Below are 263,888 nucleotides of genomic sequence, written 5' to 3' on the forward strand. Positions count from 1 at the left end.
CAAAAAGTTAGTAAACGTATGTAAGACGGACGATGTCGAGCGTACTTTAGTAAATTACGTAGCTCTGAAATTGAGAGTTAAATATGTCATTCTAAATAATATCACGAATCAGTTAAGAATATTCTTAAACCTCAAAACTATGTAAATGGAGCTAATAATAAACAATCGGTAATAACTCGAATAAATATTATTCAAACTAAAAAATAAATGTAGCGAATATTTCAGCTTCACACAATAAAACTTTATTGCAAAGATAAGGTCTTTTTAAATAGAAGATAAAAAAGATTTTTAAAAAATCTATTTTTGCAAATGGAATTCTTGCCGACGCATAGGATGCATCTCTTCTTCTGTCAATGCAACTCTTCTAATTTAGCATAAGATTTAAAATTTAAACCCGGACATTATGAAAAAATATCAATTTATTCTTTTGGTTAAACCGAAGTTTGGGGAAAATAATATACCGCTATTTCTTTAAGACTCGTAAATAAAAATCTTTAGTGGATTGAAAATCGAATGTTAAGTAATAGATTTTATTTCAAATTTAACCTTGAATCGTCCTGGCGCCATAATTATGAATGAGTTAGAAACGAAAGGATGTCATCCTGCTGACTCATTTGAAACCTCTGTCTGCGACTTATTGATAGGGAGTGGTATTTTCTGGAACACTGTTTAGAATGAAATTAAATGAAGGATGTATGTTTAATTATTTCAATTTTTATCTGGTTACTCTATGGGTACAATAAATGTGAGAATGTTTATTTTATTACGAACTCTCCTAGCATTTCATACGATCTTAAGATATTTTTAGAAATAGAAGGGAAAAATGCGTCTTTTTGTAAAAGAAAATTCGAATATTTGGGACGACCACTTGAAATGGACGGATTATGAAGATGCGAAAACGGTGTTTTGATTCGTTTTTAAATATATTTGAAACAATCCCAAAGTTTTAGACCAGTACAAATTGCTTCGGAACAAAACTTTTGACATTGAGGGAAGTGGCGTAAATTAAAAAAATATTTTATGTCTCAATAACTGATAAGTATATGTGGCAAATAAACAAGTCAAGTTCGCAATTTTTTATAATTGTTGTAGTAAGGTAAATAAAAATAACAAATCCTAGAATGATTTGCTTGAAATGGGAATTAATTTTTATAATTAATTTAATAAACTTATTAAGTTTTGAGAAAATCCAATCGCGTGTTGCGGAGATATGGGAAAAGCTCATCATGTGACAGAAATTGGAAATAAGATCAAAATTATTAAAAAATTTATGTTTTTAGGACGAAATAGATTGCAACTAATACTTCATTTGCATTTGGACTTGCCTACTTTCTTGGTGATCTAATAGATTATCTACGTCATTATTTATTATGGCTGGAAATTCAAAATTCTGTATCAGAAAAATTCTAAAAAAATTCTATTTTGAAATTCTATGTTAGGAAAATGAAGGAAGATTCACGGAAACATCATGAAATGTTGAATTCTCTATATGTTTATGTTATACGTTGTACTATGGGGCTGAAACTGTTCAGGACGCCAATGAGTTATCTTCCTCCTGAACAAAAGGTTTAATTGTAACGTGTAAAACTGTAACTTTCTTTATAATATGCACAGATTATAGTTAATTGATTTACATTGCTATCTTAATTATTGAATATTTATTTCTAATTACTGTCATTGCAAATTTCTGGTAAAGGTAAATTTTAATTTCATATTTCTACTAATATTGGTTTTGTAGAATGTCTTATGTTTTTTCCGCGTATATATTAAATTTTGTTACATTAGAAGTTATGGTAAATGAATTCAAGAGTTCAGGTAAGGAGTGTTACGAATTTCTTCCTTACCAACAGAGGGCTCTATAATCAATTGAAAAATTATGGATATGCATCACTTGTGTGACAAGCAATGAATCGGTACGGAAAGCTTATCGGGAAGCCTTACAATTAGTACTCGGAGGAAAAAAGAATGGACTAAACTACCAGAATCTGACAAAATTTATCATATTTCTAGCTCTAAGGTAACATCATAAAGTTCGATACTTTTTACCAAGTGATAAGGTAATAAAGGTACTGATTTTGGTGAAATTAGCAATGATATATGACTTAACAATGTGTGATAAAACTTAGTAAATGTGGTGAAATATGTTAATTTTATCATGATACTTTAGAACATGACATAAAAACCATTTGTTTGGTTAAATGTATTTTTCAGTTTTTTGTATTAGCAATTTTATTCATTTCATTATTCTACACCAGTATTTCCCAAACTTCTGACTTTTGTGTAGGTACCCTTTCTTTCTAAATTTTTCGTAACGCTGTGTACCACTAATAAAAATTTCACGAAAGTTAAAAACCATAACTGACTGTTGACACCACTAATTATTAACTGTTAACTCTGAAAAAAAATAGCCAATAGAAAAATACGTAATAGTAAATTTTTATGACTAGCTTTGTTTTTATATAAAATGTTTCGAAATTTTCGTTTGTTGCAAGATATTTCGCGTATCCCCGCCCCCAAGAACGCGTATCCCTGCCAAACTGTTCCGTACCTCTGGGGGTACGCGTACCACGCTTTGGAAAACACTGTTCTACACTGAATCACTTGGCAACATAAATTATAAACCAATAATGTAAACACTTTTGTACATGCTCATTTGAATGTTTTATTATTTAAAAGAAGTTCTGCTACGCATTTTTAATTTGAAGACACTGACTTAATATCTTTGTAATAATTACAAAACTAAGCTTTTCTAAAAATGCAATATTTCGTAATTCCATGACAAGATATCTAAGTTTGTTGTTTAAGGTCATAAACGTTAAAAATAACACGAAAAGAAAAAAAAAACCTTGTTGTTGATAATAAAATATTAAAATACTAATTATCTAGCTTTATGATAAAATAACATTTCAACAACTCATAGAAAAGTCTCTAAAGCGAAAAAGAAAGAAAACACTTTTTTTTAAAACTTATAATCCTTAATACATATGTTTTAATCTTTCTTTGTTAAATTTTTAAAGAAAACAATTAATGAAAACTCGTTGAACAATTCTTTTTTAATATTTTCGTGATGACGCTATTTTAAAAACTATTAAAAATCGGATTAAAATTAAGATGCCGTTATTAAAAGGACTATGTTGTACAAAAATAATACAAAAGCTACACTTTTTTTTTGTTTATTATTTTTAGAATTCATTACCGTTCAACAGCTTGAAACAGCTAAAATACATATCTTTATATTATTGTGTTAATGAATTAAAGATATAATTAAAATTAATGTCTCAAAAATTGCGAGAGTTCTAGCAATCAATATTAAAGACTTAAAAATTTTGTGGTGTAACTACCACTACGATTATTAAAATTCAATTAACTAGTATATAAGACATGCTAAGCTAACACAATTCAATTTTGAAGTGCCCTTCGAGAGATTAAGGTTGTCATATTTGATAACACCTTTCCCTTATTGGTACTCATTGAAATTGACTTGATAATTTTAACTCCGTCATCGTCCTCCTCACGCAGTTGCTTTTCAGTCTTATTTACACACAACGGCGTGCTGCACACGCTCGACTGTTAATAGCAACACAGGTGAGACCCCACACAACCGTGAACTTTATACAGCTCTCACGGCAATCGCTCAAAAGTCGATGAACTTAGCACTGCTCTCCCGGTCTTTTGCAAATATGCCAACAACATAGTGGTATCCGTTCATCAAATTCTAACCCTGATAAAATTCTGGTGGGGAGTATTGTGGCGTAACTACCACTGCGTATATTAAACATCAATTCATTAATATATAAGAAATGGTAACTCGATTCATTCTTGGGGTACCTTTAGAAAGAAGAAGGTTACCATAATTGATAACACCTTCACAGTTTCCTTACAACTAATTGTCTTTTTTAAAAAAATATGTAAATGATGCAATGTAAAACATTACAACTGTCTTAACAAATACGAAAATGTACAGCAAAATATTTAAAGAAAAAGCATTGTAGAGGATAAATATTTTTTAAAAAAAATGCAGGTAAGTTGTATTATTTATCTAGAGCGCTTGTTAAAATGGTCAAATTAGATATAAATTTGCTCAGAAAATACTGAATTAATTTTCACATATATTTTTCCTGTATTCTTTTGCTGAAGTATATATTTTATAGCGATACGCTTGTCGAGTTGAAATTTTGATTTTTTTCACATTGAAATAAGGAATTTAATGTTTTTAGCACACTGATTCCCATTACTGTCCTTGAATAAGAATAAAAACAAGAAATATTTCCTTTTAAACATGAAATAGCTGTTTTATAACGTTTAATATAAGTTACAAACAATCCAAATATATCTGTTTAAAAATAATATACATTCTTCCCTCACATCAACATTTGCTTATTAAGTGCTATTACAAAAGTTTGGAATTCGACTCCCAAATCTATACTTTATCTATCTTTATTTTAGCTTTATTGTCTAAATTTGAGCGTAAATCGCTCTTATAATTCATTCGGACAATTATACCCCATTCAGCCTCATTTCCAGAAATAAAACTCTCATTTTAGCTCAGGGTTTCTTAACTTGTGGTTCATGAACCCCTAAGGGGTCCATAATCTATATTTTGGGGGTCCGCTGACTGCTCTTAATTTTTAAGACGTTTGGAAGCCTACCCATTGCTTGTAAAGCGAACTATGGCAGCTATAATTCCGTTTGCTACAGTGTATCTTTGCGAAGCGGGATTTTCCACACTTGTGACAATAAAAACATAACATCGAAATCGATTGAATGTTGAACATGATATGCACGTTGCTTTGTCGAAAACCATCCCCCAATTCAATTTATTAATTAGGGAAAAGCAGCAGCAACCTTCACATTAAAAATCTTAATTTTAAAAATTTTGTATACTATTAAAATAATAAAATTAAATGCTTTCTAATAATTGATGTTTTTTGCAATTATTTTTTTCACAGGGGGGTGATCCGTGACTTCTTAAAAAATTTTCAAAAAGGTCCATTATATCAAAAAGGTTAAGAAACACTGTTTTAGATGATTCAACGATCTTTGTGCCGTATTTTGATGTTTTTGATTAAGGTTTTGTTACAAAATCATGTGATTTGTGACGAAATGAGGACGCTTCTGCATTTGAGGAAATCACTTTCTCGTGTGCTATGTCAGTACATTTTGAGAATTTAAATAATAATTCGCCTCTTTTTTTCCCTGTTGTCAATACCGTCAAATACGGCCGTAAATAATTTTCTTTCAAGATTTCTAAAAAAGTTTAATATATATTTAAATTTTTACACTGTAAGAAATTCTAGAAACTCTAGTTTAGTTGATTTTAAAACTGTTTGTATTGTAGGTCGGGATCGTTAGGGGAACTCACGTACCAAACATGCTTAACGGGTTCAAATCCTAATGATGTCTGTGGACTCATTCTCCTTCCATTTTGTGTTGTATAGCCAGCCTAATAAATAGAATAAATTGATTCATTGCACTTACAATGGTCCCGCTCCGTTTAACAGTGCAATTAAATTATTGGTGAATTACCAGAATATACTAAGATAACAAACTCGGGAGAGAACAGTTTCGTAAAACATTTAAGTGTTTGAGATTTCGTCAAAGATCGTATGATTCAGCGAGAATTATTAAATTAAACGAAATCAAACTCAAGGATTTCTGAATCACCAAAAATAAGAGTTTACTTCTTACAGTTAATAATAGTGTTCTGTATTTCAACTCTGATGTCTAACAATTTAGTTATTACTAAAGTTCATTCAAATCTTGTAATTTAGATAAAGAAATGTATCCAAACAGCTTAAAAAGATTGTATCCAACAGGTTGGCTTTTAAAAAATGTCCACGTCTGAAATGATAATATATTGTGGAGTCATTTTCTCTATTCAGGCACAGTGCCAAGAACAGGCGGTGAGGCTAGAATTCATTTTATCACTGCTTCGGATAATTTAACCTTTCCGTTGAATCACTTCTCCATTTATTTGAACATTATCATCAGGTGTCAGATCAATTGATTAAATACATGTTTTAGTTAAAAGTCGCTGAAGCATTTTCTTCTAAATCAAATGCAGTAAGGGTTAAAAAAAACATTACCGATGTTTACAAGGTGGTATTTTTCATATTAAGAGTTATATTTTTGTGCTGTAGATGTTGTACTAATAATGTTTATGCAGGGTGTTCCATAACGATAACCTTTAATATGGCTAGTTATGTTTACTAAAATTCTGGTTAAAATGGAGCAAAAAGAAGTATATACATTTTGGAGTTAGAAATGCATACACTTTTAATGTATATATATATATATATATATATATATATATATATATATATATATATATATATATATATATATATATATATATATATATATATATATATATATATATATATATATATATATATATATATATATATATATATATATATATATATATATATATATATATATATATATATATATATATATATATATATATATATATATATATATATATATTGTAAGAGTTGAATAAAAATTATTATTTTGGTGCGTAATAAGTAAAGTTATTTATGTAATAAAAATTGATAGATGGGCTGAAATTATTGGTAAAGTACTTGTATTTGGATATAATCATGATAAAAATAGTTAAATGATTGAAATGTCGTGATAAAACAAAATTAAGGCCGAAATATATAAAAGGGTAATTAAAATTAAACTAATGGGGAATGTGATCGTTAAGGAATGTGGTAGTACAATGCTAATGTGGGATAACAATAACCCAATAGGTTCAAAGGGTCACAAAGTGTGAGGTCTGAAGAAATTGGATTAATTGGTATCACCAAATTTAGAATAAGGGTGAAAACTAAGAAAACTAAAGATTAATGATAAAAAAACGATAAAGTCATGCTATATCCAAACAAAGTATTTAAGAAAAATGGGGTGAATTGATGTTTCCAATATTATCAAGAATACAATGCCCAAAACAATAATAAAAGGGTACTCACCATACATGAGGACATATTAAACAAAGGAAGACGGGGAAATAAGCACTTCAGCAACACATTCAATTATTAACAAATTATTTATATTTAGTAACAAATATCGATCGTTACATTTACTACACATGAATGGCGATTATTAGAAATGGGTGATAAGAGAATTAAAACAATGAAGGCGTCATACATAAAGGTAAAATATAAAAGAACGAGTAATTTAATCGTTAAAATAAATATGAAAAGAAAACTTAAATTTGAGAGGACTTTTAATGTTAAAGAAAAATTAAAGGTATAAACTGTTGATTTTAAATTTTTCAGAAATTGATTACAGCTATGGATTTAATTTAAGATAAAGGTTAAAAAAAATTTAAAGAAGAAATCCCTCGATACGGACCGAAGTCCGCATCTCGGGAAAAAAAAGGAACATGCAAGAAAGAAGCACCCAGAGAGAGAAAAAAACATCTATCCCAAAAAGTGACTTAAAAATTCCTTAACTGGTATAGGACCAGAAAAATTACGACCAATTAAAATTAAAGAGGCGGAGAGTTTGAAATTTAAAGGAAAGAGATTGGTTAGTTAGCCCCCCTAAAATTAAAAGAAGAAAAAGAAAGGCGTGAATAGAGGGGTTGGTTGACTTTCCCCACAGGAAGTGCGATGACCGCAACGACCATGAGAAAGGTCAACAAGAAAGTTAAAAATAAAATTGCCAAATTGAAAAAAAGGAATAACGTTTAAAGAAAAATTAAAGGCTTAGATAAATTAGATAATTAAATTGTCACATTACATTAAGTGTAAATGTGACATATATATATATATATATATATATATATATATATATATATATATATATATATATATATATATATATATATATATATATATATATATATATATATATATATATATATATATATATATATATATATATATATATAGATAGATAGATAGATAATAGATAGATAGATAGATGTGAAAAAGCAAAAAAGAAAAGGCTATTTTTGAATTACAAGAAATGAGACAATTAACAAAAATATCAAAACTTGTTTGATAGACCAACCGATAAAGCTTGTAGGTTTCACTAACAAACACTTTTTAGCTACTCTCTGTTTCCTCCTGCAATCGAACAGGTTTTAATGCTTTTCGCCAAGCCCTCGTCAGCGAGGATTCTTCAAATTCAGATAGAATTTATAAAACTTAAACAGCTATTTTCAACCTCTCATGTATTTAGACTTTTTTGATCGTAGCTTTGACAGGGATAATAAAAATACACACTAAATGTGGTCCTTTCATTACAAGCTGTATATTAATAGTATATATCTAATATTATCGTAATATAAGTGTGTTTGCTTTTTTTTTTAAATAAAAAACAAAGCAGGAATTTTTTTTTATAATTACAATTGTGGTAAATAAAAAGCTTCTAAAACTTCATTGTCTTTAAAACTAAAAGATAAATATGCGCAATGCTTAAAATAAAAAATCGAACATCGTGAATAGCTTTTGACCAAATAATCAGATTTCCATGACTTAATCTTAATTGTTAAAGATTCTAAATTTAAATATGTCAATTAATTAGAGCAGACGATATTTTAAGTTACTAAATCAGACACAAAAAATTTTTCCTGAGTAACAATACTTTTTTTAGATAATTTCAATTCCTAACTCTCAAGATATAGAGGATAGTAGCTATCAGAAAAACATGGTCTAAATAAATCATGAGAGCTGTCAAAAGTTCGGAAAAGTTAAAGTACAATAAACATTACCATAATATACCATTGTAATTGTCCATTACCATTGTAATTGTCTCCCATATTTAAGGTCAAGAAACCAAACTTTCGGGAAAAAGATGCGTATTTTAAGAGAAAGTACATTTTTGTGTGTGATTTTGGAACTTCAAATATCATCCGAACTAACTAATTAGTACTTTCAAATTTAGGATCTGGAATCATTAAGATGAAATTGATTTGTGAAAATTCGATCAATAGACAAAAAGTTATTCAGCATGTTCCATTATTTTCCTGTTCACTGTCTATCTGTTATGAAAATTAATAGAAAATCCATTCAAATTCTACTTTTTAAATTGTAACCATTACTTTATTAAATATTTTATGTTGAAAAGGGCAAGAAAATCGATCGAATAATTATCATAATACCTCCAGTTGCAGTGGAACCCAATATCAGTAATTTTCAACCAGTTTATTCTTATTATTTTCCTACAGTTAGTTACAATTAACATTTCTAACTACAGTGAATAGTTTGTAAAATTTATTTTTAATAAGACATTAAGTAAATCAAAAGGACTTTTTTAAAAAAAATACCTCAATACCTCAGAGTATAGTACCGCAGAGAATTTTAAACCTTGCCGTCAACAAACCTATTAGTATTTTAATACTTGAAGCAAAAATAAAAAAAAATAATCAGGAAAAAGCATTCCTTGACCCAAAAATTCTAGATCCGAAAAGAATTAAAATAGTTTTTTAGGCTGATTGTAAAGTATAGCATTCCTTTTTCAATTAACCTGATTTATTTCAGACAGTTTGGAATAAGTCCATTATAATAAGTTCCTATTCTTATTAAATTAAAGGTTGTAATTGCTACATGAAGGCTATATTTATTTACTTCATAGAGCTTTATAGAGGTTTATTACAGGGAGCTTTGGAAAATTCATTCTTATTGAATAATTCTTCCCATATTTTTTAATTGGCTTAAAAGTATGTAAGTGGTTTTTAATTATTCTAAACAAGGACCATTTAAATTTTTAAAAAAAATATTGAAGACTTTCTAATTACCTCGACACATTTAAAAATGACGGTGGTAATTGCTAAAGTCTGGTTTTTTTTAATTACATCACATATATATCAAATTAAATATATCAAATATTAATTTCCCTTTCTCATAATATTTCTCCTTCGTGGAAGGAAAACTAATATTCAATTTAAATTATAAGCATATTTTATTGAAAAAATAGTCTTAGTCTAAAAAGTCTGTGTCTTAAAATTAAATGTATCAGAATGAAAAAACAATTAATCATTTTAATCTTTAAAGTTTGATATATTATTAACTTCATTGAAACTTTATTAATCAAAACTTAGATCTTGTTTGCCTGGCATTTAATTTATTCATATTTCTTGCGTAGTGCTAACTGGTTCAAAAAGCAGTAATCTTTTAGCAGTTTCCATTTTGTGATAAATTCAATTAAATTTTTAAATGCAATGTGTTTTTAAACGTAATGTGTTTGAAATCTGAAACACACCTTTGGTATTCCTCACTGTGTGACCTAAATTAAGATTTTCAATAATAAAACTTTAGATAACATTGTTATCTAATTGTAAGATTAGATAATAATTGTTATCTAATAACATTAGATAACAATTTAATAATAAAACATATGTGTAGCATTATATTTGTTTTTTTTTTGTTTGATTAATTTTCAAGTTGCTTTACTGTTTAACCCTTTGTTTCAAATAAGACGCCGGTTTCTGATTAATATATTTTTCGAAGCTTTAATTACAAGTAAAACTATATTTTGGTATTTTTTATCGCAAAGTCAAGCTCAAAAATTGTCAATAATTGATTTTGTAAATTAAAGAAGTTTCATAATTCTTATTTACTGTTTCTATTATATCTAAATAACTGTAAATCCGTGCAAATTTGAAAAAAATTATTGTATGGAAGTTAGCCGTCTGTCCATACTAAGGGACAAATGTGTCTCTCTATCTATCCCTATTTCATAACGAACGATAAATTTTCAAAATTCGAAATAAAAATATTTTTCCCTTATTTTGATCTAAATTGATACAAAATAATGAAAAAGTTTGGAAAATGTGTTTGCGGAAAATTCAGCATCAAAGTGTTAAAAATATAAGGAATTTAAACTAATTAAAAAAAATTTAAAAAAAAACAACATGGAACCACTTAATATTTTTTTTAATGTAGCTTAAGAAAACGTCGTATAATTTTATTTCTTACAACTTAATTTAGAGCAGATATGGCTGATTTTTATCTCTTTAGGCTCAAACATCGTGTTTCAAATATCCAGAACAAAACGAAACAAAAAAAATGCAAATTAAAGTAAAATCTTTATTCTGAGAATCCTTAGTATCTTCAAGCATACTTTTTTGCAGATTGAAAAACACGAACGAGGGATTACTCGAGCCATTTAAAGTGCTACAAGTGGTCTTCATCCCAGTCAAGTTCAACTTGAAATAGAAGTTTTTACCGATCGTTCGATCTTTAATTCACATACACACAATTCGGCCCCCTATCCCGCTATTCTTTGGAGACACCACAACCTTCCAGAGAATGAAGAGGTGAACGTAACTTGGGATGCGGGGGTGTCGGAAGAGAAAAAGGCTTACCCATCCCCAAAAGCTAAATCTTATCTGCGCAGGTAAACCCGCGCACGTTCGGATGACGCCTTGTCGATCGATTCGACCTTTCCCATTGCTCTGATGCTGCTGCTTTTCCCAAACCTCAACTGCAGCTTTTGGATGACTGTCACCAGGACCCTAAAGAATATTTTTCTTTTATCAAGGGTTAAAATAAGTAAATAAATAAAACTCTCTATTATGTCTTTGATTCTTCGGACAATCACCAGTACATGGATGGACATGGGAATACTGCCAATGCAAGGACGAATCAGATACTACCAGAAAGTACCAGAGATGAGATGAAAATTCTTCGGGACTCCGTCGGTGCACCAGCACGTAGATCAGTCAAGTTGTTATTGTAGGAAGTGGTACGGAAAAAATTAAAATCAAGCGCCCCATTGCCATAAAATTATTGATGCTAACGAATAGTTTTCTAACTATCGCAAATCTGTGAGGGTCTTTGGACCCTCATTAAAATCCCTTTTTTTTCGGAGGGATGTAAAACGGAGAAAAATCCCCAAACGATCGTCAAGGAATTCGAATCTCGGTCTTAGAACAATTTGTGATATGTTTTGGTCTGGCTAAAACAAGATGGCGGACCCCAGGCAATAAGACATAATTTGGAATTTCAGCCCAATTCTGACGTTCCCCTTTCCCTATTTTGGATTTAGAAATATAGTTCTTCTAAGTGTAGTTTATTCACCATATACCTCCGTTGGGTAGTTTCTCATCCAACCAATTCTAAAGAACGATCATGAGATGGATAACGTTGACTTGTATATAAAATCGTAGGAATACTAGTTTTGTTTTATTTTTGTTTTTGTTTTCTCACTTTTTCCACAAGTTTCTCCATCCTGCCTCTTCTATCCGATCCATGTTATAAATTGGTGTAATCGAAAAAAATATCAGCCCCCAATTTAAAATTTATTTATTTGTATTTCTATTCGAGAAGGAATGTACAGATATGGTGACTGCTCTTTTCCGAAGGAGATAAGATCTCCAAATCTTCGAAGACATCAACATGATTGAGATTTGACAGTCTGTCACAGCTGGTAAGATATATTCCTTATTTAAATATGTAATAAATTTATAGAAAAGTATTTTGGGATAGATTACAAAACTTTAATTCATGATGCATCACGATCTTACTTTCCATGAATATTCATTTATTTTATTTTACATTTGAATTACGTTTGAAATTGAAAAAAAAAAGTTTTTTTTGTTGTGGTGTATATTCTTCAATCAACACAATATTTATTGTTACCGTTTTGTGAATGGACAAAAAATCCCATTAACATGTTTTTAAATTGCCTAAATTTCCATTTCTTTGTATTTATGCAATTCCTTTTGACTATAAATACTTTAATCCCATTTGTACAATTTTTTTCATTTTTAACATATATAAGCAAACTTTACGAAAGCTTATTCCGTGTTTATGGCATAAATTAACCTCTAATTGAGACAATGTTTTTTTTTAAAAAAAAGTTCGTTTACTTTGAAATGTGTGCAAGATCATTAGTTAAAAAGGATGTTGATAGAAAAGTAGCATTGCTTACTTAGTCTCAAAAGTAAATAAATCAAGAAATTTATCAAAATTGTTATGTTTAAAACAATACAAATTTATAAAAACTTAAATTCAAACATTTTACTTATAAATCTTGTTTCAAAGCAGAGTTATGTATAGAAAGTTTTTATGTCAGAATAATGAAATATATCATAGAGAACTTTTGCGAAATTCTTTAATTTCACGGAAATTATTAACATCACTTTTTCGTCATAATATTTCCATGTTTGATGATGAATGTTATTACAGAAACTCAAACCTTTATAAAACAATAAAAATTTATATGTTTTATAATATTTCTATTTCATAATATTTCTATGTTTAATGATGAATGCTATTACAGAAACTCAAACCTTCATAAAACAATAAAAAGCTTACATGCTCATTACTTTATAAAGATCAGCTGCACTTTATCTAAAAAAAAATTTCCAAAGTTAAAACAATAAATCAAATCTTTTTATTTTCATTAGTGCAATAATCAAATGAAGGAGTTTATATAAAATATTACAATATTTTTTATAACAAATTTTATGAATAGGAAATATTTCAAAATATTTTATTTTTTAATTTTCTCGGTCTATACACATAATTGAATTAAATACATATAATTTTGTTTTACGTATTTTTAAGCGTATCATTATATTCCAGAATGAAAATAAAAGTGTTATGTAGTCAATCATAGGCAGAAAAAATATTGTTTGTATTTCTTTTACTTACAAAGTTAAAAGCTATGTACCTCTTACTTCATGTGCTAATTTTATGTACCTTTTCTTTCTAAATATATTAAATTTTATGAATACTTAAACTTAATTTTTTATATAAAAATGCAATTAATGTTTCCCTTAAAAATATATATATTTTAATTGTAATTTTGTAACTTAAGAATATTTTATTAGTTTTAATATAATTTTTTTTACTATAAATGGGCTTTAAATTATATTCTTTTAATTTCGGGAATGTAAACAAATATTAAATATATGAATGAACCAAATTCAAGGTCCACTTTACTATCACTTGGCTATCATCCTACTAGTCTATAATAGTGCCAAGAATTGTACGTTAGTTTCAGAGAAAAACAATTTGTTAAAGAGCACCCTTCTTTTGAACAGTTGCCAAACTATACTTCCGTAATTCTTCAGGTGGTTTTGAGAAGAAGGAAAGAAATAAGTTTTTATTCTAAAAGTGACTCTAAATCTTTAAGAGTGAATATTTGCGTGCTTAAGTTTGGGAACTTGGTTTGTAAATTACTTTTGATTATTTGCATTGAGGAAACTGTTAACTCACACGAAAAAAAAGTTTTTCAATGAAATTAATAAATATTTTTAATTTTTTTGATACTTTATTTTAAGATCTTATGTCATTTAAATGTTTTTTCATACAGTTTTTAATTTCAAATTTCTTTCAGTTGACGATATTTAGTTGATGATTTTTAGTCTAATATGAACATTTTTAAGTTTGTTTTTATACTCCCTATCATTTTAACATATATTATTGAAAAAATATTACCCATATTATTTTACTGTTCTAAATAGTGCGTAAATTTGAAATTCTTAAAGAAAAACCTAATACAGGTTTTGTTAATAAGTTTGTTACGTTCGTTGTTAGATTGGTGTTACTAACAAGACATTGTAAAAGAGAAAAATTCATAAAGCTAAGTAATTGCCAAAAAGAAGTTTTAAATTTTTTTAGATTTAGACTAAAAACCTTAAATTTAGAATTATCTAGTTGAGTAAATAAAAATATTTAAAACATCTTTCAAAAATTCAATTTCTTTATAAAAGCTATAATACCGGTTTTACCTTTTTTCATCAATTATTGATTTTAATATCATTTCTATAGGAAATTTCTGAAATTCTTATTTAAAGAAAATACTTTTAAAAATTCTAAAAACTTGTTATCAACTTTTATCGAATTTCAAACAGTAGTAGAATTTCATTATACAAATCAAATGAGAAACTCATACAAATCAGAATATCGTTAATGAGTAATAGAGTGTTAACAGATTCAAATTCCTTGCAAATTTAGCCTGTTTTTACGTTTATTTCTGAGTAAAATTTAACATATTTAAAGGGATTTTATTATATACAGAATCCTAAAAAATAAGGGATTGCCTCCTTATTTTTAAACTTTTGAAAAATTGCTTAGCTCTCACCTCCTCAACTTGTTTCAATCAACAGAGAAAAAAATTTTTTTTGCAAAATTTTAATTCCAAGTTAATTTGACAACTGCAAAGTGACCCTCAATTGACCATGAGATGTGATTTCAGCCCAAAAAGCCATTTTCAGTCCACCTTTTTTCTTTTCTTCCTCTGAGTTGAAAAGCAAGATATCATGTTCTATTACACCTATAGTAACAAATATATTTAGGTTGCCTTAACTTTTCATTTTTTAAAAAATTTAGCCCGTGATCTCTCGTCTTGTTTCAATCAACGAAAATAGGAATTGTGCAAAATGTTATGTTAATCGGACCAAATGCAAGGCCAACTTCATTGACTATGAAATGTTTGCCCAAGAAGCCACTTTTTCATATATATATGTTTTTCTTTTGTGACCTTATTTTCCGGAAACTTTCATCATCAGTATTTCTTTTACTTCTGACTTCCATTATATTTTCTGAAATATTTCTCTCCTGAGATCATGTGCATTTTCCCATGTCGCATGGTTGAGTGATGCATCTTTACCTAATTTGGTACATCAAAAAGCTGTATCACAGTTTTCTACTTTCCTTCTCTTGGAAGTCTTTAATACAAAATCAAAATTAGATATGGGGTCTATATACTGATTGCTGTGACAAAAGATTTTAGGTAGGACACTATATAGGCAGTATTAAACCGAATCGCCTTTGTAAAAAATAGAAAAGTATTAAAAATATTTTTTTATTAGATTTACCAAAAACAACGAAAAACGCCTCTTTGCACCTAAAAGTATTGAAGACTGTTAATTCTTGAAATACTAACATCTTCAAAAAAGTACAAGCCATTGCTGTTGACTAAACAGGGAAGAGGAATAAGGGGTATAACAGATGAAATTTAGGCACTTAGTCGTGATACAAAAGCAAACAACGCAGGTCAAATCATTGGTGCCTTTGAAAATTAAGAAACTTTTGTTGTACCTTTTTTGGCGACATCATATTTTTAAAATTAGTTTTATAGGGTAGTTTCGACATTTTGGTAAGTGCAACTTCAGGCACTTTTCAAAAAATTTAGAGAAATCAGGACGAAATTTAAAAAAAAAATTCCTAACTTAAAGCACAAAAATACCTGACGATTCCCATAATACCACTGATTTATGAGATGATTACCGATAATTTTCGGATTTAAATATGATCTTTTTTTTGGCAGCATTCAAAAAAATGGAATGTCTCTTCCTATACCAGATACTATATTGAAAAAGCAATTCATGATCTTGAGTAAACCTTTTTCAAGAAAGATTTCAATTATCTAATAGACAAATTCTTAAAAAGATACCGTATATTTTTCTTGCTGGAGTCTACGTTTGAGACTGGTGTCTACCAAAAAAATTAATTTAAGCATCTTTTCAAAATTTTGTAATCATGCTTCAACTAATACATTATCAAGATATTGATACAGAAATCGTAATGTTATAGACAATTTTTTAAACCGGGTCTTGCGTTGGTTCTCTAAATTGTAGTTTTAGCCTTAACTAATAGCAATGATTCAATTTAATTTACGTTGGCAGCAGGCGAAAATGAAAAAATTACTTCACCAAAAGTGATATTTTTTTTAAACCAAAATCATTTTTCTCTCCTTAAAAACCAACAATTTTTTCGAAATCACACTACAAAAATTTTCGGGAGATTTTATATCACTTACTATCTTTTTTTGATAAGATTAGAAAATAATAATGTCTACATTAGTGAAAAGAAAATATATGAGCAGCAATTATGATATGAATGTTACTGCAAAAAATTGAAGTTAGAATACGATAATATTCTCTGCAAAGATAAAAATGAAAAGCAATGTATTTAACATATCGTTGCTGAACACAGACAATTGCTGCTCGATACTCAAATCATTTTTTGTAAAAAATAATTATGTGAATTTTTTCACAAGTTGCAATATTATATTAATTATTCATTCTGCTTTCCACGCAAAAAAATTATTATTGAAAAAATATAATAATTTTAATTTTTTCAATAAGTGCTTCTTTCACTTATATGAAATAAATTATTATTGTATTGCTAAATTATTATTGTATCAGGGAGATTGAAGGTCACTTTGTAATTATCTGATTCAAATGAAATTTTGTACTACCTGTTTTTCTTAAGCGTTCTTTTTTGGAAAAGCAAAATTTTAATTAAATAATTTAATTGAAAATTTTATTGAATGAATTGAATAATTTAATTGAATAATTTAATTGAAATATAAAGTCGTTCTCGCATCGCCTTGATTTCTGCAGTACTGCAGTGTCTTGTTCAGATGCGACTCATAGTTTCAGAAAGTATATAGAATATTATTTATTCTACATATTTTCTCTCTGAGGTAATACAAATATTTTCAGAATAATTGTATTTTTTGATATAATATTATATATTATATTTGAAATAATATTTTTTGATAAAAGACAATTCAGTTAATTTTACTTATTAGTTTATTTTAAAGAAAATTTACGAATAAATGTTTGAACATTATGAAATAAATAAGGTAATAAACTAAACTACTGGTTTTTCATAAAGGTAATGTGAGCTGATCAATGGGTAATAAATTTAGCAAAAATGTATCAAGCATAAAAGAATCTCAAAAGTGATGAGAAATTTAAAACAACAAATTTAAAAAGAAACTAAATTTACATTGATCAAATAAATTAATTTCATAATTTAATAAAATATGCACAAAATACGGATTTCCTTCAAAGTATATGTTAATTAACATTTTATTAAAAAATATCTATGTCACGATGATGGTTTTTAAAAATTTTAGATAACTAAGTTTCATATAATTAAAAAGCATAGTTGTAGACAAATATTTAAATTTCTGTACATAAACTGCTTATTCTTTTTATTTTCTGCATTGATGTAATTTACGGGTATTTAAAAATAACAAAATTATTATTAAAAAATTTCCTTTTTTAGCAATGTAAAAAGTTAAACTTCCTTTATGACATAAAAATGTAAGCTTTTCAAAACATTCAGTAAGGAAATCTCTATTTGTTAAAATATTAAAAATCCTAATTAAGTTCTAAAAGAAATTGTATTGCAAATACAATTAAGAAATCAAATGAACTGAAAAAAAATCAAAATGCAGATTTTTGAGTTACTAATAAATTTAATAAATCTGAACGTTGTTTTATTGCATTGGTATTTGATATAGAGAAAAAAAATAGAGATATTCAGAGTAATCATCGAAAACATTTATAAATTTGCAATTAATAACGACTAAATAATGATTTGAGAAACTTCATTAAAAAACACATAAATTGCATCTCATAATTTTGATTATTGTACTTTATTTTTCGCATAAAAATATGACAATTTAATTTTGAAATTCATAAATTGGAAACTGTTTCAAAAATCGATTACAGGAAACTAAAATCTACAACATAACATGCGAAATAAACAAAAATAAATAAATAAATCTGAAGCACTTTCAGATATGATGAAAAATATTATTTTTCATTTTTTTACTTTTATTTTTTTTCTCCAAATATTTGAAAAATTTGAAAAGAATTGGCTCAAAAATATCTCCTTCTGTCATCTAGTTATTAGAAAGCTAATAAATATATTTAAAGGTAAATCCATTTTTAAGACACTGTTAAGAAAATCATATATTTTTTTAACTTAAAACTATTCGACATTCTAATTTCATATTTTTGATCACAATTAATTAAAAAATATATAAATATTCAAATTGTTTACAATTGAAAAATGTTTAATCTTTTATTGATATGCTGAATTTCTAACAGATTACCTAGTAGAAACATTTATTTTTAGATTTAAAAATTAGTTTAAAGCAAAACTTATACTTGGTTGTGTGAAAAAAGTTATAGATTAGTTTCACACCACGCAATTTCTTATGCATGATTTAGAAAAAACATATATTATTTATATAATTTTCGTTAGAATATTGCTATTAAAAACTAACTAACTCAGTGGCGCGACAGCCCATTAAGAGGGCCAAGGCCGACTGTGCCCATCTCAGTTTTCTTGACCTTGGGCTCTGGGGTGCAGGAGCATATGTTCCGGTCGGGTGGTCAGCCGAACGCGGAACCCCCAGTGTTAGTTCCCAAGCATGCTAGGTACTCATTTTATCGACCCACTGAAGGGATGAAAGGCTGAGTCGGCCTTGCCCGGCCCAAGGATCGAACCAAGGACCTGTGGCACGGCAGCGCGAAGCGCTACCACTCAGCCACCGGGCGTCAGAATTATTATTAATTATTATATTGCTATTTATTAATTATTATATTGCTATTTATTAATTATTATATTGCTATATTGCTATTATTAAATACAATTATAATAAAAATAATGTTTTACATAAAAGTGTTCTTATATAATGCATGCACAGAAACATATAAAACATTTTTTTCAGATAGAAATATAGTTTTAAAAAAAAAACTACAATTTTGAACGTGGAATACGGCTTAATTTTCAACAAATAATTTCTCATGCATGGTTTAGAAAAATTTTATCATAAATATTATAAAATTATATCATAATTTTTATATTTTTTTGATGACAATAATGGTTCTGTAAAAAAAAAAAAATTAGGAAACAACCAAGTAAAAAATACAATATTTCTTATTTTTGAAATTTTTTAAACCATAATATATTTTAAAATTAAATTTTATTTAAATAGTTTTCTATACAATCCCAGTATTTAATACTTAAGCTCCATTAAATAAAAGTCATGCAACAGATTTCTTTTCTTAAACGGTGATAATTTTATTAATCAAAATCAACAATAAATTGCATTCGTGTTCGTTTTAATGAGTAACCATGGGAACTAACTGTCTGATCTATACACGCTTCAAGCTATTTTCTTTCCTTTATTTTTACTCTTTATACGTGTTTAATACGTTTTTTTCCAATAAAAATTGTTCTTTCTTTTATTGCATTACAGCCAGTATACCTTTGTTTGATGACGGAAAAGATCTTAGTCGTTGTTCCGTATTTTTTATTTACCTTTTACTGATCAAATTGATGGATTGAAGAGGAAATGTCACTAAAAATATTAACAAATAGTGATTGTGCTTGAAAAACACATTATGTTCCTGATTTATAGTAAACTTCATAAAAAGTTTTTTTTAACGTAGAGTATGTTTCGAATAACTACTTAAAAAAGACATAATAAAATCTTAAAGTTTAGGTTATTTGCTAAAAGGTTTCAATTATTTTTTCTCTAAAAATGATAAATATTATTTTATATTTTGCACTATTTTAAATAATGTTTCAAAAATATTGTGCCCGTATTTGAAAACGCATTAAGCTCCTTATTTATGAAAAGCTTTATAAACAGAGAAAAAAATGGTTAAGTGGTCAAATTTACCGTGTTTCTGGCTCTCTGGGAACACCAAAAATTCGATAATTTTTACCGAAGTGATTTGAATATGATTTTTGCAAAATTAAAAACAATACGATATAGTTTTATAACGTGTTAAAATTCGTAAAATGTGGTAATTTTATCATGATACCTAAGAGGATTGGCATAAAAGCCTACATTTATTATTCATTTTTGAATTTTTAACTGAGTGTGTAGTAATAAAGACTACAATTTTGAAAGGGCCGGGATATCCTGGTCTGTAGGACGCTAGGCCAATGTCCGAGAGTTCGTGGGTTCGAATCCCGCAGGCCGATCACTCCCCGTGTTGTAAAGTGACTCATGCACGTTAAATCTGTCGAGTCGCAAAAGTCCTCCATGTTCCCATGACAAATCAATACCTCTGGGGGTACTGGATTGGAGATCGATCGTTCTCTGATTCAGGTCAAAATTACGATCTGTGGATGAATGAATGGATGTATGAATGAGTCCGCCCTATAAACGAGTGCAATGTATGGTGTGGCAGAAGTCGGATTCTTGGCTATAGATGGCGCCACTGAAAAACAAGAAACGCACACTTTGCCTTAAAATTTGCTCGGTTTCACAAAGCAGGCAAGTAGCATTAGAAACAAAAACAACAATTTTGAAAACTACAATTTCCGGTAAACTTTTACTTTATGAATGAAAAAATTTTCAAATGAATTGCTTAAATACTGTATATTTTGATTTATTAAAGTTTTTGATTCATTAAAGAAAAAAGTTTTTTTTTTTTTTACCAGAAATGTTCATACCATTCAGTACGGTTATTTAACCAGAATGCCTTTCTCCATGTAATAAGTTCTCTTTAAAATGGGATTATTGGATTATCCACCTGTTAATAATTATCATCATAAGTGACTTATATTGATATATATTGACACTAATATTTGAAATGTTTTGTCATACATGCAGTGTAGGATGAGATTTTTTCACTTAAATTCTTACATATATCATGAAATGCATCATAAAGTCTTAAATTTCATATGTACAACTTAAAACTTTCTATTTAAGAAATAATTTTATTTTAGTTTTTATATAAATTAGCAAAGAAGTTAAAAGTATTATTATTATTGTTGTTTTAAACGATAACAATTATTGATATAGCTTAGAACCAAGAATAATTTTGTTAGATGTGAGCAAATAAGATTTAGAAATCAGTTTTTTCCAATGACATTAGCTTTGTCATTTCTGAAATTTTTTTTAATGTGGATTGTTTTTGATATTTGCCTATAATTATCCGAAGATTTTTATTTTATGTTTTATTTCCATATAGTTTACGAATAATTTAATAGAATACAGTTAATATAGTTCAAGCTTTAAATGTTTAATTCCTATATTTATAAAAATTTATAGCAAAAATGTTACAAAGTCTCTAATTGTAACTATTATTCTAAAAAAGGTCAATTATATTTCTATAAAATAAAATATCGATGTTAAATCAATGAAAAATAATAATTACTATGGTTTTGTTATTTCTATTGTTGTAAATGAAATATAATAAGTATTTTTATCAACAACAAAGAAACATTTTGTTGCAGAGAGCATTTAAAATCTAAAAAAAAACGCAGTGATCTCTACTGAAGTTGGCTCAAATTTATTCACAAAACTTAGGAAAATATTAAAATATAGTGTTTTGTTTTGAAACCTACAGTAGATTAATACAATTCAAGTTATTTTACATTTACTCGACACATTTTAATGCAGAAAAATGTAAATAAAACAATTATTGGCAATAAAATATTGAATAGATACACTAATATTTTATATTGTTTATAACTAAATTAATAGTTTTAATATAACTGATGATAGAATGAAATTCGTGTCAAAAATATTATATTATCAACTTTTATGTATTTTATGAAATATTTATTGCTAATATTTCAAGTGGAAACAAATGAAGATCAAGGGGGAAGAATGGTCTATGTTCATGTATGCTGTTTCTAAGGGGGAAGGGGGGAATTGAATTTTGTGCCGGTCAGGAATCCTTTCTTATCAGCAAGGTCCATCTTTATTGAACTCTTGGGGAGAACAGATTTTACCACGTTATGGATTAGTCAAAAATTAGCAATCTTCCATATTCAAAAAGTGATCTAATCACCATTTTTCTGAGAAATGGACATTAACTGTTCTTTCTACTTGATCTTCAAATATTATTCTTAATTCTTTGGCGCAATAATTGTCTTTTGATATTTTTACCAAACTGTCATAAAAATATTGAAAACATATACAAAACGTTTAAGAGTCAGGATTTTTTAATGGTTAATAAACTGAGTTGTCATTGTGAAGCACTGGGTTTCGATTCTCGGTGTCGGCTCGAAGCCCACCCAACTTCAGATCACTGGGTACCAACTTGTCTGCGAAGTAAAGGTAGTTGTTGATTACGGTTTGCTGATCACGTTATCACCAGCATGCCATTAGCCAGGAAACCCCGTTCCCTTTTGTCCAACAACGAACTGTTATGGGATTGCACAACATTAACGCCTTATAAGCATGCTGTGAAGTTTTTAAGAGTTCTCGAAAAAGAGAGCAAATGTATTAAAATTTCTCTGCTCTGCTGGATGCATTTTCTTTTGCCTTTTCGTATAAATCTATATATATCTTTAAATTTTGCAATATTTTTCCCATGCCAATTTTTACCAATTAAAGTGAAGAGAAATGGGAGACAAAAAATTACAAAGAAATCGCATGTGTGTTCAGGAACAAAATTGCTTTCAAATGTCTTCTATTTGAAACACTCGTATTTTCATCATCTACACACTCTGAATCATAATAGACTGCATTCAAGAAGCCCAGAAGAATAAACATTTTTAGCATCATTTAATGAACAAAATTATTATTATTATTAATATATGGTAATTTTCTATTGTCATTGCTCGGCCATTGCTTCTCCATCTCATCTTTTGGATTGAATTGGTGCCTCTGTGAGGCAACTGATGAATGAGGGAGAGACTGTTTATGACTTGCTGATGCGATATGATCTTCTGGACTTGGTCTGGGGCCCTAGACCAAGGGGATAAGCAATAACAACAACAACAGGGTAATTTTAGGTTAGATAGCCATAGAAGAGAGATGACCAGTTTAAATATATCCTACATTTTTAATATATTGCAGCAAATGCAGTTTCGCAAAAAACAGTTTAACCTGTTTATCAATTTAAAAAAAGCATTGCTTTTAGCTACAACAAAAAGTATGTAATATTTTAATGTTTATTTTATTCAAGATTTGATTATTTTACATGAATTAAGCATTCTGTTGTTCTTCAATGCGTTGGTTATGTTTTGTTTCAACTTGCTGGGCTTTTAAAGCAAATACATGGTCCAATATTTCCTCCTGAGCAACAATTAAAGGAATACTATAGTGAAGTGACGCTATAAATTTGGTGGCCATTTCATCATCAACTTTAAGAGAAATGGACGCATAAAATCTTGGAGAGATGACCGCTTTTTATTAATACGTGTTTACATATTAAGAGCCATTTGTCCTTGAAAATATAAAAGTAGGTAAAAAAAAGAAAGAAAATAAGTTGTATTTTGTTTACTACATGCGTCTTCACCATCACACTTAAAATCTCCAAATAAATTCTAGGTACGAAATTTTTGGATTTGATGATGGTTTGGTTTTATCTCGAAATTTTAAGATGAAAGCTAATTAAAAGATATCCACTGATAAAAGTCTTTAATTTCTCTTTCTATTACGGTATTGAAACCACTTCTTAAATTTGTGGGAACAGTACAAACCCTGATTATTACATTTCGATTCTGAAGATGGACATTATCCGACAGAATTCCATAACAAACTCGATAGAACTCATAATTTGATGAATATCAATTTGTATACTGTGGAAAAAATACAATACCACAACTAAAATCGATGACTGGATGAGATGTGCAAGTTGCATGCAATGACTTTATGAAACAAGTACAAACTTTGAAATCCGTAGTCAAAATTATGATTGATTGGAAAGATGGATTAAATTTGTTCATTAGATTCTTTTCCTTTATTTTCCATGATAAAATTCATTCCTTACAGCTAATTGTAAGTTTTTCATGGTTGTTCATTGTTTTCTATATTCTAACTTCACTTTTCTTTTACTGAATTAAATGGTCTTCTTACCTAAACAATAAGGAGAGAGAGCCACTTGTTAATCTGATTTAATTTTTTTTTCTTATTTTGTTTTCAATATTCCATTATTTTATGCTCAAAATACGTTAAGTTGATGTATGAGAGTTCAGAGCTCTCGCCTCCCAATGAGGTGACCCAGGTTCAATCCTAGCAATAGCTGGTCGACTCGAATTCCACACCCGGCTCACACCGACCATAATGTTGACATAAAAATATTCTCAGTGGTAGATGGATCATGGGTTAGAGTCCCCTTGCCATCAGGCAAATCGTGGGGGGTCTTCGTGATTTTCTTCTCAATGTAAAGTAGATGCGGGTTAGTTCCTTCAAAAAAGTCCTCCACGAAGGCAAATTTCTCCCAAAACTTGATCCAGGAGTTCTCTTGTCTCCCAGATCTCGTTCAAAATTACAAGACTGCGGAGTTGAACATTAGTAGCCGTAAACCCAAAAAATTGGGTCGACTGTTCAACGATGTTTATAATAATAATATAATGTATGAGAGTTTAAAATATGCATGAACAATTCTTGTGTCCCTATTCTTAGTACTTTAATTTCAATATAAAAAAAACTATGGTCATTTATCTTAAAATTACCCTATATGCAGTTATTAATATTATTAAAATTATTCAATAACATTATTAATGTGATAAATATTAAAGTAATGATTGCATGTTAGCATGCAATCATTACTTTAATATTTATGATAATGGATTGCATGTTAACATGATAGCATTCAAATTTGGCACTGTTAAATTTGCAGAATAAAATAATATAAAATACTTATTTAAATATTAATTAAATACATTCAATCAGTGATTCCACATTATCAGATTCAGTGATTCTAGATTTAATTTGGTGCTAAAAATGTAGATAAGGAATTGCGTGTTAACAAGATAACCTTCAAATCTGGCTCTGTTGTTAAATTGATAAAATAAATAACATAAAATTTTTATTTTAATATTATCTAGGTACAATTGAGCAGTGATTTTGTATAACCAGATTGAGGGATTATATGGTTACTTTGTTTTTAAAAATATAGATAAAGGATTGCATGTTAACAAGATAAGTTCAAATCCGACTGTGTTTTCAAATTAATAAACTTAAATAATATAAAATATTTATTTTAATATTACCTAATTTTTGGTCAAACATTAAAAAATTTTAGAATTGCACTACTTCATCTCAAAATCTACATAAAAATTTTATTTAAAAAAAACACATTATTTTTTCAAATTATAATAGTTAAACAAAAAATATAAATTTATCAAAAATATTAAACCAAAAAGAAAATTGAAAAGGAAAACGTTTTCTTGGAATGCATAGAAAAATGTTTGTCGTGAAAAGTTACGGTTGTTCTGATAATTTTTGATCAATATTTTAGAAATTGTTTGCACTTTTCTATATTTCTGGAGATGAATTTTTAAAAATGTCTAATAAATATAGAAATATAATGCACATAGTTTACAGTAACTTCATGTTAAGTTATTGAAGTTGTAATATGAATATAAAAAATACTGCAATACTTTCTATAATTTTAAAACAATAGTACATTTTTTAACAACTTACTTTATTTTACTTACTACTAATTTCTATATATATTTTCCTGCTGTATTTAGAAAGCAAACAATGTTATTTTATGCTGACAATTTTTTTGTCTGAAAAATTCCAGACATTTTATGTAAATATAATATTGAAAAATGTCAAGAAAAAAATATTTTTTGAAAAGATATATCATGTGAAATGCTTAAAAGAGTTATTATATTTTAAAATATTTAAACTTATCCACAAATTATGAAATAAAGTTTGAAACTGCTATAAATTTTAGTTTTTTCAATGATTTGATTTGACCAACAGCACACTAATGACATCATTGAAGAAATTCTAAAATCACTCACCTTTTTTTAATATGTAAAATTGGAATCGTTTTGTCCATTAAATATTGCGTATCATGCTTAAAATAGTATTGTATTTAATTGTACCTATTACAGGTACACATCGCAAATAACGTCATCTGAAAGAGAAAAAAAATATATTAAATTAAGAGTTCTGACTTCTTTTTTCATTCATAAATTAACCATTTATTTCTCGAAAAGTACTTGTCTTTTCAAAGTAGAGATGGTTGTGGAATCAGTTTGTAAATTAAATATGATGTATCAAACTTAATTTAACCTTTTATTTAGTTGTACCCATCATCTTTTACTCATTACTGACTGTATCTACTCATAATTTTTGCGAAATAACATTATAAGTACCATGCTTACGCAAGGCTGTATATTATACACAAAGAATACATAAACAAATCATATGAAGCAAAGAAATCTTCAATAACATATAGTGCGGGAGGTGAGTCAGAAATTAACTCAAAAATTTCTGTGAAGTCAATATCAAGTTTACTAAAATGCAAACAGCAGCAAGTTCTTTGTATTGATTTGAACCATTCTTTTAAAAATTTAGATGCAAAGTGAATGCCATGACATTGAGAAAAAAAAGAGACTAATAAATTTGTTTTGAAAGTAAGTAAACAAGTTTTTTATGCAAAACTGAGCTAATGGTTTTACCAAAATAATGTGTTGGTGATAATATAACATTATTTTAGAAATATTTTAGTAATATTTACCGCTGATCAAATATGTTAAAATTATTTATGCACTTAAAAGGATTTCACAAAGAATAGCTTTTTAATCAATAGGCATTGTGATATGCTTTAATAAAAATACAATGCAACTCTCAAATTTGTTAATTAGTACTACTTGTATCTACCGAAATTTATAAACATTTAACTAAATTCATATTAACAAATATTTTCCTCAAACGTTTTTCTGTATACATTTTAATTAAAGTTAGCATAATAGGGGCTGTAGCCTAATATTTAAGTAATTTTTACATTAAAATAAGGTAATTTCAAAATTAAAATATTTCATATATCTCCATTGAATGTTTTGAGTAAATTTTCTCGATTTTAAAATGAAAACTTTAAAATAAAAACTTAAAATTTTAAAACTCTGAACTGTAAGAAATTTCGGATCAAATTGTAGTGAAAAAAGTACCAGCTCTCAGGTTGCTGGTGCTTTTACTTTTCACCGTAAAATTCCCCAGAACATGTTTCAGACATGTAAAAATTATAATAAAATCATTAAATCTTCCTAAATAAATAAATACTACTGTAAAATATGCGGCATAATATTCTACTGTAAAAATGGATTTTTACGGTAAGATAGATTTTATAGAAGATGTACCCAAAGTTCTCCGAATTAGTGATGGAATTTGGTCTGGAAATTTTACAGTGTAATCATTCTAAATTTCTAGATGAAATTAGTTAAATTTAAACAAAAGTTAATCCTCAGAAAAAAAATTCATATATCTTTGAAAAACATAAATTAAGTTATGAATGTTGCTAGAGTAATTGAAGAGCACAATAAATGGGCAAGAGAAACATTTTAATATACTAAATGAAATTTTTGATTTTGAATACATTATTTTGAATTCTTAGTACAGGAAATAAACTAAATATGTCGCTTCTTTAAATCGAAAGTGGTTTAGGAAAAGTTTTATAAATAAGCAAATACATTCTTGATGGACTTGTGTGTACATTCTAAATCATGATTTCAGATTTATTAAAATGTCGCTTAATATTCCGTATCACAAATAGTAGTTTCATGAAATTGTAAATAAATTTATAACATTGTCAAAAGATAGTTTTGTGGGGAGAGAAGTTATCGACAATGTCAACATTCATCGATGAAAAGGTACCCCAACATCGAATCAAGTTAGAATGCCTTATATATTAGTGAATTGGGATAGTATATTTGTAGTGGTACACACACTACAAGTATTATATCGTGCACTTACGGAATTTTAATGACTCATGATTCAGTAGTACTTTTCATACAACGCTATTCTGAAATAAATGTTTATATGCTAGATGTCAGAACAGAACAGACACACAAGTGAATCGTAGTGACGTTATCAAATGTCATAGATATTATACTGCATATGTCATGCTTTTAAAAATCAAAATTATTTAAAATTTATCATTTCTTTGTCATTTTATCTATTTAGAAGCCTAATGGGTCGAAATAAAGAGTAAGAACCTTCAAACTTCTTTTTATAAGAGTCAATTACACTGTGAAAAATTTCTTATCAAACTACAATAAAAAATACTCGCATCTTGAGTGCAGCATGTGTTAAATCTATTTCATTGTAAAATCCATTTTCATCTTAAATTTTATATCACAACTTTTACAATAATATTTATTTAGTGAAACTTATTCAGTGATTTTACAGTAATTATTACTGTAAAAATTACGGAGCATCTGATTTTTTGCTCAAAAAAACTTTGCGGTAAAAAGCACTGGTGCTCTAAGCTCTTTTACCATAATTTGATCTAAACTTTTTCACAGTATGACACAATTCTTTTCTGAGAGTACTTAGTACTTTTACACAATTCAGTTTAAAAGTATCACATCATTACTTCAGAAAATATTTAGCATTTTATGCATCATTCTATGTATCAGTAGTATTCAGATAACTACATTTAATTTGTTTGGTTAGTATTTATTATTATTATTATTATTAGTTTTATGTAAAATGTAGTCTGGTAATTGAGAAAACTGAAATAGCTTTAAAATAAAATGTCTATGTTGTTTCCAGCGAGTTCTTCACATTTAAAGTAAGATAATAATATTCAATATGGTAATTGTGTTACAGACAAAAGAGAAAATAACATTTTTGGTGTCAGAATTAGAGATTTTGGATAAGTCTATGTATTACAAAATAGTGGAGTTTTAATAAGAAGTGGAGTTATTGCTGTGAATTTTGTGTTTCAATGTATTCATAGTGCCACAAGATATAGGGGACAGTCAGGTAGCCCTGCCCACTTAAAGAGTATTGCGTATATTTCTGTATAATATTGAATAATGATCAATATTTTTGTATGTTTCTATCGTTTTATCATCAAATTAAATAATGCAAAAAAAATAACCAAAAAAGAATGGTTTAACTAAAAAAAAAATAGAAAATTAAAAAAATATGTTTTTCAGCTCTTTTCAAAATGTGTCGGGTAGCCCCGCCCAGTTACAAAAATTATATTTTTTTACTGTTTTTTCAGGTATAAATGAAAATGACCAATGTATTGATAATAGATAAACCTCATTTATCATTTTTATCACAAAATTATTTTATTTATTACATATTTATATACTTTTAGTGAATTCTATCATTTAATAGCAATAATTTAATAACAACAATATTTGTTGTTCAAAAGGCATATAACATTCAAATTTGAAGCAATAAAAGAATAATCTTTGCTACCGTTCATTTATCGACGAAATCAAATTGAGCGGAGCTACCCGAAATCCAATTTTTTTGTAAATTTGTAATTACTCGAACAATTTTTCACGTATAAACTTCTTTCTTTGTGCAAATTAAACTTAAGACTACATACTTTAATGCTGTATGTGTAGAAAAAATTATTGTTTTAGTATGAAAATGAAGTTTAATCGAAACATTCAACCAATTTTTCTTAATTTCATGACTACTGTATTCAACATATTTTCAAAACTATTGTTTACCATGTTACCAGCTGCATAAATAATTGAAACTTTGAAACTAATATTTTTTTTTAATATAACAATTAATGTCCGATGGCCCATTGACTTGAAAAATATTCTATACATCTGAAATTGACAGCGGGCGGGGGTACCCGACACTCCACTACTGCTATTTTTATTTGTTTCTTTTACATTGATCAGTAAAATAAACATTTATTAGCCTTTGTTTAACACAATTATTTTAAAACTAGTAGCCTCTCTCGATTGTCAGATTATTTTACATAAAACTAGTTATAACACACTCCCAGCTAGGGGCCTCTATGGGCATCCAAACATAGCAACCATATTTAAATGATATGGCATTTTGTAAAATTATCCCAACTATAAAATTTTAAAAAACGACTATCGTTAATGTTCAAAAATGTTGTGTTTATTTGAAACCCTTTGTTTTTATTTGCAAACTTAACAGTGAATCTTCGGAAGACTATGATACTCAAATCAATAAATGTTTGAATCCTTATTTAAAATGCATAACATTACTATGTTTTATGGAATGAAACTTTTTACGATCAACTCAATTCAAATTTAACAAAAAATGTATAATATATGGTAAAATCTGAAACGAAACATTAATGACATCTTAACAATATTTTAAAATTTTACGTCCTTGAAAATTAACTTTAAAACGAAATTTTAATTTTAATTTAATTCATATTTATTTTAATTGGAATTAAATTTATTTGAATAAAAAATTTTATTAAAATTGTATTTACATCAATTTTAGGAAAAATTACGTAGAGAGTATTCAGACACTCAAATTAATTCTCTCTCCAGTTATAATCACACTTATAACTACTATAAATCAATAGATTCAATTAACTTCTTTAGAAAAATTTTTATAAGAAGTTTACTTTTGATGATCTAGTTTATATGTCTTTTTCACGGTAAAAAATGAAAGAAATTCTTAAATTTACTGTATTGTGTGGTAATGACACTTCTGGTGAAACAAAGTCATAATTCTGGTTAAATTAATTAAACCAAAACATACGGTACTTAAACTATTCATTTTTCCGTTCATCTGGTAACAGTTTACCGGAAATTCTGTTTTTTTTATTTGGCTAATTTATATAATAAGCTAAGATAAAATTACTTGTTAGGTAAAACTTTTTAAGTTAAATAAATGCTATTTAAAATGTCACGATGTATTTCATGATGATTTATGTCAGAATTTAAGTGGGGGAAAAATTTCCTCTGCATGTATGACAAAAAATTTGAAATATTTGTGTGAATGTATTTCAATATAAGTCATTTATATGGATAACTATTATATGGTAGATATTAGAAAAAATCCCATAGTAAAAAGTACTTGTTCTACGGAGAAAGAAAGCCTGGCTATATAACCGTACCGTGTGGTAAGGACTTTTCTAGTGAAAACAAACATTATTCAGGTTATTAAAATCAAAGTATACGGTATTTAAACCATTCATTTGGAAAATCGTCCGTTCATATGGTAAAGATTTGCTGGAAATTCCGGTTTTCAAAATTATAGTTTTTAATACCATACATTAAGTAAAAAATAAACTAGAAGGAGAATTTGATCGAAGAAATTATTTTTATGCCATGCTCTTAGGTATAATAATAAAACTACCAAATATAACACTTTTTCAAAATTTTATTACATATTATAAAACCATATTTTAAAAAAGGAAAAAAAAAATTTTTTTTACATAAATCAATACCTAAGTGCTTTGTTATTCACATAGAACGTTATTTATTAATGATCCTCCTGAAAAACAGAGTATTTTTATGAGCAGAATATTTTCATAATTAAAGTAAAGCACAACTAATTCTCATAAGAAATAGTTGTCCCCAAGTTCATCTTTAGTCGCGTAAAAACTACTGCCTCTTTAATATTGCTTATTTGGTAGTTTAACTTGTGTTGAGGTGTTAAAAACCCGATAGGATAATTTTCTTGGTTTAAAGTACCTTATTATTGGCGTACATTGTATCTATTAGCATCGTTTTTGTCAGAAGTTTGACTTCGAAGAAAGTTTCAAGACAACACATTATTAGCATTCACTATATCAGTAAATATAGTTTAGTAGGTAGTCTAATTTTTTTAGGAGTTAAAAACGGTATTGCGTTCCTAATATCTGTTAATATAGTAAAAAGAAGTAATTTGACGTCAATTCTATTTTTAGTTACTATAAATATGATTGGTCTTTCTTTGTATCACTTCATATTGTTTAGTCGAAAATTTGATTTCAATGAAAAATTTTTCGCTTATTGTATGAGTTATTGCAATTATTACATTTTCTTCCATTTTTTGAGCATCATTTATTATTTTCAGATTTGCTTTTTTAATTATAATAGGGGATACACATTAAAAATAGTATACATCGTTAAATGTTTTATAAACAACATAATAAGACAATTTAAATAATAATTTGAGATTATGGCACTTTTATTAGGAAATTAATTATTTTTATTAATTTCACTTTTTTAACTATCATTTTAAATCAAATATTCATAATAGACATTTTATTGCGTGACAAATAATTGGAAGTATTTTATATGGAAAGGCAATAAAAATTCTTTGATAGACCTAAGAATACAGGAAATTAATTTATCAGGAAAAAATATTTGTGATTGAAAAAATTAAGAATTTAATAAATCTTCCCTTTCTAATGTGATACCTTATGTAAATTAACTAAACTAACGATGTTTTTCATGCATTTTGTCATTTATTTGTTCCAAAAGTTACATTAAGACGTGTGGTAATTACCTTCATCTAAAAATCCAGAAACAGGAAAAATTGTCCTTATTAAATAAAAAAAATCATTTAGACACAACTCAAATTGAAATTAAATTATAAAATCATAGTTTCATATTTATAATACTAAAATATGATATGATCATATTTAAATAATTTATTATAAATACAAGCAGTGTTTTTCTGATCGTAAAAATAAATATTATAATGTTCTGTAATCATTAAATCATTATTAAAATTTATAACAAATTTTTATTAAAATAATTATTAAATTAATTAAACTTTTACACAGTGACTAAAAATGATGAAGGATATTTCATGTTAAAATCGCATAAAATATTAAAAAAATTATAGGGTTGTAGTGATAAGATTTAACTCTTATAAAACTAAAGTTATTGAAATAAAATTAAAGTCATGGTCATAAACTTAAAACCTTGTTCATAATATTGAATAATTAATCAGATTTAAATTATAACTACAAGATTAAGTTTAAAAGTCAAATCATAAGATTTAATTTAATTATCATAGAATTGAAGTCAAAATCATGATATCCATATTCGTAAAAGAAAATATTTTTTTTATATTAAAAAAAATTCCATGCTCACTTAAAGCCTTATTAGAGATAATTGAGAAAAGCGAAATAAATAATTTTTGTTTTGTCAAATAGTAATGAAAAGCTTTTGTACTTTCAAACGAAATCTTAATTTGATAAACAACAAAAGACTAATATCGTTAGATATTTTATTATTTCAGTATTAATAAACTTTTAAGTAGGTTAAACCACAATCTATTTACCACAAAATTTTTCAAATATTGCGTGCATCTCTCTTGTTAAGTTTTCTGGGTGGAGCGACCAATCACTATAGAAACAGTTGTCCTCCAGGGATAAAGCTATCTTATTATTCATTAGTAACCTTTAGCTCTGTGACCGCAGCACAAGGGAATACATTTCGTAATTAGGGATTTTTTTCCCCTACTTTAGCGAAAGTTTATGTTTTTGAATATATACTATATTCGCTTCTCCATTACGCTTCGCAAATGGTAATATTCGAATTCGAATGATATTTTTTTTTATCAGTCTGACCTTCACTGCTGTTTTTACTTAGCCTATCTTGGGAATTTTTACTTTAAAAAGGTCATGTGACCCACTCAGAATAAACTCCTGTGACTTTTAATGTTTGGTTAATCGTTTTATTTTTAGGTAGTAGATTTCTACTTTTAGTTCCAGTTGAAGTTATGTTAAAAGTATTATTGTGAATTACCCTCTTGATTCTGTTTTTTTTTCTTTTCATCTTCAATGTTTACTTTTTAACAGATTCTTAATCTTATTTAGTTCGATGATAAATGTTATTTAGTTCGATGATGAAATAGAAAACAATTTAAAGTTTTAATAAACAATTTTTTTTTGTCGTTATATCAATTTTACATAATAAAATGTGCTGAATAAATTGTATTAAAATGAAAATGAATATAAATTTAATGAAATAGCATATTTATGAAATATTTTTATGAATTATAATCTTATGAAATAGCATATTTGTGAATTATAATCCTATTTAGTTCGATGATAAATGTTATTAATTTCGATGATTAAATATAAAACAATTTAAAGTTTTTAAAAAACAATTTTTGTCGTTATATCAATTTTACAAAATAAAATGTGCTGAATAAATTGTATTAAAATTAAAATGAATGTAAATTTAATGAAATAGCATATTTATAAGATATTTTTTAATCAGTATTCAATATTAAAACATCTTTTCAAATATTCTGGTTACCTGTATATTCTGGTCTATGCTGTCTATATTCTGGTTTCAAATATTCTGTCAAATATTCTGGTTACCCTTATACTGTTAGAGAACTTTTTTTGAACATAAAAAAACTTTTTATTAAAATAACACATTTAGTAATGTGTTTCTAAAAACCAAAATTTATAATTAGGGAAAATAAAATTATTTTCAGATAACATCTCTTAAAATTCATTTAAGAGATTTTGAAAATATAATTTTTGAGAAAAATTTAACTGTTAATTTTATTTTCAATTTTAAATAATAAAATTTAGGAGCATAGCTATTTGCAGAAGAACAACGTTGCCAAAAATTTTCGATTTAAGAAATTACTTTTTTAGAAGAAGAATAATAGATAACTTTCGAAAACGCATATTTTATTTCAAATCCTAATTTTTTTGAAAGCAGTATTTCGTCATGTAAAAATGCTTATTTTTAAACAGAAGGGAATAAAATATTTTACTATATTCATTAACCCTTTGGTTACGGTATACTATGTTGTACTATCACATGTGGTCCATATGTAGTACCAGCCATAAGCATGTAGTTTTAAAATCTGAGGGAAAAAACTTTATATGTATTTAATTAATACGTGCATCATCTTTCAAACTTTCCAATAGTTTACAACAATTAAATTCATTTCATATAAGTTTAATAACAAAATAAAAATATTACGAACAATTGAAAAAAAATAAATAATAATCCAAATCAAATTGAATAGAAATTTATGATGCAATTTACTAAGGTGTTTGTTTTAAAGTAAGAAAAATATGCTTAATGCATTGCAGTTACTGCTAACTATCTTTATTTAAAAAGGCAAGTAGCATTGTGTTTTCAAAATTATACTTTAACTTGCATTATTTATCAAAATTTCCTTTGTTCTGAATTAATTAAAATGCCCTTAAAATATAAAAGTTCTTGAATTAAAAGAGGATGATTTTTTTTTATTCTGTGCTTTTAATTTATCCTTTTACAAAATTAAAAGTGACAGAAAATCATCTGGTTAAAAAAGTTGTTTCTACAACAGATAATGAACTTCGATAAAGGAATTATATAAAGACGCGTTTATTGATTCGCGTGTTTTCTATATTATGCTTCAAAAATTAAGATATTTATAAAAATTAAATGATGTCAGTATTATTTAAGATAGTCAAACACATTTTCAGTTATTTTTCTTAGAATACTTATGCCCTTGTACACTGTTAAAAATTTCTCGGAAAAAATGGTTAAATGACCATTTATTGAATGGTTATTTTACCATATTTATTCAAAACAGTCAAATAACCATAAATAAAATGGTATTCATACTGTTAAGTTTGAGAAAACTGTTTATTAACTCCTTTTTCCTTATACAGTTAAACAACCAGAATTTTATAGCACCAACTAGAACCACCTAATGAAGCTACTTACTTCTTTGCAACTGCGTACGTATCATAGCCGAGCGGGCTTACTTGTCAATCTCATGACCGACAGAACTGGAGTTCGAGCCTTAGTGTTGACACCACAATATTTCCTCCATTCCCTTCAACACATGAATAATTTCCAGTGTCTGGCACTCTCCAGTGCCCATTACATTGCGAAAAGCCAAGCTCCTATGTCTAGTTAAATAAAATAAAATAAAAATTTTACGTTTTTGAAAAATGCTAGTTGTAAATGGTTAAAAAACCATAAGGGAAAAAATAATTTCTTTACCGTAAAATTTACGGTTAATCGGATGGACAGACAGCTGCCAGTTATTTTACCATAATTTTAGAATAAAAATTTTAACAGTGTAAATGCTTTTGTGTTGTAGCATGATTTGCCACCACACACCACATTCCTTTTCACTCCGAATCCCATCATTCTTCTCCATCTCATTCCATTTGTGACCAGATCTTTTGCCTCTCTCCATGTATTTCCTATTGTTTCCAATTCCTTTACAATCATCCTGTGTTAAGTATTTTTTAGATCTTCCTCTTTTTCTATAGCCCTGAGGGTTCCAATCAGAAACTTGTTTTACTTTAAACTTTTCAGGTTTGCATAGAACATGACCAATCCATTTCCTTTTACGTTTTTCAATTTCCTGATCGATTGATTTCTGTTTTACTTTTCTAAGAGTTTTCTGCATTACAAATTTTATTTAACCACTTGATACGCAAGATTCTTCTTAAATAGTTGTTAATAAATACTTGAAGTTATTCATGTTATTTTCATTCCACTACCATGTCTCACATCCATATAGTATGACAGATTTATCATTAGTATTGAAAATTTTAATTCCTGTTAAATTTGTTATGTTTTTGTTTTTCCAGAATTTATTGAGAATAGCGTAACTGCACAGAGCTTTGTTTAATCTATTTAGTACATCTTCATCTGTTCCTCTATTGTTGTTAATTATACTTCTAAGATGTATAAAACTGCTCATTTTCTCTAGTTTATTATTTTCTACTAAACTGGAGGAGGAAAGCAGTTTTAATTATCTTTGTCTGCGAAATCAAGGTCAGAAAGGTATTCAGCAAGGCTTCATCTTATACCCTTTTTTATACTCTAATACTCTCTTTATGATCCAATCAATAGCAATGAGAAATATTCTTGGAGAAAGTTGTATGATTTAACTTTAAAAAAATGTATATGAAACAATGAAAAAAATATTTAAAGGTAAGACATATTCGAAAAAATGCTTCAAATTTTCGATATATTGGAAAATAGTAGTCTTTACTATAAAGAAATTTAATTTATGTTGATTAAAAATATCCATAAAATTTAATTTGTCCGAAAATATCCATTCTTCATATTTCCTATAATTATAATCAACATCATATCAGTCTCATTATCTGTTAATCAGTCAGCGTCACATGCATACATAGGTACAAATACTTAATTGTACTATCTACGCATAAAATTTTTTAGTTTTTAAACTATTAGTCCCACCTTTCCGCTATTTGATTTATATTATTCAAACTATGATAAGAAATTACTTCAGACGCAGTTTCTTATTTGTCCATATTGCAATAAGATGGTAATGTGAAATGCTTAAATAAGTACACGACAAATACAGTAAATTTTGTTTATAAAAATCTTCACAACTTATGAGCTATTAATACTATTAAATGGGACTGTACAAAGAGGACAAAGTACCGGTACTAAGGTTGCCGGAAAATGGATTTTCCGGATGATGCACCCGAAATACCGGTACCATATACTTTAGTTTGACTCAGAATTTTTTACAGTTCGTATTTTGTCTCATCCGATTGAGGGTGAGAAATACATAAGGGGAAATACTTTATTTCTCTAAATAATACAGTTAGGAGCGTAAAACTTTTTGTACATAAAACCCTTATAATTTCTAAATAATTTGTCCTATCGTCAGTCTATTGATTTTATTCGATTTACCATGGGAAACTACATCGAAATCTATGCATCTATTGTATAAATATCAGTACTTGATTTGTTTAATTTTAATCACCCTTCCCGTATTCCGCTTCTGTGAGAGTTTCATTTGAGTCTTTCTGAGTCCTCAATCCAACAGGTCCCAATTTCCAATAGGTCCCAACTTAATATTAAGAATGTCTACTTCAAACCTTAATTTGATTGCTCTCTAACAAATTCAAATAAAATTAGAAATTAAAATTGTACTTTTTATTTATCCATTATTTCTTTAATAAAATTATGCATCGAAATTAAAATAATATTTTTTTTTCAATTTCCTGAATGTAAGAAAAAATATCTAAAGATGTATATATTTCACATATCTTTATAGTCTTTATGATATATCGCGGTAAAGTCATTAATAGTTTGAAAAAAATGAGTTATCTACGAAAAAAATAGCATATAATGTTTCAGCTTCACTTCACTAGTGATGCAATGCTTGGAAAAACAAAATTTAGGTTTTATCTCTCGTTTTCGATGAGAAATTAACATCATTTTTTCCGATTGAAAGTTAGCTAATAATATTATCTTTAATAACGAATTAAATAAAAAAATGTTTAAACTTTTGCTTTGACTTAAACTTCTTTGAAAGCGTAATATTTTATGTTTGATTGGGGGAAAAAAACAATGTGCATGAAAAAGGAATCGAAATTTAATCTAATTAATTGTATTTTCAAATAAATTCGATGAATTTTACAGTTATATATCTTTTAAAAAATAACAACATGCATGAACTGTATATATATATTTCTGTTTATGTAATGAAGCCTACTTTATTGCTGAAAATATTACTTTGGATAAATAAAGAAGATTAATTCTCTTCTTGAGTAATCTACAAACAGATCTATAGTGATTCTAAAAAGTATAAGTAATTGTGCAAAGATTTTACTGCAATTCTATACTACTATATTCAACAAAGTATTTTTTAAATGATATTTTAATTTACAAGCTGCATTTAAGAGTATTTTCTGGTGCAGAATAATTACAATGTTTCTTTTAATGATTTGGATACATATTTAGGTTCTTGTGATAAGTTTTTCCTTTTCGTGATTTTACAATTTGCAATTGAATTTGCAATTATCCTTACATTTTAAGTAATTTTATTTATCTAAAAAAGGAATTTTATAAAATACAATAAAAACACAAGAATTAAAAGTTAATATATGAGATGTGCATTGAAGCTTATTGCATACTTCTGATTTTTAAAAATTAATGATATTTAATAATATATGCATCAAAACTTTATTAACTCTAATTTCGGAAATTTTTCACAGAAAAAAGCACTTAGCTTTCAATAAAATTTATCATTAGAATTAACATTCAGTACCATTTTAATCAATTTTAAAATTATTTAGAGAATATTTTTATATTTTATGTGTAGCAGAATTACTTAAATTGTTCAACGCATTTTTATAACTGATTATAAATCAAAGATATCTCTCGAAGAAATAGATTTGTTGAGATAGTTTTAACCAAGATAGCAGTGTGAGGTCGATTATAATATTAGAAACAACCTTTATCCCAAAATGCAAAAGGGTTTATAGATGATTAGAAAATAAACAATACATGCTTTAAATAATGTTAAATTTAACTATGCAAGTTTACACGCTATGAGGCTCACATTGAGCTAGCATAAACAACCTTTTTATTTTGAGATTGAATCTGCCTTTACAAAACAAGACTAAAAATTCCTTCTGAAATTGAGGATAATTTATACTTCGCAAATCAAGAGTAGAAACGCGTTCTCAGATCTAAGATAAATTTCAATATTTCTCAAGGTTTTTTTAGGCTATATGTCCCTCACTGAAATAAGGCTTGTTCAGGCTTCTGTATACTTTATTTCATATATTGAAAGTGAAAGCTGACCTTATTGTTGGATTTAAAATACAAACTAAATGCTAAATTTGAGAGCCTGAACAAAGCTAGAATTGATAAAAGACAAAAACGAGGTTTACAGTAAAAGCTTAAAAAAAATTTAAAAAAACAAGCATGGCATACTAAAATGTCTTCTAAATTAAAAATAGGATGAGTTAGTCAATTTTTGTTCACCAACCAGATGAAAGTGAAAAAAGAGGGAAAAAAATTTTTATCACTTTATTACGATCACTAGTTACCAATTGGCCAAATGTTTTTGTTTTTCTTTTTTGCATTGACTTCGATAAACGCCCCAACATTTCAAATCATCGGGTGCAAAAACTGTTTCAATTGATGTCTGTCCTCTTGTCGTCGGATTGATTTTCAAATCCTGCCTATATACGTGTTTCAGGAAATCATAAAATTCATTTCCTTTGTCAGTATTCATATTTATATTAAAATCACAGTCGAGACAATAATTATAAGTTAATAATAAAAAGTACATAAAAATACTTTAAATTATTATTATTTAAATACATAAAAAATGCCTGCTGGTGAAAATAAAAATTAAAAAAAAGAATTCTAAAAGAAATTAGTAGCTGTCGTCATAGCAACGCATGCAATGACGACGCATACGCACTGTTTACTATTACTCTTGAACACAGTTGAAAAGCGTGATGACCCCAAATAAGGTGCACACGCCATCAAACCCAAAACAACACCTATTTTGCCAATGGGTAATACAACGTTTGTCATAAGGTTGCCAGCTATCTATTCAGAAATTATTTTAATTATATTAGAGACAAATTATATACTTTTTTCTATTTGATTACAACATTTCTAATTTTAAAAAAAGCTTGAAACAATGTAAATTTTTCAAATTTTCGAATTTAAAATATTATGAAAGGAAAAGTTTGTAATCCTGATTACAGTAAAAGTCAATGTTTTGAAGCAACAGCTGTTTCAATCTCATATCGTGAAATTCAATACACACCTAAAGTGCGTGTATCTATAATTAGATGTTCATAAAATACGAATCAACAAGCAGACGAAAACAAAACTGTTCATTTTGAAGAAGTCGGAAGTTCTGACGTAGATTATTTTCCTGACTTTCACGATGTGTGACGTCACGCAAACTACAACATAATACTTCTAATGAGAGTTGAGGACCTAAGCACTGAAATTTTCCAAAACACTTCCGCTAACGCCTCTGGGATTGAATTCAGAATATTGAGTAGAGTGCGCATGGAATTAAAATTGATGAATTTAGTTTTCACCTTTTCTTTTCTTTGAGTTCTTTTGAAGTTAGAAATTAATCTTTATAGTTTTTAACACTAAAACATAAGTTAAAAACTAATCGAATAAACCCCTACATCAAATAATTATTTTATATTTTATGTTGATAATATATCCTCTATAAATTCCAACAAGTACGTTCTCCCAACTCACTGTAGCCAAAATTAGAAACTTTTTTTTTGTTGCGCTTCAGATAAAACAGGTTTTCATAAACTGCAATTTCCAGAAGCTTCAGCAAAAGTAAATAGTTTTCCTGGGAAGCTACTTGCAACCAAAATAGAACATGATTTTATTAATCATTTTATTGAAGCAATTAAATCAAAAACCAAATTGTTACTACTAAAATTTAGACGGTTCTTCGAAGGTTCCGCCGTAATATGAAGTTATTCTTTTCTGCGAGTAATATACTATTTATATAACAGCTGTAAGTTTGCAACTGTTACTCATGACTGTTATGTCAAGTTTAACCAATCTTTAGATAGTTGCAGGCACTGTTTGCGCTTCTTTTGAAAATGGCGCAAAACGTCAATATGGAGAAAGGCCACAGTGTCGTAAAAGCGTTTGTTGCCTAAATTTTTACTATTTAAAATTTTACACCAGTGCTGCACTAGGCTTATAAAAATTTGCCAAATCTGAGAATAAGGCAGTGATTTTGATAATTTCATCTAGGAAGAAAAATGTCGCTAAATTGGCAATTTTTTAAAAAGTATAATAACTTTTAAAATATTTAAGTTCTGTTCTAGAATGTTAAGTTCTGTTCTGTTCTTAAGTCTGTTCTAGAGCACAGATAGATGTTCTAGAGCACTTCGTGGCAAGATTAGATATATAGTCTAAAATCATCTCATTGTATCAAGTATAAAACACTTAAACTATGACTTTTTTATTTTCTTCGGCGACAGATCTTCGAAAAGCTGTGTTAATTCCAATACTGTTACAATTTTGTGAAATCAAACTGGCAAAACACTCAGATTGATAATTGAACCTTAAATCCTTTCAATCCAAACTAGTTATAAGATTTTTTCCTGGTCACAAAAGATTTAGTTGAATTAATTAAACAAACAAAAAATTTGAAAATTTTAAACTTTATTGATTTGTCTTTGGTTAATCATCAATTAGACAATTAAGCACAAAATATAGTAAAGAGAAGATAAGTTTAAATTGCTTTTATTTTCCTTGTCTTAAACTATAAATACTTTTAATACTTTACTATTTGATGCTGAAATACAAAATCTTTTTGTCACTACTTTCTTTTGTACATTTTATATCACATTTTTATTATTGAGTTTATATTTTTGTACCCCTTATCATTTTATTACACATATTATTTACGATTCTTAAACCTGATCATTTAATCCAAAATTAATCATTTATTCCTAATTCTTAAAGTTTTTGATAAGTTTATACAACTGCATTGTTGAAAATTCTTAATCAAATTACCGTAAAAAGAACCGGCACTTAAGGTTCTGTTATTTTTACAGTAAAACCCCCCTTTCTGGAATTAAATATGAAATAGGATTAAAATATGAATGAATTATAAATTCTGGAATGAAGTATGAAGGAAATATAAATTCTAAAATGAAATATGAATGAAATATAAATTCTGAAATGAGAAATGAACTTACAATTGCTTTTTTTCTTTATCCTTAAACACAAAAGCATTTAATTATTAATTCAACTATAATTTGATTGATACTATAATTTTACTTTCTTAAAATAATGGTCTAGCTTCGCATTCATTTGTAGATGCACTTTACAGAAGAAAAATAAATTAAATTCGACATGAAAGTCTTCAACCATTCACAATTTTAAAAATACTCTCACTGAATTATTTATATCAGAGGTATCGACATTGAACTTCTCCTGAAACTATTAAATTGCAAGTTTGAAATATTTTCCATTTCAAGTAACAATTTCTTTTAATAATTTATAATTTAGATTTTCCAAAGGAACTATTTCGTTTCAGTTGATGGGACTTTAGCGTGCTACCATGACTGATACATATTCAGTTAAATGAGTCATTAACATTGAATTACCTAATTTACCTTTCCCTCATTATCGATGCATTATACTTATGGCAATTATGAGAAGATAATTCATATTAGAATTGTTTACAGTATATTATCAATGTTTTTAAGAACGTGCTTTTAATATACAACTTTGAAATTTTACTGAGAGTTTTACATATAAGGTAAACAAATATTTTTGTTTGTTAGTTTTTACCATATCCCAGATACCGAGCAATCTTACGAAAAACGTTGTATTTACAGTTTCTTTTGTTTGACCCAACAAGAATGATGACTTGTTTACTTATATATACATAAACTTAGTTTTTTTTTAAATTTCTTCCTTTGTATATTAAGGTTTTAAAACGGCAAATTTTTTTAATGATGATGTGTAGTGTTTTTATATTCAATCTCGATAGAAAATTGTTAATTATGCTAGCTTAATGCAAACCTTATTGCGCATAAACTATCCTAACATAATTTCAAGCTTGCATAGTTTATTTGCAAATCACTTATAAGCCATGACGTGTTGTGGTAAAGGTTGCTGCTACATTAAAATCAACCCTACAATGCCATCTGGTACATATTGTGAGTCCATCAGGATTAAGGATTTTGAACTTATTGCACGTTTTAATCCAAATCATGACTCATTAAGTTATGCTCTTATTAATTGCATTTTCTGATGGGTTAAGAACTTTGGTAAATATTTTCTAACTCTCAACAATCCTTAAAACAATCAGATAGCTGCTGTTGAAGACTTTATTATTATGTTTTTTGCTAGTTTTTTATTGAGATTATTGTATAAAGAATTTCTTGCATTTTCATGCTCATTTAATAAATTTTGTTATCGATTTTTTCTTCTGCTTATGAATTTTTCTCCTTACTATATCTTGCAGCTGGTATATTTTAACATTTAATATAAAATATGAATCTGTATTAAATTTTTAGCTTTTAGGACTATTTATTTAAATTAATTAGAATTCAATTATTGTGATGTAATGAAAAATGCTTTATCAAAATCCGTTCCAAAATGCTTTCCTTTTCATTTAAATAACACAGACTTCTAAGAATTTATTTAAAAGAATTTATTTAGAATTTATTGCAGCAAAAAAACATTTTAAACTACGCTGCATGTTTGAAGCAGTTGTACAATTTTTGTGAAAATAGTAGAGGAAATATTTTGTTGATGTTATTGAAACATTTTTAAACATCCAATACTTTTTCTGAATAAAATACTCTTTTATAAGAGCTCTGTAGATGTAATTCCTAATTTTACCCTGATTAACGTAAATTTAATGCTTAAAAATAGTAAGCATTTTTTTCGAAAGCAAAAGAAGAGAATAATGTTTCTAAATAATGGTTTAATAAATCATGTAACTGCAAAGTAGCTTAAAGTTATTTTATATTGAAATAAGATTTAGGCTTAGCATATCAAGAAATCTGCAGTTGTTTATACAATTTTTACCCTTCTTTAAATATAACACCAATATCAGTATTAAAATAATTTTTTCTGAAATAATTATGTAATCCTGCTTAAAATAGAAAAACCTAGAAATGACCTGAAAAGTAGCAAAAAATAATGCTATTTTTTAATAGCTGATTATTTTTTCTAGAATTATTTTCACTTAAGAACTTAAACATTCAACACCAGATATTTTGCATCTAGACATATTTGCATGGAAGTAAAATTAATGCTTTGTTTTCGATCATGCCAAAATTTTAATTCTTTTTGATTCTTTAACCTTTTATTTTCATTTTTTTTTGAAAACCATACATACTGTATTATTTATTAAACATTTTTAAATGCATGTTACGACTTGTTTTTAAATAAATTGTTTTTTTAGCTAATTAGCAAAACTTATATAATTAGTTAATTAAGTAGTTGTAAAGCTTGCATATTGGTCTTAAATATCTCTACCCTGTAAAACGTTCTGGATCAAATTACGGTAAAATGTATCAACACCTAGGTGCCAGATATTTTTAACATAAAGTTTCACAGAACAAAAAATCTAATATACCACAATTTTTGAAGTAATATTTATTGCAAAATCACTGAATCACTGTAGTTAAATAATTACTGTAAAATATACGGTATAAAAATTTACGATAAAAATGGATTTAACGGTAAAATTAATTTTACGGATGATGCACTCAGGGTGCCGGTACTTTTTACCTTAAATTGATCGAAAATTTTTTACAGTGTAACTGGCAAAAATATTATTATGCCCATTGTATAAAAATAACAAAAATAAGACAATATGTAATATTCAATAGAGCTGAAAATTAATATCCATAAGTTTAGTTGTTAAAAATATTACATTAAATTATTTACTTAGTTGTAAAACTGATATAAAAAATTTCAAATATGGAGCAAGTATGGTAACAATTTTCAAAATTTGTAACAATAAAAAATAGTAGATTCTCAGAGATCCGTTATATAAAAACAGCTGTAAAATAAAATTATTTACTAAACTAAACAAACTGAATAAATCTAAAAAGTTTGTCATACATATATTAGCATATCAATGAGTTTAATATTTGAAAGACATTAGATCACTTTCTTTGTATATTGCCTTTGTATATTTGTAACAGTTAGATACCATAACAACAGTGCATCAAAGTAACTGATTAAATGACATGACATATTAAACTGGATATACCTTAAAAACCATCTCTGAGGGTTATTGTTCAAAAAATTTTACAATGCATTAAATTATAAAGTTTGCATTGTAGTAAAAAACTGCAAGTTTGTTGCAACCGAGAGATAATATTAATTTACTGATATCAAAGAAACTGATTACTAAATTGATTTATAAAATTTTATTTATTTAAAAAAAATATTTATGACTTTAGTTGTCACTATTTTGTTCATCAATTTGATTATTCTATTAGCTTAATTTAAATGGAACCATGCGTCAGCAAATAAATTTTATTCTATTGTTAAGATTTATTCTATTGCTAAGATTTATTCTATTGTTAAGATTTATTCTATTGTTAAGATTTATTCTATTGTTATTATTATTTTGCTTTTTAAAGCTCTCAGAAGATATTTAAGTCAATTTTTTCGAAGTAAGAAAAAGTTTTACTTTCGTGCTTCGCAATGTACTAAATACTTATGATATATAACTATGACCTAGTAATAGATATCGAGCTAAATGAAAAGATATCTATGACTTTTAGCGTTGTTATTTTGTTAATCAATTTAATCACTGCATTCATTTAATTTAAATAGGTATCAATGCTCCTCTAAAATAAAGTTTATTCCAAGATATATTCTATTGCTATTATCATTTTACCGCTTAAATTTATGAGGACTCAGAAAACATTTAGATCAATCTGATCAAAGCAAGAAAAAATTAAACTTTCAAGCTTTGCAACGAGCTGAATACCTGTTATATACACCGAAGAGCCATTACATTATAACCACCCACCATCTATAACAATGGGCTCGCCCAGGTTTTCATGGTTTCTGGCCCAGGAACAATGTTTTCATGGGGCACATTAGGACCCATAATCCTCATAGAACAATCCCTGACGCCTGTAAGCTACTTAAGCATAGTTGCAGACCAGGTTCACCCATTCATGGCAACAGTTTTTCCTGCGGGGGATGGTGTTTACCAACAGGATAATCCCCATGTCATAAGGGTCGAATCGTCAAGGAACATTCCAGTGACTTTCAAGTCATTTCTTGGCCTCCAAATTCATCTGACCTTAATCCAATAGAGCATTTGTGATCCTACTTGGAAAACCAAATTCGATCTGCCACGCTTCCCCCTCGCAATGTGAGGGAATGGCAGGACCAGTTGACGAGAGCGTGGTACCATATACCTCAGACTACCTATCAGCACCTTGTGGAATCAATGCCACGGCGGGTGCTAGCAGTTTTGAGGGCTAAAGGTGGTCCTACATGTTATTAGCAGGGTGGTCATAATGTAATGGCTTTTAGGTGTATATTTACGATATATATCTATGATATATATCTATGACATAATCATAGCTATCTAGCATAGATATCTAGCTATGAATAAAAAAAAGTCTATTACTTTAATCGCTGTTATTTTGTTAATAAAATTAATTATTATGTTTGTTTAATTTAAATCGATACCAATGCGTCTCTAAATAAATTTCATTTCAAGATCTACTCTATTGTTATTATTATTTTTAAGTTAATAAACATTCAGAAAACATCTAGGTCAATGTGATGAAAGCAAGATAAAATTAAACTTTCATGCTTCGATACGTGCTTCACATAGCTTCTTCTGGAATTTTATGTCTGACAAAAAAGAAGTAAAGGAACTCGGAAATTGTTTTTAATCAAATTCAAAGAAAAGTTTTTCTCAAAAACACTCCCACACATCCAACGCCGAATCGATATTGCCAAGGATGGCTGAACCGAGGAATTTCCCTCAACTCAACTTCAAGCGATGGAGTGCAAATTATTCGAATTTTTCGGATTTGTAGTAGCTTCATTCGTTGAATCGTAAAAAAGAATAACTAAACAATCAAACAATTATATGACTGAGTAATAGAAATTCGAACTTTTGGAATGGGAATCCCTATCCAATTTTGATGATAAAAGGATTAAATTGGAAGAAAACTGCAGATTCAGGGTGGAAAGCGCCATTTAATTCTTAGTTGGCACCACGACAATTTATCTTTGTCTATTAAACTTCTGTTTTAAAAGTTTTCTTTTTTGTACAAATTTGTATGTTTAAATTTAAAAAATAGTTAAATGATAAGTTGGGATGACTTAGGAGCTTAGAGCGTTGATTTCTATTTCGGGAAAACTTAGAACGTTGATTACTCATTGCAATTAATGTTGCTTCATACCCCTATCAATGATTCGTATACAGTTATTGGATTATACAGGACTGTTCAAAATATCCGTAGTGGTAGAAGTACAATGGATGAAAGCTCAGTTACATTGTTTTAGTTCGGAGGCAAAATATCCCCAGTGATAGAAATACCGTGGATGAAAGCCCAGTTCTATTGTTCTGATTTAGTTCTGATACAAAATATCCACAGTGGTAGAAGCACTATGGATGAAAGCCCAGTTCCATTGTTTTAGTTTTGATGCAAAATATCCCCAGTGATAGAAATACCGTGGATGAAAGCCCAGTTCTATTGTTCTGATTTAGTTCTGATACAAAATATCCACAGTGGTAGAAGCACTATGGATGAAAGCCCAGTTCCATTGTTTTAGTTTTGATGCAAAATACCCCCAGTGATAGAAATACCGTGGATGAAAGCCCAGTTCTATTGTTCTGATTTAGTTCTGATACAAAATATCCACAGTGGTAGAAGCACTATGGATGAAAGCCCAGTTTCATTGTTTTAGTTCTGATCCAAAATATCCTCAATGGTAAAAGCACCATCGATGAAAACCCAGTTTCATCGAGTTATAGTTTTAGTTCTGTTACAAAATATCCCCAATGGTAGTAGTAGTAATAGTAGTAGTAGTATTTCATTTACGTCGCCCTAGAGCTGAACAATACGCTATAGGTGAGGGTCTTTGCAACATTCTTAAGAATTACTCAAAGAATTTTAATCCTCTGCAAAAGGAATGGAGTTAAATTTCTGATGCAAGTTTGAGTCCTGATGAATTAGAGTTCTGATGCAGGACATCTTAAATGATAGAAAAGTCATAGGTGAGAATCTTAATTCTCATAGTTCATCATTGGATTAAAAGCAAATGATTTTTATTTTTATATAACATAGTTTTAGTCAAAAGGTCTCCAAGAGGCTAGTTTGTATTCACCCAGATGAAGTGTTTGAATTTGGAGTTCCTTGTCTTCTGAATTGAGTTACAAATTTTCAAAATTCTGTAGTTGAATTTTGTAAACCATACACGTACTTAGTTTATTGTTTGTCCAGTACCAGTAATAAAAGGAAAGAAAATAGTTAAGTTGAACAAACATTGTATTCAAGCTATTTAAATGTAGTACTTCTGAAACATCATATGATATACAAATTATAATTAATTAGTTAATGAATAATGCAAATGAATAAATAAATGAATAATGCAAAGTATTTAGCATAAATACGTTAAATATGAATGCAGAGTTAATGTTCAAACTATTTATTAATTATATTTTGATTAGGAAAGAGATCATTTCGTGAAATTAATTTATATCATATGATCTATCATATATAATAATTTTGGATGGAAATAAAGCACTTCGAGACACAGCAATTTTGAAGGCGAATGCCTTTTGTATCATTTAAAGTTTACGTTTTTATATTTTATTTCATGCCTGCTGAAGTGTCTTGTTTAGTTGTGTAAATAAGTAAATATGATAGTATTCAATCTACTTGTTATATTCCAGGTAATATAAATATTTTTAAAATCGTTTTTCATAAAAGTTATTTCACACATTTTGTTTAGTAATTTATATTAAGGAAAATATTTAAATAAATGTGATAACATTATGGTTTAAAGGAAAAGAAATAAGTGAAACAACCGGTGTTTTGGTAGTGTGAGCTAATTTACCTTTATATGAGGAATTTAACAAAAATAAATAAACATAAATGGATTTTAGATGTCATGAGAAATTTAAAGTAATCAATCAAATATGTACATATGTAGGGGAGAGTGGGGTCAATTGTAACAGGGTACGATTGTAACAGAGCAAAAATTTCGAGTGTCGGGCTCTAGATTCGGTTCCTAGGTGGCACACAAGGTGTATTTAATAAATCTACATGTACACCCCTGCTGGCAACCATTTTTATGTACTTTTGAAAGAGTTACATCACAAAAGATGTTTTCACACTACGTAAGTACTTTTTTTGGTATTAGAATATTATATTGTAACAAAGTAATTTTTTTAGACAAATAAAAATTATTAACCAAATATGTAAGTGGACACCTTAATTAACATTTCAGAAAAAAAAGATTAGTTTTGTTAATTAACTAGCATTGTTTTTAACAAATGAAGTTGAAATGGCGTCTTGGGGACGATTGTAACAATAAGTAAAGGGACAATTGTAACAGCTGAAAATAAATAATCTTTTGCTTACAAACCATTACTTAACTCTTTAAGAACCACCAATAGTTTCCTATATCATTTATATTATGTTGCATGTGCATTATTTTATTTGTCACCTTTCACAGCATGAATTAAAATTTTTAACCCTTTAAAGTTAAAAGTTTAACCCTTTAGGTCTCTGCTCATTATTATTTTTACTCCTAAAATATCGCTACTATTTTGATCAATAAAAAAATATATCACAACTATGATAATATGTATAATTAACTATGTTTTAGTTGAATTTATGAACTGTTACAATTGACCCCGTAAGTGGGGACAATTGTAACAAGTGCACGACTGTCAAAAATTGTTAATAACTAATATAACAACATTTAAAATAAGGTATTTGCTTTTTTTTCTAGTAGAGGATAGTCTACTTTACTCGTCTGTCAATTAATACTAATAATATATTTTTGTTAGTTAAAAATAATTAAGTAAAAAATGTTACAATTGACCCCACTCTCCCCTATATATTTACAATTTCAGGCCGAAGTTTTTGGTCAACCTGTGAAATATAAATAGAAAATAAAATATGCGTATACAATATTCTGACTTATTGATAACATGTTTAGAATCAATATTTTAATATGTTAGTACGAAGAATAACAAATTCAACTCATATACAGGTTTCTTCTTTAAATTTCACTTTCGTCAATATGACCTCTTTTGGCACAGACGACTGACATGACTGTCTTACTCAAATTTCATATTCAAAAAACCAATTTTTCTAAAGTTTTGCAGTTTAAATTTCTTTAGACGTTCCCAGAGCTGTGCTACGTTAGTTGGGTCCATTTTGTGTACTCTTCTGTACCGCTCAACCGATAGTTTTTCTGTAGGATTCAGATCGTGTTATTCTGGAGGCCACGTCATCATTTTGAGGACTTGTTTCTCTTCTTTTGAGTTTAAACAATTGGCACAAAGTTTCGAAGTTTGTTTTGGGTCATTATCTTTACAAATAACAACTCTTTACAAATATTACCGATAGCAGAAGACATTTCATAATGTACAAACACGCTGTGACATTTTGTTTTACTTATTGTAGTCTGGAACTAATTTACCAACTTTTTCGCCAACTGAATCACCCCAAATTATCACGTTAACTCCACAATGTCTCACTGAATAACTCAAACATTATGATTTACACCTTTACCAGCCATCTGTATGAAAAAACTCTGTAAAATACGCTTATTATAAAAGCATATTTATTGGAAAAATTCTTTTTATGTGTAAAAAAATGAATAATCATGTCAGACGACTGAACGTGATTTTGATAATTTTTTTCATTCTTTTGTGGTAATTGGGAAGGAAATGGACAGCTCTTAACTTCTATTTATTAATGTGGACTATTCGAATGTACAATGGGAGTGAGACTTGTCATTGCGTGATACAAAATATCTATTTTGTCTCGCGTGATTCTTAATACCTCTAAGAACAGAGAAAAGTTCTTAGCTGTACTATTCATTAGTGCTTTTTGTGGTCTATGTTGATTTGCAGATTGCTCTTTTTCTGCTCTCAGTTGTTATTACAATTTATATTTATTACCTTATGGTTATGGTTATAATATATTTAGTACCTTAGGATTATAACTGAAATTAGTCTATTAATCTTCGAAATTAATTTAAAGAGGAAAAACCCAAATATTACGGGTCATGAAAGTCATTATATAAGCACTCCCTCAACTTTTACTAATTTTATTCATTTTAGTATTTTATTTTAAATCTATTAATAAACTAAAGTTGTAATGTAAAACGCACGCAACGTAAGTGAGATTATTTCTGTAAATTGTTCGTTAGGATGATAAAGCCAAATTATGGTATTTAAACCATTTATTTGATAATTTTTCCGTTCATATAAGGGTTTACCGGTAATCCTGGTTTTCAGAATCATAGTTTTTATTACTACACATTTAGTAAAAAATTCAAAACTGAAAAGTAAATTTTATCGAATTAATGGTTTTCATTTCATACTTTTAGGTGTCATGTCAAATTATGCCATATCATATTTAAAAAATTTAATCACGTATTATAAAACCATATTTTATCCTTAATTTTACCAAAATCATTACCAAAGTGCTTCGATAAAATTATCAAGCTTTCTGGTGCTTCCATAGGGACAAAATCACAGTAAATTTTGCCATATTCTGATAGTTTTGACCATATTCTTTTCTCAATGTACTTTTAATTGTGTAATTTTATTTCGACTGCCTTTTGTACCTTAATTTGAGTATGAAATATTTATAAATTATTTTCATTTTTCACAGATTAAGTGAATACAGAATGATGATATGAAAAATGACATTGTGAAATTTAAAATATGTTACGTACTAAATATTTGTCAATAAAACAAAATGATTAAAGGATTTTTTTAATTGCCTTATGAAGCTGAAATTCTCATTTATACATACATGATACGTAAATGTGAATTTTAACTAAGTAAACCAAGTAAAATAAAACCAAGTAACCAAGAAAGTAGCTAAAAGATTCATTAAAATTAACAACTGAAACCAGTACAAATAAAAATTTTCAATATCAAGTAATGTTAGATCAAATTATCAACTTAGAAATCAAAAATTATGAGTGTAAAAAATTATTTCTTTCTATTCAACAGTTTTTCCACAACTTTGCATGAATTCATAACAAGTACAACTTGGAGAAAGAATTGTTAAAATTCAGAAAAAAACATCGTTTCAAATTAAAGCTCCTTTTATTTCATGTGAGGAAAATTAAAACAACTTAGATTGTATTTTATGTTTTAAGTTATGTGTCGAAAAACATTCACATGTTTTCTTTCCTGTCATTTTTAAACGACACGTACAATCCCTTTCTGCTGTAAAATGTATTTTCAAATTTTAAAAACTCAATCTTTAAAAAAATAAATAACAAACATTGATATATAGTTCTTTTGTTCAATACGAAGAAACTTTTTTTCTTTCAATTTTACCCTTTAAAAACTGTTAGTGTATCTTATCACCAAAATCTTAGCAACTACTTAACAATGTCGTGTAGAACCAAGGACAGTTCTTATAGTGTACTGAAAGATCAAGAACAGTGCTCGAAGTACAGTAGCAGCCACCTTTTTTAGTATTCTGAAACACGAGAAATAATTACAATAAGATAAGATATACATAAGAGTCGCTAAATATATTATTACGATACAATATAAATCAAGAATCATTAATTTAGGATCACATATATACTAATTTTTGAAATAAAATTAGTTTGTTAATCAAACGACGCTAAATACAGAAAGGATATTAAGACGAATTTGAACGAGACTTAAAAAAAACCCAAGCTGATTGAAATAATACATTCCAAGACAATGTCGTACAATTTACAGAGACTGAAAACTGCTGAAATTGATACTGCTTCTAAAAACTGCTGTAAATGTTGAAAATGGGTTCTAGAGAAATATATTTCCTTATTATCTAATTTAATTATTCTATTTTGATATGAAAAGCGGCATGGAAAGTATTAATTTAATTTTTTCATAAATACACATCCTTTTTATAATTTATTTAAGATATTGTTATAAGAAAAATTATTTTTTTAGAAACATTTCGCCCTTTTTTTATTGACATTTTACATTAAATAATTCCATAAAGGCAACCGAAAGATTACTTAAATAATTCATTATTTATTGGTTTAAATCTAAATACACGTTGATAAAATCATTACTGGTTAAAAAAAAAATCCTAACTCTCAAGACACCTTTAATCCTTCCACTTTACCCTAGAATTTCGTGGAATACCACTTAGGAACATCTGATCAGAATTATAATTCCATCATTTCAATAAATATGGTACATTATCAATGTTTTGAAAAATCAGGTCTAAAATGAGGAATTTTTTTTCCTAATAGTCCTCAAAAAATCAATTGTAAATTATTAGATTTTCAAACTTTTTAGTTGAAAATTCAGTGAAACTTTATTTAAAATTTTTCCTTCCATTTACTAGAAGTTCAACTTAAACAACATTTTTAATTTTGCTCGAAACATTTATTTTTTCAGTCTTTTCTAGCATGTTTAACTTTTTAAGAATAACTGCTGCTATAACTAAAATAAATCAAAACATTCATTAAATTTGATTGTGCAATTTTTTTCTGATATATATTTAACCATTTATTCCATTTGTAATTATGCTTAAGTATGATTTTTAACTCTTCAAACTTTCAAATAAAGTACCAAACAATAATCATGAAAATATAAGTCATTATTCGTGTTATCATTTTATAGCTAAATACAATTGTTACTGTAAAATATTTAATCTTGTATTAGTTATGTTGGCAATAGGTTTCACATCTTAAACGTTTCAGTCTACAAAGGTATCAAAAATATTTTAAATGACAGATATAATGTGCTTAACTACATTAGTATGCTTTAAATACTTTCAATGCATATTTAAATATACAACAAACGAATAAAAAAAAAGTCAAAATTGATTATAAAGTTAATTTTCAACATTTGTTTAAACCAACTAATTATTAAGAATATTTTACATAACTTATTTGTCGCTACATTATAACAGTATAAAGGATCTTTTTAATTTGTATTAGTGATTAATTATCCAGGCATTTTGATACACCTGCAGAAACAGTTTTCGAATAAACTATGCCGCAAGTCCTATTACATCAGAGCTTTGAAACAATTTTACTGAACGCTTAAACGTCACAAATATAAACAAATAAGTTTTAAAGTCATTTTTCGATGTTTTCTAAAATTAAATTATCTAAATCTTTTATATTCGTTACTTACAAACTATTTTGTTTTAACACTATAATAGTAGACGTGTTTTATTTTTTATATTTTTCTTACTTGTATTAGTCACAGGTAACTTTACTGTCAATCTTTGCTGTAACATAAATGTTTTAGATAGGACGTTGAATTTAATCATTACGCTTAAACTCTTTTTACTATTTATTTATTTACAATATCGCAGATAAAATTAAAAACTATGTCAATTTGCAAAAACATATTTAAATAATTTCTCAAATTGGTTAAATTTTAAAACTGTTACTCACAGTCAAGTAATTTGCCATACTTTTAATTATCTAAAAATTTCAGAATAATAATTCCAGCCATAGAATCCTTCACAGAAAAATATTGCTTCCGATGTATATTGATTACGTAATAAGGGAAAGATTAACCAGGAGTAAATTATTTGAAATACATTCCAATAAATATCTACCCTCCAACGAATTCGTTAAATTTGTGATCTCTAATGTCTATAGACAACAAACGAAGCTACTTAAGTAAATCATTTCAGTGTTTCAATTCACTTCGACGAATTTTATTGCTTTAAACATTTCATGACTTATTTTAAGAGGGGAGTTGATTAAATAGTTAGGAATGGGTCTGCTTTAGTTACAAAACAACTTGTATTTCATGCTTATTTAACTAGAACACCTTTATCGCTGTAAGCTTAAACTATAAATACTTGTTATTTTAGACAATTTCAGCTGAGTATTTTATTTTTGTGAATTGTTTTCAAAGTGCAGAGATAAAATTGATTAAAAAAATTCTTATGGGTCGTGCAAAGATGGTAAAAATTGCACTATTTACAAATGCCCATATTAATCACCGAATTATTCAATTTTTAAAATCATTTTATCATATCATTCCTAACTATCCCCTCTTTCTCTAGATTAAGTTTTGTCAATAACATTAAATTTCAAGAAAGCTACTCTGATTTTTTAGTCAAGACTAGGACTGGGCTATAAATCGATGTATCGAAACATATCGATTTAACGCATATATCGGTAAAACGACGCAGCGACTTTCATTCAAGGCGATGCATCAGAAATCTGATTTAAGCCGTCGAGTAAAGACAACGAGCGCAAAACGATATAGCGATATAAGACACGCAAGGATATAAGAACGATATAGCGATATAAGACTCTTCTCTTACGTTCCGATGTCGACTCGCGCTGTGGAAAACGATGTTCGTTTCGTTATGTTGAAATGGCCTTGATTGGTGAGCTGTAGAATCAGAATCAGAGTTTTGAGAACACATATCGTTATATCGCATGTTCCTTTTTCGCACCTCTTAGCTTTTTTTTTTTCTTTGTCGCGACTTTTCTTGTAGATGATTTTCAGTGGGACTAACTTCGTGATCGCCGATGTTACCTTGTTCTGAAGGCAATCTATTATTGAAAAGAATATATATAGAGAAGAGTTTCTTCATTAATTAGATAAGTTTTTTTTAAAAAAAAACTTCTTTTTATTTTTAAATGTGAAAATTATCGGCAATCTAATTTAGGCTCCCATAAAGAATTGAATTTGTTAGGTTATTTTTTTACTTTCTTTTAATTTATTAAAAACTTTTTGGATGAAACTTCGAATAATTTAATGAGTTTTTATTACTGATTTTAAATTTATAAATCTTGTTGTTTTTATTTTTAGAAATAAAGTTAAAACAAAATTTATTTTTGTCATTTGGATTTGGATATAAGTCAATTAACTTTGTTGATACAAAAAAATTTGAAAGGTTTACGTATTTTATTCATTTTTTTTAAATCATTTAGCACTTCGTTTTATTAGAGAGTATAATAATTTTTTTTAAAAACTATTCTTTTCATATTATTTGTTAATTAGCTAAATATATTATCGAATATCACAATTTTTTTATTTTTAAGAAATTAAATCTTACTTTGTTTTCCGTTCATAATTCGGTCATTATTTAATTTAATTTAATTATTTATCTGAAATGATAAGGTCCCGCAGTGAACTGATTGTTAAGACACGGTTCCCTGCAGATCACCGAAGTCAAGCATCACTGGCTGCGGTCAGTGTGCGGGTGAGTGACCACTTGGATCAGTCTGCGTAGGGACCGAGGGTGTGCGGTATTGGTCCTCGTTAAACTGTCCTACCGTAAAGTGCTCGACTTCGCGTGCAGGTCGTCGAGCTACCGAAACGGGGGTACCATCCCATCTGCAGAGGATCAAAATTGTGATGGCATGTCTTCGGATCATCCTCAGGAATGTTTCCCAGACCGTCGCCAATAGCCCATTGTGCAGCTCTAGTGTGACGTAAATGAACTATAATAGAACTATAATAACTGAAATGATAATAATAAAAAATAATGCTTTAAAAGCGTTTTTTTTTTTCTAAAATTTATTTAGCACTTTGTTTTAAACATACAAATAATTTTTAACGTTTCATTTAGAAATTGAACATTACGATCGAACTTAATAATTATGTAATTATTTATGCATAATAGTACAAGAAAATATTAATTTGTAAAAAACGCTTTAAAAAAAGTTTTTAACACTTTGTTTTACGCGTATTATGAATTTCTAAACAAACATTTCAATAAATATTTACTAAGTAAGATTTGTACATTGTAGTCAATTTATTTAATTTATCAATTTATACATTGTATTATTCAATTTGTACATTGTAGTCAATTTATTTTTTAAGCAAAACATATATATCTTCAAATTTATAAATTGATTTAAATCAATCTGAGTATGAAGTTTTGATAGAAATCTGACTTTCTGTGCCTTATAAGTAAATGAAATTCAAAAATACTATATTGTGATACATCGCTATATCGCGATGCAAAACTGACGATGCATCACGATATATAATTTCTAATATCGCCCAGTCCTAGTCAAGACATATGATCAACTTAAACATTGATGACAGTATATTCAAAAATATTCTCTACTAATTCAGATTCTCATTATTAAATATAAAATACACTTCTAATTATTAAATATTCTCCAATTATTGAACATTCTCCTAATTATTAAATATTCACCGAATTCTCTGTATTTTTCCAAATTTAGACAACTGTGAATGATTGTATTCTGTTTTGGCCAAATTCCTTTGAAACAAATACCAACTTAGAAGGAATGTTCAGAATCTCACGGTGACAAAAAAGTATGGTCAAAACTACCAGAATATGGTAAAATTTACCGTTTTTCTAGCTCTATGGGAACACCAAAAGGTTCTATGAATTTTACCGGTATAATTAGCAATGAAATATGATTTTATGATGTACGATGAAATTTGATAAATGCAGTGAAATTTGGTAGTTTTATCATAATACCTTAGATCATTTCTATTCTTAATGCAAGCTTTGAAATTTTTAAAATACGCCTCTTGAAAAAAATGTATAAAAGTAGCAAAAGTGAAAAAAAAGGATTTTATTCTCAATATGCTTTAAAGTCACTAATAAAAATTTAAAATTTGAAACGAATTTTCGTTTTAGACATAATAAAGTTGATATTCTATACCACTTATATTGTTTCTATTTACAAAAAACTTCGTTACAAATTTGCTTGTAAATTGTTCATTGATTTGTTGCCATTTTTTCAGTACAGAGGAGTATATTGTTATATTTTTTTTAAAAATACATCTGATTTAATTGTAACATTCGCAGAAAAAAATATATAATTAATTGTGTTGGTCACGAATTGTTTTGTTTCTCTTGAAATGATTATAGAAATGATATGCTTTCACTAATAGTGCTTTATATTTTCAAAATTAATAGCTCTGGCGTGACTTGACATTATAGTAAAGAAATATCCGAATCCTAGGTTTTTCTTAAGTCCTTAACACTCATCTTAAAATATTAAACTATACACATTTAAAGATTGAATAATTTATTTCGAGAGCGTGAAGTTTTTAATCAAAAGTAAGTAAGAATAAATCATTGATGTCTTTTTTTAATTAAAGGGAGTTATAATAATTTAATGGTTTATGTACAGTTAAAGTAAATTGAATGTAATCAAAATAAAAAATTTTTTAAATGTTTCTCTTTTGTAAAAAAATTGCCATCATAATTTTTTTTTCCATTTCGTAAGTACGAATAATCTCTTAAAACATGTAAGTTATGCCTTTTTGCTGTAAAAATGTGTTAAAATTTAGTTCTATTAAATTTGGAAGCGAATTTGAAACCAAAATCTCCCTCTGTAAAAACAGTAGCACAAGCTTTATATTTCTTTGTCGATCAAATGTTTATCAAATATAATTAATGCATTTTTTTTCTTCAAATAAAGTGTCATGAACTAAAGTAGAAAATATTGAAAACCTTTAAGAAGTTTTAATGCTTTTGTATTTTTGTTTATATTTAAATTTTTTTTTTTTTTTTTTTTTTTTTTTTTTTTTTTTTTTAGAATTATCCAGTCACAATTTTTATAAGCGACAAAAAAGCTTAGTAATGGAAATTACTAACTTTCATTATTATACGCATGCTCAATTATTTTCATATAAGAGCATTTAAAGTGAATGCCAAGTTAGACTATGAAGGATGCGTCTGGAAAAGGACAGCAAGAAACAGCACGAATTCAGTGACAGGAAGTGATTGCACCGGTCTTCCACTCAATTAATCAGACAAAGTAATGCGCATATGGGACGTGATATAACTCTTCTATTATCACTAATAATTTGATAAACTGTAGCTATGGATTTATAGAGATCATGATATTTGCTTTCTGAGCCTTTCTCTGATCCAATATTGATGTACGCCATTCACGGAAACTTTAAGAAATTTGCTCATAAACGCTTTTCATTAACAGAATTTGCCACAAACAGCAACCATTGGACAATAATTATCCGCTTCAATCTCACCTTCCACCGCTGATAGCCATGCTTTTTCGCGTTTTTCTGTTCCAGACGCATCCGTGTAGGCATGATCTTACATTCACTTTAAATGTTCTCAGATGAACTGGTTTATCAATTATACTCAAACTTCTTCTTTTTCTTCTTACGCACAGCAGCCGATTACCGACCAAGACCATATCAGTTAATTTACCCCCTCTATATTCGGTGCTATACTTAAACTACAGTGCTTAATTCATAACGCTAAGAGTTGACACTGTAATGGTCACTGCATTTTCGGCATCCAGTCAAGGCATCCCTTCAATACATACAATAATTAATAATGAAAATGTATTTAATTATTACAACAGTTAATCATAATAATATTCATCTATTTACTTATTTCAATAATGAATTTTATGACACATAATTTTTACTCTGCCAATTTAATCTTAAAATGGGACTTTCTCATTTCATCACCGTCGTTTAGAGAATAAAAGTCACTGCTATCGATTTATTTAGGTTTCTTAACCACAAAAAAACTATTACAATCCTTAAAAGTGTTTAAAATCTCTTTAGTAAGTAGCTTTTTATTCAAACTGTCATTATCTTTTACGTATCACACCCTTATAGTCAAAACTGGGTCTCTAATGAATGATGTTGGCGATAATTCCAACCCTCAAATTCAGCCAGTCTTCGCTATGCAGCTTAAGAAGAAAAGTTAAAGACATCATCGATTTCTAGTAATCGATATTTCTCTTCAAATCGACTCGATACAATCTGCTTTTCTAGCTATGCTCCTGTGATAAGGCAGAAAGTTACATTTTGAGAAACATTCCTCTATGCAAAAAAAAGTAATTGAAATCATTATTTTTTTACTACTCATAATTTTTTTTTTCCAATTGTAACAAAAATGAGCTAAGCACATTTAAATAAATATTGAGAAATAGTTTTTTTGCATTAGCTTAGCTAAATTGCTTTATGATAAGACATAAAATGCGTCATCTTTAAAAAAAATACCCTATAAACAGCTTAAAAAAATATTTTAAATTGAATAAAGATTATAATAAGATTTTTAGAATAAGATTTTCTTGGGTTAATATAAATTGTTTCTATTAATTCATACAAATACTTTATAATAAAAATATTAATAGTGTGCTGAAAAAATTTTATAATTTAAAGTCAAGGAATTTTCGTTTTCGAATATTTATAAAATTTATTCCAGTGTCAATAACAATTTTATAAAGAGAGTGACCAGACAAAAGCGTCAAAATATGAAACTATGTTATCTTGAGGACCACTTACCTTTGTTCATATTGTATTTACGGCTAATAGAGAAAAAAAATCAGGTGAAATTACCGTATTCTATGATAGGGACACTTCTGGTGGAAAAAAACCATAATTCCAATAATTAAACCAAAAAATAATGATATTTAAACCCTTATTTGATAATTTTTCCGATCATATGGTTAAGGTTTTTAGTAATACTGATGGTTTTCCTAATTATAGTTCTTATTACGACATAGTTAATAAAAAAAACTGAAAAATAAATTTAACTGAATAAATCGTTTTTATGCCATGCTCTAAGGTATGATGATAAAATTATCCTATTTTACCACATTTATCAAATTTTATCCCATACTATAAAACCCCATTTTAGTGTTAATTTTACTAAAATCAATACCAAAGTGCTTCGAAAAAAGGTAGCAGGTTTTTTAGTGCTCCCATAGAGACAGAAATACAGTAAATGTTACCATATTCTGGTTTTCACTGTACTTTTTATTTCAGTAAAATTAGAATGAAATATATTTATACAGCTTTTATTGTCGTTTCATTATATTTTTTAGCGCCCTTTATTGGTCATCCTGTATCATTTTATTTTATTTTATAACCGTCGTTGAGCAATGCGGAAGAAAAGGGACCTCCTGAATCACGATTTGGTAGATATTTACCCTTAACCCATGTTTGTGTTGCAGGAAGAGGAAAACCACGAAAACCTCTCACGGTTAGTTTAATGGCAAGGGGACTCTCACACACAATCCATCTACCACTGCGGATATTTTACGTCAGCATTGTGGGCTATGAGAGACAGTTGTGGAATTCGTATTGACCAGCCATCGATGGGATTCGAACCCGGGTCACTTTATTGGGAGTTGAGTGCTGTATTTATTGAGTCACCTCGATTCCATCCTGTATCATTAAGAATATTACATACTAGTAATATTTTGAATATAACGTTAATACGTTAAAAATGGCTGAATTACTACTCTAACAGTTTGTTTCTCGCTTTCTTTTTGTGACAGCTATCTAAAAGCAAGAGAGTATTTAATTATACAGCCTGATTATACAAATTTCATTTTTATGACCTCAAGCAGAAACTTTAAATATTTATGAATGAGTTATAAATTAATTATAGATTATAAATTAACTTCTTTAACAATTATTTTCTTAAAACTCATCATTCAAAAAGGATGAAATGCTAAATTGTCTGAGAAACTTTGATAACTAGAATTAAAACTAGTTGCGAATTCAAAAATCATTTCCTCTTTATTGTTTGAGGATATTTTATAAATGTTAATGCTCTACTGTAAATTCAACTTGAATAGTTTTTTAATTTTTCAGAATTATAATTTTTAAAAAATAGAATTTTTATACAAGGGTGCTTTTGAGGTTGACAAGCGTAAAAAATGCACCTGAAGTAGCTAGAAAATGAAGTTAAGTTTTGTACGAAAGCAGCCTTATCAATAATACTCAGTTTCAACCTCATTTGCTCCTCATAAAATCAACCTCATGTCTATCTTAGCAATACTTTTAGTCAAAATTTGGGGAAATTATTCACACCTCAAATATACTTATCTGCTCAACGTGCAGAAAAAATAACATATACATCCTAAAAACGAGCTCTCTAAGCTAGTTGCTCTAAGATAAATTTCTGTCAACCACAAAAAGACCTTGAGTATTAATAGAACAACGTCATTCACCTCGATTATGAACCATGATTATGAAGGTTGATTTTTTAAGGTTTTTTGTCAACTTCATTAGAACCTCAAATCAAACTTAAACCCCAAAATTACCTCAAATAAACCTCAAAAAGTCCTTAATTTTGGTGAAGGGTACATTTTTAAAATAAAAACATTATTTGAGTGAAATAGAATATATTTCGATTATAATATACAAAATATTGCATAAATTGTATTATTTTCAATTATTTTTTTAATTTTATTTTAGCGAAAATTTAAAATTTTCTGAAAATTGACGAAAACAGCTCAAGGATTGCTGAATTGTCAAAACTGAGTTTTACTTCGGAGAGTGGATGTGTTTGTATTGTATCGAATCTATAATAGTTTCTTGAAATCAAAATGAAAATTCTCATTAAATATTTTGTATAAAGTAAATAATTGAGCGTTCTGACTCCTCGATACGAATGGACATAAAATATTATAGAAAAAATAAGCACCGTGTAAACTTTTGCTTTTTACAGTTGTTTTGATTTTTTTTAGCATTTTAAGTACGAAATATAAATGGACACTGAATATTTTGCTTAAAATATATAATTTGATTATTTTTGTGTTCGAACATTTTTTTTCAATTTTAAACACAAAATGTAAATGTATACTTAATGTTCTTTTTCAAAAAAAAAAGTAATACGTTTATTTTTGCATCCTCGCATTTTTTGGAAATGCTGCAACTCAAGTTACTAAACAGAATCTGTTACAACACGAATAAATAATACATATTTTCCACTTAATTTATTGTTCTAAAACATTTATTACAAGAGCATGAATTGTCCTCTTCAACCTTTCATTTCGTGAAAAAAAACTAGTAATTGCATTCTACTTTCTATGAATTATGAATTTATTTTTCATGTTTGAGTGAAATTCGTGTGGATATTTTAGTCAGTTGTGTCAACACGCACCTGAAACTTTAATGACTTTGATCCAATTGAAAAAAATTTTTGGCATAAATTTCCCGTTAACTTGAAAAAATAGGTTACAGTTATTATACCTGATGTTCACAAAATGCAGTACTATTTACTGGATGACTCATTTTTATTTATTATTTCTGCCAGTTTTTAGCTGTTGTTTTTTGATTAATACTATTAGTCATCAATTGCAAAAATATGAACATTTCTTAAACTTTCAGTTGTTTTATCTGCATTTTTTTTATTACTATTTGCAGGTAAGCAATGATTATTATAAATTATAATTCTGAAAAATAAATCTTATTATAAATCTGAGGTAATTATAAATCTGAATTATAAATCGTTTTAACAATTATTTCTTGCTGGATTTTTTTAACTATTATTATTAGTCCTTATTTAAGAAAATATAAGATTATTTCTTGAACTTTCAGTTGTTTTAGTAGCATTCTTATAACTTTTTCATTTAAGCAAAGATTATAAGTAATAATTCTTAGATTATAATTCTTTATTTCATAATATTTAGGTTGTAATTCGTTTTAAGAATTATTTCTTGTTGGATTTTTTGTAATTATTATTATTAGTCATTATTTACGAAAGTATAAGAATATTTATTGAGCTATCAGTTGTTTTATCAGCACTCTTTTATAACTATTTACAGGTAAGCAATGATTATTATAAGTTATAATACTTAGTTGCAGTATTTAAGTTATAATTCGTTTTAGGAATTATTTTTAATAACTTTTTTGAACTATTACTATTAGTTTTTATTTACGAAAATATAGGAACATTTTTTGAACTTTAATAGTACATTATAATCATTTTAGGTAAGCAGGAATTTTATTTGCATTTCTGTAACTCTAAAAGAATATTTGCTATTCCAATGTAAGTCGTAAGCTTTAAAACTTTTTCTCAGATAAACATTTTAAATCTTTCCCAACATGGACTTAGACTTAGCTTAAAAATAATCCTTTTCGTCACAAACAGCATGCATATTTAATTTGTTATATTTCGAAGAAATAGAAGAAATAAGAAGTTTTTGATAGAATTTAAATAAGATTATGTAAAGAAAATAGCAAATTTCAAATTAAAGTAGAAAATTATCTATTTACTTTTAATTTAATTTTCTTTAAGATTCAATTTTTTTCAACTTGTAGAATAGTGCTTAAATCATTAATTAACTTGTTATTATTAATTAAATAATTAATTTGAGCAATAGATTGTAAAAATATAACATGAAATTATGCCTATTTCATAAAATGAAAAAAAAGGGAAATCGTATTTAAATTAAGTTTACATAACAATCATGCTTTTAATTAATTCTTTTGTTAAAAATTTTGTTTTAGTTAAGCTATTAACTTAATAAATTGTATGCTTTTAACTTTAAAAAAGCATTCAACTTTTTTGAGCAACTTAATTTACCATTTATTAAAATGCTCCTAAAATATTGTGTTTAAATTGAAAAGCTGTATATATTTTTTTATTAAATATGCACTGCATGATCAAAATTACCAGAATTATAGTTAAATTAACTGAGTTTCTGACTATAGGGGAACACCAAAGATATAATTCTTACCGAAGCAGTTTGCTAATGATTTTGGCAAAAATTAACAATAAAATATGATTTTATAACATGTAATGAAATTTGGTAAATATCGTAAGATTTAATAATTCCATCATGATACCTTAGAACATGGTATAAAAATCCAAATTTAATTTCCAGTTCTGCATATTTTTACGAACTGTGCAGCAATAAGAACTAAAATTTATGAAACTAGAATTTATGATAAACCGTTACCGCATAAACGGAAAAATTGCCAACTGAATGATTTAAATACCATATATTTTGGTTTCATTAACCAGAATTCAGAATTATGATTTCTTTTATCCGAAGTGACGTTATTTTACAGACCAATAACTTTACCAGAATTTGTTTCTAAGTGTGATAAAACTGCATCTTATCTTAATCTATCATCTATCATCATCTTATATTAACAGCATATTTGCTAAATTCTCTCTGTAGCAAATTTAAAAGCACTTAATCATAATTTATTGAAAGAAATTCCATAATCGAAGGAAATCTTTATAAAAAAATAACTTTTATGTCAAATCATTTCGTATAATAATTATTCAGCGTACTTATAATATACGAGGCCGGTGCTAAGGAATTCAAATTATTATCCAGTAAATTAGCTAAATATCTAAAGTACTCGCCAATTTTCGAAAGTCTTCGCCAAATGCAAATCTTAACAATTTTTTATAATTAATTTTTTTCCTAAAGAAAACTCTTTTATGGTAGTTTCTTTCAGGCTTTTATCATTTGGACCCAATTATTATTGGTTATGCATCGTATCTACCGAAAATTACTGTAATCGAATAAAAAATACAGATTTGTTTAGAAAAATTCATTTTGACGTAATTTTGAGGATCGAGTTAAATATATATTTTCCTTTCCAGAGGAAAAATTCATTCGGCAATACTTTCTACGAAACACAATTTCATTCGCCAAATTTACAGTTTTATCGCATTTGGCGTGGTGGCGAAGGCTCAGCGCTGTCCTTGAATACGTATGATAATTACATATAATAATTCAAACGCAATTAAGTTATACCCCAATTCAGGAAAATTTCAGTTTATTACCTAAAAATCAGATTATTTTTCCAAAAGCGATTTTTAAATTTATAATTATTATTTTGACATAAAATAATTATTCAAATTTAGTAATTTAAGCTGTACCTCAGAGGTTGAAAATTTTAAATTTATGTGAAAAAATCAGATTATTAAACTAAAAGTTATTCTTCACTTTATTATTATTATTATTATTTTAGTGGATGTGTAAAAATATTCCAGTTGTTTCTTTTGAGGCATTGAGAAAACCCTCTATCTAACTTTCAAATGTAACTAAATTGGGTTTTGACGAAGATTATTCGTAATCGAGTAAAATTAGAATTTATCTTTGGAAAAATTAATAATCAAGATTTCTTTTTCCGTCGAAAGCCTTGTTATGTTGTTATAAATGATACTTATAAGCTTCCCAACTCTCTTGAAAGCTTCACTTTTTTTAGGATAAGTAATTGGGTAATTTGAGGTGGATAATTGAATTTCTTCTAGACAGGCAATTGAGATATTGTTTCCTATGTAATTTTTTGCGCTGAATCAATTAATACTACACTCAAATCAATAGTACAAGTAATTCAAAAGTTGTAAACATTTTATGTTTAAAAAGTTGATATGACTTAGCACACGTTTTTTGCTACATAGAAAATATCTGAACCAGTAATGTACCCTATTATAATACGACAAGTAATGTACAATTATGTACAATGTATATTTAATCGAATGAGATAAAATTCAAGTTGATAACATTAATAGTTTTGAAGTTATAAAGGTTTTCTTCATAAAAAGTGCAATTCAAAAATAGTACTTATGCAAACTATATAATATTTCAATTTCTAAAATAATACTTTTTTTTATTCGAATTTGGTCTTTTTTGATTAAGCTATACAAAATACGTTGGAAATAATACCCCTCATGTCTGTATAGTAATATAACATGCGTAAATAAGTGCAAGTACGAAATTGATTTTTAGTCCATAAAACGCATATAACTCAGAAACTAATAGTGAAATTGCAAAATATATCTCATTCCATTTAGCGTAAAGGTTTACATGAAAAAATATACCTTACGTGTTCAGATAGTGTATGGATAGAAATGTGAAGTGAGTACATAAATACATGTCAAAAAAGCACTTTTGATACATAAAACTTTTGCAAAGTTTGAACTATTTGTTTGATTGACTTGTGCATAGTCTAATTTGATTCGGTGTGAAAAATACATAAGAAAAAATGTCTCATTTGTTTAAATAGTAATATCAGAAGCGTAAATAGGTACAAGTACAAATTTATACATTTTGTATACAAATCGCTTATAAATTTTAAACTGTTAATCCTATCGTCGTATTTAATTTAGCTTGAAAAAATATATCGGAAACAACACTTCACTTATAGTTTGTCTAAAGTAAGAACTCCCCTAGACATTCGTTTGGACCCATGGCGGTGACTAAAGCAGCGAGTTATAACTATTTCCAGTAGGGTTGTGGGGTCACTGTTTAGGGAATACTTGGGTCTTCTCGGGTCGGCGTGAGAAGGGAATACTTTTCTTCAGTCTATTGTGCTAGCTTTAGAGTGAAGAGAAACTACCCTTCCTGAAATGAGCTATTCTTGTTTCCATAGCAGCAGACGGCCTGAGACTTGTGGAGGAGGGGGGGGAGTTCTAACCGTAGACAAACTATACTTGCCCACTAAAATCAGCCTATCTCCCTCTACAAAGATGGAAGCGCAAAGAGTAGGTATAATTCATAATATTAGTTCGAAACAAACTTTTTGTCAAAAATTATACTGGATATTAATAGTTCGGAAGAATTACTTTTCGTACTATAATATATTCGCTTTTGTACCTATCCTGAATTTAAAACTAAATTCTTTATAAAATTCTACTTTCTTTAAATTTATAAATTTTAAAATATTAATATTTAGATTTACACTTTATTGCGTTTGTACCTGTTAGTTGTTCCGTAGAATATGAATTTTGTTAAGAAAATAGAACTTAATGATTTGATGTATGAATTACACTGCTTTAATTTTTTTCACTCTAAAATTACGATAAAATAATGGCAGAAGTCTGTTCATCGAATTAATCGTTAAGTTTACGGCAAAAAAAATATTTTACGTTTACGAATTTGAAACAGTCTTAAAATTAGTATGAACAAAAAAATCCTGAATACAAAACTATACGTTTTTAAACCATTTACAACTAGCCTGATAGCAAAAGAAATTTAACTGGACATTGGAGCTAGAATTTTCGTTTGGTGATGGACATTGGAGTTAGGTTATGGTTGAGTTGTGTTTTATCAAATGAACCATGGAATGTGGTTTAATTAGTTTATATGGTTGCTTCATCTATCCTAAGAGATGAGAAATGCTAAACTTTTTTATGTCAAGCAGCTTTATGGTGCTGCTATCTATGCATAAATGAGAATATTGTATTTTAATAGTCCAGAATCACTAATAGAAGAGTGCAGGACACTGAAAACTCTTTATGTGTTGAAGCGAATGGAAGAAATATTGTGGTGCCAACGCTGGGACTCGAATTCCGGTTCTGTCGGTTATGAGATTGACAGTATAGCCCTCTCGACTATAATGTGTACCCAGCTGCAAGGAACTAAGTGGTTCAATTAATTGGGCCTAGTTGGTGCGATGAAATTCAGATTGCTTAAAAGTATTAAGTAAAAGAGGTTAATAAACGGTTTTTCTCACAATTCACAGTTTCAATACCATCCATTTTATGGTCATGTGACTGTTTTTCTTGAATATGGTAAAATAACAATGAAATATGATAAATTGTTATTTAGCCATTTTTTACTAGAAATTTCTAACAGTTCACGCATGGAAAATATGGTGAGATTTTACAGAAATACAGAAAAAAATAATAAAATAAAACTGGAGTCTAAAACTAGAGTGGAAGTTTAAATAATATCAGACAAGGTGTTTTTGTGAGTTATGACTGCATATTAATATCTTTTTACTGGGACTATTATGTAAAGAAATCTGTTGTTATTAGTACTCATATAAGTGACCCATGTTCTCAGAGGTAACAATTACACACAGGAAACATATGCATTATGATGAAATGACGAAATTTTATCACATATTAATAAGTAATATTTCAATGTCAATTTCACCAAAATCATTACCAAAGAGCTTCCTCTCGTCGTTGCCGATATTGGTGTTGTGTGATTTCCTCCTACTGTTTTCGGTGTTAATGTTGATTTCCTCCTACTGTTTTCGATGTTGATGTTGATTTACTCTCATCGTTGTCTGTGTTGGTATTGATTCATTCTCATCTTGATTAGTGTTGGTGTTGATTTCCTCCCATCACTGCCGGTGTTGATGTTGATTTTTCCTCCTCGTTGTCTGTGTTGATTTATTATCATCGTTTGCTAGTGTTGGTGTTGATTTCCTCTAATCATAGCCGGTGTTGATGTTGATTTTCTCTCCTCGTTGTTATCCTCGCGTTGTCTCCTCGTGCTGATTCATTCTTATCGTTGTCAGTGCTCGTGTTGATTTCCTCTCATCATTGCCGGTGTTGATGTTGAATTACTTTCATCGTCGCCGGTGTTAGAGTTGATTTCCTCTTATCGTAACCGGCGTTGATTCCCTCTCAATGTTGCAGGTGTCAGTGTTGTCTTTACTTGTACTCCGAGCATTATGTATTAGTGATAAAAATAACTATTTCAGATGAATTATAATAATCATTTTATGCTTTGTTTAGAGCTTCTCGCATTTATGCAGTGATTCATTTTATTCACATTTTTAATAATCAGTAAATATTTGGTAGGGACTGCACGAGGAGGGGACTAACCCTAAAAAGTAACTATTACATACTGACTTAGTATAGTACACGTGGTGGTCAATTGCCTAATAAACCTAATGGTATACATAACAATTGTGTATGGTGCGGCTTTGAGGAGAACTCCTCCAGACTGAAAGCCTGGGGCTGTCTGCTGCTATGGTAACAAGCGAGAGCACATTTGTAATGGGGGTGAAATGGAGGAAAGAACATGTCGATTGATTTTTCTCACGACGATCTACGCTATGATTGAGACAAAATTATTCACCCCACACCCCTATTCGAAGTGACCTTTCCTCATAACCATAGTACTCGCAACGACGCAAGACGGGTGTCTTCAAGAGTTCTCCTGAAAGCCGCACTATAATCTCTTTTTGTAACCAATCTAAATTTAAATTAATTTAGGCGGAAAAGAAATAAGACCTAAAAATGGCAAAGGAAACAAATGCAACAAATTGAACATATAAGAATAATATTTTTTATCAATGCAGTAATGCTTATTTTCTGCACACGAGCTTACGAACCAATTCCTGCAAAATTATCCTTGAAAAATTTTCTTTAATAGTAGAATATTATAAATCAAAATTTCATTATTCCACCACTTCACGTGCGTATGCAAAATAAATAAATTAATTCGTATAGATAAGTACAAATGCGTAGATCGAAGTTCACTGGAATAAAAAATAATCTATTTTTTAAAAAAACTACATGGTTAAAATAAAAATCAACTCAGTACAATAAAAGAGGAGACTGAAATTAACACAAATGTAATCAAAATATTTATTAATCTGCATTAAAATGAAAAATTCACTGATCACCTGCACCGCATGAGACATTTCCCATAATATTTCTTGCAAAATATTTATATCTGCCTTTCAATAAGGCTTTGAATAAGAGTGAAACGCTGTTTCTAATCAATTTATAATAAAATTATAATGAATATAATTATTATTCCCTTTTCACTATCCCTTTTTCACAAAAAGTTCGCATAAAAAAGCACACCATTCCAATAACTTTCTTGAAAAACTATGAGTCTGGGGACCACAGTTCCTTCGCTTCGAGGAACCTACATTCAATTCTAAGCTGCCAGGCTTATTTTCTTTACTCAAAACTTATACTCCTCCTCCGCCATACTTGAAACATAAAAGTAAAGTTCTTCGAATGCAGTCTACTCACTACTGATCCTTAATCCCCCGCTGATGTGGGTAGTCGGAACAACAAAATATGTTCAGTTTCCTTCGTCAAAATGGGTGGTAGATTCATTCAGTAGTCTTATTCTGTACGCTTGACCGAAAGATCAGTGTTTATGTGTTATATATATATATATATATATATATATATATATATATATATATATATATATATATATATATATATATATATATATATATATATATATATATATATATATATATATATATATATATATATATATATATATATATATATATATATATATATATATATATATATATATATATATATATATATATATATATATATATATATATATATATATATATATATATATATATATATATATATATATATATATATATATATATATATATATATATATATATTGTGATTTTGGTGTGAAAGTTAAAGCTCTTCATGCTGGATGTCGCCAATAATCTTTTATTCTTATCTTCAGTTCACGAATATCTGAATAGCCTGAATATGAATATGTGAAAGCCTTTTCTTTTCTCCGTCACAAATATTGAATTAGACCAACACGAAAATCTGATCTGGTTAACTACCACTTGGATTCATAAAGCCTAAGCTCATGAATCTAGGGAAAATCTACAAGTAGAAGAGAAAATTAATTTTTCGAAAACCTAGTAGCTATTGCTACTTTTTGCCAATTATTGCTGATTTCAAATCTATTGCCCCACATTTTTGATAAAAATTATCGAATAATTTCCTTTTATCTGTAACTTCAATTTTAAGAGAACAAAGACATTTTAATCCTAACAAATACATTCTTGAACCATAAATATTTTAGAAGAGCCCCAATTAAGTTATTCGTTTTTTATTTACCTGGAAAAGGATTAGAAACGAGTATATTCTTAATTAACTTTGCGTTTCTTTAACTATATTTTATTTAACTAAATCTACTCGTTTATTTGAAATATAGAAATAAATAAATAAAAACGAAAATATCTGAAGCTATTATTTCACGATAAGACTCTCATATTGAACAACCATTTAAACGTTCTTTTGATTTGAAGTTTTATATATATATAAAAAAAAACTCTAGTAACGCAAGGGTTAAAAGATCAAATAACTAATTCCATTTTTAATCCATATTTGCCATTTATTCAAAGTGCTCTTCTTATTTTATTTTGAGCTCGATTATTGCTGTACAAAAATAACGATTAGTCACGCAACAGAGCAATCTAACTTTTATGTTGTTTACTAACAAATTCTTCTGAATTTCAAGGACTTCATTAAATAAGTCCACCTTCATTTTTATTGATTTCATTTACTAGTACTTGAAAAACACACGTTAATAAAATGGAAATCTAAACATTATTTGCCTCAAAAAAGGAGTAGTTATGTATTTCAAAAGTCAGTTTAAAGCATATTAAATTGCAATCACAAATCATGAAAAAACATTTGGTGATGTATGTCCATTCAATTTTATATTATTTACGCGCTGCAATGCTTAGCTCTGACGTCAACATAAGGTCAATTAAACTTATCCCCTATTCCATTTTTTTTCCTAACTATGCCTGTGATTACCGATCATTCAAGATTCTCTCCGTTTCCTTGGTAACCGATGACGTCATGGGAGTTCGTCTTCGAAGTCTGCCACTTCCCAAAAATGGGAATAGACTGTTAAAGACTGGATCAGGACACGGAATTCTCAATCAATGAAAACAAATATCAATTATGTTATTGATATTGTGAAATTGAGAAGATAAGTCGAAGTATTAGTGCAAGTGTTTACAGTGTAAAGACATAGAGATAATAGCAACGTATACCTCGTATGACAACTGTCTTCATAAAAAATAAAAAATGATAAATAATTTGGGACTGAAACAATTGCGAAGTTTATCTTTTTAATTTTCGCATTTTCAAATTGGGTACGTTTTGGATATATATAAAAGGATTACGAATGGCAAGATGTAATGATGTAATTTTTCTACAGCATTATTTGAATTTATAAATAAATACAAAAGGACAAAGAGAAAAACGAAGAAAATTATGAAAAATCAATAAGTTTTAATAGTTTATAAGCACTCAATTTTGCTGATATAATCGTTTGAGCTGATGAAGAGATTATATTTTTTTCCCGGTTTTTTATTGATTTTCTTTTAAATAATTTATGTCTTCTCTTTTTTTTATTATTTCGTTATATAAACTCAAAAGTTTCAACACATCATTGACCATCGTTTATTAAAAATGAAAATAAAAATAATGTTTTTAAGAACCACGTTTTGTAGTGGAGAATAATAATTAAAAAACAAAAATTTGAAAAACGAATTTATATATATATATATTGTTTTTTTTTTTTTTTTTTTTTTTTTTTGTACTCACTTCCAAAATCTCAATTTTTTCACTCACTGTACACAACACTTTTCAACTGACATGTGACACGAATTTAAAATAATCGCGAAAATATTAATTTTTTTTAGTTTTAATTTTATTTTACTTTGTATGTCTTTTTTCTCTTCATGCATTGTCATCCAATTCTGAACTATGTGCCAAATTTGAAGGCTGTAGCTAGTCGGGAAGTTAGTTTAAAATCGATTACAAAATTCCACCCGAACAGACATACACGAAGGCAAGTTGAAAATAAAGGACCTCTTGAAATTTAAAAAAAGAATCTAAAATGAAATCCGTAAAATTTGGCTAGCAGCTTTTTAAAAAAGCCTTGTTGCCTCTTTATAGGTCAAGCTAAGTAATGCTGTTTCGGTATTATTGAAACAAAGTTTCGCTAAATGAAAATAACACATAATTTAAATTTTATGGCCTATTCCATAATGTGTTACACCTGTAAAGATCATCAGAACATTAGATTTTAGATTCTAATTTAAATAAAGTACTGAAGAAGAACCTCAATCGACACGAAACGATGATACGCATTATATGCTGGATTGGAAGAAATAATTGTGTCAGTTTGCCGAACTGTTACAGAGTAATTGATTTCAAGAGAGAGAGAGAGAGTAATTGCAAAGAGTTGTGTTGATCCCATTACGGGAAATTTTAAACGGAGCTATAAAAAGGCAATGGATCGTTAAGTCATCGACTAAAGGATTACCAGCATTTAAATTTATGAGTGTTGCTTTTCTCTGAAATGAAGAAAATTTCTGAAATTATGAAACTTTCGTGATAGGATAACTATTTTTATTTACTTTACCTGTATTTTCTATTCTCCGCTGGTTACATGACAAAAAGTCTTAAACTGAGGTACACACGAGAATATTCAAGAAATCTAGCAAAATTTAAAATCGGATTCTTTGCATAATATAGGAAAAAATTGTTTTATGAAAACAATAACAACCACACTATTAGGTGTTTCAAATAACAGGAAAAAACTCTGGTAAAATTTCTGTACTGTATGGTAATGACATTTCTGGTAAATAAAAAAGCAAGAATTCTATAATCATAAGACGGTATTAAAACCATTCATTTGATAATTTTGCCATTCATTTGTTAATGGCTCACTGGAAATTCTGGTTGTCAAAATTATAGTTCTTATAACCACATATCTCGTAAAGTATACAAACCTGAAAAATAAATTTAACCGGCTGCATGTAATGGTAATGGGTTTTTATGCCATGATCAAAAGTACAAAATTTTCCAATTTCACCACATTTACCAAATCATCATAATTTGTAAAAGAATGTTTTATTGCTAATTTTACCAAAACCAATACCAAAGCGCTTCGGTAAAAATTGCCAAGCTTTAGAAAAAAAATATAATAATTACTGGCAAAATTTTTCCACATTTTCTGAGTTGTTACATGGTGGTTAAGAAACAGTGAAAGTGGAAATAACCTGGTAAAGAAAAGGTTAAAAGTCTAAAAAACTGAATTTAGTTTTTTAATACAGTATAGAATTTCAAAATCTGGAACAGTAAAGTGAATGCTCTTGAAATAAAAAATCATTTATCGTATGTCTTTTCCGTTTAATTGTTCTTAACGTTTTTTTTGGGAAATATACAATTATATTTAAAATAATCTAATTGACTTGGGCACTCTATCATACATAAAATTAAACTCCTGCTCATTGCACGCACCGAACTGCTTACGTAGTTCATCTCGACTTGCTCCGAAATTCGCTCAGACGATACTCATGTAGTCTAGTTTTGTATGCATGCTGGTACACTTTTTAAAATGAAGTTCTAAAAGTATGCAAAGCATACAACATGCGAAACCTTTGAGCTATAAGCATTTCATTCAATTACATTCATTACGCTTCTGTTTATATTTACATCCTGTGAAACCTTTGATTTGAAAACATTCTATTAAATTTATATACATTACGATTGAATTGTATCCATTTCATACAATTTATGGACATTACGATTTGATCGGTATACAATTCAATGATACTTGAAATTTATATCAATTACTTTTAGAAATTTCCCTTTACACAATTAAAAATGTTTGTGTTTGGATTCCAACAAGTCCTTTATTCTAATATAGATTCATAAAACTCATGAAGACCAAAGAAAATGTTAGAGAATTAGAAAATAAGAAAAGTAGCATAATAACAAACTCTGGAAAATGGAGGTAGTGTACTGAAGTTAAAAAGAATTAGGTTGAAGCAATTAGCAACGTGTTTCTCCGTTGATAAAATGATAAAACACATCCCTGTCCTATGTTAGTTATTAAGCATCATTAAAACTACAATACAGAACAGTTTGTTTTCTCCCAGATAACAGTGTAAGATTTATTTTAATGTCAGCAGCAACCTTCATCACACAGCCTAACAAGGTTTATGAATGATTTGCAAATACACTAAGCAAGTTTGAAACAATGTTAAATTTAACTATGCTATTTTACATGTTATTAGGCTAGCATTAAGCTTACACAAAGAACCCTTTTATACAGAGATTAAATCTGCCTTCACAAATAAAGGCTAAAAATACCTTCAATCGAGGATGAATCATCATTCGCAAATCAGGAGTCTCAAACTACAGGGTATTAAAAAAGTATAGGGATCACTTTTGTGCTTATCTACCACTAAAGTTTAAAAACCTTTTTGCATACTTAACATACTGATCTAAAGCTCTGCTATTAGACTTTCAATTGCAATACTATTTCATAAAATCACAAAAATGCCTTTGAAGAAATTTGACAAAAAGCTAATTGGTCAAGTACAAGCATTTTTATAACTTCGATGGAGCCACAGGATTATACAAACCCATTTTGAAAGGAAAGGCATTGTGATTTCACTCAGCCATATCTGTCGCATCAAGAATTCAAAACTCGGATTGATGCAAAATAATGCAAAACCAAAAAGAAGTGGACGGCCAAGCAAATTGAAAAAATCAGATTTGCAGAAGCTTGATAAGATGACATCAAAACCGGATCCACCAACACAGGCAAGCATTGCTAAAGCTCTTAACGTGAGTCAGGAAGTTGTAAGCTATCAACAAAAACAAAAGTTGAAGAAAAAAGGCTATAAAAAACCTAAATGTCATTATTTAAGTGAGAGATCGGTGCAGATTAGGAGGCAACGTTCATGGCCCCTCTACAAGCTTCTCCGTAAGGACAGATGGCGAAAGTTCATTACAACTGATGAAGCTTGGATCTATCTATCTGTGATACCAATGCTAAATCTAAAGTTCAATATCTTAGCCGTGGGCAGAACAGGCGAGACTTGGCACCATCAACCACGGTGCCTCATCCCAAAGGCGTAAAGGTTTTGATGGGCATATCCGCCCATGGTGTGACCAAACCTCGGTTTGTGAAACCTGGGGCCGAAATAAATTCTGAGTATTACGTATAGAAGATATTTAAGCCCTTTCTTAAGGATGATTACTGCAGATTGTACCCTAATGGTGATGCTGTGTTCAATCAGGACTCTACCCCATCGCATGCATCTAAGGTCACCCAGAAATTCCTAACAGATCAGCAAGTGCAATTCCTGAGATCAGAACAATGGATTCCAAACAGTCCTGATGCTGCACCATGAGACTATTTCCTATAGGGACATCTGAAAAACAAACTGAATAAGCGAAGAATTTCCACATTGAGAGGCCTTCAATGAGCTATTAGAGAAAAGGTGAAGAAAATCCCCCAGGAAATCATTTTGCGGGCTTTGAAATCATGGCCGAAGCGTTGTAGACAAATCTAATATGCCGGAGGTCGACATATTGAGATGCATAGCTAAATTTATGTAATAAATTTTGGAAATAAAAACATTCAAAAATGATCCCTATGTTTTTTTGTTACCCTGCAAGGATAAATTCACCCTCTTAAGGTTTATTTTAGATTTCATTATAGTGACTAGAACAATGTTTGCTTGCACAGATTTTTATATGCGTTCTTTAACACTTTAAGAGTGAAAGTTGCCAGGTCATTAAGTTATCAACGCAAACAATATGTTGCATCTGAAAGCCTGAACTAAACTAGAAGGGGAAATGGGCAAAAGCAAGGTTTATAGTCACTGTAAATTTTTTTGTAAAGTTTTTTGCACGCCTTTATTCATTCTTTATGGAAGCAAGCTTGGCATACTAATATTTCTACTAAGTTTAAAAGAGTATAAATTAGAAAACCTTGTTCCAATGCCAACCAAATAAAAAATGAAATAGAACGGTTGCCGTGAGGTTGCCAGCTATCTGTGTCGCCTGTATCCTTTTAAATTTTTAATTATGCCCAACTTGCAGCTCAGCTCGTTTCAGCCTTTTGTTTTTACGATGATAAGAGAAATTTAATCAGATTTTTGACAATATATGCATTATTGTTTCATAATTCATAGCTAGTTAGGTTATATTACTTGTGTGTGGTGCATGCACATGCATGAAGTTACTAACCAATGAATTTGTGTACAAATAATACTCTATGTGGGGATGAGGCAAAAGTCGGAACTTAACTCATATTAATTGAACCAAACACTAAATAATTTAACTATCTTTTTTTTACAAAATTCATTACGTATCTAAATTAATTAGATAACGGTACAATTTTGCGTTTTCTTACTGTTTGAAGTATCAAAACACTCCATGAAAGAAAATTCTAGCTATAATTAATAAATTAAGTCATTTTTATTTCAGTGACTCTGTTTTTATTTGTTTATTTCTGAGATAAAAAGTTTTAATTTATATACTCAATTAGGGCACGTGTAAAAATTTTCCAAAATTAACGCATTTGGAAAAACAGCACTGAATTGCTTGAAGCTATAACATAAAGTTTTTAATTTTTGCCTTGCCTGCTTCCATCACCCTTTTCCCTGTAAAAAGAATTCTGAGATAGCAGAAGAGAACATAAAGGATGCGTTGGAATATTGTATTAAATGAAAATAATATTGCAACAGAAGCTTTTATTGAAAAATTTCGTAGATTTCGATACGTATACGTAGCCTATAGCTACATGGCATCTATTTTTTTTTATTTCAGCAATACGCCCATAGAAAACATTTTCTTTACAATAGCAAAATTCGTGCTTTAACTCTTTACACTCGAAAGGTTAGCTTACGTTACCATTGTTCACATTTAAAGTAATTCTAAATTTTATATTTAGAAATCCTATTATTGGTCGCTAGATTCCATATTGAAAATGAATAATGTACTATTTATGTCTTATAACTTTTAAGGGGTAACAACCATGATACTATAATTAGTTAAATCCCCCTCTGAAAGTTCTTTAAATATATTTAATAAATTTGATTTACCGAGATTTTAAAAAAATACAAATAAATAATTTTAAGTATGTATGAGTGACGTATTTTTTTTAAAAGCTATCTAATTTTATTAAAAAAAATTATTATTATTCCACAACGTCTTTAAATACTTTTTTTTTTAAAAAAATTATCCATCTGACTTGGTGTAAGTTTGCAATTAGGTTATTATTTTCTCTTTTATTTATATCTTTTAAAGATTAAAAACACCAGAAATATAACAATTAATAAACCAGAGCCGGCTCAGGGGATAGAGCGTTCGCCTTCCAATGAGGTGAACCAGGTTCGAATCCCAGAGATGACTGCTCGATACGAATTCCGCACCCGACTAGCACCGATCACAGTGCTGATGTAAAATATCCTCAGAGGTAGATGGATCTATGGTTTGAGTCCCCTTACGTCAGGCTAACAGTGGGATGTTTTCATGAATTTCCTTCCCATTGTAACGTCAAAATGTTTTCCACGAAGGCAAACTTCTCCCAATACTTGAACAAGTATTCCCCTTGTCTTCTGAATTGGGTTCAAAATTATGAGGCTACGGAATTGAACATTGGTTGTCATGAACTCAAAAAATTGAGTCAGCTGTGTTCAGTGAGGGTTATAAAATAAAATTAATACACCAATTTAAGAATGTTAAATACGTTTGGGGAAAAAGCAATTCTTGGGTAATATTATTTCGAAGTTTTGTTAAGTAGTTTGAAAAATATCTTTTACAACGGTTTAAACTACAAATAATGAATTCATATGTATGTATACATAAATGACTTAATAGATATGCTCATTCAATGGTATCTTTTAAGAGCAGGTAATTTTTTTCTAAAAAAATGCTTATTTTAATTACTTTTCCCCATTGACAGTAAAAAAAAATTTGAAAAATTTTCCCTCCAAATCATCACAAGTTTGCATTTATGTCATATTTCTTATTTTATTTAACACTTATTAAGAGAAAACAACACGCATTTTTATTTCGAAATTAAAACAATTTAAAAATAATAACGATGCTTGGATGCAAAACAATTCCGATATAATTTATATCAAAATAAAAATTAAGTGCCATAACAGTGATATTAAAACCAATTGCTTTTAAACCCAGCTGCCAAAAAAGTATCATAAAACAAATTTATTTCCATAAATATACGAAAAATTGTCAATTATTTACGACCCACAATCCTTTTGGCTAAAGTCACTCCAATGAGAAGCTATTTACGTTAGTCCTCTTTCTGGTTAACCGAAAAGTGTTGGATGCAACTCATGATTTAATGACGATCTGACGAACAATAGGAGAAGTTAATGAATATTTATGATTTGATTTTCCTTCTAAGCTCTTGCTCCCCGAAAACTATTCGTCGCACGTAATCAGGCTTCTAGTTCTTTCCTTAATGTAGTTTTACATCCCTCACCAGGAAATAATTGCTTGCAGGGGTATTCTGTCCAAATTGGTTGTGTCTGCTGCCACCTTTGAATTAGACTGGACTAGGATTGAAGAATGTATTTACAATACTACGTAACTTTGTATGATGTCTCGTTTTTAGCCGGGGGTTAATTTAATTAAACTTCTTAGGATAAAAAGGAAATTGAAACTAAACTTTTTTCGATTACTGTATTAGTTTTAGAGTTAACAGCTAAAAAGACCCTCGAAAGCAAATTCGGATCATCAGCGCCTGTAAAATAATGTGATTTTAAAAATAATTTTATAAAATGTAAATTATATTAGCATAAAATACGTATTGAAAATCATTTATATTTAAAAGGTACTTGAATAACTATAATAATTTAGACTTTTTTAATTTTTGAAACTTTTTTAATTCAATTAATACTTCTGGAATTATTGGAATTTTTATGTGTGCACTTATTACGATGAGTTGAATTTTTAATTCAAGTTGTCCAATTTTTTACACTATAAAAAATGGTTACTCAAATTTTACGAAATAGTCGCTTTGACTAAAATGCTTCCTGGTCTATGCTCCAAGCAAAAATTTCGTCAAAGGGATGAACTTATTATCGGTACTTCTTCCGGGAAACAAATTTCATCAAATTTAAAGAAGTATTTCATCCTTTTATTTTTTTCTAAAATAAATAAATAAGTGAAATTAAAAAATATTTTATCGTTTAATGCAGCTAACTTTTCTAATAATCACTTTATTGTGGGCATCATATAGATAGGTCAATGTCATCCAAACGACACAAGAAGGACAGATAGAACAGAGAGAGAAATTGCACCCTGCGCAAAGCGGCATTCGAACTCGTGATCTTCCTGGCACTAGGTCAACTCCTTGACCTCCATGCTGACCAGTAGGCTTGTTCCGTCATTTCATTTATTTTTGATTATTTGGTCTTCATTCTAGTTTCGTCTTTCTAGTTAACTATCTCCCACAATGCACTGCGACGAGGTTAAGTAAACACATTCGTCGTAGTGTGTATTTTGCGTCACAAATCATGGGATTTCTTGACGAAATGATTCTCAAAATTAACGAATTACAGCTCAAGGATTGCTGAGTCGTCAAGAGGCAGCATTTCATTTCTGAGGGTGAAATTTTAATTAAACGATTAAATTCTATTTTCTACCAAAACGAACAGAATTGAAAACAAACTAAGTTGCATAAACATTTGAGTACTTATTGATATTTTAGCAATAGTCACTTTTTGACTGAAATGGAAAAGTCAATTACTGAAACATTATAAAAAGCTTTTATTTTTCATAGAACATTTCCATAGCAAGTTGCAAGAATACAAGCAGAGTAAACAGTTCACTAAACATTAAATTTTATGTCAGAAAATCGATATTGGATTCGAAATCGCGACAAGTGAGACGTTTTGTCTCCGAAAAATAAAACATTTCATCAGCAACTCCAACAAATTAACATATTTATGAAAAAATATCGTATTAAATAAATATATGTTCCAGTATAGATTATTATTGTTTTCGCACTTATATGAAAATTTATATTTATCTCTAAAATTACTAAAAAAAGCAGTTTATCCGACCAGACTATGATTTCGAACAAACTAAGTAGCATTTAATAAATTATTTATTTTTATAATTCTATCAAATTATTCAATTCAGATTCTGTTTTCACTTCAATTTTAACTTATTCCGATTTTATTCAATTAAAAACGATTGAATAACTAATTCAATTTGCAAAATCAAAGAAGACTATCAATTAGAACAAATGAAGTTGCATGCAATAATTGATTTAATTTTTAAATTCTAATCCTAATAAATAATTCAATTCAAATTCTGATTCAATTTTTTTCTAATTAATAACTTATTCAAATTCTATTCAATAAAATATTTAATTTGTAAAATCCAAGGAAGCTATGCACTAGAACAACCAAAACAATATTTAATAACTGATTTAATTTTCCAATTCTGATTCTTTCAAGTAACGCAATTGACAATTTTTTACTTATTCTAATAATGACTGATTTAAAGTCTATTGAATAACAGGTATAATCGAAAATTCAGTATTTAATACTAATTAATTTACGTTCGAAATCTTATTTTTAAACCAAGATTGTTTTTTATGAGCGAAAACCTAAGAACATTTATAATTTTCTTTTAATAACTGGTCAATTTAAATTTACTATACTATACTATACTATACTATACTATACTATACTATACTATACTATACTATACAATACTATACTATACTATACTATACTATACTATACTATACTATACTATACTATACTATACTATACTATACTATACTATACTATACTATACTATACTATATACTATGCTATTCTGCACTATACTATGCTATGCTATGCTGGCATCCTCTGTGAAAACTGTGAAAACCTCTTACACGAGATTCAACTGTAAACCATTTATCAGAAGTTTGTCAAATTATTCTGAATTAAAAATTATTCTGAATTTCTGTAATCTGCTGAAAATATTTACTGGAAATGTTCTAATAAATTGCTCTATAAATTACTTTCATTGTATTACAGTAGATATTACTTTGCGTTCGAGTAAATTCCGAATCAGATAAAGTGCAAATTGATCACTCACCCCATACTGGAACTTAGTATTTGTTATCAAACCTCGACCAAAGTCGTGGTAAGCGAACTCCTTACCCATTACACTGATTGGGAGATCACTTTCTTATGAAATAAATAACAATACATTGAAATATCTGAAAATATATTTTTAAAAAAACATAAGGTGAAACTGCCATTTTTAATAACTTTGTTAACAAGAAATTCAGATGCATGCGTTTGAACAAGAACTAACTTAATTTAACACAGATTCTTGCTTTTCACTCTATATTTTTACAGAAATCTTTTACAATGTACTGACTAATTAAATTTTAGCTTATAATGTGTAACTAAAGCATTAATATTTGTTATTGTCATCAGCCATTAAGGCAGAGGGGGAGCGATTGTTCTTATTTTCCAGTGGTGCCATCTATGGTCAAGAATTTGACTTTCGTCACACCCATACGTCACACCCGTTTATAATGTGGACTCATTCATACATCCATTCCTTCATCCACAGATCGTAATTTTGACCTGAACCAGAGAGCTATCAATCTCCAATTCAGTACAATCAGAGGTATTGATGTATTATGGGGAACATAGAGGACTTAGTGACCCAACATATTTAACTTGCACCATTCACCATTTACTTACCCTTTCACACAAGCGTGAGTCCAGCATCCTGCCAACCAGTCTATCCCGGCCATTAATATTTGTTAATAAGCAGTTATGTTATCAACGATATTAGTTGATGACAAGCTAAAAAAAAATACTTTTATTATCATCTCAAAATTTGAGAAAATAACTGCCCAAACCATTAAATAAGCGTTTGATATGAAAGATGATTGCGATTTATCTTAGAATTGACGCTCTTACAAATAATTATAGAAATCCTTCTTCTATAAATCGCAACCATGTCAAAGCCCCGCCCTTGTCTACTTAACTCTGAACATCGTATATATCTTTCCACTAATTTCTCTCTTTACTTTTATCGAACTGCTCGGCTTGCCCAGAAAAATAAGTCTTCTTTTTTCCTTTACATCGTTATTACCTGTGGTTCTCTGTAACCGTGGATACAGTTTTTTAGTCGCCATTTATTCTTTCGAACTAAAAAAAACATTCTTCCGTGTATCTTTTACTGGGTTAGCAGGAACTAACCTTAATTACCAAGGCATTGGTTAAGTGCTCGGCTTAAATTTACAAGAATAATGTGGCTTTCGTAGACACATATTGATTTGTATGCCTGTTAATTTTTTTTCCTGTACCTTTTATTTTGTTTTCAGGCAATGTTTATAAATCATCTTTGTTTTAAAAAAAGGTCTCTTCTTTAAAAGATTATTCAGTTTCCTGTTAAAGGTCAAAACTTTAAAAACAAAATGGCTGCGCTTTTTTTCAAAATCCCATTAGTAACAAAGCTTTCTTTCTACAAACGTTATAACATTATAATAGTTAGCCTTTATGTTTTGAATTTTTTTAACATTTTTAAATATTATATGAAATATTTATTTCGTATCAAAAAATTTTTGACAATTCGATTAACTTTCTTTCATGTTTCGCGCAATTGTGAATAGATATATTTTCTGAGTTTGTTTTATAATAAATGAATAATAACATTATTTATTTACATATAAATTTTCTAGAAAATATTGGATTACAAATAATATTAAGTACCTAAATCTTACTTATAATTGAATTTTTTTAAACTTTTTCTCAGAAACTTTTAGAAATGTTTTCATTTTCGAATTTTATTTATTTTATTTTATCTTTGTTTAAACTGTTAGGACAATAGTTTGATAGACAATCTTCATATTCTAGAAAAAAGAAGAAAGAATAATAATAATTATGAATTTATATATCATGAATAATAATAATTAGTAGTTATCTAGAATTGTGTATAATAATAATTATGAATGATGATAATTATGAATAGTAATAATGTCCTTATATTGGATTAATATTTAAAAAATATATTGCTAATGAGGTCCATTTTTAGCATAAGCATAAGTTATTTGAGTATTATCATATTTTAATTTATTTAAATTATTAAGAATCATGTTCAAGTTACTTTAGTCAAGCTATTAAGTTATTTGACTGTCTTAAACACTATCAGTACACTATTGACTTCGCAGTCAATCATCTTTACATACAAAAATAATAATAGTAGTTATAAAATGCTTGAACAAAAAATATCAACCTTGTCTTGATAAATTATAAATTCTTTTCAAATGCTTTATATAAACCAAATACAATACGTTTCTCAATATTTGAAATTTTTAAGTCATTCTTATTTGTTTCCGGATACCAATACATATAATTTACATTATTATAAACATTAATTAAAATTTATGTTTTTTAAAATAATACAAAGAAAACATTGTTAGATAGTTAGACGAAAAATATCAACCTTGTCTTGATAAATTATAAATTCTTTTCTAATGCTTTATATAAACCAAATACAATATATTTTCAATTTTTAAGTCATTCTTATTTGTTTCCGGATACCAATACATATAATTTACATTATTATAAACATTAATTAAAATTTTTGTTCTTTAAAATAATACAAAAAAAAGCATTGTTAGATAGTTAGACAAAAAATATCAACCTTGTCTTGATAAATTATAAATTCTTTTCTAATACTTTATATAAACTAAATACAATACGTTTCTCAATATTTGCAATTTTTAAGTCATTCTTATTTGTTTCCGGATACCAATACATACAATTTACATTATTATAAACGTTAATTAAAATTTATGTTTCTTAAAATAATACAAAAAACATCGTTAGATAGTGTTATAAAATCACAAAAAAAAAGTTTTTAATGCAGGAAATCTAAAGAGGAAATAAATATTAATTTACATTTAATGAAAACTCTCTTTTAGTTCAGGTAACAATTAAAAAAATTAACAAAAAGAAAATTGCCCTTAGGTCTTCAGGATTTAATTAGAAAACTTTTTTATTAGCTAAACTTGAACTATTCATCGTCAATGAATGAGCTAAAAAAATTTTTTTATCTGATTTGTTAAGTATTTTGTATTAGAATTAATAATCCTTGAAATTTAGAAGCACACTTTTAACTGGCATTTATCCTTTTTTTCTGGCAAGAGAAATCTATAAGACTTTGTTTGTCTAAATAATTCCTTGGAAGCAGCAACACAAATTTTCTTTAAAAAAAATTTCACACTTTCTGTTTTATTTTATGTATTAAATGGTTCTTTGTTTTAAAAAATATTCTTAATTAAACTGCATTTTTTCTCAATTTAAAAAATGCAATAGTTATAACATAAATAAACCAAATTAGTATTAAAATTTGTCATTTTTTCGGTTGTTGAAGGGCTAAACACGGTACTTTCCATCGAGAGTGAGTCACGATGTTTTAGTCGTTAAAGCACTGAGCTGTCAGGATGAAGAATGGGGTTTGATTCTGGGTGGCGGCATTAAGCTCTACCTGTTTAAGATCAATGCGTACCAGCTTGTCTAGAAAGTAAAGGCGAGAACCTTGCCAGTTGTTAGCGAAAAATTTACCATTGAACATTTCATAAAAGATAAATAAATAAGAAAAATGAAGTCGGAAGTGAAAGGTAAAGGATGTCGTTAAGCTATGCTTACCACATCATTACCATCAAGGCGTTGGTCACGAAATTGTGGATCATTAAATTCATGACTTCCTCTGATTTGCAATGAGCTGTAGCGGGTACTTTGAAAGTTGTTTAGGCAAACTTTGCCGCCGAACATTTCATAGAAGAAAATAAGGTAAAATAAAATTTATCTGGAAAGTTAAGGCGGTAAATGCCCAATGCTTACCACATTACTACAATCATGCCTATGGTCACACAATTGTGGAACCTTAATCTCTATGACGTTCCCTAGCTCTTTTGGGTACTTCGCCAATTGTTAATGGAAAATTTGCTACCGAGCATTTCGTACAAAATAAATATAAACTAGTTTTTATATTAATAGTTTAAAAAAGGTGTATAGTGAGTATTAGAAAAAGAATATTTTATGATTAAATAATTAATAGTTAATTTTTTTTTCATTAGAATATTGTAAGTGTACCCCTCAAACCATAAAATTTGCACGTAATATATGCAAACTTTATTATTACATAGAGAGTACTATTACTTTTTGTCTACTGCAAGTTTTTGTGATTTAATTTGAAGAAGTAATTAATAGTTAAACACAATTAATGTTGAGTAGATATTTAAATTTATTGTAAAACGGTTGAAGTTTTTCATGACAGAATTCGAATGATATTTTTAAGGTAATTTGCGTAGATAATATGGTGCACCTAAAAGAGTTAATAAATATTCATATACATATATACTTATTTTATACTTCGGAAAAATGTTAATTAAGCTGGTAGTTGGTAATGACCAACTATATCGGTGGCTTCAAATACAATAAATAACACTGGGGAACATTTTCTTTTCTGCTGCATGGGATTTTTTAACAAATCTCATATAATTTCATACCTCTGATTTCAAATCTGCATTCGGGTTTTCTTTAGTTTTGTACTTCTTTTTGTCGAAATGCAGTTTAAAAACGTTATACTTAACAGGGGGTAACGTTATACGTAAACGTTATACGACAAATCTCTAGTTGAGTCAAATTTCTAGGAAAGTTCGGGGACATTATCTGGATTAAAACTGTATTGGAAACCATGCCCGGAAATATCGTCATATGTCGCTAGGTGCCCTTCCCTATAATGAAATGCTACTTCGAGTGCTTTTGATCAAGTCATAATAGGAAATTAAATAATTAAGTAATTAGAAATCTGCAGATCTCTGACCCATATGTTCCTGATAAACATGAAGGAATAATGTGTAGATTAAACAGTCGGAAAACCATAAGTCCTTTTGAAGTTGTTTTACAGATAATTATCCCCAGACAAAATTCAAACAATTCATTTCTTATTCTATTTTTTTCGAGTTTTTTCATCCATGGGCTAATTTTTAATCATTACCTTTATGAAAGATGCTTCTATATGCATCCTACACGTACATCCTACACGTGGTTTTCCTCTACATCCTACATATTTTTTCTAAATTAAATCTAAACTGTATGGATATGAAATGTTCTTGATAAATAATAGGAATAAATTCTGCTGAAAATTTTGAAAATTACATTATCAATTCATCTACAAGAAATGTGAAACACGGCTACTTAAAACTGTCCGTATAGACATATTCTTCAACTAAGATTTACTGATAGGAAATTGATTGTAAGATTTCGCATCATTGTTTGAAATGTACTTATAATTATCAATATTTATTAGTTACAGTTGTCAGTGTATATGAAATACATTATGGCTTGTTTTATGTCCATCAAATATACTCCTAAACCTTTAAGTATTAATCAATTTGTGTCGTGAGAAATCATGTACATTTTGATAAAATTTGAAGAAAAATTGCTCATGAAAATGATTATATGAATAATTTAAAATACATAATTTTAGCATGTTACTGTGTGCGTCGAAACAAATTAAGGTATAATAAACAAAAAACTAAAAAAAAAAATTAGAAATCTTTTTTTTAGATTTTATTTATAAATAGCTGCTCTCGAATATTATTGTAATTCTATCTTCATAAAATTTAATGGCAAAATAACAAGATTTATTTAAGAAATTTTATGATTTAAAATTTTATGATTTAAAATTTTATGATTTAAAATTTTACGATCTTAGAATAAGCTGAAATTACTTTTAAAAATTATTAAATGCAATGTGTCACTTGTCACCAAGTTATATTTTGTAATCTCATTAGTATTTTAATTATATAAGTCATATTATACTATCCTACTATTACTTATTACTATCATACTATTACTTATTACTATCATACTATTACTTATTACTATCATACTATTACTTATTACTATCATACTATTACTTATACAATTACTTAAGTCATATTATACTATCATTAAGTCGAACTATTTTATAATCATATTAGTTATATAAATTCGTACCAGCTAATGTTTTTATACTACGTTTCAAGGATTCTATAAACTAAAGAGCCACAAGTAACTGTTGCTCCTTTACCTAATAAAATTCTAGTAAGTAATTACTTGGCTACATGACAACGTTTCGATTCATAAAAGTAATAAAATTCGTGTTAAAACGATTATGACAGGAACATTTGTGGCAACAGGTCATCTGGTATAATTTATCAGAGAAACATCGGTGCTTGCCAACTGCAGTTGGCAACTAGCCCAAGCGTGTCGTTACCTGTTAGCTGTTGAATCCAAGTGGAACGCCATATATACTTTATGTATCAAAACGAGCAGTTTCTTGTATCAGTTTTGAAATGTAATAAACTCTTTAATATTGAAAAGCAATGGCATTTCCATTTTATACAATAATATAATAACTTCGTAATTTAATAATAAATGTGCTCTGATAATCTATCTTCTGAGTTTAATCTCTCTATTTCTTAGGATTGTTTATCTGATTCGAAATTCGATTATTTAAATTAGAAAGATGGATTTTTTTTATGAATGATTGATTGTAGCACAAAATGCCATCATTAGTTATTTTAAGATATATGTGATCACATTCTTGATTGTTTTAAGCTGAGAAGAATTTTAAAAAACTCTCATCTAATGCTAGACCACAAAATACGAAGTATAGTTTTAAAAAAGCACAACAAAATAAGAACACTTCCAAACCTAATTCATACAGCGCCTCGTGGTGGAGAGATGCTTAACTACTAACTGCACGGTGAATTTACTCTTTATTTTAATTATTTTTAAGCGAATTCGGGCAATTATCTTTAATCGTTTGAATATCTATATATATATTTCTCTTACACGGCACCAAAAAAAAGCCTCATTACAACTCCCCGAATGGCAACGTTAGAAAATCAACCAATGATTGCTGCTAAAAATGTCACATGGCAAATCTAGATGAGATGGCTCAACATATAGCGCTTTTAAAAACGGAAACGGAAATAACCAGAGTGTAAAATATTATGTGCTTATACGCATCGTATTTTTTGTTAAATAATTTATTTATTATACATCAGTTTATAGATGGTAACGAGAAGAGTTTTGCGGTTGCTATGGTGACTAATTAGAATGTAAATTGTTTTTTAGAGTGAGTGTGAGATTTGTTTTTCGTAACTGCGATGCTGTAATTTTATTGTTTAGTTAATAAATCTTCTTTTTATATTAAGCGTGATAGTAGTTTCCTTAATTATTTGATTCGAAGTCCTTTGAGTTTTATTTGAGGTCAGTTTATTTTGTATTTTTTGACAGGAGAGAGCATTCTCACCAAATGAGATTTCTTCCGAATGTTTTGTTTATGCAGGTTTTTCCATTGCAATTCACTTATTTCAATTTTTAATAGACTTAATTATAGCCAAAATTTTAACCTTTTTGAAGAGATATCAGTTTTAGAAATTTTATCTTAAGATTTTATACTATAGCACATTTCTAATAGGTTTAACGAATTGCATGTCATTTATTTGAATTCAAATTTATTTTAATGACTTAGTATTTACTAAAAAGATGTAATTTTTTTTTAAAAAAAAGTTGTTATATGGATTTGAATTATTGTTTTGAACTCTTAGAATTTTGTGCATTTGCAATGTACCTAAGTTAACAGCGAACGAAGCGAGCTTGGTTTGCGAAGCAAACCATATAAGATCGCGTAGCAATTTTCGCGGGTTGGGGAGCGTTAGCGAGCAGGGGGCGCAGTCCACTAGTTTCCTTTATTTTATTTCCATGAGATGCTTGGATACATTTTCCTCATAAAATGTCGAGTATTAATGAAAACTGAGAACAGAATTAAAGGAATTAAACAGAAAAAAAATTGCAAATTTTTTATTTCTCAGATCTACTGTATGAACTAACCGCTACTTTTTATAATTGTTACCGGACACGTTACGGTGACTAAGTCGGAAAGGAAACGTTAATAATTACGTTGTGATGACGTTACAGCGAAAGTTCATTCCTGTTATTAGTTTAGCGTAATGGTCTCGTAGGTCAGTAAAACAATAACAGTGTTTTTTTTTATGCTAAAAATAGAAATTACACCACTTTTCAGTTCCGATTAAACCATACTATCATAATAAAAAGATCAAAAAGTATTATTTTGCACCATAGCGTATGGTTCAATATATAGGGTATCGATATTATTGTTCTATTTTATGTACACGTTATATAACGTTTAAATAATAATAAAGTTATATAACATTACATACCGTACATATCGTTATATAACGTTATATAATGCCTTTATATAACATTAAATTTTAACATTGTATGTATTAAAATTCCCGATTATAAAGGAATTGTAGACAGTTCTGTTTTTTTTTTTCATTTATTTAAAAGATTGAGTCCCTAATGTTTGCTAACTTAACAGCTCTAAATAGTCATAACGAGTTTCATTAAAAGTTCATTGCATGTTGTTGAACGAATATTTACATTAGATTCTTTATGCCTGATAAGCATAAAGTAAAATTAACGGGGTGAGAATGTGAGGGTTGAGGGCAACGACACTGAATTAGTATTTTAAAGACCATCTGAACGCATTGTTTCAAAGTACTTAAAATTGAACTAGTAATTGGAGTAAGGTTATGTTAGGCTCTTCGCGGTGTGATTAACAATGGAGTTAGGTTGTGGTTGAGTTGTGTTATGCTAAATAAACTGTGGAATTTAGTTTAATTAGTTTTTCAAGAGATGGCATCTATCGGGGGAGATGGGAAGTACTCAACTGGTTATGTTAAACATCTCTGCGGTGCTACTATTTATTAGTTAATAAGAATTTCCTATTTTGACAGTCGAGGGTCACCAATTTCAGGGGTAGAAGTGTGGGGCACTGAAAACTTATTATGTGTTCATAAGTCCTCTCAGCTACTGTACCCAGCTGGAAGGAGCTAAGTGGCTTCATAAGGAAGGCTGTGTGCCGTGTGCCATGGATAAAATTCTGGTTGCTGAAACGTATTAGGTGAAAAAAGTCTATGATCAATTTTTCTCAACATTAATAGTTTTCATACCAATTTTTTTTAGTTATTTGACTGTTTTGGTTGAGTATAGTAAAACAGCAATTTATTAAATTACTGCTGAAACATTTTTTTTCCCGAGAAATTTCTAACAGTGAAGGGTATTTAATTAATAAATAAAACGAAAACTGACTCATTAATAGTGTCCAATATTTGTTAATCAAGATTTTGAATTTTCAATTTAATTTTCGCTCAACAAAATAGTTTTAATCACAACGTTTTAGATAATTGTAAATTCTTCTTTTGCGTTTGTTAAGTGTCTGAAAAAAAATCAAACAGTTTATGAAGAAATTAAATTTCGCATGACAGACAGATTTAATGACATGCGAAATAATCCCTGTTTAATTTTCACATTGATCGCTAACTACCTTTGACATTTCAAAGATTTTCATAGGGTTTCTTTATCGCGATTCTCAATTGAGAAAAAGAAATGTGCAATTGGAATGAAATACAATGACATTCATTAAACTAAAAGGCTGACTAAATCATTTTATAAAATGAAGTCTTAAAGCGGTAGAAAATATTTTCTTTTTTGGCAAGTAAATGATCGCTTTTGTTCCTGTCAGCATTGTTATATATAAGCGCATAAACATTCAGTCTGATATTTTAAGACAGATATTTTCCTGTCGACAAGGGTAAGGAAAATGCAGGGTGACCTATAAATTCTCATCCAGTATTTAAAGCAAAACGAATACATAAAATTAAAATGCTATTGTCCAATAATTTTTAGCATAGGAATTTATGTCATAAATTGATGCAAAGCATTTAAATACACAAAAATAGACGGAAAGTTATATGACATAATAAAAAGAGAATAAAAATATAGGACATCATTATGCTAGGGGCGAGTTCTTCAATTTTTAACCTTTTGTTTTTAACAGTCCTCAAAACGATCGAGTGCTGTCAGTGGCAGCAAAAATTAGGCCCTTAGATTACAGAACGTATATTAGATAAAAAGTTTTTTGGAACTTTTTTAAACAAGGAAAATATGCTATTGGACTTTATTGTGGTAATATCTCTTAATTAGAGTCGTGGTGGGTCAGGGAATAGAGCACTCGGATTTCATTGAGGTGAACCAGGTTCGAATCCCAGAAATCGCTGGTTGATTCGAATTCCGCACCTTGCTCGCACTGACTACAGTGCTGACGTAAAATATCCTCAGTGGTAGATGGAATACAGTCACCTGCAGTGGGAGGTTTTCGTGGTTTTCCTCTCCATGTGATGCAAATTCGGGTTAGTTCCATCAAAAAGTAACCAATACTTGATCCTTGAGTTCACTTGCCTTCTGAATTGGGTTCAAAATTACAAAGCTACAGATTTGAACATTGGAAGTCGTAAACCCAAAACTGGGCCGGCTGTTCAACGACGGTTTTAAAATAAAATAAAATATCTCTAAATCATGTACTATAATTAATATTATTACTATTAGCAAAATGGTACATCTTCGTAATGTGCGTAACAAACATTATTCAACACGTGATAGTTCAATAGAAAGATTTTGCAAAGCGCGTTAAGTTTACCCCTATTTGAGCTTCACTGAGCGGAAATTCTCCAACAAATCCTTGTGTTGCTAAGGGATTGAAAATAAGGTTAGCGTTACCTACTTAAGATGAGAGGGCAAGTCTGCCAATCTTATGAATGGGAGTTGTAGCGTTTCTGAGGATAAAGCGCTCTCCTCCTATTGAAGTTACCCGGATTCTTATCCCAGCGATGGCTGGTCTATATGAATTCCACACCCTGCTCGCACTGAAAAGTCCTCCGTGAAGACAAATTTCTCAAAATACTTGATTTAGGAGTTCCCTTGTCTTCTGGATTCGGTTGAAGATTAAAAGATTATGGAATTGAATATTGGTAGTCATAAACTCAAAATTGGGCTCGCTGTTCAACATTGATGAAAAGATAAAGTAAAATCTCATGACTGGCTGAATAGGGGTTCAAATATCAGCGTCGAACTGTCATTATTTCCTCCACTCCTTCCAAACATGAGGAGTTTCCAATGCCCTGCACTCCTCAATTGATTATGAATATTTATTCACATGTAGATGGTAGCTTTAGAACAGCTTAACACAAAAAGTCTCGCATTTCCCAACTCTCACGATAGATGTCGCCAATAATAAACGAATTAAGCCTCATTTTACGGTTCTCTTGACAAACACAGATCAACAATAAACTAACTTCAGAGTCTCTCTCTTACCACAAGAGCCAAACAAAACATAACTTCCTTGTCTAGTTAAATTTCATACTTAAGAATTTGAAAGCATACTGGTTGTAAATGGCTAAAAAAACATGTAATTTTGAATTTACGGTATTGTAACTCTATCAGACTTAAACAACATGTAAACCGTAAATATAAAGAATTGTTACTAACCATAAACTTCTCTATTAATTGGATAAACAGATTACTGTCGGATATTTTACAATAATTTTAGAATGAAAATTCTAATATAAAGCTTCTGGTATGTGTATTTGTAAATATTTTTTTAAGGAATAGACATAAAATTCCTAATTTAGAAATTTTTAAAAAAATTTTGAATGATAATTTCAATTGATCTTGCATACGAATGAATGTATGCATTTTTATATCATCTTATTATCATAGCATAATGTTTTCATTTATATCAAAAAAATTTTCAAAAATTCAGTTTTTAAGTCTTATAATTTTTTAAAATATATTATAATGTATCAAATTTTATACACTGATTATGTTGTATAATAATGTAAAATATTGAAATAATGCCGAATTTTTAAATTTCAAAATGTGTTTTTTTTTTCTCCATTATAGTTTTGAGCTCTTTCTTGAACTTAAACGATAAATATAACTGAAATATTTTTCTATTTCCTTTAGTCTACACAAAACGATTAGCGTTTATGTAAAAAACTGAAAATTTACGAAAGTCAATTAACAATTTGAATGATAAATAAACATCAGAACTACAAAAAATTCCACTTTTCTGCGTTTATTTCTTATCTCATTAAAAAATTGTCTGTTATTATTAAAAAATTGTCTGTTATTAATTTTCTACTGGAAAAACTGTTCATTATCATAACATAATCATATGTTCATCATCATTTTTTGTTGTTAATATATTTGTGTTAATTAAAAGAACGGCAAGCGCATCATTGGCCACTTGCCGGCTTACTTTGGTTCACCTCATGGGCATGTTTACCCATGTAACGAAAATACATCCAGGAAAAATACTGAAGAACAATTCCAGTATTTGGAGTTTTTCTTTAGAATTTAAAATGAATAACGATTAATATTATGACCGCCATTGAACACAGCCTACCAAATTTTGGGTTTAAGACTACTAATGTCCAACTCCGCCGCCTTGTAATTTTGCACCCAATCCAGAAGAGAAGTGAACTCCTGGATCAAGTATTGGGAGAAATTTGTCTTCGTTGAGAACTTTTTTAACGGAACTAACCCGCATTTGCGTTACATGGAGAGAAAAACACGAAAACCTCTCTCGGTTAGTCTGACGACAAGGGTACTCTAACCCACGATTGGTCTACTATTGAGGATAGTTTACGTCAGCACTGTAGTCGGTGCAAGCTGAGTGCGAAATTCGTATCGACCAGCCAAAGCTGGAATTCAACAAGTCTTCAATTGTAAAACTAAAACATAATCATTCTTATTGCAGACTATTGATTGAATTATTAATCGAACTATTAATTGAATTTTATTAAAACAAAATGTTGTCCCTAATAATAAGTGAATTTTCGGAATAAAGCACGATATAATAGTTTAAAAGAATTTATAACAAATTAAAATAATCAAAAGACATATTAAACAATAGCTGTGCAATTAAAAGCCTAATATTTTCTGATCGAGGTTCAGGAAAAATAAAAATCATACCATCTTCATGCACTATTATTTATCAACATATGTGGTACTTAAAAATATTTTTATCAACACTGGCATTGCATTTTACAAATTTAATTCACTATAGAATATTAAGACATTAAAATTATACAGACACAAAATTTTAAAAATTCTATCCAATTAAAAAATTTGATTTTTGTCATAATTCCTAAAAATGAATAACATTTTATAAGATTTAATAATTAGTTTATACGTTAAATACACAGAGAAAAAAAATTTTATACTTTTTCGAAGTGCAGGTACAAGACATTTTCTTGAAAAAAATTTTTCCATCTTTATATCTGCCTTTAAAATTTTGTCCGAGTTTAACAAAAGTTTTGAGAAATTTTATTACTAAGTTAAATAAAACTAGTTTTGTTAATTTTTGCAACTAAAATTATTAAAATGCATACTTGTTGACATAAGGAGTTAAAAGTAATTTTTAAGTACTTTTAATGAAACATTTGTGAGTTTTTATTCCTTGAAATGTTGTTATTCTTCATTTCAGACCTATGCAAATCGAATTTAAAACGAATATTAGGAGAACTGTTCTACTTCAAAAAAATTTTTTAATAATCATTATTAAGGATGTATAATAGCCTAACTCTTTAAAATAGCTAGAATAATGCTTGTTATAAGGATTGTTTGAATTATTTCGATGGTCCATTATACTCGGGTTTCAGTGGACCAATGTTCCCCATATCTTGGATTTCGCAAAAGATTACAATAGTTTCTCTCGTAATCATACAAATTAAAATGGCTGCAAACAATTATTTTTTGAAATATATAGCCTTGTAAAATAACTGCAATTTATTGCTGTGTTCTTATAGAGACAAATTTTTGAAGGTGAAGTTGTAAAGCTTAAAAATTACATAGAAGTACTAAAATAAAACTTGTTTAAATAAAAATGGTTTGTTTAATGTTTAATAAACACTTTAATTGTGTCACGTGATTCTTTCATAGGATTTGAAGTTCTAGTGGTGTCTGGTCGAATGCACTCCTAGAACCAACCAACTCCGTCTTCCCCTAAAGAAAATGTTATTGTTTTTCATTAGTGTTAACTGAATGATAAGCTTTTATGTCACAAAAAGAAAAATGATAAACGTTACTTAGCTATTTTTAATAATAAATAAATATTGTGCGGACGGCATGAGTGGTCTTTGAAAATAAGAGACACTCTTCTTTAACAAGAACACATATTGAAAGAAAATTTACATAAATACGGACGATTAACAATCACATAAATAGCACAAAAAGTAAATGCTTAATAGTTCTATACGATTACTACTCCTCTTTGGAGTCCATACATTCTTTCTGTTCATTCCAAACCGTTCACTGCTTCCTTGCCATGCACACTGGGACCAGCTTCCAGCTTGCATGGACTGGCGGGACTTCTAGCTTGCGGGAACTGGTGGGACTTGTAGCTTACGGCTCTCAGCGTGCAGGAACTGGTACCACAATATTAGGCAATAAATATAAATAGCATATAACATATAAGCAATAAATATAAATTACATATTCTTATTTTATAAACAATATATCTTTCCTTTTTTTTAGTCTTGAAAGCGATAAACGATTATCGCTTATTATTTAATTATATATTTATAATATTATTTTTTATGTCACAGAAAAATCACAGAAAGTCATTCAACCATTTTAAATGATAAATAAACATTAGAAAAAAGACAAAAGTAAAATTTGACAATTTTATCATGCTTACAGTACGGCATAAAAACCATTTATTTAATTAAATTTATTTTTCAGTTTTGTATATTTTATTAAGTGTATAAAGAAGTATAAGTGTATAAAGAAGTTAAGAACTATAATTTTGAAACGTAAAATTTTCGATAAGCCGTTAACATATGAACGGAAGAATTAACACACTGTAAAAACCTTTGTTGTATAGTTGCCACCATTTTCTTTGTTGTGGTAAATTAAATACATTGTTAAGCTCAGAAATACAAATCTCGTTCAAAAAAATTCGATAACATTGACAAAATAACAATTGTTAGAAAAAATTAGTGCAATATATTACTATAAAAACGTGCTTTACTTAAACGTAATGTTTTTGCAATGAAGCCATAAATTGATTGCAATGCACATAAAAATGAATGCTATCAATAAATAAACAAACAAGCAAAAAATTAATAAATAACTACAACAGTTAAAAATTAAAAACAAAAATTGCGACTGCATTCTTTGTAAATAAATTCAGCTTACCTCAACATTAAAACATAAACTACACACTTTTTTTACAGTGGCTTCAGTCTAAGCTAAACGGTATGCCACAAAAAAAAATCAAAAAAATTAAACAATTTTTAAGGTGAAATAGACATTTAGGCAACAACAGCTCTCTTCGTGAAAATCTATACATTTAATCAAACCTTATAATCTTTTTTTAACAGTTGCATTAACAAGGTTTTAAAAAATAGGCTCTTTTCGTGCGGACCTATCATTACGTAGAAATAAAATTAAAGCAAAAACTTAATACTGCTGATGTCACGTAACTTTTTTTAACCTTGGCATTTAGAAAGATAAGTCTTCTAAAAAAATAATTAACTATAAGTATACAGTAAATGTGATGAAATCGATTGATGTCGAATTAAATTTTGCGTTTCACAGTTTTACGTGTTTTGCATTAAGCATACACTTAATACATGATTGATTGAGCCATGATGGCTGAGGGGACAGAGCGTTCGCCTTCCAATGACAGCTGATTGATACGAATTCCTCATCCGGCTTGCACCGACCACAATGCTGACGTAAAATATCCTCAGTGGTAGACGGATCATGGGTTAGAGTCCCTTGCCATCAGGCTGAGCATGGGAGGTTTTCCTTTCCGTGTAACTCAAATGCTGGTTAGTTCCATCAAAAAGTCCTTTACGAAGGCAAATTATGGATCAGGGGATAAAGCGTTAGCCTTCCAATGAGGCAAACCGGGTTCGAATCCCAGCGAATACAAATTCCGCATCCGGCTTGCACCGACCACAGAGCTGACGTGAACTATCCTCAGTGGTAGACAGATCCTGGTTAAATTCCCCTTGTCGTCAGGCTAACCGTGAGAGTTTCTCGTGATCTTCCTCTCCATGTAACGCAAATGCGGGTTAGCTCCATCAAAAAGTCCTCCACGAAAGCAAAATTTCTCCCAATACTCGATCCAGGAGTTCCCTTGTCTTCTGGATTGGGTTCAAAATTACAAGACTACGGAGTTGAGCATTAGTAGTCGTTATACGATGTTTATAAAATAAAATATTAAAAAAATCATTGATTAAACAATTAAGTCACTGCAGTTAAAACAGCTTATGTGATCAATAAAGCTGAATTTTCACCGCCTAATGGTGGTTTTAATGCTAAAGAATAATTGAGTTACGTTCGTATTATAGCGAGGATTGTATTATCATTTAGTTTGCACTAAATAATATTTTTATTCATGATTCCTTAATCAGTTTCCTTTTTCGCTATCCATTTGAAGCATGCTACACATTTGGTAATCCGCTATATTAGATAGTACTTAATCGTTTCCTTTTTTAAATAAAATAACATTTAAAGCTACTTAATATCTTTTAAAGCATCTGGATAACTTTTCTCATAAAGGCAGTTTTTGCTGTCTTCTTCTCAGTCGAAAATTTCATCATAACTGCATTAGCTCTTTTTCTGATCGTTATCCTTTGATTTCCTCTTCTTATACTTCAATCTTCCTCTTCCTGTTCTTCTTCTCCATTTTATTCGTAGTATTGAGCTAAGAAATCAACTGATATATTAGTTGATCACCAAAACTTTCGTCATCAATGTTCTAAGTAGGTAAACAAAAATTCGTATGAAATATAAATTAAATATTATTGAACAAACCATGGAAAACATTCCATATTAGAAAATTTTCCATATTATTTGTTTACTTATTTCTTTGATTTATATTTTCGCGTTAGACAAATTTCTTATCTTAAAATTAATTGGTCGCAAAATTTTACTTTTGCGGTTTAATTACTTGGTGAGTAATATTCACCTGACATGATTAAGAGGTTTATTTCAAAATTTTCGAAATTTATGCTTTTTTTGTAAAAAAAGTGATAAATGATACATAAGGTTTATATATTCACTTAATTATCATGCTTAGATTATAAATTCTTCTAAATATTTTTATGAATTTACGTATTTGAATTCAGATTTAGAATGCATTTGCGTTTTATGATGTCTAAAACATTTTTAAATGATTAAGTCCATGTAATGGAATAACCATGTTCATATATATGTTCAGAGAGCAGTAAAAAATTACTACAGTACAGAAAACTACTTTTATGCTAGTTTGAAATAAATTATTGAAATAATTTTAAATTGATAAGAAATTAATGCTTCTTCTTGCGATTATTTTCTGAATGAATTTTTTATAATTAATTTCTATAATTAATTTTTACTTATTCCATTGCACTCATAAGCATTTTTTTTCCAATTAATGCATTAAAGCGCATTTTTTTTCTTTTAATGAATTTCACTATATATTTATTAAATCTGTCGAATATTTACCTTAAACATTGATTATTTTAACTCAGATAACATTTATAACATCTTGCTGAAAAATATCTATTAACATCTTATCATTTCCAACAACTTCAAATATTATATTCTAAAATTACTTTTACCATAAATAGCCGGTATGTTATTAAAACTATTTTAATGCATATAATATGACAAAAAAATGAAAATAAAAGGAGATTTACCTATATTTTTGTCATTATGGACAAACCTTAATTTAATTTCCATATTCATGAACATGAAATTTAGAGTAAAATACAATCCTAAAGCAGCTTTAGAAATTTTTCCAAAATGAAAGTTTCAAACCTTTAATCTTATTTCATTTAAATATCTAAGTAAGATTATTTAAGAGAATAAACGAATTTAAATTGTCAGATAAATCATGAATAAATCATAACAGACAAAAACATCAAATAAAGAGCAAAAATATTTCTTCAAGTAAAATTTAGATAAAAAGCTTAAAATTTGTTCACCAGCAAATATATTAATTCAAACTATTACTTCAGAAATTCACTTTTTCATATCTTAAATTTATTGAAAAACATGATAGAATACTTACATTTGTCAGAAACTCATATTTTAATTTGAAATTCAAATTACAATTAGAATATTTCTAGAAAATTGTTTCCATAACAACTCACTTAAGACAAATGGACTAACATTTGTTTACAGTTTACGTTTACCTTTAAAAGCACTTACGTTTTCTTTTCAATAACAACGCGCGAGCAAAAGCATCGCTTAAGTGGGAGCACATTTAGATCCAGGCAGAGTAAAAACAATTTTTCAAAGTATTCTTAAAATATATGCTTTTAAAAATGCATAAATTGGGAAAATATATCATAGTTGAGTAGTATTAATTTTTCTCGTAAGTTTGTAAGAAAAAGTATGCACGTTTTTCCAAAATTACCATAGCATTTCTTAATTATTACGATTAAAAATTGAAATTCAATTACTTTTATTCTACCGGAGTTTAATTAAGTTAATTCAATTACAAGCCATAATTGTCAGAACATACTCAATAAAACACTCAATGCAATAATTTAATTTCAATGCATCTCTATTTCTTTCTCTTTTTTTTAAATTTTTTCTCACCAAAACTGATCAAAATACGGTATAATGAATGCTATGATTACGTAACTGTTGCTCTTACCACTATTTTCATTCATTTTAATTTATTGTTAAAAATTCATTATCAAAAATTCATTAAAATCAGAAATTGACATAAGAAACGGTAAAAAAAACGCATTGACTTCAGCAAAAAAAAAATTTTAAAAATTGATAATTGCATCCTGTTATACAAAATACACACGATGTTAGATAAATCACTCACGAAGAAAAAAATTTTGTTAAAATTACCGTCCTGTATGGCAATAATATTTCTGGTAAAAAAATTTAAGAAACCTGGTAATGAAAACAAAAGTATAGGGTATATAAACCTTTTACTTAGTAATTTTTCCTTTCGTTTGGTAACGTTTTGCTTGAAATTTTAGTTTTCTAAAATTATTGTTCTCGTTACTACACATTTAGTAAAAAATACAGAAGAGAAGAACAAATTTATCAAAATAAATGGTTTCTATGCCACACTATAAGGTATCATGATAAAATTACCAAATTTTTCCCCATTTGCCAAATTATAAATTATAAAACCAGATTTCCTTGTTAATTTTATGAAAACCTGTAACAACGCGCTTTGATAAAAAAAAAATTACGAGCTTTTTGGAGTTCCCATACAACCACAAACGAGGTCAAATTTACCATATTCTAGTAGTTTTGACCATATTTTTTCTCGGTGCTTGATCTGATGCATCATGGATGTAATCATAACCAGCTGAAATCATCTGTGGGATGAAATTCATTGCAATGGCTATAACGTTAAATGTGAAATGTTGGACAAACTAACTCATTTCCAGAGTATGTGGATCGATTAATGAATTTAATGTGGCTACTTTGATGAAGCGAAGTTAATTTTGTTGATTTACTTCAATTTTGTTGCGCAGCTGAACTTTGAGATATAGCCTAGGTTTTTAGTTGAATAAAAGATCGTATTAAGTATTAATGAAAAAACTATGCTTAGTAAAACTGATGAAAACAATGTGTACAGTACGCTAAAAAACAGACCACCCTGAATAACTTTTGATCTAATGATGGTACATTCACGTTCTAGGACTCAATCTTAATGACTCGAGAGGGTGACCTTAAATGTGCTAATTAAAAGGTGCAGACGATATTTTAAGTCTCGAAATCAGAAAAAAAACGCACTTTCTCTGAATAAACATGCCTCTTATTCGACGGAAAAAAGCTCTAAAATTTTTACCCTTTAATGTCAATTTTACTTTTTACGTATTACGCTATATCTTGAGAACTCTTTAAGAGAATTGAAAAATTTTAGCCCAAATTTGCAAGATTCGTTTATTGAAAGACAATTTTATTTTTAAAAAATGATTTTTTTTAAGTATTTATTATTTGTAATTATTTGATTTAATAATGGTCGAAAAATTACTTTGAATTATAAGGTATACGAATTTTTGCATCAATTTAAGGAATATAATATTACATGGCAAAACATAAAATTTGAGCAAAATCCGCCGAATAGAATCAAATTTTAAATATCGCCTTCTTCATAATTCAATTTCTCCGGTACTATTCAACCGATTTTGCTCGAGTTTTGCATATTTCTTAAAATGATGAAAAAAATTGCAAGCCTCGCATTTCAAAATTTTTTTAACCATTATTAAATAAAATGATGAAATTAGTGAATATACATATTAACTAAAAGTTATTTTTTATATTGAATTATCTTTTGATAAACGAATTTTGTGGTTGTGTGTAAAATTTATTCAATTCGTTTCAAAAGATCTAAAGACATAGCGAGAAGCTCAAAAATTAAAATAAACGTTAAGAGGTCCAGACTTTGGAACGCTCTCCTGACCAAACTATTTAAAATCTATTTCCCAGCTTGCGGCTACCCCTATATTTTTGGGATTAGAAATACAAATCCTTCGGAAAAAAAGGTATGCTTATTCAGAGAAAGTACGTTTTTGTATTTGATTTCGGAACTTAAAATTTCGTCTGCACTTATTAATCAGCATATCTGAGGATCTGAAGTCATACCTTCGAGCCATAAGATTGAGTCCTAGAACATGTAGATCTCTTCATTAAATCAAAAGTTATTCAGGGTAGTCCATTTTTTTCATTATTATTAATTTATTTACTTATTTTGGTTCACTGTGCATGAAAATGAAATGATCTTAACAATAAATGTCATGTTCCTATTAGATTACGAGGGGGGGGGGAAAGAATTATCATTGGAGTTTTATTTCGTAATAATGTAGTAAACTAATCATTAGTTACTTGATTGCAAACAAAATTTAAGGAAAGTTGTAACTTCACGATTATTTTTATTAAAATCAAAAATACTGGACACTTCGAATATCCTAAAGTATACTCGGATATCCTAAAGTAACAATACAAATGTGTTGGAGCAGGGTATGTTTACATTACATTCATAATTTCTATCACAGAGTACACTAAGAACTAAAGTTTTCCGGTAAATAGCAAAATTAATTAAAAATTCTTAAATTTAAAAAAATATATAAACAATTTGAAAGAATGTCTTACGTAAGCATGTTTACTTACTGTTGCTAAAGTTGTCCAAAAATATGCAAAAACCATGAATACTTGTTATTCGAACGGTCGGCTTTTTTGACAGCAGTTAGCTCAGTGAGTCGTGGGATTTACATAGATCGTGGGATCTTATGTAAGCATGTTTACTTACTGTTGCTAAATTGGTCCAAAATTACGCAAAAATCATGTTTACTTGTTATTTGAAAGATCGTTTTTTTTTTCAGCTGTGAGTTTAGTGAGTCGTGGGATTTACGTAGATCGTGGGATCTTAGGTAAGCATGTTTACTTACTGTTGCTTACGTGGTCCAAAAATATACAAAAACCATGATTACTTGTTATTCGAACTGTCGGCTTTTTTGACAGCAGTGAGCTCAGTGAGTCGTGGGATTTACGTAGATCGTGGGATCTTACGTAAGCATGTTTACTTACTGTTGCTAAATTGGTCCAAAATTACGCAAAAATCATGTTTACTTGTTATTTGAAAGATCGTTTTTTTTTCAGCTGTGAGTTTAGTGAGTCGTGGGATTTACGTAGATCGTGGGATCTTAGGTAAGCATGTTTACTTACTGTTGCTAACGTGGTCCAAAAATATACAAAAACCATGATTACTTGTTATTCGAACTGTCGGCTTTTTTGACAGCAGTGAGCTCAGTGAGTCGTGGGATTTACGTAGATCGTGGGATCTTACGTAAGCATGTTTACTTACTGTTACTAAAGTTGGTCCAAAAATATGTGAAAACCATGATTACTTGTTATTCGAAGGATAAGTTTTTTCCAGCAGTAAGTATTTACGTAGTATTCGTAGTATTTACGTAGATCGTGGGATCTTACGTAAGCAGGTTTACTTACTGTTGCTAACGTGCTTCAAAAATATGCAAAAACCATGGTTACTTGTTATTCTAAATGTCGGCTTTTTTCAGCTGTGAACTCAGTGAGTCGTGGGATTTACGTAGATCGTGGGATCTTTCGTAAGCATGTTTACTTACTATTGCTAAATTGGTCCAAAATTACGTAAAAATCATGTTTACTTGTTATTTGAAAGATCGTTTTTTTTTTTTCATCAGTGCGCTCAGTGAGTTGTGGTATTTACGTAGATCGTGGGATCTTCCGCAAGCAGGTTTACTTACTGTTGCTAACGTGGTCCAAAAATATGTAAAAACTATGATTACTTGTTATTCGAAAGGGCGGGTTTTCTTTTTTTTCAGCAGTGAGCTCAGTGAATTGTGTTATAGCGTTTATTGCTTTGCAGTCGGCTTTGGCAATGCCTGCTTTCTCGCTCCTCACCTTGTGGGTCTGGATTTGGGGCTGAACAGTTCACATGTCTCCCTTGCCTGTCAGCGTAATTATGATGCTTTATGTCGGGTGTGACTCGGGGTCCTGAACCTGTAAGTCCGCTTTGCTTAGCGCTCGTGATAGGTGGGACTGCTTCGTACATGTCGGGCGTATGGGCCCTGCTGGACTGGGTCTCCGAAATTACCTCCTTACAACAGTGAGTTTTTAAAGAAATAAAAATTCCTTAAGCAGTGCAACAAGAAAAATATGTTCAATTTGAAAAAAAAAATTTGCTTTTTGAAAAAATATCTTGCGTTAGCGAGTAAGCATATTTTCTGATTTTTCTAACATTCAAAAGTAGCTACAAGATAAAACATGATTAGGTAATATTTGAACTGTCCCGTTTTTTCTAAGTTTGAACATAATTTTATTTGGACTGTTGATTAGCTTAAGTAAAAATATGAGAGCAGAAAAATAATAAGGCTAAGATTTTTACTTTATTTACGTATTTTTCAGTATATTTCTCTCGACTATCCAAAAAAAAAATTTCTTTCATCGAAACGATAGCTGACATGATTTACGTAATGTATCATCTATTAAATATTATGATTGAAAGCCTTTGCTTAACTCAGTTTTTATAGTATATTGTCCGCAAAATGTTACTTTTGTCAACTTTGCCCACCTGTCTTACGGAAGTAGCAAATATTTCACTGCAACTTTCCATCGACAAAATTATTACCTACATTCATCACATTTTTGACAATGGAAGTAGAAAAAAAAATTTAAGGTAACAAAAAATTTGATAGCAACAGTTCCATTTTCGTAACTATCAATGGCAACAGGTATGGAAAAGTGGCAGTCTGCCAAAATATATGGTGGCTAGCAGCCAAATAGAAGGGATGGCAAATGACTAAATGATGTCATTTTGGAAATGTGTATTCACCTCAACACCCTGTGGACATTAAGCGGTTGATATATCATGTATAATGAAAATGACTTTTTGCTGTATATTTTATTCTTTACATTATACTAAATAAACCTTAAATAACATGAATAAATATTTATTTTTAAGTTATATGACGAGTGCATTATTATATAATATTGATTCAATTTTTTAATATTTAATTCAATTTCTCTTTGATTACTTTTTAAAAAATTTACATTTAATTACTTTAGTCTTTCTGTAGTATATTTTATTTAAATCTTGCTATATCATGAATAATTATTTATTTTCAAATTATGTAAAATAATATTGATTTTTATAATATTGATTGAATAATTTTAATCAATTAATCATATAATATTGATTAAATTTTGTAATACTAAATACAATGCCTCTTCAATTACTTTAAAGTTCAATAAATTTAGATTTTTGCTGTATACTTGTAATACTAATAAAACTCGAAAATCACGTTTCACAGTTCACGAAAATCGTTTCACAGTTATCTAAAGTTTGCATTATTATATGATATTTATTAAATATTATTATATAATATTGATTAAATATTGTTATATATAATTAAATACCTCTTCGATTACTTTAGACTTTTTTCTGTATGCTTTACTGTTTACAGTACTAATAAAACTTGTATAAAACATGAAGAAATATTTATCTTAAAGTTATCTAAAATGTGCATTATTATATAAGATTGAATTTTGTAGTATTTAACACAATGTCTCTTCGAATACCTTACACTTTAATTAATTTAGACTTTTGCAGTACATTTTATTAGCTTATATTACTAATAAAACTCGAAAATAAAATAAAAAATACTTTAGAGCTAAAGTTTGCATTATTATACTATAATACTAGCGGAATACCCGTTCTTCGCAAGGGGTGAGTAAAAACTAAATAAAATATAAATAAATCAGTATTGAGAAACACTACGAAATCATACTCAAAATTGAAAATCATATAAATCAAAAAAATCAAAAAAATAATTTCTGAAATTACGGAAAACCAGTTGTAGAATTCTTATCAAAATTGCACCAATTACCATAATACCAGTAGAACATATCAACGTTAGTAGTGCACAATAAGTAAGCGTCATCCGTAAATGTAAGATTTTCTATGGTTTTCTTAAACGAATTTCATATTAAGCTTTTTTTCCTTTAACTTCGCTTTCAAGCACATAGCTTATTTCGTTTTATTTCAATTAATTCATATTATCAATATTAATTAAGCATCAGTGTCAATAATAATATCGTAATTTTTTACGTCTCTCAAAATAAATAAGCAGATAGACCAATCAGATAATTCACTCATTTCGTTCTTCACTCATCTCGCTTGAACAGTTCGTAGTAGACTGTTCTAATGTTGACAGTGACTTTCCTCATGCTTCAAACTATCTGTATGCCAAGTTTCATTGCTTTCTGTTGGATTGTTTAGGAGCCCATAAAGGATACCCACACACGGACATTCATTTTTATATCTATAGATTAGATAGTGGTAAATAAAATAAAGCAAAGCATTATAAATCCCACCTTCTAACAAATTGGTAATAAAATAATTCGGATGCATGTGTTCTTTTTTTGACCTGAAAAAGTCCTTGACCTTGTTAACTTTTGCTTAAAAAAATATGAATGAAATATTCTGATTAACAATATTTTATCGTTCACAAAAATTATCAGAATTACTTTGTCAAATCATCCAACATTTGCAAGCGAGTTTCTTTTAAAACATTCAAAACAAACGTGTTCCTATACCAGACAAGAATAGTAGGGGATATACAAACACAAAACTAATTAATTCCAGGCTTTAAATAAACACTTTTAATGACTCCACGGGGAAAAGAAAAGTTAAGAGATGGCATTAATGGTTCTGAGTAAAGCTGATTTGATGATCAAGTTTTCTACATCTTTCTTTACCACGACAGGTTTCAATCAATAATCTCGATATAACATGGGAAACAATATAATATATTCAAGCCATAAATGCCGGTCACAAAAAAAGGAAGAATCAATGAATTTGTAAATAACTTGACTTTTATATTAATTATACAGGGTGTTTATAAAGTCCCGGACCCATTCTGATGTTTAATAACTCATAAAATAATAAAGATAGATTAAAATTAATAACATAAATGGTTAGATAGACTCAAAAAGTTTCATGACCTTTGTCAATGAACTTCCACGTGTGCCCCCTTCGTCGCACGGAGAATATCAAGTCAATAGTCAGTTTCACGCCAGGTAGAGGCAAGCATGTTGGCATCCACAGAAGCTATTGCGGTTGTAATTCTGTCTTTAAGGTCATCAATGTTCGACACGATCCTCCTGTAAACATTGTCCTTTATAAATCCCCAAAGAAAAAAGTCCAACGGCGTTATATCAGGTGATCTGGGTGACCTAGGAATTGAACCTCCTCGCCCAATCCATCTTCCTGGAAAATGGCTTTTCAAAGAACTACGAACGATGATACCCACATATACCTTCGTATTCGATGATACCTTCGTATTTCCACAACTAGAAGAGCTTCAGTCACATGTTTTTTTGCAACAAGATGGTGCACCACCTCATTGGGGTATCATCGTTCGTAGTTTTTTGAATGACCATTTTCCAGGAAGATGGATTGGGCGAGGAGGTCGAATTCCTAGGCCACCCAGATCACCTGATATAACGCCGCTGGTCTTTTTTCTTTGGGGATTTATAAAGGACAATGTTTACAGGAGGATCGTGTCGAACATTGATGACCTAAAAGCCAGAATTACAACCGCAATAGCCTCTATGGATGCCGACATGCTTGCCGCTACCTGGCGTGAAATTGACTATCGACTTGATATTCTCCGTGCGACGAGGACACGTGCGACACGTGGAAGTTCATTGACAAGGGTCATGAAACTTTTTGAGTCTATCTAACCATTTATGTTATTAATTTTAATCTATCTTTATTATTTTATGAGTTATTAAACATCAGAATGGGTACGGGACTTTATAAACACCCTGTATTATAAAACACTTTAGTGAGCGGTGATGATTTTAAATAAAATACGAAAATAGAAAAGAAATTATGTATTTTAAATAATATATTAATTATGCATTAAATTTATTAAAAATGATGTAATAATGTATTAAAAATAATGTAAACTCAGAAATTTAGTTTCAACTACTCAAAGTTTTGTTATCGTCTAAATGGGAATTTCAACTGGCTCTTTTCTTGTCAGCCGTCCCTTCAGTTTACCTAAAATGATGAATTAATCGTGTGACCTTAGAGAAAATGAGTACTGCTTCATCGGGATATTTCTTGTCAATCCTTTCATTGAAATGAACACAGTACTTACTAGCAAAACAATACTCCAACATGTCCCCGATAAACATAATGCCGTTGCTTTGAATGACAAACGCAGCTCAAATGAAGTCTTTGAGCTCGAAATCATCAATACCGTTGGTAAACATCTGTAACAATTTGCATTATTAAGTACGTGGAAGAAATTGAATGCGTTTTTGTTGAATTATGGATCGTTAAACTTTGATGTGAGTGACTTTAAACTCTCTCAGTATTTTGCTAAAATTGTCATAATAAGGATAGGCAATGAAGTTGTAATGCAAATGCACTATAAAACTTTTTAACAAAAACTGATATTTAACATTTGACAATAATTTCTTTAATACAGATTGATATTTTAAAATTGAAGCATCCCTTTTTTTATTTCCAATTTAAATAACATCACTTTTATTTCAATTAAATTAAATTAAAATTACTATAAATAATTGAAGAAAATTTTTATGAATATAAAGACAAAAACCCATACGTACATAAAAAAAAAGAAGCATCATAATCCGAAAACTGGAAAGATTCATAAAAGAAAAAGAAACTAATCGAGTCTTGATTACAATTCAAACAAGAAACCAAACTAAGAACTATTCAAAAATCCATTAGAAACCCATCCTAAAGTAGTATTACTTCCAACAATTCTCAAGACTCTGTCCCACATTTTCTGAAGTTGTCCAAGGAAAAAGAAAAAATTCATCAAAAAATAGAAAGAGGTTGTAGGGAACGTATATAAGTCAAGATGACCTTTGGAGGCTGCGGCAAGTGGAGGGTCGAAAATTGTTGCTAAGCAACAGGAGGGAATGGGTAAGACGCTCTAGATTCGTCAAGTCTGGATCACTACACCTGACCGACACTGCAGATCATTTCGAATCACAAAAAAATATTCCAAAGACAAAGCTGTTACATGGGTATTCTATTTTGCTCGGATATTAAGAGCTTAGCAATATATGACTCTTCTCTCCTCCTCTGCAGAATTTCTAACATATATATATATATATATATATATATATATATATATATATATATATATATATATATATATCGGGTTGAGTAAAAAGTTTTCCGCCAAAAAAAAAAAAAAATCCTGAAAAATGACAAACACATACAAAATCAGCAAAGCTAATGAGAATAGTTATCTCCATTCAAATCAACAATAGTCTGCCAACGTTTTGGCAACTTTTCATTCCCTTCTGCGAAGAACTGGGGGGGCGCGCGAGTAGAGAAAGCAAAATCGACCTCATTTATGACCTCGTCATTTGAACGGAAGATTGTGCCATCAAGATGCAGCTGCAGATTTGAAAACAGATAGTAATCCGAAGGCGCCATGTCTGTGCTGTATGGTGGATGTTGCATCAAATCCCACTCTTACGTGTGGAGCGTCATGCCGGTCATTGCACTAGCATGTGACCAAGCGTTATCTTGATGAAAGAGAATCACCTTCCTTCTGAGCTCGTTTTCTCGTTTTTCGCGAATCACATCGCTAACTTTGATTAGCATATTGCTGTATATTATACTGTTGATAGCCTACCCGCTTTTAAGGTACTCCTTGTAGATAATTCCACGACAATCCTACCAGATACGGAGAAGGACCTTCTTGTTAGTTAGCGTTCCTCTTGCAACCGAACTTGCGGATTCCCCGGATGCTGACCACCCTCCTCTACGGCTAGTATTGTTGAAGTATACCCATTTTTCATCACAGGTCACAATTCTGTCCAGAACATTCTCTTTTCTTTGATCTCTGAGCAGAACCAAACAGGCCGCTTTTCTCTTGCTCTTGTCTTCAGCAGTCAATTCGCGAGTCACTCAACGGTTAAACTTAACTGTTAGATTTATGCGTTTGAGAGTATTTGCTTTTGTTTTTTGGCAAATGTCAAGCTCTAACGCAATAGTTCGTGTTGAAAAATTTCTGTCTTGAACAATAATTTGCTTTAATTGGTTACAATCAACCTCAATAGGGCGGCCAGAACGTGGTTCATCTTCAATGTTGAAATTCCCAGTATTAAACTTTCGAAACCAAACTTTTACTGTATCCTCATAAGAAACAGTATTGAAACCTAAACTTTCACACATTTTCTTGTGGCATTCAGTTACACTTAGTTTATTTCGGAACTCATAGTACATAATGGGTCTGATCTGTTAACGTGATAGCTCCATTTTAAAAAAAAATTTGGTGTACAAGATGATAAAGTTTTGACAAACAAATTACACAGTTGTGTAGTTCCAACTTTCTGCTTCAAAATACAAAAGCCCGTTTCAAAAAAAGTTAACCACCACGGCAATGGCTGCTGCTGGCACGGAGGTATTTCCTTTTGGCGGAAAACTTTTTACTCAACCTGATACATATATATATATATACAAAATTAAAGAGATAATCACTGGATTTATAACATCCAAAAAACAGTATAAATGACCCACAAACAAGATGGTTTAATGGTTACCTGATACAAATTCTGCTTCCAGCTCACACCGACCAAAGTGCTGACGTAAAATGACGCTGACGGATTGTTAGTAGTCAGAATCCCCTTGTCATCGAACTAACCGAAGGAAGTTTTCGTGATTTTTTTCCTTTGCGTAACGCAAATGCGGGTTAGTTCTATCAAAAGGTCCTCCACGGAGGCTAGTTTGTCCCAATTCCTGATCCAAGAGTTTCCTTGTTCTCAGGGTTTGATTCACCATTACAAGACTACGTACGGAGTAGAGCATTGCTAGTCGTTAACTCGGAATTGGTTCGCTTAGTTCTGTCGGATACTTTGTTACAAGTTTGAATGTGCATGCGCATGCCTTTTTCCGAAATATATGATATGTCTCTTTAAATTTGAACATTACCATTGAGTTCAAGGGCAAATACCATACCACTTTCTTTTGCATAAGAACCTTTTGTATTACTGTAAATAGAGGCGTGTATTTTCGCGGTCAGAACTTTCTGATTGACCTAATATTACATATATGCAAGACATATATATTAGACATATATATATATATATATTACAAATAGTGGTGGATAGTGCTCAATTAAAAATAGTAAAATCTTTTTCTTTAATTTTTAATAAATTTATTATGTTAATTAACACATCGATGTGTTAATTATGTTAATTAATTGTGTTAATTAATTATGTTAATGAATTCTGTTAATTAATTACGTTAATTAATTATGTTAATTAATTATGTTAATTAATTATGTTAATTAATTATGTTAATTAATTATGTTAATTAATAATGTTAATTTCAAACAAAAGTTGAATATCCGGGAAAGAAACTGAAATGATGATCTTGCATGCTTCCACTATTTTAATTCAATTTGTTAACTGTAACATTAAAGTAAACAATTAAAAAGGTCCATCCATTTAATTTACAACCAGAATATTAAAAGCGCTCTTAAAACCTAACTATGTAAAATCCATTTCGTCTTCAGCCTTATTCTGCTGCCACTTTTGGAGAAATATGTCTGTTCTTGGCGAAAAAGTACGCGTTGTATAAAATAAAAACTCTCTTTTTAATTGCCTACTTTAGAAAAGCGAACCAGGTCACCTCAATGAAAGACGAATGTTCTATCCTAGGAGCTTCCGCGATCGAGTGTTAAGTAACTGTAAAAATTGCCAAGGCAAATAAGATTTGGGTGGGAAAGGATAAGTTTACATTAAAAAAGTTTAAATAGGGAGCACGACAACCCCATCCCCCGTAGCTTCACACGAATTGCTCATCAGGTATGCTCCCGAATAATATTTGAAATAAAAGTAATAACTTGTAAATGAATATTCACAGAAAGTAATATTTACATCCATCAGAGCTGCTCAATTTCAGAAACGACAAAATTCTGGTGGTGAGAACATTTGCCTATATTTTCATCTCTTTCTTGAAAAGAATAAACTATCTCTGTGTAACACTTTTCATTAACAGTTGTAGTATTTTATTTTATTTTGTAATCGACGTTAAACAACCGAATCAATTCTAAATTTACGACTATCAATTTAGCCTTGTAATTTCGAATCTAATCTAGAAGACTAGGAAACTTCTCGATGAAGCAGTGGAACAAACTAGGACTTTTTGATGAAACTAACCCGCATTTGCGTTATATGGTAAGGAAAACCATGAAAATATTCAATGGTTAGCTTGGTGGCAAGGGGATTCTAATCCATCTACTACAGAGGATATTTCATGCCAGCACTGTGATCGGCGTGAGCTGGAAGCAGAGCTCAAATCAACCGCTGGAATTTGAACCTCACCTCATTGGGAAGTACAGCTCTATCCCATGAGCCACCGCGGCTCAGCTGTTGCAGTACGCAGGTTTACTAAAATTCGATCAACAAGTTCAGAGGTTTGATAAAAGGCGTCCAAAGGATGAAACCGTAGAGCATAGGGTCTCAAAACACATTGAGAGGTTGAACACGCATGCAGGTTCTGAATATAGAGGAGACAAAGGTAGTATGTAATCCAATTTATATACTAAATATTAAGCTTTAATTTTGGTTCCATTTGACCACAATTATATGATATGGTGGTTACGTGGCTGACAGCTTTTACAATACCTGTGCAATACTTTCCGTAGTATGATTGTTAATATAAATAGACCTAGTATAACCCGTTAAAGGGCCAACAATCTCGAATACTTTTTTTCAAAAAGAAAAAGACTAGTAACCCAATTATCTTATTTTTCAAATAAATTATAGAAATACAATGTATTAATTTTTATTAAAATTAATTAGTAATATAGCTATTTTGTCTAAAATTGCGCCATGATTTCACCTAATTAAGAAGATAATCTTATTTATTACCACAGATGCTAGTTATTGCTCTTTTTGTCGAAAATGTATTCAATAGTATAACATTTATGCTTTAATATTTGTTTGTTTTAATAAATGTCAATTGAAATAGTTAAAATCACCACTATGTAGAAATAATTTAAACACGAAACCTGATAATCGTAAGACCAATTATGACTACCAATTATGTTATATGCTAACAAAATTGGTAGTCCAGTGGCTAGAGAATCCAACTCCGGTCTAGTAGGGGTGGGGTTCGATCCTCGACTCTGCTAACATCTATCGAGTACAAGCGATACGCCTGCTCATAAAACTTGTCGAATCGAAAGCCCCGTGGTCAGCTTTCTGAGCAGTATTATGAGTACTGAGATCAGGAGAAAATGTCATAATTGTGGTGGTCTCACAAATGAATGGTGCTGCCCTCTATCCGGGTGATACCGGAATAAGACGTACTTTCACCCACGCCGTGCTTTCTCTGCAAGTGAAAGGCGCACCTTCAAGTCATAATTCGCAATGACTAATGTCTGGCGTGCTTGCTTGTAAGAAACAGCAAAAAGTACAAAACTAAACTAATGTTTTTATAATTTTCACTTTCACTACCATATGATGAGCTCGTGTTCGAGAAGTAAAAATTTTCATAGGTATGATCGAAGCATCTGTACAGACAGAATCTTTATCTCTGTTCAGAAATCTGTTGTCGGGATGAATAAAATTAAATTTACTTCATTCATGTTCATAATGAGCTCATTTAAAATCAAAAATATTTTATAAACTATTTTAAATGTACCACACACGAAAATTAACCAGATTTCTAGTTTAAGGAATTTTATTTTTTGTGCACATACCTTGGAGTCAAACAAATTAGCAAAGTTAATGCTTTACAAGTAGTCTATAATTTACTATACTGCATTGTTTAAAATTCATTTGCTGATGACCTTTTACGTTTGTGTGCATGACAAGTTATTTAATATTCATTAGCATGTCGCTTTGGAAACAGCTACGAGCAATACTTTTCTCATTTTGACATTTTCCAGTGAGATATTTCAGCGTCTGATGGGTTGTATTTAATACAAACAATGCATTTTTCCGTGCAAATGGGAGAATTTATATTACTTAATTATTAAAATTCCACTTAATTAATATGGTAAATTAATTTGTTATTTTTATTTCGGTCAAATTTGTATTTAGAAATTAAATTTCAAGTGGTTTGGGATATTCTTAAATAGGTCAAAGCTCATATATTAAATATTTTTTCAATTTCTGATTTTTAGTAATGAAACTTAATTAATAATAATTAATTAAAAAAAATTAATTTCTGCAGTTTTTTCCCCTCAAACTATTGGTTAATAGATGCTTTTCAAAAGGTGAGCGGTGAAAAAAATGTTTAGTAAAATTACCGTACTGTATAATAATAACATTTCTAGTAAAAACAACAAAAAAGCATAATTTGGATTATTATATTTAAAATAAACGGTATTTAAACCCTTCATTTGATAATTTTTCAGTTTATATAGTTATGGTTTGCCGAAAATTTTGTTTTTTAAAATTATAGTTCTTATTACCAAAACTTAATAAAAAATACATAACTGAAAAGTAAATTTAACCGAATGGATGGTTGTAATGCTTCGCTTCAAAGTATCGTGATAAAACTACCATGTTTTACCGCATTTACTAAATTTTATCATATATCATCAAACCATATTTTATTGCTAATTTTATCAAAATTATTACTAAAGCGGTAAAAATTACTGAGTTTTTTGGTGTTCCCATAGAGCCAGAAACGCTGTAAATTTTACCATATTCTGGTAATTTTTACCATATTGTTTTTCTCAGCACGGGAGCAACTACAGCAAATTTTGAATTCTACTCATACTTTTGTTTTATGCACTAAATATTTGCAGCTTAAGTAAAATGCCTATAAATATGCAATAAAATTACCCCACTTACGACTTTTCCATTTAATTTTAGGACATGAGATTATCTTAAAAATTTAATTAATGGAAAAAACTATCGGCGTAGCGATAGTTATGCGAGTTGAGCTAATCACTATTTCATCTGAACAGAATTGATCTTTTATTGCAAAAATGTTTAAGAAAACAATGTTTGAATTTTTTTTAATAATGTATAAACAAGGTAAAGTACTACCTTTTATGTTTTTCTGTGAAATTAATAGCCCAGTTTCGAAAGTTGCATTTTAAAATGCATCCAAACAATAAAATACATTTTTTAACTTTTTTACGCATTAAAATTTATTTTATTAAGTTCTGCTTTCTTTTAAAAGGAATTAGAAAGTAATCATTCAATTAAAACTTTTACTGTATGCGTAATTCTTGGCAGAGAGGTCTCGCCGAACGCTCTGAAACGTAGAGATAGCGGGTTCGACCATGTTTGTAACTTTGCGATGTCCTTCTCTAATCTGTGCTATCTATTCTTCAATTTGACAAGGTCTTACAAATCACCTTCTTAATGAACACATAAGCCTGCATGTACTATATGCGTAATAATAAAATAAAATATAATTTGTGATTTCTTTCTGTTTCATTAACGACTTCATTAAATTCCCAAATTCTTTACATTTTTGATATTAACTGGTATAGTTTGAATGTGCACGTAAACCTACTAAATAGCATAAAGGCTACCTTTTGCGATCTTCATAGAAGTTTTTTTCCCTCCATAGATAGGAAAAGGACAATTTATTGCAATATATTGCAAAATATGCTTAATACACATTTAGACAACACTTAAAATGCTATAAGAACTAAACTATTGGAGAGATGTACTGAAATTGGAACTTGAGACAGCGAAGCTTCCCCTTTTCCGTCCTCATCAATATCTTTTATGTTGAGTTTAGAGCAGGGATGGGCAAACTTTTTTGGTCGAGGTCCAAAAATCGAGAAAAAAAAATGTTTGGTGGGACAAATAAAACTTTCAAAATTTTAAAAAAAAAAGCGATATACAAGTTTTAATTTAAATATTTAGTGAGATGAATGAAATTGCGATTTCGTTTTTAAAAGTTCCTTATATTAAGGTTCGAAGCGAGATGTGCCTATTTTACGGAACAAGGCTAAATGCTTTTCTGTTAGTCCACTTCTGAAATGATTCTTTCTAAGGTTCAAAGTTGAAAACTCTTGTTCACATATATAAGATTAAGCAAACATAGAGCTGATTTTCTGGGCATGAAATATTAAATTTTGGAAACTAGCTTTTGGTAATGATTTGTGAAACTTTGGCATATTTAGAAACAACTGCTCCAGATGATTGTTAGATTGTCCGCTCGTTGGATCTTAAAATGCGTAGTCTGCCAAATGTGAAGTACAATTTACCTATATTAGATTCCTCGAGAAAGACAAACGCTAGTTAGAGCCAATCTAAGACTATTCTATGAAGAACTTCTGCTTTCAACATTTTACCAATTGAAGCTGTCTGTGCTAACTATTTCCATCAATTTATGTTTTGTAGAACAAAAATAGAGAAAGTAAAACGGTCATCAGTACTTTGTTAAAAAAGGAAAAACAGAAATAATTTTAAATAGTTGACAAGAAAATGGATGTATATTGTTTATGTATATTGCCACTGATCGGCAAATTAAAATTATATCCGCGGGCCGGATAAAACCGTCCGGCGGGCCACAGTTGGCCCGCGGGCCGTAGTTTGCCTATCCCTGGTTTAGAGCATATGGTGCTAATGGTGCGACTGGAAGAAAAAAAAACATATGATGATAGAAAAATACATGTTTAAGTTTGCGAGAAATATAAGTTATATACAATTGAAGAAAATTTTAAAGAAACTGACTATATATTAACTATTCACATAAAATACATAATAGTGAACGGCGTCAAATTTAAAATCATATTTAAATAACAGATAAATAATAAATATTTACAGTATATGAATAGTATCCTATTTGTTAGCAGAATGCTGTGAAATGTAACAGTATAACAGCTTATTATTGAACCTAGTTAGAGATAATAACTATTTATAGTATATAGATAATAGTGAGTGTTATTAATTTTAAAAACATATTTGAGAAACTAGTATATTTACATTGTATTTATATTAGCATAATTGAAAAAAATTACTAATTGACGAGATGCACATAAAAGTAAAAGTAACAATTTATCAGAAATGAAATGAAAAATAAGGGATGCAAATGCTTACAACAGTTTAAAAACTCAATAGAATTACAGAACAGTAATTTTAAAGTAATGATAAAGCTGTTGGAAGCACAGATTAATTAAGCTTATTAAATGTAATAAGCCCATTAAATGTAATAAGTGCACTAAATGTAAAGGTAGTCAAAAAAATTTTAAATCGAAATCGTTAAAACATGAATAAATAAGTGAATGTGAAAAATTTTCGACCGCAATGTGGTTAAGGGGAAAAATAGAACATATTTAAATATTACAAAAATATTTTCCGATTCACCCGTGAGAGTTGGCAAGCATTAAATTAACCCTTTTTTTACAGTTAACCAAACATTGAAAACCGATTAAAAGAACAAAGTATTTTCTTAACAAAATGTCTCGTATTTAACAATTATTTTAAAATGCCATGAAATCATTTAGAAATATTTTTTACAGTAGACAACAATTTTTAAAACTGATCCCCGCTTTGCAAATTACTATGTAAGAAAAGAAATAAATGTTTTATTTCAATCAGGGACTAAAAAAAATACGGGCGTTTAGTTAGATTTTCTTTTTATCAGAGTAAGAAATAAATTGAAACTAATTTAAAATGGAAAGCGTTTAAAAAAACACTTTCTTTTGGTGAACTTGTGTGTTCAAATGAAATTGAATTTGTTCAATTTGAGGAACTTCTTTCTTAAGTTAACCCTGTAAATAATATTCGATACAATTTAGCAATAGTACCATGTGTGTCTTTAATACATGAATTACTCAAATCATTATTTATCTCTGTTTTTAACAACAGGTTTAAAGTATTGAAACACATAAAGAAAATTCCTAAATACTATAACATTTCATTTTTGTGGGTAAATGATGCCTTACTTAAAAAATAATAGCAAAAAACATTTTCTTCCTTTTATTTAAAAGATTTTGTTTTAAAAAAGAGATTTTTTTTTAAAAATTATAAAAAAATTTACAAATATTTTTGCCAAAAAATGACATTCTTTTCATTTTATTTCTGATTATGAACAATCCAAGCATTTTATTTTATGCTCATCTTCGCAATAATGCATTTACGAAACCGTCTCAGAAGACAATTCTCTTAAATCAAGTATCAGTACTAACTAGCCTTTCTGGTGGATATTTTACGTGACTATATGATTCACATTTACGTTTCATGTGCAATAAAAACTAAGATATACATGGAGAAAGAAGGCTAGCTTCAATAGATATAATGTAAACCAATCCTCCGAAGACTTGCTGTGATTCCTGTGTATGAAGAAAAAAGCAACATAGAGAGGCATAGCAACAGAGGTTTTTGAAGCTGGTTTTAAACCTCTTTTTAACCCTCCCAACCAATTCTTGGGTTGAGAAAGGGTTGTAGACGATATAAATTATTTTCTTTTTAAATTTATCGTTGGTTTGTTCTGCATTTTTGCACTATTTGTTAACAGTACTGTTCCATTTATAAAGATACTTCTTTGAAAATGAGAATGATGAGATTACAGCGTACATGTGGATTAAATCTGCTAACATATTTTGAGATAGTACATACATGTAGAGTTGCCCAACAACCGGTTCACATGTGGCTCCTGGTTGTTACTTTGCTTCCTATACGCGTGTGCTGGATCATAGTACATATGGTGCTCTGCCATATCTGAGTACGTTACTCTTTCTGCGAGCTTTTTTTTTTTTTTTTTTTTGTTATCGCCCAGTAGTCCAAATAGTTTGGTTACCCACACCGAATAGTTCTCCGTTTTAGTCAGGTATTCAAAGAGATAGACTTCTCCTTTCAATATTCTTTAATTAAAAAACACGTAGGCCATCATGATAACCAAATGGCTTAATTCAGTAAAAATGTTGACGCGTCTTCTGTTTTACACAAATCCATCTACAATAAGGATTATGTTTGTAGTGCAACAGAGGAATTAATCAGCCTAAACAAGATTTAAAAATGGAAGCGTTATTGAGAAATTAAAATACTTACTTCAAAGCCATTGTGACTAATATTAATGACTAGAGATAAATTTAAAAATATTCCACTTCCATGTAAAAACTTCTAAACGAGTTTATCGTTAAAATGACACTGATTTACAATTTTAATATCCAATATCTTTAACATCAAGTCAGAACCAGGAAAATCTTATATCATTGCTGAAAAATTTTGATTCATAATGCGAAAATATTGCAGTAAGTGAGGGACGCTTGAAAATGACTTTAAAGGAATAAACTCGTAGAAATCATCGATCATTTTACAACTGTTGGTTATGTCAGTATCAACACTTTAGCTTGAAATAATAATTCCAAAAAAGTGAATTAATTCTACAGCTGCAGTTTTAATTTAAAAGTTATTTAAGACATTTGAATGAATATATTTATATCCATTGCCTTTGAACTCAAATATCAAATTCGAGAATTCTATTTTTTAGAACTATTTCTCTTCAGTGCTTATCATCAATAAGTTTTTATTTATTTACAATATTACTTTAGTAATATAAATATTTGTATCTTATTATACCATATCTGCAATTTTTTTTATAATATATACACCGAAGAGCCATTACATTATGACCACCTTGCTAATAACATGTAGGACCACCTTTAGCCCTCAAAACTGCTAGCACCCGCCGTGGCATTGATTCCACAAGGTGCTGATAGGTAGTCTGAGGTATCTTGTACCAAGCGCTCACCAACATTTCCTGCAATTCCCTTACATTGCAAGGGGATAGCGTGGCAGCACGAATTTGGTTTTCCAAGTGGGACCCCAAATGCTCTATTGGATTAAGGTCAGGTGAATTTGGGGGCCAAGACATGACCTGAAAGTCACTGGAATGTTCCTCGACGATTCAACCCCTATGACATAGTGCATTATCCTGTTGGTAAACACCATCCCCCGCAAGAAAAACTGTTGCCATAAATGGGTGAACCTGGTCTGCAACTATGTTCAAGTAACTTACAAACGCCAGGGATTGTTTTATGTGGATTATGGGTCCTAATGTGCCCCATGATAACATTGTTCCTGGGCGAGAAACCATGAAAACCTGGGCGAGCCCATTTTTATAAATGGAGGGTGGTCATAATGTAATGGCTCTTCGGTGTATATATATAAATTTTTTACTACGAGAACTTAGGTTACTTGAGAAGTCATGAAAAGTTCATGAAAAGTTAATAATTATTCATCATTTATTAAACATTTTAAACATTAGACGTTTAACAATACTAATTGACAACTGTTTTTTTAAAAAAATTGGCGACTATTGTTGAAAAAATGACAATCATTTTAATAAAACTTTTAAGAAAGACAATTTATTAATAAAAATTGTCCACTTTTGAATATATTTGTTAAGTGTTAGAAAAAAAATTTTCAATTTAAAAAAGGGAGACTAGACTTGATTACCAACAGTTGACGATTACCAATTTTCCTATTAAGTTTAGTTGTCTATAATTTTTCTAAATCTTTAACATTTTCATATATTAAATAACTTGTCTAAAAAAAAAGAACATTCATTGAATTTAGCATCTTTCTATTCCCAAAATGTAAATTTATTTTATTAATTATACATCATATAATTTATCAGTGTTATAAGTTTTATTAATTTCATCATTTTATTTATCACATTATTTATGAATATTATGAACAATCTTGCAGCTTTTTTATATTTCTTTCATGCGTCGCAATTTTTCCAAATCTTACACTTTTCGATGCATTAAATGAGACAAACAATACAATTCATTAAACATAACTTTTTATTCTTGATACCTTAATAAATGTTTATTTGTTTTACATCATATAATTCATCACATGTCTTACCATTTATCAATTATCATTATCAATTAAACCATACAGTTTACGCTGTAATGTAAAATATTCTACAGCATTTGAAAAACCATAGATTTAAATACTTTTAACCAAATTTTTTTTGCTCTTTTCATATAACGGCTTGTATTTTTTTTTAAATATTTGAAACACCTAAAAAAATTGATGATTATTTTCAAACTGCAGTCTCTTAATATTACTTACTAACAGTCATTATCAGTCATTGTCAGTTAGCATTATTCAATTCTAATAAATAATTGAATTTAACATTTTTCTATTCTGAAATTGCACATTTATTTTATCCCCTTTCATATAATTTATCATGTTTAATCAATTTTTATTGTATATTTTATCATATATTTTATCAATTACATCATATAATAATATAATGTTCAATAACAACATTTAGTTTAAAGATGAATGCATGCATGATTTTTAAAAAAACTGATATAATATAATTCATGGCATTTGAATATTTAAACATATCTGCATATTTTTCAATGTAACAAAGGCGTCTGAATCACTTGAATGTATCAAAAACATTTTGTTATATAGCAGGAGTCGAAAAGAAGACCCAAATTTTAAATTTACGACTATCAATCTTAAATTCCGTAGCCTTGTATTTTTGAACCCAATCCAGAAAACGAAGGAACACCTCGATTAAGCATTGCTACAAGCTTGCTTTCGTGGAAGACTTTTCGATGAAATTAACCAGCATTTGAGTTACAGGGAGAGCAAAATCACGTAAACATCCCACGGTTACCTTGTGGCAAGGGTATTCTAAGCCATGATCCGTCTACTATTGAGGATATTTTAAGTCAATACTGTGACTGTTGTAAGCCGTCAAGAGAATTAGTACACTGAAAAGAATTTTTGTTCAAATTACGATAAAAAGTACCAGTACTAAGGTACTTTTTACAGTAAAATGCATTTTTACCGGAACATGTTACGGATTAAAAATTCTTATATACTGTAATTTTTTCAATGATAGTTATCTAAAATATTTTACTCACTCTAATAAAATACATATTATTAAAAAAAAGTTACGGTATAATATTTTACGGTAAAAATTGATTTTATGATGGTGTGGTACTGTAATTCGATCTGAAATTTCTACGGTGTACCATTTTTTACAGTGCATTGTCAGCCATTGCTGATAATCCGAACCGGTATAACCTCATTTGAAGGCTAATGCACTTTCTCCCTGGCTCAAAACTGACAATTTAGGTAAGACAATAAACACTTAAACAAATCACAAAGAATTTGCAAATAGAAATTTGAATCAAACCATACACAATTTTTGCCTACATTTTTGCCGGAAAACACCTCATAAACACTTTTTTCAGACGCTTATCTGAAAGTTCCATTTTTAAAATACAAATTTGTCCAGAAAACACTTAGAAATACGAAGTTTTCCAATAAGAGTTTCGTTTATAGACAAACAAATGCACCTCCCATCTTTCTCCTTTTCGCAACGAAAGCTCTGCTTGTTACCTCAGTTTAAAGAATAATGGAGACACAAAAAGTTTTTTTATTTATCTTAAGAATTCACTTTAGTAAATGAAATTTTTTTCTCTCAAAGTGCAGAAACGCACTCCGTGTTGCGAAACGATAGAACACGTTACGGAAAAATTTCTTTCTAAAGTAAGCCCCGAGGAGAACTTTACTCTAACAAAACACATAATCAGAATAACAAAATCAAATTGATCTCTGGTTGTTTTTCCTTAAAACATGTAATAGTGTTATAAATTAAAATTAAGTAATGCATTTTTTCTTAATTTTAATTCTTCTTCTCTCTTCGGACTTAATTATTTTTTCTTTCCCTTAGAAGAGAAGAACATGTAATTTTAGTGGAAGATCTTGCTAACCCTTTGATATACTTTTCATGCATTTTTAAATTATTTTGCATTAATTCAAATTTGTATTAGATCAAAATAAGCGAAAAATTTCTTACTGAACATTTTAATAGTTTATAGTTATAAAATACTGCATGATACACTGGTGTCTTTTTCTGTGTTAAAGGTAAAATCTCCCAAATACGGCTCACTTCAAAATAATTACTTTTCAAATTTGCACTTATTAACAATTATTTATATCTAAGGGAAACATCATCATTATTAATCATTAAAATTTCCTTAATTAACGAAATCAATTATTAATAATTATAATAATATGAATGGGAAAAAAAATGTCACCTACCTTGTATATTTTAGTACAAATATGATTTCGATAATTTAACTGATTTTTTGTAACTATTATATTCCTTTTAAAAATTAAAAAATATCAAAATATATTTCTACCAGTGTTCAGAAAAAAATATATATATAAAGAGAACACCGGTGTTCCTTTTGCGTCAAAGGGTTAAAATAAATTTTGAAAACACCTAATTTTTATTTAAAAATAAACATAATTTTTTATCATAGTTAATAAATATAGCTATTTATAAAAAATGATTAAGGATAGAAATATATTTCATAACCACTTCTTGATTCTTCTGTACATTCTGAAGTCTATTTATCATACTTGGACCACTAGTAGTTCATTTAACATCTTCTGCTGAGCTCTTCTATAAACATCGAGTCATTGGAAAAAGAGAATCGGGACTTCCCAACCTCGTTTAAAGTTAATTTTTAAAAGTACAAATATAATTCTTAAGTAAAAATGTAGTGAAGTTCTTTATCAACTCATAAGAATTACTGTGGAACAATAACAGATATCATTGACCTAAAAAATTGAATCGTACTTCAACTCCTAGAGATACTTTTTTCCAATGCACACCTGGAGAATGACCTATCTTCATACAGGCATCTGAAGGGCAGATTTGCTGGCCACATTTCCAGGGGCACCATATCAGGGGCACCATATCAGGTCCCACAGTAAGGACAGATAGTACAAAGAAAGAAAGAACATCCATGCCTTGTCCGGGATTCGAACACAGAACCTTTCTGATGCAAGTTCGGTTCCCTGAGCCCTACACAGGCCAGGCCGGTCGGCACTCATAGAGATGATTCACAAAACTTGAAAAGAGATAGATAGTTGTTTTAACTCTGCACTCTGCTGAGCATCTAATAAAAAAACGTATTAAAATAGATTAAAACTGTATAATTTTCATATTTCTGTACCTAATTCAAGATTATATGTGTTTATTAATTTGCGTAATACAATTTTAACGTTCTGGCATTTTTTTAATGAATAGGTGTGAGTGAATATATCAGTATTGAGAAAACCAATTCAGGCAAAGTTTACCTTGCAAATTCAAATTAATGGTTTTAAATTCTATTAAACTTTTTAAACGAAAAAAACTTAAATGTGGGTCATAAATAAGTATGGAAAAGCTATAATTATAGTTTTGTTTTACTATTATAATTGTTATTTTATATAACACTAAATTATATTTTAAATACAGAAACCTTGAAGAAACAAAATAGTGAAAGTAAATAAATAGATTTTGATAACTTCCAATAAATGCAGTACATTTTGAATAAAATAACATACGTGTTAAATTGAGATTCCCTTCAATTTAATAACAAATTAATTTTAATTTCCTTTGTGTAAAATTAATTTATTGCTAATTTTAATTAAAAAATTAATCAGGAAAGGAATAATTAAACTCCTCTTTTGGTAAGCATTAATCCAATAACATATAATTCTTAATTTAAATAGAGTTAGAAATTTATATAATTGTGCTAATTTGTTGGATTATTTTATTTAATTACTAAGAGAGTGAAACTTACAATGAAAAAAAAAAACGCACCATAAACCAGCTTTAAAAATGGAAGTTTTAGACAGGCAGAAAATTGCATCAAAATTTGCAATCATCAGTTCATTTATTTACTTACTTATTTATTTTATTTATCATTGCAAATTTAAGATCAAGTTGACTACTTCTGATTTGTGAGCAGTTTTATCAAGAGTGTTTTTTTTTACCAGCTTTCCCGTGCCACAGGTATGGGGTTCTATCCTTGAACCGGGAATAATTGACTCAGTCTTTATTTCTTCAGTGAGGTGATAAATAGTCGAAATTGATTAATAATATAAATTGTATAAATGAGTACCAATCATGTTTGGAGACTAAACTGTGGAGGTTACTTACGTCTGTAAGCCTCGTGTTGTACTTTTTCAGTGGTGCACGAGGAATCATTTTGTTCTTGAAATAAAAATAAGAAAAACACTGGAGGTTTAGTGATAGGCTGACAACCCGGAAGATCGGCTCCTGTACTTCAGAGCCTAAGATCAGGAAAACAGGCTTTGGCCCTCCATGGGCTGTCTCGACACTTTTTTTATCGCCAGTTTAAAAACTTTTGCTCTTTTTTTGTAGGTCAAAGTAGTAATTTTAACACTTCTTTTGAATGTCAAGATGGCAATCATTTCAGGTTTTATCACACTGACTCTCATATCCTTCATTAATTTTATATTCCTTCACACGGCGTCTATTTCAACAACGCAGTTTTGTTTTTGTTTTCTTTTTCGTTAATTTTATTCGTTAATTCTATGTTAAAATTTTTATTGCTTTTCATTATTTTAATTCATGAAATCTTAAAATTTAAACTTCAATTTCACATCTGGAATTTTCGGAATTTCAAGAAACGTCATGTTAGTCAAACATCAAAACGTCAAACGTTCTAGAGGAGTAGGTTGATGCAAAAAAATTGTCTTTTAGAATTCAATTCAGGTATTTCCTAACAAACTGACCTTAAAATTGGTCATTTTAACAGAGGTTGAATAGCTATAAAAAAGCTCTTTTTAAAGTTATTTTACTGTGTTCTGTGTCATGCAGGCTCGCAATAAGTTCAACAATAACACTGGGGAACAACATGCTTCTGTTCCTCAGTGTTATTGTTGAACTTAACTTAGATATTTTCCGATTTCAAATCTACACTCGAGATACTTCAACGTTTTTATGCGATTAAGTAATACGTTTTAGATCAAGAATTTTTTTAAATTGGCTCGAGTGAATACTAAGTGACTCCACTTCTCTGCTATGTAGGGAATAGTAGAAATAATGCAATAATACCTCTCAGTTTATAATGCAATGTATTATGGTTGCATGTTTTTTTGTCCCAAGTGCTATTTTCAAAGAAGCAGACAAGCCGCTTGTATGAACTTATACGATATTTATAAACTTGTATATTCTGAAAAGAATAGAAACTATACGAAAAATATCATTGTGAAAAACTCTGTAGCTTTCTGAAAAAGACTAATTTTGCATTTGAAATCTCCACACACTACTTAGGTAAGATAAAGTATAAGTATGCTACAAAAGATAAGTATGTAGCAAAAAAAATGGACCATTTAACACGATTACCGTTAGCCTTAAGAGACCACAGTGTTAAAAGCATATTCTTCTAACTAAAAAAAAATTAGTTTTTTTCTATGGAAATTTATCTGAAGAAAAAAATCTACCATCTTATGGGAAAAAACCTCAAATTTGTTGGTAATAATTGCAAAGATATAGTCATGACAGCTAGTTGAAATCAATTTGTAGACATTCAGACTTAAGACCCCGTATTAAAATATTATAATGAATAGAAAGTATTGAATAGAATAGAAAGTATTGAATAGAATGAATCGAATTATCTTATCTTAGATCTTCCTAACATAAGTATAAGTCTAACTATACAGGAAATTCTTCAGATCAAAAATATAAGTTGGTCACAGCAACCACTGAAAGTAGTGGAAATGTTATGGCGTATCTCTATATCACTTCATATGATAATTAATACACAAAAAAGATCCAAATATTTGCGTCAGGAGCACAAAAATTACAACGGTATATAACTGTGAATTTACTGTGAATTACTGTTTTTATTCAAATTTAAACACTTAGTACTAAAAGGGATGTTCCCATAATATAAAATAATCACGTATGACTTTATTAATCAACGTTTTATGATTAAAAAATACAATTATTTAACGAAAAATTTTACTTATCAAAAAGTAAATATTATGAAACAATATTTACTTTTAACTCATACGTTAATGTTTAACTATTTACGATAACTTATTAAAAAAAGTAAATTACTTTTACTTTTTAATAAGTTATGTTCACTTTTAAATAAATTTTTATGCAAAATTGTGTCTTGTAACTGAATAAATATATCGTATGCAACTAAAATAATTATTGCAAAATAAGTATTTAAAAATGCAAAGAAATCCTAAAAATTAACTTTTTGTATTATTGCTAAATAATCTCAGCAGCGAAAAACCTCTTGTAAGTTTTTATAGTAACCAAAAATTATGTATAAATGTTGGCGTCTTTTAATTGAACAATATTTAATTTTGAAAAATAAAGAAGTTCAATGTCAAGAAACAAAAATAATTTTGAAGCAGCAATCGTGGGGGGGGAGGTTGGATTGAGAGAAACAAACTGAGGGTCAAACTTATTTGCATAAGTTCTGTTGCTTGCACATTTCTTAATAAAACATTATAGGAATAGACAAGCTTGTCGTATAAAAAGCAAAAACACATTTAGCATGTTATTTACTCTGAAGCCCAAAATGTTTTTTGTGAAATTTGGTTAGGAAGGTACATAGACACGAACTTCTTTGAAAACAAAAATCACAGTTTTTGTGCAAGTGTTATTCCTTAAGTATGTGTAAGCGTTTCTATGTAGAAGTGGACTACAGTTTAGGTAACAAAAAAGCAACGTCAACAAATAAACTTTATTTGTTATTCTAATACAAAAGCAACAGGATTCATATATCTTATCTAATTCTCGTGTTATCACACTTTAGCTTTAGAAAGATAATTTTCGTCTGCTTTATATCTATTTTGATGTGTGTCATTAATCTTTCAACGTTCCTGTATCATTTAATTTCCACAAAAATTTCTTGTGTTTACCCAAAAAATCGTTGCCCAAATTACAAACAAAACAATTTTTTAAGAATTTTATTATTGTTTTTCCAAGCGTCATTTTATTTAGATAGTATTCTGAGTAGCGCCATCTGCTTTCGGTTTTTGAAACTAATTGGGGGAGAAATAGAAATTCGTGAACAGAGCATGGCAAATTTACATTCTTTTGTCCTCCTTTTTCAGAAATAGATTTTTCTTAAATTGTCAGTCATTTTTAAGACTTCCTGTAAAGCGAACCATAAAAAGTTCCTAAATCTGATGTTTTAAGTGTTTACTAAAAGCGACACTAAATATGTTTTTCCGCTATACTAAAGGTTCTTAAGCCGTTCTTTATGGATCACTTTGCTTCACAAAATGATTTCCAATGCTCCACAAAAAGGCAGGTCATGTTTGAAATTAAAAACATCTCTGAACAATATATTTTAAAGTTTAAAATTAAAAAATTTAATCTTTTTCCTAGAACGGGTAAAACATTGAACACATAAATAGATAGTCAACGAAAAAATACAGCGATAAGAAATTAATTTCGAAATTTTTAGTATACGTTAAAAGACAAAAAAAAATATTAGGTTTTTGTGTTTTTTGTAACCACTCTTTTTTACTCGAAACAGAATTCTTCACAATCTAAAACAAAATGCAAATCTCGATTCATGTTCATTGGGTTTTCAAAACGAAGTAAAAATTTGTAGCAAATATAAAAATGTCAGTTTCATAAAATGAAAAAAAGAAATTGCTATTTTAAAATTTTTTCAGTCTGCATTGAGTAATTAGTACCGACAAAAGTTGTTCGGTGAAATCTTAAGTTATGCAAGCTTAAAAAACGAATATATTTTACATCGCCAGTGATATTTTGTTGTTCTATTTAATAAATGTTGCATAGAAAAAAATTATGGCTCAGCATTGAATTTTCAATTTCAAAGGTAACAAAGAAGGTTTGAGAACTCCTGCGATAAACTTTCGTATTATATAAAGCTTCTGAACATATATGATAATCAGCGTATTCAATTGAATAACAGCTGAGTCATGATGTTACCTCTGTAAACAGCGTAATAAAACATTAAAGTATATTTTAAAGGGTATACAAGTTGAAAGTCCCTATCCACCTTTCTAACTCCCAAGCGGCTTCAGCTATAGTTATGAGAGTGGTATCTAGGTATAGTAAAGTAACTATGTGCTACACGATGAGACTATTAATAATCTTCACAATAGACCTGCTGAAATACATGCTAAATTTTCATATATTGCAATCTGTAGCTACTATCAAATAGCTGCTACCTGGAAAATACAGTTCCACTAGTTTAAACAAAATAATGATCAAAAGTTCGAGCCCCTTAATATTAATATAATTTTTTTTTACGCTGATTAGCTTCAAAAAATGTTTACTATTTCACTGATTTCGTTCAAGTTTGAGTTTTTTTATTCAAAATTATATAGACTAAAATGTTGACTAATTTTGACTAAACTAAATGACTAACTAATCGACTAAAAAATATTAACTAAACTATAGACTAAAATGTGGACTAATATAGACTAAAAATTTAAATACCTTAGAATTCATAATTTATTCGACCCTTAGTGAATTAAATAATAAAAATTTATTAATAATAACAAAATATAATTTTTTACATCTTTGGATAAACATTTTTTATAAATCGTATGATAAAAATTTTCGATAGTTCTAGGTATGATAAAATTCGTAAAAAATGAAAATAACAGAAGAGGCAAAACCACTTTTCTACCTAAGCTAAGGTGCAACCCTATTTTCTAGAATTCAGCCACCCCCACATTTAGAGAGAAAAAGATTCCGAATAAAGGTAGCTACATTTATTCAGGGAAAGTACATTTTTGAATCTGATTTCTTAACTTATAATAACTCCTGTAGCAATTAATTAGTTTATTACTCTAGAATCATTACTTAGTTTATTACTCTAGAATCATTACTTAGTTTATTACTCTAGAATCATTACTTAGTTTATAACTCTAGAATCATTTAGCTCACATCTTAATCCAATGATTGTGAAAATCCAATCATTAGACCTAAAGTCATTAAAGTGTCCACTTTCTTATTTCGCGCACAGCGCATTCAAGGTATTCATTATTTTTATCAAAGCATAATTATCATTGTAAAGTGAACCGTAGAAAAATCTGATGCATGCATAGAATATTCCTAATTATTCTATAGTATATATAATTATTTATAAAGCAAATAATCACCAAAAATCACTGTACGCGCTAAATATTCCTTATGAGATAATTATGATCTGCGTAAACAGTTAGAAAATTCGTTATTTATGCGAAGTATTTGCTATCATTTTCATAGCACAATTATCACCACAGTAAACCACCAGAAAATTGCTGTGTGTACAAAGTATTTCTTATCATTCTCATGATATAATTATCACCAAACCAAGCTACCAAAAATTAACTGAGTGTGCAAAGTATTTCTTATCATTCTCGTGATATAATTTTCACCAAAGCAAACTACCAAAAAATAACTGAGTGTGCAAAATATTTTTTATCATTCTCATAATATAATTATCACCAAAGCAAACTACCAAAAAGTAACTAAGTGTGCAAAGTATTTCTTGTCATTCTCATGATATAATTATCACCAAAGCGAACTACCAAAAAGTAACTGAGTGTGCAAAGTATTTCTTATCATTCTCATGATATAATTATCACCAAAGCAAACTACCAAAAAGTCGCTGTGCGTGCAAAGTATTTCTTATCATTCTCGTGACATTATTATCGCTAAAATAAATTGCAAATAGTCGCTGGATGTGCAAAGTATTTCTTATCATTCTCGTGACATAATTATCACTAAAATAAATTGCAAATAGTCTCTGGACATGCAAAGTATTTCTTATCATTCTCGTTACATAATTATCACCAGATTAAAATAATCAGAAAATTCTCATTATTTGCTATGTATTCCTTAAATTCTCATGGCATGATTGCCAATAAAGTAAACAATCACGAAATACACTGCATTCGCAATAGAGTAACTTTCATTTTATTTTTATCAACTACACTCGTAAACGGGCATTTAAAAATAAAACTTTCGTCACTAAATAAGTTGTTCTAAGTATAGATATCTTTTTAAATCTCCCAATCGAATTCAGCCGTTCTTATACAGATAAACACTTAGGTCTTTCCGTGGACAATTATTACTGCGTTCAATAAGCCACCCTCTAAGTTTAGTTGCCATAACAACGGCTAGCTATCGTCTGCAAGCCCTGCTGTTCTCACTCATTGCAATGCCCTTTCTCTTCAATACTTCTCTTCAAAGAGCTCTCTTAATATCCATCGAATTTCTTTTCATTTAACTAGTTCTTTAATTAAATGGTTATTTAGCAAAAACCTATAAAAGTCAAAGAATTCGTTTTAATGTAATACAAGGATTTTTCTTATTTATTCAATAATCAAACGAGGAGAAAAATGTAGAAGAAATTTTTTCTAAACTGTAAGCAAAAGAACTTCCTTTTTATTATCTTCCAATTTATTATTAATTGCAATTGGTTTCAGATGATCAAAGAAATGTAATTTATTTTTCATTATACAAACTAAATAGATACATAGGGATATTCAAAAAATATTTATCATCTGGTAAGGAATAGGTGTAACAAAAATAATTCAAATAAGAAAAACTTTTTTATTTTCTCCAAAATCATTAATATAGTTTTTCTGATTAAAAATAAGGAAATTCTTTTTATTTGTTCAAGTAAATGAATGTACACAAATATCCAAAAAAAATATTTACATCCGACAATGGGTTCTAAGTAATAGAAATTTTTTGGGAAAATAATTTCAGTTTCTCCCTATTTATTATCGATTAAATTTTTTTTCTGTATTTAAAGAAATTTTATGTATCAGTACATTATATGCACCGATAAGAATCAATATATTATATGTATCAAATTTAATGTATCATTACCCATGGGCGTCGCAAGAGGGCCACGCGTTTTTTTCCCGTTTTGCTTCTAGAAAACTGTTTGTCTATTTTAAGTTTCATGCATGCATTTATATATAAATGTACATACACATCAATAATAAGTCGGCATATGTACATAAAACTTAAAATAAACGAACAGTTTTCGAAAAACAAAAAGTTTACCCTCTCTCGCGTCACGCCCATGTATCGATACATACGCTATGCCTATGTATCGATACTACGCCAATATGTATCGATACATGCATACAAAAAAAAAGACTATTAAAAAAACTTATAAGTGTTTAAAATTTGGAGGAAATATTTTGATTTTTTCATTATCATTAGCAATTTTATTAATATAATTATTAAATCAGCACCCACGAGAGATATTTAAATTTTAAATTGCTTGTAATAGAGCCATAGATATAATAGGGTCATGGATGATGATTTTTACATTAAAAAAATTCTTCTCTGCAAACAAAATCAAAATTGGAAACCATTGCAAAAAAAAATTAACAGGGAAAAGTTATATAGTACTAGTTTGTACCAGTTCAATGTTTCATCAATTATAAATAGTACAATTTTCAATCAAATCGGCTGAAAATTTCCGAGTTTTATATTGGAATTCAATATAAAGGCCTAAGTTGAATACTTGGCCCCCTTATTCAGTCTTTAAGGAAAGAAGATGGACTCCCTTTCATGTTCATAAGATATATTTTGTTCATAAACCATTCCGATTTTAGTTTAATACTTGTTCACTTCCTGTCTATTTTTGCTGTCAAGTAAAGAGCACTAAAGTAGAAAAAGATAATAAGAATAATAAAAACATTACACTTATCCGACATAAAGGTTGAGGTGTTAATAGTTGAGATGGCCTTCTATTCAAATGAAGTTTGAAAAAAAAACTATTCACAAGTTTATTCAAAGTTTGGTGGAAAACTTTGTTTTTTCGTTAAAATTTTCGATTTCGTTCATATAATCAACAAAACTCTGCCCATAAAGTGTATCAAGATTTTGAATTATTTGAAGCAGTCTCATAGATAAAAAAATTGGATAGATTACAAGCTAATACCTATCTAAGGAGGCAAACAAAATCGAAAAGTTTTCTCCTTACATAAGAAAGATAGATAAAGTGTGCCACAAAAATTTAGGTACACACTTAACTATACTACAAATTTCAATAAAATACAGATTTTATTCTAATTATTTTACTGTAAGTATAATTTACATACAGAAAAAGATTATTTGGAGTAAATGAAAAGCAAAAAAAGGAAAAAAATTAATTCGTAATTTAATTTGCCCCAAAAGTTCAGACACAAGAGAAACTAAATACAGATTTTTTTAACACATTGCGCCAAGTTAGAAATTTTTAGCTATAACTATGATTCCTTGGTGTTACATTTAAATTTCAGTTATAATGCCAGAAAATAAAGCAATTCACACGCGAAGAGTTTTTAATACTTTGTAAGTTTGAGAACTTTGAAAATATTTACGATGTTTAAATATAAGAAATTCGCCAAGTGTTAGTAGTATTTAATTTGAACACGTGGTGAGAATTACACTCTACTATAACTATGAGAGAACAGAAAAATTCCAGAAATCACCTTCAAACCATAAATGTCCAACAAAAGACAAATCAAATTGGTCATAATATTGTTTCAAGAGATCTCATTTGTAAATGAATTCATGAAAAGTAGAACCCCTCAATTAGACAGGATATAGGTATTGATAGTATAGGAGCCTTAATGAAAAGGTACAACTGGGGAATTACGTCATAATTACATCATCTTAAATTACATCATAAACAAGCGAGACAAAGTATGACATACATATATGAATGGATTAACGAGCTGTTGAAATACAAAAAAAATGTCAAAACCTTCAGTTTATGGAGTGAGACTCCTTTAAATTCTATGAACAAACAAGTTTTTCATTTTTATGTAGTTCTAAAACCTTATTTGACTATCAACATTCACCAGGAATCCAATCACTAACTTTTAAACTTACATTAAGAAGCATCCACACCGAATGCGGTTGCCTCACATCTGATCACCATCGTGAGAATAAGAAAACCTGATTGGTGAGTTCTTCGCGGAAAAATATGTTTCATCGATCAGGTTTTCATATTTTTCCAGCTGTGATCGGAGATGCGGCTACCGCATTAGGTTTTCCAACAAGATAATGCCAGCATATCTAAATCTACTTGAACACAATAATGGTTCACAGCTAAGAAACATATCACTTTCATGCTGCCTCTCACTTAAGTGACCTAAACCAATACAAAGTACTTGAGGTATTGTTTTACAAGTTCTTGTTTTCGTGTCAGTCATTAAGGCAGAGGAGGTGGGATTCTTCTTTTTCGGTGGCGCCATCTATGGCCAAGAATTCGACTTCTGCCACACCCATACGTCACACCGGTTTTATAGGGCGGAATCATTCATTCATCCACAGATCGTAATTTTGACCTGAACCAAAGAACGATCAATCTCAAATTCAATACTGAAAGGTATTGATTTATTATGGGAACATGGAGGACTTTGTGATCCGACAGATTTAACATGCACCAGTCACCGTTTACTACACACTTCGGGAGTCTTCGGGCTGCAGGTTTCGACCCATTTAAACAGCGAGGTTCACGATCGATACAGAAAATATGCAGAATCCTGTCCTTACAATGGAAAACTACGTGTTTTAAAGTTAAGCCATCCCTCCCACCCCTATTATTAAAATTTTCCATTTTGTTTTCTCTGAATAAATATTATCATTTGTGCCTTAACTTTTATGGCAAATAAAATTGGTTAAAATGTGAATGCTTATTTTTTTCTGCTTAAATCTAGTTAAGTTAATTCTAGTTAATTTTTTTCGATTACTTAGTTAAAAGTTCAGTAAAATCATTGGAAAAAAATTTGCATAGTTTTAAAACTTATATAAAAAAAAACTGTAATACAGGAAAACTGTAGTACAAAAAAATAGTAACAAAAACTGTTAATCTTATTTAAGATTAGTCCCTGGCACCATTAAGATTGAGACCTATCTCATAAAAATCTAGATGAAAAATTATTCAGGAATTTTTTTTCCAATACAGCGTACGAGCATGCTGTATTTTTTATTATTATTCTAATTTTTATTATTATTTTTTTTTATTTTTGGCTTTACGTACTGAGATTACAGAGTACTTATATAAGTTAAATCATCATTAAATTATTATTTTAATTCTCAATTATCTTAAATTTTAAATACGTTTCGTGGTTTTTTGTTATGTTCATTGTTCGGAACAATAAAAAATGCATTCAAAACTCCTCTTTTTTTTCTGCAAAAAGAAACTGTGTAGACGCGAATGATTGACATTTTTATTGAAAATCAAATTAACACACTCAAACTCTTAGAAACGGTATGCTTTAATGAAAAATCTTCTAAGTGAACTTATTTAGACATTAAACAAAATTTTTTTATTAAGGAACTGAAAAAGTCCATAAACAAAAATTTTTTTTGATTTTCACTTGTTCATTTTATGCTCAACGCTGAAATTTTTCTTTATAAAACTCTTGTAATTTATTTTCAAGCGAAAAACTTTTCACCTTAGCTTGATCCGAAAGAATGAGAAAAAATATATTAACACTTCCGAATCAAAATTTTTAGAGCGAAATAGACGTGAGAAAAATAATATTTTCCACTTTTGACAAAATCCATTCGAAAATTGCAGCTTTATATCATTTTGTAGCTACAAAACACGTCTTGATAAATCTTTATCATTTGAAACTTTTTGAACATTCTATCTTTTAGTATATTCTATTTTTACTCTTATGTTGTAAATGTACGAAAAGTTTTCCAATATTTCCTCAATTTTCTTACAATATAATATATACAGTAATATTTATTTAATTACAGTTATTAAGTGATTTTAAAGTAAATCTTTTTGTAAATATAATTATAAAAATTACTGTATATCAAATTTTTTTGCTTTGTAAAACTTAACGGTAAAAATGGATTTTACGGTAAAGTGTACCAGCATCCTGAGTGCCTGTACTTTTCACTGTAATTTGATCCGGAATTTTTTGCAGTGTACGTCCGACATTCATTTCTTTAATCTTAATGTTTGAATCAAATTTGATTGGTAAAAAGTATGAAAGATTTCGTTTGATTATATTTTTCACGTGATTCTATTATGAAGTAAACATAAATAACTAGTAGGTTGAGCCTCCTGCTCGCTAACGCTCGCCAATCCCCGAAAATTGCTATGCAATCTTATATGGTTTGCTTCGCAAACCAAGCTCGCTTCGCTCTCTACTAACTTAGGTACATTGCAAATGCACAAAATTCTAAGAATTCAAAACAATCATTCAAATCCATATAAAAACTTTTTTTTAAGAAAAAATTACATCTTTTTAGTAAATACTAAGTCATTAAAATAAATTTGAATTCAAATAAATGACATGTAATTCGATAAACCTATTAGAAATGTGCTATAGTATAATTCGTGATGTAAATCAAAAATCGTCAAATAAATTCGTAACATATAAATTCGTGAAGAAAAGCGCTTTCGACAAAATACTAAAATAGAGATCTATCGACAAAGACTACTCACTTATGCCTAACTTAATAGTATGAGATTGCCGCAGCTCATGCTCTCTGGTTATTTCAGTTTCCGTTTTTAAAAGAGCTATATGTTGAGCCACATCACCTAGATGTGGCATGTGACATTTTTAGCGGCAATCATAGGTCGATTTTCTAGCGTTGCCATTCGGGGAGTTGTAATGAGGCTTTTTTTGTCGCCGTGTAAGAGAAATAGTAACGTAAACAAAACAAAACAAACGTTGCCACCGGCGGAAAAGAAATACAGCCAAAATTTGGGAGCCACGTAAGAGAATTATATATATTAGATTTTGTTGTGTAATCATTTTTTAACATTTAAAATTAAAAGTATATTGTTATGCAACCGTAATTTAACAATTTCGATTACCAAGCAGGCTGATATATTAAATACACTTCGTGTATGCATTATGCATGAAACTGAGTGTTAAGTTTTAAATCATTTAACAAATCACTTTAAAGGTAATTTATAACAGCCTACTTATAAAATTTATGACAAAAAATTATAATTGTGAAATGGCTAATAAGTTTAGACGCTGATTCTAATTAATTTATCACAAAATGCAGGATGATTAAGAAATATCATAGAATTACGTTATAATAAAGAAATAACTCATTTAGTTTTAAACTCTTAATTTAGAAAACAATCAAAATCAAAAATCAAAATAAGAGCGGGAAAATAAGCATAACAAAATGGCACTTTTGGCATTTTTAAAAATGTTTTATGACAATAAATTAAAAATAAGGGTAACATAAAATTGATCTATTTAAAACACAGTAAAAATAATATTTTTAGTTTTTATTTTGAATTGTCTCTTGATTGATTAATTAAAATTAGTAAAAATACGTTTCATAAAGTTTTTTTTTTCGATTTAGAGACTATATTCGAAAGCGAAAATGTTATGGCTGACAGTTGACACTGAACAAATTTACTTCCAACAAATTCACTTTTAAACTGGGGGGGGGGGAATACACTTTGTAATGTAAACATACATTTCCAAGAATAAAATCTTTTCCTTTTTTGGCATTTTATCTGGTGGTGTAAGGTTGCATAAAATTGTTTTGGCGACGTTAAATAATAAAGGATAGGAGGAAGATAATATTAAGGGGTAAATTTTCGTATATACTGGGTTAATTAAATGAGTATATATTAGTATAGTATACAATTTATTAATACTAAGCATCAATTGATAACATATTTAGATATTATACTTTAAATCCACTTTGCTATTTGTTAACTATAATCAAGTTCGTATTAAATTGAAAATTTAGATAAAAGTGATGTAAAAATTTGTATATCTAAGTCTTAAAAAAGATTACAAAACTATAAGTGAAAACAGTTTTTTTAAAGCAAATATTGATGGAATCTATATTTATCCTTTATCACTTCTAATTAAAATTCTTAAAATTTTATAATACTCAAATGTTTGTTATAATACATAATTGATATTGCCAACACTATCTATTCTAATGCCAGCACTATCTAATCTTAAAAACTGGTCAATCCAACTCAGATCAGATTTTCTTGATTTACATTAAATTTCTGTGAGATCCAAATTAATATTTTTGATAAAAGTAATAACCATTTGATTCCTTTTCAAAATAAATTAACTTAATCGAATTCTCTTAATATATATCAGTCTCAACAGAAATGTGATACCATCTCAAATATATCGTATTAAATCTGTTTACAATAGTGAATAACTTGTTTTGGGTAGCTGGAATTTTCTTCGTTATCCCCTGTTAAGCAATGGCACCCCAATTAGATTTATGGACATGGACATGTACCTAATTTAATAAAAAAGGCCTTCCATGGAGGAATACATTTCAGTTTTAAGCTATGGTTCGGCAACACTAGCATTACTGGTCTGCATTGGATGCTTGTCTACATATCCAATTAGGTGATTTTATTTCTTGATTTTTTTATTTTTTTTTTTTTTTAACTACTAACTGTTTTTTCCCTCTCTGTTGTTGAGCTCGTGCCTTTCGATTATCTTTCGAGAGCATTTTTCTACATATTTTCTTATTTGTACTTAGGGTTCTAAAATGTCACGAGCTTGTGATTTGGTGCTATGATTCAGGTATTATAAACATGCTACTACGTAAAAACTGCTACCGTACTATTTTCTCATTTAATAAATGGAGAAACAGGTTTCAGTTTTTATTTGCATCAAAATATCTAATGCAGGAAGGCCTGCATCTGGAAGTTCGGAAAAAACCTGAACTAACGTTCAGAGTGTTAAAAAGGGAACTAATAGAAATGCATATACGTTCGTCTGAATTTTTATTATTCCTTTGAAAATTATTTTAAAAAGTCGAATACGTCTTTTTATTATTATTATTAATGTTATCATTATTAACATTATTATTTTTAATATTATTCCTGAAGTTCAATAGTTTGAAGACTACAGATGGGGAATTTTTGAACTTCCAAAAAACTTTATAAAGTGTTTGATGGGCGTGTTTTTGGATTGTGATTAAATTTAAAATAGAATTTACAGCTTTTGTGCCAAAATCAATATTTTACATCATTCCTTAAGACGGTTTACAGATATGTAGCATATTTAGCTCCGCTGTTATATTTTATTCCTTTCTCTACTTTTCTTTTTTCTGAAGGCTAATTCCAGTGCACATCATTCAATATCCCATCTTTTGAAAGACCCAGGATTAATAACTACAGATGGTTGAATGAGGTTTTTTTTTCTGTGGCATTATGGCTCAATATTTGCAAACGAATTAGATATTGTTTAAGGCGTGATTTGAAATGATTATTGCGTTATAGTTACTATTACTCACACTATTGAGGAGGATTAAGAATCTGAAATGTATATGTAGGGGGACTCGAGCTGATAACTTCAGTAAATCTTCATTGCGGTAGACTGAGTCTGCAAGTCTCTGGGTATAGATTATAACCCAATCCTTATGTGACCTTATGAAACATCGCTGTAAATAAACAAGGTGACCACTTTTACCTACAGAGTTATCAAACAGCAGATTTAAAGTTTTTGACAGCTAACACTATATTTAAGTCTTAGCACCCTTAACGATTATCATGTATACACTTGTTGTCGACAACAGTAATTAAACTTACTTTTAGTCGTAAAAGTAGCTTGTTCAGGAATTTTTAATTGTTAAGTTAAATTTTAATACTCGGGTTGTTCCGCTTTTTTGGTGCTCTTTATTCATAATGCTCATAAGCAAAAAGGACATCCAGTTTTAACTCTACTGGAAATATGCCGGTTTATTAAACGCTGTTTCCGATTTCAGGTATCATACTAGAACTGGCATCATATTGGAACTCATATAATGCCAAATCCAATATCATATCAAAAATAATACCATGTTATAAATCATCAGTTTCGATATCGTGCCAGGTTCAGTATCATACCGAAAATTTAGACCAACTTATGAAACACCAGTTCCGATATCATACCAGGTCTAGTACTATACCGAAACCGGTATACACCGAAGAGCCATTACATTGTGGCCACCCTGCTAATAACATGTAGGACCACCTTTAGCCCTCAAAACTGCTAGCACCCGCCGTGACATTGATTCTACAAGGTGCTGATAGATAGTCTGAGGTATCTGGTACCAAGCGCTCACCAACTGGTCCTCCAATTCCCTCACATTGCGAGGGGGTAGCGTGGCAGCACGAATTTGATTTTCCAAGTAGGACCACAAATGCTCTATTGGATTAAGGTCAGGTGAATTTGGGGGCCAAGACATGGCTTGAAAGTGGCTGGAATGTTCCTCGAACCAATCCATGACGATTCGATCCTTATGACATGGGGCATTTTCCTGTTGGTAAGCACCATCCCCCGCAGGAAAAACTGTTGCCATGAATGGGTGAACCTGGTCTGTAACTATGTTTAAGTAGCTTACAGACGTCAGGGATTGTTCTATTAGGTTTATTGGTCCTGATGTGCCCCATGAAAACATTGCTCCTGGGCGAGAAACCATGAAAACCTGGGCGAGCCCATTGTTATAGATGGAGGGTGGTCATAATGTAATGGCTCCTCGGTGTATGTATATATATATTTTTTTCACATCGGATTTTTTTTTCTGGGAAGTACAGAAGGGAAGGAAAGTATGTACATAATAGGGAAGTGTTAAAGAACCAAATTATTCAAATTCAAAAATGTTGTCAATTTTAAAATTAACAATGTTTAATGTTGATAAATTTAGAGTATTTTGATTTGAAGATGTTTAATGTTTTTTTCAGAGGAGGCGGCGGTGATCGCTCGGTGATGTCTTCCGGCGACGAGCAGTCGGATGAGGAGACGGTGCCTCTATTCCGTCCCTTTACGAAGGAATCACTGGCTGCCATCGAGGCTCGGATAGCGGAGGCCAACGCCCGCAAAGCTGAAAGAGAGCGCCTGAAGGCCGAGGGTGAGATCGGGCCGGACGGGGTACCTGAGCACTATTCCATTCCTCATCACGAAGAAAGGCTAGAGCCCGATCCCGCACTCGAGGTGGGAATGCCCCTTCCTCGGGCGCTCGCGCCGGACTTCCCTCCAGAGCTCATCGCCACGCCCATCGAAGATCTAGACAAGTTTTATGAGAACGAAAGAGTGAGTACACTTATTAAAATTCATTATTCAAATAAAATCTGATACTCTAAGTACGCATCAGATAGTCTAAAAGTAAACTCCTCTCACAAAAAAGCAACTAACACCTTTATTCAAGTTTACTCAAATCTTAAACCACTATCGTGAGCCAGTAGGTCATAGAAGTGGCTCCACATTTTTGTGACAGTGTCATGATGATGGTAATGTGGTCAGTATTTCACACTAACAGCCTTTAATTCCCAATCATGCTGATACCTATGGATATAAAGCTGGGTTAGCTTCAAGATGTCTCCAAAAATAGAAACCTAGTTCTTTACAATGACAGCTCAATCCTTAACCACTAATCTGTCATGGCTCAAATAACAATTTTCATAACGTGAGAAATCTGTTTACTAAAAACTTCTACCATCTGATTATAAAGTTTGCATTTCGACCATCTAAGCATCAACATTGAATTTATGCTAACCTTTGCTGCTTTTGCATTACCTTCATGTTAGATAGTTAAGAGAGTGTCACTGTTGTTCTGCGACTCTTTAAGTGTAAAATGTTTTTTTTTTTAATTATCATAGAAAAATTCAATTGCAACAGAGTTGGTACCCCATAAAGCTGAACTAGATCACTTACCTCCTATAAATCAATCAGTTACCGTGATGTGGTAGTTAATGTCAACAAGACACGCACGTCTTGCGTCTCTGTGTTTCCTTTTGATGTTTGCACTGCTTCCCTTCCAAATAAAACGTTATTACTAAGAAGTTCCAATTTTCTTGTAATTTTTTCTAATTTCATTGCATTGAGAATATGTATCAATTTTAAAAACCATCAGCATGCACTCCTTCCTGGAATAATGTGTTGACTCGACAAAAAGGACCAAGATTAAGTAAGCGTAAAATTGATCCTTGGTTTCTACCGGTAACTGAATAATCATTGATGAAACTTAGCATGTATCTGATTATTAACAGATGGCAGGCACCTTCAGTGATACATCAGTTTAACCATCCTCTCAGTTTGACCATATTCTATGAGGGTTCAATTTCTTTCAGCCTCTCATCTCCGGAAGCTATCGTTAAATCTGGATCGTGGTTCAGATAAGTGCCTTAAATGTTCCCAAAAATGAAAACGACCCACATTTGGGTATCTGTTCTGAAAGCATTCCCTTTCACAAACAAAAACGTTTATCAATGAGATCAAGGCCGTTCCAATCCCCTCCCACTAAGTAATTAATATTTTGTTTCCATTCGACCTTCATAAAATTGTAAAAGCTGAAAACAGCACCCATTATCTTTCAGTTTTTCCATTAGAAAACTCAACCACGTTGCATCCATTTTTATGAGATAGAACCCTCGCAGAATGTCATCTAAAAAGCCCAAAAGTCATTCCAAAAGGGGGAAAGAAGAAGATTAAATCTTCCTGGAACAGGGCAATAAAATCCAGTGAGTAAATTTCAACAATGAATCATCTGGCGATCTAAATTTAATGCCTAGGGAGAATTTTCCCTTTAGGGTTGGAAATTGGCGCCAGCTATCCCAAGATGGAGTTGGTGAGCGGGTGTGGTTGTCATAGCAACGCTGCATCTTACTGAAAATGAGAATGACCCGAATTCCGGTTGGTCAATTGAGTGGTCCAAATACTCTTTAAGTCCAAGTCACATTATAGTTTCTCCTCTAATATGGACTTCCTAAACGATATTGTTTTCTTTCTGGAGAAAGCAATTCGTGTGGTAAAATTTAAAACCCTATTTAAACTCAGTATTCTCCTCTAAAAGATTGTCCTACTTACCATTGCCATCTGCTTCATTGTAAAACAGAATATTTTTTCTTCTTCTCGTGAAAAAGGTTTTGTAGTGTACATTTTATATTTCTTAAAAGCCTGTTGCGCAACTTGATGACACCAACATCCTTAATTACTGCAAAACTAAATATTTTGAATACCTTAAGATTATTTAGTGACTTTGAAAAACGAACCTACTTACTAATATTCTTTTCCAAAAAACCTTTAACAACTTCCCTGATTACAACCAAAAAACTTCGGTTTCTTATATATCCAGAGAAAACTCGAGTGCATCAGTAATTCTCAGAATGGTTTATTTGTCAGTATAAAAATTATGAAATATTCGCTCCTTATCCAACCTTATGTTTTCGCTGTACATGCTCACGGCGATTTTCACTAAATAAAATATTTTTAAAAAATTTAGAAATTTTTGGACATTTATAGATATTTTATGAAAATATGACTTCCAAATTCTAATCTGAAACCAGTCTCAAATGAATAACGCGCTGCAAAAATATTTTAAAAATTTCACAAAGTATTCAACCTTGTGTAAATAAAAATAAATAAAAATTTAAAAAAATTTTATAGATATTTCCAGACATACATGGGTATTTTTGAAAAATATGACTACCACAAAACCAGTATTCAATGAATACCACTTAGCAAAAAGATTATAAAAAATTCGAGAATTATTCGCCTTTATAGTAGAGCTTATTATGCTTCTAGACATAGCACGATTTGAATGAAATTATTTTTTATTTGAAGAATCAGTAATCAATTTTTTAGGCTTAAGACATTTATATATGTGATAGTCGTGAGTCTTCGTGTGAAATATTGACTCATAATTCTTTTCTTGTAAGGGTTTTTCATAATTTCAATATTTTGTAAATATATATATATTTTTATAAATATATATATATTCATAATAATATTTTTTTTAATAAATATTTTTTTTTGTAAATATTTTTTTTGTAAATATATATATTTAAATTTATTTCAACTGTTATGTACAATACAAAATAAAAAATTTAAATAAATTAAGTACTTTAATTGTGCAAAAAATAAAAACATATAATTTTAAATCAACAATTACTAAATAATTAAATTAACACTTTCTTGAGTATAAATCGGAGTTGGAGTTAGAGTCAAACATTTCAACCAACTGCTTAAAACCATCTGTGGAAGTCATGAAGTGAGGGCTATTTTATATAGAGTATAGAGCACAAACAGGAAATTTTAGCCTTATTAATTATTTACTTTCCTGGATTACAAACTTGTTTCATTCTAAATTTTCAACGAGATAAAAGTGAGGAGAAAATTAAATACCATACAAATTGCCCAGACGCGCAGCACTCAGAGGATAACTATAGCATGGTTGCTTTCGTGACGTTGGCATTTTTTAATACTAACCACTTGAATAACAATGACCATTTGATTTGAAACTTTTAGACGTATTTGCAGGCTTTTTCGCATAACTGTGAGTTACAGATAATAAGGTACATTAAGATTAAAATTCCTGACTGGTATCTCAAGTTTTGTTTTAACCCTACGATCAAGAGGAACTACAAAGTATCCATAGGCACCAAAATAAGGGGAAAATTTTTTGCTGTTTATTAAATTCCCTTTGAATTTACAATCTAATCATTTGCAATTATAAATCTTTGAAAATAAAACCTCAATTCGTAATGTAATCCCTGAAATTGAATTGAATTACGAATAGTAATGTATTAGTTTTACACCCTCAATAATCTATCCACAATAAATAATGATTAACACCTCAATTACATGGAAAATTTTCTCCAGATAGTGATTTCAAGAAAACGATTTATGTCAGAAATTTCTAATTTTTTGTAACAAGATACAGGATAAGGTACTAGACAAGAAAAATATAGCAGTCACGCTTAATGTTTTAAATATAAGGAATAAGAATGTTATAAATATAAGGAATAAGAAAATAATGAGGAAATGAATATTTGCTTAGTCTCGCTTAATGTTTTAAAAAAATACTAAAAATATTATAAGTTTTTATTAAAGTTAGAGAACATGGTGCGGGAATAATATTTTTGCTAATAAACAGATTTAAAATAATAATTTTAAGGAATATATTTATAAATATATGTCAGAACTTAATTAATTCAAAAATATTACAAAGCAAAAGAACTAGTATTTTAACTAGTCTTTAAAAACATAGGACACAATCCTTCAAAAAATTGCTCATAGTGAGGGAATGATAATGTGAAGGAATAAGAAAATAATGAGGGAATGAATATTTGCTTTTTTTAAGTTTAAACCTATAAATAAAATTAAAATAACAATTTATAATTCTTAATTAATATCCCATAAGATAAAATTAGAACACTTATTAATAACTCTTCAAACTTATGAGATTATGTAATAAAAACATCTTAATCTTGAACAAATCTTGAACAAATTACGAATTCATTTTTCTATAGAAAAATATTAAGTAATCTACGTTTACATCATTTTAGCCTATTTGCAAAGAATTACCCTTATAATAATACAAGTCCAAAGAGTTCCAGTTGTATAACCAATTTAAGTATTTACAGTATTCTATAATGCCAGAATAAATAGGAACCAAATAGTATACAATCTATTTATAAATTAATCCGACAGTTATTCAAAATTAGTTGTTGGTAAATGATTGATTTCACATACAAGTCGTTCAGTATAAATTTCAACTACAGGGTGTGTCACTTAAAATTAACCAGAGTCTATATATCAGACTTGATTTTAGAGGCACACCCTATATAATAATAATCTATGCCAGGGATAGAAAACCAATGGTACGTGGGTCACTGAAAGACCCGAGAAGTGACCCGTCAACGTATTTAATTATAAATATGAGATATTTCATTGACTGCTTTAATATTGAATTCCAAAGAAAACAGTAGAATTACGAACGATATTTGAAAACAGTATATTGTTCATTCTAATGATGTAGCTTAAGATTTATGTAAAGAAAAAAAAGCAAATTAAGTAAAATCCAGAAAAAATTTAAAATTAACAATAAATTCTTACAGACCGTAAGTTTTTAAAAATAATATTATTGATAAGAAATAGTGTATTTATACACTATTTTAGCGCTTATAGTCAGCTATATAGACACGTTACGTGCACGTTTTCTACAAAAAAATTAATTATTTTACTAATTCCAAGAAAATATCTTAAATAATAATTTTTTTTCTTCTAAAAATAAAAACTTCAGAAAGATAGAATAAATTTAGACAAACTACACAAATAAAAATTTAAAATTTAATAGGAATTAATATTTATTTAGATCAAAATACTTCAATGGACACAGTTTTTAAACTTTTTTTTCATGGTAACTTGAAACCTAATCTACCAGATAAAAACATACTGAATCTAAACATTTTAACTTACCTTGTAAAATTTTCAAATTTTACTATGATTTTGGAGAAAAAAAATAATTTATTCAGACCCAAAAATAAAGATTCACTGTGTCTTTTATATAAGTCATAATCAATCGCTTTCAATAAAATAAATTTTATTTCAATACTATGGATTTTAAAATTGAAAATCATAGTGAAAGAAGGGTGTGAACGATGTTTTTGAAAATTCAGGAATATCGTTTTTAGAAAAACAGCAAAACAGCTAAAAGTTGCTAGCGAAACACATTTTACCATACTCTGTCTTATTTAATGATCTGGCAGAAAAATTAAATTCAATACAAATAACTAAACATTACATGTTTTAAACACAAAATTTCGTGCTTTTTAAGAATACCACTTCATAACTTTCTACAATTATGTAATATAATATAATATAATATAATATAATATAATATAATATAATATAATATAATATAATATAATATAATATAATATAATATAATATAATATAATATAATATAATATAATATAATATAATATAATATAATATAATATAATATAATATAATATAATATAATACAATATAATATATAAACTCCTCAACTGCATTTAAGATTAAGAGTCATGCACGTTAATTAACAATGTGAGGAAGTTTCCGCTTTCTAAACGTTTCTATTATTTTAAAAATTTTATTAATTTATTAGTTAAAAATTTTGGAGCTCATTGAACCATTATATCGTTCAAATTTGCTGCAACATTAATATGACGCTTTGTTACATCAAATGATCATACATATTAAACTTGATTACTTGGAACTATGCTTCAATTAGAGCTATTATTATTTATATAATTAACGGCAAATTAGCAAACTATTATCATTCAAAATACTGATACAACGTTTCAACACTGAAATAATTTTTCTGACAGGGTAGCATATTTCAAAAGAAGTATATATTCTAGAATTTTAATTGACATTTAATTCATTTTTGAATTAAAATAAAAATAATTAGTTCGAATAAGGGAGAATTTCAACTATCAAATCAATGCAATATAATTTTAAAGTGGTGCAGTTGGGTTGCAACTCGAGAAGAAGTGAAGTGATTATGTTTGTAATTTAAATCAGATTTAATTGGATGGCATGTAAGCGACGTCATGTGTGTGTGTCGAACCTGGCGTAAAACTCCTACCTGTTGAGCATATGAATCGACAAATGCAACGATTTAATTACTTATGATGACGTCACTTGCAAGTATCCAGCGTGACGTCACTTCAGGTATTCAATTAAATTTGATTTTAATCGCGTGGTTAAGCATAATCACTTCACTTCCTCTCGAGTTGCAAGTGCATAATTGTTATGGAAAAATGGACCACCGTGATTTTTATTATTATTGTTGTTATTATTATCATAATTATTTTGAATATATAAGACATTGGTCCACTGTGCACCTCAGATGCGGTTCAATTGCGGCTCAACTAAGGTCGACGATAAATAAATAAGCGCTGTATATTATTTTAATTACTTGAAAAGTTTAAATTCTACCTGTTCTTTAGTAATTAAAGAATGATTCATCTTTTCACTTCAATTTTTTCGGGAACACTTCTTACTTTCAATTATGAAAAAAAAATTATAAAGTGATACTTTCCTTTGTGAAGCTAAGAACACTAAGCTTCTATAAATTTAACGGGCACTGTAGATTTATATGAAATTTGAATCTCACTGTATCATATCATATAAGATTCAGCCACAATAATGTTCGATCAATATTCAGATTTTCATCAAAATAAATGCGAATTTATTATAACGTATAAAATTTTAACATGCCTGCTTTTAAATTAATTAAAATGCTTGGTATTAATTATAGAAAAAAAACTGAATTTTATTTTAATTTTTTTATGGAACCAACCTTTATTATTATTGCTGACCTAAATTATACTATTATTCAGATCATATCATCAAACGTCCATTTCAAAGCCATCCATTAAGCTATACACTTTGCGTCTCTTAAACTTAAGAAAAATTTTATTTCCTTACCTCCTAAATCGAAATAGTTTGAAGCGGCAAAAATCATAAACGTTAATCAGACAACCTGCTGGCCCTTAACTTAGAGATGTGATCCTTTTGTTGCAACTTTTGCTGGAATGCATATAGCCACCGCAATACTGCAACTTCTACTAAATAATGCACATCATAATAAAATCAGCAGCTTTCTGTTTTCCGAAGAAATAAATACCCTAAACAAAGAATACGTGGCGATTACACCCGTCTCCTAAGTGATCGAGTAATTCAATATTACCGAGTAAGGCTGTGGTATGGATTAAAGCCTTATATCACACCCAAGGGTAAAGCACGTACCACAATGTCTTACTCCTTCCTTGAAATTTAGTACTCTCTTTCTATCTTTTTGGGTTCTTTCTGTTGTAATAATTTCATGAATACTCAATATTTAATTCAAAAATAGTTTCTTTCAAAGAACACGTCACAAGAGAACAACATATATATTATACGTATGTGACTACCGTTCGGTTTATAAAAAAGTGAGTTAATTATATATAAAATTTTAAAGTGACAGGCATTAGTTTACAATCAATATTTAGCCATTTTCATCAATGTCATTCTTCATATTCTTACTAATGTAGCTCATGAAATAAAAAATAAAAATTAACTTTAAAAATTGACATAATAGCTGACGCAGACAGTGAATTTTCCTAGGAGTGTGGCCGTCAATTTATTATCTTCTACAGTTAAGAGTAGACCGACCGGCCTGTCTAGGGGGCAGGGAACTGTCCTTGCATCAGAAAGGCTCTGGGTTCGAATCCCGGGCAAGGCATGGATGTTTCTTTCCCTCTATCTGTGCTCTATGTTCTTTCTTTGCTTGTGAATGTGACCCGCCCTATAAACGGATTGTGGTAGTGTGACTTGGGCCACAGGTGCCCACTGTGGGTAACGAAAGGAGAGTTAGCAGTTCCGGCACTTTCTGTCCGGCAGATTTTTCAATAGTTCCAAGTGCCCGCCATTAAAAAAAATAATTAAAAAGTAATAAATAAATAAATAAAACAGTTAAGAGTAGAGATCTTAAAAAAATGCTTCACCACCGGGGGATAATGGCAAATTCTTTTTTACCTCCATTAACACGAGGGTGGATTAAATATAAATTAGACTTTTTTAATAATATATATGACAATTTTAATTTTAAAAATTTTATTTTTTCTCATACTTACTGCGAACTTCTACTCACTTTTTAAAATCTTTTAAAAGTTTTGTAATACGTTTTGGAAGTTTTAGTTGCATAAAACGAAGTAGGCCATATACTTAATCTTCTACCTCTTCACTGGATGAAAATATCACTTCTCCCATTTCTCCTTTTAGGGGTCCAAACAAATAGTGGTCCGAAGGTGTTAAATCTAGCCTATATGGAAGATGTTCAACTTTTTCCCAGTATAATGTCTGAAACTTTTGTTATAAGCCTGCGGCTTTATACGGCCTTTGAAAATGTCTTTTGCATCCTTTTGATTTGTGTTCAAGATTCTTGGCACCCACCTTGTTCAGATTTTTCGATATTCCAAATCATCATGAATTATGCTTTGCATGCTTCCATAACTTATATCTGTTATAACACTTATTTCACGAAATTTCCCTTGATAGTCAATATGAATAAGGCCACGAACTTGGTCAATTTTCTCTCTCGTAAGACTCATTCTTGGTCGAAGAACATGAGACAAGTTTTCAACTTCTTAATTGTTTTAATAATTTGTGCCATTTGCGTACTTAAGCCGTCGACAGGGTATTAGTGCCCAACTGTGCCTGTAATCTGCACAAAATTTCAATTGGTTTAACATTTTCTTCATTTAAAAATTAAATTATTATGAGTTGTGAAACTGCGTTTGTAACGGTGCGCATACTTATGATCAAAGATACTAATAAAAAAGAACTTAAAAAGAACTAAACACTGCGAAACAATTTTTAAGAGTCTAGATAATATTCTGTTGTTGCCAAGACAATGAGAATAAAAGTCTTCTGCAGCTATTAAAAAAGACTCATTTACATTTGATCCAAATACATATTTTATAATTTAAAGTTTAGATGAAAAAGGGATGTGGATAAACTTAGATTATACGATGAAGATCAGATCAACTTACATGGACGAAATATTTTTCAAGAATGATTTAAAAATGTTTTCACAGAAAGATTGCCAGATTACAAAATATGAAAACAAAAGATGCGAAAACATTTTTAAATCATTCTTGAAAAATATTTCGTCCATGTAAGTTGATCTGATTTTGCTACTTGCTTTATAGCCCCCTTTTGATGTTTTTTCTTTTTATTTCATTTTATTTTCTGTTTTTACATGTTATTTTTACTTTTTGTGATCTATTTTATTCATTGTTATTTTTATAAAAAAAAAATTTGAGTGCTCCTCACACTATTGTATTAAGATATTTTGCTTTGGCTTTATTGATACAATATCAGAAAGCACTCTGTTTTGCGGATATAATCGTGTGGGATGAAGAAAAGATTATATCTTTTTTTTCCGGTTTTTTTAATGAAACTTCATTCTTTTTTCTTTTCTTTTTTTATATATATATATATATAAACTGTTGTTTGTTATTTTTTTACTTATTATTCCCCCCTCCCTTTTTCTTCATATGTCTATAATTTTTCTTTGTTTTATTCTTCATTTTGAACTTATCTAATGAGTTCTGTTTACTTGCAGCTTAAGCACAATAAAAGAAACTTATTGTTTTTCTTAACTTTCTTCGTGTTTTCTTGTATTTATTTATGTATTATATATATATATATATATATATATATATATATATATATATATATATATATATATATATATATATATATATATATATATATATATATATATATATATATATATATATATATATATATATATATATATATATATACACTACCGGTCAAAAGTTTGCGAAAATTTTGAAATCTGCAAAGAAAAGGTCTAAATTCAAATGTTCATAGAACTGCGAAAAATCATTCAAATGGCATAAAAATTTGATATGTTCTAAAATGAACCCTCTACTGTTAGTTACATATGATCAAATTGCAATACTTTGTTTTTTGCGAACTGAATCCAGCTTTTCATCACGGATTGTTTTTATGGTGAAAAAAGTTGTTAAGTTTGAACACTTGCCAAACTTGCAAAACATATTTTTTGTACTTTCTGTTAATAGAAAATAGTTATTTGAACAGTTCTATGTAAGCCCTCAAAATTTCAAATCGATTCGATTTTTTTGATGAAGTTATAGAATTTTGAAAAACATGTGTACTTCTCTCGATTTTTGAGCATTCCACATATGCAGTCTTCTGGTCTATACATCTTCTATCAAAGAACTTTTTGATTTTTATGTTTTCTATATTTTCAAATAATTAATATTTATTATAAAACAAATACTCTTATTCATTATTGTTTATATTTATTGCTTACATGTATTAGTTTTGTTGTGATATTTTTACTTTATATTAAATTAAAATAAAAAGTTATAACAATAATTACATAAATAATTCTAAAAAATAATAACAATAGTATAAAAAATTTGCATTTTTATTAAACTATTTTATTTACAACAGGTCAAATATTTAAAATATTCTTATTCGTATTTTGTAATTAAATAAATTAACATTTAAATCTTAGATTCCTCGAACCATCCACATTTTGCTTTTATTATAGCCTTACATATGCATAGTATTCGTTCTAATAAACCATTAATCACTTCAAGTGATATAGAGTTTCATTCCTGTTGTAAAATGTCCCATAACTGACTTCGATTCAAATATCAGAGCATCGTTTGCAAGAACAAACAAATTTTCGATGAAATGTGACATCTATTAGATATTGTTTTAATTATATTCATAATAAATTCTTTGTAGTAACAATAATTACAATAATAAATAAGAATATTTGTTTTATAATCAATATTAATTATTTGAAAATATAGAAAACATTAAAATTAAAAAGTTCTTTGATAGAAGATGTATAGACCAGAAGACTGCATATGTGGAATGCTCAAAAATCGAGAGAAGTACACATGTTTTTCAAAATTCTATAACTTCATCAAAAAAAAATCGAATCAATTTGAAATTTTGAGAGCTTACATAGAACTGTTCAAATAACTATTTTCTATTAGCAGAAAGTACAAAAAAATTTTTTTGCAAGTTTGGCAAGCGTTCAAACTTAATATCTTTTTTCACCATAGAAACAACTCATGATGAAAAGCTGGATTCAGTTCGCAAAAAACAAAGTATTGCAATTTGATCATATGTAATTAACTGTAGAGGGTTCACCTTAGAACATATCAAATTTTTATGCAATTTGAATGATTTTTCTCAGTTCTATGAACATTTGAATTTAGAACTTTTATTTGTAGATTTCAAAATTTTCGCAAACTTTTGACCGGTAGTGTATATATATGTATATATATATATATATATATATATATATATATATATATATATATATATATATATATATATATATATATATATATATATATATATATATATATATATATATATATATATATATATATATATATATATATATATATATATATATATATATATATATATATATATATATATATATATATATATATATATAGAATATATATAGAATTTAAAAATCGTTTTATGGTTTTTAATGATTTGAGTTCATTAAAATTTTTTATTATTTCTCACGCTTTCTTTTCCACCAACACATTTGAATGCGTAAGGCTATGAAAATGAGTCTTAGCAATAAATGGCCTTGGCAATGGAGTCTTGGCAAACCAATTAATAGCCAATGGATGGATTCCTTAACTTTTCTTGACGAAAACTTTTCCAACGTATACATGACACTCGCATTTTTGATTTCTTGGTGGACAGAGGTGGCTTAACCCTGCAGCCACACCCTATGAACCCTTTTCCAAAATTATAATTTGATAGTGTATATTTATATTAAAAATTAATATTAATCTTTACTTCGGAGCTCCACATAATTTAAAAAATAAAAGATTTATTTTATTTATCATAATTTTGATTCTTCATTTAAGCTGTTTATGTTTAATATATCAATGCTAGCCTGTATCACTCTCGAATAAAGTATGGACAGATGGAAATACATCAATGAGCATTTTTAACTAATGGTAATTCATCGAACCTCTTCAACAAATTGAAGCTTCGTGCATGAGAATTAACCATAGGAAAAAGAAAATAAAAAAACACTAGTTAACGACTCAGAGAAAAATGCATTGAAAAATGGAATACTTTTTGCGTGCAAAATTAAGTCCGAATTTAATTTAATGTAAATGTAATTAATTAATTATAATACAACTTACTATATGCATTATATGCAATTAATTTATATTTTTATAACAGATGTAAAATGTGCCTTCCGATATATTGTACTGACTTTGGTTCCCACCTAGCATTCAACATTGATTTGCCAGACAACTTAAACTTATAAAATATTTGGTTTTATAAAATAAAAAACAATGTCGACTTAATTAATAAAATAATAAATCTTTTTGATTAGATAAATATTATAAGTCTATTTAATGCAATCAATTGTCTAAAAAACAGTACTAGTTCTTTTTACATATTTGGAATATAGTTCAATTATTAACTGTAAATTTATATTATGTAGGCAAACGCCCTGAAGTTGTAGGTTCCTACACTACGTAAAGTCATAGTTTAAAAGCCTGTTTTTCAAGAATTAGGCAGGGTTGGATATTTGACATTTTAAATTTAGTTTAAATTTTCTTAATACGTTCTTTATGTAAAACTATTTGACATAAGCTTTTTTATTTTTGTGATAACATTTTTCTCGAGGTTTTGGAGTCTCAAAAATTGTAGATCCTCTGAAATTTTGAAGAAAAAAAACATATCAATTTACAAGTGGCAATACTGTTTGTGAAACGAATGGATCACGACACTGACCGCAATTTTATTTTCCACTAAGTTCAAACTAACTATTGAGACAAAAACACATTCAGCTGACCTTTACATCGAAGGTCAACTTGATATCGAAATCTTCAAAAAATGGCTATTTTCTACGAAGTTCACTGTCGAAATCTGCTAGTACTAGCAGTGAACCATAGAGATATACATTTCTGTAAATATATATTTATTAGCACCTAAAAAAATAAACTTATACGTAGTGAAAATTTGGCGTAGTCTTAAAGTCGCAAGGAACTGAAATTTCGCAAAAATTTCAAAGTCATTTGAAATTTTTGCCAAAACAAGAATTTCGCAAAGCAACACTTTGCCAAAGCAACAAGTTCGAAATATGCTGGGGAAGAAGCAAGCCTTACTTGTAGCAGAAACAAAATCAATTCACAAGCTTATACTTACTAATTCAACTTTTTCATATAGAGCCCTAAAGTTTGAGACCTGAAATCTAAGTAATTAAATACAGAAATAGTTATGGGCAAGCTGTAAATTGTTTTTAAAAATGTGATTTTACTCATTTATGTACTCATCAGGAATTTTTTTATCCTCATACTCAAAATCACGTTTTTGAGTCAATCTCGTACAATACCGACTTAGGTTGATTTTTTTTTTTTTTTTCATAGCCAACAACATTTGTCAATCTGTGCACAAATTCATCATAATAGATTCCAAACATACATAGGCGTAGCGTCAGGGGGGAACGTGCTCCTTAAATTTTTCAAAACTTAAAGCAAAATTAAAGTTATTACTTTAAAAAACACCCAAAAAAAAATTTTTTATTGAAAAGTTTGTAACTTTAGATAGTTTATTAATAATTTAACGAAATAGTTCTATATTTATCAATTTTCGGCGTAGGTGGTATCTTAAAAAATCATTTAGTGATTTTTTTTAACTATTGCTTAACGATTTTTATGTTGAAATCAATAGGTATTAATATAGTTTATAATTGTGGCTATTAGTTATTTAGTTTAATGTTTGCACTTTATAATTTTTTAATTACAATTAGTTTGTGTTAATATTGCGCAAAGACACTAAAGTTTTAAAGACAGTGTTTATTTTTTGTACCTGTCCAAAGATTTTAGTATCGTTTTAATTTATTTTTGTCTTATAGCATAAAACATTTTTCAACTTGTTTGGAGCTTTAAGGTTTTATTCGGATTCAGGCATAAAATTTTAGGTAAAATGCGATAAAATATTTATATTTATTATTGTTATAATTTTTAACCACTAAGTTCCATTTCATACGAATATTTTTAGAGTACTGATACATTTTAAATTGTAACGTGCCAATTTTCAACATATTTCAATAGAATGTGCTCTAGGTATTACTTTAATTGATTATCACATTACTTTTAAAAATCTACTACAGGACTTGACTTTAAATACCGCGCGGATAGCTCTAAATGCATAAAAATATTAAAATTTGTCACATCATTGCACGTAGTAAAAACGTTATTCTTTAAAATTTTAAAGGAATTTCCCATCAAGGAATTACACAAATAATAAATAAAGTACATTATGATGGATCTGATTTTCTCGTATTCTTACAAGTAATAGTCTAATACAGTGATTCTCAACCACTGTGCCGCGGCACTTTTGTGTGCCGCCAAATTCTTAAAATGTGCCGCCAAATATTAGAAATGATACAATAAAAATTATAATGCTTTTTTTTTATTATGAGTAAAGTATTTTTCCATGCTTTAACCGCGTGAACATCTTTGTCGGCAATTGTATTGTCTCTGACAATCTTAAAATAAGATGGAAGTGCTTAAATTGTATATGACACAGAATTTTAAAAAATGTTGTAAGAGCTAATCATTAAAGTAAGCTATGCAATTAATAAACAAATTACAAAGGTTAACTAAAAAAAATTAAGCTAACAATTATTAATTAGCAAAAAAACTAGTTAACAAGAAATCACAAAAAAATAACAGTTAATAATTACAGAAAACAAGCTAACAATTAATAACTAGCAAAAAAATAAATAACTGTTACTAACTAATAAAAAATTGGTCGAAAGAAATAATTAATCCCTTAATAAATGTGCTTTTGTAGTACATGTTATTTTGTTTCACATTCAAAATTATTATCACAAACTATTTGAGACAGTGTAAAATAGGTAATTAAACAACTTTTAATCTAATTTTTTTTTATTGTGTGCCGTCGAATTTCGAAATCGTTAAAAGTGTGCCGCAACAACAGAAAGGTTGAGAATCACTGGTCTAATAGTTAAAAATGAATTAAAACAGTAAAAACTTGTTCGTGCTTTGGGCACTGTGGGTAAAGCGATAATATCACTAATTACAAGCCTAGGCTAATTTTATTTATGCTGATCTTTTATTAAAAATATATTGCACGATAGTTAAAATTCTTAGGTTTCGTATTATTTTTAAATCACAGTTTTATGTTTGAAAATTAAAATGAAACATAATTCCCATTAAAACAATTTTCTAATATTTACTTAAAGAAGTAATGTTAATAGATATTAGAAAAATATAGGAGTGAAAAATTGAAAAAATCAATAAAAAAAATTTTTTCACAATTGATTGTTTAAAACTTAAAAACGGGGGGAAATTATTATCACCCCCTGAAATAGAATTGCAGCACGCAAAAAAAATTACTAAATAACTAACTAACAAAATAATTAATAATAACGACTAACCCTGAATGACTTTTGATATAATGATTGAGTTTACAATAACTATTTAGCATATTTGATGTCGCCCGCTAGAAACAGTGATATTGAGTTCTTAAACTTGAAGATCTGATCATTAAAGTTATTCAAAATTATCCTTTTTTTGCACGCGCTCGCAATACAATCATTCTTTACCATCTACAGCAGTGGTTCCCAACCTGGGGACGATCGCTCCAAAGGGGGCGATAGAGCTTCTCAAGGGGGCGATAATCCTTAGGGGGGCGATCAGGGGGCGACAAGTACTCAAAAGATAAAAATTGCTAATAATATTAATAATAAAAGCTATTTGAGATTGAAATTGAAAATATATATGAAACCTATGGTTCTGGTGTAGACAAATAATTATGATAGTTAAAAATTAAAAAAAAATTCAAGTGCAGGATCGTTTTCGTCATACGTTTTGGTATCGCTGGCGGAAATCTGATAAGTCACTCTGTTTATCTGAGCAATAATACTGTTTCCAGGCGTATTGATGAGATGGCCGCCGACGTTGAATCAAAACTCGTCAAATTTCTGAAAGAAGGTAAATTTGCATTGCAGATTGATGAATCAACTGTGATAGATAACAAAGCTGTTTTAGCTTACGTGAGATTCATAAATGAGAGTAAGGAGATTAACGAGGAAATGTTGTTTACAAGAACTTTGTACACAGATACAAAAGGATCGACGATTTTTAAATTGGTCAAAGATTATTTTGAGGTAAAAGAAATTCCCCTCACAAATGTAAGTGCTTGTGCAACAGATGGTGCTCCAACCATGTCTGGTTGTCATACTGGGTTTCTGGGTCACCTTAAAAAAGAAGTACCGGAAGTTATCTCACCATTCATTATGTCATTCATCGTCAACTTTTGACTGCGAAAAATTGGTTATTTCTGGCATCAATAAAATAAAAGCTAATGCTCCTAATAACCGTTTGTTCTGAGAACTTGCCATGAAAATGATGAAGATTTCGAATTTCTGCACCTACATACAGCTGTGAGACGGCTTTCAAAAGGAAACTGAGCCGTTTCTTCGAATTGCAGGATTTGGTTACTGAGTTTCTCGACACCACTGATCCTGTTTTAAGTGAGAGTTTGGAAGCAACACAAGTTGGAAACTGCGTACCTCACTCATAGTCTTGAAAAAATGAAGGAAATCAACGTAAAACTTCAAGGAAATAAAATGAACATTATCAAGGCTAAGGGAATCATTTCTTCATTCACCGCCAAGTTTGATATCTATAAGTCAAACATTGGTCGCAAAGAGCTAATGCAACTTCCAACTCTTAAAAAGTGTTCAATGGCAGATTCTCGAAAATAAGAGATTCTCGAAAATAAAATCTTAATTTTTATTGATCACCTTGATCAGTTATGGAATCAAGATTTAAAGATTTGATGAAATTAGAAATTCCGGATTGGATTTTCGATCCTTTCTCTTTTGAAGTTGTGGATAAGCTCACTTCCTCTTTGTAGACTGAGATTTTAGATTTGAAGTATGACTCTGAGGCTAAAGTCGTCTTTAAAAAAGACGGTTACGAGTTAGCTTGGGTAAAGCTTATGGACACTTATCCACAATTGTGGAAACAAACTGAGCTTCTTCTCATCTCGTTCCCGTCAGCATATTTAGTGGAGAGAGGATTTAGTTCTGTCTTCCAGCTGCTCACAAAGCAAAGAGATATGTTGGACATTTACTTCAAGGGAGACCCGCGTTTAAATCTGAGGAGCATAAAACCTGACATTCAAGCTTTAACTTGAAATACACCAAGCACAGGGCAGTCATTGAAGTGGTAAAAATGTACTTTCTCAATCTTCATTTTTTTTCTCAAATTTAGTTGCATTACAAAACAAAATTTGTAGAACATTACAAAATTTTGTTTAACGTTTTCTTGATTACATTAAAATATGAATTTAAAAAAATGTACTTTTGATTATTCCGTTTTAAATATCATTTATTTTTGGTAAAAAAAAAGATTCACAATTTGTTTTTAATTAATAAAAATGACAGGATAAATGTGCCTTCTTATTTGCATTACAATTTAAATTAAAATCAAATAACATTGCATATTTTCAGTGTTTGGTTGCTCACAAGCAAACACTGAATGGTTTTTTGAACAAAAAGAGAAAGGGGCGATATGTGTCAGCCAACCCCAAGAGGAGGGCGATGGTCCACAAAAGGTTGGGAGCCACTGATCTACAGTAAAAAGGTTATGAATTAGATATTTTCTATGGTATTTTTAATTTTAAGAAAATAAAACATTAAAATTTAGTCTTGCCATAATTTCACTAATGCCCTGAATACATTACAGAATCTTTCATTTCCCACGAAAGTTTATTATTTCCAATTTACTATAGTGACTGTCTACTAACTCCTCTGCTAAATATGGAAAATTACTCTGAAAGACATTTATAAGAAATTTATATATATATATATATATATATATATATATATATATATATATATATATATATATATATATATATATATATATATATATATATATATATATATATATATATATATATATATATATGTGTGTGTATGTATATGTATGTATGTCTGTATATGAGCGATGTCGTATTTTATGTGCATGCTGGTTGTAGTTTTAACACGCAATTTTGTTTTTTTTTTCGCAATAACAAGGTTTGAAAATTTGCTTTTTTAAAATAAGAAATATATAAATGTCTTTGTTGGCTTACTTATTTATTTTATTATTCAATAAATGTGTTCGTAAAGGGGTCAAATTATCAAACAAAATTCTGTACAAAAATGTGCTTGCTAACAATTTCTTTGTGTTGTCCAGCTTAGTAGTCTATAAAAAAGGAACATACACTCTTGAATAAATTTTTTCGCTTATGATTGAACTTCAGAGCTACAAAATTCAAGGGAAAAAAAAGTATCTGATAACTTAATGTTTTCTGCCTATTCTCTATTTTAATCTGTTAAATATTCGATAAAAAGAAAAGCTAAATAAAGAAACACCCATGAATAAATTTTTCCTCTAATAATTCGATTTCGCATATACTTATAAAAAAAATTAAACCTTCAAAACTTTAAATAATTACAGTGCATCGCTTTAAAAATAAAAACCTGATGTCTTTGTAATCATAGTTTTAATTTACTTAATCGGAAATGAAATTCATAAGTTGAGGAATATATTCGATTGAAAACATATGTTCTACTACCAGTGCTGAAAAAGGACTTTTATGAAAAGCATTAAAGTTGTCAGTTGTTGTAAATTGAACACAATGCATGCAAATTTGATCTTGTCACATTTTTTTCTACACAAATTTTAATTATAGTTTTTTAAGAAATAATAATAATTTTGATTAAATAATAATATCTTTTCCATTATTGGCGAAATCTTTTAATTCATCTTATTATTATTACTGTATTAAGATCACGTTTTTTTATTATTATCATTTAATAAATTAATTTATTTTGAAAAAGAAAAAATAGAAAACTTGGAACACATTGATAAACATGAAAAAATATATCCATATTTTCAAGGGGGAAAAAGTTATTTTTTAAATAAATTGATAGAGAGATTCCTTAAAAACTTATTTATTTTTCATATATTAAATTGTATAGGTAAAATCATATTTTTATTTTCTTGTAGTTTTATTTATATATTTTTTCCCCTAAATATTGCTTATGAACCAAAATTAAAATCGAAACCGAAACCAGATTCTTCTCAGTCAGAAAAAAAATTGTTTACTTCGAAGCAAAATAAAAATTTATTAATATTTCGTAAATAGTAACGTGATTAAATTCGATTACGATTATCAATTTATTATTTCGTTTGCTCAGTAGTTGCTCATAAAGGTTGCTTACATGATGAGTTGGCTTTGCCCATTCAAAGGAGGAGCTGGGACGCTGACTGACGTCAACGTCGCAGCGCTCGAGCGTCTATCCAATCCCTACCTCAACTATGGAAGAATCCGGACTACGTCATAGTTCGATAGGAGGAGAATGATCTGCCTTTAGCGTCTCTCCTTTCCTCTCGAAGCTTTCAATGAATCCTTGCTTTTAATATCAAAATACTACTGTGGGTATTTTTGTTACGCTGATGCGATAAGAAATACTGAAAAATACTTCATCGAACAAATTTTATTTAACGGCTTTACAGTGAAGAATGGATCTAGTGTCAAGCCTGTGCTTTAATTTTAATCAACCACAACCGTAACTGGCTGTCTTTCCCCCAAATATTTTATTGATTTCTGGTGTTGTTGATTTACGAAAACTAGACTTTGTTTATTAAAAACAGTTAATAAAATAAACAGCAGCTCAAGGATGGAGTGGAATGCAGAAAGTGTGCTGGATGCGTTGAATGATTTTGAACGAAAACCAGAATTAAATCCTTTATTAGAGGAATATTTACAGCGTATTGCTAAGAATGGCGAAATTGTTTTCCCGTGGTGCAAACTAAAACCATTATTAAAAAAGAAACTTGAAGTCGTTGTCGACGAATTTTACGAAACTTGTCCAGTAGAAACTTCTGTACCTGTGCCGAATTTTGAAACTTTTAACTTTGATAATCTTAAAAAGAGTATTCTTCAAGCATTGGATGCATTTACAAGTGCACCGTTTACTATTCAACGATTATGCGAGCTTGTTACCAATCCTCAGAAACATTACAACCGCACAGATAAATACATGCGAGGCATTGAAAAAAATGTTCTTGTTGTTAGCACAATTGAACCTCGCACTGGTGGTCAAGGAGATAATAATAATGTCAATAACAATGTAATTGTCAATGGCATGATTAATGATTCTCCTCGAGATGATAATGATACTTTAAATGGTCATGAAAGCGAAAGTGGTGATAGTGTTTCCTCATCTAATATGAATACTTCTTCCAGTCATGTTCTTTTAGAAAATTTCGCTAATGTCTTTCCGACTGCTGCATGCATTCCCTCTGCTTCTAGTATGTGTATCAGTCGGGATATGGACAGCAACTTCATATCAACATCTGAAAGTGTTGAATCTCAAGATGAAATTGAGTTTGATAGATCAACACCTACCGCTGAAGAATCTGTGGGTAATATTGCAGAAGCCAAAGATGATTCAGATCCTATGGATGTTTCAGATGAAGATAGCTTCCATGAAGTTTCTATGGATAATGAGGAAGTAAATGTTCCTGAAGAATTACAAGAATCAAAAAAGGACAATGATGAGTCATGTGGTGACTTACAGTGTGATTCTAATACAGTTGATGATGACTCTGATGATATTAGGGAAGCTGATAGTTCTGCCTCTGTTGATTTACCACCTTTGGAATCTGTTGAAAGCAGTCCTCAAATTGAAGTCATCTCTCAAAGTGACGAAGTTACCAAGAACTCTCCAAATCGAGAATGTTTTGAAGCCATTGAAGCTGATAATGAGTCAGCTAATGTAATAGATTCAAGTGAAGAACATGTTAAACCATGTTCTCCACTTCAGGAGCCATGCTCCCCATTTCAAGAAACATGTTCACCTCATCAAGGATCCTGTTCTCCACTTCAAGAGCCATGTTCACCACCTCAAGAGCAGGGTTCTTCTCTTCAAGAAACATCTAATAGTGTGTCTGATAATAGTGAAATGTGTGTTAGTGAATCAGCAGAGCAAAACAATGAGCTTGAATCAGACAACAGTGAGGACTGTAACTGAAAGAGAATTTTTACTTTCTGTATTTTCTATTTTTGTGTTGGTACTTCATATACTTATTATCTGAAGCTGAGAAGTTAAGTGTTTTTAAAACGTGTATTATTCGATGTGCAACAGTAAACTTAAAATCTTCAAGTTAGTGGAAAAAAATAGTTAACAAGGAAGAAATTATTTTATTATTAAAGCCTCTGGAAGTTAATTATTTTATTATGGTATTCTTCATGTTGTAATGATTCATAAATTAAAAATAATTAATCTCTAGTTATAATAATTTTTTAGCATTTTGAATGATTAAAAATAAATCCTGTAAATTTTACTTTTAGCTACTAATATTTGTTTTAAATGTTTTTATAGCAGTTCATATCGATATAGAAGTGCTTAACTAATTTTTTCACTTTAAAGTAAATATTAGCTTCCCTGATTTCATGTCTTGCTGGTTATTGAACAACTTATCTATCTGTGTGTTAATTATGTGTTTCTCTAGAATAAATAACAAAGTATAATTTATTCATATTTATAATATTACCATCAATCATTGTGTGAATTGAAAATTTATCTTAGAGCTTGAATTTTTTTTTCCCCCATCTTAAACAAAATGTGGGTAAAATCCTAGGATAGCCCACCTCTTGGGAAATAATGATGATTCTAACAGCAAGAGATCAGGTGCGATAATGGCAACAAAATAAACCCTTGTACCTCTTTTCCAATGAAATCCAACCTTTGGCGTCGGTGTACATGTAAAATAACCAATCAGGTTTAAGAATTTTGGTGGTGTTATCGCACCTTCAAAATAATCTCCTAGAAATATCTTCCGGAAACCTAGTTTGTTGAGATTTTAAAAAAATCACCACATGGTGTGATATTCTAGGATCCACTCCAAAATGTGCTAACTAAATTACGTGTATTTTTAATAGTTTAATTAATAGGGTTTTTCATATATTGTCCTATTTAATTTAACAAATGTAATATCAATTTAGTGCAAAAAAAAAAGTTGCTTGATTGTGAAATGTAATAGTCAACAGAGTTTAAAAAAACCTAACTCTAAAGGGTATTATTGTGTTTTTTGGGGGTCTAAGATATTACCTAGTTAAACTTTTTTTAGGTTGATATTAATTTTAAACTAAAAGGAAACAAGTTAAGTTATAAACAAAAAAAGCTTTTATTTTAATATATTACAATCTTTTTATGCTGGTATTAATGAAACGTTTTTAAATTAATTCTTTTTTTGACTAGAAATGAAAACTTAATATTAAAATAAAAGAATTATTTTTTCTAAAAAAATATATAGTTTTTTTTATTTAATAATTTTCTTAATAGTTTTTTTAATTGCTCTTTAAACTATGTATATAGAATCAGCAGGGGTCTGTCTAGGTTTTTCGGAGAAGTGTCTATTTTGGAAAATTTACACATAATTTGTGAAAATTAAAAATTATATTAGAAAGTCAACACAAAAATGAAATTTTAAGAATAAGTATTTTGTAAAACTACCGTTTTTTCTGAAGTTGATTTTGTGAAGGTACCGCTAAACTGTAGTAAATTTGGCGTGGACAGACCCCTGATTAGTTATAATAACGAAATAACCAATCAATCATGTAAACTTTTATTAAATAAAATTTATAATGCAAAATAAGTTATCAGTAATTTCATCATTAATTATTCAGTATTTTATTATGGTTTGAAATTTAATTAATATTTATATTTAAATTATTACTTTGTTGCATTAAAATATATTCATTAGCAAAATATTTTAATACCTTTTGTATATTTTATAAAACAAAAGTATTCTTTTGAAAAGAATTAAAAAATTATTTTCAATGTTTTGTTATACTTATATATGTTTATTTTATTCATATTTGAAGGCTTAATTATTAAGGAGATAAGAGAAAGAAAAAGTTATTCCATCTTGTACTTTGCACCTGTTCAAATCACATTCTTACTTTTGTTATATAATTTTCTTAAGTAAGAAAAATTATTGTATTAATTCAAAGTTACATACATATTTATCTAAATACACTGAGTTTTGAAAGTAGAATTATGAATATTTGTGTGTTATGCATTAATATTTATAACTCAAACAAAAAATAACAATTGATATAAGCAGGGGTCTGTCTAAGTTTTTCTAAGAAGTACCTATTTTGTGAAAATTTTGACATAATTTGTGAAAAATTATAATAAAAAGTCAACACAAAAATATGGGTTTATCGTTTCTTACGAGATACAAAAATAAAATTTTTTTGTAAAGTTAAATTTGTGAAGGTATTGCTAAGCGGTAGTAAATATGGCCTGGACATACCCCTGATAAGGGTTGATTTTGATTATGTTGATTAAAACCCATTTGAGCCAGGGTTATTTTTTTCAGGAGATGGTGGGTTGTGGGTGGATCAAAAACTCCTTATAATTTTAGTCATTTTTATATCTTTCAACTTCGTCCAATCAGTTGATAGACTATATTTTGAGCATGGAAATGTTTTCAATAATTAATAGAAGCAAATAAAAGTCAACTTTGGATAATTTATATAAATATAGTTAAATAGCTAAAAGGTAAATGTTCACTAACTCTTTTAAATGTGTTCTTTTCAGTATGTAAATATTGGTTTAACATTGTTGAATCCAATATTTACAAACATTGAAATTATGAAAACATATCCGATGTATAAAAACATTGAAATTATCAATTTCTTATTCATTTTGCTGCTGGAATCTAATATTTAAATACAGTTGTAATAAGTATATATAAAAAAAAAAATTTCATAGAAAATAATTAATACAAACTATGTTATGTATTTTTAAGAAAAAGGGTATATGAGGAGCTTAGTGTAAGAAGTTCAAAGTGACATTTTAATGAATTTAGAAACATCAACTTAAATAATGGAAACTGTACGAGACACATTTTCTCATTAAAAGTTGTCTTCTTTTATAGTATAAAAATTCTCTTCATATAGTCGACTATAACAAAATTTCAGACCATTTTAAAATATGACTTGGTACTTGCTTCCACCAAGCTTTTATGAATAACGAAAAAAAATATTATTAATTTATTTTATTTAAAGATTAAAAACATTACAACAATTTATAATCATATATAAATGAATCTACTTAATTTTATTAAGTAATTGCCGTTTGGGTAAAGATGTTGGATTGAGTTGGGAAGTTCCATTTAAAAATTTAGGATTTAAATCTTAATGCTATATATTTTTTTCCTGGTAGATTACATATTGTTAAGGGTTTTAAGTCTGCTTGTTTAATTTCTTTTTAAGACTGTTTTCTTATTGAAAAATGGTCTAATATATAAAGTTTCTTTTTCTTCATTGTACAAATTTCATGATATAGGTTTGAAATTTTATAAGCTATTTATTTAAGACTTCTTTTCGTACATGCTTACTAAATATTTTTTTTAAAAAATGAGAAGCATAGTTCTTAAATGAAACCCAAAAAACCTAGTGATATTAGAATTAAGTGAACTGGCATCAATTTTTTTTATTAAAATTTTAAATTGTTATGTGTTGATAATTAAATTTGAACTGTTTAATTTTTATTTCATTTGTAAATATAACTTTTTTCTTTATTTTTTTTTTTTAATAATAGCCTATAAAGATCTCAAAATTATTTTTATTGAAAGAAAATTGATAGTGATATGTTTTATGACTGTTCATTTGAAATTCTTTAATATATTTTTTATTAATAGTTTTTACTTCATAAGATTATAGAAAAAATACTAATTGTAGTAACACTATAAGACTATAGGGAAAGCAATAATTGTAGAAATATTTAAACACGTGTATGTGTGTGGAGAATTTCAAACGTATCTTATTACAAATGAGTTGTGCCTGTTGATTTTAGTTAAGTACAGTACGGAACCCGTTATCCGGAAATCGGAAAGCCAAAAAACCGGAATGAAATTCGATAAATTGTCCCGCCATTTTTTTTTTAAAAAAACATTTTTTTTCCTCATAAGATTTTAGGATTTTTCTTTCTTTTTTGACAGATGTTTACCATTTTGGAACTATTTTTGCCTTTTTTAGTTGGGTTTAACAATAAGAAATCGACTTTTTGTATTGATTCAGAAAACCAGAAAAATCAGTTATCCGGAATAGCGATGGTCCCGATCGTTCCGGATAATCGGTTCCCTACTGTATTATGATTTTGTTTTATTCTACGGTAATATTAAATATAAAAAATCTTATGTGGCAATTTTTGCTTTTTACTGTGGAAAGTGAATTTTTTTTATTAAGAGCTTAAGATTTTCTGTAATTTAAGCAAGTTCATAATTCTTACATTAATTTATCTCTTGATATAAGGCTCTGTAAATATTTAATATTATGTGTTATAATTTTTTTGTGCAGCTGTAATGTTAATGTTAACTTTACTGTCTGTATGTGTTTTGTTAAAATGTAAGAAATAAAAGATATTGCTGATTTTTTTATACCTTTATTGAAATGCAACAACAAAACTATAATACATTTTAAAGATTTTTTCAATAATACAATGTTAAAACAAATTAATACCTTAGACATCTTAACTGTACCAAACAATGCAGTGTAATAAGAAGATACAAAGAAATAATACCAAATGCACATGATATTAGCACATAGATTACTGAAACTTAAATTAAAATCAATAGAAGTTTTTCTGATTTATGAATCTAATTTAGGAGTAAAAAAGAATATGTTCATTTTAAAATAATGTATTTAAATTTTTAAATGGTTTTTCTGATCTATATTGCATAAGTTCTAAAAACTTTTTTACACAATTAAATTTTTTCATATAAAAGTATTTATTTTTTTAATCTAATTCATTTTCTGACCTGTAAATTGGAGACTTGTAGTTTTAATTAATGCCTTTAGTAATTAAACTCTGTACGTAAACATAATATTCTTCTATATTGAAAAATTAAATTACATTTCTCGAAGACACATTTTGGAAAACGAAATTTTAATGACATAGCAATAGCTTGGTTTTATATAGATAGTACTTATATGACTGTTGTAAGAGCAGTATTTGTTTTACTTCATTTTTGTGTGTGATAATTAAACACACACACGCACATTTCTTTAGAATGAAATCAGATTTGTTTTCAATCGAAGAGCAACGTGATAACATGTTAAGTTTGTTTGTTTTTTTAACTTTATTGTATAACTAATAAAAGGCAAAGAGTAGTGATTTCCTTTCAGTGAAATTAAATCAAGAGTTTTATTTTGTTTCAAATAACATTTATTCAAGTATGACAAGTAAATTGATATTTTGATAAAATATTTACTCATCTTAAATCATAATTATTAAGTGTTTAATGCATTAGAATAATATAATATGTATTAATGTTGCTTTTGACATGTTAGTTGTACAGAGATGATTGTGCTCTTGAAAAAATCCGGATTTTTCGCTAACTGCGATCTAGAAATCCAAAGTCCAGAAGTTTCAAGAAATCATCAATCACATTTATGTGTAAAAATTCTAGTATATTTCATTTAAAAATATAAGAACTGGAATTTATACTTGGCATCTCTTTCATTTGTAAATATTTTTTTTTTTTTTTTGTTAAAGTAATAAATGTGATTAGAGATAAAAGTATACTTATTATTATAATTATTAATTTAAATATTGCTGCATATAATTTATTTAGAATTTCATGTTTAAAAAATATCAATGATTTAAATTTATAAAGACATTAATTTGTATTATTATTAGACATTTAAATTTATAAAGGTTTTTGACATGCGTCATTAATGATTTTACTCAAGAAATTTTCAGGAATTTTAAGTTGGGCTCAAAATTACCCCTGGTAATATTGAATTTAAAATCTTTCAAATCTTGTGAAACGCTTAGAGGAAAAAATTCTAAATGCATTTGGCAGCAAACAGTCAACCAATGACCTTTGAAAGCTTTTCTTTTGTTTAAAAACTGAACACCAAAAGTGTGGTCTTGAATAATAGTTTAAATGTGTGTTGGGAATTTAATTACAACTCACAATATATAGTGAATGTTGGGGCGTGAAACCACCCAGCTCCAGACCAATGGTAACCAACTTGTTCAGAAAGTATTAGCAGTCTTTGTGCAATGCTGACCAATTGCCTCCTTCATGACACTGGTTACAAAATGTTGGCGCCTTAACCTCCATGATCATCCTGGCCCAGAATGGGCTGTTGCAGGAATGCTTACTATTTCCTTTGCTTTTTATGATGTTTATACTCTATTATCAGTGTATAATTGACAATGTTTTTGTTTTATTTTTAGACATTTATGATTATTAGCAAAGGAAAAGACGTCTTTCGATTCAGCGCTACTAAGAGTATGTGGATTCTTACTCCATTCAACCCTTTGCGCCGCATTGCCATCTACATTCTTGTTCATCCTGCCTTCAGCTTTTTTGTCATTGTTACTATTCTTGTAAATTGTGTGCTCATGACAATGCCTAGCAATGATACAATTGAAAGTTCTGAGTAAGTTAATTTCTCTTTTATTTTAGTAATTCAAAACATAATCAAACTTTTTCTATTTGCTGTGCATTTTATTTCCTATTTCGTATAAAGATAAGAAGCTAAAAATTGTTTCATCCTTTTTCCCAACGTTTGATAAAATGTATAGGTAGGTGACATTTTTACCTCAAACTGTCCCAATTTGTTTATGGTTTTGTTAAATGAGAATATTTTGCATTTAATAAAGTATTTAATAAATATTAGCATGTTATTGATGAAAATTAGCTATTTGGTGGCAGAATTATTGGTGTTAAATAAAATTGCTATTTGGTGTATCTCTAGTGTCCACAATCTTAATAAATTTTTTGTTTTTCCATTTCAGAACAATATTTACATCAATATATACAGTTGAATCATGCATCAAAGTGGTAGCTAGGGGATTTATTCTCGAGAAGTTCACATATCTTCGTGATCCGTGGAATTGGTTGGATTTTATAGTTATTGCCTTAGCGTAAGTTGCTTTTGGAACAATTTTTTGCTCATTATATTCTTTTTTTTCTTCTTTTCCTTCTGTGCACATATTCATATGCTTAGGATATCCAGTTTTCTGAAAACCCAAAAGGTTTTATAATGTTTTTTGGCTAATTTAAAGACAAATTGCCAAACATTTTCTATTGAAAATGTTGCTGATTTTTACAAAATGGAATAAATTTATTGTTTTTTAACAGTCTGTTGTAATGGGAATAAGTGCAAATAATTCCCCAGAAACACAGTTTTTTTTTTTTTTTTTTTTTAAATTTCTTGCAAAATTAAAGGGTTTTTTTTATTGAACAACTTTTTCAAAATATTAAAAAGTAAAGAGTTGTTTTTGAAATTTTTTGATAGTAGTTTTTTTTTCCATTAACAAAAAAAAAAATTTTTATTTATTGAACTTAATGAAATTCTTGAATAAACTAGCATGTATATTAAATATGATTGGAATAAAAATATATTGCAATATCGATAATTTATGAAAATAAATTGACATATAAATTTCTTTTTCAATTAACATTGAAAAAAAATATTGTAATGCGACACTTTTATTTTACAGTAAAAAACATTTTTATTTTCAAATATACAAATTTCCCCCTATCCTCATTCGCACAATATGTTCTAAACTGTTATATGTTAAGTATGTGTGTTCTGTAATAATAGTAGCTTAGCTTTCTTTGAATATGGATATGTTTTAGTCATTCATCATCACAAATATATTTAGTTTAGATGTTATTTCAATTGAATTATATTACTATTAAATTTTATATTTAAGTTCGTAGTAAAAAATGTAAAATTATTGAAATTGAGTTATAAAATTTTTACCGTCATTCTAATTTTACAAGTAAATACATTAGTCTCACACAAGCTCTGTCATTAATTATTTCATTAATATTTTTAGAAATGAATGTTATAACTTCCAGTGTATTTTATTGTTAATATCTTGCATTAATTTATAAATTGTTAACAGTATAATTTTTTTCCTCAAAAGCTAATCCTTTTTTAAGCTGCACACTATTTTTACATAAGTCATGAATTTTATTTATTCTTAGTAATATAAATTTTTTTGAAATCATACTGAACTTCATGTACCTGGGAACTGATCGTAATTAAATATTTTGTTTCATGTTTTATTTTTTGTCATTCCAGATATGTTACTATGGGTGTAGATTTAGGAAATTTGAGTGCATTAAGAACTTTTCGTGTACTCAGAGCCTTAAAAACTGTAGCTATAATTCCAGGTATGCTAAATGTTTATATTACTATACATTTATATGACTAGAGTTTGCACAATTTTTAAAGAACGGTTGATGATTGTCTTTTATTATTATTATTACTATTACAGTATAGTTTGTCTTGTATGGCTAGGGGAGTAATAACTCCCCTAGCCATTCGTCTAAATAGGTTGTGGTGACTATTGTAACGAGGTAGTGTCATTGTATAGGACAGATTTTGGCTCAGTTCCTCGAATCTTTTTCTTCGGTCAATTGTGTTAGCCCTAGAGCGAAGAGAGGCTACCTTCCTTGAAATACGCAATTCTTGTTTCTATACTAGCAGTTGACCTCAGACTTGGTGCTGAGGGAAGATCTTACCATTGACAAATTATAGAATGTCGACCAATTCTTTCTCATGAAACCAATCATTGTGAATGATAGATATGGGAAAAGAATAAATGCAGCGCAACATAAAATATCAAATATTGACTTAATGTATTGAAAGTAATAAAAAGAATTAATAGTCTTGAAAATTAATAAATTTTAAATAAGTATAAAAAATTTGAATTAAAAAATATTATGTACTTAATGCAAAAATATTTGCAATGCAAAAGATGTATGAATAAGCACATTTGTTTAATTAAAATATTTGGAAATTTTGGTTTGACTACACGCTCTTCTTTTCCCTTCAAACAATTTTTTTTTTCACATTTGTAGCTGATTGCTGTTCATTTTCTGTAAATTTACATAAATACAGAAAGTTCCTCATTATTTCAAAGTCTTAGAGCCTTTTACAAGTATTGGCACTGGCTGTGATTCTCTTTCACCATCTTCATAGGTAGTATTACTACTTTGCACTTATTCAGCTCCTGCAATAATCTCTTGTACTGACCACACCACCAGTTTTAACATTTTTATCAACTGATACATAAGCACCAAACATGCTGTTAGAGGCTTTTTCCCGAAACTGTTACCAGGGCTGACTGTGCTCCGGAAAAAATCCGGATTTCCGGATTTTTCGTTAACAGTGATCCGGAAGTTTCCGGAGATCGAAGGTTCAAACGTTTAAAAAAATCATTGATCACAGAAGTTTCCGGAAACCAAATTTTCAAAGGTGTAACTTAAGAACGCAGTTTATTTTATTTGTTTCTAAGGGAGCGCCAGCGAGATACTTTATAAGCTTATATTCATGATTAATATTCATTTTTTATGAGTAAATAGTTGTTATAATCATAAACTCGAAAGAGAAAGACATACTTGTAAATTTTAATTTCTTCTCCAGGTCATCATAAGTATGTGTAAATGTTATAGGTATGTGTAAAATTTTAAATATATTTTAAGTAAACTAAGAGATATTGAGAAAAAGAAGAAAAAAAAACCTTGTTTAAATTTTTTTCTAATTTTTCAATTTAAACTTCTTTTTTCTTTGTTTTTTTTTAAACTCAGGAAATTTTCCGGAATTTTGACTTGGGCTCACAATCACCCCTGTGTTACCCAAATAATTATTCTATTACTGATTATTTTGAACCTGTTAACAAAATGTATGCATTGCAAATTTCTGCACTGGTTTATTATTCTAGTTTACACTCTGGTTTATGAATTTGTATTTATGGCAGTTCTTTGGTGACTTTTACCTCACTTGAATTAACAATTTTTCGAATATAGTCTTATTTTTATAACTTTTGAGAGTTTGTAACAGTTATTTGTAACTGTTGGGTTCAGTTTTGTTCACTTCTAGCCAGCCCCATCTATGCTGATTATGGAAACCTGCACAAAATGACAATATTAATAAAAGTTACTATTTTTTTAAGCCAAAGAAATTTATTATCTATATTTTTATAATTAAAAAATTATTTCATTCCATCATTATCTAAGCTCATAAAAGTTTGCAAAACTTGAGAACTATTCAAAATTTTAAAGATCAAGGTGAAAAAATGTCACCAAATTCGCAATTATTTAGAAGTATTTTATTGAATTTTAGATAAATTACCTTTAAAATATATTAAGATTAATGCTGTTTGTAGTAAAAGTGTCAGTAATTTTTTTTATAAAATAAAATAAGTGTATTTTTTAACAGTCTTTTGTAATAGGAGTAAGTTTAATGTAGTACAAATTTTTTACTATATTTAAACTAATATGTTTTAAATAAGAAATATATGTTAATTTATGTATTATTTGTTAAAAGTGGTCTATATTTTTCTCAATAGTTTAAATTTCAATAGTCCAGTCAATTTGTTTCACAAAATTTATAGTACATAATAATATTGCTTTTAAGTTTAACGTCCTCAGATTGTAACTTTATATATTCCCTCTGAAAAATTCCCTCAAATGTCGAAGCAAAAGACTTTCAGTTATAGCTGCCATAAGAAATTTAGATGTGGAGCCATTAAAATATTTGTGAAGGTCATAGTTTATGTTTATTAAAAAGTTCTACTTTGGCTTCTACAGTAAAAGTTTTCGGAAAAAGTATATATTGTCATTTATATTTTTAATATAAAAAAAATTTTACGTTTGTAATAGAAGTATACTTAATTTTTAGGAGCTAAAAGTACTTGGAAGAATTTTCAACTATATGTAGCTAATTTATGTTATTTAAGGCTCTTTCTTTTAAGATGATCGATTTGTGACATAATCGTGACATAATACTACAAAATCGATTTGTGACAAAATTTTATCATAAATTGCATGCTATGCATGTGAATGGAGTAGCCAATAAAAATTTCCAATTGTATTTTTCTAAATAATGGTTAGTTTACTCCTAAACTTAATAACTTATTTCATGTTTTTCGTATAATATTTGTGGTTTTCCTTATTTTCCTTGTTATGTCCTAGAAATAATAAAGAAATTTACAAATATTTCTGCAGAGTAAATTTTAATGTGTATTTGTTCACTTATAGCCCATTTTAGAGTTATTGATAAAGATGACACAATTTGAGTAATTTGAATTTAATGAAGTGTAAATTAGATATGAAGATGCTATACAGTATTAAAAAAAAGGAAGTTTTAAAATTTTTCTTACCTAGTTTATATAACAATCCATGTGTCTCCACTTTGTTATAATGCAAACATCTTAAGTGGCAACCAAACTTGTCACGCGCACGAAACAACCATGTGCGCTCATTCTCCCCTAAGAGGTGAAAAAGAAATGATATGTTCACTTTCATATCCAATTTATATCTGGTGAAGTGAAATACAAATTAATTAAATTTGCTTCATCTTTTTGAATAACTCTGCTTAATTGTATTTTACAACGTTATATGCTGAAAATTATTTTAATGAGCTAATATTTATGACAATTTATTCAATATGACTTTTTTTTTCTTAATGACTTATCAAACTCATCAAGCCAGTTTGCAAAAGTTGTGCTTAGCTATTCAGAATTAAAAGTTATAGACTCTTACAGTTAAAGTTAAGCAAATAAACTGATATAATAACTTGGAGAATATATTTAGGAAAAATAACTGAAGAATAAGCAATTGTGTTTAAAGTCATTCCTTCTTGTAAGACACTAATAATGTTACTAATACTTACTTACTTATCCTCTACGTGCCTTGGGCACTTAAGGCCTCCAGCATATCCCTCCAACGCCTCCTGTCTTTAGCAATAGATCTTGCTTCCTCCCAGCCAGATATTCCACATTCTTTTAATTCGCCCAAAAACATGCGCTGGATGGTAAGTCTGGGTCTTCCTCTTGTTCTCTTACCATCAGGGGCCCATGTAAGCGCAACAGATGAAATTTTTTCTTTGGGCATTCTAAGGATATGTCCGAGCCAGCTCCATCTTCGTTTTTTAATTTCATCTTCGATTGTTTTTATTTTAGCTTTCTTTAATAGATTTTGATTTGATACTTTGTAAGGCCAGAAAATTTTAAAAATAAATCTTAAACATTTGTTTTGAAAGGTTTCTAATTTTTGTATTTCGATCTTAGTCTGTTTCCAGGTTTCTGCGCCATATAATAGTACTGCTCTAACAATAGCTTTGTAAACAACTATTTTTGTCTTTATTTCAATATTTGACTCTCTCCAAAATTTATGTAATCCCTTAAAACATGTTCTTGCTTTGATTATTCTCTGTCTAATATCTTCGCTACTTCCACCTTTTTTATCTACAATAGAACCTAAATAGCTAAATGACTCTATGTCATCTATTTCGTGATTTTCGATTTTAATTTTGTCATTTTTCTTTTGATTTATTCTCATTACTTTAGTTTTCTTCTTGTTCATGAATAAACCTACACTATTTGAATATTTGTTGAATTTGTCTGTTTTAAGTTGAAGGTCTTAAGTTGAAGGTTACTAATAAAGGGTTAATAATGATTTTTTAGAAACTAAATGGTTGAAACTTAAAAATTTTATAGCCAACATTGAGATTTTGCAAATGTCAGATTACCGTATTATAGATGCTGCGTTCAGAAAATGCAGCATCTGCTAAATTAGATGAAAATATACAAATTTAAATTATATATTAGCAATATATTATTTGAAATTTCCTAGTTTTTCTCATAAAATATCAATTACTTAGAATCATTATACTTAAATTATCAATTACTCAGTCAAAGTTTATCCTTAATCAGAGCCTTATAATAAAATATTTGGGTTTATTTTTTGTTAAAATTTAAATTTGTATATTTTAACCCTCTGAGCATTACTCTCCTTTTCTCAAACTTTCAAGTGCAGGCTTTCCTTGTGAGAAAACCGGTTTAACTAAGCTATTCAATGAGACAGTAGGATCAGCAGAGAAACTACTGTACAATTTTTCCCTGAGGCTCAATGCTTGTTAGGTTAAGCTAATAATTTTATTTGATGCTCTTTTTATTTAATTTTGGCAGCTTTTTTTGTGATGAAAAATTAGTAAATGGTATTTTTGTTTTACTTTATAGGTCTCAAAACCATTGTAGGAGCTGTTATAGAATCTGTAAAAAATTTGAAGGATGTGATCATTTTAACCTTATTTTCTCTATCAGTATTTGCCTTATTAGGTTTACAGATTTATATGGGAGTTTTGACTCAAAAATGTGTTCGTAACCCAGATCCTAGTGAAAATATAACGTGGGAATTATATAAATCAAATTATTCAAAAGAAGAAGGTAAGAATAAGAAATTTAGTTTTTGTGTTTTCAAAAAATGTCAATACTTATAAATGAATGGCATAAGATGTAGGTTAACAATTCCTAGAGAGATTTCACAAAACATTCTGCACTGTCATATGTAAGTTCTACACTCTGCCATTACTACATAACAGCCTTAATTCTCTACACAGTGCAGAACTTACATTCAGAACCATGTATGATGTTATGCAACTGTATGAAATCTCTCTAAAGAAAAGGTTATTGTTTTTTACAACTAGCTTCATATGTTTGCTAAAATTATAATTCACTCAAATTAAAGCCAAAGTTTTAAAGCAAGGTTTAGATAAGCTAAAGCATTAAAAATAAAGGGGAGGAATTTGTGGTGTTGGAAAATTGTATAAAATTAAATGTGAGTGAAATTAGTTAAAATATGTTGTTGAGCAATGTTAAATTAATCAAGTTTTTTACTCAAAATCTTACTAAGCAAATCTAAAAAAGGGAAAAGAAAAATTAATAATAATAGAATTTTTATTGGGCTATTCCTGCTTTGCAGGCCTCTTTTCTCATTTTTTCACCCATAAAACTGGAATGCTTTAGTTTTTAAACTAATATTATGCTTATAGTAATGTTTACTTTTTAACTTTTTGGAGAAATTTTGTAGTTATCTTGATTAATTGTAAATTTGATTGTTTAATTATGAATTCAAAACAGAATTCAAAATAATTTGGAATAACTCTATAAATTCAGTTCGTACACATAGCTCTAAGTTCACGCTCTAAACACAACCTGTTCACAAAAATACATAATACTTCAATTCCATTTACTGCTAATATTTGATACAACAGTGAGCTTAGCATATTTCTGTTCCATCAAGTTGCCATATTTGGTTTTTTGTCTTGATTGTTGTTAATTTTGTAGTAATCTATTCTTCTTTAAATAAAAATTAACTATTATTTAAAAATGCCTATCAAGACATGCTATACATAATCAAACTCATAATCACTCATAAGCAAACACCATACTCTCAGAAGTTCAAATATCAGAAAATCAAGTCAAATGGAGAATCTTTCTGAATATGACTGTCATGGTTTTTTCTTTTTTAAGTCTTTTGATGAATTGCCATTTTAAAATTTATCATATATCACAAAGGTAACGTGTGAATCAAACCAAATTTGAGTTATACCTCTGTTTACTTATATGTTTTAATTATAATAAAATCAGCTTTTCAAGAAATGTTGCCTTATGTGATAAAAAAAAGCAATAAGCTAGCTGTAAATTTTCGAATTTGAAATAAAAAATATTGAGTTTTAATGTTTTGTTTGTATTTACTTTCATTTTGGAAGTGCAATCCATATAATAAGTTCGCACTTAATAATAGGAATCAAAGTTAATGAATATATGAAACAGATTCAAATTTATGTAGTTGAGTAGTATATAATTTATTTCTATTTTTTATTAGCTAAATTTGTACATAGTGTTTTTAAAACAAAGTGTCAAAATCTTAATATATTATTTCTATGTCTTTGCAGAAAATTGGTTGAAGGAAAATGATAACTTTATTTTGTGTGGAAATTCCTCTGGAGCAAGGTCGTATTGATTATATTTTGATTATAATTTGTTATTTGGAATTTTAAGTGTAATTTGTTTCATTCATATTAGTTCTTTCATATGCATAAATTATTTGAAATGCTTAAATTTTGTGACACGTTCTAAAACATGTTACTTTCAATTTTTTTTGCTAGTTTTTTCCTTTTAAATATTTATTTATTCATTATAACTTTCATGTTCATTTTAACGAAATTATGTTCTTGTAGTCTATTTTCTGATAAAAAATAAAAACCTATTTTTAGTTTTTGTATTGAAATCGTATTTGAGCAAAAACAGAATCATTGGATTTTTCGCTGCAAAACATTGCCTTTATATTTTTCCAAGTAATATTTTTCCAAGTTAATATTTTTCCAAGTTAATATTTTTCCAAGTTAAAAATTTCTTGAATATGAAGCCTTTTGCATTCAAATTAAACAAGAAGTAAATTGGAAGAAAAAAAAATTCAGTTGCAGGGAAGATAACTCAAACCAGTTTTAGTGGTTTTATCCAATTTTGAATTGTAAAGAATTCTAAGTAGGAAAGAAAGGTTTTTTATGCAATGTAATTTTTTAACTACTTATCAAAACATTCAGTTTGATGTTTATCTTAATTCGGCAACAAAACAAAGAAACATCTAGAAATTTTGTCAATCAGGATAAAACAGGGGCGTGTCAGGAAGTTTAATTAAAATACTCAAAAGGCCGGAGAAAACGAATTAATATGAATTTGAGGTACTTAAGCATCCACTAAATTTTCCTAAAAACTAGTAATGCAATAATTTTTTTTAAATATTCATTTTTAAATTTAATAGCAAGCAATAAAGTTATGCAATATATTTATGTATAAGAAAAATAATAAAAAATTTATTCCCCTAATTACTAAAATCAGATAGTTTTTTCTGAATGTTGATGGTGACCCTGTTACTTGAAAAGTTAGACTGCTGTTAAAAATACAATACGCATTTTGTTTCAAATATATCTGATTCTGATATTTTCTTAAAATTGATATCACATTATAGCTTTCTAATTTCAGGCAGTGTCCCCCAAATTCAACTTGTGTTCAAGGTGTTGGCCCAAATCCTAATCATGGGTACACTACATTTGATAGTTTTCCATGGGCTTTTCTAAGTGCTTTTCGATTAATGACGCAAGATTTTTGGGAGAGTTTGTATCAAATGGTGAGATTTATTACAATTTTTCTAGTGTCAAGTTTTGTTTAATCCAAATTAATAAAAAGTACTGATATGTAAACTAATGTTTACAAAATTCTATCCATTAGGCATGCACTTACAAATTATGAATGTATTGTTTATACAAAATTAATACTTTTGAATAAATTTATAACATATCTAGGACTTAAATAACATAATTTTTGTTTAACTATGTAAATAATGGCCTTTATTTTGTTTCAAACATAGGTTCAATGTCTTATTTACTTATTATAGTGTTATCATTTGGTAAAAATTATGTCTAAATCTATTGCTCTACATTCTAAATGACATTTGATGCTTTGAAAACAAAGCAAACTTTTAATGTGCAGCATGTAAAATAAAAGATGAACACATATTTAACTTTTGATCTAATGATGGAAATTACCTGTATTAAAATGTAATCTTCATTGTATGAGAAATTGATTTGAAATTTGCTTATTAATTGCAACAGGCTGTAATTCAAGTTGCAAAAATAGACGTTGAAATGTTGTTTCTCTGATTAAATGTGCTTTTTTATATATTCTAATTTTGAAACTCAAAATATAGGGTGCATTCACAATTTGGGAAATAGGATCCAATTAGAGTTGGAAGTCCCTAATATTAATTTTATTTTTGTTATAACCTCGAAACTGATTACGTAAATTTTAAAAATAATTTACACCTATTTATAAAACTTCTTTATGCAAAATTTTGAGGTTTAGGAATCTAAATCTTCTTTAAAAGTAATAATTATGCTTATTTAGAGATATTTCATATTTTTGCCTGATTTCTTCTCAAAATATCATTATTAGTTAATTAGCACATTTAAGATCTACCCCACTAACTATTAAGGCTGTTTGTTACTATATAGAAAAATCAGATCAATAGATAAAAAGTTATTCAGGTTTCCTGTATTTTATTCTGCATACTGCTAAAGTGCTAATTATGAAAAGAGCTTCAGCAAAATATTTTTACTGCAAAAACTTAAACATTTAAATTTGATAAAATTTAAATGTTTTGGTTTTTGCAATTCCATTAAACATTTAAATTTGATTAAACTTAAACATTTTATTTAAATTTTTTGGAAAATATGAATTTGATTTTCATTTTACACCCTCTAAACCGGAATTAATACCAAGCAAAATTTTCAGTTAAGACATATTTATATCTTACACTGTGTGTACGTTTTAAAAAATATAAATATTAAAATTCTATCATATTAAAATAATTCAATAATAAAACTTGAGAAAAAAAAAGCCTTTGAAAAGGATAGTTATACCTTTTTTTATTATTAATTAAATAGCTAAATTATTACAATGTGATATACATTTTTTTTTGTTATCTTTTCCTTTAGTTTGCAGTGAATAAAAATTTTAATTAAATCGGTTTCGCTCGAACAATGAATGGCAGGAAACAAAGAGAGTATGAAACTGTCTATAACTTTTCTCTTTCTACAAGACTAGAATTTATCATCTTATCTTTACATTTGATAAATGTTTTAACTCTTTCAGCAATTACTTATGTATCAAACAAATTTCACTTTGTTGCAGGCGTTTAATTTAATTTGGCAGCCCTTTATAATTAAATTTGAATATATTTCACTTTTTTTATCCTGTATTTCTTTGATAAAAATATTTGTTATTTAGAAATATTTATATGTATTTGCAGGTGCTAAAAACGGCAGGCCCGTGGCATATGTGTTTCTTTGTTGTAATAATATTTTTGGGTTCCTTCTACTTAGTAAATCTAATTTTAGCTATTGTAGCTATGTCTTACGATGAGTTACAAAAGAAAGCAGAACTGGAAGAGGAAGCAATTGCAGCTGAAGAAGCTGCGTTGCAAGCAGCTGCTGATGCAGCAGCAGAAGCTGCTGCAAATCAGTTGGTAACTAAAGTTTTACTTCTGTTTACCTATTCAATATGTTTTTTAATCTATCAATACTTCATGTCGTCCAAATATTTCTGTTTATCATTCAAGAGTTTATGAATTGTTTTTATTATTTGAATTGAAAATTTGTAATTTTTCATTCTTAACTTGTGTATTTACATTTAGTTTCAAAACTAGTTTTCCTAAATTTATTTAAAAAAAGAGTTATTTTTAAGAATGTGTATAAGTGGAATAGAATTTGTAAAGTACAACACAATTTTTTACATCAAATGAGTTTATAGTTTTAAAATTTACTTAAAAGTCCATCTAGTATTTTCTTCTCATATAAGTGAAAACTCTTTAGTATTATTTAATTAGTTTTGAAACTAAATGCCTAATTAGATTTTTTTCATCTTTATAGTAGAAAAAAAACTAAACATTGCAGTTTTAGGTGTGCTTCGTTCTTCTGTTCTGTAAACAAATTTCAGCAACTCGTAGTGGATTTAATTAACTTTCTTAAACTTACATTTATCAACCGATACTATTTCTCTTCATAATCCGTCAACGAAGATTAATCATTTGAGAATAAGAGATGTCTCTTAATAGTCAATTCAAAATTACTTTCTTTAATCAAGAATATTTCTTTAATAGGAATATTGAATATATTTTTAAATCTGAAATGAATCAATAGCCTATATCATATTTACGTATCCTTATAAGTATTTACTTTTTTGCAACTTGCCTATTTTTATCTTAGCTTAAATGAATCTGTGGGTGCTTCACATAAGTTTGGAAACGATCACAATTTTGTCTCTATAACTCTTTCTCTTACTTTAGCCTTTTAGAATTGCTAACATCTTTTACACATCTGACTTTTTTGCCTAATTTCATGATATCCACCTCTTCACTTCAAATTGAAATTTCAAAAATTTTGTTACTTTTACTTCTTCATTAAAGAAATTTTGCTTCTAATATGCTTCTTATTTAGTTTGTTTTCTTTTTTTACTTAAATGTTTTGAGAATTATATTGAGTACATTCTAGATTGATAGCTTAGCTCTTCTACTTTTTTCACTTAGCTCTTTTTTACCTAAAATAGTTATTCAATTTTATTTTTTTAAAACTATATATTAACCTTTTCTGTTTTGAAATCTTAACAAAAATTAGAATTTTAGAAAGATCTGCAATCTATAAATAAAATTTTATTGAATAACAATCGCTTTCTTTTTTCCATGAATTAGGAAATAAGATAGGAATTAATATCATCCTTGAAGTTTAATTTTTAATCATTTTGGGTGATTAATATTTATTTTTTATTTTTACCTTCTCTTCCTGAATTTCCCAAATTCAATCACTATTCCAATTATTCAATTATTAGAAATAGAGTTTACCCTTAAATACTGATTCTATAAGCCTTTAAAACCTTCTGAGTGATTTCATTTTATCACTGAACTTGTTGATCTTGATCACTATTTTTAAAGTTCAATTAACTAGGAATCGACTTTACTCGATTACACTGAATTAGTACACATTTAAAACTTTCAGGGTAATCCCCTTTTATCCATGAACTTGGTGATGCAAGTCACCACTTCCAAAATCCTACTCAAACAAAAGTAATTCAATTGAAAGTCTTATTCTTGTTCCTATTCTACGTTTCCTGATGTTCAATCCTTATAGGCGGAAGAGGAAGCAGCCCTAAACCCCTCACCACCCGATGGAGTGGTGAAGAGTCCATCCGGCTCTTCGGTTAGGTCTTATGAGCTATTTGTGGGACAGGAGAAGATGATGGATGAACGGGACATGAAAGAACGAGCTAGCATCAAAAGTGAAAATGGAGAAAGCTCAGAATCAAGGTCACACATGAATGGCAAAGTAAGGAAGGTAGGAGAGAAGTTATGTTATATGTAGTAGATGAGGAACAACAATCCCATTGTAGTTATCACCAGAATATAGGCACCCCCTTCACTCATCGTAGCTCATTAGGATTAATAATAGAATGTGGCATTAATATGCAGGGTGTTCAGGAAGAAAAAAAAATTTTAATTTCATATCAAACTGTATCTATATTTTTTTTTAATCAAGCATATTCAATTTTATCTTTCAAAATTAAAGTATATATTAGCAGGATTTTTACTTAAGGCCCATATGGTAAAATATTGTATAATGTTAAAATAATGGAGAACACTGCATTCATATTTTCTGTAGAAAATGTATTACAATTTGCTTTCTAGCGCAATTTATAATTCGTTTTGTTTTTTTACCCAAAATTTATTAAATTTGTTAATTTATTAAAATGTTTTGTTCAACACCAAAATTTTAAAATAAAGAGAAAGATTTAGAAAATACGTTCAAATCATTGTGCTGTATTTTCCTCTTACAGTATTTTTGAATTAATTTTGTAGAAAGATGAGACTTTTTAAGGTGTTAAATCATTTTGCTTTATTAGTTATTTATTTTATTTTTTTATTTCATTTTTTATTACTCGTATTAAACAGCCCTTTACATTTTTGAGACTACCAGTTTGTAACCTTATAAGTTTAAATAACTCAAAAGACAAGGGAATTCTAAAATTGATCCTTAAACTAAATTGGCCCTTGTGAATGCACTTTTGGAAGTAAAACTAAATGGCATTTGCGTTACATGTAGAGATATACCAAATTTTATTGCCTTACGTTGCATAGCATTTAGATAAATATACAAATAAAGGAGATAGTTTTGATATTTTGATCAATATCAATATCTGCCTTGATTTTTTTTATTCTGCTTTTGATTTTGTAAAGCATTTGCGACTTCCTGCATCATGTTGATGATACAATGCTCATGAGCAGTATTTGTCTTTAATGCATTGCATCATTTATTTATTAATTAATATTCTAAATTTTCACTTTTTCAAGCAAAGCTTTTGTGATTATATGCTGTTCTCTAAATGTACTAAAATTAAACAATACTTAACTCATATAAGTAATGTTGATATTCTAAATTTAGATTATAGTTTTTTGAGCCTTTTAAAACCTACTTTGTTTCCATATTTGTATTTTATCTACTATATTTAAAATAAGACAATAATTTTGTATGAGCTGAATAATGATATCTTTCAAAATTTTATACTTTAAACTATTTCACCCTGTATATGTGCCGAAAAGTTTTTATCAAACCACATACTTAACATTTTGGCATTCTATTATGCATGGTGCACTTTTACACTTTTCTTTCATTTCTACCTGTTTTGCATGTGCATGTTTTTGCTAATTATATACTTAACTTTTTAACTATGTATTTTTTTCCTGTCTAGTATGAAACCTTTTGCATCAAACTTTTTCTTCATCGTTGGAAACATAATGTTTAAAAATGTTTGTCTTCATTAAACTCATCTTTGCTTTTAATTGATTTGGAACATGAGTACAATAGTTTAATTGATTCTCTGACATAAGGAGAAATTTTTGTTATGGGTGAAAAATTTCATGAACAAACTTATTTATCTAGGCATAATTTAAAATAAAATATTGACTTTTTGTAATCACCATAGTTTTTAGGTTAGGCTGCATTCTATTTAATTTAAAGTTTCGGCTATTACATTTTGTACTCATTGTTTCTGACCAATCAGGTTTGAAATTATTTTATCTTTTAAAGAGCTAACAACTTTTTGGAATTATAAAATTTTAGTAATCTATTTTAACAAACCTTCATTTCTTTGCTACTAAATGTTATCTAACTGTTTTATAAACTTAAATGCGGCTGTTGTATGGATAGCTTTTGTGATTATAGCTTTTTTAAAAGTGTTTAAATTCATCAACCCCTTTGAAAAAATCCCTATTTTTATTGTTAACAGCTTTGATTTCCCTAGCTAATCCTATTATGTTCTTATTAAATAAACTGTAAATATCCCACATTTATCACTGTAAATATATCTTTCTTTTTTTTTGTACATTTTCAAGTGGGAAAACTCTTATAAAAAATAAAAACTCCTGTAAAAAAGTTAAAATTTCTCCAGCTTTTAGATTAAAAATAAAGTTATATTATCATTGACTTAATTGTTGTAAAAGGTCAAATTCTGAGTGTATCTTTTGCTAGATGTGTTTAGTTATATCTCGGTGTGCTCTGTCTGTAACATAAGTTGCTTGTTTGTGTATTCCATCTCGGTGTCTTAGAATAATCTAATTGGGCATGAATTGTGTGTGTCTTCTGTTGCAAAATATATGTTGTTTGTTCATCTGTGTTGAGATTGTTACCCATTGGTGTTTAACAGATAAATCAGTCTTACGTTTGCTTGTTATTGTCAAAACAGCACATTAATCTTGGCATTTTAGACAATAATGAACGATATTTTATTGATGATTAGTATGTGGTTGCATTAGACGGGTCATGCATATCAGTCTGAATGAAAACTAGATCAACTCATTGTTCCTCTTCTATTGAAAATTTAGTTATAGGATTTTTTAGCTGAATATTTAATCGATAAAATTCGAACTATTATACAAGAGGAAGAGTGTTTTTTTTTAAATTCAAAATAAACTATTACATTTATTGTGTGTATTATATTGGTTTGTATAAATTTATATACTGTCTGATATCATATATTCCAAATAAAAGAAAGATTCTTTATAAAATGTGATGGAAATAAAAAGTAAACTTACAAAAGAAAATTTCATGTTTATCTTAAAAATTTAATTTTATTTTATTTTGATTAAAAATCTTTTCTTTATATATATATATATATATATATATATATATATATATATATATATATATATATATATATATATATATATATATATATATATATATATATATATATATATATATATTATATATATATATATATATATATATATATATATATTAATCATTTTTAGCTTATTTGAAAAGGTTTATTTCAGTTACGTTTATTTTTACTTTAATTTTTCGTTAAATGTAATTTACTTTAATATAATATTTACTTTAATACATAGATTTTTTTTATTAATAAATACTTTTTTTAGTGTCTATTATAAAGTACCGGTTCTTAATACTATTTATTGTATTTTGGTAATCATAACATTTCATATTAATGTTCGTTTTTAATTCTTTTATCGATATTTGAAAAAAAAAATCTTTTTTTTATTAAGAATGAGTTGTCAGAGATTCTATTGCACTTCAAATTCAATGGAAGATCAAATTTGATCGCACTTCTTATTATACAACAAAATAAAGTATTAGACATTCTGATATAAGAAAGCATGCAATTTTATTTATCTACTATTTTGTAATTTGTAGAATTAAAATAATAAATTCAAATATCAGATCAATGGAATTGTTAAAAATGTTGAGTAACATTCGCAACTTAATTTTTAATTTTTTTTGAAGTATTTAAATTAATGTATTTTACTTTTGCAGCAAGCACAAAAATATTTTAATATTTATAATATTTTATTGTTTCTTTGATATAAGATTGATTTGATTAAGATATAATGAATTTCATTTATCACTCATATTTATAAAAATAAATGCAAAATTAACATGGTATAAATTTCCGTGAAAGATTAGAATTATTTTTATACTTGCTGTTCTGTAAAAAAAAAACTTTTAAGTCTTCTAAAAAATGAACTTTTCAGTGAAAACTCATATTTCACTCTTCCTCTTGTCAAGCCTAATTAATCTTTCTAAATTGAAATCTATTAGCTAATGCGTTCTCATTTAAATATGTAATAGTAAGGTAGATTTGAAAACGAGAAAATTTTTTTGCAGTGGGCGATTTTAAAATGTCATAACCATGATCAGGTAATTCATATTCTTTTTATGCGATATGTATATTTTTGTATGTGTGAATTGTGCAATTTGAAAAAAAAATTAATGTTCAATAATTTATACTTAATATTCTGTATATTGAAAATCTAAAATCTTTCAATATTATAATTATCTTTTTTGCAATATGTTCTTTCTCGTAGTTTATCTCATACTAATCACTCTTCAGTAGTCAACTTAAAGTATTCCTACTGTAGATTAAATCCTTCATAGGTTCTCATAGTACTGTTCAATCATATTTTTTTTCATATATTTGTCGTCAAAGTAGAAATAATTAGAATTACTATTGCATTCAATGAGCAGATGTAGATAGACAAAGTATTAGTTCCAGCAATTGAATAGACAAATAGACCCTTGTTTAGTGGGCTGTCAGTTGACAATTCAATACTTAATAATGCTGTAATTACTAAATCATCAAAAGCTGTTTTCCAATCAGTTTAGTATTCCTGTGGGCAAATTCTAAAATATTTTACAGTTTTTTACAGAGTTAATGGATAACTCATTGGTCTTTGTAAAATGTTTCGCCTAGGAAAGTAAGAAATGTATCCAAGATCAACAATGCAAACTTTAAAAAATTATCCAATTTTGCTATAAAAAATTTAGCATAAATTTTGTTAATTTGTACTAACCAATCTTAGTTGTATTAACATTAACTTGTTTTGGTAAATACGGGTCACGCAATTGAAGATCATTTCAATGTATTTTGATTATCTCCCTCTTTTTCTCTTTTTGTCAAATTTGGTTTATGATACCATTTGATTAGCTTGCTTTAAGTACATCATGTTCAATTTGTCAATTTTGACGCTTGTGTGGTCAAATGCTACATTAAATTCAGTATTAGACTTAAAATGTTGACTAATAAACAGATTTGATTTATTGTCTGTTAACAAGTATGGATTGATTTTTTTATCATTTCTACAGGCAATTATTATAGATTACGATTGTGTTGATGAAGAAATAATGTTAATTATAACAATATCTGGGATTTTCTCTTGTACAAAATATTTCTAAAAGCAATCATAGAGAAGTTCTATAGTCTTTAGAATTGGATGCAGTTTTAAAGTCAATCTTTTTTCCTTTTTTTTTTTTTTCCTTTTTTTTTTTTTTAGAATAAAAAACAATCTAGAAATTATCATTGGTATTGATCAATCTTGGTGTTTCAATCTTACTTATCTTTGATTGAATGGGAAGCTTAAGAAATTGTGACTACCTGTAGAATAAGAATTATTTTTAGAAAGCAAAAATAATTTTAGCTAAACTCTAAAATACAGTAATAAAAATGATTTCCTATTTGTAATAGCAATTTAATTATTAACCAGGACAATATTCTGCTATTCCATGTAGTACCTGGTTCCTTTTACAAAGATTCTGAGATAGTTAAAAGTGTATTTGATTATAATTTTAATAAATAGTTCTACACAGTCTGTTTCATGTTAAAAATTCTTTTTAAATTTGTGAGAGTAAAAATATATATAAAATAGGGTTATTTTTATGAAACTGATATTACAAAAAAGTACATTTCACCCCACTGAAATTTTAAACTATTAAAAGTATGAACAGTTTTATTATTCTCTTACAAATTATAATTAATTTGTCAACTGACAAACCCAGTGGTAGAATTCAGGTAGTAGTCATACTCATTCAGCCATCTTTTAATGAAATCCTGCTTGACTTTAATTTTTTTATTAATTTGCATGAACCCATTTTAGTGCAAGTTTTTTTTTTATTTGTTTATTTCATTTTAAATTTTTTTTCTACTTTATACCTTATTATTATGTTCGTTTACTCATTTTATTTTACTTTATAAGTTTCTTTATATAAATCATTTTCTCAAAAAGAATGCTCATTCCTTTTTAAATTTATCAGAAAAGATTATTTTAGAAAAGCTTTTAAGAATGATAGATTTACCTCGAACTTTTTCTTTTAATAGCTCTAAAACTTTATTTTGGTTAATTTTAAATTGAATGTTCTTTAGATACATATATGTTAAGTCAGATTAAATTCTTTCTTTGTGAATCCAATGAAATCTTAAAATATGTTTTTCATTTTAACAAAATTGCAAACAAACAACAAGCAATCAATATAAAAAGGAATGGGTTTTGTTTTAATTATTGATTATAATTTGCTTTTACACATTGCTAAGGTTTTTGAATAAACTTCAGATGGCTGATTAACCATAACATTAGGGTCAGGTATATTTACAGTTCAGCTTCGTTCTAAAAGTTCACTGGTATTTTGCTGATTTGCCCCAATCTCAGATGATCCGGCTACTTCATAGAAAATGCCAACACTTGTAAGTAAAATATGCACTTGTTTTGTGACTTAAACACTAGAAAATATACCTATAGTCTCAAACAACTTGTTAAATTTATATATTGATATTAAATTTTTGGATATGGTTCTGAACTTTATGGAAAAAATTTAGCAGAAATTTTTAATACTCAGTTTATTTTAATTTTAAGTAGAATGCTATTTATATTTTCTTTAGATATTTTTTCATGTCATTGTTATTTTATGTATAATTAAATCCAGACATTAAATAATTCATTATTTTATTTGTTAATAATACATTGATTATCTTATCATGCAGTTAAGATATTAACATCTATATTCATTAATTAAAAAATTTTAATTTATTTATTTTATTTTTCTAATTATTGCCGATTACAATCGTAATTATCTCATGTAATTAATTTTTAATGAAGTATTTAACAAATAGATCATAATAATATTCATTTCAATTATAATTTCTGCATTTTTATTATTTTTTAATTATGATTTTAACTTAATTTATTATTGTTGTACATTTTACTTTATAGTCTATTAAAAATATTATTTTTGTTAAGCTTCTTAACTTGTTTTGAGTGTATACTTTCTCATTAATGCTTATTCTTCCAATTGTTTACTTTCTCAAGTTTTCTACAAAAAAATACTTATTCTGCTATTACTTCTATTTTTATGTTCGCAACTTTACATCAAAAACTAAAACTTCTTGTTTATTTATTTTTTTCTTAACAGCTTATTCTTCGCATAACACTTAAAAAATACTTCTATTCTGCTGTAATATGTGTTTTGTGCCTTTTATTGATAACATGTATTTCTTTTTTAGCTCTTCTTGCTTTGCTTTAAGGCTAAATGCATTGCTTTCTAGCTTTAAAGCTGTCATTATATTTCTGCAGAAATTTGCACTCAGCACATAGCACTTATCCTCAAACAAAATTAATTAATGTTAACTTAATCTACCAAAGAACACTAATCTATTAGCAGGTATAAGCTTTGTAAAATATTGTATAACCTTTTTTTTTACACTAACTGTGGCCAAATAGCTAATATTAATTTTTTTTTTTAATTAATTGGTATTATTTTGTTTGGGGATCTTTGTAACTATTATAAATTATCATTTTGGCTCATGTGTACATTTGCTTGCTTTTGCACTAAAAATTATTTTTCTAGTCTCATACCCATTGAATTTTAATGACTTTAATAAAGAACCATTGAAACCAATACAGTCATTTTGGTTACTGTTACTCGTTAACTTTTACAACCTAAATTCATGTGAAGTTGCTGAGGGCAAGGTGTCTGCTGAAATAATAAGGCAAGAGAGATAAAAAGCCGAAGCTATCTCATAATTTTAGAACCAAAATAATCTCAATTTTAGGCCAGCCTAAGTCTTCCTGGTTCTCCATTTAACATTCGGCGTGCAAGCCGGGGAAGTCAGTACAGCGTCAGCTGGCGTAATGGCCGTCGCTATGGTGACAGAAAACCTCTGGTCCTGAACACCTACAAAGATGCTCAGGAGCACCTGCCGTATGCAGATGACAGCAAGGCCGTAACTCCTATGTCAGAGGAGGATGGAGCTATTGTGATCCCTGTTCACTACACTAACTTAAATTCAAGGCACTCTAGCTATACATCTCACTTATCCAGAATATCATACACATCTCATGTAGATGTTTATAGCCGGGGTTTGACAAAGGAGGACCAGCTACGGTCACGCTCAAGAAACTTGCAAGGCCTTTATTTTGAGGTTACACAACTTTTGCTTCAATTTGTAAAAGACATGACATTTTTTTATTTCATCCATAAATATTATATCATAGCATAGTGATTAAGTTTAGCAAAATTTTAAGAAAAAGCAGTTATGTTGTAACACAAAATGCAACTTTTCTTACATCTTTTTTTAAAACATATAAACCTCGTTATTCTCACTTTAACCTCTTCAATTTTAAACAATTTTTCATGTATAAATTTTTTTATGGATAAAAAGCTCCTGAAATAATTTTTTTTTGTTATATATTATTTTTTGTTATATATTATTTTTTGTTATATATTCATTCAGATATCTTCTTAAAATTACATTGAAGCTGTGGAAATAGAAGTTTAAACAGTATAAAAATCCAAATATTTTAGTAGAGTTTTTTGACAAGAACTATAAATGACTAGCTGTCTAGTAAAAAACTTATATACATACACCTTGTTGACCAAAAAAATCTTGTTAAGTAAATTTTAGTGCTTGCTAATTAAGACAAAATATTGTGCTAAATTTAGATGTTCGCATAATTCTTCTGGAAACAAAAGTAAAACTCAATACTTTTTGACCATGAATCAAAATCATTACATGGCTAACTTATAATGCATTACAAAGGACAAAATATTTGTTATAAATGGATCGCTCATTGTAAAAATGAAGTATGTCATTGTAACAGTTACTTTATATTGAAAGACATCATTAAATACAGTACAATAAACAAAATATCTGTGCTTTAAAGAAAATGGAAACTGCACCACATTTACAATGAATGACGCAAGTATCAGTGGAGCTCTCTGTACTATGTGGGTAGAAATACAGATGTGTGATTTTGTGACCTTACCTTATTATTCATATCAGTTTGAACAGCATGTATTCGATATCGCTAGTATAAATACTTAAACTGAAATGAACGTCATTTATATCTGTCTTTGTTATTCATAATATTAAATTGTAAAATTCAAATTAGTTTTTAATTGGTAGAAACAAAATAGGCTAGCAATCAATAATTAATTATAATAAAATAAGAATGCTATATGCATTATGTAATGTTTAAATAAATATATTCTAGACAAATAAAAAGACAATAATAGCAGTTTTGACTCAAAATTATAAATGTTATTTGTTTAAATGTAATGCTACAATTCTAGTGATGCATCTTTACTGTACTTTGAACCTATTTAAAATTTTAATCGCCTTTTAAATTGTGTTCTGAGTCTTGTTATGTACTAGCTTTCTCTGAACTTAATGCTAGTGACATACCTCTATCAAAAACTGCTTTCCCAATGTTATTCAACAAGAAAATAGTTTTTAGCCCAGAAAAATTTCAGTTCAGTACTCTAAGGTTCCTTATGTTTGGACGGTTAAATGTGTTAAATAATTACACATACTTTCATAATTTTCAAAAAAGATAAACAGTATTAAAAGAAGTTGTTAAGTTCTTTAGTGATGTGATTATATCAATCAGTGTAAATTTCAAAGTATGAAACATTAAGTTATAAGCTTGATTGGTGATGTAATAATAGCAACTCGTCAACTAGCCTAATTATGCTTGTAAATTCTTAAAAGTATATTAAAATTTAAAACTTTTATTGTATCAAAATTGTAACTAGAGTAGGAATTTTGAAGTTGTCGGGGAGTTCTCATTGTAATCAGGTTTAATTTAAATAAAGTACTATATGAAATATAAGAAGGAACGTTAAACAAATTCTCCTATTTAGGGGGTCAATAAATACTAATACTATTCAATCACAAGTTTATTGGCATCATTCATTGAAAGTGGGTGATTAAAATCACTCCTTTTTTAGATGTACTTCCAGATTTTTGCGAAAATTTTAGATTTCAGTTACTTGTAAGTAGTTTATTAGGTTCCATGTAAATCAGTTTACTAAGAATTTAACTGACAGTTTTTTAATTATATTTAAATTTATCTTACTTAGAGAAGTCTAATTTTTTTATATTTTGCAATAATAAAAGTTTTTTTTAATTAGCAATTTCTTAATTAGTTATTTGCAATAAATATAATAATTAAAAATTATCTGCATTAAAATTTCAAAATATAAACTTTTTAACATAAAATTTATTGTTTGTATCGGTCTATGGTCTGAGATTTAAGCAACATAAAAAAAGTCCAATAATTAATTCATACTGATTGTAGTTTAATGGTTTACAATTTAATTATCAATCTAGTTGCTTTCTTGTACAACAATCAAATGGCCAAATACAATCTTTTTAATAATTAATTTGAAATAATATGCTTTTATGTTTAATGATTAACATTAAAGATCAAAAAAATAATTTTTCAATATAAAACTTATTGTTTATTTTAACCTTTAGTCTGAGATTGAAACGTTGCAATAAAGTTCAATATTTAAATCATACTGTTTAAGCTGTTGTCTTTCTGAAAACTTTTCATAAATTTTGTTTTAAGCATCATAAAAATATTGTGTTAATATGTTATAAGTGTTTTTTTGGTGAAATGTATCAATAGTTATTTATTACTGTCAGCTCAATTGAGTTCTCAAATAGAAAAACATTTTTTTTTATTGATGTGAAAACATACTAATGCAGGAAAGTTTTGTACAAATTTGTCCTTGTAGCTTTCCAGTTAAAATATTTTTTTTAAAAAATAAATTTTCCTTGTTTCATAAAAAAAAAAAAACAGTATTTATGAATAAAGTTCTTTCTGTATAAATAGTTCCGGAGTTAAAAACAATTTTTTTTTTATTTCTTTTTACAGGATTCTCCTGACTCAGATGAATGTATATTATCCAAAAAGCCCACAGATAGTCCATTTTCAGATCCCCATATACAGACAGTTGTAGATATGAAAGGTATTTATCACTAAATTATCTACACCTTCTATTATTGGTAGTAATTTTAATTCTACTACATTTCTAATTTTAGCTTAAACAGTAAAACATGGCGAAGAAAAAAAATGTGTTTGTTATCACTAGTGACATTCAAAATAGTTTATAGAATTAATGATAAGCTAATTTTTTTTTCTGAAATGAAATACTTACTATTAATTATCAAAATCAGTTTTCGCAAATTTAAAAAATTATGTGAAGCTCTAAAGTAACTTAAATCTAAAAAAAAAAAAAAAATTTGTAGTAATTCAATCTATTATTCAATTTTCTAATATTTAAAATTACGTAAATTTAGTAATTTAAAATTACTTTAATTTTGTTAAATTTCAAAATTTAAACTTACATTTTGTTTTAAAATTTTATATTATTTTCGACGTGGTTTCTTACCAAATTTGATTTGCAGCTGTCTATTTCAGACGAATCGAATACGTTTTTCTTTCATTTTAAGGTACATATTATATTATGGATTCAATGTAATTTACATGTTATGATACCTTACTTTAAATAAGAAGTTATTTTTGTTTCATCTTGCATGATTTAGGCAAAATGCTTATAAAATATTAAGTGATTAGAACAACATAACACATGATTCATGGAGTGAAATCCAAATAATATTGACATTCTTGCCGAATAGAGTATGTGATTTCGAGTTATAAAATAAATATACTATAAGTTGTACTATAAGAAAGAAGTCATATTAAGCCGCACTTATAAATACGTTACATGTCATGGTAATTTACATGTTATGGTGCATTTCTTTAAATGAAGTTATTTATGACTAAACTTAGTATACAAGATGCACATAAAATTATGTGAAGCATCAAGAACTGCATAACATGGGATTTATTGAGTGGAATCTAAAAAATAGTGACATACATTCCCAACCAAAATATAGGGAGTGAATTTATTTCATATATATATTCTGAAAGTTCCCAATATTGCAAAATTCGGTGCTTCATATTGGACAAGAACATAAGCTCGTATTCAGCCGTACTTGTAAATATGTTACATGTAAGAGTAATTAACATGTTACAGTGCATTTCTTTGAATGTGGAAGTTATATATAACTCAACCAAATATACAAAGTACACATAATATAAAGTGAAGTATTTAGAGCTACATAGCATGTGATATTCTGGGTGGAATGTTAAGAAAAATTGACTTGTGTGTTCAGTAGAATACGTAATTTTAATTTATTTGAAAAAATATATACTAAATGTCGCCAATATGGCAAAATTTATTTTTTCAAGTTTAATATTCAGTGCCTTGAATATATGAATGGCAGGCATACTCAACCAGATTTGCAAATATTAAGAAATGCTACATCTTATAGTTAAAAATACTTATTTAAATTTATTATTACCTGTTATAGTTAAACATTTATTATTTCAGTTTATTATTCATGGGCGTAAAGCCCCCAATTTTTCCAGTATTGTAATTTTTAGTATTCAATTATTTTTTTTAGAAATTTGAACCACGAACTCCATACACCATACACATATTTCGTACCATGTACACCATATTTTTTACATTATTTCCAGTGCATCACATGCTATGTGACTTTAAACATTGCCGCCATATTGTGCCACATTTGTAAATATTAATAAATTTTACTATTTATTGGTAAAAAAAAAATTTTTTTTTTGTTTCTGTCTACAAATCTGTATTGATTTACTGCACAACTTACTTAACTTTTGGTTTTAGATTATCATTTGTTTCATAAATTAAAACTACATTCTCTATTTAGCACATGTGCCAATTTTTTTTTACATGTTGCCTTGTACATTATATGCCATGTGGCTCTAAACATCTTACATTATTTTATATGCATCCTATATTGCAAGCAAATATATTGTACCCTATATTATTTTATATATATTGCAACTTTGATGTGCTGGATATTAAATTCTTCCTAATTTTCTTAGGAACCTGCAACCTCATTAACCTTCCTTGTCCGGAATTATTTTGATATTCCTTGATTATAAATGAAATATATTTGTTTATTATATTTTATTTTTCAGATCTCATGGTTGTAAATGACATCATCGAACAGGCAGCTGGAAGACAGAGTAAAGATAGTGAGAGAGGTAATTATTTGGGAAATAGCTATCATCTGTAGCTAGTTATGGTGGTTTTAAGTTTGAAAAGTAGATGTAGAGCTCTATCTCTCTTTCTCTCTCTTTTTCTTTCTGCATACTCTCTGATGAATAATATTTAAATGAATGTATGTAACTGTGTGCTTTCTTCATCTATCTTGTGGATGGCAGAGCAGCCCTTCTCCGCATGTTTGTATGCTCTGTTATGCTTAATGTCTGTATGCTACAAATTATGTGTTTTGAGTAATTTCAACTATGTTACTGAATTAAAATATATTTAGTAATCTCATCAAATTTTTTTTTTAAAAAATATTTTGTCAAGTGCTTTTAGGATGCATTTTTGTCATACAGTGGTAGTTCAAGTATTAATGCTTAAATATTTAACGTTTCAAACAATTTTTTCTATAAAAATTTTTTTTTAAAAAATTCGTCCTAAGACTGCAATTTTGAAAATATTAACTTTAGTTAAATAAAGTTTTAATTATATCTCTATAATAGTTAAATTTCATAATTAAAATTTCATATTTTTATACTTTTACTTTTTAGTTACATTAGTTTTTAATAACACAAAACATACTTCGTTTAAGCTTGAAATTGTGAATAAGTTTTAAAATTTCCAATTGTAATTTCTTAAACTGTCAATTTTTATTATATTTTAAAAATTAATAAGAAAATGAAGCATTTCATTTGTTGTGCTAACTATAAATTTTTTTATTAATTATAAAATGAAAAATGTGCTTACAAATAAGACGTAAACTAACTCAATAAGTTAAATAATTTAATCAATATAAGTTTAAATATTTTATTTATACCAGACTTAGGAATCAATAATTTATTTAAAAACGTATAGTATATAAATTTTTTTATAAAATTGTAACAAATATTTTTATTTATTTTATTTATTTCACAAGTTTAACATGAGTTAAATAAAAAAATTCTTCTCAAAATAACATAATTATGTAGTTTATCATAACTATATATTTTATTTTCATACAATCATGACTTTGATTATTCTTTTTTGACTTTTTAATTGAAATGGATTAAATTTTTTTAAAAACTCAACACTAAATTATAAACTTTTTGTTCTGTCTTTTTCTTACTCAGTGTGATTTCTAATCTTATTTAAGAAAAATAAAATTTTATATAAAACTTCCAAATATTATTGTTTATAGTTTTTCAAAAGTATTGGAATATTGAAGTTTTAAATTTAAGGGGAGAAAAAACTTTGTATGGCAAAGTTGTTAAAGGTGACAAAAAATTATGTCTCGCTGTGATTAAATATTTAATTTGGTTTGCAATGTCTTATTTTTTTTAATTTTTATATGATTAGAATTTTATTTGATTTTATTAAAAAGTCATAGATGATTATTTCTTTTCATAAATAATTAATATGCGATTTTATCTTCGAATAGTAAAGTTAAATTATTAGATACGTAAAAATTTGATGAAGAAAATAAATTGTTTTTTTTCACTGCATAATATAACTAAAATTTTTACATTATTCAGATAGGTATTGATGATAGTTTAATTCTTATGTTATCTTGATTTCGGTTTGAAAATTAACAATGCTTACTTTACCAAATAACAATTTTCAATTGTCCTTAAGCATTAATTTTTCATTAATGAATTACAAAGATTCATAATTTACAACTAGAATATTTATTTGCTATTTAATTTAACACATTTTAGTAATAATAGTTGTTTTTTACTAGCATTAAATTTGTAATTAGTGTGTTGCAAAAATATTGTCAATAATATTTATTATTATTTAATATGTTATATAATTATTTTAATTTTTATTGTTATGTTTGTTGTTAATTAAATAATATTGCTACTCATTCTTTAATGTAAGTAAATTTGCTGCTAAGTTATTGAGTGTGTAAAAAATGTTATTATAATATTATTTAAATAATATTTTTAATTCTTTAATGTAGGTAAATTTGCACCTAAGTTAATGATTGTGTAAAAGAAATTTATTATAATATTATTTAAATAATATTTCTAATACTTCAATGTTTGTAGTTTGAAGCTAAGTTATGGATTATGTAAAAAAATTATCATATTTATATGCATTTGTAAGCAGTTTAAAATTCTTTCTGTTACAGTAGCCTATTTTCATTATCATAACTACTCTTTCTTTACATTATTTTCTATTTTGTTTTATTTTGTCACTATCAATAATCTTGTAGTGGATTTATACCATTTTAGTGCTTGTGTTTGTTATAAATTTAAATATCTATTGGAATAAACTTGATTTGTTATCCACAAATCAAGTTTATTTCTACAGATAGGATTTAAAGTGAAGAAAATTTCTATGTATAAGTAATTCATATTTTTTTCCACTAAGAGTTTTTTAAACAAAAAACAATCGACTTAAAAAAAATTTAAAAAAAAACTAGTTTAGTAGATTGAAGATGTTGATATTTAATATTTGAAGAAACCTTATTTTGTGATAACAGCAAAAAGTTTAAATTCTGTACTGTTTTTGACAACACAGTTAATAAGTACAAACTAAGCTTTAATTGCTTGATATTTCTCAAACCTATGTTTAGAAACTGATCAAAATACAATGTAACGTTAGGATTTTTTTTCATTTTAAATGTTGTGTTTTTTAAACAAAAAACAATTGCCATAAAAAAATGTTAAGAAATAAAATATTTTAATAGATTGATATTTGTTTGATAGTAAAAATAAATTAATAAGTAATATCTAGATTTTATTACTTGTTAATTAACTACTGTACTATATAAATAAACTGTACTATATAAATATTTGTTTAGAAACTGATCAAAATACAATGTAACGTTAGGATTTTTTTTCATTTTAAATGTTGTGTTTTTTAAACAAAAAACAATTGCCATAAAAAAATGTTAAGAAATAAAATATTTTAATAGATTGATATTTGTTTGATAGTAAAAATAAATTAATAAGTAATATCTAGATTTTATTACTTGTTAATTAACTACTGTACTATATAAATAATGTGTGCTACTAGTTAATAAACATAATAACGCATATTAACCATACAAATGAAAAACAAACATTTCTCATCCCAGTTCTTCTAATGCAAATTTTTCAACTCTATGTTTTCCAAAATAATGCATTACTCGTCAATTTATTTATAAATACTAAAATACATCATCATAAATCCATACAGAAAAAGTGTAATTTGAATGAATATATCTTTTTTCTTAAGGTAAAGAGAGATCAGTACTATTGATTTGAGGATACATTCTTTGCATCTGTATACTGGGCATTCCAAAAGTAGACAATTTGATAAATCAATTGAAGAAAAATAAAGGTTTTTTTCAGTTAGGAGCGCTATATGTTGACTAATTCTGTTGCTACTTAAATGATTTTCTAAGCAGCGTATAGCAAACCATGCATTTCTATCTTCCTGCATTTTTCTGTAAATGATTTTTCAAATTATTGGTCACATTTAAAACACCCAACATGTAGGGCAGTATTTAAGAGGGAAGGATAGGGAGAATTATCCTGATGCTCAGTTCAGGGGAGAGCCCAGTTGAAATACTTAACTAAATGGTTAAGTTTTTAAGTAAATTGGCATATTTTTTTTTGCAATTAGGTTTACCACAACTCAAAATAAATCATAATATAACCCAATAAACATAAAGTTTTGATGAAAAAATTACACTTATAAAACAATTTGAAGTTATAAATTTCATATGTTTAGGAAAATTCACACTTCGGGGATCAAAAGGTAAATTACAGTGTAAAAGGAACTCGAAAGTTAGATTTTTTGTGTTTTAAGGAAAGGCTTAATAAGGAATTTTGACACAAGGCCTATAAAATGTGTGTCTAACCTTGCCAATATATTTATGATGATTTATTTTAGAAGAGCTAAATAAGCATACAAATAATTATTTGCTATGTATTTAATTGAAGTATTGATATATGTTTGGTGTTCTTTGTTGAAGAAAAAGCATTTTCTGCTCTGCCACGTATCCTGCATGTTTGGGCTTCCTTTTGGTGTTGTGCTGTATTACAAATTCATCCAGAGGCTACAGAATGGCAATACTTAAACATTATTCAGTATCCGTTTATTATTTTCCTACAGAAAGAGAGGATGAGGATAGACCTAGATTCAAGGAGCGCTGTTTGGCGAGTTGTTTGAAATGCTTAGATGTCTTCTGCGTATGGGACTGTTGCGAATGCTGGGTTCGCTTTCAAGAATTTATCTCACTAATAGTTTTCGATGCTTTCATGGAGCTCTTCATCACTCTTTGTATAGTCGTGAATACCCTCTTCATGGCTATGGATCACCACGACATGGATCCGGATTTCGAACAATTCCTCCGTTATGGAAACTATGTAAGTGGGGGTTGTAGGAAAAATATTTTTCTGTAAACCCTCAATGACACACATATCTTTCTGCATTTTTTTTTAATTCAATTTTTATACCTATGAGTGAAAAAAAAAGTTTCATTCTTCTGGTGGAATTAAACCTTTAGTTAAGAGAAGTGCTTCAGTTTTGTATTGAAATTTTAATAGCAAACTTGTGATATTTTAGTCAATAATTAAATCAATTTTGTTCTTATTTTTTCTTTTCCAATTTTGAGGATTTTGGTTTGTCAATGCAGCAAAATTTTGTTTTATTCAGAACAACTTCTTTTAAACTTCAGTAAAGTACCATAAATTTTACTATAATAAACATACCACAAAATTTCTTATTTATACAATGAAATTTTAAAGTATTTAATCATTTAAAGTAATGAATTTCTTATTATATTAATGCACTATTAAGTTAAATTTTTAAAGTAATTAAAGGGATATATCCAGTAAAATTCATGACATATTATTTATTTATGGTTCTTTAAGAAATTATAACCTTACAAATGCTTAATTTCTTTTTATAACCTGCAATTTTTGAATTGATCAAATTTATTCAAAAATTATGAAGTAAATTTAAAAATAAACCTTTATTACTCATTTCATTTTATGAAATTTTACCTTTTTTACATAACATGGGAAGATATTTTGAAAATAAAACTGAAAAGTATATAGAGATTTCTGTATGTCCCATTTGAATAATCATTCTCTATAGTAATTTTGGCTAAGCATCTTTCTACTACTAAATCCTAAAAGTAGGAAACACTTAATTGAAATTAATTCTCATCAGATTGACTATGTTTATGAATTATGATTATTTCATAGTATTGGCAAAATAGCATAGTTATTTGCATTCTTTAAAGAAAATGGAACTTAAAATTTTCTGAATTAAAAGCTAAATTGTTTGGTTAAATATAGTATGGATGCCTTATTTTAAAGAATTACAGTTGCGAGCAAAGAGCCTGTTAAAAGAATAAATTGTGCTTATATTCTCTTTTTAGTTCTTTACAGCTACTTTTGCAGTAGAAGCTGGCCTCAAATTAATAACATTAAGCCCAAAATATTATTTCCGGGAAGGTTGGAATATTTTTGATTTCTTCATAGTTGCCCTCTCTCTACTAGAGTTGGGATTAGAAAATGTTCAAGGTCTTTCAGTTCTCAGATCATTTCGTTTGGTAAGTTTGCATTTACATTTTCAGTAAATCTGAATATGACTTTTTCTTGTTTTTGTGGTATTGTTATTGCAAAGCAGGTGGTCACAACCTGCTTTGCACAAAACAAAATATTTGAGTTTCAAATATTTAACTTTTCAAACTCATAATGCCAATGGCATCAATCATCTAAAAAGATGTACGAAAACAACACCTTTTGCTTCTAAAAACAGTAATTAAGCCTGAAAAATGTGCTTTAATTATTCACCAAGTGTTTACTTTCAAAATTTCTCTAATAAGGAAAACCATTTACAAAATTAAGGTGGAATTTTTTTTTCTCAGACCAATGTGTTGCTTAGCAACTATGCAGACAAAATCTTGCATCAATGGGAAAACTCAGCAGTTTTGCTAAACTTTTCAGGTATCTTGCAAAGTAGTAGAATTTAATAAAATTTCCCTTTAACTGGATGTTATTTGATAAAATTTTCTCTAAAGAGTGTTCCATTGTGAAAAAAATTAATTTTTGACACAATGGAAAATTGGTGTTATTGCATCACTGCATGTCATTTGGTTGATAGCATTTGTAAATCTAATTTTAAGATTGCTAGGGGAAATCAAAAAATTTTTATGAAATTTTTCACTGTTACCTCGGAAAATGAGTTGAATTTGAGAAGAAAAGAAATTCCTTTGAATAGTGGGTTATTTTGCAAATTTTCCCTTAAACAAACAAAATGTTCCCTTGTAAACAAAATTAATTAATTAAAAATTTTTGGTGTTGCTTTATCAATGTGTACATTGATACATAGTCAGAATTTTTCATTCTAATTTTAAAATATTTGGAGAACTTTAAGATTATTATTATTTTGCAAAGTTTAATTTTTATATTTAACTTATTTTCTAAACTTTTTAATGCAGGTAAGTAAAATTTGTGAAATTTTCAATACTAGAGCTTACCAGTTAAAAACACATGAATAATATGTTCCATTTAGGTATACAGATATTACTAGCCTGTGGTAAATAGCCTTTTGGCCACATATTCAACATTTTTATTACTATTATGTATTTAAAATTATATCTTTTTAATATTTTTGAATTATATTTGAGATTCTTAAAAGTTCATCTAACATGAATATGTTGAATCTTAATAAACGACTTATCTTAATAATTTTTTTATACAATATTTGATTATTTCATAAGAAATAAACTAAAGAAATCGACATTACATTCTTTTTTTTTAAGCAGTACTTTAAAATACCGAAAAATAATAGGCTTCTGTGTGGTTGAATGATTAAATAGCTTTACTTATATAAAATTAAGCTGAGAATTTTAAACATACTTTAATGCAATAGATATGTTTACATAAATTTTTATGAAAATATTCTACATAGAATGTATTTTATTTATTCAATTATTGTTTAATGAAATACATTTTTAAATGTAACTCATTATATTTCTTTATTTACTAATTTTTTGTATCCCTATTAAATTACTGAAATGGGGAATGCTTGCACTTTTTGAGAAATTATATTAAAAATATAACTCATACTTAAAAGACTGAGATAAAAAATTTTAAAAAAAAGTTTAAATGCACTCACTGAAAGACTAATTTTAACTTATTTAGATATTACAAAAATATAAAGTCATTATTTTTAATATTTGAGTCTGCTATTTTTATTTCTTTTTTTAATTTACTTACAGCTTAGAGTTTTTAAATTAGCAAAATCATGGCCTACGTTGAATCTTCTCATTTCAATTATGGGAAAAACCATGGGAGCTTTAGGAAACTTGACATTTGTTTTAGGAATCATTATCTTTATTTTTGCTGTGATGGGTATGCAACTGTTTGGAAAGAATTATGATGAAAAGAAACATTTGTAAGTATTATTTCGTCAACTAGTTTTATAAAAAAAATTTTTAGACAGGTGCATTCTGGTTTAAACATACACGTGCATTAGAATTGACTGAAAATAAGGGATATTTAACGTTTTATGATTCGTAATTCATAACATTGACGAAATTGATTTCTAATATTTAGTAATATCCAACTAAAATATTTCTGAATTAATATCTTCGGCCCCTGTAAATGACGTAAAATAAGAAAAAAATTTATATTGCTTAAAATATTGGTATGTTACAGAAAGAAAATGTTGCCTTTAATCCCCTCGTCATTGTCACCTGATACCCGCTGTGCGAATATTTGATAATTGGCTTCTATTTTAGCCTTCGTTTTCCTTTTATCAAATGCTTAATACAAGGTAATTTTTAAAACTAAACTCAGTGGCACGACAGCCCATAGAGGGCCAAGGCCTACTGTGCCCATCTCAGTTTTCTTGACCTTGGGCTCTGGGGTGCAGGAGCAGATGTTCCGGTCAGGTGGTCAGCCGAACGCGGAACCCCCAGTGTTTAGTTCCCAAGCATGCTTGGTACTCATTTATCGACCCACTGAAGGGATGATAGGCTGAGTGAACCTTGCCCGGCCCGAGGATCGAACCAGGGACCTGTGGCACGACAGCGCGAAGCGCTACCGCTCAGCCACCGGGCGGGTAAGGTAATTTTTACAACGGCCAAAAAGCCTTCCTTCGATTTTAAACAAAAACAGACTGACTCAGGTAACTTAAGTACCATGTATATATCAGTAAGATGCTTCTATCTTATTTCAAATGAAAAGACTGTTTTGTGCTTTTTATTGGACTCTGGTAAGGAACATGTGTGTACAATTTGTTCCAATAGATAAAGCTTTTAAATATTACAAATAAGAGTAAAATTTGGATGCATAAAAAAGTAACATTTCTACACTATTTAGAAATTCTAATTGTGAATTTATTAATTCACAAAAAAAGAATCATTTAAAGAAAAGAAAATCCTACTTTTTTAACCTCGTTTTCCGGTCCCCAGCGAGAGGGGGGGGGGAGGTAGAGTAAGAAATTAAAACTAGATATTGCTGATATCATCAATATTGCTGAAAATTCACATTATATGCATTATATATGATTTGATCACATTCAGCTGAAATTGATCTTCATTTACTGTGCTTTATTTTATTTTAAATCGACAATTTTAACTGTAACATTCAAGTTTATGAGATAAATATAAATTCTATTTACTATATGAATAGTATGTATAGATAAATAATAAGCAAAATTAAATTTACAATGATTTATAATTGCTTTTTGATTTAATTGGTTGTGAGATAAAATCAGAGATGATTGTGCTCTGAAAAAATCCTGATTTCCGGATTTTTCGTTAACCGATATCCGGAAGTTTCCGGAAATCCAAGGTCCAGAAGTTTCAAGACATTATTGATCACATTTATGTATGAAATTTTTTTTATATTTTATTTAAAAATATTAGAACTAGAATTTATACTTGACATCTCTTTCATTTTTAAATATTTTTTTTCTGGTAGAATGTGATTAGAGATAATAATAAATGTGATTAGAGATAAAAATAAACTCATGCATAATTATTCATCTAAATTATGTTGCATTTTATTTAGAATTTCATGTTTTGAAAATATAAATGATTTAAATTTATAAAGACATTAATTTTTTGAAATGCTTCATTAATGATTTTACTCAAGAAATTTTCAGGATTTTTGAGTTGGACTCACAATTACTCCTGCACAATATAAAAATTCTATTTATCGTAATTATATTTTTGCATTTGTCTAATGTATAGATTAATAACAAGATTATATTAAGAAATTTAAATTAATAACAAACTAAATTGACTTTATTATTAATTGTGTTTAATTTTAGATTTCCTCATGGGATAGTTCCTAATTGGAATTTTAGGGACTTTATGCATTCATTTATGATTGTTTTTCGTGTTTTGTGCGGTGAATGGATAGAATCTATGTGGGACTGTCTGCTTGTGAGTGGGTCCATGTGTATTCCTTTTTTTCTATCAACTGTGGTAATCGGCAACCTTGTGGTAAGTAAACTGTGAGATCTAAATTTCATTTCAAATTGAAATTTCTCATATTTTAGCACAATTTTACGATTGTTATTTTAATCTAAGCTTTGAGTTTTTATACATTTACTGTAAAGTTATTTTTTATTTTGAATTCCAACACAAGAATAGAAATTAAAAAACGAAGTATAAAAAGTACAAAAAGGGGAAACAAAAAAAACAATTTTCATAACTACAAATAAGAATACATTACCAAAATATAACAGTGATAACATTTTCAAACAATTAAGAACACAACAATTTTTAATATATCTGTTAATTAGAAAAAATGATCTTGAAATAATTTTTACTTGCTGCAATGTATTTGTTACAGTGCACAATTATTTGTTGCAATTTACCAATTTTTGCTGATAAATACAAAATAAAGAGGAAATATCTATGTAAATTACCAGAAATAATACAAATTTAGTTTACCTTTATGGATGCAAATTTTTTAAAGATTACCAGGGCCCCATCTAGAAATGCAGGTGATCCTAAACACAGAACTATCAGAGGGGCCTCCTGGTTGTTACTTTAAACCAAATTTGCATTTTCTTTATTTATGAAGTGTTTTTAAATTATTTATAACATACGTAAATTATGATATATTATTAAATTTAAGCTTATATTTATTTCAACTTTTGTTAACCCATTATTCTGATAGACAATTCTTAAGGAAAAACACAAAAGGAAATTATTTGTAACATTTTTGGCACCCTAGGCCTGGACCACTCAGGCCTTATGATGAATCAGGTACTATAAATTGTCAGAAATTAAATGGTGTATTATTTAATATTAACTTAAAAGTAATAATTATAAACTAACTGTACTAAAGGTATACAGTGTTAAAAGTTATATAAGGAAATGTTATGGTAGAAATAAATGTTTCCTTCAAATGTTATGCTATTGCTATTTCTAATGCCACTTGGACAAGCCGATGGCCCTTTGTGAATTAAGTCAGGAATGTTTGCTTGCCTTTTATTTGGCGAAAGTGAAAGTATGTTTTGGCTCAGAACCCTTCGGATCGATGACAGGATTATTTCGTAAGGCCAATTCCTCAATTCAGATATAGATTTGAAAGGAAAGGAAATTTTCTCCTGATCCCTGTACCCATGGTATATATCCAGTACGTTGATATGGTACTGCTCAGCAATTAACCACTGGACTTTTTTGATTCCATGAATTTCACGAGCACTTATATCGCATGTACTCAAGGATCAAACCTTGTCCCCTTCATACCGGAGTCTGATTCTCTAACCACTGAGCTACCACCTCCCTTCAAATGTTATAAACTAATGATTGAAATTTTTGGTTCTACCTCATTTAATGTATTAATGGTCTTAACAAATTTTTATTTTAGAGCTGTGGTGGCTTAGAGGATAGAGTACTCTCCTCCCAATGAGATGAACTGGGTTTGAATTCCAGCTGTGGCTGGTTTGTACGAATTCTGCACCTCACTCTCACTGAGCAAGTGCTGACGTAAAATATCCTCAGTAGTAAGCTGATCATGAGTTAGAGTCCCCTTGCCATCAGGCTAACCGTGGGAGGTTTTTGTGGTTTCCCTCTCCAGGCAACGCAAATGTGGGTTAGTTCCATCAAAAAGTCCTCCGCGAAGGCTAATTTCTCCCAATACTTGATCCAGGAGTTCCCTTGTCTTCTGGATTTGGTTGAAAACTACAAGGCTACGGAGTTGGTCGGCTGTTCTACGACGGTTATAAAATATAAATAAAATAACCATTTTTATTCTACATTTAGGCATTATTAACTGCATTTAAACTTTTCTCATATAGGTGCTGAACTTGTTCCTTGCCTTGTTACTGTCCTCCTTTGGTGCCTCTAATCTATCTCAAGCTCCTTCAGATACAGCGGATACAAAAAAGCTACAAGAAGCAATAGACCGTTTTTCTAGAGCTAGCAATTGGGTTAAAAATTTAATATTTCGAATTTTAAAAGTAAGTACCGATTCTCTTTCAAGAAATGCATGTAATTTATGTTATGTAAGTAATAATACTGATTAATATGCATGAGTATAAGTTTTATCTTTTATGCTATAATATGCAAGGAATTGTTTTAGAATCAAAGTTTGGCGGCAGTGAATAAATGTGTAAGTAATAATAGTATTTGAGGAGGAAGGAAAAAAGGTAGTTACTATGGAGTTTATGAATAGTGAAACTATTTTAAATGTCTTAAATAAGATAAAATTTTATTAATTATGAAGGTAAAAAAAAAATTAAAATGCTAGTATTAAATTTTATTTTCTAAGTCAGCAATCACTAGAATTAAAATGATTGTTTACTTAACATAAATACTTTTCAATTAACTTAATGTAAAAGCATTTGGGACAAAACTCTACCTAAAATTTCAGTGTTTAGAATTTAAAGAGTATAACGAATCTAAGAAATTATGAGAAAACAAGAAAATTAACCGGTAAAAGCAATAATATAGTGTAACAAAATATTTAAAACTGATTTTTTCTAATGTTCCTAGGCAAAACTAAACCTTTGTAAAATTTAGGCATGCGTTTTCACTTAATTAACTCTTGACAAACTTAAAAAAAAATAATTTAAAATATTTGCATTCAATTTTATGTGATACCTATCCTGCAGTGATTTAGAGCACTAAAAGATTAAATATGAAACATGAACTGCACTTCAACACATGTAAGAACAATATATTTTTATTTTATGTCAATACCTACCAAACTTTTAAAGTATATTAAGTTTAAAATGTTTTATATTAGAAATCAAAAAAGTAAATTTTATTAAATTTGTGAATATAAATGAATTTTTTATGCAGTCTGTCCGGGCCAAACTTACCAATCAGATTGCCGATCAAGCGACAGATAGGAGAGATGATCTGCCTGATGATCCTATTGCAGGTGAGTTTATCGCAGATGGACAATTGCCTATGATGGAAAAGTTTTCTAAACATGTTAAAGATCTAGAAGTTGTTATAGGGGATGAAATGGAAATTTCTATACAAGGTATATATTTGTTCACTGATACAATATGCTCAACAAAAATAATTATTTTTAAGTTGGTAATTGTTGAAAGTCATGCTTTAGTTCATTTATTTGCATCGTTTTCTTACTAGGGAATGGACAGGCCATTCAAATGAAAGATTCAAATAATTCTATGCGGCCAACAATGAATTGTGTACCTCTAGGCACTAAAATTGAACTTTTATCTGCAAAATCAAACAAGGAAAAGGTTTGTATGCTACTATAGAGCATCTTTTTATTGGATTTGTACTTTAAAGGAAATATGACATTGAATTTATTATTAAATGGAACCAGTCTTCTCTCTCATAAAACCATATGCAGTTTTTTATAATATTGTTCTCTTTAAAAACAATGCTTTTTCGAATATTTTTGTGCAAGTATGCCCATGTAGTTGTACTGTGAAAGCGTTTTAAAAAATATGTTCATTGGTTTTTATAAAAATGATTCGATTTTTGATTTTAACTTTAAAATATTATGTTTTTTTCTTTTCTAAATTTGATCTAATTTTTTTCTTAATTAGTTCTTTTAGTATTTTTCTAAATCAAGCTATGAATAGCTATAAAGAAATCTGAACAAAAACAAGAAAACGCAAGTTAGATATGAAAATGTTTTCAAAGAATATCATCTATGTGCACCAAACATTCTTTTATTTTTATTTAAGAATAATTTTACGTATTTAGACTTATTAAATCTATTTATTCCTTATGCAATGCAGAAAACAAAAGCAGTGAAGTTTTTAACTTCTCAAGTAGTTTCTGATCCAATTTTATGCATTTTCTGATTTTTTTCTAAGACAAAAACATTTTTTTCAGGAAAGTGAAATAACTGGGAATAACAAAGTCCATCCATTAAATGAAGATGAAAACAAATCTGACATCTTCGAAAAAGGCTTGGTTGTAGCTAAAATCCCAAAAGAAGCAAGTGATTTGTCTCTTATGGATAGTGGTGAAGAAAAGAAGGACAGCAGTAAGGAGGACAAACCAGCAACGGGTGAGAACATAGAAATCTTTCATTTATTATAAATTTTGAGAGAGGTTTACTTAACAGAAATTTTAAGAATCAAGCTAATTTAATAGATTTTAATTTCTATAAAATCGTATAGGCCTTCTATAAAATCGTATACCCCAGAGACACCCTGCCCTGCACAAGACAGGTCTTCTCAGGGATATTGGGACCAAATTTAAAGGAAGGTAGGGGACATCGCAAATATTCAGAATTACATTGCAACCCATGGTCGGAAATATCATGGGAAAGTAGTGTGACAGGTGCAGGAAACAAAGAGAGTCAAGGCTGAGATCATCTGAAATATTTATGGGTCAAAGATATTACATGCTCTGTGGTAGATGATTTGTGAAAATGTCCAAAGTTCCCATTCTTGCTTATGATTTCACCATCAGGCCATGGATTGGCGCTCTCGCTCAAATACATCTGGATTTACTTGGCTAAGCAGCACAGACGATTCTGGATCCACTGATGGATTTTGGAATCCACTGATGTTGCATAAAAGGGACTTTTCAGTGTACCGAATGAAAGAAATCCATGCTATTTTAATTAGAAGAGCGTGGTGGCCAGGGAGCCAGTTCGCGACCAATCCATCTTTTGATCAATTCCTGACCATGAACGGAATCGTTTTCAACCAGGGGTTGCTGTGCAAATCTAAATCCTTGTGATGTCACCTACCTCTCATTATAATTTGCCCCAATAACCTTGGGACACCCTGTAGATAAAAGATCATTAGTTAAAAAAAAGTCTTCTTAAGATAAAGGATTTTTTTTTTACAAAACTTGTTCAAAAAATTTAAAATCTGCATTTGTCTATCTAGTTTAAGTTTCTTCCTCCTGAATGTTACAGACTGTAAATTAGGGTTACTCTGACTACTTTTTCTATATTTCGAACATAGATTTCCTTTGTTCAACTTGACCTTTGGTTATTTCGCTTGAGGTCATATTTTATTTCCTTATACTAATGCATTATAATTTAAAAACATTGAATACATTTTCCTAAATGATTGTGCTAAAGGAAATATACTTCCCTTTGAAACATTTCACCAGATCTGATGGAGGTTTTGCATTTTTCCAATTCAAAAATTCTTTGTACTTGCTACTTCCATGCATTTTTTTTATTGCATTTAGAGGACATTGTCAGCCTTCTCTGCCTATATCTATGAAAAATGTGATTAATTAAAATCGAATACATTTGTATTAGTTGAATATTAAAAGTAACCTGTCAAAGTTGGATACAGGAGTGTATTTTTATATCAAAGAAGGATAGATATCAACAAAAGTTGTAGCCAGTGGTATGTCTAAATAACTCACTCTTCTATTAGAATATCGAAACTCTAGCTTACATTTGGTTGAATATCTTTTCAAAGGTCATTTATTGCTTCAATGATACATTATTTTCAAATACTGTTAACTATTTAATGAATGAATCTATGATCTTAAGGCCGAGATAGCCTGGTTAGTAGAACATTCAGCTTATGTCCAATAGTTCATGAGTTCTATACCATCTGACCGAAGACTCCCCATGTAGTAAATGATGACAGGTGCATGTTAAATCTGTCGGGTCACTAAGTCTTCCAAGTTTCCATAACAAATCAATACCTCTGGGGATACTGAATTGGAGATTGGTGGCTCTCTAGTTTAGGTTAAAATTACGATCTGTGGATGAATGAATAGATGTATGACCGGGTCCGTCCTTTAAAAATGGGCTGTGACGTTTGTGTGAGGCTGAAGTCGTTAGATGACGCCATTGAATGCCCTCTTCTGCCTAAAATTCGCTTGATTTCACCTAGCAGGTTTGCTGGTTAATGGCAAGTGACTTTAGAAACAACAACAAAACTATGCTCTTTCATGATACGAAAAGGGAATTTTCTGCCCTAAGGGTATAAAACTTAGAAGATATCAATGGCAGTGCCTGTTGCAGGACATTAACATTACCTCCACTGGACTCTGATGATATCTTGTAAAATAACATGTATTAGGCCAGAGGATGCAGTGTACTGCTAACTGCGTTGCATTAGAGCCTTGACATTAAGAGCCATGTTAATATCTTCACAAAATCAGAAGCAATTCCATTTTTTTTATGGTATTTGGTTCAAGTAAAACTCAAAAGTCTAAGTATAATATAGAAAATAGAAAATTTCTTCATTACTTATATTCAATATAAATAAAAACTCCTTAATTGTGTATTTTTAACAAATTTCAAAGTTTACTTTTAAATTTTTCAAATTTATTTAAATGCTTGTTAGCTAAAAGTATTTTTATATGTCTCACCGATAATAATAAATTCAAAGTCAGAAAAAGACTGTCCATTGTCAGAATTCTTTTCTAATTTTCTGATAATGCCTTGCCTTTGGTTTTTGAATAAATTACAATGTACTTAAACACTTTATGGGACATGAAGTGTAATGCAGCAATATTTTATAAGTTGGAATACTAACTCTGACATAGTTCTATGATTTCTATGTAAGCTTTTGCTTACATTTTAACTTAAGCACAGTGCAGCCTTAATAATTTAATTGGTATTTATCGAAATAAAACTTGATGTAGTATTTTGCAAGTTACATATATATCAGATGTACATTTTTGAAAATATTTAATTGATTTTTGACCAGGTGAATATGATACGGATGGTGATCTAGTGGATGACATGGATACAGATAAGATAGAAATCACGACCGAAGATGTCATTGAATCAGAATATCCTGCAGATTGTTGTCCTGATTGCTGTTACGTTCGTTTCCCATTCTGCTTGGGGGATGAGTCCCCAAGGTGGCTTCAGTGGAAGGAAGCACGAAGAAGAAGTTATAATTTAGTTGAACATAAATATTTTGAAACTCTTATTATTACAATGATTCTCATTAGTAGTTTAGCTTTGGTGAGTCATTCTTTATTCAAAACAAATGAACTAAAACATTTTGTAACTAGTATTTTATGTAGTAAATTGCTGAATTTTAAATGTATGAAATGTGTTCTGTAAAGACTACGAATCAGTATTTATAATCGGCAAGGGCGTGCAGAGGTGAAAGGATACTTTAGGCTAAATTTACTGTATTATATTCCCCTGATAAGAGTGTTGGGTGGAAAGGTAATTTGATTTTAAAAAAAACATTAGACGTTCGATGGAAATACAATATTCATAAAAATCTATATCTCTTTTTAAACTCATATTTATCTCTTAAAAAATATAATTCCATACTAAATATTATAGTATAAATTTTAAGTTTTGCTCTCCTTATTGGTCAAAGGGTTACCCGTTGGCTGAATGTCTGGGACTGTTGCCTGATACGCTTCCTCTCTCGGCACGCCTCTTCTCCTGAACCATAAATTTTAAGGAACTCATTATTAAATAAGTGTCATTATTTGCGAATACAGCTTATTAAGTTATATTAATAAATATTTTACTCATTAAATTAAACTTGATTAAATCTTATAAATATAAAGTTGTAAAAATGTAGTTGTAGCCAAATTGAAAAACCTTAAAACTAGTATTTGCATTAATGAAGGTGTACGAAAGTTTTCTTTGATTTAAAAAGTTTGTTAATCAATTTTCATTTGCTTAAATTTTTAAATAAATCTTTTTTCTTTTTTTTTAAATTTATATCTATTTATTTGTATTGCTAATCATGTTGTAGCATGTGTAATCAGTCATGGTCCTTTTCGAGACACTTAAATATTATATGTGTGTGTGTATATATATATGTGTGTATCAATTTAATGTATAAAAAAATACGGTGGCTATTTTGGCATTTGTTGCTGTCAAAACATCAGGATTTTAAATGCTGTTCTTTTAATTTATTTTCTTCTCAAGGCCTTGAGGTAGTATTGTTTATTTTTCACAGTCTAAATATAATGTACTGCTAAATATTATTCTTACTATCACACCTTCGAAATAAATGTTGAATATTTCTTACGTATTTATCCTAATTTAAATTGTCTGAAACAAAAGTTTCTCAATATTTTATTTCTAATACCACACTGACTCCTCCAATAAGTTCCATGAACCTTAACGAGAGCAATGTATCTGTTGATTTTCTTCAGTTTTTGGAAGTAATTTTGCTACCCCTAGTCTAAAATGAAGATTTAAAATTCAACTAAACAAAAAAATAAATGTAGTTTTTTTTTTTTTTAAGTTTCTAGCTTGGAAAAAGCACATGAATTAACATTTTTAAGTTTCAAAACTAAAAGTGTCTCTTAAACTTATTCCTTTTTTTTTAACAGAAGCACAAGCTATTTGTATATTGTATTTTTTTTTTCCTCTTAAAAATTATATTTATTCAACAGGCTGCTGAAGATGTTAATCTGAAGGAGAGGCCATGGCTTAAAGATATTTTGCAATATATGGACAAAACGTTCACAGTTCTTTTTCTTTTTGAAATGTTGCTCAAATGGCTGGCATTTGGTTTTAAAAAATATTTTACTAATGCTTGGTGCTGGCTAGATTTTGTCATAGTTTTGGTAAGTATACTATTTAGAAAAAATTACATTGGAAACATTTTATCATCTGATGGAATAGTATATTTACTTTGAAATACTAGAAAATGATTTTATTTTTAACATTTATGTTGATGAAAGTTATTGGAATCTTATGCTATATAAATCATGAATTTTAATTTTGCTGTGTTCCATTTTTTACATATTTCAATCGTTGTTTTTATTTTCTTTCTAAAATGTATATAAAATTTAGATAACTCAAAATTTCAGAAATAAATTTTATCTATGTGTTTTCATTACTGCACTAGTGATTCATCCTTGCGTTCTTTCAGATTCAACAAAGTTGCTATATTGGTAATTTTTTTTTTTAATTTTAATGTGTCAACTATTTATGTTACTGTAAGATTTAGATTTTTATTCTCTCTTTTACTTCAAACCCTCTAATTTGTTATGAAAAAAACTTCCTTTTTTTTCAATATTTTTACTGTTTATCACTTCATTAAATTACTTTTATTATTAAAATTTTCTATTAATTTTTATTTTTACCCATTCTGAATGTAACATCACATAATAGAATTTTTTGTTTTATCTGTTCAGTAACTTAAACTTATAAAAATATGAAAATAATTTAAAGAAAAACATTTACAAAATAGCTAAAATTATACTTTCATCAATTATTATTTTAATTATTTTATGAAATGCGTTAGCAAAGTTTATGTTATTAATATAGTTTGTAGAAAAGTTATTTATGTCATATTATAAAATTTTATTTTATTTTAGCTTAGTACAAATTATTTAATAGATTGTATTTGTAATTCATTGTTTAACAATGAATAATTGAAAGAAATCATGCACTTATTTCTTCGCATTACTTTTTTTTCAAATGATTTCTCCCTATGAAATTTCCATTGTTTAACCGTCTGATAATTAATTCAAAATTATTAAGAATATTAGTTATAATTCGCAAAAAAATAAGTAAATTTTACTTATTGCAACTTTACTGAGTAAACTATACAATGAACTTTTTGACTTTTAATCAAATAAATTGTTAATATACTTGCCAGAGAAAGTATGCGACATAAATAAAAAGAACCTTTTCCATTGTATAGTTTCTCTAAAGTAAGAACTCCCTTAGCCTATCGTCTGTAACATGCTGTACTATGGTAACAAGATATAACTATTTCAAGTAGGGGCGTGGGATCATTGTTTAGAAAAGGTTTTGGCTCAGGAATATTTTTCTTCAATCTACTGTGTTAGCTGGAGTAAAGAGAAGCTACCTTCCTGAAATGCGTTATTCTTGTTTCCATAGCAGCAGACGGTCTCAAACTTTGTAGCTGGGGGAGTTCTTACCATAGACAAACTAAATTAAGAAGTACTTCGTAACTGTAAAATGTGTGGAGACAGAGAGGGAAAATTCTAAATATAATTTTAATCCTTTTAATTTAATTTTCATACATAAACTGATGATGGATACTTACTCAATTTGGCACTGTCTTTCGGATATAAGGCCGTTACATGTAAAATAGAAGGCCATTACCCAATCAGAATTTGATATATAAATCGTGCAGTGTTTCAGATTCTCTATTAATTTTTTTTCTGACAAAGTTATGCCAACACAATTCTGCAATCAGCAATTTTTGAAAGATATTTAAGTAGTTAACAGTTATTAGTTTTTAAATTTAGATTATTTTTATGCAAATAATGTTAAAGGAAATTTCTAGCGCCATCCAAATCTGTTTTCCTCAATTTGAGCTGCAATTAGACTAGATTTTAAAAGAATGTAAAAACTGAAAAATGCAGTTTTAAATGAATATCTCAAAACCATAAATCACATGATTTTATTGCTTTAAAGATTTGAGATAAAATTTAAAGAAGTTCTAAAAATTATCAAGCGCTATATCTCCTAATCTAATAAAGCTATCCCTTTATTTTATGCCATTTTTAGAAGGTATTACGCTTTCTAATAATGCTACATCAACAAAAGTTTACTGGTTACAAAAAATATAGAGGGAACGCAAATTAAAAATTTTACCTAAAATCCAAGATTGCGAGATCCACATAAAGTTATATGCTTAAAGTCAAATTTTGGAAAATATTGATTGTGAAGTTGACTTGTGATGATTTGTGAAAGAAAACATAACAAGTGATATTTTTAATAAAAAAATTTATAATATTTAGTAACTATTCAATTTATAGTTTTAAAATAAAAATTATGAGGAAATTTTACAAATGTAAAAATTTCAATACTCTGTACTTCTTTTTCTATATTTTTCTTTTACTCGCATTATTTTTCCTTAAAAAAACGCTTATGTAGAGATAATTTTCTCTACTTACTATTCACTTCAGTAAAATGTACTTTTTTTTCTTTTTTTTTTTTTTTTTTTTTTTTTTTTTTTTTTTTTGCATGTCTAACCATGAAATTTGTCTCTATAATTCTAAATAACTTTGTGTATACCTCTTAACTTTTTGTTATTTTATGTTCTTTCCTTTCCGACTATTTTCAAGCCATACTAACTTTACTTTTTTGTTTATTAAATTTATAAAGAATGTTCATGTCTATTAATATTATCGAAGAAAAATTTGTTTTTCTCAATTTAAAATATCATAAGTAAAGAGCTGTAATCAACAAAATCAAACATTGGGTTAAAAATAAAAAACTTCATATTATTTATTCATTTATATTTTTATTATTATTTAAATATTATTTATATTTTTATATATAAAAACGCGTAATGGGATGTAAATATTTATGCAGATTAGACGAAAAAAATTTAGTTCAAAACAACTTCATATATCTTGATTATAAACCTTATGAGGGTAATTTTTTAAAGTTGTATTAAAGTAAACTTTAAATAAACCTAAAATCACCCTTAACACCTCAAATAAACTTCTGAAACACTTTAAATTTACGTAAGAGATCTAACTATCAACATCATATTTTAACACATATTACTATGATCTAACTTGTTAAAAGAGAAACATAGATCAAATTATTAAAGTTACAACAAAATTATTTAATAAGTTGAAATAATATATTATCTTTTCTGAGAGGATAGGCAATCTACAATGTTTCCGGAATTAATTTATCAATTATTTCGCTAATTTTTTCCAGTTTTTATCAATAACGGCCTTTTTTTTTCTCCTTGATTCTTTTTTATCTCCAATAATTAATTTATTTCATTCATTATTTTATTTTTTTTTCTTTCCTTTCTGCTAACGTATTGTCATGTAATTTCTTACAATCTTCAGCTATTTATAATGACCAACTGTACTGCCTGCTAATATAAATATTATCTTGATAAATTCTGACGCCTCCTTTAGGTTTCCATGTTTAATCTGGCGGTGGGGTTAGCTGGCTATGCCAACATTCCTGCATTTAAAACAATGCGTACTCTACGAGCCCTCCGCCCTCTGCGTGCAATGTCACGTTTAGAGGGGATGAGAGTAAGTAACTAAAACTCTAGCGAGCTCACTTGTAGTTGATTCATCTAAATTAAAATATACCTAAACATTTTTTTATTCCAGATCACATCTGGAATATTAGTATTGATCAACATTGCTGCAATAAGCTCTTTACAAATACACATTTCCACAAATAGTAAAAAACTCAAAGATATGTGTCAGTTAGGTTTATTTTTAGTTTGAAAGTAATGTTTTAGTTTTTTTTTTAATTCATAATATCTGCTATTCGGAATTCCATGTATTCGCTTTTTTTATTTTGAAAAGAATTTCATTAGAACAATAATACTATTCAAGTGCGTTAGAAATCCAAATCAAAGAGATGAAAGTGCAAAACTTTGTTCAAAATTCAACGTATTACGATTGTCCATTAATTTACTTCATTAATTTAATTTTAGTGATGTTTCTTAAAGTTTTAAATATTTATAATTATTAGCAATGAATACTTATATTATATATATATATATATATATATATATATATATATATATATATATATATATATATACACACTTGTTGTAATAAATGTTCCAATATCAGCTTTAATTTAATATTGAAAGGCATTTAATATCCTTTCTAGAAAACACTATTGTCTCTTTTTTTTGCTACTGTTTTATGAGGAAAAATTTAAAACCAAATCAAAGTATTAAAGATTTTAAACTCGATTCAGCATTTAGTAATGAACTGGGTTTTAGCACTTTTTCTGGCTAGTAATTCACATCAGATAAGTGATATTTTATTATTTCTGCTGAATTCAGTAAATTTCATGACGGAAGCATTTGTTTTCCACAAATAGATACTTTACAAAAGTGAAAATTTTCTTGCCAACTCCTTAAAAGAATATTACTTATTTACCCAAACATAGTATTTTTTTCAGTGTCACAAGTCTCTCTGATATTTCCATGCCAAAAATTTATATACTTCATGCCACTATACAATTTACCTACAACAAACATTTAACACATATTTTTGTTTAAGAAGATTGAAGTATGTTTCTTCCTATCGTCGCATTATACATATTATGTAAATTGTAATAACATTGTTAAAGTTACATTTAGAGAAAGGTATAAGATTTGACAAAACTTCTACCATATTAAGTTGGATAAGCATTTTATTTATCTCAACAGCAATTTTCTAATAGATTTTAACACATAGTTTGTATGGCCCTTAAAAAAATTTTAAATTGGTTTCAGTATCTTTAATTCTCTAAATTTAGCTTCCATTTCAGAACTGAAAACTCAACACCAGACATTTCATTTTCAGAAATTTTTTCTTAAGCAATAAAAATATTGTGTTGGTTATGAACATGTTAAAATTCTTATTCCATACAATTTAAGCATCTTATGAATCTTGACAATCACTATTTATCTTACTGAGACTAAATTTTCAGAAACATTGCATAGATCCATTATTATTATCTTATATAAAAATGCATAAATTCGTAATTTTTTTAAATTATGTAAAGCAAATTAGTCTATTAATATATATATATATATATATATATATATATATATATATATATATATATATATATATATATATATATATATATATATATATATATATATATATATATATATATATATATATATATATATATATATATATTTGATTACCTCTAACGATCTTTCGAGAATTAAAGAAGGATTAAAGCATGCGTTTATAATAATTAATACTACAAGACTCTTACTTCTCTTGACAGTGTAGGGAACTAATGATTATTTCTTAAATGATGGTAAAGTAAACATCTTTTAATAGAGAAAGAAAAATCCTAAAATCTTATGAGGAAAAAAATTAATTTTTTTTAAAAAATGTCAGGAAAACTTATCGAATTTTGTTCCGGTTTTCTGATTTCCGGATAAGAGGTTCTGTACTGTAATTATTAATTTTAAAAAACTGTAAAGAGCTTATAGCAAGGGTATGTATGAAAAATTTCTGTGTTCTATGATGACCAACTACAACAGCTCACTGGAGTATTGATTTCTATAAGTGTTGCTTTGGGTGTCGTGTCGTTTGTGCAATTGTTTTCCTTTAGCGTACAGAGAAAGGCTTTGCAAAAGTCTATTTCTGTTGGAGGTGAGAGATAATATAGCTGAAGTGTTAATATGCAGTGCATCGAAGCCATGTTCAAAAAACTCCCATTTGTGAACAAAAACAATTATGCCGTGAACGCTAACTTGATTCTTGTTCATCAGGTATCAGTGGTTAATCTTGTAGCCGGTTTTCTTGGGAGTGCAAACATTCAAGCCTTCAAGACGATGCGTACGCTCCGGGCTCTACGGCCTTTGAGAGCACTTTCGCGCTTCCAGGGGATGAGGGTAAATATGTCGACCATAGCCACATTATTCACAAGTGCATGACTTTTTTCTCTATGGAATGCTATACTTACTTCTTTTTCTCTCTGCCTGCTTGCTTTCCTTTCTTTTCTATGTTGTGACTAATGAAAATATTTCTTCTCGCTTTCTAGGAACGTGTACTTTAAGGCCATCCGTTATTAATTATACACATCTAGACTTTCTTAGGTGCCTAAGCTGATTTTTCTAGTAATTAAAACGATCTTGTAATAACATACCATGTCGCTAGCTGTTTTAAAAGAGCTTTTCGTTTTTAACTCATCGCTGAACACTTAGCTTTTAGGCCCACATTTAGTAGCAAAAATTTAGTGCATTTTTACAAATTCTCTGCTAAAAGAGCCCAACTTTCACAATTGGTATGCTACTTGTTTATGCTATAACTTTATAGCAATTAAATTTCAGCTTAAAATACAATTATGAAACAATGTTTGATTTAGATTATTGATTTTAGACATTTATTTATTTTTCAAAAATAATTTTAATGCACAGCATGCATCGAATTTCAATTTATTGATCAATGAAAAATAATTATGATAACATAGAAACATTTAAAACTCATATTGTTAGCATGGAAATCATCCCAAAAAAATTTGCAGAAAACAAATCCTTATTACATCTTTTCTAACGTTTAGAAGCTAATTATATAGAGAGTCTAGTCTTCATTTTAGATATAAAAAGAGTACAATTCTTTATGTTTTTGTACTACAAATGAAACATTACTTTTAGTCTGATAAAGACTTCAAACGCTACTATGCTGTATTTCAGTAACAAAAACAGGCATCTATTCCATCTATTCATTGTGCTGTGAATCTAATCATTCTACATCAAAACTTCTCTCTGTTGTCTTTGTTTTTTGCAAAACTGTCTCTATCTATTTGATGTTAGCTGTATGTAAGAAAAAGTGCTTTAGTGTGCTGTTTCTGTAACACAGGAATATTTGTTTTCAAGTTACATCAAAAGCATTCATCGTTCTATGCATAGATCGTGCGTGAAGTTGAGGAATTTTATTTAGTTATGTGGACCCCTCAACAACATATGAACAAAATTAATTAAATCACAAAGATTTTAGTTCAATTTACAGTCTAATTTGAATATGGATAAAAATATTAGACCACAGTTAATGTTTGTAGGTTGAATTTCTCTAATCTTTCAGGGATATCATTTTTTATCCATTTCTAAAAACTTTTTCTACCTCAAAATACCGAGAGTCATAGTAAAGTGTGAAGAAAAAAAAACTCTGAAGTTCTTAAATACAATTTGAATACTCTAATTGTATACAATTTGTGTACTCCAGTCATGAATTAAATTCACGTCAATTAATTAATAAAATAATAAATAATTATTAAAAATTATTTTTTGCTTGGAATTATCTTTGGATGACCAAATCTCATAATTTTGGTCAAATATTTTTCGATTCGTTGAAAACAATTCTCTAGATTTTGCGAAATACGCGAAGAATAAAATGAATATTAAGGTGTCCAAACTTTCAACAGTTCTCCTGACCAAACCATTGGGACGATTTTTCACAGATTGCGGCTACCCCCCTATATTTTGAGAGTCAGAAATCTGAATCCGTTCGGGGGAAAAAGTATGTTTATTCTGAAAAAAAAGAAATTTTGCCACTGATTTCGTAATTTAAAATATCGCCTGCACTAATTAATTAGAATATTTGATGTCACTCCTTAAAATCCTTAAGTTTGAGTAATCCTAAAGTTGATCCGCCTGAAAATCCGATCATTAAATCACAAGTTATTCAGGAGCAACAGAACATAACTGCCTTATTTAGAAAGGCATTCCCATAAGTATTTTATTTTTAGACATAAAAAAATATCTGATTTTACATGTAATGTTCTTTTAATTAGTTGAACACAATTAGATAATAACTTTTTTGTCTCAACAGGATCCGATTATCATATCTTTGGTTAGTGCATTTTTATAGGCGCAGCGATCGCTTTCATACCCCACCAGCTGATCGCCATGAATTGAATTATACCTCATCTTTCATCGATTCCTCGAAGCAAAATTGCCTTTTAGCCAAATATTCATTCCACAATAACGACAGTAGATGAGTAAATTCCAAGCATATTGGAGTTTTGTAATGTTGTTCTTATTTGTCCTATTACAGGATAGGTCAAAGTAAAATGATGTCCTGGGACTAAGTGAAAAGACGCGGTTCAAAAGGCTTTTTCAAAGACATGATGAGAGGTGGCATCCATGATTATACAAAGACTGGCACAGTGTTTGCAAGCATGCATCGACTGTTAAACCTTTATAATAGCATATAATAGAAAATAAAATTTGAGACATTACCTTTTGGATTATCCTTGTATTTTAAATTTAATTACAAAGTTATATTTGGTACATTTTAAAGTTCCCAAATCGACTGTTAAACCTTTATAATAACATATTATAGAAAATAAAATTTGAGACATTGCCTTTAGGATTATCCTTGTATTTTAAATTTAACTACGAAGTCATATTTGGTACATTTTAAAGTTCCCAAATTTTAGTAGGCGAAATCGACTGTTAAACCTTTATAATGACATATTACAGAAAATAAAATTTGAAACATTACCTTTAGGATTATCCTTGTATTTTAAATTTAATTACGAAGTCATATTTGGTACATATTAAAGTTCCCAATTTTAGTTTCCCAAATCGACTGTTAATCCTTTATAATAACATATTATAGAAAATAAAATTTGAGACATTACCTTTAGGATTATCCTTGTATTTTATATTTAGTTACGAAGTCATATTTGGTACATTTTAAAGTTCCCAATTTTCCTTATTATTCATATGTTCCACTCTTTAAAAACCATTAACATTACCTTGAAAAATCTTATGGCTAAAAATTGACATCCCTGTATAATTTACTGTGTTTTGGACAATAATTTCAAATTTGGCTTGAAAACAAATTTTTCCGTGTGTATTTCCATCTTCAAAGTGCATGGACTCTATTAAAAAAAATGTTACTACAATCCCCTGGACCACGAAAAGAAGCAATTCAAAATAAATTTATTTTAAGAAACAAGTAAGGTATATCTTCAGGTAGGTCAAAAAACTGTTTCTTACTTTTAAATTCTTTAGTAGATAGAACCTTTTATTAAAAAAAAAATTCTCTTTTTAATTAATATTGCATGTTAGGTGTAGGATCAAATGAAATATGTTGGCTGCCTTTCTTTTAATATATAACTTCTTCCCCAAATACTACTTGGAATCTTTTGAACATATTTAGAAAATAAATTATATTCAAATGTCGAACGAGAAAAATATCTCATGAAATCTGGGCAGCCAACACATTATATGCAAAAGAATTTTCTCAATAGTCTAGGCACTGCATTACAAAGCTGAATTAGTTTTAGAATTTAATTAGACTTCATTATCTTTCACCATTTGAATACTGCATTAAGTTAATGGGCTTAAAAACTCAATGCATGTTGCTTGCCTTAAAAATATAGTGCATTTATTAATATCTGAAAATTGTATGTGTTATAATATTGAAAACATTTAATAATGCTGAAACTAATGCACTTTATTACCTCGCTCATTAGGTAAAACAGTATATCTTAAAAATCATACTTATTTACATAAGTGAAGTACGCTTTGGAGTAATTTTAATATTAAAAATAACAAATATTAGACCAATATTTTGAGAATTTAAAATTGATGAAAGGTGTGACCCTTTGGCTCCTCATTTGGGATCTTCTTACGAAAGTAATATTTTAAAAGTTACTTCTTATAGCAACCATGATACAAATTGAAAAGGCTCTTTTAGCCTTTAATATTGGTCTTTTACATTGCCTCAAAAGCTTTATCAGTTTTTCCACATAAATACCTTATTAAACCTTCAACGTTTTAATGTTCGCTGTCTGTTATTTTAATCACTAATTTTCATTCCACCCTAAATACGTGCGAAATAAAAATAAAATTGATATTCAAATGGGCCGTGAATTTATGTAAAATTGCTGAAAATTACTTATAGTTTCTGACTTCTTGGTGAAAAGTCTTATTGGGCAAAAGGACATGAACACTAAATAACTTTAACGCTGTATTATTTCGTTTACATGTTTGCAGGTAATTTAAGCCTGGTTGTCGAAGTGTAACAAAAGATTCCACCTCGAATTTAAAAGAATTAATTTTAATATGATATAGAAGAATTTTAGATACATAATGTTCTAGTCCCTAATGAGCGACGTATACAATATTTTATTATTATATTTCATTGTAGCATTTAATTCAATGTATCAGTTTAAAAACCGTAGTTTTTTTATTGTTTAAATTGCAGTTTTATCGACGATGAAAAGAAGCTACTTTTATCAAGTATTTCTCTCCTCCCCCCATTTTATAATCCAGGCCACACTCAAATTCTTTTTTTTTTTTCGATACACTTGGAATTACCACAATAAAAATAATGTCAAAAATATTTTAAACACATAAATTGCAGCTGACTAAGCAATAATAAAAAATTACTAAGTTTAAAATAATTTTGCATTTTTTATACTCAATAATCCATTTACGATTTCCAAGCACTATAATGATAAAAGTGAAAGACATTTAGTCATTTGCTTAACTAACACAAAAATAAATTTATTTAACCTTTTTAGTAGTAAGTGCTGGGATCTAGGCAACTCCTAATATGAGAATAACCATTAATTTTTCAAAACAGGTTTTATATAATTTTAGTACTATACACACAATTTACTATGCCATCATGTTAGATTGCTTTTATAAATTAATTTTGAGGCTTTAAATTTTGTTTTCTTATTTAATAAATATTACTGACATAGAGTTTCTCAAATTATTTAGGTGGTGGTCAATGCCTTGGTCCAAGCCATCCCAGCCATTTTCAACGTACTTCTAGTGTGCCTCATTTTTTGGTTAATATTTGCAATCATGGGTGTTCAACTGTTATCAGGAAAGTTTTTTTCTTGCAAAGATGAAGAAGGAACTGTAGTTAATATAACAATTGCAGCTAATAAAACTGAATGTCAAGCTCAAAATATGTCCTGGACCAATCCTAAGATTAATTTTGACAATGTGCTGAATGCTTACTTAGCCCTGTTTCAAGTGGTATGCTCTTTCTTTGGTTTAAAAGATGTTTGGTTTAAGTGATGTTAAAGACTCTGAAAATATATGTGTTATATGTATGCATGCATCCATTTTTGGAGTGGCATTATCTCTTATCTGTTTTTGTTTAAGTTAAGCCTTAAAAATAAAGGTGCGATTATATGCTTCATATTTCGCTGAAGCCTTATTAAAAAAATCAAATCCTCAGCTTCCTAATCGCAGAGGAAATTTTGCTCATTGCTACTTTTATATATATCTTCTGTCGACATGAATAAGTTTTTTACGGTCCTTGAAAGTTATTATTTTACTAATTATTAACAATTTTATTAGTCATTTTCATCTCAAATGTACTTCTTTCTTTTAAAAAAGTATGCCACTTTTTGAAGAAAAAAGCATTCAATTTACTATACTTTACAATACTACTTGGGATCTCTTAAAGTCCTGAAAACCTAGAAGTGTCTAAAATTTTAATTATAACAAATTCAAAAATATTGCCTTTTTTGTTGTCTAGAACTTGAAAAAATCTTACAATAAAACTGGAAAATAACCAATATTAAAATTTAATTTAATAATAAGTATAATAAGTAGTCAGATAGGTTCAAAGTAAGTAAATCTAACATTTGTTAAAATTATTTATTGGGAAAATCTCACTGTAACATGGTTAATTTTTCTTAGATTTATTAAAACTATAACAAATTTATTCAAAATGTTTTAATTTTTTTTTCTAAATATAAACATATTTTCAGTTCAACAATGAAATTCAATTGACTGGTAATAATTTATTTTGAAAATTAAGCTTCCTATGCAAATCAATTTTGGTTGTTAATTTTTTATCACAAGTAAAAAAAAAATGGTTGTAAAACTGGCATTACTCAATCATTGAGTTTTAAAAATGTTCTAGTTTTTGTGCAAATTATTGCTTCTATCTATATATTTCATATTGTGCATTATAAAAACAAGATGTTAAACTTTTGCTTAGAGTTTCTTACAAAGTGGAATGTTAAATATATTTACTTTCAAAAAGTAAGTTTCATTACTGAGTAAAAAAATATTATTTCTGGTAAAATTATACTCTGATCAGGAATTTTTTTTTTCAATTTCCTGTAAAAGTCAGGGGGTTTTATATCTGAAATTGAATGTAATGTTATTTTATCAGGTAATACTTTCCACTTTTTATAATATTAGTGACTGGCCAATAATTAATTTATGAAACTAAAAAAAAAACTCAGTTGTGAATATTATTTCTGAAACAAGCGCAATAAACGTGAGTAAAGTTTACATAAATTTTGAAGTAGAATTTGTAGACAAAAATAAAATCTTGTTAATATTCACGCATCAGTTGCACTGCTGATGAATTTGAATAACATGTTTTAATGTTCAAATCCAGAAACAGTTGTGTTTCGATGGAAGTACTAGTAAAATTATTTCAATTTTAGTTTGCTTTGATGATGGATAAATGATAAGAAAGAAAGAGTTAAGTTCAGTATGTGTTGGTATTAAATTCTAATAACAAATTCGCTCCCAATTTTTTTCCTGTTATGCACTATCATAAACCCAGATTTAGTAACATGTATAGAATATAATGATTTTATAGAATTATATTTATTGGTTGTTCGAAACTTTATTATTATTAAATTTCTTTTTTCTTACCATTGTAAATATATTATAATGTTTACTTTATTCTAGGCAACTTTTAAAGGTTGGATTGATATCATGAATTCTGCTATCGATTCAACCGGGGTAAGAAATTTAAAATTATTTTTCTAAAGTTAGTCCTACTCTGAGGTTCATAATTAAGATATTATTTTACCTAAAATTGCTATCGATCTGGCATAATATCTTTATCCAGCTTTTAGTAACAATAACAAGCATTTAACTTTAAAATTAATCGATGAAATAAATTCATAATCTTGCATTTATTTCAGCTATTAGTTTTAAAGGTGAAATAAATACAAGATAATAAATTTACTGTTCAGACAAGCGGTTTCATACTTATCAAAATTAAGGTCCTAGAGTCAACGCCACAAAATGTAAGACATTTTAATATTCCACCGTCTGTTCCCTGTCGCTTGCCAGACCTTGAAATGGCTGCGCTGTTTGCGATCAAAATGCCACGAATCCAACCTTGCCTAATTTGTCAAATTTTTTTGAAAAAAAGCTTGTTCTTAAATTTCTGATTAATTTTGAGTTAATTAAATTGTAAAGTTTCGTTTTCTTAAGAACGAATATCAATCCACCTCAATATATTGTTTTTTTGCCGCTTTTTCGGTAATTCGACCCGTAGCGCATTGGATGGGTGTATAGAGCTTTGAAAGCAGTTCTGAAAATTAGAAAGCAAAGCGAGCAGCCTGTAAAATATTAAAATGAAATATAGAAGATGGTAAAGAATAAAAGCTAGGGTGTTAAACAGGACAAAGGAGAGAATAATTACCGAACACGAACTCTTAAACTGTTAATGAACTGAAGCGTTCCTTCCAATTGCTTACCGCAGTGATTCTCAACCACTGTGCCGCGGCACTTTTGTGTGCCGCCAAATTCTTAAAATGCGCGTCAAATATTAGAAATGATACAATAAAAATTATAATGCTTTTTTTATTACGAGTAAAGTTGTAAAGTTTAAATTAAAGGAAAGTGTATATATATATATATATATATATATATATATATATATATATATATATATATATATATATATATATATATATATATATATATATATATATATATATATTTGTGGGCGATTGTCTTGTCTCTGACAATCATAAAATAAGAAGGAAGTGTTTAAATTGTCTTTGACACACAATTTTAAGAAATGTTGAAATTAGTAGGAAATTTAATGACTATTAAAATTATTAATTAGCAAAAAAAAGCAAGCTAAATATTAACTTTCAACCGGAAATAAAAGCTGATCATTAAAGCAAGCTATGCAATTAATAGTTCTAAAAACAAATTAACAAAGCATAACTAACAAAAAAATAAGCTAACAATTAATAATTAGCAATAAAACTAGTTAACAAGAAATCACAAAAAAATTTATTAATTTAAAGAAACTAGCAGTTAATATAACTATAGAAAACAAGCTAACAATTAATAACTAGCAAAAAAAAAAAATAACTTTTACTAATTAATAAAAAATTAGTCAAAAAAAATAATTAATCCCTTAATAAACGTGCTTTTGTAGTACATATTAGTTTATTTCACATTCAAAATTATCACAAACTATATAACACAGTGTATTATAGTTAAGTAAACAACTTTTAAACTAATTTTTTTCATTGTGTGCCGTCAAATTTCGAAATGGTTGAAAGTGTGCCGCTGCAAAAAAAAAGGTTGAGAATCACTGGCTTAACGAATACATTGGAATCAATACCTCACTTGCTTGGATAGCAATACCAGATGCATAAAACTGAATTAGTCAGAATTTTCCCTTTTTCTATATAAAATTTAACTATTATCAACTAGATGTATCGACTTGAGTGCGATTTCATTCAATTCAGCGTAAGAAATTACTTCGGTAACATTATTCACTTGCCTAGATAGCAATGAGTAAGTGTTGCGCCCTCCCCTCAGTAAATTCCAGATAGAAAGTAAAGCTTAACTCGAGAGAGGATTTTAACTTCTGATATTCATATTATTCCGAAATTACATTTTGAAACAATTTATAGCTAACTATTTCTGCATTCGATTACCCAGGTACGGTTCTTTTTAAAATGGCATTTTTTAGTCTATTTTTTGTTGAAATTTTCCAGTTTTAAAACGATATATACACCGAAGACATCAGAGCCATTACATCATGACCACCCTGCTAATAGCATGTAGGACCACCTTTAGCCCTCAAAACTACTATCACCTGCCGTGGCATTGATTCCACAAGGTGCTGATAGGTAGTCTGAGGTATCTGGTACCAAGCGCTCACCAACTGGTCCTCCAATTCTCTCACATTGCGAGGGGGTAGCGTGGCAGCACGAATTTGGTTTTATAAGTAGGACCGCAAATGCTCTATTGAATTAAGGTCAGGTGAATTTGGGGGCCAAGACATGACTTGAAAATCGCTGGAATGTTACTCGAACCAATCCATGACGATTCGACCCTTATGATCTGGTGCATTATCCTGTTGGTAAACACCAACCCCCGCAGAAAAAACTATTGCCATGGATGGGTGAACCTGGTCTGCAACTATGTTCAAGTAGCTTACAGACGTCAGGGATTGTTCTATGAGGATTATGGGTCCTAATGTGCCCCATGACAACATTGTTCCTGGGCGAGAAGCCATGAAAGCCTGGGCGAGCCCATTGTTATAAATGGAGGGTGGTCATAATGTAATGGCTCTTCGGTGTATATCACAGGGGTTTGCATAAATGTTACGACAAACTTTCAGAGGAGTTGGGGCAAATCATCAGGATCGAAATTGCATATGAACCCATTCCTGGAAATGTCGTCATACGCCTCTGAGGGCGCTTCCCTATTATGAACTGTCTCTCCCTATGCTTTTGAACACATCATAATAGGGAAGCTAACTTCATTCGACGACATTTCCGGACATGGGTTCCTAGGCAATTTCAATTCTAATGATGTGCCCTGATTCCCCAAGAAGTTTGTTGCAACATTTACGCTACCCCTGTTATATGTAATGTTTTTAAACTTGTACATTTGTACAAAAAATTGACTAAAAATGTCCTCTTTAAAAAAAAGTCTGTACCTTTAGGAGCCAAACTAATTTCGGATTTGAAATTCCCACACCCAAATAAGGCTAGATCATACAGGAAATGCAGCAAAAAAATTTGCAATTATTTAGCAGAACCAAGTATGAAAAATATATTTTTGTTATCTCGATTTGTTCTGAAAAAATTCAATTGCTTTAAAAACAAAAGATTTTAAATTTTTTAAAAATATAGCGTTTCCTCCCTCAGAGTGTGTTTTAAAAATGTTAACAAAACTTATTTTGTTTATTTACCAACAAAAAATTCAATTTAAAATCTAAACAAGATATTAATCATTGTTTTATTTTACAGGTTGATCAACAACCGCAGCCCGAATACACAATATATATGTATTTTTATTTTGTTCTCTTCATTATCTTCGGCTCATTCTTCACACTTAATCTATTTATTGGAGTAATTATTGACAATTTTAATGAGCAAAAAAGAAAGATAAGTATCATTTCAAATCTAATATAAAAGTTTTTCTTATGAAATTCAATAAACAGCCAGCTTTTTCTGTAGCCTAATTTATATATAATCATCAATAGTCCTTAAATAGCTGACATTGGAGTTATTTTTTAATATTTTAAGCTTAAGTAAAGAAAGTATTGTGTTCTGGTTGTATTATATAATTAAAATTACGTTAAGTTTTGATAAACTATCATTTATAACATTTTCTTTGTTTCATATTTTTATGTAAATGAGAGATATGCATAAATATGAAATTAAAAGACGTTTAATTTCATGTATATTTTTACTACACTTCCAAGAGATTTCATTGTGTTGACTGTTGAAAAAAAAATTTTCCTCTAACTTTATTTGAACTTATATAATGCAATGCATTACAAGAAACAATTATTAAAACTTTTGTAATATTTGCATGTGATTAAGTTTGTAAATGTATGAGACACAGGGAAAAAAGAGCCTAGTAAACTCAACTGTGGGACTGTTCATCCACACAGCAGTTTGCAATGCTTTTTACAAGGGAAATACACTTCTCTTCCCCAGAATTCTTTTTAAGGTGAAATTAGGTTTCAATTATAGAGCATGATTGAAAACCTTGGATAGGGTAAAAATTATCAGCCATTTCTGCCTATGGGGAAATATACTTACTTTAAAAACGTTTTGGTTCATTTATAAAGTTTTTGTTTACTTATAAACTAATAAAATTTTTCAGTTTTTGTGGATTCTTACTACAACAGTTAGGCTGTCCGGCTTCTACCAAAGAGTTCACGATGTCAAATTCTAACTGGGATGTTAAAATTTATCTCTAATTTTCTGTATTAAACAAGTTGATAACTATTTAGTATATTTTATTCAATTTATAAATTATTACTCTTTAGTTTATTTTTTTCAAAATTCAAATTTTTGAAAACAAAGAAAATTAATAAATGTTTAAATTATTTTTTTCAATTCAAATACATGGATTTTAAAAATAATAGTACAAATTTTTTAATGAACTAATTGATTTATTTTAATATGTTATTAAGAATTTTAAGTTTTTATTAAATTTAATTACGAAAATGTAAACAAAAGTATATTATTATGCTTGTTTTAAAAAGAGTTAAAAAGGAGGAATAAATTGAAAAGAACTTGTCATTACTTAACTAGAACCCTTTGTATCTTTATCCCCTTTCTTTCTTTTTTTCCTGTTAACATAATCAAAATGTATTGCCAACTAAATTTGTATTTTCAATGAAATGATTTACCAGTTAAGTAATAAATAGTTATTTTCAATTTATTCCTTTATCTTTTAAATAACATGTATAATAATGTACTTTTGTTTTCATTCTTTGAATGAATTTAAATAAAAACTTAAATTATTTATTACAAAATAAAATTTTAAAAAAAACAGTTGCTTCATTAAAAAACTTTCAATTGCGATTTTTTTAAATAGTTCATGAATTTTAATTAAAAACTATTTTAAAAAAATTAAACATCTGTTTTTTTTTAAATTTAAATTTTGCAAAACAAATTATTTTTTATTAAATAAATTATTATTGAATAAATTATATTGAATGAAACCCACTAAGTAGTTATCAACTTATTTAGAACAGATAAAATTCGAACATCCTGTCGTGTAAAATTTTGCAACACCCTTCTTAATGACGAGAGTGAAGTAGGTTGAGAGACGAAATTGTGCAGTGTAGTAAATTATTTGGAGTAATAAGTAGTTTTGTAATCTAGTGAAGCAAATGGGTTGAGAGATGTACTTGACGTAAAGTAAGTCTAACGGAGAAATACATAGATCTACATACTGTTTAATCAGACAAAAAGATTAGTGCTTTCATCACTTGGAGGTTTGTGAAGGGCGTGTGACAGCAATGAACAGATCCCCCAACCTGCTGATCATTTTTTTTATCAACTAAAGATGATCACTCTATCTTGAAAGACTAGGTTACCTCATAAATCTATTCCTATATGCATCACAATATGCTAAAAAACTTAAATTTTCCTCTTGAAATCATAACTATTAACAAATACTAACTACCAGTAACGCCCATTTTATTAAATTTTTAAATATAGTATGTTAAACTTAAAGTAATTTTGCTAAACATATTAAGTTTACATTCAAATAGCATATTTTGCTGACTAGTGTATTTTTTTCTATAAGCAGGGGGATCTTTAGAAATGTTCATGACTGAAGATCAAAAGAAGTATTACAATGCAATGAAGAAGATGGGGTCCAAAAAGCCAGCCAAAGCAATCCCTCGTCCCCAGGTATTAAACACACAAAAATGCTTTTTTTAAAAATAAAAAAAATATTGTATTTTTGCAGTAATAAAGGATAACTGAATTGTGTATCTGATGTAAACACGTTTATACTTAGAATGATATTGGGTAATGAATATCCATCAATACTCCCCTTAACAAAATATCAGTTAGCAAAATTGATGCATAAACGAACTTCTTTTTTTTTTACAAATTGAAATGTTTAAATCAATATTGATAAATATAATGTCGTCAACTGTCAACAAACCTTCCTTGTTCCTTTTTTTATGTTACATAATAAAGTTCCATAACTATTCTTTTTGCTGCATTTTAATTCCCTTGTCTTAAAACTTTGAAAGATCTTGAAGATCTACATATATTAAGTATTCGAAAGAAATAACCTGTGATTTTGTTTTCCTTGATTACAGTTCAAACTGCAAGCTGTTGTATTTGACCTCACTACTAATAAAAAATTCGATATGGCCATCATGATATTCATCTGCCTAAATATGACTGTGATGGCAATGGATCATTACCAGCCAACCGATCTTTTTGACACCATCCTCGAGCGCCTCAATATTTTTTTCATCGCTATTTTTACTGCCGAATGTGTGCTCAAGATTTTTGCCCTTCGTATGTATTATTTTAAAGAGCCCTGGAATGTCTTCGATTTTGTTGTAGTCACTTTATCTATACTAGGTAAGTCTTTTTCATATCTTTGTTTTATTCTTACTTAATAAAATTGTCATATCCAAAATTTAAACATAGCAGTGATGATCTATTTTTAAACAATGTTATAGTTGAATAAATATTTATGTATATACATATATATATTTCCTAGATGAGATTTAGATATATTACGTTTCATATATTCAATATTTTGTTTCATTTGCAGCCATTTCCAGATACCTGTTCTTATATGATGTATGTATATCATGATTTATACATCAATGTATAATGATTTATGCATCAGTATGTATAAATCATTATGACTCTTGGTCAAACTGTGACTCTCTTCTATCTTTAATATTTTGAAATATTTTTGTACGAATATAAAAGATTATATCCACCGTGGAACACATTTCTGTCTTTCCTTATCCATATCAATTGAAGAATAACTGAAATTTTAAAAGAACATTACTGGATAGACACTGTCAAAAAATTATGTTTTTCTTTTTTTCTACTTCATACTGAAAGTAAATTCTTTCTTCGTGACAAGAAAATAATTATGTGCTCACAATGTAATCATAATTTTGTGTTTATTTTTCTTCAAATGAAGGTAATCTTGTAAAGTTCGTTTTCAACCTTTGGTTGGACAACAGTCGTCTAAAGATAAGACAGCAATCTATCATATTTTTTAAGTCCTGTACAATCCTGCTCTGTGTTCCAACAGTAATCCTGTCTGCAAACTAAATCCAGAGCACTGACTCTTTTTAATTTTTTAGATAATAAAAATTAGTTGAAGAGCTTAGAGGTGAGTCCTAGTAGAAAACAGAAAATGGTTGTCACCAGCAAGCATACAAGAATTAATTCTTCCAAGAAATAATTTATTATATACATTCTTCTAATGTTTTAAGTATTATAAGTTTCAACGGGGAAACAATGAGATGTGTAGTATGTGTTTGTACAATTTAAAACTAATATCCTCAAAACTCACAAAATTTGTCTGAGCATGTTTTTTCACCAAATTTTTCAGTTTTGCTTAGATAAATCCTTCATTATATAGATGTTTGAATTGATTTTCTAATCAGCACATATTATTAAATTTTTTAACTGTTTAATAATTGTCTAATTTGTTGTCTTTTTTTTCTTTCAAATAGGTATTGTTCTAAAAGATTTAATAGCAAAGTATTTTGTTTCTCCTACTCTTCTTCGAGTAGTTCGTGTTGTAAAAGTTGGACGTGTTCTTCGATTAGTTAAAGGTGCGAGAGGAATCCGAACGCTGTTATTTGCCCTTGCCATGTCACTTCCCGCCCTTTTCAACATTTGCCTTTTACTTTTCCTCGTCATGTTCATCTATGCCATCTTTGGAATGTCTTTCTTTATGACTGTGAAGCATCGAGGTGGAGTTGATGAGAACTTCAACTTCGAGACATTTGGGCAATCTATGATACTTTTATTTCAAATGTCGACTTCTGCCGGCTGGGACGGAGTGTTGGCAGCCATCATGGAAGAGGATGACTGCGATCCTCCGAATCCGAAAATAGATTTAGAAGGTAATTGTGGTAGCAGGAACATTGCTGTTGCTTACCTTGTTTCATACCTCATCATTAGCTTTCTAATCATAATTAACATGTACATTGCTGTAATATTGGAAAATTACAGTCAAGCCACAGAAGACGTTCAAGAAGGCTTGACTGACGATGACTATGATATGTATTACGAGATATGGCAGAACTTCGATCCAGATGGAACTCAGTTTATTAGGTACTCGGCTCTGAGCACATTCTTAGACTCACTCGAAGAACCACTTCAGATACCTAAGCCGAATAAGTACAAAATAATTAGTATGGATATTCCTATTTGTGAAGGTGATATGGTGTTTTGTGTTGATATCCTCGATGCTTTGACGAAAGACTTCTTCTCGAGGAAAGGCAATATCATCGAAGAAACTGCGGAACTAGAGGTAGTAATACCTAAAGAAAGAGAAGGCTATAAGCCCATCAGTAGTACGATGACGAGACAGCGAGAAATATATAGTGCGCGTATCATACAACTTGCTTGGAGGAGGTACAAAGGACGAATTGGTGATGGCGAACCTCGTCAACAACAGACTGCAATAGTTGTTGAAAGTGATGGGCACATGACAAAGAATGGTCATAAAGTTGTTATCCATTCTAGGTCACCCAGTGTCACCAGCAGATCGACTGACGTGTGATAAAAAGAGAAATGAACATTTTTTCTCTGCTTTTGAAAGTGCTTGTTGGTGACCGACTGCTAAGTATATCTGCTTCAAGCCTATATTTTTATATCCTTTACGCAGAGGTTGAAGAATAGCATTGCACGTGGCTTCTGTGCTTATAGTTTGAAACTGGGTTTTAAGTTTGAGATAGATTATTTTACATTGAAACACATTTTTCAGAGAGTATTAAATTGTGAAAGTCCATTTGACCCTCGTAAATGGATGCATAATGATTTCTATATACCTCGGTTAACAATCAATTGTTCTAAAGTCTTCGTCTATTTGGCTTATTTATAATAACAGGAAAAAAAATTGTATGTTTAACTTATGTAAAAGTTGCTATGATCAGCATTTGTTACTTGTTAAATTTTTTAAAAATTGCTATTAGTAGATGTTTATAATGGTTGGTAAAGTCAGCTTGCAATGCCCGGTGTACCATCTTCAAGGTTTATACACTAACCGCTGCTGACAAGAATAACAAAAAGCATTTATATATTGTGGGTTTTTTTTTTTATGGGGGTGTATTGTTTGATGCATTAACATCAAACCCTGTGTACATTTGAAGACGCTCTTTTCTAAGGATAAGTCGCCAAGATAGGTAATAATTAAAACTATTGAATAGAATTATTTGTTGATTGCTTAGAAAGTTTTACTAAATATAAGTGACCAAAAGAAATATTTGTACAAAGGGCTTCAAAACATTAATTGTTAAAAATCATCATTCTATGGCGAATCATTCCCCTAATGCACTATTTTTGTCCTTTCACTTGTATAAGTTGAAAATTTATATATTTTCAAACTAATAAAATTATTTATAAATGCTATATACAAAGTATAAAGTTTTGACTTTTCAATCACTAATATCACTTTACTGAATTATCGACTTTATTTTATAAAGAGAGAAAAAAAAATATCATGATTTGTGATATTTGCTATCTATGTACTATGGGAGCTAAAAATCTTCAAATATTTTACTGTACATAATATTATTTGAGAGAAAAACAAAATTTAAATCTTAAATTTATAAAGAGTGTACATCTTAATTAGTAATCTAAATTTATTTCATGTCATGTTTTTACACGAAGCTTATATAGCAAGCAATTGCTGATATTTTATGGAATTCGAATAAGCTTTTCATCATTGGGCATTGCACTAATATATTAGTCACTACTAAAAAAAAGTCTAGTCCTTAGAGACAGCATCATTTTCACATAGATTTTTGCGGCTGAAAAATAAGCGGTTAACTAGTGCTTTTACATCCAGTTTGTGATGCAGTCAACTTTTCTGTTTTCTTTATCAACTTTTGTACTTCATGCAATTAAGCGTTTATGACTTTTATTGAACACTGTTTCTAATCACTGTTCATAATCAGATTTTACCTTTTTTTAATTTAAAACGGCACCCTTGTACATCGCTTTACCAATTGTAAATATATAATACATTTTTCTTACCAAGCAATTGATTAAAAAAAGTATTTTTCTTAAAATCTTTTTTGGAAAATTCCGTTTCAGAATTTTTATAGATTATTCAGATTTTTTCATAATAATTTAGAGTTCTTTTTTTTCACAAATTTAAAAGATATAGTAATAAAAATGAAATATTTTTCTATTTTTCATATTGACCTAAAATATGAATTATATTTCTGTAAAATATTCCTTTTTACGAAGTATTTTAGATTGAAATAAAATATATTTATGAATTTAAGTTGGATCAGTGAAACCAACCAAAACTTCATAAATACTGATGAATATCAACACACATTGGGAAGCTTCCATTTAGCAAAATTTTCTTCCAAACAATATTGACCAATAGTAAAAATATAAATTGTTTTACTTTAGATAAAACTTCTACACTAGTAAATTAGAAAACTTTCTTTTGTTTGCTTTAAGTTTTCTAAAGAAGTCGCAACGTAGAAAAGTTGACTGTATCTGTACCAAATGATATCCAGGCTGATGTACGATAGGCTTTACTTTTTTCCACAAGTAATTCTTTTTTAAGTCTTATTAAATTGGTGACCCAGAAGTCAAACTTTTCAACAAAAATCGAAACGGAAGATAATTTCACACACTCGGGTGGCTTGGTGCAACGAAAGATGCAAACTTAATTGCAGTTCAAGTCACCTAATTCTTGAGTAGGAGAAGTACTGCGATACTCTTAACTAAAGATTTCAGTTGTGATGTGCCTTTCTCAGTTTATTACTGTTGGTTTTTTGTCAGGAAGAAATCTATAGATTCCGTCATCGGGCTTTTTCTTTGGTCATCGCGTTTAGTTTTCTTTGAGTAGGCCGATAGAATATGTCTTTCTCAAAGAACGTTTCATGAAGTCTGTTTGCTTCTTTGTGTCAAAGGGTTCTTGCACATTTAAAGAAGTTATTCTTTCCTTTTCCTTCAAAAACAGTAGCATTTCGAAATTTACACATATCGTAAACATTTTCTAGATTTTCATCTTTATTAGTACAGGGACATCATCTAAAATAATATCGATATACTTTTGTAATTCGATTTTTCAACTATTTCGAGAAATTCTACAAGAGTCATATTCGCATTTTATATTCTTGTACCCATAGAATTTGATTAAGAAGTTCTGTATAAAATCATAAAAGTTTGTTACTCGAAGCAATTTTATAAACAAAAGCAACTAAATTTTTATGTCTTCATATTAAAATCGCCCTTCATTTTAATTACTATCAGATAATATTTAAACTGGTATTTTTATAATCAAAGTAACTGAGAAATGCTACTGTTTCATTTTTTAAAAAAATGTTTCATTTCTATTTATATTTTATGTTTTTTATAAAGAATTATAACTTTTTTGTATGCATTTATAGTTTCCATATTCTTTATAGTTATGTATTTAAATTATATTTTATGCACATAGTAGGTTCCTTTGCCTCAAAGAATGCATCATTCATTCACGAGCTTTTATGTGTTTGATCAAAGAAATGTATGTACATTTAAACGCTGCTTGCGAGCTCAAAGTTGTGCAAATAATTTTTCATAAACCAAACTACCACTACGGCATGTGAGCAGCCTATTTTGTCCATTTAATTTATTATAAGTTCATAAAAGGGCGAGAGTTTTGCTTACCAACTCGGGTTCAGTTTTTCTCCTGCCATTTTTAATTTTAAAAAAATCTATACTTCTTAAATATAATTTTTGCTGCTTGTAATATAAAATCAATTTTAACCAATGAAAAAATCTGCTGCTGACTTTTTCTCTGCCAGCTAGTCCATTATTTAGAAAGTAATAATTGTTACATTTTCTGCGAGCCAATTCAACTTGTCACTGCTGCCTCAATTCTTAACCGTCTTCTCTATCTTGTCCATAATACTATATTTATCGCTGCCAAACGTCCTTTTGCAACAGCAGCTTCTGGCCGAATATTTTGCATTCACCATTTGCAAACATACAAGGAAAAAAATTAATAGATTTTCAGCCATTTCAATTTAGCCATAGCTTCAAAGTTAGTTATAATTGTGTTTTTCTCTGTGCACTTTAAAAAGACATTTCAGTTATATCCATGACCAAAGATTCGTGGCAATGTTTTGAATTTTGCAATGTAATTCCATTATGATCAAGGATATTGTTATTTAAATCAATATTCTATTACAGTGTATTAAGATTTTTTCCTTCATAATTCCCTCAAATAATAAGTAAAAATTATTTTTTCCTGTGCTTTTGTTTCTCTTTTTTTTATCGACTAATAATCTTTATTTCAAATATCTTTGTAAGTAACCAAAACTCAGAAAAGAGATGATATCTTTCCGATAAAAGTGTCGTGTTGTTTAAATTAATGTTTCAATTTTTAAAATCAAATTTATTTTACACAAAACTAAAGGCTTTGTTGAAATTGAATCAATTTTATTCAAATTTTAAACTTCATTGAAGCAATTTTAAAATTTATGATGTAAAGAAGTTTTCTAAAAAAATTAGCAAAAAGTGATTGATATTAATATTTTGTCGCATGTTTAATATAGAGGCAAATCTTCTATAACTTACCAATTCTAAAATATTTAAAAAATTGTAAATATTTTTTAATTTTAGCAATTTTATGCTCGTTTTCAAAAATTGGAATATTTTAATCGTTGAATTAAAATTTTGAGTGATTTATATAAAAAATTGAATGTTTTAAAAATTCAATTAAAATATTTCGCCCATCCATCTACATAAATAGAAACTAAATTTGTTGATTTATGCAAAAGAGTTTAAATAGAGCGAAGTTTAAATTTTAAATAAATATAATTAATTTAAATAAAAGAGTTTAAGATGTATCTGATGAATACTCAAAAATGAATATCATCAAAATAAGATTATTTTAAAACTTTTTCCATCATCAGTTGTTTACTTTATTTAGTCATTTAGCTGATTTTAAATTGTAAATGTTATAGAATATTAGCAGGCAAGTTTAGACAATTTAATTAACTTGCATCCTTCAACGTTTTGAGCTCACCATAAGCTTTCTATTTCCAAACTTTTTAGAATGTAATGAAATATCGAGAGGTGAATAAATGTGAGAAAATGTGTGGTGAGAGATAGTGATGGAAGTGTTATTATAATTTTTGTTATTTGTAGGAAATGATGCGAGTTTATGATTAAACAAACATTTCAGTGTTTAGAATTAAACATAGTGAACAATTCATTCGTCAGAGTTTACTGAACTGGAAATTCAGTGGAATTTTCGCTCACATGGTGTGTACATTTAGTTATCGTTCTAATATATTTTAGGTCTAGATAGCAGTGTATTTTATTCACAATTATAATTTGTAGACTTTTCCAATTTGGAATGTATTCAAGTACGTCATAGTGACGATTGCAAATATATATGCTCAGTATAAAAAGAAAAAATTTCATATAATTCTTATAATCCCCATGTATTAAATCATCGAATAAATTTTTTTTAAAGTTAATTAAAGTTACAATTAAAGTAAAAATTAAAGTTACAATTAAAATGCCAGTTTTAAATTGTAATTTTTTAATTCTATGGTGTTTATTATTTTTCACTAAAAAAAGAAAAAGAATTCTATTTATATGTGATGAATCTATCTTTATTTCTTAAGACAAGAAAAAAAGTTATCAGAAGTTATAGTTTATGTTATTCAAAGCTTTCATAAGCTTTTTACAAGATCCGTCCATATCTATTAGCAATGAAAATAAAAAATTTATTAATGGAACTACTTTAAATATATCAAACTTTTGATTCATCGTGAAAGCAAATCAGGATAAATTCATTTAAATTTTTAAAACAGAATTTAATACCCATACATGTATTATTTATTTTTAGAGAATCATTAAGATATTGATTAAATTAGACATTAAAGGTTCGGGCATATATGCTGTATACTACTCTGCTGTTACTATAATGTAAAATTATTTGAGAGGAAAAAAAGATTTATAAACTTGCGTCGAAATAGACAAAGTTAGTTGCTGCTAAAATTTGCTTTAATATTTATGCCATTCTAGTATATATTTTGTTCCGAATGTAATCAATTATTATTTTTAAGATATGTTTCGTCCTACGGGGAATTAATATTAAGTATAAATGAGGGCATAAAATATGTATTAATTGCTTATAACCTATTAATCTGCCACCATGTTTACAATTTAGTTAAATGTTCTTAGTTTATTGTCAGTAAAAGTAAGCCATTAACATTCAGGTCTTATGATGTTATAAAATTAATAAATGTATAAGTAATTAGAAATCGAAATGCTTATAAAATTTTATAAAAGCATTTTACAGTTTTTTTTTAAATTAAAATTGCATTTTTATCTACTATTTATAGAAGTATTAGCAAATAAATTATCTTTTTTAATAATTTTTTTTCTTCTTATTTTTGAAAAATCTAAAATGAATAAACACATTTTAGGAAAATTTTATTCAACTACAGCTGAGATTAACTACTTAAATTTATTAAATTTTAAAAAAAAGAATTAAATTATTTTGTAAACAAAAAAATGCAAGAAAAATATTCATTAAAATATCTATCATCTTCATTTATAATTACTAAATTAAAGAGTTTTTGATTGTATATTTATATTATTTGAAAATATTACTGATCCGTCTTCAATAAATAAATGTATAATAATGCATTCAAATAAAGAATTATAAAAAGATAATATTTTGTACCCAAACTCTCAATAAATTTTAAAAGAAAATCAATGTTTTATGAATAAAGAAATTTATTTTTCCTTATATTCTAACGGTGAAAAATAATGTTAAAGACCTTTGTAAATACTCATATGTTCGTAAACTGTATATTAAACTCTTTTGGAGTTATGTATAAAAGTCTCATCTCCCTTTGTTGTCTTTATATTTTATAGTTAATCCTGTAACATTTTAATGTGGTTCAAACTATGAAAGATAGCAGTTCGATTTAAGTTAGATTAGTAAACATTTGGGGGGAGGGACTAGAATTACCCTGAACAGCATATTTACCTTTTCTATCTATCATTAAACAGGAAAAAGTTCCAGTTTAAGAATTAATTCTGCACATGATCTGAATACCATTAAAACCAGTTCACCCAATAAGATAGAAACCAACACCTGCATTTTAATATAAACTTTAGTTAATAAATTTCAAAATCAATTTTAATATAAATTTGACCAGACTACTTTAATATTTTATTACTTAAAATATATTCTACTTAAATTATTTATTTAAAGGCAGCTAAATTTCCAATATTATATATTTTTGAGAACTCCTTAAAATTTTTATGAAATAAAACAGATGTCTTTCTGTTTTAAATGTTTATGAGCACATTCAGACAATATGATATAAAATTATTTATTCCACTAAACTTCATTACCGCAACTTTCAATCTAAATTACTAGATCCGTAAACCAAAAAGTATTTTATATAAATGCATAGTTTTTAAATAATGTCAGATAACCAAAAATTTTAATTTTATTTACGTTAACGGATCAAACTTTTATAAACCGTTCTTGTGTCAAAAATCCCAATCACGCCTTTACCACGAGTTTTCCAATATGATACTTAGCATCGAAATTCTTTTTCTATTTTTTATGGTGACAATCTATATTTGTTGTGTTTTGTGTAGTGTGGTGTTGAACATGTAAGGTATCTATTTAGAGAAGAATGATTGTGTTCGAAGAGCCAATCAAAATCACAATAGAGAATGTATTCTTTTCTCATGGATATATCTGAAAGGTCTTAAACGAATATTTTTGGTAATGGAAGGAAAAAAAAATGCTGTTATTGCTTTATTCTCTTCTTATTGTTCCGACGCACGAAATGCCATCCTTTTACATTCCAGCTTTTTCAGCTTCTCTTGGGATGTTTTCACAGTTTGTATCATATTAAAACTTGTAAATATATCATTGAATAAATTTTGATAATTTATAACAATAAATGTTCAGCTGGACAAGCAAATATTTCATCTTGTGTTTCTTCTTTTTTATTAAAAATTTCCATCCCACTTACAGATGGTTTACACAAGAACACATTTAGAACACGGCTTCTAAACGATTCGTGTCTCAATTAGTGTAATAAATCAAGAAACGTTGAAAAAACTGTTAGTTGATTAGTTTTAGTGAAAATTATAAAAATACTAATTAAGTATTAATTAAATGAATAGTTATTTCTTCCACTGAAAAATTTGTTTCTGAATGACGTAACTCACCTAAAATTAGTTTTCAGTTTTAAAGATGTGACGTCATTCTGTCGCAACTTATAACTGAATCTTTAATTACATGGTCCTAAAATGTGCCTCCTAAGCATTTTAATATTATTGTGTAAAAGTCTTTTGTTCTAATAAATTGACTTTTACGTGCTAAGCGCTAATGGTTTTATAATTTAAACTTAAATATACTAATTAATTAGAGTCAGGGTCGGACTAATCCTAAACCTGAGAAAGCGATTGCCCCAGACAGAGTGGCGGGCCTTCGTTAAAGGTGGGGCCCTCTGAACAAAACAAAAAAAAGCATTTCAAAAAAATCAATATAGTTTTAAAACATACTTTGACGTAATTTGTTTTATTATTGGCTTTATGTATAAAATACTAAATTAGAATTTTATATAATAAATGAGTCTGAAGCCTATATAAGTGCGTCGCAATTTAAATAACTACAGAGAATTGCATCTTCTGCCCAATGCATGTGCATAAAATTCTGAGTTTACAAAATGATGAGTGTACAAACCAGAGCCCCACAAACAAAATTTTGAAACCAAGGGGCTCTTCACAAATCAGCCTCTAAAAATAGAAGAAAAGAAAGGAAAAATACTTCGACGCAAAATGATACTTCATCTTCGCAATGAGGAATTACTAAACGAAAACAAAAAAATATGCGTACAATTGTAAAATAATGTGCATAAAATTATGAGTTAAGATTTTTGATTGTACAAACCCGGGCCCCACCTACGAAAGATTTTAAAACAAAGGGTCCTTGAAATCTCCTCCCCTCTTAAAATGGAAGGAAAAATACTTCTAAGCAAAATGATATTTAAACTTCGCTATGATGAATTATGAAACATAATTAATATTGCTGCATAACGTGCATCAAATTCTGAGTTAAACTTTTAATTGTAATAACCGGGCCCCATATGCAAAACGTTTGGAATCAATTTAACTTTAAAATTTTCTCCCCTTCCCCTAAAAATGGAAAGAAAAACACTTCTACCCAAAATGCTACTTCACCTTTGCGATAAAGAATAATGAAAAAAAAAAAAAACACTTAATAATGCTGCATGATAATGTGCATTAAATTCTGAGTTAACAAGCTTTTTGTTGTTAACTCGAATCGTGGTCCTACCCTTAAAAGCCATCCATTACCCTAAAAAAGGAAAAGTACCTTATGATACGTCAACTTCGCAATGATGAATAATGAAACAAAAGCATTCTTATTATTGCGGCAATAATATTTATTTCTGTTTAACATTTCAACGGCGATTACTAATTTCTGTTTTATATTTTAATATCAAACAGAAGAAAAAGTTAAATATATTATAAAATTAATGCAGTTTTATCAACGCTAATTTAAGAAAAATTGCTAAGCTTAAAGTTTTCTTAGAAACATTCGTGATGCTACGCCAGTGTTGGGAGTCTGTGTCCTGTTATTTATTATTCCATCAAAACCGTCACTGACAGAAACCAATACCAATTAAACTACCAATTAAAGTCTACCAATTAAACTGTTTGAAAAAAAATTACATCATACACAGTCAATTTTGCGTAATTCATTGGCGTGCGCGCAGTACAGATCGGATAGTTCCCCTCCCCTCCGATGTATTCTTTAAAATAAAGTTTAAAGTTAGCAGACTTTAGAATCTTTAACCAAATTTAGTTAAAATCAGTAAAAAATCAAAATAATAAATTATTTTGTAGTTCTTTCTTCTTTTCTTCCTGTTCAAATCTTTCTGAGTTTTGGCCAATGTCAAGGTAATTAACTTCTTTTCAAAGAGGAAGGGGAAAAAGAAGAACTTTGACTTGTCACTGTGTTTCTCGGAATTCAGGACCCCCTAGGAAATCTTAATTTTCCATTTTTTTTTTTTTTTTTTTTTTTTTTTTTTTTGAAAAGCACATCTCAGGGGAAAATTTATGAAAAACATTTTTGTTTCAGGGAATTTAAATATTGATTGAATAAAAACGAAACTCGTTAAGAAATTTTTTGGGTTACACTAGTTGAAACGACGTTTGGAACTATTTAGACATTCTAAAACTAAACTCAGTGGCGCTACAGCCCATAGAGGGCCAAGGCCTACTGTGCCTATCTCAGTTTTCTTGACCTTAGGCTCTGGGGTGCAGGAGCAGATGTCCCGGTCAGGTGGTCAGCCAAACGCGGAACCCCCCAGTGATTAGTTCCCAAGCATGCTTGGTACTCATTTATCGACACACTGAAGGGATGAAAGGCTGAGTCAACCTCGCCCGGCCTAAGGATCGAACCTAGGGCCTGTGGCACGGGAGCGCGAAGCGCTACCATTCGGTGTCATTTAGACACTCTGAGGTTGAGAAAAAATTAACTATATTTTAGGAAACAGAGCAAACTAGTTTCCTGTCCTATATTTTATAGATAATAATTAAAATAAGTTGTAACAAAACTATTTTTTAATTTTTTTAAAAAAATAAATTACGTCAACTAAGCAGCAAGTGTTTTAAATTTAAATATAAAATAATTAGTTAATTAAAGCATGTTTTAAATTTCTCATAATTTCTGCAAATCAAGTTACTAAGCAAAATCAATAACGCTTATTAACATTTCCAAAAAAGTCAGGACATTTCGTTTTTTTCGAAAAGCCCTTAACTCAAGTGCTCTCTTAGTATCTAACTCCCAGTCCAACCTTGATTTGAGCTAACTATCAATTAAGTTGCGAAATCTGGTATAAAAACGTGCTTTTTCTGAATAAACATACCTTTTTTTCGATGGATTTGGGTTTTCAACTCTCAAAATATGAGGGCTAGCCGTTATTTGAAAAATATGGTTATAATAGTTTATTCAAAAAGAGATATCGAAAATTTTAACACTTTTTCTTTTTTGCATATTTCGTCATAAACTTGGGATTTTTTAAATAAATCAAAAATTTAGTAGACTGAATTATAAAACTCATTTATCCAAAGATACTTGCCTTCAAAAATAGTTACTAACTATTGTATTTAATAATGTTCGTAAAAAACTTTGAAATGTAAGGTATACAAATTTTTAAATAATTTACAACTATAAATTTAAATTACAAAAACTATTTGAGCAAAATCGATAAAATAGTTATCGAAATTTTTTATTTTTTTTCAAGAACTATTTTATTTATTTTGTTCAATTTTTTATTTGCTTTATAAGTTAGAGATATAACAGACTTAGTATTACGAGGGGAAAAATAAAAGGCCTAAAATTTTCACCGTTTTTCTGACTAAACTAAACTATGATCTGTATAGTTTATTGTATAGTTTTCCTGGTTGCGGCTATCCCCCATACTTCGATAAACGAAAACCAAAATCTGTCTAAAAAGAGGTATGTTTATCCAGAGAAAGTTCTTTTTATATCAGATTTCGTAACTTAATAGTTAGCACCAATTAACGGTTTATTTGAGGTTTACATTTTGAACCATGAAAATTCGCATTTAAGGCATGAAAAACCAATAAATAGAATTAAGTTTTTGTTATAATACTTTTTTTTCGCACTCCTTATACATAGAATTATGAATGGAATTCTCAGCTTTATTTAATGCAGTTTCCGATGTCATTTTTTAAGTTCTTAAAATTTAAGTTTTATTTTGGTTTATTCACTTTTAATAAAAATAGTTACAGACTAAAAGCTCTAAAAAAAATTTCTACCTTATATTATTAAGTTATAGTTGAAACATTAATTCCTATACAAAAGAATATAATTTTAAATGAGTTAAAAAGATTTTTTTTTTTACATTTAGAATATTTTTTGACGTAGTTGTACATCTTGAATGGGTTTGATTTGTCTGTATTTAGGGGTAAAAGTTAGTTTCCCTTCATACAATTATGAATACAATTGGAAAAACGAAAACTCTTTTAACTCATCTTTCACTCCATAAAAACTATATTATAGATTTTATTTCCAATTACTACTACTAAAGGACGTACTACTAAAGTCCAACTTCTAAAATTCTACATAATTGAGGAGGAAATGTATAAAGTAAAACTAGAACATAACATTTTGTTTTAAATTTCATAACAAGCTCACTATTATATATAGCTATATAGCTCACTATTTTACTATAATTTTATCATGACATACTATAAGTTAATATTTTAACTGTCGTAACTTAGAATAAAACGCAAAAATCAAAACTCACACTAATATAACTCGTTAACCGAAGGACTATTGGATACAAAAATAACTTTTAATGATTTTTTTATTACTTTTTAATTTATAAATGATGATAAAACTTTAAGTAGTAATGTATTGAAATTTTTGCTTTCTTTCCAACGATGTAATTTTAAATGACAAAAATAAATTTCTGAATGAATCAAATGGAATATTCCATGCGAAATGAAAACTTAATATTAAAATTTTTGTTTCGGAGAAACTGAATGATTCTGCACAAATTTCGGATTTTGTGATTATACTATTTTTGAAAGTAAAAATATTTTTTGCAATTCAACTTTTTCATAACCTATAAATTAAGTCTTCATGCGTGCTTTATTTTTCTATATTCAACTATAGTAAGAACCACCGCCTTTATTTTGGGTGTTCAACTTCACGTTATCGTTTGTTTCGCTGCACCCATAAGACAAATGATTGAAAATATGCAGATGCATCGAAAAATGTGTTTACTACACTGGTTATCATAAATTAAGGAAAAATCACAAAAATAGCGATAACTCTTTCAAAAGTAAGCCAAACCGTGCAAAATTTGCATATGTTGTCCACTAAGAGTAGCTGAGTAAAATTGCAATATGCAAATTAGTGGCGCTGCACTCGGCTTACGTCATCTGCCTGGAGCATAAAAGTCCAAGTTTGAGAGAAAGCACACAAATTTTACTGTGATTGCGACATTGAAAATCTGAGATAGCCAATTCGTAATAATGACCTCTAGGCATCATTTGCCTGAAGAACTACGATGGAGAGCCATCGGGAGACTAGAGGCAGGGCAGAGTCAATCAGAAGTGGCCAGATGGCTAAATGTGAGTCCATCTGTGGTTCATAGACTTTGGAGGCAATTTCAAACCACAGATTCGGCATCTAGGAGGTTCAGTCAAGGACGGCCAACTGTTACGACCAGTGCCGATGACCGATATTTGACATTAAGTGCACGCAGGAATAGAACCGCTACTCCGACACATCTTAGATCCTCTCTTGCTGCAGCCACCGGAAGGTTGGTGTCAACGTCAACTGTGCGCAGAAGGCTCCACGAAGGTGGTCTGTATGCGAGACGACCAGCCATTTGCGTGCCGCTCACATCACGCCATAGGAGAGACCGTTTGCAGTGGGCCCGACAACATGTCCACTGGACGTCAGATCAATGGAGGCCTGTTCTCTTTACGGATGAGTCCAGGTTTAGTCTAGAAAGTGACAGTAGACGTTATTTGATATGGAGAGAACCTGGGACCCGTTATCATCCATCAAACATCCGTGAAAGAGATGCATACGGAAGAGGCAGTGTCTGTGTTTGGGGAGGCATATCCTTAGGAGGGCGCACATACCTCCATGTCTTTCCAAGGGGAACCGTGAATGCTCAGGTTTATCGAGACAACATCCTTGATGCTTATGTGCGCCCATATGCCGGGGCAATTGGTGATTGCTTCCTGTTACAGGACGATAATGCAAGACCACACAGAGCTCGCATTGTTGATGATTATCTTCAACAGGAAACAATTACTCGCATGGAGTGGCCAGCTCGATCCCCGGACTTGAATCCTATCGAGCACGTTTGGGATGCTCTAGGGAGGCGTGTATCTGCCATCAATCCGCCCCCTCAGACCCTTGCCACGCTTGCAACTGCTTTACAAGAGCAATGGCTCTCACTTCCTATTGAACTGATAGACCGCATAATTGAAAGCATCACACATCGCTGTTTGTGCTGTATTGCTTCTAGAGGCAATCATATTCCATATTAAAGGTACTTTTTCTATTGCAAACCGATACTTCCAATTTGTTTATTTTATACATGTGCTAATTTCTATACTACTATTAATGTCTGATAATTTCTTTTTATGTTGTTTAATACCTTACTATGTGTTGTATATTGTGGGTAAGTTTCATAAAATTCCATGTGTAATTTCTTGAGTTATCGCGATTTTTGTGAATTTTCCTTAATTTATGATAACCAGTGTAGTTTGAGAATTATTAGCCTTTAACACTAGAAAGACTGAAACTTAGCATATACCTATATTGCCCAAAAGCAGTCAAAATGACTCCATTGTGAAAGAACAACTAATATGTAAAAAAATTTGTTTAATTAATTTTTAAAATTTTTATATTATTTACAGTTATATAACAAGTTATTAATAAATATTAACAATAAAGAAAATATACTTCACTTGGAAAAAAAAAAGAATTTATGCATTATTATTTGTAGATTTCTAGCAAATGAAAAAGCAGTCAAAATGACTTCCTTGGGTAATCTAGTGTTAAATAACGTGAAATAAAAAATATTACGGGGACTGCTCTGCATCTCAGTAAAATGTTACTACAGAGTTGAAAGTTAACTTGATGAAAGAGCCATTTTTATTTCTAAGCAGAGTTTTTTCAAAATTACAATTTGTTGAAGTTATTTCAATTTTAAGAACTTTTTTCGGAAATTTATTTCTTGCTTTTAGATTAAAGAGATTACCATATATCGTTTGTTGGTAACTGAAGTAGGAAAATTTATAGTTCAGGATCATATTTTCATGAGCTTTCTTTCTTTGTTGAAGTTGATATTAAAAAATAAAAATAATATTTTTAAAAACCACGTTTTTGTAGTAACGAATAATAAAAAAACAAAAATTTGAAAAACGAAAAACGTCGGGAGCATGAAGTACATAACAGTGACAGTATGTGTACTCATGAAAATAAGTGCATGTATATCTGTAATTGTATCTGAATGTGGATGCGTATGTGGTTGTGCATGAGTATGAGTAAGAAAATGTGTATACGTATGTGTATATGTACTGTTATGTATTTCATGAGCCTCACGTTTTTCGTTTTTCCAATTTTTGTTTTTTAATTATTATTCTCCATTACAAAAACGTGGTTTTTAAAAATATTATTTTTATTTATTTTTTGTACTCACTTCCATAATCTCAATTTTTTCACTCACTGTACACAAAACTTTTCAACTGACATCTGACACTAGTTTGAAATAATCGAATCGACAACAAAAGACAATCGTGAAAATATTAATTTTTCTTTAATTTTAAATTTCTTTTACTTTGTATGTCTTTTTTCTCTTCATTTTCATGCATTGTCATCCAATTCTGAACTACGTACCAAATTTGAAGTCTGTAGCTAGTCGAGAAGTCAGTTTAAAATCGATTACGAAATTCCACCCGAACAGGCATACACGAAGGCAAGTTGATATAAACGTGGTAAAAAGGTTACCATAAAATCAACAAAGTTTATCACAATAGTTATTTTTCAATTCATTTTGACTAAAAAATAAATAATTCCGCAAGTAAGTGTCAAATTCTTGTTGAACGGAAATTGAGTGCTTTCTAATATTGTATTAATGTAGCCAAAGCAAAATATATCAATACAATAGTGTGAGGAGCATCCAAAAAATTGAAACGAAACTAGAACATATTAAGTAAAAAATATGCGAAATAAAACAAATGAAGCAGGAATAGAAAATAAAAAAATAAAAGGCAAGAAAAATAGAGAATAAAGTACAAAATGTAATCTAAAAAGCGAGTAGCAAAAACAATCATAACTGACCGAACTATCTTGTTTCCACAAATGAAAATACTAATACAGGGCTGCGAACCTGATAGGCTTTTTGGAAAAATTTCTTCTAGCAAAGTTTATGATTTAATGATATAATACTTTGGTTTCCAAATTTGATTTAAAATTATTTTCCACACTAGAATATGTAAAGGATTCAAAATTTCATATAAAACGCCACTTTGTTCCAGCTCTTTTTGTCATGAGGCTTTTAAAATCCAGGCAGAAATTCTGAAAGCTTTAGGTTTAAATTGTTTACCACTCTATAAAATATTTTGCTGAAAGTATTGTAATAATGAACAGTCTTGCTAATATGAACACTTATGCTAAATGGATGCATTGTCCTATATAGGTGATTTTTAAAAGATAAAAAAATTAAAATTAAGAACTTTTCGGGATTATGACGAGTTCCGTACTATTTTTTTTCCGTTTTATAAATTTTGCTTTTGACAAAACTTTAATGCAGTCACTTAAATAAATCTAAGATGACTGATTAAAAATGCGAGTATGTATTATACAAATTTAGTCTTATATTCTCAGTTAAAAGATTTGTTCCATTCAAAAACTTAATTCCAATCACCAAATAACAATTTTTTATAAGTATCTATGTTACCCGTAAAATATTATATTATACATGGTTGGTAAGTCCTTATTAAAATTCTAAAAGTGAAGGTAAAATTAAGAAAATAAAATTAATTGTAATAAGTTTGTACTCACGCCTATTCTTGATATTTTCAAAAAATGATATCTAGTCGTCAAATCCCGAACAGATAACTTTTTAATTTTAAAGTAATAATGTATTAAAATTTCCCGAGAAAGTATAATGACAAAAAAATATCTTTTGTTACCAAAATAAATTCGCTGTTGAAATGTTGATGATTGAAACGAACATACGAATTAAAGCATATTAAGGAAAAAAATAAAATGCAAGAAAACCACTGTGCAAATCTTATCCGGGCGAATCCGGGGCTAAAAATCAGCAAATCGTGTTTGTTTTTTTTTTAAATAATTCTTTATAAGTAGTCCTGTAGTTTTTGCGCTGCAAAACAAAATATAATGTCTTGTTGAACACCCGAAACGGCGCGGGCGGGTCTTACGGTTTTTTAAGATAGAACTATTTTTTTTCCCTTCATGTTTCACACAGTACGTAAATAAACAATGCAAATTAGAAGTTTCTTTCAATTCAGAAGTTTCTTTGTTTTCGAGTTGGATTTAAAATTACAGGAATGCGGAGAAAAATATTATAACAGCACATTTGCCGTTGTTCTTCGTCAGTGATTAAGCAATGTTACAATGTTAATATATATATATATATATATATATATATATATATATATATATATATATATATATATATATATATATATATATATATATATATATATATATATATATATATATATATATATATACATACACACTACATATATAATTTCAGGCACATGTAACAGTTTTTCTGAAATTAAAAAAAAAAAATTTAAAAAGTAAAAAACGAAAGAATTTGCTTTCTGACACTTACTTCGTAATCAGAGAAGAAAAAAAGAAATGACTGAACAATACTTATTGCTCAACCAAATAAATGAAACGAGTTAACGAGTTTCCCCTTGTTACAATGTATGAACTCTATTTAAAGTAAATAAAAAAATCCGTCTCTCAAGAAACTTTTTTTTTTTCAATCGTCACACTAGGGTGATCCTTCAACAACAAAAAACAATTCTTAATAGTGAACAAATAATCTTATTTATTAATTAAATATTTAGAACGAAAAAATATTCCATCAATAATTCATCCAGAAAAAGGAAATTAAAGAGAAAAAAAGTTTCGATTTGGAAGAAGGATTTTTTGAAGGAATCCGGTATGGAGTTTTTTTTTTTTCCTGGGAAAAAGGGAAATTCTTCCCTTCTCACACAGAAACCTGTAACGACGATGGCGTGTTTAATTACCGTGCAGTTGGAAAAAGACAAATGTATTTTCTTTAAAGAGGGAGGAAGAAAAAATAAACAGATTCTCCTTAAAGTGAGGAAGTAATGAAAGTGTAGTAGTGGGTGGAGCGGATGAAGGAAGAAAGAAAAAAAAAAATATGTGTATACAAGAGGTGTCTTCGCTGAAGATCTTCCAGGAGTTTACTGTCGGACAGAATCTTCAGGATCTCCGCTGCTGCATCTATATTCCCACGCTCTAATTCCCACTTTGAAGAGAAAGATATATCCATATGGAAATAAGTAAATCTAAAAAGCATACATAAATTCACTTAAAAAATTTAACTTCAGGTGAAAGGATGTTATTCTTCAATACCATTGATTGTATAAATGTGTTTTAATACTTATACAGTCAATGTTGTAATATCTTAATCTCGTCATCTAAACGTGATACATGGATATATATATATATCCGTGGCAGAAAATCTACTTATATGTAATTTTAAAAAAATTCAATAAATGTTAATATTTTCTCTAAAAATCCTTACAATTAAAATTTTATAATTATAATTCGACTTCTTAATAATTAAAAACTTTGAATTATGCAGTATAATATAACTACCTTGCGCACATCCAGTCTCGGACCAATCCTGACAAATCAGATGCGGTTCTATACTACAGTAAGAACGCTGCATAAAATATATCCCATACTACTCTATTTACACTTTTATTTTCATATTTTGTAATCTGGCAAACATGTTAAGATAATATTTTAGATCATTTTTACAAGATGTTGGTAAGTGGAAAGACATTTGTATTCTGGCTTTATATCGCTCACTTTTATTTAATCACATTATATGTTACATTATGTGCTTTATTCTGCATTTTTCTTGAAATTTTATTTTACCAGTCAGGATCTCGGAGTTTAACCATTAGCTCTACTGCTCAATAAGCACTTACATCATGAAGAAGCCACACTATTTGTTGCTGACCAACATTTCCTGTAAGAATTGTGAGAGAGAATTGGCTGTAAGATTTGGTTTTATGTAATCGAACGTCATCCAAAAGGAAAAATTTAAATATCTCGAATCGTTTTTATACAGATGACGCCTTATGGACTCAAGCAGATTTTGGAGATTTTCTTCATTAGTACATTTCGAAGAATTATTTCCCATTAACTTTAAAAAATAATCTTTTAATTTCTATGGCACTTTGTAAAAGAATGATTTTCTCCATCCTAAATTTAATAAGAAAATCCCTTTTAAGCTATCAATTAATACAGAAAAATTATATATATATATACATATATATATACGAGTATATATATATATATATATATATATATATAAAAAGCTGAATCTATATTCGGTTTACTCTGTGCATTCTATATTTAAATATCATAACCTATTCATATTAGCGTGATTACTATAACGATAGAAAATTTTGCATTGCTTTCTGTAAATATCAATTTAACTTTGACCATAAAAATTTGCTGAAAACTCACTAGTATTCACCTGAAAGAATGAAACAATGATTCGGTTTTAAGTTGAACAATAGGAATCACGAAAAAAAAATTCGCTGGGAGAAAAAAAAGCACCCAAAAAACCAACCAGTTAGAAAATCACCGTAAAATAAGCACCTCTTTAACTAATATTGAAATGTAATGCCGATTCTATTCAAGTCATTGAACCCGAGTTTAATATAGTAATTAAATAATTATTTGAACGTAATTTGATATTTTTTTTAAATAATAATTAAGATAGGAAGTTTAATTGAAAGTTGACTGATAGGAGCTTTAAATACTTTATATATTTTTAACTGTAAATGCAATAATATAATATATAACAAAACAAAACAAAAACGTGAATAGAACACAAATGAAAGTACAGATGAAGACAAAGACGTGAAAAGTAGTTTAAACAATGATAGCAGAGTAACAAAATAATAAAAGAGGGGAGATAAGAAACAGATGTAAGGGGGGCGGAAATCGCAAGGTGCAGCAGATACAAATTGACACGAAATTTGAAAAATACCCAGACCAAAAGCAAGGTCTTTAAGGTTGGAGTAAGTTACTTTATGGACAAGGATAAAAACTACTTTGAACTCAAATTTTTTCAAAATATTAGCAATTTGGAAACTGATTTTCAGATAATAAGGTGAAAAAAAATCATGCTGTTAAAGTTCAACTTTGAGAGTTTGGTGGATTGTGAGATTAATTTTCTATTCATGGAATCAATAATATTAGAAGAAAAACCACTGTGTACCAGGGCTCGAAAAAACTAAGAAATTTTACCCGTCTCTGAGGACGACTTGTCCATCAATGTACCCGTCCTCCTTTGAAACTAACCCATAGCTTCGAAATAAATATAAATATAATTTTCTCTTATTTATTGCAAACATTTATATAAATTGCATAATGAACTAGTAGTTACTAGGATTACAAATAATAGGATTACATAATACAGTAACAAAAGAAATTCTAGGTTACTAATAGTAACCTAGTATTTCTTTTATGAAATAATTTCTTTCTTTCATGAAATAATTTAAATGACAAAGGTTATCTGGAATGTCAATTTATCCGAGGGTACTACGTTTTTTAAATGAATCAAATATGACGTTTGCCAGTTCCACAATCAAGCCAATGATTTACAGAAGTTTCTGCACAGAAATCTGAAAGGGGTTTTCCATTTAGGTAGATGCTCTTAATTGCATTTAACGCTTCCTGTTTAAGACCAGTATGTAATATGTTTTTTTTGTACGTTCATAGCTGAAAAGCCCCTTTCAACCGCTACAGTACTCCCAGACAGAGAAAATATCAATTCCATCATGCGCAGTATGTTGCTGTATTGTGTGTCATTTTGCTGCATTAGGTCTTTATAAATAGCTTGGGCTCGGAGGGCTGAAGTTTTCTGGTATTTAACGATGTTATGTATCTTAAATTTTAATGACACCCGTTCTTGAGAAAAATTTTCTTTATCTACTCCTTCAAAAAAGAGTGTAAGATAACAAAAATTGAAAATGTATCACGAACATTAACGGGAGAATGGTCGTCCGCGCGGACGTCGGATTCGAGAAATTCGTTGTCCGCTGGGAATTTTTGACCGCCGAGGACGGGAGGACGGGCGGTTTTTCGAGCCCTGCTGTGTACAGTGCTTTAAGATAAAGAAGCTTTTCCTTGAGGAGATAACTATTTGAACAAATTTTGGAAGCGCGGTAAACAAGTGCGCAGGCAACTATCATTTTAACTATTTTAACAAAGTTTAGAAGCTCGGTAATCAAGTGCGCAGGCAACTATCATTTTAACTATTTTAACAAAGTTTAGAAGCGCGGTAAACAAGTGTGCAGGCAACTATCATTTTAACTATTTTAACAAAGTTTAGAAGCGCGGTAAACAAGTACGCAGGCAACTATCATTTTAACTATTTGAACAAAGTTTAGAAGCACGGTAAACAAGTGCGCAGGCAACTATCATTTTAACTACTTGAACAAAGTTTAGAAGCCCGGTAAACAAGTGTGCAGGCAACTATCATTTGGTTGGGGTATGGGATGAAAGATAGTGAGAGAGAAAACCACAAATGGTTTCCGGCGAACAGAAGTGAGAAATTTATAGCTGTGACGAGAACGTCTAAGAAAGGCAAGAATTCCATAGACCATTGCATTCTATTCCGTTTGAACAGGGAATTAGTAAGTGTTTAATTCATATAATTACTGACAAGATGCTTTTCCGGCTTTTTTTTTTTCGATGCTCTTTTTTTCGTCGACTGAACAATAGCATCGTGTTCCTAAAGTCAAGTTCCTAAAATACGATAATGTGGTTCAGCTTAATAACAGACAAAAGTTACCTCAAATTTCAATGATAATAAGACAGGCATTATGACTTAACAAACTCAAAATTTCAACAGTGGGTTGACTTTTTTATACTACTAGGCGAAAAAGGAAAATGAAAAACGTGTTTCGCTGAGGATATCCTATCAAATCGCAAGACGATAATCGGAGATTTTTAGGCGATATTAAGCAGGAGATAAGTGTCCCCTTAAGATAAAAAATAAATAAATGAAAGACAAGAAAGCTGAGTGTTTATGTGGTCACCCGTGTGCTATTTGTGAAAATATCAATCATTCATACAAAGTACTTATACATTTAATTTCAGATTCATTTATTAACATTACAGCAAAAATCTGGGGTACAGTAAATGGAAAAGTACTCCATAAATATTAGTTTACATTTTTTCTCACTGCTCGTTTTCTAAATTGGATTTTTAAAAAAAAGAAGAAGAAGAAATAAAGAGGCGAACAGAAGTATTATGACAAGAAAAACGATATAATGGTATAAATTTAATTCCTTAAAAAAAATTTTAAAAAAAATCGGGATTGGCATTTCTAGTACAAATAGAAGCTTTTTCACATCACTTAAGTATAAAAATTGAGGAATTAATGTGGATTCAGCATAAATGTGTAATCAGGAGTCGATTTCTGCCTTAGATACACAAGATATCAGAGTTAATGTACGACATATAGATACTTACAAAGGGCTAAAATAGCTCTGGAATTGCTGAGCTTGCCACCGATGAGGTGTCCCAAGTTTGAATACTAGCGATGGCAGGTCGATTAATGTACTGCTTCAAGCTTCAATCCGAATTACTGATGGTAGATGGACCATGGGTTCGAATCCCTTTGGTCCATCGCATGGTCTCATTGCATGGCTTCTAGCAAGGAGAAGTTTCTGTGGCTTTCACATTTGCGTGACGCAAATACGGGTTAATTTTTCTGTAATTGAAATACCTTTCACGAAAGCGTTCTTGCACCTAAGGGCCCATTCAAGTATAACATAACCATGTTTTTGGCGCTTTTAATCTCGATTCTCCCAAAAATAAGTAAATCATAAGCCCCCTCTCCCTACAATATACCCTATAAAATCGCAACCTCCCCTCCTTGTTTTTAAGTTTTACTTTTGCTGTTTTCAGATGTTGGGAATGTTAGGATTAAATTCAAACAAAAGATCTTTGTATAAAACAAAATTTACATTAAAAAATTAATTTTGTAAAAAAAAATATTTAATAAAGTTTTGAAACTTCTTTAAATTTATTTAAATTTTCCTTTTCCGTTAAATTTAACTTGCATGCCAAATTTGGAATTTTATCATTTGTAAGTTTTTCTAAATTTCTTTTCATACACTTTTTTCTGAAAAAGAAAAAAAATTTACGTTTAAAGAAAAATTTTAAAATAAGGGATTTTAGTGTCTTACTCGGAAGCGCTTTAACGCATTTTAGTGGAAACATTTCTCAAGACCGCCTTCCCTCTTGTCAATAAATAATTAATAAAAATAAGCTGATCACAAACACTGCTCTCACATTTAAATGCTTATGTAGTAAATCCACGGCCGCCAATGCTTGATCTGGAAGTATCATTGTCTTCTGAGTTGAGATCATAAGTAAAACGCTATAGGGAACTAACTATTCTTATTTGCAAATCCACTAGGAATATGGATCGGCTGCTTTTAACCCCTTTAGGACTACGATCATACATACACTTGATTGTGCGATTCTCTTTTCACGGCCCATGTTAATGGGTGAAACAAGCCTTTCGGACACTAGCTGCCCAATATCACACGCACGTGCTCTCAATTTGGTCGTGTGACATCTCGTATTAGAACGCATACGTAGTCTTTAATACGTGTATTCTCGAAGCGTATGGGCCTGGGGAAGCCCCTCTTTGTCCTTCCACTAGACCTGAAGAGGACGCTGTACCGTGAGAGAAACTTTTCATTATAAATTCATCTCCATAAGTAATTTAAAAAATATAATATAAAAAAACGAGTTCTGAGACTAACCTAGAATTAGCTATGGAGTTTCAAATACTGTAAAGAAATTTTTAAAATATCAAAATGAAAATATATTATCAAATAACTAAGGATTACGCTATGGGAAGTTCTCTTCCAATTATTTGTTTTCATTTTGATATTTTCATCATTATATAAGTAATTTAAAATTTATAGTAAAAAAAAAACGCGTTCAGACAAACCTTGAGCTAGCCGTGAAGTTTCAAATATTGTAAAGAAATTTTCAAAATATCAAAATGAAAATAAACTATCAAATAACTAAGGATTACGCTATGGGGAAGTTCTCTTCCAATAATTTGTTTTCATTTTGGTATTTTCATTATTATATGAGTAATTTAAAATTTATAATATAAAAAAGATGTTCAGGCAAACCTAGAGTTAGCCATGAAGTTTCAAATATTGTAAAGAAATTTTCAAATTATCAAAATGAGAATAAATTATCAGATAACTTAGGATTACGCTATGGGGTAGCTCTCTTCTAATGATTTGTTTGCATTTTGATGTTTTTAAATTTAATTTTTATTTTCAGTAATTGAAATTTCCTAGCTTACTCTAGGTTTGCCTGAACTCACTTTTTCTAAACTTCAAGTATTAAATGAGTAATGGAGGTGAAGTACAATTTGCGATGATAAGTTTCTCCCACGGCATGGCGTCCTCTGTAGGGGATAAGGCTGTCCATCTTGCTATTGGCAAAAAAGATGAGAGCTCATGACTATCTTCACCTTGTATTTTTTTTTTTCAAAATGAGGCAATTTGTTTAACTTATGACTATTTTTTTAAAATTATTATCTTTCTGTCATTATGTTTAAAATAAATATTATAGTCAATAAAAAAAATGAGATATATTTGATATGAGATATTCATAAGAAAGGGAAATATGCATTCCCGCTTTTTAAAGCTGTAACATAATCGTTCTAACATCATTACCTGATATCAAGTACCAACCATAAAATTATGCTTAGTTTACAGCTGACTTATGTGAAGTTCACCCCCAACCCTATCAGTTGATGGTGTCATTCCCACGGAACCGCTTCGGTTGATCCTCTCTATTTCCACTCCATCATTCCATGATCATCCGGTGAAGTAAAAAGGGGATCAGGTTCCCCAAGATTTCTTCAGGGGAGTTCTCTTACATCCCAACTCATAACTCATGTTATTACATGCATGTCGCACACTGGGAATGCTCAAATATTTGGTAAAATATGAAGAAAAAAAAGTCTTTTTTTTTTCATATATATTACAGTCGGCAAATGGTGTGAATTTCTTATGCTATGTCTATGAGATAATGTTCGGAGAAATCATCTCTAAGTCCAGATTCGTTAAGAGATAGAGATGTTTTTACAAGCAAAAATAGACCAGCATTAATTTTGGAAGGTAGGGAATAACTAATCCCTCCTTTCCGGGCTATTTTTTTAAAAAATGTTACATCTATCATACATAAAACACCAAATGTGTATGCGCTGCTAAAAAAAAATGTAATTTTTTATTCGCGATTGAAACAAGAAACTGAAATATCAAGCGAGAAGTCATAACCGTGATCTCTTAAACGTACATGTTTGCAAATTTCTGGATGATATTCTTTCACTCGCTTAGCCAATGAAAACCTGAAACAAAGTGAGCTATAATTTGTGCTGAAATGAAAAGTTAAAAGCGAACAGTTCGGATAAACCAGTGGTTCCCAACCTGGGGGCGATTGCCCCCAAGGGGGCGATAGAGCTTCTCAAGGGGGCGATAATCCTTAGGGGGGCGATCAGGGGGCGACGAGTACTCAAAAGATAAAAATTGCTAATAATATTAATAATAAAAGCTATTTGAGATTGAAAATATATATGAAACCAATGGTTCTGGTGTAGACAAAGAATTATGATAGTTAAAAATTAGAAAACAATTCAAGTGCTGGATCGTTCTCGTCATACGTTTTGGTATCGCAGGCGGAAATCTGATAAGTCCAGGGCTATGATAAGTCACTCTGTTCCTCTAAGCAATAATACTGTTTCCAGGCGTGTTGATGAGATGGCCGCCGACGTTAAATCAAAACTCATCAAATTTCAGAAAGAAGGTAAATTTGCGTTGCAGATTGATGAATCAACTGTGATAGATAACAAAGCTGTTTTAGCTTATGTGAGATTCATAAATGAGAGTAAGGAGATTAACGAGGAAATGTTGTTTACAAGAACTTTGAACATAGATACAAAAGGATCGTCGATTTTTAAATTGGTCAGAGATTATTTTGAGGTAAAAGATATTCCCCTCACAAATGTAAGTGCTTGTGCAACAGATGGTGCTCCAACCATGTCTGGTTGTCATACTGGGTTTCTGGGTCACCTTAAAAAAGAAGTACCGGAAGTTATCTCACCATTCATTATGTCATTCATCGTCAACTTTTGACTGCGAAAAATTGGTTATTTCTGGCATCAATAAAATAAAAGCTAATTTTCCTAATAACCGTTTGTTCCGAGAACTTTGCCATGAAAATGATGAAGATTTCGATTTCCTGCTCCAACATACAGCTGTGAGATGGCTTTTAAAAGGAAACTGAGCCGCTTCTTTGAATTGCTGGAATCGGTAACTGAGTTTCTCGACACCACTGATCCTGTTTTAAGTGAGAGTTTGAAGCAACGCAAGTTGGAAACTGCGTACCTCACTCATAGTTTTGAAAAAAATGAATGAAATCAACGTAAAACTTCAAGGATATAAAACGAACATTATCAAGGCTAAGGGAATCATATCTTTATTCATCGCCAAGTTTGATATCTACAACTCAAACATTGGTCGCAAAGAGCTAATGCAATTTCCAACTCTTAAAAAGTGTTCAATGGCAGATATCGAGATTCTCGAAAATAAAATCTTAATTTTTACTGATCACCTTGATCAGTTATGGAATCAAGAATTAAAGATTTGATGAAATTAGAAATTCCGGATTGGATTTTCGATCCTTTCTCTTCTGAAGTTGTGGATAAGCTCACTTCCTCTTTGTAGACTGAGTTTTTAGATTTGAAGTATGACTGCGAGGCCAAAGTCGTCTTAAAAAAATACGGTTACGAGTTAGCCTGGGTAAAGCATATGGACACTTATTCACAATTGTGGAAGCAAATTGAGCCGCTTCTCATCTCGTTCCCGTCAACATATTTAGTGGAGAGAGGATTTAGTTCTGTCTTCCAGATGCTCACAAAGCAAAGAGAAAGGTTGGGCATTTGCTTCAAAGGAGACTCGCGTTTAAATCTGACGAGCATAAAACCTGACATTCAAGATTTAACTTGAAATACACCAAGCACAGGGCAGTCGTTGCAGTGGTAAAAATGTACTTTCTCCCTCTTCATTTTTTTTTCTCAAATTTTAGTTGTTAACGTTTTAAATTTTTCTTGATTACATTAAAGTATGAATTTAAAAAAATGTACTTTTATTTTGATTATTCCGTTTTAAATATCATTTCTTTTTGAAAAAAAAGATGCAATTTTTTTTTTTAATTAATAAAAATGACAGGATAAATGTGCCTCCTTATTTGCATTACAATTTAAATTGAAATAAAATAACATAGCATATTTTCAGTGTTTGGTTGCTCACAAGCAACAATGAATGGTTTTTTGAGCAAAAAGAGAAAGGGGCGATATGTGTCAGCCAACCCCAAGAGGGGGGCAATGGTCCACAAAAGGTTGGGAACCACTGGGATAAACTATCAGACTGAGTTGTATTTTTAAAATAAAGCTTCATAATTAACTTATAAGAAAGAGTTGCGTTCCCCCCCCCCCCCACTTAGATCGGTTAGATACGCCGTTTTTTCTTACTTTTTCTTTGGTGTTTGCATTTTGCACTTCGTGTTAAAATAAAGAGTGTAAAGGGCTGAGGAGTCTTCAGTTTATAATTGCGTATCTAGTGAAATTCTATGAATTATTTGTTTCTAACGTAATTTCGAAACATCATTGAAATGCATGTAAACAAAATTATATTGTATATATTACCGGCAAAGTATGAAATGTGGCATTACATATAATGCCTAAAACTAACCGGTAAAGTATGAAATGATTTAAATTTCACATATTGCCTAGGCATTATATATAATTCCGGATGCTATTTAGGCAAAGTATGAAATAAACGTCCTGATGAGGTTATTATGTAAATGATGTGCATGTTACTGTGAATGACCGAAATCGGTGGTTGTTGACTTTCACCGGTGAATGTTGACAATCACATAGTCGCTTTGGTGAATGTCCGAAATATTTATTACCTCCGATTTGATATTAATTTATTCGTGGATATAATTACATTTATTCGATATTTTAATACTTACTGACGATAGATTAGAAGAAACATCAGTGCTTGGAGTATCTGGCAAATATATACCGGGCAATGATACTTGACCTTAAGAAAACATCAGTGTAGGGTCTACTGGGCAAATGTATACCGGGCAGTGGCCCTTGACCTTAAAAAAAAATCAGTATAGGGTATACCGGGCAAATGTATACCGGGCAGTGGCCCTTGACCTTAAAAAAAACATTGCCCGGTATACCCTACACTGATGTTTTCTTAAGGTCAATGGCCACTTCCCGGTATATATTTGCCCGATACTCCAAACACTGATGTTTCTCATAATCTATAGTCAGTAAGTATTAAAATATCGAATAAAAGTAATTATATCCACGAATAAATTAATATCAAATCGGATGTAATAAATATTTCGGACATTCACCAAAGCGACTATGTGATTATCAACATTCACCGGTGAAAGTCAACAACCACCGATTTCGGTCATTCACAATAACATGCACATCATTTACATAATAACCTCATCAGGACGTTTATTTCATACTTTGCCTAAATAGCATCCGGCATTATATATAATGCCTAGGCAAAGTATGTAATACTTCTCATATTTCCTACTTTGCCGGTCACATATATAAATGAATGAAGTAAATATAAATGATTGAAATGTATATAGATCATAGATTTCACGGGATATATATGTTGCATATATTTAGAGCTATATAACAAAAAGAACATTACCATTGAAATAAAGCGAAACCAAAATGTATCAGTATCCACTAAGCAAGCAGAGCCAGTTCGGATTGCAAAGCAATCGAAAAGAAAAAGAAAAAAAAAACTGAAAGCAGTTCCAGAGACTGGCAGCATAGCAATCAGAGAGTGGAGTCCTCTAGCCTTATTATGTAAAACACTAATGCGCATGCATGTAGATCGTTAAAAAGGCAATAAAATTTCTTTTTCGCGTTGACAACAAAAAACTAAAGAATGAAATATCCAGCGAGTGAACAGTCATAAGCATTAAAAAAAAACTTTCAATGATATACTAGAGATTTGACAGCTAGTGTTAGAAAAAATGAAAGCTCAATATCAGAATATATTGAATCAATTTATCGAATAACATTCGTAGAAAACATTTGTCTAAAAAAACATAGGATTCTTGGTGTAAATTTTTTTAATTAATTTCTAAACTGTCCCTTGAAGTGCAATACTTATAACATAAACTAATTAATTTTA

At 28.7% G+C, this 263,888-nt stretch overlaps 2 protein-coding genes across 2 annotated transcripts; both read left to right on the top strand.

The window, feature by feature from the left end:
• The first annotated feature begins 11,392 nt into the window (after positions 1–11,392).
• LOC107454398 (sodium channel protein para) lies at positions 11,393–237,681 on the top strand. Its single transcript, XM_071181380.2, has 31 exons — positions 11,393–12,387; positions 141,819–142,167; positions 169,805–170,010; positions 170,369–170,497; positions 171,667–171,758; positions 176,612–176,818; positions 178,330–178,387; positions 179,420–179,564; positions 181,245–181,460; positions 183,118–183,321; positions 187,165–187,197; positions 190,880–191,248; positions 193,989–194,082; positions 196,140–196,205; positions 200,293–200,546; positions 201,566–201,739; positions 203,414–203,589; positions 205,474–205,648; positions 207,457–207,618; positions 208,463–208,649; positions 208,760–208,875; positions 209,480–209,657; positions 212,284–212,546; positions 213,953–214,126; positions 217,424–217,546; positions 224,725–224,988; positions 226,672–226,725; positions 229,998–230,139; positions 232,303–232,406; positions 232,826–233,096; positions 234,218–237,681. The coding sequence occupies exons 2-31, from the start codon at positions 141,844–141,846 to the stop codon at positions 235,273–235,275; spliced, it is 6,018 nt and encodes a 2,005-aa protein (XP_071037481.1). The 5' UTR covers positions 11,393–12,387; positions 141,819–141,843; the 3' UTR covers positions 235,276–237,681.
• Positions 161,877–164,693, top strand: LOC107454410 (uncharacterized). The gene has a single exon (XM_016071607.5). The coding sequence runs from the start codon at positions 162,221–162,223 to the stop codon at positions 163,574–163,576; it is 1,356 nt and encodes a 451-aa protein (XP_015927093.3). The 5' UTR covers positions 161,877–162,220; the 3' UTR covers positions 163,577–164,693.
• Positions 237,682–263,888: the final 26,207 nt, after the last annotated feature.

This window comes from Parasteatoda tepidariorum, chromosome 8 (assembly GCF_982258835.1).
Source record: "Parasteatoda tepidariorum strain Cologne lab strain chromosome 8, Ptep-v5.0, whole genome shotgun sequence".
NCBI classification, from domain to species: domain Eukaryota; kingdom Metazoa; phylum Arthropoda; class Arachnida; order Araneae; family Theridiidae; genus Parasteatoda; species Parasteatoda tepidariorum.

What these genes read in the sequence shown, in the direction of transcription:
- LOC107454398 (XM_071181380.2), top strand. Translation starts at nt 141,844, where the DNA reads ATGTCTTCCGGCGACGAGCAGTCGGATGAGGAGACGGTGCCTCTATTC. An exon ending in GAGTAAAGATAGTGAGAGAG is followed by an intron (nt 196,206 to 200,292) that starts GTAATTATTTGG and finishes ATTTTCCTACAG; the next exon opens with AAAGAGAGGATGAGGATAGA. An exon ending in TGAGCAAAAAAGAAAGATAA is followed by an intron (nt 230,140 to 232,302) that starts GTATCATTTCAA and finishes TTCTATAAGCAG; the next exon opens with GGGGATCTTTAGAAATGTTC.
- LOC107454410 (XM_016071607.5), top strand. Translation starts at nt 162,221, where the DNA reads ATGGAGTGGAATGCAGAAAGTGTGCTGGATGCGTTGAATGATTTTGAA.